Consider the following 250,358-nt stretch of genomic DNA (forward strand, 5'->3'; position numbering starts at 1 on the left):
TGGACCTTCTTTGCAGCATTTGTTGAGATTTGTCTTTTCTATAAATGAATGAAACAGACGAATTTTTATCACACTGTCTTTCCTGTGAGCTTCCTCTTATCTTAATAGTGAATTCCTAAGCTACCCTTTGTGTTCAGTTATCCACTGGCTAATTAATGATTTATTAATGATTAATCAGTGTTAGTATTTATTGAAATTGGTGAGGTCATTTAATACTTGCTCTATTAATACTGGGCTCAGCTACTTCTGGGAACTTTCTTAAAGACAGACCTACACATGATTTTATCTATGAATACCAAACAATTCAAGGATTTTATGTGTCAAGGTAATATAGAATTTTCAAAATGAGAAAAAGATAAAATTTTAGGGGCGGCTGGGTGGTTCAGTTGGTTAAGCATCCGGCTTCGGCCCAGGTCATGATTTGTTTGTGAGTTCAAGCCCCGCGTCGGACTCCATGCTGACAACTCAGAGCCTGGAGCCTGCTTCAGATTGTATGTCTCCCTCTCTGTGCTTCCCCTGTTCATTTTCTCTCTCTCTCTCTCTCTCTCTCTCCCTCTCTCCCTCTCTCCCTCCCTCCCTCCCTCCCCTCTCCCTCTCTCCCTCTCTCCCTCTCTCCCTCCCTCCCTCTCTCCCTCCCTCCCTCTCCCTCCTTCTCCCTCCCTCTCTATCCCTCTCTCTCTCAAATAGATAAAACATTAAAAAAAATTTTTAAGATATAAATTTTAGTTATATAAGAATACTGGGACTATGCAGATGATAATTTCATACCAATACCAAAGACTTGAAATTAAAGGCTTTTAAGATTAAAAATGTAATAACATTAATCATTTGCTGAAATTGAAACCAGAATAACCAGAAGCTCCATTTCCCATTTTCCTAACCCTTGTGCTTTCTTCTTCCTCTTGCAAATTCTATTTCCACCTCTCTTCTCGCTAAATAATCAGAAACAAAGCAACATTGGGCTAGAGATCTGACTTTTGTCTCCATACCTTAAGATTCCAGAAGAATCTTTTGGATGTAGAAATAAAGATCCCTCGTGATGTCTAGAGGTATTGGGGGTCCTTGTAACAGGTTCCAAAAGCCTATTATTAACTCCTATCTAGAAAGAACAAAAAATATTTAAAAACTAAGTTGTAAGCTCATCTAAATCTTCTTCAGTTAGTTTTGTTCTTTTTATGATAATGTTTATTTACAAAAGTAGTTGTCTTTTTGTATACTTCCTCTTTAAAAGCTTTCTGAATGCTTCTTGAGTGTGCAGGAAGGACAGTTGAAGAAAAACAAAATTGGTACAGTCTGTCTAGTATTCAAATCTTAATGGAAATTACCATTTTGATGTCATATACGTTGTTACAGTTCTTAATTCTCAGTATATCTTTTTCCTGTGATTGTGCACTTCACATAATATACTCTATACAAAGAGTTTTTTAAGTGATTGTTTCAGAAGAAATAATAGTGCACACTTATGTATGGTATCTTTTCTCATATGAATGCTATACTTTCTATATCCTTTCATCCTCTGCTAATGAGTTTAGATTTCTAAAACTATTACTAAAGTAAAGAAGGATAAGTTATTCACATTTTATAAAAACTTATTAGGAAGTATTAGCTGACTTCTATTAACAACTCAGTATCGTCATCTGGAGAAGTAAGGTTAATTTGGGTAATGTAATCTAAGAAGCTAAAGTACAACAACTAGCAAATTTAAATTAAAAATTATCTCAATGAAACTTAAAAAATAAATTTAAAATAGCAGTTGCTCCATATATATACATTCTTAAGTATTTACCAAACCGTCACTTTCCATCATAGTGTTAGCCTTATTTCATTTTACATTAATTTTTTTATAGAGTTCTTTTTAGAATCTCAAAATGAATGGGGGATTTAAAAAACAAAGATATAAAGTAAACAGTGCTTTATAAAAAAGCTATCTTGTAAAGAAATTGCTATAGAAATAATTTTTAAAGAAATGAAATAAAGATTTTTATAAAATCAACAATCTGGGTTTTACAAATTCAAAGGGATTTGTTATGTAAAACCTTTAGCCCCAATGTTATATAACCAGTGTGGATTTGACATTGAAAACAGAATCTAAGAAGTCAGCCAAGTGTGTTGCCAGCACTCCTCAGTGTCAATTATGGCCTGCAGTTGTTTTTCTCGTAATAGATCTCATGTTTTCACATTTTGCTTTGTGTGCTAGACACACGTACACACATACACACACAAACACACAGCCTTTGAATTTCAGAGAGATGAAAAAGTTGTCTCTAGCTAGATCAGTTTTCAACCTTGCATTCATGTTAAAATCACTTGGAGAGTTTATAAAAAATAATAGCATATCCAGTCTTCACCCCACACCAATTAAATTATGTGAGGATTGAACATCAATATTTTTTTGAAATTCTTCATGTGATTTTGATGTGCCTCCTTGGTTGAGAACTTCTGGGCTAGAAAAGGAGTTTTTTTCCTGGTGCTTTTATCCAAAAGGACTAATGTGTTGAGTTTCTACCATGTGCTGGAGACTGGTTGACATTTCTGTGTGTTTTTTCTCATAACTTTGCTCTCCCTAAGCCCTTTACACTTGAATAAATAGTCTTATGAAGGAATTTGCTCAAAATCATGCAGCTAAAAAATTAAAAATTGAGATTTTTAAACATCAGAATTGAGATATTAACTCAAGGCTTAAGGACTCCAAAGTCGGTATTCTAATGGAGAGATAGTAACAAGTGGGAGAAAAATGTGAGCAAAAGACTTATGCAAATTACATATTAATAAAGGCTTCCAATAAATTTTATGAAATAAAATTTCTGTTTCACTTCTTGTACCCTTCAAATATGATTCAAAAAAAAGGAAAAGTGAGATCTACTTTGTTAAAACGTACAGGTAATGATCTAAACAGTTGAGCAAACTCATTTCCTAAAGCAAAGGAAGTTAAATTCCACTTCCTTTACTAGCTTAATCTCTTCCATTTTTCCCTTTCTGTCCTCCCTCAATCCTATTGGATCTTGCATAGTTCTTATTCAAAATCATTACTTGCCATCTCTAGGCATTTGTATATGCAAATGTCAGTTAGCATACCATTCCCCTTGCTCTACTCTCCCCTCCCTGCTCTCTGTTGACTCATTGCTGCTCACCTTTCACTATGCTCAAGTCTTCTCATTCTGAGCTGCCAAACTGATTAGTCTCCCATTTTATCCTGGGTTGTGTCTTATGCTTCTGCTTGAAAAGACCATGGTTTAGTTGTGGAATGAAATTAGTCCTAGGGAAAAAGCTGATCATTTACATCCAACGAAGATTAAAAGTGGGACTTGAAAGGATCAAACTCATCTGTGAGTAATTTAATGGCAGCACAAATACTAACTCCAGCACTTTACAATAAACTTCGCATTTAAGAAAGATTCCAGGGGCACCTGGGTGGCTCAGTCAGTTGAGCCTCTGACTCTTGATTTCAGCTCAGGTCATGATCCCAGGGTAATGGGATGGAGCCCTGTATCATCAGCATGGAGCCTACTTAGGATTTCTCTCTCTCTCTCTCTCTCTCTCTCTCTCTCTGCCCCTTTCCCCTGCTTGAGCATGCTTTCTGTCTCTCTAAAACTAATTAAAAAAAAAAAAAAAAAAAAGTAAAATTCCAGCATCTGATAAAAAATTATCAAGAATTCAAAGGAGGAAAATATACCACCTAAGGGGGGAAAAAAAACAGTTTCAGAAATTATGAAAGAGAATTGACAAACTAGGAGCTTGAAAGAATGTAGGGGCACCTGGGTTAAATAATCAACTCTTGGTTTCAGCTCAGATCATGATCTTACAGTACGTGGGATTGAGCCCCACATCAGTCTCCATACTGATGCTCCATACACAATCTCTTTCTCTCTCTGTCTCTCTCTCTCTCTCTCTCTCTCAAAATAAGTAAATGAACTTAAAAAAAAAAAGAATGTAAAGAAAAACGTGAACAGAATGAAGAAAGTGGAAAATTCAAGAAGCTCAACCCTAGCAGAATAACATAAATCATACAATGACATCATAATCAAATTAGTTAAAAGCAATCATAAATTCTTAAAAGCAGCCAAAATAAAACCACATTACATATAAAACAGGTCAGCAAATTGTACACAACCCTCAAGCCAAATCTGTCATGCCTCGTTTTCTCATAAAGTTTTATTGGAACACTGCTACACCTACTTGTTTACCTGTTGTCTGTGGCTGTTTTCACACTAAAAAGGCAGAGTTGAGTAGTTTTGACAGAGACTATTATGGTCAGAATGCCAAAAATATTTACTAGAACATAATATTTTTAAAAAATAGTGACTCCTTACTTAAAAAAAAAGAGTCATAAGAAAATATGCAAGCTAGAAGGTAATGGAATGACTCAGATCTAAATAGTGCAGAAGAAAAAAAATTGTGAACCGGTAAATATTCACTGTATCAGAGAAAATGTCATTCAAAATGAAGGTGAAATAGATATTTGTAGACAACAGCAAGAATTTTTCCTTGAATATTTACACCCCATGATAATGTGAAAAAAAGAAAATCTTCAGGCTTAAGAATACCAGATGGAACCTTGGATCTACATAAATGAATGACGAGTACTGGGAATAGATTTGGCACCATTGACTCAATTTACAGACTATCGAGGAAAGGAGGAACAGCTTTGGAATAGCTCAAGGCTCACTCTGTGCCCATGAGCAGCAATTTGGATCTTCTGCTGCATCTACCATGCATCTAGCACACACCATAGAGACAAGAGACTCCCTGCCAGGAAAAGAAGTATAAACATGGACTAAAACAGAATTCAGCAAACTATACGCTGTGAGAGCCAGCCACTTATTTGAAAATCCAAAATAATGTAAGAATGTTACATATAGCTTACATAGAAACTTTTAGAATTAATAAGTTTAAGTTCCCTGAATATAAAGCCAATATATAAAATTCAAGTGTATATCTATACAACAGGAACAAGTATTAGAATGTACAATTTAACGATATTATATACAATAATATAAAAAAAATTTTTTTAAACCTAACAATACATGTATAAGACCTCCACACAAAATACTATAAAACATTTAGGAAATTAAAGTAGACCCAAATAAATTATGGCTTAGAAAGCTCAATATTATAAAAATCTAATTTTTCTCAAACTGATCTATAGAATCAATGCATTCCCAATCTTGGGATTCTTTTTTTTTTTTTTTTTTTTTTTCTTTTGTATTAATTGAGAAGCTGGTTCTAAAATAGAAATGGAAAATTTATAAAAATTAGCCAAGATTCTTGAAAATCAAGAACAAGTTAGGATTACCTTCTTTACAGGATAATAAGTCATTATAAAGCTAAAATAAAGACAAAGTGGGCTTATTATTCTGTTCAGGAGAAAGAATTGAGAAATAGACCTATGCTTACATACACATAAGATTTATAACAAAAGTAAGATGACATACATCCCGGTTTGCCTGAGACTGAGGCTGTCTCAGAGTTTCAGAGCTAAAATTAGGAAAATTTGGAATGAGTTGGTCACCCTAGACAACAGTAGTGCTTTAGAGTGGTAGGGAAAACTTTACAATAAATTATAGTGGGACTATTGGATAATCAGGTAAAATGAAAGAAATTTAGCCTTTACCTCATACTATATACAAAAATATACTTCAGGTGTATTGTAAATCTAGAAGGCAGAAAAGATAACACTTCTAAAAGATTACTTAGAATATCTTCAAAACCTAGGAATATAGAAAGATTTAAATAGGACCCAAAAAGTCTTTGTCATGAAGGAAAACAGTGATAAATGGATAACAAAATAAAAACTTATGTTCATCAAAGACACCATTAAGAATGAAAAAAAAATGAGCCTGGTTGGCTCAGTTAAGCATCCAACTCTTGATTTTGGCTCAAGTCATGATCTCACAGTTCATGAGATCGAGCCCTGAGTCAGGCTCTACCCTGACAGTGTGGAGCCTGCTTGGGATTCTCTCCCTCCCCCTGCTGGCGTGCATTCTCTCTCTCTCTCTCTCTCTCTCTCTCTCTCTCTCTCTCTCCCCCTCTCTCTCTCTCTCTCGCTTTCTCTCTCAAAATAAATAAACTTTAAAAAAAAATAGAAAAGAATGCCATGGAATGGAAGATATTTGCAACTCATAAGTGAATATATAAGTAACTCTGCAAATCAATTTAAAAAAACAGGCAATTAATAGAAAAATGAGAAAAAGACTTCAGCAGGCAGTTCAAAAGAACAAATTTCTAATACAAAAAGGTGCTGAACTTATTAATCATCAAGAAATGTAAATAAAAGCACAACAGTAATCCTTTAAATGTTCACAGAATAAACTTAAAAAGGTTGATAAATCCAGAATGGCTATAATTAACAACACAAGAATCAACTGGTGTTGGCAAAGATGCAGAGAAAGGAGAACCCTCTTGTGCTGTTGGTGGGAATGCAAACTGGTGCAGCCACTCTGGAAAACAGTATGGACGTTCCTCACGTAACAAAAGATGGAGCTACCCTACGATCTAGCAATTGTATTATTAGGTATTTAGTCAAAGGATACAAAAAAACAGGTTCAAAGGGATACATGCACCCAATTCTGCTTATAGCAGAATTAGCAGCAATAGCCAAACTATGGAGAGAGCCCAAATTTCTATCAACTGATGAATAGATGTGGTATATATGTGTACACACACACACACACACACACACACACACACAATGGAATATTAGCCAGCAAAAATAATGAAATCTTGCCATTTGCCATGACGTGGATGGAGCTAGAATATTTTATGCTAAGTGAAATAAATCATAAAAAAACAAATACCATATGATTTCACTATCATATGTGAAATTTAAGAAACAAAACAGATAACATATGGGAAGTGGGGGTGGTGGAGGAAGAGAAGAGAAGGAAACAAACCACAAGAGACTCTTAATGATAGAGAACAAACTATGGTATGGAGGGAGATGTGTGAGAGATGGTGATGGGTGCTAAGGAGGGCACTTGTTGTGATGAGCACTAGGTGTTACACATAAGTGATGAATCACTAAATTCTACTCCTGAAACCAATATTGCATTGCATATTAACTAAGTAAAATTTGAATTAAAAAATTAAATTAAAAAAATTTTTTAAACATGAAAAAAGCCCCACAAAAAAACTAATAAAAGGAAATTTGGGGGATATCATGTAAAAAAATAAAGATTGTCAAATCAGGGATGCCTCAGTATGTCAGTCAGTTAACCATCCGACTTCAGCTCAGGTCATGATCTCACTATTCATGGATTAGAGCCCTGTGCCAGGCTCTCTGCTGTTGGCACAGAGCCCGCTTCAGATCCTCTGTCCCCCTCTCTCTCTGCCCCTCCTCCGCTCTTGCTGTCTCAAAAATAATCATTGAAAAAAAAGATTGACAAATCAAACTGATGAGGATGTAGAACAGAAGCTCTCATATGCTATTTACAGGAATGTAAACTGATAAAAACTACTTTGTAAAACTGTTTGGCATTATCTTCCAAAACTGGGCATATGCATACTCTACTAGCCAGTAACTCACTTCTAGGAATAGATTGTACAGAAATGTGTGTACAAGGGGCGCCTGGGTGGCTAGTTGAGTGTCCAACTTCAGCTCAGGTCATGATCTCATGGGTCAACAGTTAGAGCCCTACATCGGGCTCTGTGCTGAGCTTGAAGTGTGGAGCCTACTTCAGATTGTGTCTTCCTCTCTCTCTCTGCCTGTCCCCTGCTCACGCTCTGTCTCTATCTGTCTCTCTCTCTCAAAAAATAAACACTAAATTTTTTTTAAATAGAAATGTCTGCACAAAACAAAATTTTAAATGTTCTAAGTAGTATTATTCATAATAGCCTAAAACTTGAAATATCCAAAGGCTGTATGAAGAGTAGAATAGGTAAATCATGGTATATTCATATGTTAAATTCCTGCACAGCAGTGAAAATGAATGAAGTCCAGAAATACATCATAATATGGATGAATTCCACAAGCATAATATTGAAGAAAATAAACCAGACATAATGGAATGCATAATCTTACAATTCCATTTATATAAAACAGGTCATTTGTGGGTGTGAGAAGTAAGGATATTACTTTTGGAGAAAAGGAAGAGGGAAGTGATCAAAAAGGATCATGGAAGGGAACTTCTGCAGTGTGATTTTATCTGGTTGTTCATTTACCAGTTGTGTTCATTTTATGATATAACATATCAAACTGTATACTTATAATTTTGTACTTTTCTGTATGCCTTTTATACCTCAAGAAAAGCTTGAAAATTTAATTATATTTGGAAGTTCTTTTGAGACTGGCCTAGCAGGGTAGAGTATAAGACCAGAGGCCAAGGGACCCTGGGTGGCTCAGTTGGTTAAATGCCGACTTTGGCTCAGGTCATGATCTCAGGTTCATGAGTTTGAGCCCCACATATGGGGCTCTCTGCTGTCAGCACAGAGCCCTCTTTGGATCCTCTGTCTTCCTCTTTCTCTGCCTCTCTCCCTGTCCCCCTCACTCTCATACACTCTCTCTCTCAAAAAAAACTAAACATTAAAAAAAAAAAAAAAAAAAAAAAAAAAAGACTAGAGGTCAGAAAGCAGTTAAGAAACTATTGCAAGAACCCCAATGGTGAATGATGGGTTCGAACTAAGAGGAGAGTTGCAGAAAATTGGAGAGGATGAAAATGAATTGTTTACACATATTTAAATTGAGTATTTTTAAATTTAAATTAAATTAAAATGTCAGTTTTTCAGGTTCATTAGCCATATTTTAAGTGATGGTGGCCCCATGTGGTCATGGCTACCATAATGGACATGACTTAATGGTGGTAAACTACAGTTTGTAATTTTATGCCTCATTCCCAACCTGAATACCCATTATCTGGGTACCCTTTTAAAAAATTAAATACATATCTATTCTCTAATTATGAAATAAATCAAAATACTTAAGAAAATAACTCTGGGTACCCATCTTCCTGGAAATTTCAGGCTCAATCCTACTTAGAGAATGGACCATATATGACTTCTAAAAGAGGAACTTATAACAATATTAATGACTTCCCCAGTATTAATGCTACAAAGCAATAGACTTATTATAGTGCTGCTTCTGTTGACCACTTATTAATCATTCTGCACATGGCTACAAGAAAGGAAATAGCTCATAATGCTTGCTTGCCCTATTAGAACATCTTGTCCTCTTTTTAAGTTTATTTTTATTTCTTTGGGTTTGGAGTTATACTCTCTCCTCCACTTGCTAGCGCTGATCCTAGTTTCTTTAAGCAGACAAAAACAGAAGTGAATATTTTTCAGGATGTCTGCTTTGTGATATCAAAATCACAGCATGACAGTAGAGAGCACTGCCACCATTCAATTTCTCTAGAATGGTCTATATAGATGACCAAGTCCAAAACACATGATTGATTATAAATACTACTCATGCTATATTTTGACAGCTTATATTTCCAGAGAACTTCATTTTCAGGTGTGAAAGACAGGCTTGACCTTCATTTGGTTCTGTCAGGAGCAGTTTGTTTTCAAACACTGTCCAGAGTTAATGAGGAAAATATTGAAATTGAGTTTCAAAACATGGAAAAGTAATTTACTATGGTAATTTTTGGTACACCTCTGTATGTCTCTGTTGAATTATTTCTTGCCTTGGATAATGTCCACTCTCTTGGTGTTCAGCAATAACAGAAGCAACAGCATAATCAAACTGGCCAGTGGCCAGAGGCAAGTTTATTATTTTCCTCACCCATAGCTAAAATGAGTACAAAACTAAAAGTGAAATAATAATAATGATAATAATACAAAACTTGCCTTTCAGTCACCACTGGCCTGCCCTAAATCCTGCCAAAATAGTAATAAAGAAAACATTCCTAGCTAAACTAAGAATCTTGCTTTGGGAAATGATTGCCATTTTGTCTATTTTGTCTTCAGCAAGGACACTGGCTACCAATATAAACAGGTCAGCAATTGTCTGAAACAGTTACAGAATAGTCACTATCCCTTGTTGGAACATCATGGTTAAACACTTGTAAGTATATAAAGTATGTATGGGCTAAGTTTGTATTAGATACTAGAGACAAAATAAGAGATTGGCTGCCATTTGGCAAATTATCTTCCCAGATCTATCACTGACTCAAGATAAGTGCCTTAAACAATCCGTATCTCCATTTTCTAGGCAACGCAGTGTCGATTAACAACACCTAGTATATTGGAGGCTTGGTTTTGAGAAAGAACAATGAAAGAGTTAACAGTGTTTTTTATAAAGAGGATCTCGATAAAAAGACACATGAGCACAATTGACAAGACTTCAGTGATAGTCCCAAAGGCTCACAGTCATTGGTGACTTTCCTGACTCTCTCCATAGGAATTGAACAGAGCTGCTAGCAAGGAGTTACATGACTAACCTAAATGCACTCGAGCTTTGCTCTAACCTTCATTTCCTGTCTCCTCCTAGCCATCTTAAAGAGAGATTTTAATTAAGAAATAAAGTATCCCAAAAATAGGCCACAGAAAAATGGAAAAATTAAGGGTCTGAATCATCTATAGATCCAATAATCAAGCACTTAGAAGAGTGAGTTGGTTTTCTTCATCACTAGGAAAATTTGTTAATAAATGAGGGTATTTTTATGGTTGTCAAATAACTTTAAACATCAATCATTAATGTATTGAGCTATTTGTAAACATTCTCTGGTACACCATTTTTAGGGGGGAATTTGTTTTTAATTTTCATATTTCAAGTAAATTGAGTAATGTGATTTTTTTTTGCCATTATAGGTTTTAAAAATATATATTTAACACCATCCCCATTAAGGTGTTGAGTACATGAAGACAGTCAGTCGTTAACTCTGTTTATTTGAAAACATGACTGAACTAGATTGAATTCCCTCTGAAGGAATGCCTTCTTCATCTTTGCATCCCAATGTCTGTGATTGTATCTGACATTTTGTGGGTTTTTCGAAACCAAAGAAAAATACAAATGTGAGGCAAACATTTTTTCAGAATTGTTTTTCTGAGCTGGCTATGCAAATGATAGTCCAGAAATAAAAAGAAGCCCTAAAAAATCACAGAGTGGGAAAAGTTAAAGACTATTCAATAATTATATTTAATTATCTACCATTTGTGATATGTAATTATATTTTCTGCAAATATATTTATATCTCAAGAAATAGACAATAGACTATTAGTATTTTTTATAAATATTCTTTTTTTAAATATTTATTTATTTATTTATTTATTTATTTATTTTGAGAGAGAGGGAGAGAGAGAGGATCTCAAGCAGGCTCCACACTGTCAGTGCAGAGCCCAACACACGGCTCAAACCCACAAACCATGAGATTATAATCTGAACTGAAATCAAGAGTAGGATTGGGGCGCCTGGGTGGCTCAGTCGGTTAAGCTGCCGACTTCGGCTCAGGTCATGATCTCGCAGTCCGTGAGTTCGAGCCCCGCGTCGGGCTCTGTGCTGACAGCTCAGAGCCTGGAGCCTGTTTCAGATTCTGTGTCTCCCTCTCTCTGACCCTCCCCTGTTCATGCTCTGTCTCTCTCTGTCTCAAAAATAAATAAACGTTAAAAATAAATAAATAAATAAATAAAAAGAGTAGGATGATTAACTACTCAGTAGGATGACTGAGCCACCCAGGCACCCTTAACTGTTAGTATCAATGCTTCCAGAGAGAGAACTGAGGGACTAGAGATAAAAGGGCTCAGGTCATGACCTCACGGTTTGTGAGTTTGAGCCCCGCATTGGACTTTGTGCTGACAGCTCAGAGCCTGGAGCCTGCTTCAGATTCTGTGTCTCCCTCTCTCTCTTCCCCTCCCCTGCTTGAACTCTCTCTCTCTCTCTCTCTCTCTCTCTCTCAAAAATAAGTAAACATTAAAAAAAATTTTTAATAAAAATAAAATAAAAATCATCATTTACCTAACTAGACAAAAAGCCTAAATAAATTCTGATCATTGGTGTAAATGTTTTTCATCAATAGTGCCTCTCCATTCTATGACTTTTTTGGTTAGACTTCTTTAAACATTTATATTTAGGGAGATCTTCTAAATCTGCTATAGAGATGATTCTCTTCTGTTAGCCTTATGCTGTAGGAAAAACTAATAAGGTAGTGACTATAATAGCCTAGGCATAATTGGCAAAGACAGAATTAGGCTGGTGGCAGAAGGGAAAAAAAAAAGATGAATGAAGGAAGCAAATGTGGAGGCCAGTTTTAAAATCAGCCCCAAGAACCTCTGAATACTGATCTCCTCAAAGCCTTCATCATTCTCTTGTGGTCTGAAAGAGTACATTATCTGGAGGGGTTTGAAATTCACAGAAGAGGACACAAATATCCAAATCTGGCTAACGACCTCAATTGTGTGAAGAAAACTTCACTCACAAAACTTGTAAATGTACCATTCAGGGAGAATTTTATGTCTCCTGCTGCCCTGTATACAACTTATTTTTTAGACTGGAAAATTTCAAAGACATAAAAAGTTGTATAAATGAGCCCCATATACTTATCACCACTTTCCCTCTCCTAGGATTATTTTGAAGCAATGCTAGGCATAATTTTGTCTTTAAATATTTCCATTTGTATCACTAAGGCCTAAGAACTCTTTTTAAAATAAAATTTAACCAATAAAATTTTCATATCTAAAAAATTAATAATTGCTTGTTAACATCATGAAATTTCCAGTCAGTATCATTTCCCCTAGTGTCTTAGAATGTTTTGTTTTATATATTACTTAGAAATGTTTTTTCTTAGAATGTTTGTTTTTGTTTGAATCAGAATCTAAATATAATCTATACATTGCAATGGACATAGATATGCCCTCTCAGACTTAAGTCTATGGGTTTCCCTCTCCATTCCTCTGCCTTTTAATTTCCTTGCAAATTTTTTGTTGTCATTGAATAAACTAGTTTCCCTGTTTTATAGTTTCTTATAGAGAGTATCCCTCTGGGATTACAATCAAATTACTATTACAAAAAGTCATTTAGAATAGTTATTTACTGTATGATTGTGCCTCTAACTTGATTCAGAGTTAGATTCATTTGTCTTTTTCTTAATTTCTATTTTTGTGAATTAAAAACATTTATTTTATTTTATACTTATGTAAAACATATACATGATTCCAAAAGCAAAAGTATAAAACAAGGTGTATTCGGAGAAGATCAACTTCTACCCTTTTCCCCATTCTAGGGTCTTCCCTAATAGTGACCCATATTGTTTCATTTTATAGTTTATCTTCCTGGTTTTTTAAAGCAATTACTATATTATTAAAGGTACATATATTAAAGTATTAATATATTAAAGATATAGGTATTATTATTCACATATTATTATATTAAAGATATATATATATATATTAAAGATAGGTACATAGATGATAGATGATTGACTGATGATAGATACTTAGATAAATAATAGCACACTATCCATGATTTTATCCACCATACTTTTTAAAAAAGCATATCCTAGAGATCACTCCACAATAGTACAGAGAGACAGTGTTCCCTCCCTTTTGGAGCCAGAATCATCCTATTGTGTGGATAGACAATGGTTCATTAGACTAGTCCTCATCGGTGAACATTGGGTTTTTTGCCTGTTACCCTCTTTTTGAAGTGTTAACTCCTTGTGTTGTACGGACGGACTGCAGAGGGTTCAGGGCCCTGTTGCCTTATCACGAAGACCAGCCTGCAGTTCCTTTGAGTTCTGTCATTCCTCCCTAGATGTCCTCCATTTCTGAGCTTTCTCCTTCCTCTGTTTTGGGGAGGTTTTCACTCCCTCTCTTTCCTCCTACCCTTTCCTATCCTCCTGCATCATGTTCACTCCACTTAATGGAGGGGGGTGGGCAACTGTACTCTGCAACATTCTCAAGGATTTCATGTTTTCTTCTCCTTTGTCTCTTGGTGGAAGGTTGAAGGAGGTCTTTATTTTCCTTCAGAAAACTTGTTATTTTGATAAAGTGGGCTGCAGGCAGCATCACCAGAAATAAAACCTCCTCAAAAATGAAATCCTCAAGTCCAGCACTTCCTGGTTTCTGAGAACATAAATTATTAAGTATCCTCGTGTCAAACATTTCTAGCCACAGCTGCCCAACACCATGTGCAGCGCAATCCTCGCTTGTGATGCTGGGCAGGGACAACGGGCCACAGCTCCCAATCAGCCGCGTGATCAAGGGAGTGAATAACCGATACATTCACAACCATTCTGCACGCATGCAGCCATTCTGCTTTTCACTCCAGCACAGATTCAGTAGGTTACATGAGATAGTCAACACTATTATAAAAATTGGCTGTGTGTTATAGGATTTTGCCCAACTGTAGGCTAATGTAAGTGTTCTGAGCACATTTAACATAGGCTAGGCTAGGCTATCATGTTTGGTAGGTTGGGTGTATTGAATGCATTTTCGACTTAATGATATTTTTAACTTATGATAGTTTTATCAAGACATAACCCCCATCTTAAGTCAGGGAAGATCTGTGTTGTTGGGAGTAGCCCACCTCAGTCTGTTCAAAGGGTCTGAGGGTCCTGCCTTAATTCTCACCCTTATTAGAATTTATTCAAATGCAAGAAAAGAAAGCAAGGCTGTTGAGAATCCAAAAAACAGGGCACGGTGGCTGAGATGTCACCTCATGCCCATGTCTTAGTGAACAAAATAAAGGTAAATCTACTGAAAGAGACTGAGGTGTGGCTTCTACATTAGAGGTGATGTGGGTTGGAGATAAATATTCAGGAGAATGACTTACAGTACTGAGCTGGCATTTGTTCCTCTCTTCTTTAGTCTTTCATCATCTCCTCCTCTCACCTGGCCCAGCCTAAATCCAGGGGGATTAAGACAGGGCAAAATAAGAACAAAAATCGGCCACAGTAAAGGTAAGACACACACCAAGCCCTCACTCACCTCTTACCTTTTATTGCTAGTCTTCCCAAGTTATTTTTATATTGTTATGAGTCACTCTTTATATATATATATATATAGTAGCTAAATATTTATGTATATATATATCTTTATGTGTATATATATATATCTTTATATATATATATATATATATATAAAGATATCAATTGCTTCTTTATATCTATATCTAGATAGATAGATGGAGAGAGAGTGAGAGAGAGAGAGAACAAAGGGGTATATAGTGAAAAGTAAACTTTTTCTCCTGCCCCCACCCCACACCCTACACATGTTCAACTCCCCAGAGACAACTGCTAAAGGAAAAACTCCCCATTCCTGATTTTTCCTTCTATGTGGGGATGTCAGTCCTGGCCTCTCTCCATTCCACCCTGGAATTTATTTTAAAATGGCTTAATCCGAGTGGTGAATTTGAGAAAGAGAAACTAGAGAGCAGAGCTTCAGGATGAAGGCATGCTCTGCTGCTGCCCAGTTGTGGGCTCTGCCCCAGTCCAGCCCTTTTATTACTGCATGGGTCAAGTTCCTGCTCCTGACATGCATTACACAAGCCTGTTAGTTCTCCCAGCCACCAGGTACTCCAGTTCAGCCTTTATGAATAATAAAGTAACCCTGGAATCTCCCATCAACCCTACTCCTTGCCTTATTCTGCAATTTGTTCAGAAACCGGATGAGAAAGAGGAGCTCCATTGATTAGTTCTCTTCAGAAACTCCAAAGCCACTTACTTATCATAATACTACTTGTAATATTTGTAATGTTAAAAAAAAAACACACCAGTATCTTCTATTTCTCAACCCACCTGCTTCAGATAGTATTTCTCAACTGCCCAATATATGAGGAATTAGTTCCCTACATTTTTGCTCCAACTCTCCTTCTACACTATCCTCCAGCTTATCAGCTCTATGTTTAATTTTATAGTATTGAAGTTTAGAGTATTTTTATTTTATATAGATTTACATACATGCCCATGTGTGCAATTATTATAATTCAGTGTTCTAAACTTTGTCTGAAAGCCAAATTATGAAAACTAAAAAACAACTGTAAATATTTAAAATGTGATTAAGGAAATGCTATTTTCAGCAGAACGAATGAAAAAGTGAAATGTAAGCTTATGTCAGTAAACCTGTGCTACATGAGGAAACCTCTATCAATGTCAAGATCAAACAAATTTTCTTTTCTTATATTCCATTAATCACTCACTATTATGCCACATTTTTTGTTTGCTTCATATTTAGACAATGAGTTTTATACAAATGATTGTTTTCTCCTATTGTATTAGTCAGCTCAGGCTCCCATAATAAAATACCAAAGACTGGGTGGCTTAAACAACAGATACATATTTTCTCACAGTTCTGCAGGTTGGAAGTCCAAGATTAAGGTGTTAACAGAGTTGGTTTCTGGTGAGATCTCTCTTCCTGGCTTGTAGATGGCCACTTTCGCACTGTATACTCACATGACCTTATCACTGGAGATCTTTCTCTTCTTATAAGGACACTAGCGCTATGGAATTAGAGCCCTACCCTTATGACTGCATTTAACCTTCATTACATGAAGATTACATCCCTAAAAGCCCCATTTCTAAACATGGTTACATTGAGCATTAGAGTTTCAATGTATGAATTTTGGAAGGATACAATCCAGTCCATAACCTCCATGTCTGTTCAAAATCTACATATTTTGTAAATACTAGAATAGGAATCCCCTATGTCCATAAATAAACTATCATTTACCAAATGTCTAGAAACTAACCTGAGGATGCCCTAAAACTAAATCATGGGCTTGTCTGCTCTGGAAAATATGTATAAAGTTGTATAATTCCCAGGCCAAATTACTCTTGTCCTCAGAGAAACCCAAATTCTTATCTAAATTCTAGAGCTCCCACTGAATGATCAAGGACCAGACACTGAGGACTATTCCCTCTGCCCCAACCTCCTTTCTCCATCTGTCCCACACCCTAATGAAGTTTAGTGATAGATACTATGACCTACATCCAGGAATGAAGTGGTGATGACCCCAGCAATCACTCTTTTCATAAAATCAGGAGTGAAAGGCATCTTAGATATCCACTTGTCCAAAGTCTCCATTTTATAATTGAGAAAACTGAAACCCAGAAATTTGGATGATGTTTTATGCCCAAATTACAGAGCAAGGTATATTAGAACCCAAGACCTCGACATTTTGTTCTGTTTCTTGTCCATGGAACCATTATGTTTTTCAATTCCTCTCAATGAGCAGAAGGACTCTGGAATTCAGGGAAGCTGCCCAATTGTTATGGATAAACATACATTTAGCCCAGAGTTAGAACTACAAATTGTGTCTCTGTTCTAAAGTTTGAGGTCTAATTACTGTCAAGAGCTAAACTGGAAAAAACTGAGCTGACAGATGCTGAAGTGGTCAACTAAGACAACAAGCCAAACCGAGAGTAACAATTAAGCCTGCATTTACTTGTTGCAATAGCATAACAAAGAGGCAAAATAATAAAAAGCACTGGCTCCCACAATGTTCTATTTTCCTTTCATAGGTCAGCTCCAGGTGAGGTTCAAATGTAACAGCACAGCTTAGGGGATTGTCTGACTGCTGGGGAAGCTCTGGATGGGAAGGAGGACAAAAGTGGAAAAGCACTAAACACTGAGTCAGGGTGTAGGAAAGCATCCTGAAGTCCCCTTGAGAAGGAGGCCTCTGAATAGAGGCCTTTGGACTAGGAATGTTGAAACATGTAACAGCGCGGCTGGCCTGTGGGGGCAGGTGCCAAGTGTCTGAAACTCCCTCCAGACTGTTATCAACTATGGCAAGGACAGCTTTCCCCCAAGGAGCCTACCAGATAAAACCTTTCTAATTGCCTATGATTGGGCTTGAAAGATCATACATAGAATTCTGGTCTGGAGCCAGACTCCTCAATTACATATGCTAACATCACCTTTTCATGTCCCTAGACATGTTTACAAATAGTCTCTCACTCCCTCAGCATGACTATTGCTTAATGTATATTTTGATTATCACAGTAACTATAGCCAAAATAAAACTAATTATCACCAAATTTGGGGGGTGAAGATACCAAAGGTAATATAATTGGACATTTTGTGCATTATTATGAGTGCTTTTCTGTGTTCAAATACAGAGTTGGGGAAATTGCAAAATCTCACTCCATAAATACATGCATATATTTCTTGTCTTGTTTTGGTTACTCTAAAGATCTAAATATAAGCAATAGTCCATTATATTTTCATTTCCTAAAGCAGAGGGCCATTAAATTTACTTTCTAATCTTATTATTCCATAAATTGTATATGGTTATAATTTTAATTCTCTCATATCTTTCTTAGTAGAAATAATCTTGGTAGAAATAAAGAAGATATTAAAGATATATTGATTGATATCTAAAAGATGCTGCCTGAGAAGATTTCATCATAAGAAAAGATACCCCAGATAGTATATAGGAACCTCCCTTTCCTAATCTTTTTTAAATTTTTTTAAACATTTATTTATTTTTGAAGGAGAGAGAGACAGAGCATGAGCAGGGGAGGGGCAGAGAGAGAGGGAGACACAGAATCTGAAGCAGGCTCCAGGCTCTGAGCAGTCAGCACAGAGCCAAACACATGGCTCGAACTCAGAAGCCTCAAGATCATGACCTGAACCAAAGTCGAAGCTCAACCAACTGAGCCACCCAAGTACCCCAGGAACCTCCCTTACCTAGTCTTGCCTCTAGATTCCACCTGCTTCCCTGCCTCAACACATTCCCTAAACTAGGACAGGAAATTTTGGAGAAAGAAGAGATGGGAAAGAGAAGAAATTCACATCCTGAAACAAGCCAAAGCATGTTTCCGCCCATTTTGTGGGACTTTTCAAAACTTGCTAAAGTAAACTTAGCTCTGTAAATGTTTATTTTTAAAGGTTGGATATTAAGTATGGAAGGGAAATTGAACTGCAGAGCAAGATGGAAGTGTTGTGTGAAATTTCAGTAATTGTTCCCATTAACTGAAAAAATATTTGCTTAGGATTTCTTTGCAGTACCGCCCTTTGGTTAGCCAAGGACACTGGAATGTGCCTGCCAGGAGAGATCTACTGCCATTTTACCTACCACATTTGCAAAGCTGGCACATCTCCACCTATGCCTTCCTATGTTTAGTGTATTTACATACCTTCCCCTATTTGAATAAATAACACACAGAATGTTAATAGATCGGATTAAAGTGGAAACACACTACAAAAGAGAGAGCAATCATTAAGCCTCATCTTTCTGCTTCTTCCAGCTCTGCCTCAGGCTTGGAACACTTCTTTCTCCTGAGTTTTAAAAAATTGTTGATTATGATTTTATTTATACGACACACAGTAAAATTAATTTCTCTTTTGGTATACCATCCTACAAAGTTTGTTTCAGGTTTCTTTTGTTGTTGTTGTTTTTATTTTAGTTGTTTTTTTTTTTTTTTTTTTTTTTGCTTGGCTTCTTTTATTGATTTAAGACCATTCATAGGCATTGATGAAAGTAGGCCTTTAGTATTTCCTTTCCTTGTATTTTTTTTTATAAATGATTTATAAGTCTTCCCAATACCTTGCTCTTTTTTTTTTTTCTCTGCCTACTCTCTTCTCAATTTTTTGATCTTTCTGCTATCTAGTTCAGTCAGTTTCTATATGCAGGCAGCATGATATGCACACTATAAAAGACAGTTGTCCTGACTTGCTGTTTTCTATCTTTATGTTTGGACACAGAATAAAATTTGGGAAGCATAGGTTTCCCACCTTCTGAAAAGCCATGCTGTACCAATTGGTTTAAATTTTTTAAATCCAACTTCAGTTGGCCTATGTTATGACTTTCACAGGTTGTTTTGAATAGAGCCAAATTCTAGCTGCCCAAATCAACCGTCTTTTAGGCTGGATCCATGCTATTGCCTGGATCCCCATGGCTCTTCTGGCTCAGATCCACAGATCATACCTTGACCACTCCCGGCCCTGCCCTTCTCAGCCCTCGTTAGAGGATCGCACCTTTGGTGCAAGGTAGGAACTAAAGACTCAATAAGGAAATAAAGGTAGAGACGTTATGTCAAGGACTCAGGACTCTTTAACATCCAGAAATGCTAACAGTCCCTGGTTTCCTTCTGGCCACCCTTTGAGACCACTGGGAGTATAATGACCATGTGAGCCTCCTTTATTCATGAAAAGAAGTAAAATTAACCTAAATGATATTTGGGTGAATTCTCTTCCTCATGTATTCAATTTACTAAGAAGGACAACACATATATACATGAAGCCAATACATTTCCATCATTTACCCACAATTAAATTACTTAATATTTCAGATGTATTAGGATTAACTATAATCCTTTCCAAAGAAAATCTACTGAAGATAGTCATAAGTAATGAGTCAGTCTCATCCAAGAAATCACTCAGAAGTGGCATACGAGCAAAGATAATGAGGACTTTTTCATGGAGACATGCCAAAAATAAGATATAGAATAAGAAACCACTCCAAACTATTTTATGTCTAAATATAAACAATAAGAGCAATATTATAAACCATAGACAAGTAAGAACTTGAGTGAGTGCTTCTGCATATTATCCATCTCAGGAGAACAACTTGCCAAGACTTGGGGAGAAACTATGCTTTACTCGCTACTAATAAAGAGGAAGAAGTTTGGATCTTCACACAGGAAAAAAATTTGTCTAGATATGCATGTGACATTGAGTAGCAAGGAAGACAGAAAGTGCCATCCCTTTATTAAGCATCCCAGGAAGATGAGTTTCACCAACAGGGCTTTGGACTCTATGCTTCTTAATATGGAGACTCTGTTTTCCATTTGGATCCACAATCAGGACTCTTGTTATCCCACCAAGAATAACTGCCTTAGTCACAATGAAGCACTTAACACAAAGAAGCAAAGGAAACAACATCCTATCTCAAGTTTCAAAACTCACATCAGAGCAGTGCATTGGATAGTTCAGGGATTTCTCCCTGTTTTGTTCCCTGATATGTTCCAAGTACTTATAACGATTCCTGACACCTAGCAGATGATCAATAAATATTTACTGAGTGAATGATATATGCAAAAAGTGAATAAGCAATGATTCAACATTATTTGCACTGATGGATAAACTATTCCTTGGTGTAACTATCAGATATATTTTGCAAAATGTTTTAGAAGTATAGTTGCCTCTTTCACTTGCTATTCAGCTACCAAATATTATATCTGAAATGAATTCAAAGCAAAAGCATAAGCATAGTTTATCTTTTTATTTCAACAAATAAGTCATTGTGGACCTACTATGTGCAGACCATCGTAATAAATAAAAGTAAGAGCTCTTATGTGAAAAGCAAATCACAATACAGGTATAAGACAAAACAGGAGTAGAACACACAAGAGAATGAGCACAGTGGATAGCATAAGAAAAAGAATGTATCTTGTTTTAATCATCTGAACCTTGATGAGTAGTAACTAAAATCGCATAACAAAAGTCTACCCTTTTACCCTTAATGTCTCTTCTGCTTGGTTATATAGATTGTACCAGTCAGAATTTGGTCAAGAAAACAGAAACCACTCTAGGTATTTCAAGCAGTAAGGTATTTAATACAGACAATCAGAGCTCTTACACAAAACCACTTTAAGGGTGAAGAGAATAAAGGTCAGGGAAGCTCCTCACAGCATTCAGAAAGTACAGGGATCAGAAGAAATCTCTGCCACTGATCTCAGCTTTCTGCAGCACCAAAGTGGGTGATTTCTAGAAGAATACTTAGAAACTTCTGGCAAAGCCTCATGTCTGCCCGTTACTAGAGCTCACATGCTTATCCACAGCAACTGAGTCAATGATGGCTTCTACTTCTCTTTTTTCCTTCTGTTGTGTTGTAAATCTCAAGGAGTGCCTTCTCATTTCTGGAACCTATACTGGAAGCCTGATGACAAAGCAGTTTTTAAAAAGTAGTTTCCAGGCTTCCAAATGTACAATGCAGGGAGGAATGGAGAGGAGTTGCAATGTTGCTTAGATCCCAACAGAAAATCCAACACAAAGATTTAAGTTAAGACTATAGCCAACAAACAAACAAACAAACAAAAAACAGAAAACAAAATAAAACAAAAACATAAACAAAACACCCAAAAGCAAAAAACCAAAACCAACCTCCCCAAAAAAAGAATATAGCTAAATATAAATTGTTTTCATTCATCATGTAGATTCAGTCATCTTCCTTTTGTAGTTCTGTTGTTTTTGTTGTCTTTCTAAAAATCTCATTTAAGAACCCCTCTAGGTACCATCACAGAAAGCAATTGGACTGGTGGGCCCAACTTGTTCCCACTTGTCCCAGAAGGGACAAAAACCTGTTAAGCAGCTTGCGTATAGGTTGCTCAGAGAATGCTCTTTCAATAAAGCTTTATTTCCACCAGGGTAAGTCACTGGGAGGTCATAACAAGATGGAAAGGAAATGCTCTCAGGGAAGGTTTTGCAGAGTAGCAGTCCTCTGAACAGACAAGAAAGCAGTGGATAGTGAAAGTAACAGAAACAGCGTGTGATAAGCCTGTCCTAGAATTTAACAGAAGGGGGAAAACATGTCTCCCCTGACCACCTTGCATGTTTTCTCATATCCGCTTAAGAAACCTACATTACAAACTTTAAGTTAGTGATATCTGTTGAGGGGAAAAAAAAAAAAGGCATACTCTAGAGGTAGGGCTGAAGAAAAGATAAAGAATGGAATAATACAATCATATTTCTCTCATTTAAAACAACACAGAAAAGAAATTATTTCCAGCAGCCCTCCCAACATAAGCTCCAAACAAAAGCCTCCTGGGCAGTGTAGGGAAGAATGAGCACAAACCACTCACCTACCCATTGCTCTGACCACTCCCTTACTCTCAGTTCATCTCTCCAGGAGGAACTTAAGGGCCACCCAGGCTGTGAGCAGTGTTCTGCTCTGGAGGGAATGCCTCTGGGAACTGGATTATGGCCTCCTAAGTGGAGAGAAACTCCTGGCCCTCCCTCTTCTGACCAGTTTCCTTGGGTTAGGGAGCCCCAAAAACAAAGCTCAAGTATCAGTTTCTTATTCTGATCTGTAAACTAAGAAAAACATTCTTTTATCTTTTTTCCCACCAGACCCTAGAGAGTTTTTCTCCTGTAAGTGCAGTGGAAGTTCAGGCTCCAAAAAGCCACCTAGGAAGATGACCCATGGCCAACTTAAGACCCACACCCCTCAAGACCCAGCAGTAATGTACCGGAAGACTTAGCCAAAAGCAACATGGCAGGAGCCGTGCCAGGAGAGGAGCAGAGGGGTGAGAAGGTGTGTTAAGATTTTAAAGTTATTTCTTCTTCACTGGGTTCCATTACTCAAGATGGATAAAAATGAAGCACTTGGAGAACAAAAACACATTGAGAAGTAGCCAAAGCACTAGAATCTTCTTCATAAAAGAAGGAGGAAAAAGGAAGGGAGGGAGGGAGAGAGAGTGATGAGTAAATGAAGGAGAGAGAGAAGATTTTAATTTTTCTTTAGGGGAAATTAAAGTCTCTTATATGAGGAAGCCTAGATTTAGGGTTGCAAACACTTTCAAATATATCAGTGGCATACAGAAAAGACTGAAAATAAGTTGATAATACATCGCTTTTCAATGTGTTTACTTGCTCTCAGCTCAGTGGGTGGTATGCTTCGATTTGTGCTTTTCCTCATTATATAGTATAAAATGCAATTAAGGAAGGGTCATCAGTAGACTAAACCTTCCCTTATAATAATCTTCTGTAATAATGAATAATCAGTCACAGGGAAAAGAAGATTAAAATAAAAGGCTTAGTCAAATCCTAAAACTACAGGTTGAGCACATAGCTTGCAGTTGTGTGATTGCCTGAATGCCTTTGCATGAAGCCAATAGATGAAGAATATGTGTTACAGAAACGTCCTTATGCTCAATCAGTTCATTAAGCAATAGTTTTTTTTCTTAACGTTTATTCATTTTTGAGAGACAGAGAATGAGCACTGGAGGGGCAGAGAGAGAGAGAGAGGGAGACACGGAATCCAAAGCAGGTCCAGGCTCTGAGCTGTCAGCACAGAGCCTGATGTGGGGCTTGAACCCACAAGCTGTGAGATCATGACCTGAGCCGAAGTTAGACGCTTAACTGACTGAGCCACCCAGGCGCCCCTATGTGACAGTTTTAGTTCAAAGTCTATCATGCTGCATGGCTAAACATATTAGTACAAACCCAACTTTCCCCAAATTGGAACAACGACAATGACAATCAATCAGTCATCAATCAATAAATATTAGGCCAATAGACTATTGGACTTTTTTAGGTATAATTAACATACAATATTATGCTAATTTCAGGTGTACAACGTAGTGATTAAACATTTGTACACATTAGGAAATGATCACCAAAATAAATTTAGCTTCCATCTGTTACCAAAGTTGTAACAATATTATTGACTATATTCCCTGTGTCATTACATCCCTATGACTGATTTATTCTATAACTTCAAGTTTGTACCTTTTAATTCTCTTCCCTTATTTCACCCATCCCAAGATGGCCCGCCCCTCCAGCAAACCAGATTGGTCTCTGTATCTATTAGTCTGTTTCTGTTTTGTGTTGTTTTGTCGGTTCATTTGTTTTGTCTTGTTTTTTTTACATTCCACATGTAAGTGAAATCATAGGATATTTGTCTTTCTCTGTCTGACTTATTTCACTTAGCATAATACCTTCTAGGTCCACCCATGTGACTACAAAGGGCAAGATTTTACTCCTTTTCATGGCTGTGTAATCTTCCATTGTATATATACCACATCTTTGTGCATTGGATATTCTTTATCTATTGGATTGTTTTGAGTAAGAATTAGGCTCAAAATGAAAAATGTAAATGAAAAGTATTCTTTATCTGTTTGATTGACATTCTCTGTATTCAAATTTGCCATCCCAGAAGTCTAGATAAAATTATAAAGCCCAGAAAAGTATAAAGGCTGATAAAAATTCCAGCTGGTATATTTTTGAAACCTGATTTTTTGTAAGCTTCTCTCTAAAATAAATTTCACAGTGTTACCACTTTCAGACTCTAACTGAAGAATTCCAAAGCAGCTGGTTTCTCCCTGGATGATGTTGCATAAGGGTATCTAATAAAGCCCTTCCTAATATACTAGGTACATTCCTGCACTGTGGAATCATTACCATCAAAACAAAACTTGATATTCAGAGAAGTGTGTTTTTCTTCTGTAGTCCCCCTCCTCCTTCCATTTTTGATGATAATTTCATGATCATTCCCAGCTTTGCTCTTCTAGCGTTTTCTTATAGGGTCATTACTGGAATTCTATGGGGGATGATTCCTCATTATTCAGGACAGTCTACGACACTATAGGACAACATTAGTATTCCCAGCCCTCACTCACTACATTGAGTAACACCTCCTAGTCATTCTGACATCACACATTCTCCCCCACATTTCCAAATGCCTACCAGGAGGTGGTACTCCTCTGGTTGAGAAGCACTAATGCCTCTAATACATGCTTCTGTACGGACAACTACTATCTCTCCCAATCCCAAAAGGCAATTTATACTTCTTGTGGCTGGGACACAAGATTTCTTCTCAGAATGTGGTGATTTCTCTCCATCGATGTATTCCTCTCTGCTGAAGACATGGTTCCTATAGAACGTGGGCCCATTTTGACCATTACACATGATCAGTGTTGTTTAGTGTTTTCCTATCTTATATAAAGACACAGGCCAATGTGGAAGTAGAAGTAAATGTATTTTCTTCACCTAGGAGTTCCCTCTCAAGTTCTCTCAGCGTAGCTCTGTACACATTCATCACTTTATACCACTTCCTCATCCGAAAGGACAAATGAAAGTGTTCCCTACGGGTGTCTGGGTGGCTCAGTCAGTTAAGTATCCGACTTCGGCTCAGGTCATGATCTCACACTCCGTGAGTTCAAGCCCCGTGTCTGGCTGTGTGCTGACAGCTCAGAGCCTGGAGCCTGCTTCAGATTCTGTGCCTCCCTCTCTCTGACCCTCCCCTGTTCACATTCTGTCTTTCTCTGTCTCAAAAATAAACATTAAGAAAGATTTTTTTTTTAAAAAAGAAAATGGTTCCCTAGATATTGCTGCTGCACCAATTACATTCTTTTCAAGAAAATGATTCTCAGTTCTAGTAAGAGGAACTACTTTTATTCACTGAGATCTTTTCCCAGCAGCATATTTGGTGCAACCTCAGCCACATGAAAGAATTTCAGCAGGTCTAGGAAAGGGCTTTTTAGGCTCAGGAACGTTCCTAAAGATAAGAGACAAACAGCTGCCTGGTAGAAAACAGGGAGAAGTTATGGATTAGGAAGAAAGTAGGCCACTCTGATACCACCTAGATACTCTCTCATCAATCATGCTAAGGCCTTGAAGAGCTTTGTGTTGAACATTTCTATCCCTTGTGATGGTGGTCTTATCAGTTCTCAGGTCTGTCCTCATCAAGAATTTTCCATTATTCAGATTATTCAGCATGAGAACATAGAAAAATCAAATCCTTAAGTCCACATGGTGTTTGGAGAGAGGTAAAACATTTATTTTGATGCATAGGTGGTGATCTTGGCATGACATAATGCTTGCCATGAACAGTAAAGCATTTTGGAATAAGACCAAACAAATGAAAGAGATCACCCTCAATTCCACCTCACTCCAAAAACTATTTTTTATTTTTTCCTGTATAGATCCTATCTATAACTGCAATCAGTTTACATGTCATTACTTATTGTGCTTTTAAAAAGTACATCACATTTTCTGTATTCTTACTTGCTTACATAACCATTACTATATTTAATGGTGGTACTAGAGTCCCTCTCATTTATAATCTGTAATTAGCTACATTCTTTTCTTATTGTTGAATATTTAATGTTTTTCTTTTTCTGTTTTTCTCTTACAGATAAAAACATCTGTCCTACATCTGTCAAAATATTTCCTTAGGAAAAATTCTCTAGCATAGGATTACTTGGTCAAATGAGATGAATGTCTTTGTAGGTTTTACTTAGGGTTACCTTATACCTTTTAAAAGGAGATATGTCCATTTGAAATGCTCATCGCTACATATTTATACCTCTACTTTACTTTCAACCCAGATGACATAAAATAATAACTCTCAATTGCATTTCTTTGGTTATTAGCAAGAGCACCTACCTTTGATTAAGCTATGCTCAAATTACCTCCCTACTCATTTGCAATTCTTTTGTTAAATGTTTTTATTATTTATTTTTGAGAGAGAGGGGGGCAGAGTGTGCAAAGGAAAGGGGTAGAGAGAGAAGGAGACACAGAATCTGAAGCAGGCTCCAGGCTCTGAGCTGTCAGCACAGAGCCCATGTGGGGCCACGAGATCATGACCTGAGCTGAAGTTGGAGGCTCAACCAACTGAGCCACCCAGGGGCCCCTCATTCGCGACTCTTACAGTGGAAAGTATAAGAGCAATAACAGTTTATGAGCTTATGTTGCTTTCATCCAAATTTAAATCAAATTGCAGAGGAAAACACTCAAAGGAGACAGAGGAAGTATCATTTATCCTTTGTGTTTTGATAAACCCTTTCCTGACTTTCTCCTGTGATGTAAAAAAACAAAAAACAAAAAACAAAAAACCCTCAAATATTTAGTGAAAAGCTTATATATGAGTTAATAAGCCTATATAATAAGTTAATGTTTCTTTGGCTGCACAAAATATAAATTTACATTAGTTACCCAAGTGAGAAAAAGAATTTGTAGGCAGTATACTAATGAATCTAATAAAATATAAGGAAGATTTTGGGCCATATGGTCTATCATTTAGGATATATTTTATTGCAAGTAACTGAAAATTTAAGAGTGGCTTTATAAATGAAGAGATTTAATTATCTAGCAAAATAATATTCTACATATTCCAGGGCTGGTTCTGCCACTTGACAATGTTATCAAGGAGCCAGACCCTTTCCATCCTTTTATTTCACCAGCCTCAGTATGCCAGCCATTTGGGGGCTTAGTTGTCTCATGGTCACAAGATGGTTTCCTTGACACCAGGTACTCCATTCAAAGACAGGAAGCAGTAGGTGAGGATGGTGGCTAGGGTAGAAAGGAACTTATTCTTTCTCTTTTTCTCAAGGAGTAATAAGCATTTCTCAGAAGACACTTGGCACATTTCCTATTGTGTCACAGTAGATAAAACTGAGTTTATGATTATTATTAGACTTATTAGACTGAACTTGGTTATGACCATCCCTAGCCTGGAAGTTAGGACCACTTTCTATGAGATCAAGGAATCTTCAGCTAACACTGGAGGGAAATTGTGGTGTTTGATAATGGATAAGAATAGAAGCTATGCCTCTAGGTAGACAACCAGATTGTGTGACACATATGGGAACCAGGGAGTTTGTGAACCTTCTTTTTTTCTATAAATGGGTTTTCATTGACAAGAAACTCAAATGTCTGTTTTTCTCCTTAGATCAAACTACAAATGTCTAAGAGTCTTATTGGTTCCATTTGCCTTTCAGAGAGCACCTCAGAGTGAAAGTATGGCTTCTGATGCCTCATCTGATGATTCACAGGTGGGAAAGGGGAGAGCATCAGCCTTAAAAAAAAAAAAAGGGAATCGTCTTAAACAGCAATAAGCACAATGTATATCCCTTTCATCTAAATTAAACAAAATACCATCAAAAGATATTTATTTATTCCCTAACTTGTAGAAGAAATTGTACCAGATCCTATGGGGATGCAATGTATATCCCCTTGTCCTTGTCCCTAAAGTGACTACAATCCATTTCAGGAGTATAGATAGCACTACAGGGAATAGATGAGAGCTAATTTTAAGATACAGACCATAAATGTTTTTTACCCTAACAACTTTGTTAAAAAGAATGGCACATAAACTATTTCAGGTGAAAGGAGAAAAGGACTGGAAATGTTTAATTCATTCAACAACCCTCATGTAGTCAGCTGTGCCACAGCTCTTTCTTGGTCACTGGTCACCCAGGGTCTCAGCCTCTTCTTATGTTATATAGCCCACCATTTTGATGGCATGGGCCAATGGTGTGGCCTTAGAGATTGCTTCAAGAAATCCTGCTTCTTTCAGGCAGCCTTCATCTTTTCCACCTCTTCTTGCCTTTTTCAGGACATTCATTTTAACTCCTTCCACCTCTCACTGTCATTTTCTGAGTGGTTAGTGAAAACTATATTATTAGGGACAAAATTTTTCTAATCTCTTTTATAGCCACTAAGCAAACACATAATATAGGACACAGTTAATGATTCTGCTTTTGGTTTTCTGTGTGATAAAGAGCAAGTCTCTTAAATTTTCTGTGCTGAAGAAATCATTTAAAGGAAAAAATAATATGATTTGTTTCTTTTTCACCTTTTCAACTGAGTTTCTGATGTAAATCAGGGAAATAGCCCACCAAAACTTGTAGTATTTTAGCAAAATATTTTATGAAAATGTGTAGTTCTTTTAAGAAAATACCAGAGTTCAAATGGATTTGTTGTATATTCTCTCTTTTTTGAGAGAGGTAATAGCTCTTCAGCTGGAAAACCCAATTACTAAAGTCTATATATTTTATCTTGGTCACCAGAGCATTCAAGAAACACTATGAATCCAGTTAAGAAAAATAAATGTTCACACCCTTGAATGAATGATAGTAAGGAGGACTAAAATACAATTAGAAATGCTATTATCTGAAACTATTTGTGAGTCAAAAACCAATTGCTTAAACTGAAGCAGAGAGACAGACACCCAAAGGCTCTGGAATAGCATTTGGGTTGAAAATTTGGTTAATATATTCCTTCCAGACTGAAGCACCCAGATCTGGATCCATTATTGTCACACAGAGGTTCTTGTTTTTTAAATCATTAACTGCTATTCAGGACTTTCCTCAGGAAGCAGACCCTTAGTAACAGGAAGACTTTCTAAAAATTTCTCCTTTCAGGAAAAAGACTGGAAGTCCGGAAAAGGGGAATTCACTATATATTAGACTACATTATTTGCAGATGCAACTGAAAACCACTCCTTTGTAAAACCTTTTTTGATCCCATAAATTAGCAATTAACTTCCCTGTGTTGGAGACTACCAGGGCTGATAATTTTAATCTCTTCCTAGCATTTATGTTATTAACTTACACTACTGTTAGTTATTTCCCCATCAATCTTCCTCACCAAAGTTACAAGTTCTTGGGAGGAAACAACCAGTTCTTTCACATTTTTGACTCCTTCTTGCCCCCACAGTGTCTGGAATAGTTAATAATAACTTGTACTATGCGTCAGGCATTGTGTAAGCTACCAGACAGAAAATGGACAACAAAATTAGTACAGTACTCTTTGCTTCCTGCTTAAAATCTAGAATGTATAAGAGATACGATTGAATAAGCAATAACAACAAAATGCCATGCATCCTGGGATAGGAGTTGAGGTGTTCAAGGAGGGCTCATTTCCGTGGCATGCTTGCATTATGAATACCTCATGGGTATGAATACCTGAAGTGTAGTTTGTTCAGTAGCATTCCATATGAGATTGAATATAAATTCATGGAAAGCTGGGTGAGTTCAGATATCAGTTCCTTGTCTTTGAGTCTGATACGAATCACGTGAGCCTCACACTCAGACTGTGTATGCACTAAAATGAAAAGGTCCCAACAGGCACCCTGAGGCTTTAGGATGGGGAGGAGGGAACTCTAACCCCCAATGCCCCAGCTTTGTTGATTGTTCCTTTTAATGAATGTCTTTCTACATATTTCTGAAGTCCAGTGTTTGCTTGTGCTAACACGTGTACGAGTTTCATCTTTCATGAGGAGTTCAATGAACTGCGCTGGTAGATATCCCTTGCACGAAGGAAAGTACAGGAAACTGTGGAAACACACAGAGCATATAACGTAGTTTCAACACACGTTCATTTGAACTATGAGTAAGTGATTATCAAAACTTGAGAAAAAAACAGCATTCAGATAACACTAAGAAAATTAAAATGGAAACAGAAATTATGAATTATTCATTCAACTAATAATTATTGATGACCTATTGCATGTATGTTATCTTACAACTATAAAATCTGTGATTACTTTAGAGTTTGGAGATTGTTCCTTCTCCTCCTCCTTCTTCTTTTTCTCCCTCTCCTTCTCCTCCTTCTTCTTTTTCTCCCTCTCCTTCTCCTTCCCCTTCTTTTTCTCCCATCAAAGAAGTGAAAAGACAACCTATAAGATGGGGAAAAAATATTTCCAAACCATATACCTGATGAGGGGTTTCTATCCAACATATATAAAGAATTTATACAACTCAATAGCAAAAATAAATAAATAACCCAATTTAAAAATGGGCAAAGGACCTGCGTAGACATTTCTCCAAAGATATATGAAAGGCCAACAGGTACATGAGAAGATGCTCGACATCACTAGTCCTCAGGGAAATGCAAATTAAAACATAATGATATATCACCTTATGCCTTTGAAACTGGCCATCATCATAAAGACAAGAGAAAACAAATGCTGGCATGGATATGGGGAAAAGGGATCCCTTGTGCACTGTTGGTGGGAATGTAAATAAGTATAACCACTATGGAAAACAGTATGGATGTTCCTCAAAAAAATTAAAAATAGAACTACCATATGATCCAGCAATTCCAATTCTGAGAATATATCCAACATAAACAAAAATATCAACTCAAAAAGATATCTGCACCCCATGTTCATAGCAGTATTATTTAAAATAGCCAAGATACAGGAACAATCTAAGTGTCTATCAGTGGACGAATGGATTAAAATATATATACAATGGAATATTATTCAGCCTTTAAAAAAAAGGGATAGGAAACTGTTCTGGATTGTGGACTAAAGAAGTGCAACAACTAAATGCAATGAGTTATTCTTTTTTAGATCCTGGATTAAAAAAGTAAAGCTATAGAGGATATCATTCAGATAATTACAGAAATTTGATAATGGGTCATATATAAGAGAATAGTTTCATACACAAGCTACTTGTACCTCCTAAGGGTTGGTGGATTATGATATTTTCAGATGGCTCAGAAAGAGAGAAATGGAGAAGCAAAGGATTAAAAATGAGCTAGCCTAGATAAATAGATAAATATATAGTTGCTCATTGCTCTCATCTTGCAAATGTTCTGGAGATTTGAAATCTCATCATCAACAATGAAAAGAAAACAATGCAAGTGCTCTGTCTCCAGAGGTGGAGATTTATTTTATTTATTTAATATTTATTCTCTAAGAGTAGAGAACAGCTTTCTCCATTCAGTCACTGTGCAGAACAGCATGGTAAAAGGCAGCATGGTGTGGTGTTAAAGAGGAAATTCCACCATTTGCAACAATATGGAGGGATTTTGAAGCATTATGCTAAGTGAAATAAGTCAGACAGAGAAAGACAAATATTGATCTTACTTATATGTGGAATCAAAAAAGAAGGAAAAAAACCAAACTCACACAAAAAGAGATCAGACTTGAAAGAGGAAGGTTCTCAAAAGGCATAAACTTCCAGTCATACAAAAAATGCATACTAGGGATGTAATGTACAACATGATGACATAACTAACACTGATGTATGATATGTAGGAAAGTTATTAAGAGAGGAAATCCTAAGAGTTCTCATCACAAAAATATTTTTTTTCTCTTTTCTTTTTTCTTTTTCTTTTTATTGTATCTATATGAGAGGGTGGATGCTAGCTGAACCTAATGTGGTAAAGGAATAGGCTCTGGAGCCAAACTTCCTGGGTTCCTATTGCAATTTTTTGCATAGTAACTCTGTGGCTTTGAACAAATCACTTAACTTCCTTGTTCCTTAGTTTCCTATAAAATGGGAATAAAACTAGCACCAACCACATAAAGTTTTTGTGAGGGTGAAAGTATATAAAGTGATGCTGGCAAATAAAGAAGTCAATAAACATAAGCTACTAGTATTTCACCCCAGTGGTCTCTTAAGGCAAGACTGAATGTCCTCAAAAGATGTCAGTGAGAGAATATATCCTTTAAAATGTAATAATTGTGGGTCTCACCAATAATAAAAATTATCATCTGGGAATATTTTTATTATTTCTTATTCCCTCTCTGGTATTCTCAGAACTTCAGTTTAGTGGCTTATGGGTTTTTTTTAATGAACAATTTTAATAATATCTTCCTGGTAGGGTTATTGTTATGATTAGAAGTCCAAGAATACTCACAACGATTATTCTGAGTAAGCAAAAAAAGTTAAATTATGCTTGATAATCTCTATTAAATATGACAGGGAAATATTTTAGAAATATTTTCACTTAGGGTGCCTGGGTGGCTCAGTCAGTTAAGTGTCTTGACTCTTGGTTTCGGCTTAGGTCATGATCTCAGGGTTTGTGAGTTTGAGCCCCACATCAGGCTCCATGCTGACAGTGCAGAGCTTGCTTGGGATTCTCTCCTTCTCTCTCTCTCTACCTCTCTCCTTCTCATGCTTACTCTCTCTCTCAAAATAAATAAATAAACTAAAATTTTAAATAATTACAAAAATTAAAATTAAAAAAGAAATATTTTCACTTAAAATAATTTTAATTTTAATTTTAATATTTAAATTCAATTATGCTTTCAAAACTACTTCCTTCAAGACTTTTCTTTCTGTTAAACCCACAATGGGGACTTGAAATAAAACCCAGGGACAAGCTAATGTATGAACCTAACAAAATATGTTCTTCCCCTTCCCCAACATGACTTTTTTCCTTTCATCACATTGACATTTTTTTTTTTTTTTTAGTCCAGGACAGACAGTTATTGTTGCAGATTGTCCCTCAGTTTAGATTCATTTTATTGCTTCCTCATGATTGGATGCAGGTAAAACATTTTGGAAAGGATAACATTTAGACAAAGTGGAGCCTTCTCAGTGAACCATATCATGGGCAAATAGGGTCAGTTTGTGTCGTTATTGGTAATGCTGAATTTGATCATTTGGCTAAGGTAGTTTCTGCCATATTTCTCTGTGGTAAAAGCAATGTTTCTCTTTCAAATTAATAACTAATATGTAGTGGGGGAGCACCTGGGTGGCTCGGCCAGCTGAACGTCTGACTTGATTTCAGGTCAGGTCAGGACCTTGGTCTGGGATGATGCTGGAGGAAAAGGTGAGAAACACTGCCTGCTTCCCTAAACCTTCTTTCATATGAAGCAAAAGCTCTATACCATTTGGATAGGGGAAGCAAACCGTCATGCTGAGACCTACTTCCTGAAGGGAGGGTAGAAATAAAAATCCTGCAGGGCACCTGGGTGGCTCATTTGGTTAAGCATCCCACTCTTGATTTTGGTTCCAGTCATGATCTCATGGTTCATGATTCGAGCCTTGCATTGGGCTCTGCTCTGATAATGAGGAACCTACTTGGGATTCTCTCTCTCCCTCTCTCTCTACCCCTCCCCTGCTCGTTCATTCTCTCTCCCTCTCCCCCCCCCCCCCCGCCTCAAAATAAATAAACTTAAAAAAAAGAAGAAGAAATAAAAGCCCTGCTCCTAGGGAAAAGACAGGAGTACCTCCTGGGCTCATATTCCTGTACTGGTATAAATTAAAGGTCTGCTGCCACTGGAGGGAGGGTAAGAATATATAAAAATGCTATTGAATTAATACATAAAGGAAAAAAAGATAAAATTTAGCAAAAGATATGTGCATATGTGTCATTAAAGAAGAAACTCAAATGACAAACATATTAAAAGTATTCAACTTTATGAATAATTAGATAAATGCAAATAAAAATCATAAAATATCATTACATATCCTTAAGGTTTGAATAATTTTAAAAATCTGGCACAACCAAATGCAAAGAAGTGAGTCAGTGGAGATTTTCATGCATTTTAGGGGGTAGAAATGGGGTATAACTGTTTTGAAAACCAATTTTTCATCACTAGTAAATGTAAATTTGTACATACACTGCAGTTTTGGTAATTTCACTCCAACATATGTACCCTAGATCATCGATTCATGCCCATGAGCACCTGGGGACAAGTGTAAGAATAATCAAAGCAGGATTGTTCACAATAGCTCCAAACTTAAAACAACACAAAGCCTATGACCAACATTTGGATAAATAAAATATAGATACTAACCAGCAATGAAAAGGAAGGGACTACATCTACACTGTTGAATATCACAAACATAATGTAGAATAAAATAAGCAAGTATAAAAGTATACATAAACTATGGTTGTATTTATAGAAAATACAAAGCAAGGCAAAACTAAAAAATATATTATTTAAACATGCAAACATTGGTGACAAAAATATAAAGAAATAAACTGAATTATAGACATAAAATTTTTACTCTCTCTCCATGCAAAGCGTGGAGCCTGCTTAGGATTCTCTCTCTCTCTCTCTCTCTCTCTCTCTGCTTTTCTTCCCACTCATGCATGCTCTCTCCCTCTCTCAAAGAAAAAAAGAAAAAAAAAAAAGAGAGATACCACCTCTCAAGCCTCATCTAGACCCGCTGAATCAGAAACTCTGAGGGTGGGGCCCAGTGACTCTCATTTTTACCAATTCTCCTGGGTGATTTGGATGTGTGCAGAGTTTGAAGACACATCTCTATACCGTCCTTGGATTTACCTCAGAAAGCCACTAGTTCTCATCTGAACAAGAAAGTCTTCCTCTCTTCTCTTCTGAGAACACATTCCCCACCCCCCTCTTTTTTTTGTCTTTTTCAGGCTCATCTCTAATGCTACTTAATGCAGGAAGCTTTCCAAGCCTGGAAGAACTAAATTTGGTTTCTCCCATCATCTGGAAAGAGTCACCTCTCTGACTCCCGCCCTGACCCAGCAGAGGATATTCACATTGTTTCTTTAAACAAAAATAAATAAATACAGAAAACCAGAATCAAAACTTCAAACCAACCACAGAAAGCATTTGGTGTGTGTTTAGATGATATGTGAGTAAACATGTGACATGTTTATTTTACTGCTTTAGAACTTAAACTTCTGGACTCAAGGAACAATAACATATATTTACTCTTGGGCAACAGAGGAGCCAAATACATTTTTAAACACTGTATAATTGTGAAAATACTCCCAAATCATGATTCTGCCCGATTATCTGCTGTAGAATCCCAGGGCTGGATTGAATCAGTGTTCATGTAATTGCTTGCATTTAAAATTGTTCCTCAGAGGTTATGTCCCCATGGTGCTCTCACTACTGCATGGAATATATGACAGCCTGGCCCCTGTTCCCATGGCCACTTCCCTGTGGCTTTCTGTGCTTCTGGCTGAGCTTTCCCTGGGAAGAAAAACTGGATGCTTTCTTGGTACTGAGCCATGCTCTCATCTGGGATAAATATTAAGAAAGAGGGAGGGAGCTTTTGTTCAGATTATAAATGCCAGATCCTGCCACATTAATTGTCCTGCACATCCCAATGGTGCTTACTTCAAACATTTGGTTTTCAAGCCCTCCTCTCTAAAGGATGTGCTGGGAACTGTCAGGAATCACAGAGGAGTGAGTCCTACACTACTTTCATGAACACTTACTCTAAGATTGCCACTGACAGAATAAAGGGAAATCCCTGGACCATATTGTGGTTTATCAGCTTTCATGTAGCACAATGTTTCCCAGATTGGAGACTTCCATACCCCCAGGGAATCATGAGAATTGTTAAAGAGGTCACCATTTTGGCTTCAAGCCAAAAGGACATAAACCACCACCAATGAAAGGCTTTTTAGCCTTAGAGTTCGTATTGACTTATAGGAAACCACTCAGTTACTATAAATGAAAGAGCTCTTTGACCGTTTTCCTTGCAAAATCTGAGGGAGAGTAAATAGGCCATGGCTGATGGGCAGAAAGTAGCAAAAAGAAATGTGAGTGAATGATAACAGAATAAAGAGGAAAGAAAAGAATAGTCAAAGAAGAGAATGTGGAAAGAAAGAGCAAGCAGTGAAGAGGGAAAAACAGTGCAACAAGACCAACTCAATTTCTAATCCTATGTTTTTAATCACGGTGATAACTTTAGACACAGCTTTCAAGGAAAAAAAAAAAAAGGGTTACAAAGGATCCTAAATAAGATTAGTAATACTGACTTTTCCTTGTGTCTTAAGTTCCAGTATGGGCTGGCAAGCACTATTACTGATCCTGCCTTTCTTTAATATTTTAAAATTCTGTTCATCCTGGATTCTTTTATTTTTTAAATATTATTTATCCTGATTACTGTGTTTTTTGGTGTCCCCTAAATTTTGCACCTTGAGGGGGTTGCCTCTCATGCCTCACCCTAGTCCTGGCCTCATAGACCAGGCTTTTGTTCAAAATTTGATTTGGTCTTGTCAGAAAATGAGATGGAGAAAAAATACTTCCTTCGAATGGAAAGTCTAATTAAGTGTCTCAGTTGAGCTGAACACAGATTTTGAGGACCGGAAGGTCTCTTGAGAAGCTATTTTCGCAGATTATAGGGTTAGAGAAACGCTTGTACCTGAAGAATCAGATGTGAAGACTTTGAGTAAAGTTTCCTCCAAGTGCTCATTGACGTCATCTAGCCAAAGCCAGGCAAGTAATTTTCTCCTGGTTCTCTCTTGCTCTGTCACAGATGTAAGGCCCAAATATGAAACCAAAGACTCTTGTCCTGCCAAATCTGATGAGAAGGGCAAACCAGAAACACAGCAACTCCCAGGTTTAAATTGCAATTTGAGGGGCGCCTGGGTGGCTCAGTCAGTTGCACATCCAACTCTTGATTTAGGCTCAGGTCATGATCTCAGGGTCGTGGGATCAAACCCCGGATTGGGCTCTGTGCTGAGTGTGGAGCTCGCTTAAGATTCTCTCTCCTGCTCTCTCCCCTGCTCTCTCACTCTCTTTAAAATAAAATTTAAAAAGTAATATAAAAAAATGCACTATGAACCTGACAAGCTTCTCCCTAGAGCAATGTCAGAAGGTTCAGGAAAAACATGTTTTGAATGTTGTGGGAAAGGATATGTCAACCAGGCTTCATACGTATTAAGTCTGAATCTGTAGACTCTAGCAGGAGACCACAGAAATGCATTTAGATGAAGAAAATCCTTGTGGAATCAAACTAAATTGACCGACCTCAAAAATCTGATCTTATGCTACCATTCAAAGAAATGTACAATGGTATGTTCCAACTACAAATATGGGTGAAAATTTGGTATGTGTAGCTAACGATAATAGTTTTATGAAATTGTTACCAATTGTTAAGGGAGAACAGAGTACTAAGCATTTTATTTGTGTTACTTTTATTAATCTTCATTTTAACCATGAATAGAAGATTTTACTATGAAGAAACTGAAGCTTAGAAAAATAATCTGTCCTCAGGCTAATGAAGCAGCTTTAGTCATGGGGCTGTATTTTTAACCTGAGTCTATCTTAGTCCCAAGTCACCGTTCTCTCTTCTAAACCAGGACTCTGCAGGCTACAGACCACACGCCAAGTTCACTGGGCCACCTCACAGTCTGCAGACTACTGGTTTTTACACCTTTAAATGGCTGAGAAAAATCCAAAGAAGAATACCATTTCGTGATGTGTGAAAATAATTATTTTGTGGCATGTGACATTCAAATTTCAATGTCCATAAACGAAGCTTTGTTGGAACACAGCCATGCCCATTCGTTTCCTTACCTATCTATGTGGCATGCCCACCACAGCGGCAGAGTCGAGCAGCCACTACAGAGACCTCACAGCCCACAGCCTAAAATATTTACTGTCGGACTCCTTATAATAACACTTGCTGACCCCTGCTCTATATCACTTTGCACCCTAATTTGGTAGTAGCAATTTCCTTAAAATTTCATTTTGAAAAATAATAATCCCAACATTGACAGGCCTTCTTTCCTCACTGTAGACATAACCAATATTCCTGATCCACATCTCTTTTTCTCAATTTCCCTGCTTGCAACCTCCAGCCTGCAAAAGAAATCTTATTCCTACTTAATGTTCTACCAATCAGATCAAGTCAAACTCTTGTCTAATTCAATTCTAGTCTATGTGGAAAAGAAAACCCTAAACAAGCACATAGACATGACTGCTAGTTTCTTGATAAAACACACATTTCTGCCAACACCATAACTGATTATAGGAATCCTACACCAAGCCAAGAGAAAGACCCCACTTAAGTAGCATCAAGAGAATATTTGTTTCAAGCTACATAATCCTATGAATAGAGAATAACAAAATGATGGCAAGGTAAACATCACCATGCCACAATGCAAACAAAACAAGCTATTGCAAAATTCTGTATAAATATCTAGTCTTTAACATCTTCTTCCAATAGATTTTTGCTGCCTGCATTTCCTCTGACACTTAATCTGCTGACCTGGCATCCCAGACATCATTGTGCAAATGTTCTGGGAATCCAAGAGTCAGTTCTCAGCACCCTTCTTCTAGCCCCCAAGCATTATTCATAATGCGAATGTCATCACCATGATCCAACTGCAGTCTCATAGTCTCCCTGAAACAGTGGAAGGAAGAAAATGAGAGAAATGTCTATCCCAGGGACTTAAAAGGTAAGACTGAGAGCAGTGCTGCCTTCACAACAACTAGGTAGCCTGTTTCTGCAGCCCTTGCTTCTCAGGTCTCAGAGCTGCCTCCCTGGACACGTCCCCAATGCTTTCCAGTGGTACCCTCCAGTTCATAATATTTATGGCTCTTGCTGTCCACTAAAGGAATTCATTGAACAGCAATGAACTATTATTAATGGGCTGGTAGGAAGCTCTTCCTTGGCTGATGAGATTGAAGTTTCTATGCCAAAAGAAATTTTGTTACGTAGAAATTCTACTTCTTTGCCTGGTCCTTAGTGGTTTAATTTTCCCCCCAATCTTCAGCCTTTAGTTATATCATCTTTTCATAGGGAAAAATATTCCCAGCAACCTAAGTATACAACCAACTTTCCATGAAAATAAACTCCATTTCTCCATTCCCCTGACCTCCCAGATTTCTGACACATTTGATATTTTCTAGAGTCTGCTAAAGTCAGAGGAGTTCCAAAAATACCTCGCACACCAATCTGTTTTTCAGACCTACTTGATATGATGCAGTTGAATTTTGACAGGCTAGCAGAAAGGAAGTGACTTAAATCAGAAGCAGGCTCGGTTTAAAATTGTCTTGTCTGTCTGATTGTTTTCTTTTTTCCTAGATGGTTCCAGAAAAAATAAATCCGATTCTTTGTGAGTGTCTACTTTGGAAATTTGGTTTTTTTCCCTTCTTTGTCATTCTCTGTGTGCATTCCAAGGGGCTGCTGAAGAAAATTTTCCGGGAGCAAAAGGAAGAGAAGAGTCAGTGAAAGACTCAGTTTGCTTTTACTAACGTAACTCTTTCTTACTTGTGGGTGAGTTATCAGTCAGCCAGCAATGGGATTATCGTTGAAAGCTCACCTAGTTCCTTGACCTCAGGAAAGTAAGTATCCGTTAGTTCTTAAATGAAGACCAGTTTGAAAAGTTCTTTTTAAGGATCCTGGTAACTATGCCAGAAATGACTTAGATAATTAGGTGGTTCGAGACCAAACTTTTAAAATATAAAGTACTTTGGAGAGAAAAACAAGATTTTTAAAAAAGTGACATTCCAAGGAGAACAAAGATAACCCTTTAAAATGTGGGAAGAGGCTGAGTCAGACCCTGTCAGCAAGCTTCACTGAGGCCTGGGGACTTGTAGCAACATGATTAAAAAAAGAAGAGAAGAAGAAAAAAGAAAAAAAATTACACAGCAACTTTTATTCAAGGATCTCAAAGTATTCTACAAAAGTAAAATCGTCTAACATTCCATGGTGGGGGTAGATTTAGGAAATTACCATGGTCCTTCTAAATCAGAGTTTCTCAACCTCAGCATTATTGACATTTGGAGCTTGATTAATTCTTTGTCGTGGGGGGGGGGAGGGGTGGGAGTGGGGGGGCGGGATCCCCTGCAGTGCAGCATCCTTGACCTCTACCCCCTAGATGCCACTAGCGCCACCTTCCCTTCCCTGGTCATGACTACCAAAAATGTCTTCAGACATTGCCATGTGTCCTTCGGAGGGCAAAAATCTTCCCCAGTTGAGAAACACTGTTCTAAATGAATAAACCAAGGCACAAAGCAGTCAATAAACTTGCACAACAGCACCAGCCAGAAAGCAGTGGCCAAACTGGAAGAAGAAAATGATGATTCTTGAGTCCCAAGCAGGTGACGCTTACCACCACTGCTGCCTACCTCCATGGAAAGTCGTACAGGTCCCTAAGTTATTCCCCTGAGTCCCTAATTTATTCCTCGGGTTGGTTAGTTCTGACAACTAACCACTAGGACTCAGTGGTCAATATAAATTTTCTCTCATGATGTACTGGATGCTTGGCTGTGTTCAGTATGTCCGATTGGTGTTATTTTCCTGGGACTCACTAAGGAACTTCTGAGACCAACTCTTCTCTCAAAGGGGGCACGTCCATGTAGTATGAAATGGATGAGCAGCATGCCTATAACTGTATGTGCAGAATCACTGATACTATAAAGTGTTTACTAAGAGCAAGGAGGCTTGTGGGCAGGTTGGGTGCAGGAGGAGTCCACAGGACGACTTAGCCAAGCAGATGGATGCTTTTTGATTTGGTTATCTGGTAAGTCCTTCCACTACATTAATTTTTTTTTCAGGGCATTGCTTAGAAATGATTGCAACATATACTTCTGTTAATTGATTTATTTAAAAGATGGTTTCATTTGCATACAACATTTTTGATATGTCAGTGCTTGTCTCTTGATAAATTAGAAAATGCCTGTTCCCTCCCTCTTCTTTATTCACATCGGTGTGCAAACTTGTTGATCTCTCCAAGTGAGTCAGGGAAATCAGGTACAGATTAATTCAAGCGATGAGCCACCTCCAGCATTTTGGAAATCGAGACAGGTGTAGAAAAGTATTTTTAAAACACGAGCTCTGAGGGGCACAAAAGAGGAGTGGGGTGGCATGCTGGTGTAACCATTTTGCAAAGCTGGATATAAACTTATACCACTCAGCTCTATATTTATTCAATGAACATATGTTGAGTACACGTTGGGCCCAAGGCCCTGTACTGGAGAATACAAAACTGCCCAGAATCAGCCTCTGCTTTGAGATATATATTTTTTGCATAGGCTACTTTACAAATGAGTAAGTAATCAGACTGTGAGGCCAAAGGTGATCGGGAACAGACAAAGTCTGTGTCTTTGGCATTCCGCAATTTTTGGTCCTATGATACCACAAAGAATTAAGTTTTCATCATGACAGCAGTGTAGAGTAAAAGACGCCGTGAATTTAGGGTGAAAAGTCTGGGCTGAATCCTGCTTCTTCCATTTCCTAGTTGCATACCTCTAAGCACATTATTTAACTTCGAGCCTCATTCTGTCATCTACAAAAAGAGAACAGTAGGGCCTCAAAGGGTAATTGTGAAGAGAACGTTAAATTTTCAGATAAGTGCTAAAATTTCTAGTGTTAGGAATCAGTCATAGCTATACTCTGTTTTTCTTACCTATGCAAAGTCCCTTAAGATACTGTCTTTAACTTATACAATAATTCTATGAAATAGGCATCATTATTTCCCTTTCATAGACAAGGAAATTGAAGGCCAGAGAGTTTAAGTGATTTCTCTGAAGTCCTACAGCTGCATTCAACAGACTCTACTGAATCTATTGAACTTCAGCCTATTGAACTTAAAAGCATGCATAATTCCCACAGCATCATGCTGCCATTTTGCTGTGTCTCCATTTTGCATTAGAGAACAAAATGTATTAATAAACAGGTTACTATGGCACTCATTAAAATATGGAGATTGATAAAACAACCATCAAGGAAAACATTGATTTACCATATTTCAAGGAAAAAAAAAAAGAACAAATCCAAGTTACTCTCAAGAGGAGTCTCAGAAAATGAGATGAAGTAACTTTGAACTTGAGACCAAAAAAAGCAGGTATGAGGATACTCACAGAGGTCCTTGTCCTAGTCTTTCTTTCTTCAAACACTGGAGCAGAAGGAGGCCCTGAGAACCTTGGGAGTTTTTGTGAGTTTGTGTTTGAACTCAGACCCCAACAGCACCTCTCTTACCTAGACCAGGCTAAAGCTGTATTCTGCAGTATGAAGAAATGAAAGAATTAGCTAGCTCTCCTCAAGAAATGAAGACGTTTTCTTTTTAGCCACAGTATGACATATCAGAGGGAAACAATGTATGTTTACGCTTCACAGATTAAAAATGTTGCTTTTCTGGGACAGAACAGGGAAACATAGAATCATGAAAACTACTCAAGGCCAACAAGGATTTAAAGAGACTCCTTTATAAAATAGTCTGTTATAAGCTGGCTGTATACAGCTATCTCATTCCATCCTTAGGACATTAATGTAAAGTACATGCTAGATCACTGTTTTGCAGATGAGAAAATTGAGGTTCAATGACCCTTGTATTTTCCCCAAGGTGTCTCTGGAGCAGTCATTTGTGTTGAGTGAGAACCTGTCCCCTCCAACATGAAAGGCTGTCCTCTCTCACCCACCAGGCCTGTCTTGTTCCCTGAGCACAGACTTACCTCCACTCACCTGCTCTGCCCCACTCTGCTCACCCTCCATCTGGCACCCAGACACACTAGCTGGCACCTAAATGAGCACTGAAGATGTTTCCAGTAGCCTGTGACCTTTGAACCCAACAATGTTTGACAGCCAACTCTCAGTTATCTGCAAAAGGCTTATGCATCTCCTTGGCAAACTCCTGCCACTTAGGTGTATTCCCACAATACAAGGGGATGAGTCCCTTGATGTAAGAGAATTTTCCTTTTGGCGTGAGCAAAGAATTAGGAATATAAATCTGTAGGCAAAAGGAAGCATATGATGCCTCCAAAGCGAAAGAGAAACTCATTCTCTTTAGATTATCTATTGCTCTCCTCCATTAAGGCAGATAATTGGGGTCACCTGGAATCTCTAACCTTACACCAGCACTGAACTAGGTATTAGTCTATTTTTATAGATGATGAAAATAAGTCTCAAAGGTTAAGCAACTTGCCCCAGGCCATACAGCTAGCAGTTGCCAGAAGTGAGGCTCTTGAACCACATTTACCTTTGGTAAGGCATTCCCTTCCCAATGAAACAAACATCAGAGTGGAATGAAGGGGAAACATTCCTTTTCTTTAAAAGCATGATTAAAAACAGTTAAAACTTTGGCTCAATTATCTGGCCTTACACCTTGTCAGCTACTTACAGTAAATGTTACATTTTATTCTGGCCTTTTCCTTATATCTAGTAAGCTTCAGGGCCCTGTCAATGTATGTGCTCATTGACAAGAATCATATTAATATTAGCCCCAAAACATAGCATTGCAAAAATAAAACCAAAATGGGAAAACAACATCAAGATATCTGATTCATTCCAAGTCAAACAGAAAAGACCCAACTTGAAAAAAGCTTGGATCTATCACTTTATTAATTCCAACAATAAAAGTTACCATTAAGTATGGATCATGTTAGCTCTATCTAGAAATTAGAAATTATTATTCCTATATCAAGTTGACAAAACTAAAACTAAGCAACTTGCTCAAGATCGCTGATCTAGTAGGTACTAGAACCTCAATTCAAACCTAGGTCTTTATATACTCACTTCCTTCCTACTGCACTAATATCTATGCCAAAGAGCTGTTTGTATTTACAACCCTTCATGTGATGACTTCTCAGCCTCTCAAAAATATTGGATGATGGAAAGTCACAAGACTAAGAAATCTGAATGGGTCCAGTGCCCAGAACCCTTCACCGCTGGGCTGACTTAGGGCTTGAAATTTTCACACTTTCAGTCATCTGACTAGAAGAACTAGTTGGTATCAGGAGCAAGCTGGGATAACTGGCATGATAGCAGATCAGCTTTGGGGGAAGAGTCCTGAGAGATACTCAGTCAAAAGAGGTCTCAGTATACAAGTGGTGACAGAAGGGCATTGGATGCCCGGGTGAAGTAGAAAACGTCCTCAGCTACAAGGTTCATCCCAACCGTTGGACCCAGGCTTGCTTTGGCTAGCAGCCCTCCCCTGTGACATGTGGAGAATGGCCTATATAAGATCTGTCAGCAAAGCAGTGGTTAAACCAGCAATGGGGCCCAGGATGCCCAGCTGCTAGTAGAGAAAATATACTTGGAAGACAGAGCTAGTATTTAAATTGCATCTTCAGGAAGCAAATTGAGTCAGGGGTGCCTGGGTGGCTCAGTCATTTAAGCATCTGACTTCAGCTCAGGTCATGATCTCACAGTTTGTGAGTTCCAGTCCCACATCAGGCTCTATGCTGATGGCTCAGAGCCTGGAGCCTGCTTTGGTTTCTGTGTCTCCCTCTCTCTCTGCCCCTCCTCGCTCATACTCTGTCTCTCTTTCCTTCAAAATTAAATAAACATTTTAAAAAGTTTTAAAAAATTGTAAAAAAGAAGCAAATTGAGTCAAAATCCAGATTCGTCCACCAGTTACTTACTGCAGGTTCCGTAAGGGTATCGACAGAGTCATCCCATGTCCAAGTACTTCATCACTCACTGAGGTTCTGACCCCAATCCCTCTTCCACTTTTGAGCTGGGTAAGTACAGCCCCTCTAACTTAATTAAAGCTTAGCCTAGAAGCAGGCTAAACTTTCCTAGGCTAGTGGTTCTCTAACTTTAACCTGCTTTAGCATCATCTTGTAGACTTGTTAAAACATAACTCACTGGGCTCCACCCAGTTTTTGATTCAGCAGATCTGGGGCCTGAGAATTTGCATTTTTACTGGTCCTTTGGTGATATTGATTGATGTAGCTGGTCTGGGGACCACATTTTGAGAATCAGTCTTGTAGACCTACACTCAGGCCTTGACTCCAGGGTCCTACATCTCCAGAAGCAGGAAGAGACAAGACAAATTCAAGGAAAGGGCACTTCCACACCAGGGCAAGAACAGCTGGTAAATACCTCCCTTTCTCAGAGCCCCATTCACTTCCCTCCAGGACTTCCAAAGGCCCAGGACTTCCCTGCCAATTGACAGGCTACCTCAGTTTACCTCTCTTTGAACCAGCCGCATGGAAAAAAAAAAAAAAAGAAATAGAAAAAATTGAAAGGACAATCTGAAGATCAAAGTAAGTCCTCCTCCCCTTCCAGAGAGTACTCCAAAGAGTAGGAAAAAATGGTTAACCTCCTTGCTTTTCCCCCAGGAACGCCACTTCTTATCACAACGACCTAATTATTGATCTTCCTTTCTCATGCGGGAACGGGGTTAAGCTTAGACGTGCCATTAACAAGGTTTACAGCCTCGGTCTGTGTCAGGTGAACTATGTTTTGCAGAGACATTTACCATAAAGTAAAGGAATTGGCACGTCTACCAAAAATATCTTTTCGGAAATTTTATCCGACCATTCCAAGAAACATGCACAAAAATGAATCTACACATCAACACATGGTAACTCTGTAATTATTTTTTCTCTTAGGCCTATGGTCTCTGCAAGTGCTTTTAATCATGCAAATTAGAGAGGCTCGAGTTAATTCTATAATGCATTAGATGGTTGCTGGGATGACTATTGATTTTTTTTCACCTCAAAAGACATTCAATTAAGGAACATGTACAAATAAATCATCACTGCTTCCAGTTTGAATGGTAATTTATAAAGTTTTAGGGGGTGCCTGGGTGGCTCAGTCGGTTAAGCGTCCGACATCAACTCAGGCCATGATCTCACAGTCCATGGGTTTGAGCAACCACGATGGGCTCTGTGCTGACAGCATCATGGAGCCTGCTTTGGATTCTGTGTCTTCCTCTCCTCTGCCCCTCCCCCCACCTCTCTCCCTCCCTCTCTCTCTCTCTCTCTCTCCCCCACGCATGCGTTCTGTCTCAAAAATGAATAAACATTAAAAAAAATTTTAAGTAAAAATACATAAAAATAAATCAATAAAGTTTTAGGGGTTAGAATATACAAAATAATTTTAGCTTGAAAGATGTCTTACAGGAATGTTTGTGGGAAATATCCTCTACATGATGAATTTCTGCTTCAAAATGCCTTGATTAATTAACATAAATAGCTCTGAAGAAAAAGGGAACAGTATCTCTGGCAGGACCCTGGCTGAGTTCTTTGGAAACTACAACACAAGCTAAACACAGTGAAGCCAGGACTCTTCCATTCATGGCTGGTCCAATTCCAGGGAAACGCCTTGGGCTTGGGACAGCTCTGGAAAAGGATCTGCTCCAGTTGGCGGTTAACCAAAGTCCATTTCTTCTTCTGCTCCCAGTTCCCCTGAGAGAATGAGTCAGCTTCAGGGCCCTAGAGGTGTGGGCTGCGGCTGAGGAGATCTGGAGGACCTATAAAGAATAACCCTAATGCCCTGCTCTTTTCACTGTGAGACTGTCCTTCCACAATTCCAAAATGAAATGAAGCATTATGGGAAAGAAGTGTAGTATTTACTCAAAGTATCCTGCTAAGCTTTTTTAACATACATTATTTTGTTCTAACATTAATGCTGCAAGTCAGGATTATTGCCTCTGCATTCAGAGAGGTTAAGTAATATGCCCAGCATCACACAGCACATTAATGACAGAACCAGGAAAAGGACCAGAGCCTGTTTCACTCAAAAGTAACCATCTTCTCCACCAGTTCCCTCTAATTAACTACAGGAAAGGGAACAATTCAAAACAGCTCTACAATTAAGCCACTCAGACATTGAGTGGGAAATAAGAAGTTTTCAGGTCTTTCCCAGCGTCAGGAATGATTCCCACCACCAGGTCCTTGAGCGACATTGTGAAGTAGGTGATGTTGGGTTTACAGACTTCCCATCTCCCAACCTCCCTTTCCTGCCACCCAGGGACTACATTGTCCCTTCTAGGAGAGTTCCCATCCAGCTCCTGGAATCTTCCAGAGCCCTGATGTGGTCTCATTCAATGTCATCAAGACCATGTAGTTACACTAGCATCCACTCCACTGTACAGGAAGAAACCCACCTACCAATTGTAGGGAGGCAAGTGCCCCTTGCTTAAAAATGAACCCTTCCCCTCCCACTACCAACCTTTTAGCAACCCTTCCAATGCTTCCACATTCCTTACCTCGGCTTGCGAAATGAGAGTAAACTGTGGCTGAGTAAAGTAGTTTGTGCTATCTGAATGACGAGCAGGTTCACCTCTTCAAAGAGATATATGTATTTTACAGCTTTTAATAAGTTGCTAATGCTGCGTGGGGAATTTTATGAGCTTGGGAGGGTTTTCAAAATGTATTTCTTCTTGTCTCTATCAATTTTCACTCTTCCCAGTCATGGGCAGTCCAAGACTTGGAGTCCCCTTGTGAAAGTTTCTTAAGGTCTTATCTAACATTACCAGGTTTTGACTGGGTGACCCTTTCTGCTGCTGTGATTTCTTCCAAATAAAGAGATTTTATCTTTCTATGAACAATCTTCTGCCTAGAAATGGAATATTGCCAAGAAAACCCTTTGGAGTCAAGGCAGTTGTAAGACTTCCCCAAGTTCCAGAACTAAATGGTATAGTTTCCCCCCCAAAATATTCCATTAAACAATATATGTCACAAAACTTTTTATGTAAACTACTCAAAATATTCTCCATTCAGACATACTACTTACTTAGGATTGTTGAATAGCCAGTATGTCTTGCTTAGCATCAGAGCACATACAACTGTAGTCAATGCAAGTTTAAGAAACTGAAACGTTAAACTTGATATTTACATTCAAAGCAGAAGTTACATAAAGTTGTCTTTTACTTACTATGAAAGAAAAGTTGCCTGTATGTTTAAAAATCCAATGGTATGTTTTCCAAAGCAGAATGGATGTGGAGTCCCTTACTGGTAGTAAAAGCTAAGCTTGCTTCCTACTACAGTTGGAAATAGAAGGAGGGGTAAATACAAATACCGGGGAGAGGAAAAGCAGGTGAGGTCACAGAAAACCCTACCACCTGTTTTCTGTCACTACTCTGTAATCCGCCCAATCACTGGCTCTTAAGGCACCTCCTATAAGGCAGGCTGTTAGTGACATCAGAAGAGTGGGCTACTGCAGATGATTGCCCTGGAGGCCCTCTTCTGTTCATAACGTGTATTTCAGTCCCACCAGCGTCCTAGCTATTTCTCTGGTGTACCTCAGGCCCATCTGTCCTTGGCCTACACTCAAGCCCTTTCCTCCTCCAGGCACACACTCAGCCCTCAATCTTCCTCTCACTCATTAAATATCAGTCATTTATCAAGGTCCATTCTTCAGAATGTCTTTCCTGGTCCTTCCCAACAGGAGCATATCTCTTCCTGTTGAGCTTCTCAAGCACTATCTTCATATTTATTGAACAGGACTCTGATATATCGTTCTTTTTGTTTCATATTGCCATATTCCCCCTACCAGAACTCCCACCAGAAGGGGAACCAAGTCTTGTCCATCCTTGTACTTTTATTTTATTTTTTTAAGTTTATTTATTTTTGGGAGAGAGAGAGAGTGGATGCATGTGCAGGTGAGGGAGGGGCAGAGAAAGAGAGGGGGAGAGAGAATCCCAGGCAGTCTGTCAGCACAGAGCCAGACACAGGGCTCGAACCCACGAACCCTGGGATCATGACCTGAGCCGAAAGCAAGAATCGGATGCTTAACTGACCGAGCCACCCAGGCACCCCACCCTTGTACCTTCATCAATGCTTGTCACATTGTCTTGAACACAAAAGATAGTCAATAAGTGTGTTTTTTAATGGAAGTGAGAAGAAAATAGTAGCAGGCTAAGGAAGAGAAATAATCCTAGAATATTCCCTTCTTTCTCCCTTGGAAAAGGGAAAGAAGGATGGTTTTTAAGCTGTTCCCATATTTCAGGGAAGTGAAAGGGCTAAAGTCCTGAATATGAAATTCAAGTTATTGTTTTTGTGCTTTCCCCTCAGTTAGTTGTGATGCTGCCCAGGGATGACAATACTCCTCCGGAGGGATAAGAGTGGGCACAGGCTAGCGTTCACCATGCAGAAAAAGAAGTAACAGGACACTAGAATTTAGATAACCAGGATTGTTTATTCATCTCCCACACTGACTTGCTTAGTGGTTTTGTAGGTTAATCCTACAAGGCTTTCTTTATATCTGGTCCAAAAAAATTATACTTGGTGACTTTCTCACCTCTGAGGACCTTCAACAGCAGAGTCTATCATCCCGTGCTTTAGTAATCCTTGCCAGGCAATAGTATAGACCAGCTTGATTTCTTTTAACCCCAATCAAAATGTCCGATTAAACGGCAATCAGGAAAGATTCTCCACGTGAAGTTTTTAAATTTTGCCCGATTACGCTTGAGGCATTTTAATTTTACTAAGTAATTTCCCGGTTCACCTTACAGCAAGAGTGGACTTCCCCACCAGCCAGCATCACCCAAGTCCTGCTGCAGAGGCTTTTCCTCCCACACCACCACTGCCCATCAGGGGTCTGAACCAGCCTTCTGTGCACAGGGTGCTAGCACTCCCAGATGGCCTCAACTGAAGGAGGAGAAGTCCATTTGTGGCAGTGTGCACAGTTTCCAGGAGACTTTGGCCCCTGGCCAAGGGTGATGTGAGGCTAAGGAGAGGCTTGCCCTTGGCTCTCATGCTTCTATCCCGGACATTGCCTCGCAGTATTTTCCAATGCAGCCTCCTTCCTCTTCCTTCCTCTCCGTCCTGCACACGCTGTCAACCTCGGCTTCAACCAGGTAACTGTCGTCTAGTCCCCCCTTGTTAAGGCATAAACTCCAGGATAATCTATTTCCATTATCTTAAGTCCAGTTTGGAAGTACAGAACTGAACAGTATCTGGTTATTCTTCAGCTTTCTCAGTAACTAGTCCAGATGTTGTTATTGCCCATGACCTCTTGGTTTTCCTCGGAAGCAGCCTAATCAGAGGCTCAGGGAACAGAGCTGGGAGATCCAGATGATATGGTTAGTGTTCTCAGACTAGAGAATGAATCTTTCTCCAATGGGATGTCCCCAGGGGCACTTCCTAGACAAGTCAGACCTGAGAAAAGAGAAATCAATTCATTTTAGCTAGCTTGCACGTGTGCCTCTCCTGCATACCCCGAATCCCCCGCCCCCTGCCCATAACACCCATATCAGGTTTTGAACTTCCCAGCCTCAGTCGTCTCCTCTGTCTCTCTTCCCACGTGGACCCCCTCCTTTGTTGCCTGGCAACGAAAGCCTGTATAGCAAACTGCTGTAGCTTTCCTATAGGTCAGTGAGAAAACACCCAAAGCCCCCACATCAGCACACTTTCCACCCGTGCAAAGAGTGGTGCTACCAAGTGATAGAAGGATGAGAGAGAAGCTGAGGGGGCCCAAGACAATGTCTGTCTGCTTTACAGTTTTTCCTGGGGCCACTCTTGAGAATCCTCAACCATTTCTCTTCAGCTCTCTCCAGCAGTACAAGCTGTTCACAAAGGTGCCATCCCATGCACATCACAGCACACTTTCAGTGGGGATGCTGGCTAGTGTGTATGGAAGTGTCAATTACCGGGGCGCCTGGGTGGCTCAGTCAGTTAAACGGCTGACTTCGGCTCAGGTCATGATCTCCTCGGTGAGTTCGAGCCCCGCCTCGGGCTATATGCTAACAGCTTGGAGCCTGGAGCCTGTTTCAGATTCTGTGTCTCCCTCTCTCTGACCCTCCCCTGTTCATGCTCTGTCTCTCCCTGTCTCAAAAATAAATAAAACGTTAAAAAATTTAAAAAAAAAAAGAAGCTCCTCAGACACACCTCCTGGGAACTTTTGCCTGGGATGGGAAGATGGATAATTGATCTCTTCCTTGCCTGTTTCTCTAATTTGACTTGCTTTGGCACATTTACAAGTGCAAAGGAGTGCGAAGTACAAAGCGTAGTAGTTAAGTGCAAGGGTCTTGCCATAAAAAAAAATCTGGGTTCAAGCTGTGAGTCCGCACTCATGAGCTTTATGGCTTTGAGCAGATTATTTTTGTTTTCTTGGCTTTTCTTTTTTCAAGTGAATAATGGAGGTAACATCTAACCTGCCAGGTGCTGTAAAGATAATACACATCTTTAGCACAGTAAGGATTCAGCAATGGTCGTCATTAACAGTACTGAGGACTCACGTCCACATGGTAACATGGGTGAGAGATGCTCCCTGGAATTGATCAGCGCCATGCCTGCGGGGAAATTTTATTCTGTAACTCTGGGGAGATGTAAGTAAAAGGGGAGACCTTTCAAAGTCCATGTGAAGCAGAAGTTGAATAGCTAGTGGGCAATTCTCAGCAGCAACAATAGCACTTTCATTTTTGCCTAAGTGTAAATTTGGTTCAGGGCAATTCTGGAGCTAGGGAGGAGGTAACCCCCTTTTACTAATTTTCCCATATCAGGGGAATATAATGATACCTTGTAGAACTCACTTAAAGGAAAAGCTTGCACATTTAATCAAATAAACACCTTGGACTTTTCAAAAGAGGACTGTAAAAATAGAACTTTATTTTACTATAAGTTCACGTCAGGAAACACTAAGATTTTTAAGATGTAATGGGGTATTAGGCAAGAACAGGAGGAATATTATGCAGATTAGACATAATTAGATACAATGATTAGACATAATTGTTGCCATCAAGGAGCTTCCAGTACAAAGAGCAGGGATTCTTAACCTGAGGGTTACGGATGAGCCTCAGAAGATCCATGAACCTTCTGAAATTGTATACACAATTGCATGTGTATTTGTGGGCAATTTTTGTCAGAAGGTCTAGGGCTTTCTTCATAGTCTCAACGAAATAAAAAAAAAGGTTAAGAACCACAGATCAGGACTAAAGAATCATTTAATTGTAGTAATTTTTCTATGGAATGCTATAAAAATAGACTATTTACAGTCATCTAATTCTGGGTTTCTCACACTGGTTTGGATAAAGGACCAGCTTAATTCTTGGCCTGCTCAATTTAAAGACAGTCTGAGTCTTTCATTCTTCTGTAAACATGTGATTTTTCAATACATTTGGATTTCTCAGAAATTATTCACAAAACCTGTGCCAAGATCTATGGCCCCCTCGGTATTACATTTGGGCTGCCTTAAGCCGCACAGTAATTTATGACCAGCCCGCTGTGTCGAGCCCTCCTCCCTGTATGACTAACAGGAAGACAAGTTTGGCAGCAACACAGTCTTAATGAATGAAAAATGCAAACCTTGCAAATCCCTCAGCATTTAAATCCCCCAGAGTCCTGATGCAGACGCATTTCCAAAAAGCCTGCATTTCCAAGATGCAATTTACTGCCCTGACAGATTTGTTGTAGGCCACCCAAAGTAGATAGGCCTTATTAAAACAGAAGTTTATCAGCCAAGCAGATATAGTGATTTTGATGATAAAATGGGAGAAATTTGTTGAAATGAGAAGCTCCAGTGAGAATGATAAGTCACATATTATCGTTGCATATTTCAGCTTGATTTGCAAACAACGTCAGGAGAAAGAATTGATCTCTGACTCCACATTGGTTTGCTGCATTCCACCACTGTACCTTGAGGAAGGAAGGAGACATCCAGCTAGTTATACCCTTATGTGGAATTTTCTACATAAAAGTAAATGTGTGCCAAGGGACAAGCTACCCCTGAATTCTCACGAGTAGTAGCCAGTAATTTCTTTTCATTTGTTGCTTTGAATTCAATGCAATGAAGACTCTGGGGAGATGCTGGTTACCAAAAGGCTGCTTCTTTGTTAGCATATGAAAAATAAGTTTTCCTGGAACGTGGGGGTACTATTCACCCTAGAAACGAGATTTTGTTACCCTATGCAGGATACAAATTATAGTACAGGTCCAGGATCCATGATTCAAAACCCTGAAGGCCAGATGTGTTTCAGAATTTGGAATCTTTCAGATTTTTAAAAGGTTAATATGGGGCATATACACTACTCTCCAGAGAGGATGGGGCAGCACCCCATAATCAAACAGACTCCATTTTTCCCCTTCTTTGAACATTAGAGTGTTGGTCATGTCTCCCCTCATGGTCCCATGATGGGTACAACAACTACAAGAATATTGTTCTCATACAATGATATTTAAGAGCAGGGAGAGAGGGACATGGGTTTCTCCTCATGTGTCTTTCTTATCATGGAGAAAAGTTCTTTCCTAGAAGCCCCAAGGAGAATTTCCTCAAATACCTTTGCACAAAACTGGGTCTGAGATATATTCAAATATGAATTCCAGACAACATATTCCTTATACTTGGGACGGATATATCCTTCCCGAGCATGCTGCTGCCATAGCTGAACAAAGGATCCTTATTCAAGCACTAAGGAAGGAATAGTGTTGGCTAAGGCAACTAATGGTGACAACCACCCAGATTATATCAGAAAGTCAAGGCAGGGTCCTGGTTCCCAGGGAAGGAACGGCAGAAATGGCCTAACTGGCACCTGATTAAAGCATTAACTGTCTGGGATCCTAATCTCTGTGCTTCCTCTAAGAAAGCCCCTATAGACACGTGTTACTCAGGTACACAGATTGGTATAACCAGTGGCAATTAATGCCCTATCTTGGATTTGATGCTAAGGAGTGGTGTTTGACTCTCAGCAATATAATAGGAGGGGATAACAATGGAGGAGATCAAAGTAAATGAGTAGAAAATGAAGCAATAAAGGCACAAGTTATAGACGAATCAGGGGGTCAGCGAACTATGGCTGCTGAGCCAAATCTAGCCTGTTACCTGTTTTATAAATAAAGATATATAGGTACACAATCATGCCCATTGGTTTACACATTGTCTATGGTTGACTGTATGCCACAACAGTTGAGTTGAATAATTGTAATAGAGATCATATGGCCTGCAAAGCCTAAACATTTGTAATGTAGTCTTTTACAGGAAAAGTTTGCTGATCCCTGAGTTAGACCAACTCGCCAAAGCAAGGAAATAAAAGAACAAGCATAAGATGACATTCTCCATTCTCAAGGAAGGGTCCCGGCGGAATTAACAGGGATTACAATAGATGGCCTGCGTGGCAACAGGGAATCTAGGTTAAATGTCCTAAAATCTGGGCACAAGGCCATAAGCATGTGGGAACTTGGAAGAAGGAATAGCTAGATCCCAGAGCTCATTGCAGGACTGGAGGATTAAACAGATGACTTGGGTGGGAATTTAAAATGAAAGCCAAAGTAGATGCATGGTTCTTCCAAATGGGCTTTTGCACCAGGGAGTGGGGAAGGGTGTGTGTGTGTGTGTGTGTGTGTGTGTGTGTGTGTGTAAATTCAAAAATTTGAAAACAACAACCCCATAATTAGGGTGAGAGTCCCACAGACGAGCAAGCTACAAATCAGGAAATTTGGTGGTTAGTAAAGATTTGCAGCATAGAGTCAGCACTTGGATATTATGTTTGGGATAAACCTGTAAGAGAACTAAAAAGTAATCCTTTACTGGTTTGAGGGGAACCTGAGGCCCTTGAAATAATTCCTGCCTCAAGCCAGAATTGTTCTGGGAACTGACCAGAACAGAGCCAGATGGCAAGACACCAGTAGCTCATCGGAGGGTCACTGGGGGCACTATAGACAGGGACACTGGGTGGCTGAATAAATCTAATTGTTTTCATTGGGAGTAATTACCTGAAATTGTTGATCTAGAATCACCACCCTCTGCCTTAGATAGCACTAAAGAAAAAACAATTATTTCCCAATTCTCTTTTTTCAAGATTCCCTTCAATTTAAGTACAACATCAGCTACATCCCACTTCCCCACTCTGTACTCTAATGATGTTGTTGTAATGTGTTGTTGCAAGATTATATTTTAGGTTAATGTTTCCTGGTGGCAGCTGGAAAGGCACCTTAATACCGATATTAAAAATACTTGGAAATGGCGTTGTAAGATGGGCTTCCTGTAGACAGTGAATCCACCCCACGGTGCAAGGATCATTACAGCTCCATCAAAGAGGGTGTTCCCTTCCGGGAGGCAGTGTCCTTGCCTCTTCCTGTTCTTCTGCAGCCCAGATCTCATAGGAAAGCCTCCATATCCCCTGGAGATTTAGGCAGACTTGGTTTGAACTCCCAGCTTGTGTGAATCCAGGGCCTCCTAATTTTTTCCCAAGAACTCCTGGCCTTTTAACCTCCTGGTTCCCTCTCTATCTTTGCTCCTACATCTGTTTGTATAATCTGGGTCTCATCTTGAATGAGTTGAATTACATCCCCCAAGAAAGATATGTCCCCCCAGAACCTCAGAATGTGACCTTATTTGGACATAGGGTCTTTGCGGACATAGTCAAGTTAAGATGAAGTCATAAAGGTGGGCTTTAATCCAATATGACTGATGTCTTTATAAAAAGGGAAAATTTGGACACAGGGATAGACTTGCAGGAAGGGATGATGAAGTCAAGAGACATAGGAGAAGAAAACCATCTATAAGATAAGAAATTCCTAAAAATACCAGAAACTAGGATGGATCCTTCCCTAGTGTCTTCAGAGGGAGAATAGCCCTGCTGACACCTGAGTTTTGGACTTCTGGGCTCCATAATGGTGGGACAATACATTTCTGTTGATCTAAGCCATTTACTTTGTGGTACATTGTTACAGCAGCCGTAGAAAACTAACACACATGCCCAACAGGCCTGGGCTCAAGGCTCTGCCCATAGCCCACAGAACACCAAATCTGCTCATGCCAGGCCTCTCCTGAGTTTGCCAGTTAGAGTTCCCCAGAGCAGTGACGTCCCATCCAATTACCCATAAGAGAAGCTGTCAGACACACCGTTCCCCGCCAAACTACCCTTCTCCCCACATTTTCTGGTCATCTCTACATCTTCACTTGCCTCCCCCCTAACTTAAGTCACTATTGACTTTCTGTAGCAGCCACCTAATGGGATTTACCTGTTTCCCAGTCTTGCCCCTCTAATCCATCCTGCAAACTGTAGCAAACTTAAAATACATAAGTCATCTCACTATGCAAACCCTCAAGACAGGGTCTGAAATCCCTAAGTTGATCCAATCCTTTCTCTGGCCTAAAACCCTTGATAATACTTCATTCACGTGGAAATTTCTTCAGTTCTTCACAAATTCTACCCCATCTTTCCTCCCCCAACTTTGCACGTACTGTTCTCCTTGCTTGGCACACTTCTACCTCCTCATCTAGTGAACTCCATCCAACTCATTCACCAAGTCCCAACTGTAAGTTCCCTTCTCTCGACCAGGGGATTCCCTGAACTGGAGACCAGGTTATGTTTCTGGCTCTACATTCCCTGCCCTACTCCTACCATAGCACTCGTCCCTGGAATGTCTTGTTCAATGTCCGCTTCCCTCACTAGAAGAGGAACTAACTCCCGCTCACTGCTGTAGTCATCACTTCCAATAAAAAGCCCAGCATATCCTAGGTACTTAAGAAATATTTGTAAGAATTAATGAATTATTTAAATGAATTTGACCATAGAAGTACTTATTTGTTTATTAATTTCATTAATTCTAGGAAATATTGTTCCACTTGTTTAAACTGACTTCCTGGGATTCAAGGCTCTTCAGAATCCTTCCACCTTCCTAATCAATGTTCTCTGTTCTTACCTTCCTGCATCTGGGTCCTAAGGATATTATTCTCTCTCCTGGAATGCAAGATTCTGGCCCCTTATCTGCTCAAAATATAACCACCCATCAAAGCCCAGCTCAGATTCAACCTCCTCCTTGGAGCCCGCTCTGCCTCTACAGCTAACTAACACTAATATCTCCCTTCTCTGAATACTTCTAAGAGCATGAAAAGTTTGCACTAGTAATTTTGCATTTTGTGTTCATGGTCTTCATGTTTTACCATATATTAACCATTTTTTCATATATTAACCATGATTTTCTCCCTGGATTTTCATATATTAACCATTATTTTCTCCCTGGATTTTCCCAATTCTTTCCTCTCCCACTCAAGCACATCATCAGACCTGAGCTCTGACCACAGAGAAGGATGCATCAGAAAATAAATCACTGGGTTTTGTTACCCATACAAGTAAATTTCCAGAATGTTTTAAAAATTAGGTCAAAGAGAAGAAGAGATGACCAAAAGATTCCCACAGACTAGATAGAGAGAAGAGTAAGGATGGAGAGGCCTTAAGCCAGGAGACCTCAGTGGATCCCCAAGAGGGAGGGTTTCTCCACCTGTTTCGGGGAAGAACAAGACCTCTGAGAGGTATGGGGACTGAAAGCAGCAGTCATCTGCAGGATGCTTACTGCACAGAGCTCCAGGGAGACAATAGGACTCCAGAAATCTGTCTGTAGATGTGCCTGAGCAAATAAGGACATGAACGTCGCAAATACACTTCATCTCAGTTTGGCAAGAAGGAAGCAGAATAATTCCTGGGTCTTCCAGGCATAGCATGGGAGTATCTGAGAGATTTGTAGGACCTAAAAACGCCATCCAGACCCTTTTGGAATGAGGGACATCTTACTGGCAATCTGTATGCAAAAACAACTAGAACCATGGATCCCTCAGGGACAAATGATTCAAGGACAGATGGATCCTTTCCCAATATCCTGGCACTATTTACACCATCTAAAAGTTAGACAAGCTGGAGATTAATCCTACTAGACTATAAGCTTCTTGATGGCAAAGATTTCATAACATTTCCTTTTAGTATCTCCTCACACTGGTGTCTTTTACCAGAAAGGTAAATGAATAACTGAACAAATCATACTCCCTGGAAGGATATGTCCAGTTGTCTAATTAGAGTCTCCAAGAGGAATATACTCCCCTAAGTCCCGAAGTCTAGGTAACTGCACATTGAATATGGGAACTCAGGAAAAAGACTACTTCATCCCAGAGTGGAATGAAAAAGATATGTGAGTCCTGAGAAGGCCCATTGGTTGCTCTGGAAAACAGGGACTGGTGAATGTGTATTTGGGGGCCATGTCTCACCTAATCCAGATTGTGCCTTCATTATGGACAGTAGGCCATGGAGAATTTTGTGATGATGGCCATTTCAAGTAGGCCTCAGAGCTCCTACTTTTCTCATAGATAACAGAGGAAGTGGACCAAGTGCCTTTACTGAATGTTCTCTTTCTATACTGTTGGCAATGTATGAGTTTCCATCAACTTACTAAAGATGTTTGTTTAGGTATCTAAGTGCAGAGATAAAAGAAAAGGGGGAAAGAGAAGGATTGTTGTTGGAATTCATTCGTGACTAAGTTTAAATAACCTGAGAAAAAATTTTAAAACTAAATCCTGAGAAAGTATGGACAGGTTGTAATGGTTTCATACTCTACTACAAGAGCATACATTTGTGTAGTGATTGCATGAAAAATCTTAAGGTATGAAAGAAGAGGATGATAAAAACTTGACTAGAAAGCAATGCCATTTTTGGAAATCACTGGTAGTGTACACATTTTAAGCATGTTAATTTCCTTTTTAGTGACCCCAAATAGCTCACAATTGTAATAAGATAATAACTATGGTTTTGTTTTACTCTTTGCTCATCGCCAGCTTCAACTTTTTGTTGTGCAACTAGCAATCTGAAAATCATTAATCACTTATGCAGGAATTTAAAGATGTAACTATTTCCAGATAAATACATTAGTGCTTTTCAATGAGGAAATCTCTGGACTTAACATTTCATGAAAAGATAGAAAAGGAAAGAGAATCCCACAGTGAAACATGTTTCTAAACCTTTCTAATTTGTGCAAGATAACTTTTACAATGAAAACAGTTAGATATTGGGTTCAGGAAAGCATACTTTTTAAACCACCGGGGAGGGAAGAGGGCTTAGAAGTCTGAGGAGGAAGAGCTGGCACCCACAAGCATCCCCAATGCAGCAAAACACTCTCAGGAGCTCCCATGGGTACTTTTCAGACCAGCACCTTGGATTCTCATTCCATTTGGATTCAGCATCTCCTTTTCTCTCATGCTTTCTGACCTCAACATTTTGTAGATTTATAGGCCTAGCAATATCCAGGTCTTTAGTGGCTTTGCTTGGATGTTTCCCTGATCTGTGTTTTTATCAAACAACTTGGAGGAAGGCTGAGGTGAGGGAGAGGGTTGTTCGTGGTGACCAGGTCAGTGAGGTCAATGAGGCAGAAAAGATCACGCATTCACATATATAAGAGCAGTTCTGGGCCGAGTCCTCTATCAGTATAACTGCTTTCCTCATCCTTCCCGTCTGGGTTACTAGAATTTATATCTGCAGTTCCCAATAGTGGTTATTCCATTTGGTTTGCAATTCAGCTTTGCTCCTGGCTGCAGACTTCTGACACCTCCTAAAACCCAGCTCAGTGCCTCTCATAAGAATACCTGTTGCCAGCTCAGCTGTCTAACCGCAGTCCAGCCTTCTAGATATTGGGCAACATCTGATACTCAATCAAGACTCCAGTTGCTGACTGAGTATGCCCCCAGACTGGATCAGACAAGCCTAATCATGCTGGGATGCAAAAAGCCAAGTTTTCAAATCTGTGGATGACACAAAGCTAGGAGAGATGGCTCATATGATGAAGATATTTGAAGCTCTTGAGAGGTTGGAAGGCTGTTTCAAAAGCAACAGAATGAGATTTCAAAATTTTGAGTTTGGGTTCCAAATACCATTTCATAAATACAGATGATGGAAAAAATGGTTTGACTATTTTATGTGAAAGGACTGGGGCTTTTTGTTGATCATAAGTTCAGTGTGATATGACTTAGCTGCTCTAAAAGCTAATCCTCTGTGGGCTGCATTAATAGGATTGTGTCCAAATCACGCAAGACAATAATCTCAGTAGATTCACCTTCAACTGGTCAGGCAACAGCTGACTACCCAGTTGTGACCTCCATTCTCTAAGAGTTGCTGTCAGCAACCACAGCCAACTCAGGGGAAGCAGACCAGGATGGAGAAGTATGAGCTCTCCACTGCGTAGGGAACAGTTGGGACAACTGCTTAGCCAGAGCAGGAGTTCTGTATCAATTAAAAGTCTTTTGCCACAGCAAAAACTCAGCTGGTTTAGGCAAAGAGGGGGTCATGAATCCTAACGATAGAGACAGGGCTGCCGTTCAGATGAGATACATAGGTATGGCTGAGCTAGTTGTTTATCTCTAGCATCTGCTCTGATTCATTGGTTCCCATAGAGTACCAGCTTTAAATATTTTGAATATCACCCCTAGAAACAGGAGTGCCTCATAGAATCCAAGGGTAGGAATATAGCTGAGCTTTAAGAAGGGCTAGAGCCAGGAAATGGAATGTCACTGGGAAGGCAGTATTGGCTGTCTCCTCCTCCCCTCTGCTTCATTATGCTTTGTCTCTGTGACACAGCTTTCTCCAGTTCCTAGTCTACTTGCCAAAAACTGGCTTTCTCTTTATCCTAGCTCCATGTTCCCAATAGAAGGGATTCTGTTTGATGTAGCAAGGGTCAAGTACCTACCCCTATCCTTATCAATGTGGCCAAGTGGATGGAGTCCATTAGACAAACATGGATGCTAGAAACCCACCACTATGAATTGAGATGGAGATGATTAATGAAGTATTCTGTGGCAGGCAAATACCCAAAATATTTTGTATCAGCTTCTTAACTTTCCTTGATGTCACATGCCTCTTTGAAAAGCTGAAGAAGCTTGTGTTTTCCTCTACATAAACACACACAATTTTCTTTACCTTTGCAAAAAGTTCCTAGAACCTTGGAATATTTCCAGGGATCCCCAAATAAGACACCCTGGCCAGAGAATATATCTAATATATTTATCTATATCTAATATGTATATCTAATATATCTAATATATTTCCAGGGATCCCCAAATAAGAAACCCTAGCCCAGATAATAAGGGGAGAAAATATGAATATCTGCCTTCAACAGCTGAAGAATTGTTGGGGGAGGGGGTTAAATATGTAAACGTATGCATAGTAAGAAGTTTAGAATTCTATATAAAAATGAAAATGTGGTTCTCTTTGGGGATAGTAATGGATATTTACTAATGGATAATGGATAACTATCCATTTTTGGTTTGTTCAATCCCAGACGCACAGAACAGTGCCCAGCTAATAGTAGACACTCAGTAGACATTTGTTAAAAGAAGGGAAGGAGGCAAGGAGGGAAGGAGGGGAAAGAAGACTTGAAGTGATCAAGCAAAGACAGCGGATCTCACAGAAAGAGTTCCTGAAATGGGAGGAAAGTGTGGCTTGGACCACTTGAAAGTTTCCTTACAAGTCTAAAATTCTACAGGATAGAGCTCTTCTCTTTTTGCACCACAACCCAGATTTTTACTTACTTAGATTTATTACTTGCCAAATTTCTCAGACAGGAGGCATTTGGTTACAAGGAAGAGAAACCTCCCAAGTTATATTAAATAAAAAGGGAAGTTTTAATTTCATGCATGGATTCTTATGGAGTCCACGAACAAGAACTCCAGGGTGGCCCCTTGAGAGGCTAAAACCAGGATTGTCTCTTTGTCTTTCTGGTTCTTCATGAGATTCATCTCTCTTTCCCTCAGGGGCATCTCCTTTCTCCTTACTGGAGAATTGCAAGACCTCTCAGCTCCCGGGCCCATCACTACGTATTACAGTCTCTGTCTCAAATCCAAATTCTTCAAGAGTGAATCTGATTGGCTTGGCACAGCTTATCAGTTGTTTTCCCATATGTCAAATGGTACCATCAGCTGTCACCAAAGACAACAGCATTAGAGGGCACAACTATGACCAAAGAAGCCACCCTGGTGGGCTTGGGAAGGGAGGCAGTTCTCAGAGAAGAAACACATGAGCTGAACAAGCAAACTGGCTAGCATGCCAAGGCACCACCCCACTGGAATCTAACTGCATTAACATTCTGAACAATCTAATTTCACTTCCCCAGCAATTTCCTGTCTGGAAGAGGTTGCTGATTTCTTTGAAGCTAAAATAGGCACATCCCTCACTTATAAAAATAATAAACAGCTTTCTGAGAAACTTCTGAGGAAATTTTTTTACCACCTGGAAAAGCACAATGAGAGGATTCTTCTTCCAGAATAATAGTGGCAAAGACTTTACCCTGAAACAGACCTGCAACCTGTCACAAAATTCTGTACCATGATCACACACACACACACACACACACACACACACAATTGTTTTTTATAATAAATAAGCTTTTTAAAATTGAAGTCTGACATAAATACAGAAGTGTGCACCAATGACGTTCAGCTTGTGTTTCCCAAAAGGAAACACTCATGTAACCAGCAACCACATCAAGAAATCAACATTACCACCCTCCTAGATGCAATTTCTCCCCTGTCCCAATACCTAGCAACGATAACCATTCTCCTGACTTCCATAGATTAGCTTTGCCTAAATTTAAGTGTTTGACCCTTTTTTCCTATTAAGTTGCCTATCTTGTTTTTGTTGTTGTTTTAGTTTTCAAAGCAGCTTTATGGAGGTATAACTGATATGCAGTAATTGCATGTATTTAAAGTGTACAAATTTTGGGGGGTGCCTGGGTGCTTTAGTCGTTTGAGCGTCTGACTTCAGCTCAGGTCATGATCTCATAATTCTTGAGTTTGAGCCCCGCATCAGGCTCTCTGCTATCAGCCTGTCAACACGGACCTGCTTCAGATCCTCTGTTCACCTCTCTCTGCCCCTCCTCCCACTTGTGCTCTCCCAAAAGTAAATAAATATTTTTAAAAAGTGCACAATTTGATAAATTTGTACACCACAATCAGGATAGTGAACATATCCATTCCTCCCAATCCCAGCTAATCACTGATTCACTATCTGTCATTATAGATTCATTTGTATTTTCTAGAATTTTTTTATAAATGGTATCATACAGTATATCCTTATTTTTGCCTGGATTCTTTCACTCAGCATAATTATTTTAAGATTGATCCACATCATTACATGGATCATTCCTAGTTCATTTCTTTTTATTTTTGGGTAATATCCCATTGTATGGATGTACCACACTTGGCTGATATAACCTGCTAATGGGCATTTGGGTTATTTTTAGTTTGGGGCTATTTAAAATAGAGCTAGTAAGAGCATTTGTGCACAAGTTATTGAATTAACATATGTTTTCATTTATCTTGGGTAGATGTGTAAGAGTGGAGTGTCTGGGTCCTATGTTATGTGTATGTTTAACATAAGAAATTACCAAAATGTCTTCCATTTTATACTCTCACAGGCAGTCCATGAGGGTTTCAGTGGCTCCGCCTCCCACTAACACTTGATATGATCAATCTTTTTAATATTAGACATTCTAATAGGTTTATAGTGCTATCTCATTGTGATTTTAATTTCCATTTCCTTAATGATTAATGATCTTGAGCACATCTTTTGATGTATTTATTTGTTATCCATATGCCTATTTTGGTGAAGTGTTGTACAAATATGCTCATGTTTTTATTAGGTTGTCTGTTCTCTTATTATTGAGTTCTGATAGTTATTTATATTATCTGGATACATGTTCTCTATCAAATATGTGATTTGCAAATAATTTCTCTTAGTTTGTGGCTTGTCTTTTCATTCTCTTAACAGTGCCCGATGAAGAGATTTTTTATTTTGATTAAGTTCAATTTAGTAATTTTTGTCTCTCTTGGTCATACTCTCAGTGTCATATCTCAGAAACCTTTCCCTAACACAAAGTCACACAGATTTTTTTCTATATTTTCTTTCAGAACTTTTACTGTTCAGAGGTTTTACATTTAGGTCTATAATCTATCGTGAGCATTTGAGCATGTTCTGCCAAAGTTGGGTTTTGTTTTTTGGGTTTTTTTTGGGGGGGGTGGTTGTTTTGCATTTTGATATCCAATTGCTTCAGTATCAATTACTGAAAAGACTATCCTTTCTTTTTTTGAATTGCCTGTGTACCTTTGTCAAAAATCAATTGACCAAATACGTATGTCTATTTCTGGACTGTATTCTGTTCCATTAATCTATCTGTTTATCTTGATGCCAATACTACACTGTCATTACTCTTTTTTAATGTTTATTTATTTTTGAGAGAGAGAGAGAGAGAGAAGGAGAGCACGTGTGTAGGCGCACAAGCGGGGAAGAGGTAGGGAGAGAGAGAGAGAGAGAGAGAGAGAGAGAAAATCTGAAGCAGGCTTCAGGCTCCAGGCTCAGTCTTAGCTGTCAGCACAGAGGCAATGCTGGGCTGAAACCCACGAACCATGAGATCATGACCTGAGCCGAACCAGGGTCAGACGCTTGACCTACTGAGCCACCCAGAGCCCCTACGCTGTCATTACTGATATGGCTTTATATAGATCTTGGGGTCAGGTATTATAAATTCTCTAACTTTGTTCTTTTTCAAAGTTGTTTTAGCTACTCTAGGTCCTTTGCATTTCAGAATTAGCTTATCAGTATTGCAAACAAACAAAAGCTTTGCTGAGGTATTGTGTTGAAGTTATAGATCAATCTGGAGAAAAGTTGATAATAATATCATCTTGTGATTCATGAACTCAGCATATCTTACTTAGGTCTTTAATTTCTCCCACCAATTTGCATCTTTAATCTATGGGTTTATAGTTGCAATAAATTTGGATATTTTTTGGCCATTATCTGTTCAGATATTTTTCTGTGCCTCACCCCTCCTTCGGAGACTCCAATTACATGTACATTAGGCCAGAAGTGGTCACATTTTTATTGATGTTCTGTTTATTTCAATATTTTTCTCTCTGTGTTTCATATTGCTATGTGTTCAAATTCACTACTCTTCTGTGATGTCTAATCTGCTGTTAATTTTATGCAGTATACTTTTCATGTCATTGCATTTTTCATCTCTAGAAGATTTATTTACATCTTTGTAATATCTTTTATGTCTCTACTTAAATGATGTCATCTCTCTATCTTCTTGAACATATAGGATATAGTTTTAATAACTTCTATTTTTATCAACTAATTTTATCATCTGCGTCATCTCTGGGTTGGCTTCAGTTGATTTGTCTCTTTATTTTGGGTGATATTTACCTGTTTCTTTGTAATTTCTGATTGGATGTCAAACACTGCAAATTATATCTTGTTGAGTATTGGATATTTTTGTTTACATATATTGAACTCTTATTTGGGACATAGTTAAGTTACTTATAAACAGTTTGATTCCATAGAGTCTTGCTATTAAATTTTCTTAGACAAGACCAGAGCAGCATTTGGTGTAGTCTAATTTTGCCCCACTATTGAGACAAAATCCTTCAGAGTACCCTATAGCCCTGTGAATTACGATGTTTTTCTCTCTGGATGAATAGGAACTCTTTCTACTGTATGTGACTCCCTGGTGATTTTTCCCTGTAATCTTTTCCAGTGGTTCTTTCCCTAGTGTCAGGTACTTTCTTCACCTGTACCTGCTGATCAGTGTGCAGCTGAAGACTTGACAGGACTACTTGAGTAGGGGATCTCCAGGGCTCTCTCTCCCTGTAGCTATCTCCTGTCTAGTGCTCTGTCCTGTAAGTTCTAACCATATTAGTCTCCTCAAATGCCTAGATCCATCTTCTCAACTCAGACAGAATGCAAGCTCCCAGTGCTGTGAACTAGAAAGTATCTGCAGACAGTAAGCCAGGGCCATTGTAATAATCACCTTGTTTGTTTCCTGCCTCCATGTATTACTGTCCTTCAATGTTCGAGGTCCAATGTCATGAAAATTGTTGTTTCATATATTTTGTTCTCTTGTTAAAAAGTTGTTTCAGTACGGTAGGTAAATCTAGTCTCCTTTATGCAATCTTGTTTAGAAGCTGGAGTTTTGAATTGCCTATCATCTTCTTACTGGTTCTGAGGGTGTTTCATATATTCTGAATACAGGCTCTATGGCAAATAGAAGCAATCAAATGTCTTCTTCCATCCTGTCACTTGTTTTTATATTCCCTTAAACAGGGTTTTGATGAAGAGATGTTCTCAGTTTTGATGTTGCCCAATATATAACTTTTTTAATTTTAGGATTAGTGTTTTCTGTTTCTGTTGACCTATTCCAAAATCAAAAAGATAGATTTTTGTTTTTGTTTTGAAACATTCTGGGTTTTTTTCACTTTAATTTTTAAACCCACAAATCATCTGGCATTGATTTGTGCATATGTTGTGAGATAGGGGTCAAGATTTTTTTTTTCCATATGAATGTCCAGCTGACCCAGGACCACTTATTGAAAAGCCTATCATTTCCCCACTGTACTGTACAATCAACTTTTGTCATCAATTTAATGACTATATGCATGGGTCTGTTTCTTGACTGTCTGTACACACAGTTTTTATCTCAGTCTGATAAGTAGCACTGTTATGAAGCAATCATTTGATAATTTTCAGTTTAAAAGAAAACTGAGTTGGGAGTGCCTAGCTGGCTCAGTCAGTAGGGCATGCTACTCTTGATCTCAGGGTTGTGAGTTTGAGCCCCATGTTGGGCATTGAGCTTAATTAAGATAATAATAATAATAATAATAATAATAATAATAATAATAATTTAAGAAAAGAAGAAAAATAAAAGAAAATTTAGTTTTCTTAAGTATATATAACTTTGACTTAGTAGAATATTGTTGCTCATCCAAAATACAATTTTAACTCAAGATGTGTGAAATATAATTATCATATTAAATTACTCTAGTACCATTATATGTAATGGTTTTTTATGTTACAATGACGTAAGTAATTTGGTTTACATTTTACAAAATAAATACTTTCTTTTATCCCAGTTAATAACTTACATTTTGAAGTATTAGGTTAGAGATAAAATTATATAATTCAGGCAGTTTTATCATAATCTGTTTATATTTTTCATGGCCCATAATAATTATAATTGAAATATTCTAAAAACAAACAATATTTTATTCCTTTGTCAAAAGACTGTTTTCTCATTATATCTGTGTAAATCTTATTCCAAGGATATTTTCATTCCAAGATTATTTAAATAGAACTTCCTTAGAAACGCTTAGGTGTATGAAACTTTCAACTTTTAAAGTTGAGGTTTAAGTGATCTGTTAATCAAAAAATATTACATGTCTTTTTTTTAAATTGAAAACTTCCAATTACAAATTTTTGTCATAGAGAAATCATCAAATATACATAAGATAAATGGAAGAATTTTAAAAGAAAAAAATCCACCTTTGGATAATGATACAAAGCATGGTTTGTCACTTTTTGGAGTCTGGTTATTCAGGAGACAACGTCTACCTGTCTTAGTCCATTTGCACTGCTATAACAAAAATACCTTAAAGTGGGTGGCTTATAAATAACAGAAATTTATTTCTCACAGTCCTGGAGGCTGGAGAGTCAAATATCTAGGCACCAGCTGATCTGGTATCTAGAAAGGGTCCTATTTCTGGATCATAGTTGACGCCTTCCTGCTGGGTCCTCCTATGGTAGAAGGTGGTAAGGGAGCTTTTACTGACTTTTTATTAAAGTCACTAATCCTATTCATTAGGGCTCTTCTCTTATGCCCTAAGTACTTTCCCAAAGCCCTACCTGCTGATATCATCACCTTGAGGACTAAGATTTTAACATGTGAACTTCGAGGGCACATAAACATTCAGACCATAGCACTGCACCTTGATGCCAGCACAATCTCTTGTTACCATGTCAGTAGTGAGCAAACTTCTGGTTCACTCAGCCACCTGATGAAAGCCCTTTACTTCATCTATTCAGTAACTCATTGGACAAGCATGTGTTTGGTGTCTATTATATGCCAGCATATAATATGTCTGTTGTATGCTATGTGATAGGGGTACAAAGAAACTGAATAAACAAAATAGACATGATCCTTTCCCTCTATAGAGTCCATTGTCTAGTGAGAAAGTAATTATCAATAAAATAACCTCAGAAACAGATGCAAAATGACAACTGCCATATTTATTCAGAAGGAGAAGACAATTAAAAGCGAGGTAAGAGGGTAGAATAGGGAATGTAACGGAACCAAGTTACCAGAAAAAGTTTCCCTGTGGGAGAAGTGGGTGACCTGAGATCTGAAGGGTGGGCAAGAATTAACCAGCCCCAATAAAACTAAATGAAAGTCACACAAGGGGGATGGTGGCATGCCAGGCATTGGAATAGCAAGAAAATAGGCCTTGTTGGAGGAAGGGAGAAGGGTGTATTTGTGGAACTGGAGGAAGGCTGAGTGATTTGGCACAGAAGGAGATAGGACAGTGGTACAAGATGAGGCTGGATACCTGTGGAGGGGAGAGGCCATACACATCTGTAGGCCATGTTAAAGAGTTTTGGTTTATCCTGTGATCAATGGGCTATCAATGAAGTGATTGTATTTGTGTTTTATAACAATTACTCTGGCTGAAAAGTGGAGAACCTACTGATCAGGGTAAATAAAATGTGGATACATTAAGAACATGACTAAAAGTCCAAGTGAGAGATGAAGTAGTTTTAAAAAGAGTGGTAATACAGAAATGGATGAAATGGGAAATTATTCCACAGGAAGCTCATCTACATTTGGTAGTGGGCTGGTGATGGAAGGTGAGAGATGTAAGGAATGACTCCAGGAGAAAAGGAAGGAATCAGAAAAGGACTAGATTTGGTGAGAGCTGGGAGCAGATCAGGATTTTTATTTTGTTGATTCTGTGGAGCCAAGTGGCATATAAAGATGGCAGTTAGATTCACAGAATGGTCTTTCAGAAGGGAAAATTCGGCTGGAATAGAAATTTGCGAAGTGTCTGTGTGGAGATAAAGACACAGAAACCACCACACAAGAGGAAGCATAGAATGAAAAGAGAGGTGAGCTGGACTTTAGAATGCCAAGAGGGAGTAGAAGAAGAGCGTGCAGAGAGATCTAAGATGCAGCAAGGAGACAGGAAGGTTCAAAGCTGCAGTGTCTCAGGGAACAGGGGTACTGAGAGTTTTAGGAAGGGGTGATCAAGAAATCTGAAGACTGAAAATTTGGTCTGAGTTAGTGATGTGGGGGGTCACTAGTGACGTTGGCAACTAAAAGAGAGAAATTGGGATGGTAGCCAGATTCAAGGAGGTTGAGGAATGATGAAAGATGAACTAGAGATAGAAACCATGGTAGCACTTAATAATAGTCTGGCTGTGAGAGAAGAGAGAAGAGCTGGTACCTGAAAAGAAACATAAAATGCAGAAGGTTTTTCACATCGTTTTCTTTTTAATATCTATCTATCTGTCTATCTATCTATCTATCTATCTATCATCTATCTTGAGAGAGAGATAGAGTGTGAGTGGGGAAGGGGCAAAGAGGGAAAGAGAGAATCCCAAGGAGGCTCTGTGCTGTAAGCTTACAGCACAGAGCCCAATGAGGGGCTCGAACCCACGAACCATGAGATCGTGACCTGAGCCGAAATCAAGAGTCGGAAGCTTAACTGACTGAGCCACCAAGGTGCCCCTCACCTTGTTTTGTTTTAACAGAAGAGATATAGGTTTAAAATGCAATGGATAATTTAACTTGGTGATCAATTAAAACTGAAGAGAACTGCAGTCTATTGCCTGTAATCCTTTTGTCACCTACAATGCAGCCAATTCTTATTTTAATTAGATGGTAGTTTATTCAGAAGAATAATGCTAACATTAGGGAAGAATTAAATAATCTGCAATTGCATGTTATCAGCAATTTCATATAAGATTCCCCTCACAATACCTATTTTAAAAGGCATTATAATAATGGTTCATTTCCATTTTAAAAACGGTAGTGCGTCTTAATGTACACCTGATCAGATCATGATCACATAAAGCAAACTTTGGCAAACTATGGCCCGTTTGCCAAATCCAGCTGACCACTTGCTTTTGTAAATCAAGTTTTATTGGAATACATACATACACAAAAGGTGATGGAAAGGACTGCATTGAGTGTATTTAGATAAAGAAAGAAGAGATCATTTATAGGGTGAGGTTCTTGAGAAGGTGCAGTGGGATGAAATCCAAAGCGTAAGTGGAGGGATTGGCCTCTCGTAGGAAGAAAGTGATGTTCTCTGTTTTCCATAGGAAGAAGGGAGAGTAGGAGGAGTGAAGATAGTATGCAGGTTTGCATATTTAATGGCTACAGGTTGAAGAAGTTTCCATCTAAGCACTCTGGCCTTCTGAGGATGCTGTAAGAAAGATCTTCTTCAGTTGATGGGGGAAGGTAGGGGGGGTTGGAAACTTGAGAAGTCTGAAGAAGGTTTAAGAGTTATTGCAAGCATTATTTATAATAGCCAAAGAGTAGAAACAATCCAAATGCCCATCAACTGATAAATGGATAAGCAAAATATGGTATATCTATACAATGGAATATTATTTGATAATAGAAAGGAATGAGGTACTGATATATGCTACAACATGGATAAACCTTGAACACATTATGCTAATTGAAAGAAACCAGTCACAAAAGGCCACTTATTGTATTAGTCCATTTATGTAAATGTCCAAAAGAAGCCAACAGAAAGATTAAGTGGTTGTCAGGGGCGGGGGCGGGGGGGGGGGGGGGGAGTAACTACTAGTGGGAATTTCTTTGCTAATGGGGTTTATTTTGGGGGCACTGAAATATTCTGAAATAAGTGATAAGGTTGAAGAGTTTTGTAAGTATATTAAAAATCACTGAATTGTGTACTTCAAAAATGTGAATTTTATGGTATGTGAATTATATCTGAATAAAGCTGTTTTTTTTTTTTAAGACAAGTTATTGCAGAGGGTAGGCTAGTGCACTATCCAGTTAAAGAAAGTAGGACTGCTAGGTAGCAGGGACATCCATAACACTAATGTAACTTCAGCACTGGGACACTCATTTTACAGGCTCCCGTGAGAGCAGGGAGCTGCTGGGAGAGGTGGAGTGTCCTAGTCAGGAGGCAAAGCCAGGATGCATTCAGGAATCAAATCTGTGTAAGGATTCTGGTAAATCATTACAGGGCTCTCAAAAGAAAGGCTTCTGTATCTCCATGGCTCCAGTAATATGTTTGAGATTTATTTTTTCATTCCAAATACATATTCATCCTAATTTTATATTTGTTATTGTATATTCTATTCCTTTAAAAGAACTCCCCAAACCATAAAAGCTACAGGGCCCAGAAAACTAAGATCTGCCCCTGCAGATAGTTGAGGATCTACTTGAGGTCTTTGGACATGAATTTATAGAGATGCCACTTATCCTGTTGGGTGATTCTCTCCAACAGCACTTGGTTGCTTGGGTGCAGAAGAAAGTAGAGTTGGGCTCATCCAGAGTTGGGTTTTGGGAGTTGGGACCATGTCATTAAAAATGTGCACCATGAAATTTAAATTGGGTAAGGGAGGAAAGTGGAGAAAGGAGAGGTCTGATGGATCGTAAGAAAGAAAAAAGTGTCAACAGGCTAGAAATAGACTAGAAAAGCTGTTAAGATTACATAGAAAGATCGTGAAAGGTCAAGTTGGAAGGTATGTGGTTAAAGTAGGATGCTGGAGGCGAATGACAAAGTCCATAGTGGCGATTGTTTGAGGTGATTTGAATCACAGGAAATTATATGATCATTTGCTCTAAGAAAAAGTTTAATCTGCAAGCATCTGGAACCTCACCCAGTCCAATGTCCCTCACACTTGCTTCACTGCTGCCTTCATTCAGGTCCTCAGGAGCTCCCTCTAGCCTGACGACTTGTGCACCTAGCAGTTTCTCTTTTGCGTGGAATACTCTGTTACTTTGCCAAGCTAACTTTACTCAACCTGAAGATTTCAGTTTAAAGTCGCTTCCTCAGGGAAGTCTATCCCTACCTAGCCATTCTCCTCCCTGGGGTAGATTCTCCTTTTATATGCCCAAATCAGTCTCTATTTTTCTTTTACCCCATTTCACACCACACATGACTGTATTGTAGAAGTTACGGGGTTTATTATCTGTAAAATGTTTTTTTCCAGGGTATTGAAGTGCAAGAGTAGGTCTGGCTTTCCTCCCTATTGTGTTCAGTCCTCAAGAACTTGTACATACTGGGATATACCATAAATATTTGTTGTATGAATGAAATTTAAGATACTTATGTATGATAATTTTTTCTAGCACACATTTTAATGTATAAAGATATAAAATGTGATTTAACAGATAATCTAAAAATGGCATACAATGTAAAAATAATGCAAATTTTCTTTCTAAAATACATGCATGAAGATGTATCTATATTCAACCTTTCCTCAACCCTTATTTGACCTCTAGAAATACAAATCTAAAACAACACCGTTGAACATAGAGAATATACTTAAAGATTTCTTCAAACATTCTTCTCTCATAGAAATGAGATCATTGAATCCCTTATTTGAAATAAAGAAAAGATTATTTGAATTTTGAAAAGCTAAATAGTACAAGATATACTACAATTTTCCATTTAAAGGACTTTGTAACAGGAACAGATAGTGACAAATTTTCTAAAGCCAACAATTAACTACAGAACAGTGAACTAATGCATGTTAATTATAAATACTCTTGACTCTGTGTACAGACACAGTTCCAATGGGAAAAGTGAAAAACCAATTCCATGATTTATTTTCCTTTGGACTTGTGACAAAATCTGTATTCACACACTTTAAAAGAATTGCTTTGGTTTATTAGCTGCTGTAAAAATTGTAATCACTGGTGTTCTAAAAAGCCCTACAATTTAAGAAAAGCAAGCCCCCTTGCTTGTTCTTTCCCTCTGCCCTCCTCATGGTTATCCCTTTTATTTTTTTCATAAAACAAGTCTGATTCTCCCCTCTTCACACTATTTTACAAATCTGTCTAAATGCCCCTTCAAGGAAGACTTCCCTCTCATCCCATCTGAGTCCACCCCAGTATTCTTTCACATTACTGATTTGTTTCACATTACTGATTTGTTTCCCTCAAGGCACAACATTTATCACCATCTGTATGCCGACCCTTTGTTTAGGATCCTATGCCACCACAGGAATGCCACTTCCCTGAATGCAGGAATCTTTATCACCACCACAGCACCTAATTCTCCACTGCAATTGTACATCTTCAAAAATAGAGGAACTCCAGACTATGAGTGTCATGTTAATAAACAAATCCCTGTGTTAACTTATCTCCTAGTATTTTTAGCGCTTTTTATTTGATTATTTATATTCTGAAATTTGTTTCATAAATAAACTGGAAAAGATATTTCTACTACAGGACAATGTTAAGCTCAGGACCAGGTGTCATAATTGTAAAACACACACAAGTAGGCAAATAGAAGTAGGACATCCAGTAAGTGTCCCCGTTCTAGTCCAACATTCCAAGAGTAGATTTTAAACAAAGTCAAGTGGAAGAAACTGGCAACAAACGGAGGGAATGTGAGACTTTAAAATGTCCCATAGACAGAATCAGTCAAATACTCTGGCCACACAAGGCACTCCCACCACTCTGGCAGGCCTGCTCCCGGGACCAGCCCACGCCAGCCCGGGTAGGTACCCCTTTGTCCACCCGGCCAGGCTAGTCGCCATGGAACGCTCCCCCTGGCCCTCTCCCTCCTGTTCTCGCCCTTAAGTCTCCCGGGCCGGGATCCGCCGGGTCGCGGTCTCCCTCCAGGCTGCTTTGATTTGCAGGCTGTCAAGTGGAGAAAACCCGCCCCCCCCCCCCCCCCCCAACTCCCGATCTTCTGTTCCGTACAAACTCTGAACTGACATTCGACAGAGCCAACATGGCAAACCACAAACTGACGCTCGAACGTTCCTCGCTCCTCCCAGGGCCCGAGCCCCGGCGGCGCCGGCCTCGCCAAGGCCTCGGCCGCCCTCCCAGACTAGGTGCCTGCTGGGGGCTCTGGCCGCTGCCGCAGCCGGGTGGCCGAGGACCCCGCTCCAGCTTCCTGAACTACAGATCCCAGGGTGCCTCTCGGACTCCCGCTCCCTCCCTCTCTCGCTCCCTCCCTCCCTCCGTCCGCTCCCTCCGCCCCCGGCCCTTGTTGTTTTGGCTGGAAGCGCTCCGCGGAGTTTCAGAGAAAGTCTGGGCTGTAACCGGAGCCGGCCCGAACGTGGGAAGGGGAGGAGGAAAGGAAGAGGGAACGGGGAGGCCGGGAGAGGGAGGGATCGGGACCGGGGGACGGGCCGTTCTGAACCTGCCGCGCGCCCCGCGGTGGGGGAGGCGGCGCGGGAGGAGCGTGAGGGGACGGGACAGTGGGGTCCGTCCCCGGAGCCGAGCAGCCGAGTACCTCGTTCCTCCGCCGCTCCCCGCCCTCTCCGGAGGTGGCGAGAACGGACCCACCCTCCGGCGGGACCTGCGCCCTGCCCTGCGCCCGCCGCCCAGCGACGCCCCGCGCTTCGCCGCCACCCGGGCGGCTCCTTGCGTGGCCCAGGACCTGCCCTGCGCCCGCACGAAACCCTCGCGGCTTCCCTGTTTTCCTCTGTGCGCCCCCCGCGCCGCGGGGAAGTGACCCACCCTCTCCAGAGGAGCGGGAAGGAGAGGATCTCGCCGGGCGCATCGAAGCCGAGAGGGGCGAGCCAGAGTGGGCGCCACGCGGGGGCATTGTGTGTGTGTGTGTGTGCGCGCGTGCAACGTAGTGTCTGTTTCGGAAAGAGCTCTGGGGAGGTCCTGTTCCTAGGGGGCGGAGCGCAGGGGACCGAGGCTCGGCTCTGTGTCGGGGCACAGTGCCGCTGAGCCTGAGCGCTGCTGAGGCGGCCGGCGGGACGGTGCGCGTGGCGGCTAGGCGGGCGCACTGAAAGGAGGCCGGGGCGCCCTCGGCTTGGCGGCGACCCCTGCCCGGAGGTGCCGGCCTTGGCGGTTCTACCCGCTTCTGTTCACATCTGCGGACCCGCGCGGGAGACACTCGGACACTCAGAGCCAGCGCGCGGCGGAGCGTCCCGTCTGCCCCGGCTGCGCCTCGGAAGAGCGAGGTCCTCGCCACCGCGTCGGCGGCAGGCGTCGGCTTTGTCGGGAGCGCGCCTGCCCGCCCCTCAGCTGCCCGGCCGGGAGCCGGAGAGGCGCGCACCATGAGCGGCGGCGAAGTGGTCTGCTCGGGATGGCTCCGCAAGTCCCCCCCGGAGAAGAAGTTGAAACGTTATGTAAGTAGAGCTTCGGCCGCCGCTCCGTGGGCCTCCGCGCCCGCACCCCTGTCCTGGTCGCGCGCGGGACTGGTTCTTCAGCTTAGTCCCCCATCTCTTTCCCCTCGGCCCCTTCCTCCGCAGGCTCGTGACCGAGGCTGTACACTCACGCCCTGGCTCCCTCCACTTTGCCGGCTAACTTTCTTCCTCCAGATTCCAGATGGCCTGCTTTGCGGGCCTCATCGGCCCGTGGGAGGCCCCGGGATTTCCACCTAATGCCTGCTGCGTGTTTTTATTATTCCTTGTAGCAGAGGTAAGGGGAAAAGCATTCTCCTTTCTTTATATCTGCATTTAATCACTATGGGGCTGCTGTATCCTGAATTTCCCGCAATCGGAAAACCGCTGAGGTTTTAGAGCTCAGCAGCCCTCTGGTGCGCTCTCTAGTCATACCCCTCGAGGTGCATTGCGTGCGGGAGGCTGTGGACCTGAAAAGTTGGTGTTAGAAACCAGCATCTCCGATCCGTGCCAAAGAGAAAGAAAAGTTACTACGCGCCCTGCCGTTTGCTTAGCAAGGGTTCGCATTTTCGCGGTTTTGAATCCTGGGGACCGTGGAGTTTGGCCGGAGAATCTTGGCAGTTTGCTGCGAGAGGAGGGCACTGGGGGGGAGCCTGGCGGCTGGTGTTTGGGCGCGTTGGACGCGCTGTCAAGCCTCGCAGGAGGGGGGACAGCTGCGGCCAGTAGGATTTCTGTGTGTTGCTGTCCTTTTCCAGGCCACCAGGGTTACATAAACGGCATTTGTGTAATTGATACAAGATACTGATTGTGTGTTAAGCTATTTTAGCTGTTAAAAATATTCCTTGAAAGAACCAACCTTACTTTGGTGGAAATCTGTGTCCTCTTCAGGGGTCTGGAATCTTATCCCCTTCTCACCCATTGGTTCTTTTGTTGCTGCCCTTTGCAAAGGAAAGAAATGACACGTTCGTCCTGGCGTATGGAGCCAATGTTTTTCTAGTACAGTGTGTTTTCAAAAGCAAAACTTATGCCCCCTTAAATATAAATTCATTGTCAGTGACCAGCACTTCGAATGGAACTTGAATCTCGTTGAAGGATTTTTACACCTGATATTAGAGCCCAAATTAATCCTATTAGTCACTGCTTGGATGGTGGAGTGAAGTGCAATAATTAACTTCAGGGACTCGCTGGAGTTTCTGGTTCACTTTCTGTCAGCCTTTGTTATAGACAAGTAATTCTCATTTAAGGACTTGATGCCACACATCCGGAGAAAGTTCTCCAGAAATCTTGAACCCTTCCAAATCTTGTCTCCTTGTACTTACCACAGTTTGCCTGAATATTCTGGTGAAGATGCTAACTGTATTGCAAAATTTGGGGGGGGGGGGGGGGATAAGTAGTTTTTTTCAGTTCGTGGTTCTAAAGAGAAGGTTGTGTATGTGAGAGAAGAGGGAGTAGGGAGAGAGGTGTATTTGAGAGGCATAGGTTAGGCAACATATAGACCTAAGTAGGTTCTAGGAGGAAGCTTAAGGATACTACCTTTGCCTAAAAAGTAGTGATTATAGAGACTTAAGGCATTCTTTCACACGGTTGGTTTATGGCTCTCTCAAAAGATGCCTAGCACTGGACTAGGCACCAAAAGGTTAGAAAATACAGTAGGGAAGAAGCCCTGTCTTTTGCCCTGCCTTTTGGGCTTGCAATTTAGTGTAAAATGACCTAGGATGAAAATCAGCCTAAAAGATTGTCTTAACAAGGACAAAGAAAATGAAAAGTCCAAATTTAAAAAATATATATTATTTTATTTGATCATTACACCGGTTTTATGAGGTAGGTGTTATCTCAGTTTTATAGATGAGAAAAGTTTCTGTTTCCAGAATATGCCATGGATAGGATTTGAACCCAGATCTGCCTGACTGGGCTATATAAAAGGTTAATGACTCATCTAGTTCATTTCAAGTGGAGTGCAGACTAAATCATCTCTAAAGCTCCTTTCTGATTATAGCTTTCTAGGAGTCTATGACTATTAGTTGAGAATGCAAGGAAGAGGCGAGCTGGGGATCAGATGTGCAATGCTAAAGAAACATAAGACCCTTCAGGCAGTTTTCTGAGTCTTCGGGAAATGAGACAAGAATATGTGAAAAAGTGAGCCCACAACATAAAGTGGTTTCATGTTGTGTGCCCAAGCTGATTGTTATTTATTTTTTTAAATAGATGTTTTGAGGAACAAGCTCAGTGTAGTCTGAAACCGTGGGAATACTTTAGAGACATAGCAGGATCCCTAAGTTGTGTTTTCAACAGGGGGGAAGAATATGCTTTACAGCTGGGGGGAGGTGGGGTTTTTCTTGCCTGGCTGAGCACTAGTGTTTTCTTTATACATGGCTATGGCCCAGGAAGATAGCGTGCAGGGTGCTACCAGAATTTAAGAGGTCCCTGAGGATGACCAGAATATTATAAGTTAAAGTGAGGTCGGTCTTAATATTTTAGCTGTCAGTTTGGTTGCCCAGAAGATTTTGACATTTCCAGATTTTTGATCTTTTGGCTTTGGTATTCAGTTCGGATTGTTTTTGCTAAACTAGCTTTGACCCTCAAAGACATTCATATATATATATATGCATTTCCTATGCTTGTTTTCTTTTCATGTAAAATCTTTATGAAAATAAAGGGTAAAAGGAAACATTGTTGACCATCCAGTATGCAAAATGTTGCTTGATAATGGTTTTTAATGAATGAATTTGCTGTGAAAAGATGTCTTGGATGAGTGGTACTGTAATTGTTAAACAAGACATCAGGGAGTTTGAGCATTGATTCTGTTGGGGAACTTTTGGCTCACGGAATTTTGACAGTTGTCTTGCTGTTTACAGTTTTTATAGGGTATTCAAACATTGATTAAGATGATCCTTAAGGGCTTTTATGTGGCAAAAATTGTTTTAGTTTTATCATTAAAGTCATCTCATGTTATGGCCCCGTTGCATTCCTTATACAACTCCATTTTATGTTTACTGTTTCATAGTCAACTACACAGCATTGTTGTCTTTGCACACTAGTGTGTTCATCTGATATGAAGGCTTTTCTTGAATTTCCTAAAGAGAGTAAAAGGGACATAAAAGAGGAATACTGGAGTAGTGAGTAGTTCCTCTAGCCTTTTCATCTCGTTTTACTTTTTTCTGTATTTATTTGCAAAAGAGCAAGAACCTTTGTATGTGTTTCAATTCATCCTCTGTGAATTTTTTGAAGTCTACTTAAAGTGGAGGTGAAAGTGTTCATGCTTTCTTGCAATTTTGCTACTGCCGTGTTTTGGTTTTTGTCCTGTGTTGTATATTAAACAGCTGCTTTTTTACTGTAAGGACCTGAATGGAATCATTTACAGATCACCGTTACCAGGGTTACAGAGAACAAGTAAACTCTTGGTAGTATGCACTAAACAGTGATGCTCAGATTTTTTAAAAGAGTTCTTTAAAGACAAATCGGATGGTTGAAATAATGGTAGGATTTTCATCAGGACTTGAAATTTCAGCTGAGAGAAAATGTAAGTCTGAAAACAAAGGATTGATTCAAGCCAGCTGGCTATCACCATATCTCTGTAGGGGGAGCTTCCCTATGGCCTGCCTCAAGTCTGGACACTGAGTTTGTACTCCTCCATGGCCCAGCTGTCAGCATTGGGCAGGTATGCAATCTCAGCAGGAGAACCTACTTCTGAGGCTAGACCAAGGTGGCCTATTAGCTGCCAGCCAGCCTGGGAGTAAGACCTTGGCCAGTTCTTGGGTGTGTAATCTGTACCCAGCTTGGGGTCCACTCTTCTACTGTCACTTAATAGGATGGTTCTTGTCTAGAACATGCCCCTGGTTTTGGAAATGGGCCTAGAAACAGAAATAGCCTTTTCCTCCGGGTGGGCATCTGACATGTTACATGGAGGAGAGGGGCACAGACAGGCAGGCTGTCCTATTTAAGGACAGCCCAGGATCTGTGCTAAGTAAGCATTGTCTCTGCTCAATATTGTTGCTACAGCAAATGGGACTGTGATGTCTGGAAGCTCTTCTTGCACTTTTTTTTTTTTTTTTTTTTTTTTTTTTGCAATTACCAGTAACAATCAGGGGATTCTGAAGCTTTTGCTTGTAGTGACTGAAGGAACATAATTATTCTGTTGAAGGAATTTTTTTTCTGGAAAACTTCACTTTAGTAAACATTACACTCAAATTCTTAATGTTTTCTTTTTACTTTTTCTAATGTGGCAGGAACACTGTTTCTATTAACAAAGATCATCAACTACCAATTACATTAAGCCTTTATGATAGGTAATAATAGTTCATTCTCTGATTGTGCCTGGACTTAATGATGAGTACAAAATTCTCCATGTAAAACTTGCTGGATTCCTAAGTCTGATTGTTGTCTTTTGGGATTCAAAATAACCATTAGGAAGTTCTATCAGTTTGGAGGGTGGTTTTAGAGTTCTTTGTTAAAAATTGGTTTTTAAATTTTTTAAAAAGATCATCTTTGGACAAAATAGTAATACGACAAGAGTTACACTTGGATAATCTGGTTGCCAGCTGACTTGGTTATTTCTGTGTGTTTTGTCATTGAGTCTGCTTTAAAAATAAGAAGATATAAAATGACAAAGCACTTTTTATGACTAAATAAAATTCCATATTTTGTAGTCAACATAAAAAATATGTAGATAGGTCTTGATAATTTGCAGATTGAGGAAGTTTAAGAGGTGATTGATTCAGAACAATAAGTGTCATTACTCCTAATTTTCTTACAGAAGCTAACACAGGAGAAGGGACAATACAGCAGGTGGACTACTGCTTTATTTTTTTATGAGTTTGGGGTAAATTGTGCTGCTGTGGAAGGAACTCTGGACTGAGTGTCAGGACCCAGGATTCGACTTGACTTTGCCATTATCCACCTGATACTTTGACCATTCTGACCCTCAGTTTCCTCATCTGTAAAATGGAGAAATGTTGTAAAAATCTAGATTCTAAACTCTTGTGGCTTAACATTCCTTAGATATTTGCTTGGAAATGAGAGGCAGAGTGGGGAGCTTCTCATTAGGCCTCTGTTTTTGGGAAATAAATTTTAATTTCTTGTTCATCTTAAATAGTTTAGTGGATATATTAGGAACTGCCTAAGCAGAGTTCTTTAGGGACCCTCCAGCATTTGCTTTAACAGAACACAGGCTTACTGAACACAGGCCTGCTGCATCCTGCTGTGGGTGCCTCAGTTGTGACCCTAGCACCCAGAGCAGTGCCTGGCTCAGAATAGAAGAGCAACAAGTACCTGTTGACTGAATAAACAGGTATTTCTGGAGCTTTTGTAATGTGTCTTGTGTGGAATACAATGGACGGAAAGGCCCACTCCCTGCCCTCGAGGAGTTTCTAATCTATTTGTGAAGACAAGCTGTAAATGCACCTACATTTAAATCATTTTCCAAGACATATGTTATAAGGCCATATATGATTACTTGCCAGATGAATGATTCAGATAATAATTGCTTAAGAGTTCAGACTGGGAGGGAATGGAAGGGGGCTGCCAGGGAAGATTTCACAGATGAATTTTTAGGCTCTGTTCTTGGAAGAACAGAGGTACTTACTGTTGGCAAAAATAGCAAATCCTAAGGGAAGCCTGGCTTTAAAGGAAGAACGAAGACTTTGTGTTGATTTTAGACCTCCTAGTTAAGGGACGGCTTTCCGAACACCTCAGTTTCAAGCATGGAGTTTGGATGTCAGCTGTAACATCTAGTTTGAGAAGTTTCTGTTTCTGCCATGACCTAATGCTTCTGATGGGATCCTGACCGCAAGTGAATTTTATGTGTCAGACTAGAAACAAACAAAACAACTCCTTTGGTCACCTGAGCTTATTCAAATTCAAGGGCTATGTGTTATTTAAGATTTCTTTATGTCTGTTTTGAGCTAAATAATTCATTCTGGCAAGCGTTTAGTTTACAACAGAGAGGGAGCATGTTCTGGTGGGAGGGAGAATAAAAGAGCCTTTGATTCGTTTGCTCCTGAGTTCCAGCAGGAGAGCCAGTGCTGCCTTGGGCTAGTGTCTTATTTTGGACTTTGGAAGCCATCTTAGCCCAGCTGTGTGAGTGCCAGCTAGTGTTGGAGGAAAGAGAAGAACGCCACTGGGTCTCATTAAACCCCCTCTGACTGTCGATGGAAGGGGTTCTCTCATTTCACATTCCTCAAATTAACATGGTGGCTAATTTCCACCAACTTAGAGCTTCATCAGAATTTGCCATTTGAACTTTGGCTTGAAAGTCACAACGTTTCTGTGTGACTCCTATTATCTCTGTGTGTGGATTTGAGTACAGGAAACTTATCAAGTCACAGGTCTTTTTTTTCCTCCCCTCTTTGGCTACAAGCACAAATGAAATTAGCATTCTTTTCTTCTTTAGATTACTCCTGGGGAAAAGTGGTTCTTTGTACCGTGGATTTCCACATCCATTAAATAAGTAGCGTCTTCAGTTGCCAACTAGATGGCTGGGGAGTCTTACTGAATAGTAGGTGGCAGTTCAGGCCTGTGGAATTACTGGGAAAAGTCACTTTAGGAACTGGGCGTTTTTGACCATTCCAGGCTTGTACGCGTGAGCACCTTAATACAAGAATAACTGGACTGGAAAAGAGAGTCTTTTATATTTTAAGCAGTTCTTTTATTCATATGCGCAAAATTCTCCTTAACTAAGGGAAGAATTCTCACTGTTAAATGCATATGAAGTAGAACCCAGCAGCTTTTGACTGTGTGATAGCCTGCTTTGTAAAAAATAGTTAACACGGTGCACCGAAATACATGTTTGGTTGTTATCTCTGTTACATTAGCTCTTGAAGCATTCTGATTACAACTTGTAGCTGCCAAGCCCTGTCCTGCAGTATTTATCTGGAACAAAAATTTTCCATGTGGTTGTTTTTAGCAGAGCTGCTATATGCAAACTGCACATGAAGATGTAAGTTGCAAAGAAATAGAGCTTCCAGAAGAGGAAATGTGAGTTATCTTAAATTTTTTCATTTAATATTCTTTCCTTTATGTGTATTTCAGAAATTTTTATTATCTTTCTAAACTGAGGGTTTTGGTTTTTTTTGTTTTTTTTTTTTTTTTTATTTTGGAAAGAATGCCAAGTTCACCACGAGTTTTTCTTATGGTGGTGTTTCTTTTTCTTTCTCAGCTTTTTACTTTGAATTCATACTTGGCCTAAAAAATTCCTGTGTATTCAAAAAGAAAAAAAAATATACTAAAAGGAAAAAAAACAAATGGGTACATTGTTCCATGAATTAAAAACAATATACAAGAGAGTCCAAACATGAGTCCAAACATTTCTTTTCAATGTAAAAATCTTAGGTCATTTTTTTTTTTTTAAAGGAAGAAAAACACTAAACTGTGCTTTAACTATCCTGTTCATTGTTTTTCTTTTCCCTTTTTAATTTTTCTTTGACTCATGTAGTTGAAATTTTTTTGAACATAGTTTTATATGTTCTTTAAGAATGGCACTCATGGAAAAAGAAAACATCAAAATTCCACTTTACGTTTCAAGAGAAAAGTGAGAGGAAGGCATCCATCCTGTGGTCTGAAGAGGGGAAAAATTGTCCTTTAGCGCCAAGGCTTTGTACATTACTTTCCTGTTGCTTGGTTGAGTTCAATATTTGTTGGTATTGTCCAGAGATATTTAGCTATTATACATGAAATAAGCAGGTAAATATAATATTGATCAAGAGGTTTGCTTTTGTGAAATGAAGACGTAGGACAGTAGCTATCAGGAGAAGGTTGAGAATTCTGTTGTTGTTTTTATTTTTGTTTTGTTTTTAGTTTATTTTTATTTATTTTTTTAGTAATCTCCAAACCCATTGTGAGGCTCAAACTCATAACCCCGAGATCGGGAGTCGCATGCTCCACCAACTGAGCCAGCTAGGCGTGCCCATTTATTTTTGTTTTTAATACATCAATTAGCCAGTTGCCGTAATATTTTATTTGCTAACTTTTTTTTAAGTGGGAGAAAGGTAAAGGCACTCTTTGTCCTGTGGTTCTCTATCTAACCTCTTGCTCTTTTCCTCTTTGTTTTCACTTCTTTCTCTCTAATATAAGCCCCGCCACCAGTATCAGAGAGTATTTGTGTTAGAATCTTTACACACACATTCTTTTATCTTTTCTCTAAAAGTGGGAAGTTATTTCTGTCCCTGTACCCTGGTAATCAAGACTGGGAATAATAATGTTCAACCCAGCACGCAGATTGTTTTTCTCTCCTGAAATGCAGTTTTTAGTTACTACTGTATTGGGAAATGTGGTCAGGCCACTTTCCGAGTAGCAGATCTCCTCCCTGAGATGACTACCTGATGAAAGAATTAAGTACCTGGTGTGCTTTCTCAACTCCAGTCCATCACACATTCCCTTTAGTGCCTTGGCCAGAGTCAGAGCAGCCAGGATGAAAGTGCTTCTGATGGAGGGATGACCATTTGATTAGCGGGAGAGGAGTTTTAATGTTGCACTCTTGAAAGAGAAACACGGTAAAATGCTCCCTCCAGTGTTTTGAATTCCAGTGGTGTTAGGTAGAACATGAAGAGGAACGATAACCTCATTCAGTTAAGGAGGTATTATTTGAACCCCCTTCCCTCTGGCAAAGTTATAATTGACCCTGAAGTTGTGTAGGAGTATTAAATTTTACAAGTTCTCCCTGACAGTTTCAGGTTTAAATATTTGAAGTGTTGAGAAAAGGTAAAAGGAAATACTGAACTGGTAAGAATGCAAACTATTTGGGAAGGTAATTTGATCCTAGTGATGCTGTTACATAAAACCAAAGCCTTCTGAGTAATCTTCATTTGGTATATAGGTCATTTATCTCCAAAAAACAGGCTGCAAAATTAAATTGGTGCTGTTGAACGGTATTCCTTTTTTTCTTTTTCTTCACTTAAGTAAATAGTCGAAACAGGAAAAGAAAGCCTAATATATTTAATATATTTTTTAGATGCTTTTCATAATGACCCACAGTATACACAGTCGAAGGTGTGTACACATGATCTGCTTACAAAGAAAATTATGCCTTCATTTATCATTTTTTAGTGTTTGTGATAGGATATTAATTTCAAGAGGACAAAGATGGCATTTGTTCTGTGTCTAAATGTACAATGTGATCCTTTGCATAATCTCTTGAGCAGCATGACCAAATAATTACAGAATTTTAAACCTAAATTTATAAATCATCTACTTGGTTGTTTCTCAACCTTTCTAACCCATTTCTCTTTCATGTATTGTTTGGATGTCCTTTGGCTTTTAATACAAAAGATTTGGATTTCTGTGATTACCAAAGCAATAGCTATATTTCATAAATCTCCTTCTTCCCTAGTCAAGAACCCAACCTCTTCATTTTACAGGGAGTGAAAAATTAGCCTTTGGGAGACTAATTGATTTGTCCCAGGTCATACATGTTTACCAACTGTTAAGGCAGAGCCAGATCTCTCACCTCTTGGGTCACATCCTTCAGTCACTGAGGGAATACCCACTATGAACAAGGTACTGTGAAGAATTCAGAGGTGGACCAAGAAGGCACTGTCTTCATTTTTTGGGAGTTTATATGCTACATAGGATGCACTCAGTATTGCTAATTATATTATGATCAGTGATGTTTGAGGCAAGACTCCAGAAGAATCTAGCAGAAGGAGGTAAACTCAGGGGCACTTGAAGGCTTAATGAAGGTGGTAAGAGATTTCTTACCACGACCTTAAATGGCGGATTCCATTTTCAAAGATGGAGCTGGAGTGAGACTCTTTTTATTGCTCCTTTTCTAGCCAGACTCTTGAGTAGGTTTTGTACGGTTGACTGCCCCTTCTTCCTCACCTGCCACTCATTTCGTAATGGAATAGAGCCTGGGTCCTTTTCCACTACTCTTACCTAAACAGTTCCCGCTGAGATCCCCAGTGACTCCTGGTTGCCAAATCTAGCAGAACTAGATTTGAACTTTTTAGCTCTTGCTTTTCATGGACCTTCTGACTACATTGTTGAAGAGATGACCAGTCCCTCTTTCAAAATCTGTTCTTTCCCATGCCATCCTGATACCAGGCTTGGGTTTCCTTATATGTGCGTGTTCTTCAGTAGGCTAGTGCTAGCCCTGGATGGCCCATTCTCCCCTCACATGCTGTTAGTGGTTTGTCATCCAATGTGTGTTTGTGAACCCCTATGAAAATTTGATAAAAGCTCTCAGCTCTCAGTTTCTGCAGAATTCTTACAAACTTACACACAAACATTATCATAGCCTTGAACATTTTCTAACCTTTAAAGCCCATCTCTGGATCTTAAATGGCCCTGAATTATACGTGTGGATGCTTTGTAGGCATTATCTCAATCCGTTTCTCACTCCGCATCTGTGGATCTAACTGCTTAGGTCGAGGACTGCTTAGATCTCCCACAGCAACTGAGACTCAGCATGTCCATGCCAGGTCTTATCATCCTGTCATTAAACCTAGTCCTCTTGTTCCTTCAGTCAGTCACTCCACCAACCCTTGTCTATTGGCTTAAGCCAGAGGTGTTCTGTGTTGTCCTTCCCTCATTTTCCACACCCAGTGACAAATCCTATCAGTTTTACCTCCCAGATCTCTCTTTTTTTAATGTTTGTTTATTTTGAGAGAGAGAGAGAGAGAGAGAGAGAGAGGTGTGTGAGTGGGGAAGGGGCAGAGAGGGAGGGAGAGAGAGAGAATGCCAAGCAGGTTCTGTGCTGTCAGCACAGAGACCAACATGGGACTCGATCCCACAATCCATAAGATCATGACCTGAGCCAAGATCAAGAGTTAGATGCCCAACCTACTGAGCCACTTAGGTGCCTCCACCTCTCAAATATCTCTTGAGTTAATTGACCTCTGCTACCTAAGGTGCCTTTTGCCTTCTCAATTGCTGCAGAAACCAGTGGCCTCTACCTTTCCATTCTTTCACTTCTCCTCCAAACTGGCTCCACTGAGGCAGCCAGAATGGCCTTCTGAAACACCAATCTGAGAATGCTATTCCCCAGTTTGAAGCTGCTCTGCTGTGTCCCTTTGCCCTTACAAGTGCCCAAACCTTTTCTCTCAGCTTGCAAGGCCCGTTGTGATGAGGGGCCTGCGTGTGCCCCCCCGTAGTATTTGTTGCTGCCTTCTCACTCTTGCCCTTTGCTTCAGCTGTACCGAACTTCCGCGTCCCAGGCCGTGGGACCTGTCTGTGTGGCCTTTGCTCATGCTCTTCTCCGGAAATTCTTGGTCCTCTACTGTCTGCTTTCACACCAGGCTAAGTTCTGCTTGTTCTCTTCCCCCGAAGCCTCCTCTGAACTTCCACCACCACCGTTCCTCTCACACATAGAGCTGGTGGGCTGTGAGTATCTGCTTTATCCTCCTTTAATGCTCTGCCGTTTCCATGGCATGGTGCTTGTCGCACCTGATCATACATGCTTGTTTTAATTGTTTACTGCCCTTCAGATGGTGGGACCATATGGTGACTTTTATGAACCCCAGGTAATTTTGCCTTCATGGGCCCCAGTTCCTCTACAAAAAAAAAAAAAAAAAAAGAATAAAAATTGTACTTTGTATCTGTGTCACTATAAAGATGGATATGTTCCAAGCTGGTATTGTTATTATATTCATTTTTTATTCTGATTTTAAAAGAAATTAATATAAAAACACTTTTTCTGGGCTTCTAAAAAGTTTCATGGGCCCTAGCTCTGTGCCTCCTGTGCCTGATGGGTATGTTGGCTCTGTTACATGGGCATAAATACCTTGGGCCTACTCAGTTATTTTATTGTGTGTCCCTTTTCATAATGGCTTGGATAGCTTATTAAAACAATATTAAGATTTTGTGTTTTAGCCCCTGGTAATAGAAAAATATATGGAAAAATTGGGTGATATACTCAAAAGGCATATATTTTATATTTATATTTAAAAGCAGAAATTGTAAGGTTTCTTATGTCAAAAATATGTTATATGAGCTATTTTACTAATATGAACTTTTCTTCATGCTGTTTCTGCATGGAACAGTGGTTTTTAGTGGGAGTGGGGAGGTGATTTTGCCTCAAGAGGGGACATTTGAGAATGTCTGGAGACATTTTTAGTTGTCACAACTGGGGGTACTACTGGCCACTAGTGAGTAGAGGCAGGGATGCTATTAAACATTTCTGCATTGCACAGGACAACCCCAATAATAAAGAATTATCTAGCCCAAAATATCAGTAGTGCTGAAGTTGAGAAACCCTATGTAGACGAATTCTTCATAAAACCTAGTTTCTACATGTGTTTTATTTAGTTTATTTTCCTATGTCCATTAAAAGCTATACAGTTGACCCCTGAACAGCATGCCTTTGAACCAAGTGGGCCCACTTAGACATGGAATTTTTTCAGTGACTGTATTGGAAGATTTTTGGAGATGTGCAACAATTTGAAAAACACACAAACCACGTGGCCTAGACTACCAAAAAAAAAGAAGAAGAAAAAGGTACTATTGTAAGGATGCAGTATTTAATACATATAACATACCAAGTATGTGTCAGTTGATGGTTTTATCGGTAAGGCTTTTGGTCAACAGGAGGCTCTCAGTAAAGTTTTGGAGGAGTCAGAAGTTATATGCAAGATTTTCACTAACAACCCCCGGGTTGTTCAAGAGTCAACTGTATTTTAGGTGTAGGATTATGTTGTAGCACTGGAGCCAAACTTTTTTTTTTTTTTTTTTTTTTACCTCAGTAAGGCTGAGGAGAACAGTCACTGAGATGGCTGAGCTTGTGAACACACCAGAAGCTGCTACCCAGTAACCTTTCACCAGGGTTTATTTGATAGAATTTCTGTCAAATGGTCTGTTGTCATTTAAATCATTACCCAAATACTCTTTTTTGTCCTTGCTAATCCTAGCCAGAATACAACCACTTGTTGTCTGGGTGGGGAGGGGGATGTTGAGTCATTTATTCATGATTTTTATTACCTCTTGGCTTGAATATCCTCATTCATTGTTCATAAGCCGCCCAGCTTGTTTACTTTTTATAAATTACATGTAATCAGTCCTCTTGCAGGTCTGGCTACTGTAATTGGCAGTAGCCACAGAGCTGGGCTGACGAGTCTGCATTTGTGCTGATGTCTCACATTCAGCTTATATTCTACTCACTGTGCTTTCTTGCCTCTTCCATCTGCTTTTTAAAAGGAAGGTGAAGGGAGAATTGCCACCATGCTCTCTCTTCTCAGATGCTCTGATGGTACTAGTTTATAGTTTAGTCGAGTCCCTGTGTCTTGGGAAGAATCAAGGGTTTGGGACCATGATCTTCAAACTTTTGTAGTGTGTTTAACAATCACCTGGCTAACTTTTAACATGAGGAATCTTGAGCCCTACCCACCTTCTGATATTTAGTAAATTTAGGTAGAAGTCCAGAACACTTTTTAACTCAAGGCCCTGCTGATTCTGATGGAGGTGGTCCCTTAAATTATCCTTCGAGAAATCCTGAGTTGGGCATTGAGGGAAAAAGGGAGAAGAAAGAAAATCCAATAGAAGTAAATACGTATAAAGAGTGGGATAGGAAGGCAAGAACCAAAACTCAGAAAGTAACTTTAGCCTCTCTACTGTAAGATAAAGGAAATATGCTGCGATTCTGTGTGCGTACTGTTTTCTAGCAGTGACTTAGATCAAACTGTCCCCTAAAGAGGACATATTTAGTGGAAGACAAAAGTGAAAGGGAAATTTTAAAAAGGTTAGCATGTGAGAAAGTACCTGAGACTCTCAAAAGACATTATTAAATCAAGGAAGGTATTATGTAACTATTGATTTAAAAAAGAATGTGCATTCCCGAATCAAGCGTTTATGAATGACTTGAAGACAAAGGAGGGAAGGTGAAGAAGGATTAGCTCTTCACCAGAAGTTCTGGTTATTCTGGTTTTTGGATCTGAAAGCATATTATTAAAGTATGGTCCAGATTTCCTAGAATAGTTCTAATTTCAAACACTCTTTCCCATTGTCTTTATTATTCATGTCTTGTTCACCCTAATTTTGGTTAGTTGAGATGTGGTCGATTTTAAAAGAGCACCAAAGCAGTTATACGTGACTAAAGAGGTTCTCTTGTTTTTCAGTGTGTGTGTGTGTCTCTGTGTGTGTATGAGTGTTTAATCTAGACATTCTAATCTAGCTCTTTAAATCTAAACTTTGATTTTAAAGTCCATTTTAGAGAAAGAGAAGACAAGACAAACAGACAAGACAGACTCTATTTAGAAAACTGGTCAAGAAGTGGACTAGGTAGGAGTGGTTATTTAATCTTAGAGGAATAAAGTAAAACCCTTACTTTATTTCCAGCTGCCTACTGAACTTAATCCATTTCGAGAAAGCTGTCTCTGTTTTTTTGGCATATGAGTTCCTTAGGGCAACTTTCTGATTCCATTCAGTTACCTTACAGAAAGCTTGTGACACCCGCCCTACCCCCCACCCACAGGAAAAGGATTTTGGAGAGTTACCTACAAAATGATGGCTCTCAGATTTTGTTATATCATTCTTTTTTTTTTTAATGTTTATTAATTTTTGACAGAGAGAGAGAGAGAGACAGAGACAGAGCATGAATGGGGGAGGGGCAGAGAGAGAGAGAGAGAGAGAGAGAGAGGGAGACACAGAATCTGAAACAGGCTCCAGGCTCTGCTCTGAGCTGTCAGCACAGAGCCCGACGTGGGGCTCGAACTCACGGACAGTGAGATCATGACCTGAGCCGAGGTTGGACACTCAACCGACTGAGCCACCCAGGTGCTCCTTTGTTAAGTTATTCTTTACCCTGCTCCAACCATCTCTGTGTCAGTATGCATTTTTCCATGCTAGGAACCCAGGCTGTTGTAAAGCTTTTCACCACTATGGTATCATATTGACTGGCTTGCTGATCTTTCCTCCCTCCCTTTTACCATCCTTCATGCTGTCTTCCTTCTCCACTTACTTGCTCAGGAATACTTCAGCCTCTTATGTACTCTGTGCATCTGCTTACAAGATCTGCTGGAATCTCCTCCACATCTGCTTTGTAAGTGTCGAGTATCATTACTGTTATTATATGAAGTGTCCACCACACCCTCTCGTTGCACTGTGAGTCCAAGTAAGTTTGGTTAGTAGATCACTTGGCTCCTGAAGTGTGAGTAGAAGGGCTGTTGCTGGATATGGTGGAGACCTAGAACCAGCTTCTGCCACTTACACCTGGCAACCAAGAAAGGCTAGACTCCTGGGACCTCTACTCTGTGCAAAGAATTGAAAGCAGGACTCACGACTTGCTCTCTTCATTCCAGGTGACCTTATTTCCTTGCTTTCTTGTACTTTTTAAGCCCTGTACTTGGTAACCCTCTTTTGTTATGAGTCTCTTAATATTTCTAGTTATTTTTTCAGATTTTTTTCTATAATTTATTCCAATCCATATGTTCTTTACCATAGTGATAGATGCTTCAGATTTTGTATTTGCTGAAAACAAGGATGAATGCTCTTAGGGAGAACTGTAACATTAAGTAGTCATACAAGTGCAGCATAAAAAAAATATATAGCTTATAAAGTTTCAGTGGGGTATTTTAAATTAAAATTTTCGGGTTTGGGTTTAACTTGGAAAATATATTAGAAAATCTTAGGTAAGCAGATTTGTTGCCCTTTGCATAAGTTACTAGAGGGAAGGGTTTCTTTAATAATTACATATGATTTATTATTAAAGAAAATTACATAGATGGACTTAAAATTTATAGTATATTGATACTTTGGTTATTTATGTTTTAAGGTATAGTTTTTAATGCTCACACATATTTAAATGTTTAATATCTCCCTACTAATTTCAGTGATTCTTAAGCAATTTATGATACTCTTTTATGGTAAGTTTCATACATACTAAATTTTTGAGGAAATTAGTTTTTATTCCTTAGAGAAATAGTACTTGTTGAGAAACCCATGTTTTTCCTAAGGTAAATTGGAGCATGAATATTGAAATATTTTTACTCTTTCAAATAAGTTTCTATTCATTCATGTATGTTTTCAAATAGAATCTGTTGTGTTTCTAAAGGATATATTTCCAAAGCAGAATACATTTTCATAGCTTTGAGATTTTTATTGAAAACCTTAGGGAGAAGAAAATGGCTCAAGAAAGATAATGGCCAGGTTTTCTTAATGTGATGAAAGGAAAAACACTTTTATTACTCTTCCTATTCCTAATGGGAAAAAATGAGGCCCTAGGCAGTTGAACCTAGGAAATACCCTGAGTCCAAGGCCAGCTGGTTTCCACAGACAGAGGCGTGAGCACAGGCTTCTGACCCGGTGCCATTCCCAGCCTGCCATATCCCCCTCTGTCTGTAGTAGGTTGGTGTAATTTCTCACATTCAAACACTTAGACATTGTGAGAGCATTTTAGTTGTCCCCGAGAGCAATGGCAATATGGTAAGTTCACCGCAATCTCTCTTTTTAATTTTTATTTTTAATTGTAAAAAATACATACCATAACAGGTACTGTCGTACCCATTTTTAAGTGCACAGTTCAGTAACAGTGAGTATATTCCCACTGTTGTGCCACCCCAGTGTCTCTTGCCTCTGTCTAATCTGTGTAGCATCAGAAACATCAGAAGGGGCTTCATACCAGCACCATCTGGGGAGGTTGTACACCTCACCTATGTTTACTCCTTCACTGTAGTAGGAAGTTAATTATGTGGGATTTGCTCACCTGAGCCACACCGAAGATCCTACTTGAGTGTACATTTGGAAATCCCATGCCCCTTTCTGCCCCTGAGGAAAAATTCTTTCCTGATCCAGAGTCAGTGTTGAATTTAATCCTGAGCGTATGAGAATGAGTCACCCTGGGGAAGTATGTAATCCCATTTATACCTTTCTTCCAACCTCCCTTTAATTTTTAAACTTAAGATATTAGATCCTGATTTCCTGCGTAAGGTCTGGTGACTGGAGGACTAATTAGGGACTGGGCAATGTTGAGATTGAGATTGTTTGTTTGGAACCAGCACTTTCTGTTCTACTGAAAATGAGTCTCTATGGCCTAAGTTTTAAAATTCAGAGTATGTGTGGAATGTCTGTGTGGATGAAGAAACAAGTTAAATGCTTTTTTGGGAGGCAGGAGGAAAGAAGAGTGAAAATTTTAAGGTAGTCAGATTTTGGGTGGGGGAGATTTGGGGATTTTTAGGATTTATACAAACCAAAGATGACTGACTAGTTGCTCTGTTATTTCTTTATGTACACAAAATAAATACTTGATTTTGGGCTAAAGGGATATTGTTGGATAGTTGTATTAACTGATAAAATAACTGAGTTCTGCTTTTCATTTCAGTTACTGTTATCCATACAATGTGTAACCACTACTTGCATTTCTTTATAGAATGAAAAATATTTCACTGGGAAATTATTTTAAAAGAATACTTGTGAAGTACTTTGTAATCTTCAAGGTACTTGGAATGTGGTACTTAAAGAATATAAATCGTTAACGTTTGTATTTTTATACCCACAGAGGTATATGGGAGTGGAAGTGACTTGAACCTCACGATATCCATTTTTAAAGACAGCATACATTTGAACAAGCCACTCTCCCTAAATGCTTATTTTAAATTGGCAGTGGGTTAGCCAGCAGTCAGTAATTTCACATAGCAAGTGTTTGGCACGCCTGTTTTAACCTGTACAGGTTCACTTCACACAAAGAAAAGAGAGGTGGGGTTACATGGTGGAAGCACCACGTTAGCCTCATTAACATATTCTGAATAACTGTATTTGAACATTTGCCAGCCAAGCTGGGCTATTTGGATGCCTGCCAAATGAGCAATGGGAATTTCTGAGAGGCCCATAGAGATATGAGCCTGTAAAATGTTTACTTTTTCTTCTTGGAAGGGAAACATTTTAGAAGAACAGCTCCCCCCACCCCCAAATGTTTGTTTATTTTTGATAGAGCGCTTGCATGGAGGAGGGGCAGAGGGAGGGAGACAGAGGATCTGAAGTAGGCTCTGTGCTGACAGCACAGAGCCTGATGCGGGACTCGAATTCACAAACTGAGAGATCATGACCTGAGCTGAAGTCAGACACTTAACCTACTGAACCACTCAGGTGCCCCCCCCCCCTTTTTTTTTTTTTAATACCGCAGAAATTTGAGATCTTCTCTTCCCACCACCTTTGTGTATTGTTTTTAGAATATGTACTTTAGGATTTGTCTCAGAAATACCTTTGGTAATCTCTCTTGGATTACATTGAGTTCCTACTCAGCCTGTTTTTGTTCTTTGCAAAATTAGTCCTAAAGCTCTTTCTGTGAGCTGAGCTGGAGAACCTCTTCTGCAGGCTTATCATGTGAACACAGATGGTTGGAACAGGACAGACAGGATAAGCTAGGGCACATGTAGAGTCAACTCCTACCCAGTGGATGCTTGGATGATTAAGATGCCAGCCTGGCTTGGCTCTATAGAGTACAGAAATGGTCTTTCCAAGGTTCTGGCTTTGTGGCCTGCAACTGTGTCCAGAAATATTTTTTTGGCTTTGTGTTGACACCTTCTGGCTGAAACCACAACTTGGGGCTCTAAAACTAGTTAAGGGAGTAGTCAGCTAAAACCAGGGGTTCTCAGATATTGTGATGTGGCAGATTATAAAGGTAAGAAAATGAGGCAGCACATATGCTTAGTTCTATAGTTCTTATTTTGGGGGCAGGTCAGGGGAGTATCAGAGTACCAGGGAGCTTTTTCAAAAACCATTCACCTTGATTGTTTGTTCCTGTTCACTTATTGCAGTAAAGGGTGGAATGACAACGTAATGAGGGGGCATTTGAATCTACAATCTGTTGAAACCATGGGTGCTTACCACTGTGTGGTAATTTCCATAGTTTAGGCCAGTTTGCAACCCTGTGTCTCTTATTCTTTTGAATGGAAAGGTGTAGCGTGGTAACACTAACTCTCACTGCTCCTATGAAAGATTTTAAAATAATATGTTAAATCTACCTTTAATAGGCTTGCCAAAAGAGGGTTTTTTTTCCTACTTGGAGCTTTCTTTTTTTTCTTTGTCTCGTCAAAGATGGTTCTTAAGACTGACTTTTTAAAATCACACAAATACAGTATATTGAAAACAGGAAAGAAAAATTTGATTATAGCTATTAAAAAAAACCAAACTTTAAAAAATGAGAACCTGGGGAAGAACTTTGGTTCTTCATTGTCAAGTCCTAAATTTTTAAGAAGTATTATAATGAGCATATGTATTTATATTTTATATGCCAATCATGTATGTGTATATAAATATATATACTTTTAAATTTCTAGGCTGAAGTTACCACATTTCAGCTAGTTTTTGTTGAACTTCATTGATTTACTTGTAATTTTTTGAATAGTGTGTGTGATTTATATTTTTACAAAATCACTATCTACTCTTAACCTAGTATATAAATGTAACTGAGTCTTCATAGTTTTGTTTTTTTTCTGGTTGATTCATAACAGCCCTTTTAAAAGAAAAAATTTATAGGTGAATGTAATCATGAAGCAATATGATATTAATGAGTGCCTTTGATCATCACTTCAGTATTTATCTTTTTTATCATAAAATGTTAAATATTGTGTTTGTGGAGTTTCTCTCTTATGTCAGTTTATTGTGTTATGGGAATAGTTATGGAATATTACCAGTTCCATGTTTTGTACATGTTTAACATCTCTGAGGGTGGTAGATATAAAATCTGTTTCTCAAACAAGTACATGCATGAAACAATTTATTCAAGTCCTGTAACAACGCTAGTGAAACTTGAGTTCTGGCACTAGGCCCACATTTAAGCTGATAGGGTGCGTGTGCTTGTGTGCGTGTGTGCGTGCGTGTGTGAAAAAGATACTAATCATTGATGGTTTCTTTAGAATGTGTTAAGATTTTTAGGTCCAAATATGAGTCATTCAGTAGGTATATAAGATTTTAAAAACTGAATGAAATGTAGATACTGACTTTTGTGTCCCTTTTAATTAATTTTAGTGACTCATTAGGTGGTATTTGTGGGGATACATATAATAATTTCTTCATTGGTTTTTGCATTCTCCACATTTTAGTAACAAAGTGCTGGGAATGAAATGTGAATGAAGAGGCTACCTTCAGGTATAGTGAGGTTTATTTAGCTCATTTAACCATTGCTCTGTCTTACCCTCCTGTTAGGTGCTCCCTAGCTCCCTGGCATATTTACATATTATATAATCCAGACTGGTTTGTCCTGTTTGGTAGGTTTGTTATAAACTGCAGGGCTAAGTAAATGGGTGATAACATTTTAAATGGCATTAGAAGTTAAACAGTACTTGAGGAGTGATGTAGCAGAGGGCCCCAGCTGTCAGGTGCTCTCGGGTCTGCCTTCTTTCAGGCCATTTCCGTTTTCTTGTGGGTAACAGTAAATAAACACGAAACTGTAGTAATGCCTGGCCAGAGGACCACTCCATTTTACAGATGACATCCCACATACATTTCTGATACTGAAAATGTCTGATTCTGAAAGTAGGTATTAACTGTGTCCATTAATTACTTGTATACATAGGCAGAAACCACCAAATCAAACTGGTAGAACCATTTTCATCTGGCTTTGCCCAGTATGAAAACAGTGAAGGAGGAAGGTAACTAGATGGGTTTTGTTCCCCTCCTCCCTCCGTGTATAATGAGAGAACATTTCCACATGCTTTGTGGTGAGCATTTCTTATGGCTGCACACTAGTGGGTTAAGCCAACATATGGAGCTTAACTTATCCCCAGTTTATGGGGCTATTGGTTTTTTTAAAGCATCCTCTGACCTTACTTGTTTAACTTTGTGAAAGGTATTCATCTCATGCGAGTGCTCTAAACCCTCTGTAGGGCTGTGTCCCCTTGAGCAACGAGTAAGTCCTTCTCACGTTCACTCATCAGGTCCCCAGCTGGAAACTGGGATCTCCTGGTGGGTGTGGAAGTCTTTCCTGGAATGCCCCTCCCCTCCATACAGGGCTGCTTTGAGGTTTGCACGGTACCTAGTGCCTCAGGGTGTTTGTTAAACTTACAGTGGGTGGTGGTGGTGACAACCTTGCCCTGCCATGCTGCACGCTCCAGTCCCTCTACTCTCTCACCTGTTTCAATCTCAGGGGTTCTCTTTGAGCCAAGAGACTGGGGACCCTAACATAGAAGATCCTCAGTTTAACAGCAGCCTGCTTTTTCCTTGTGAGTCCATGCTTAGTTTGAAGTATGCTAAAAGAGGTTCTCATTTCTGTAGGTCAGGCAGGTTGCAGCCTGCTTGAGTTTTTAGTATCTCTGGTTAATAATGTTTGAGCATAGAAGAGGAAATGGCTCTTTTATGAATGTTGCATAAAACTCTGTGGCCTTGTGCAAATGATCTAACTTCACGTGAATCCTGCCTTATAGACAGAATCTGCATTTGTGTGAGTCGATTCACCACCCTGTGTGCTAGTCTGAAATAATGAGTGTTGGAATCATCCCACATTTAGCACATACACTTATTTTATGTATTTATTTTTATTTTATTTTATTATTTATAAATTTAAATCCAAGTTGGTTAACATATAGTGTAATAATGGTTTCAGGAATAGAATTCAGTGATTCATCACTCACATATAACGCCCGGTGCTCATCCCAACAGGTGCCCTCCTTAGTGCCCACCACCCATTTAGCCCATCCCCTCCACCCAACATCCCTCCAGCAACCCTCAGTTTGTTCTCTGTATTTAAGAGTCTTTTATGGTTTGCGTCCCTCTGTTTTTATCTTATTTTTCCTTCCCTTCCCCTGTGTTCATCTGTTGTGTTTCTTGAATTCCACATATGAATGAAATCATACAATATTTGTCTTTCTCTGACTGACTTATTTCGCTTAGCGTAATACACTCTAGTTCCATCCATGTTGTTGCAAATAGCAAGATTTCATTCTTTTTGATCGCTGAGTAGTAGTCCATTGTGTGTGTGTGTGTGTGTGTGTGTGTGTGTGTGTGTGTACATACACCACATCTTCTTTATCTATTCAGCAGTCAGTGGACATTTGGGCTCTTTCCATAATTTGGCTAGCACATACATTTTCTTAAAAAAAAACAGAACTCAGAGCTGGGAAAATTTTCAAACAGTTCACATTCTTCTGATTCTGATTTTTTTAATGTTATTTTTGCTATTTTAAATTTGCTTTTATTGTTTGAAATCAGAAATACATTTTTTATTCTAACTTTTTATTTTGGAACTGAAGATTTAAAACTTATATCCGTGGAATTACCATTGTGTCAGTGGTTAATTATCGTAATTTATAATCACAAGATGGTGAGACCTTTGGAGGATAAAATGGAAAATAAAATTAGGTTCGGACAAGGAATTCTACTTGGATATTGCAAAAATCGGAAAAAAAAAGGGAATGAATAACTGGCAACATAAACCCGTTTTCCTGTAAGTTCCTTTTTCCCAATCCCTTGCCATCATGCTAAAAAAAGTTTTCTTGCAAGTTGATTTTTCTCAGAATCCTGCTGCTTACTGTTAGTAATATTTTTTTTCATGTGCCAGAGTTTTGTTTTTCATGTGATTTCTGCAGTGTGATTTCTTACTGAAAATATTTTTTTAAGTGCAGTGGCAAAAGTTCTTGATAATAAGCCAAAAGGAAAATTTAATACGGACTTCTGTACAGTTTAGTTATAGTGATTAGGGGGAATTAAATGTATTATCCAAGGTGAATGAAGTTAAATTATTATAGGAGAAATAATTCTAATTGAAGAAGAACTATGAGTGCTCATTTTCAGTTTCAGAAATTACATTTTTCAGTTTCTACCTGGTCTTTCCCTCCAAGGATGCATATTTTTAAGATTTTTCTATCAGGCTAACGCAGGGTGATGCCACTAACTGAACCAGCTTAATGGGATGACATCATGGTTTCCTTGGGAATAATTAAGCAGGGTAAAAATTCAAGTTTTTAAGAGGGCATGATTGGACTTCTTGAGCAGTATGATACTTTAAAATACTTCGAAGATACTCTAACTGAATGCTTTTAAGGGGATAGCTAGTGTTCTGCATCTCTCAGTCTGATAGGAAAAAAGAAATCATGTTTTAGATACTACTATTAAAACAGCATGTGATTTTTTTCCTCCTGTTATTCTTTTAAGAAATGATTTCAGAAATGGTCAAGAACATCTTGTTCAGCAGCTCACTCTGACTCCTTGACTTACTGGGAGGCTCTCACTACATTTGTTTACTTTATAAATCTTACAGTGGCCTTTGACCAAAAGTAATAAAATGTTACCTGACCTGTTCTATCAGTCAGGATTCTCAGTTGTAAGCAACAAAAACCCTGGCTAATTTCATGAGAAAAGGAGTTTATTAAAGACATTAAGTAGTGCACAGTGTCTCTGGAAAGCTGAGGACCTAGCTTAGAAGCACATCAGTCAGGAACTCCCTCCACTGGGGGAACACATCATCCCTGCCTCACAGGCCATGACCATAGGCCCCGCGTCTCCTACTACCACCACCGTTGACAACTAGATACTGAACACTGCCATTGCTACCTCTGCAAGCTGCATTTGCTGCCCCAACCACAGACCCAGATTTTGTGCAGTTCTTATTTCTTGAGATTTCTTGAGATTTAAAATCTGGAATGAATTTGGTAGAACCAGTGTACCTGATTGTGTACCTGCACTCTGTTGCATGGTAGCTAAGAAACCAATTATCTGGAATTTTCTGCCTTTGTAGTATTAGGGTTAATGATTTTCCGAAGATAGGGAGGGGAGTGCAGATGCTGGACATCCTAAAAGAATCCTATAAGCCTACAGTTCCAGGCATATTGGGGGTAGAGGTAGAAGGATTCAAAATAAGGACAACAGGGGCACCTGGGTGGCTCACTTAGTTAAGCATACAACTATTGATTTTGGCTCAGGTCATGATCTCAGGGTTTGTGAGTTGAGCCCCACATCTAGCTCTGTGCTGACAGTGTGGAGTCTGGAGTCTGCTTGGGATTTTCTCTCTCTCCCTCTCTTTGCCCCTTCCCCACTGTGCTTGTGCACGCACGCTGTCTCTCTCAGGGTGAATAAAATAAACTTAAAAAAAAAATAAGGACAACAACTACCCTCCTACAGAACTTACAATGTCTGCTAATAATAGGTATGAGGAAAAAATGTCATAACAAAACCCATAATTTCTCAGTATTCTCATCTCAGCAGCTTCCACAGACATAAAAGCAAGCACTCTGTTTATTAAACAGCTGTTGTGTGCTGAGTGGTGGTTTTTTTTTTTTTATTTTATCTCTAATCCATAAAACAACCTTGAAAAGTAGACATTATTGCCCTTATTTTTACAGGTAAATAAACTGGTGTTCCAAGGTAACTTCCCCAAATTACATAGCTGGTATATGTCAGTGCTGAAATTCAAACTCATTTGTGTCTGTTCCAGAACCCCTCTTCTTTCTACTGTTCCGGCTTTGTCCTCCCAGAAATTTTGTGAAAGAGCACATACAGCCTCCCTGATTTAAACCAGAAGTTTTTGTGGGTGCTTCTGCATTGTTTCCCTTAATCCAGTACTTACCATTTATCATGAATTGGGAGACCCTCCTCGGCTCAGGAGAGGGACTGGGGCTAGAGCTGCAGATTCAGGAATGATAAGAGCCTAAGTGTCCCTGGGTGCTTTGGACATCTATGCCATCTTCCTGGAAGAATCTGTTGAGTGAGAGGAGTTGGTGAGACCTTGCAGAACACTAGTTTGTCACGTGGATCAGGAGAGAGGAAGCAGCAAAAGACACAGTGACGGTCACTTGGTAGGAGGAGATCAGAGTAGGTACTCGTTAGAAGAGTTTATAAGAAGGAGGGTGTGGTTGAGATTCAGGTGCTTCAGGAATCGAAATAGAATGAGGTAGAAGATAGCCACTGAGGTGAACTGGCCAAGCAGGAAGGTATGGTGGCCTTTCATAATTTGGAATAATATTCTCCGAATCTTATCCTGCTCTGTTAACCTACCATAGTGCAGTGATGGAAACATCATCCTGTATTTTAGGTTCACATACTCCACGGACATGTACAATTTTGTGTTTAAATTTTTAATTCCTTTTTAAATAATGCTTTGGTAGTCGTTGGGGCCACACCCGTAGAGTGAACAGTCCAGGTGGACTAGAGTTTTCCCTATATCCCATTCCCTACATCACATTTATTTATTTAAAGACCATCGTGCCTCAGGAGTGACTTAGATTGACTCCCTGTCAGTCTTGTTATTTTACGTCTGCCCACATGGAAGCTAATCGTCCACTTTCCTTCCTACTCACGCGGACTTGTGAAATCTTCCAACCTCTTATGCTATTTGTTTGTCTTTTGCAAATCAGAGGAGCATCATGTCACCTTGAAACATCCTTCGAATTAAACTTCAGAAAGGATGAGTGATTAAAATTTAACTTTTTATAGTTTATTTAATTCTTCCCTCTCTAGAGAACCTCTTTAGAGTACACAGGCATAGGAAGAGTGAAAATAAAAGTATTCCTGAATGGGTTATAGAAAATTATGGGGAAAATTGGAGAGGTGTTGGAGTAGATTTTAAAAAACATTTTTTTTAATGTTTTATTTATTTTTGAGAGAGAGACAGAGTACGAGCGGGGGAAGGGCAGAGACACACACACACAGAATCTGAAGCAGGCTCCAGGCTCCAAGCTGACAGCACAGAGCCCGACGCGGGGCTCGAACTCACGAACCCGTGAGAACCCGTGAGATCATGACGCGAGCCGAAGTCGATGCTCAACCGACTGAGCCACCTAGGCGCCCCTGGAGTAGATTTTAATGTCTATAAGGTTATATGTCCGGAGCAGAGTCTGTTTTGGATGAGCCCTGAGCAGGATAGCTTTTTCCTGATTGAGGTACAGCTTATCTTGTCTGTTCCTGATCACAGCACAATTTCTCCTTTGTTTCAGAGTGATGGTATTTCCCTCCTCTCAGACCTTTTTGGTTACTATACAGCCCTAGTGTTTGCTAGTTCACTCCTTAGCCCTGGTCAATGCCAGTCATCTCTGCCCTACACTAGGAGGTATTGGGATTTGTTAAAAGGGAGTAGGGGAGATGAAAATAAAAGTTCTCCCTGCATCTCCTTTTTAGTTATTTCTGTCCCTCATCTCTTCTCACCTCAATGATGAAATGAATGTAGATAAAGGAAGAAAGAGAGGGAAATGATATCTAATACTTTAAAATTCTTTTCCTTTTCTGTTCATCACACCTTTCCCCTCTCCCCCTCATCCCTATTCTTATTTCTTACCCTCCAATATCTGTCTTCCCTGTTAGAATGTAAGCTCCCGAGGTAGAAAAAAAACCCATGTCACACCATGTCAGTTTTGGTCTCTGGTATGCCCCCCATTGCCTAGCATAGGGCCTGATGTATAGAAGGCACTGGGAATGTGCTTGCTTGGTCAACGAGTGAAGAAAGGAAGCCATGGGAGTAAACCATTATTTCTGTCAGTATCATTCTTGACAACTCTATCCTGGTCTGATTTCTTACTCTGCCCCCCCAAATCTCTAATCCTGAAGGAACCTGCCTCCTAGACAACATCAAGAGGATGGCTCTCACAGTATGGTGCTGGACACATTTTCCTATGGTGGATTTTTCTGCATAGTGATTAGTCTGTTGGAACTTTGTACTTAAGGAAGCTTTTGTGGGTTGGTCAGAGAAGTGAACCATTATGTTTACAACATTGTTTCAATGGGCAAATGCATTCTGAGTTCAAATGAATCTACTTATATACAGACTTTTGGATTACAACCTTTCCATTAGTTGGAGACTACCATTGCATGATCTCCCATTCAGGCTTTTATTCATTACTAATATGTAAATGAACAATAAGCCATTTCTTTGTAGAAGGACCAGAGCCAGAAGTCTTTCTTTCTGAGATTATAAACTATTACATTAAAATGAATTTCATTCATCCAACAAACATGGTAGTTTATTTCAAATGTATTTATAGAGTGCCTAGCACATACTGGGTTTTGTACAAAGGATTCACATGTGGATAAAATAGGGACTGTATCCTGGTAAGGTCACAGCCAGGTTTCCATTTAAATAGGAATTGGATTCATAGAGCCCACAAGGTCACTTCCAGCTCTGAAATTCAGTAATTCCCGAGTTTTGAATTGCTCTATTCATTGACCCATTTTCCTTGTCATATGGGGCTCTATTATAAAATGTATTTTTAGATAATACTAGAGAAAGCATTGGCATTCACGAGTAGCGATTAATGGCAGCAAACCCACCTTTACAGTTTTTAAGTAATTCTAAATCTGTTTTTATTATTAGCAATGAGAAATCTAGGGGAAAAAAACACTTATTTTCATTCTCGCTTCTTTCATAGAAAGAATGAAGCAAGATACATGATGAAATTGACGTAAAAATACACTGAATGACTGGGACTTTAGTTTGAAAGCGTGTATATTCCACAAGGGTAACATATATAAGTGTTGGGATTAACAAATATTTTTGTTTTTTCTGAATGCTCTTCTGCAGTTTTTGAACAGTTTATAGCAAGTATGCGTCACTTTCCCACCGCCATCGTTGAACATACTCACGTTCATGTGCATACAACGCAGTATTTCTTCAGATAAGTAAACATATTAGTGAGGTATGTGTCTTTCCTCAAATCATTTACCCATGTGTCTTAATAAATAACTTGATGAACAAAATCTAGTTTCTGGGAATTGGAATGTGGAAAATTTGGATATTTAGATAAAAAATTCTATAGATATTTATAAAATATACTAAGAACTCTGTGGAGCAAAAAATAAGACTTTCTTGAGCTTTCTGACTTGTGACTTGTATTCTGTCAAAACAGTCTTATTCTGCCCTGAAACTTAAAAAGTTACCTGGTAGTTAATTTCAAATATTGGAACCACAAACTTCCTTATTGATAGATCTCTGATTTTTATTGAAAGTTTGTAATTCAAGTAATATAACTTGTTTCTGGCAAGTGAGTTAATGACTGTTTCCTCCCAGCACCTGGAGAAAACAGGTACTATATCTAGCTTCTAGAATTCCGTGTTATGATCAGGGTTTTCCCTGAATTAGTATCTAGAGTTAAATTTGCAAATGAGTTTTAGAGTGTTATTTTTTTTCTCTACAATAACTACTAATAAACTACATGTTTTATTGCCTTATTGGTTTCCTATTCATCATTTTAGCAGTTTCTTTTAATGTAAAAATCAATCACTAGCTAGAATATGGTCCCCATAATTACAGGAGATTGAAAACCCACATTTGAGGAGTAATTCGGTTTTAGAGAAAGAACAATTTATAAATTATTCATTAGTTGGCTTCTGTGGTCCTTTATTCTTTGTTATTTCATTTAATGCAGAATGGTAACTCATACAGGTATATAACACAGTGCTTCTGTTGACAAAAAGAGATCATTATCTAGAGTTGGCAAGAATCTTGCATTACTAAAACAAACTGGGTGCATATTAACTTGGTTTAATCAGTACTTGTTAGTGTTTCACCATTATAGGAATTGAAAGTAGAGGCACTTCCACAAGTTTATTGGAAGATTGTTTTTAACTAAAGTTTCTGTTTTAGGAGAAAATCACATTGCAAAGTAATGATTCACATTTAAAATGAGAGGAATGCTTTTCTTGATGACTGGCAAGTACTAGGTACACAATAAGTAATAGTTTCATTTACGACAGAGAAGGTAAATATTCAGATTTAGAAGTTAAGGTCACCTCACAGGTCACAGATCTGCACATCATGAGGCATTTTCCTTCAATTTGTGTACACGGTGCAAAATTGGTAAGCTTTTAATCGTTTTACATGCACTCGTGTTTTTTTCTTTCATTTGCTTTTACTCTTTTTTTTTTAAATTTTGTTTTAATGTTTATTCATTTCTGAGAGAGAGAGAGAGAGAGAGAGGGAGAACACGAGTGGGGGAGGAGCAGAGACAGAGAGAGGGAGACACAGAATCTGAAGCAGGCTCCAGGCTCTGAGCAGTCAGCACAGAGCCCAACACAGGGTTCGAACTCAAGAACCATGAGATCATGACCTGAGCCAAAGTCGGAAGCTTAACCATGCCCCAATTTGCTTTTACTCTTAAAATGAACTTTTGCTTAAGCTAGGTTTTTGCTTGTGATGAGTCAAGCTTTGCTTATACTTAAGTTTTTCTAAGTTCACTGTGTATAGCAAAGCACACAATCAGAAATTTATGACAAATATGACCCTGAAGAGGAAATCTTGAGCTTTCTAAACTCGGAGTCTTTCTCAGGGAGACAGATTAAATTAAATACTAATATGAGGCCCACTTTGTGTAATTAAGAAAAAATAAATCAGCTACCAACACAAAACAAAAACCAGCATCTGAAAATATGTGATTTGTCTTTTTTTATGCAGTCTTAGAAAACAACACTCCCAGTATAGAATGGAATGGAATGCAGCATTCCCAGGTTTCAAAAAACAATGCCATTTGAAAATTACACCTGATGCCATGTAAAAGAAACTGATTCTTTATACTAATAATTTTACCTTATGTTCAAATACTGAGCTTCATATAACTTGTGTTTACCATTTATTTAATACCTGAAATGAATCTTGAGTTGGGGGATTAAGAAGATAAGCAGATGCATTTCTTCTAGGAATATTCTAGTGCACTGAATCTTAAACTTAAAAATGTCAACCTGCTATTATGTTCTATGCATATGTGATGTCCTCTATATGTAGTTAATACATATATCTGGTGAAAAATCTGTTAGGGCATTAACTAGGTATCAATTCTATATAAACATAAATATTCAAATGGATTAATTTTATTTTTTGTAACAGCTTTATTGAGATATAAATCATGTACTGTAAAGTGTACATGTACCCTTACGTAGTGTACAATTAAGTGGGTTTTAGTATATTCACAGGGTTATGTATCTATCACCACTAATTCCAGAACATTTTTATCACCTCAGAAAAGAAACCCCATACGCGTTAGCAGTCATTCTCCATATCGCACCCCCAGCTAACCCCCCACCAGCCTTAGGCAGTCACTAATCCATCCATGTGGATTTGCCTATTCTACATATTTCATATGATGGAATTATATAATATGTGGTCTTTTGTGTCTGGCTTCTTTCGCTTGGCATAACGTTTTTAAAGTTACACGTTGTGGCATATTTTAGAACCTCATTCCTTGCTATTGCATGGATATATCACAGTTTGTTTCTCCAAAGTAGATTAAATTATTTTTGAATTGAAAATTTGGCAATCCTCAAAGCCCTCTGTAACTTTCCCAGGCTTCTTTCTCTTTCTTCTCTCTCTCCACATCCCGCACCTTTCATGGCTGGGTTTTCACTGTACTATTTCCTTGTTTGAGGAATATCTCAAATGCTACTTTCTGAAATTTTTTTCCTCAATTGCTTGAGTAATAAGTAATCTCTTTCCTTCAAATTCTCACGGCTCTTCGTCTTTGCCATAGTTTCAACTTGTGTTTTGGTTATTTATATACGTGTCTCTCATTTCATATCTTAATGCATCAGACCAGGGACATTTCTGTTGCCATCAGAAATAACCCTGCAAATAGCCAAAAATCAATACATAGTTTTTAACGTAATGAATGAGATCATTGAAGATCACTTGGGTGTCATAAACCAAGGCTGTCATTCATAGTTATTATTTCTAGTTGGGATGCCAAAAACTGTCTTAGGAATTAAAGAAGATAACTATGTTTTTGGAAAAACCTATCTTCTCATTATTAATGCAGTGACTTAGTGTCTGGTACATAATTGGAACTCAGTAAATGTTTCTTGAGTTGGACCTGGTATCCGGTAGCAGGACTGGGTAAATTTTCAATGTCTCTAGAAAGGAAATTCTATATTTGTTTATAAAGACATTTAGAAACCCCAAGTTTAAAAGAGAGAGAGTGTGGAGCACCTGGGTGGCTCTGTCGGTTAAGCGTCAGACTCTTGATTTCGGCTCAGGTCGTGATCTCAACAGTTCATGAGATCAAATCCTACGTCGGGCTCTGTGCTGACAGTGAGGAGCCTGCTTGGGATTCTGTCTCCCCCTGTCTCTCTATGCTCCTCCCCTGCTCGTGCTGTCTCTCTCTCTCTCTCTCTCTCTGAAAATAAATAAAATTAAAAATAAATAAAAGAGAAAGAGTGATAAAGTGAGAGCATATGTTGGTCAAATGAGGAAAAGGCAGGAGTGCCACGGAGGAGTTGCTTTTCACTGTCCTATTTACATATGTCAGTAATTATTTGCTTTTTTCTTTTTTCTTCCAGAGAAGTAAGTTCTAGTTACTACATAAGACTTAATAAAACAGATTGCAATAAGTTGTCCTGTAAGTGCAAGGTCTGAAGGTACATCTTCCATCTTTTTTGAAGCCCTATTTGGACCAGCCTTACGTCAGGAGTACAGTTGTAAATTTGGATGAAGGTCTTTACGTTCCGACAAGGGGGCCGTCCACAAAATGCTCTTCTAGGGTGCCACGGGGATCTTGATTCTGAACTAGTACTTTCAGCCACATCCATAGGGCTTTAAAGGAAGGAAGATGTTATTGGTGGGTCTAGATTTTGAAGAAAAAGAGTAAACAGGGGTTCCTGTCAGCATGGCAAACAATTTCTTACTTTCTAGTGTTTATTACTTTATGTGGTCAAAGATCAGAGAAAGGGAAGAAGTAAGCACCAGACTCTTGAGGTTCGCTTAGTTTCTTTTTTCCCCATGACAGTTGTCCCCAGAATAGGACTGTGCTGTTTTTGGAGTAGGTGATGGTACTCCATCATTTTGTGATTATATTTAAAACTTAGATTATTTAAACGATTTGAAAACTCCTTATTGTAGGAATTGTAATATAAAAGTTTCATTTTTATCTTCTCTATTCCCACCCCTCTAAGTTACTATAGATATGCCAAATTTCTATAACTATATACAATCAAAATATTTTCATTATGAAACATATAAGCAGTTGTTCTTGGGAGTAGATTTCCTTTAGTGGTTTTTTGGTTATATTTTGTGCAGCTCTCAAAACTTTGTTCCTCTTTATTTATTTATAATGTTTATTTATTTATTTTGAGAGAGAGAGAGAGGGAGAGGGAGAATCCCAGGCAGGCTCCATGCTGTCAGGACAGAGCCCGATGTGGGGCTTGATCTCACAAACTGTGAGATCATGACCTGAGCCAAAATTAAGAGTCGGATGCTTAACCAACTGAGCCACCAGGTGCCCTTGTTCCTCTTCATTTAATAATAACTTACAAAGTTATCTTTATTTTCCTTTGTCTAAATTCATCTGTTTTTATGTGTAATTTTCCCACGTGATCTTTTATTTACTTAATTATTTGCTGTGACTCGAGGACATATAAAGAAACACCGACCCTTCCTAACATTTTCTTGCATTTTAAACCACTCTGTTGGCACTGAGAAAAGGCAGTTTTTTTCCCAGTTGGTACATTCTTTACAAGGTAAGAATCAGGGCAAGGAGAAAATATCCTATTGCTCTAGTAATTCCTGCAAAAGGTCAGCCTCAATAATGAAAGATGAAAAAGAAGTTTTGTAGTGTTTGTTCTTTTACAAATTCCTATCTGGAGAAAACATAATATATACATGATTTCCTGATAACTGCCTTTGGTGTCCAAAATTTGATATTGTTGCATGATAATCTGACATTGCTTCCTGTTTCTGAAGGAATGATTGGATGTGAAGCCAAACTGCTTGCTAAACCAGGAAACTGCTACTTCAAAATGCACAGGAAATCAGACTGCTTGAGCAGTTGTGCTGAGGCACAAGGCTAACTGTAAACTGTATAGGCTGCATGTCTTCCCACTGTTGTGGCTGTTTTTAAAAACCAGCTTAAGGGGCGCCTGGGTGGCCCATGATCTCATGGTTTGTGAGTTTGAGCCCTGCATTGGGGTCTGTGCTGACAGCTCAGAGCCTGGAGCCTGCTTCAGATTCTGTGTCTCCCTCTCTCTTTGCCCCTCCCCCGCTCATGATCTGTCTCTCTCTCTCTCTCATAAATATTGAAAAATAAAAAATTAAAAAAAAAAACAGCTTCAAATAAGTGAAAGGCCTGGTGTTAGTATAATACCACTAAAACTAATGAATAAGAATTACAGAGTTGACTGAATATAAAGGAGACATCTGTAACAATGAGAGCTGAGCAACAGAGCTCTCCAAAATCTAGCGTGCTCCCTGTCCATTCCTGTAAGCATTCATACAGGTCCTGGATGAGGACCTGCTTAGGTAGTGATTGGTTAGGGGCCTGGTGAGATGAGAAGCAGGTGGCAACATCCATAATTTGAAGAACATTCAATAAAAAGACTACTTCCTAAAATACTGAGTATAGTGAGAATATAAGGGCACATAAATGGGGTGGGCAAGGGCTAGTACCTATTCCTGAAGAGGACAGACGAGGGAATGTTACCAAACCCCCAGAAAGATGGCGATGTAGAAATAGCTGCCTTGTAGGAGTTGAGATCTCCAGTCAAGGGACATGTCCATCCATTGAAAACAGGGATGCAAGCCAGTGAGTCCCCTGCCCTCAGGCTCCTCTCTCTATTATCCACATTGGCCAAAGCTGACTGAAAGCCAGAGAACAAGGGTTGAAGCAGTCGTTCATAGTTCAGCCCTCCAGGTTCAGAGCATGATGGAACATGATGGAGGGTGGATCTGGAGCGGTAGATGGCAACTACTGCAGATGCCATAAAAGATTTCTGTATTGATTGGGGTATCCCTCTCATCCCTATTGATACAATGGAACTCATTTCTATGAAAAATCCTTGAATCTCAAAAATACTTAAGGTTGCCTCGTTAGTTCAAGCATGCAGAAAATGTACACTTCCTATTCATCCAACGTCTAGCTTAATGTTTTCAGTTATGGAGAACAAAATCTTCAAGAAGCAGCTTGTTCTGTTGTTAAACAGCTGTAATTATTAGGAAGGTTTTTCTTGCATTGAAACCTACCTTTCTGTAACTTGTAGCAGTTGCCAGTTCTCTCTTTTGGAGCCATGCAGGAAAAGGCTACCCTCTTCCCATTTCTCTTTTATCCCCATTTAACTTTGTTGTTTAACAGTCATTTATTTATCAATCTTGTATTTATTGTCTGCTCTGGGCCAAGACTTGTAGGTGCTGGATATTCAGTGGTGAACAAGACAAAAAACTCCTGCATTCATGAAGCTTCTATTCTGGTGGGTAGAGACAGACATTGAGCAAATATATAATGTGATGTCCAGCGGTGAAAAGTGCTGGAACTGTCAGCTGTTAGCCATCTTTCACAAGAGAAAACTCTGGTTGAGTTGGGGTCTAAATTATTATGAGTCCGTTCTGTAATGCAGTTGCCAAAAAGCCTAATTCCATTTTAGGCTATGTACATAGAATGTCCAGCATTGGAGAAGTAGTGTTTCCTCCACTTTCTTCTTCTTCTTTTTTTTCTTAAAGTTAATTTATTTTTTTGAGAGAGAGAAAGGGAGAGAGTACATGCATGTGCAAGTGGGGGAGGGGCAGAGAGCGAGGGAGAGAGTGAATCCCAACCAGGCTCTGTGCTGTCAGCACAGAGCCTGACTCAGGGTTCTGTCCCAGGAACTGTGAGATCATGACCTAAGCCAAAATCTAGAGTCAGATGTTTAACCTACTGAGCTACCCAGGTGCCCTTCCTCTGCTTTCTTATTGTCCACCTGGACTTGGAGTATTGCATTTACATTCTAGAGGGACATTGACAGACTGGGACTTGTTCAGATGTCCTCATTATAGCCTTTTAAATAGTTGAGGAAGGCCACAGAGTATTCTTTAGGCCAGACTTTCCCAGTTTTGTTAATGTGATATCATCTGTCTCTCATGTGATATCATCTGTCTACTTTTGGCCTTCCTAATCTTTCTCAGATAATTAATTTACCCTTAAAATTCTGCTTCTAGAATTTAACTCCGTTCTCTATATGTGGTTTTAACTTAGGTAATGCCTAATAAACTGTTTCTTCCCTTGATCTAGTTATTTAATTTTAGTAATGCAGCTGAGGATTGAATTTCCTGTTGTTGTTTTTTTAAACAGCTGTGTTACTTCTGACTCCCAACATTAAAGTACTGTTAAGCCAGGTTTCCAGCATTTCTGTTTGTACAATTTATGTTTATACTCAAATATAAGACGTAATATCTATCTTTATTAAAATATCATCTCATCCCTGTCCATACAGTATTCTACATGGAGATTCTTTTGAATATTGTCTTTTTTTTTAATGTTTATTTATTATCGAGAGATAGAGACAGAGTATGAGCATGGGAGGGGGAGAGAGGGGGAGACGCAGAATCTGAAGCAGGCTCCAGGCTCCGAGCTGTCAGCACAGAGCCTGACACGGGCTCGAACTCACAGGCCACGAGATCATGACCTGAGCTGAAGTCGGACGCTCAACCAACTGAACCACCCAGGTGCCCCTGAATATTGTCTTTAATCGAACTTTTGGTCCTCTGCAAAAGTATTAAGCATATTTCTCACACTTCATCTATGTGATTAATATAACTGTTTAATTAAAGAAAAACAGTGACACCAGATCATTCCTTCAGATTATAGCAGCTCAGTAATTAATATTCTCTTAGGATGGTGTTTCAGAGAACTGTGAACACCCTTAATTATGTCATCCATGTCATATTTCTCTCTTTTATCCAGACATTTTCAAGAAATGAAGATATATTCTGTTTACAGTATTTCTCTCTAATACCAGGCTTATCCAAAAGCATATTAAGATAATTGGACATGACATTGGAAATACAATGGGCTGTCGCTGCCCTGCCCATACCCAAGTCTTTATAATCTGTCTACTCGAAAACCCAAGGTAGAGTTTTGTTCGAGTTGATACCAAGCATCCATGTCTGTAATTTCCCCTTTTTGTATGTACCCTTTTCTTCTTTTCTGGAACTCTAGGGAACTTGCCAGTGCTGATTGTTTGGTTCCTGAAGATGAGATGAGGCTAAACTTTAGAAGTGGCCTTTGTTCCCTTTTTTAGGGAGGGCTACCATTTCCAGTTTTAAGTCTCTTCCTTGATCAAATCTATAACATGGAGGCAATACAGCAGCTAGATGATTCTACCCTCTCACTTTTCTGAGGGTTGTGTCATTTTCCCCAGGATTTTAAAAGAAAGTGGGAAGGAGAATGGATGTGTTGCTGTGGTTGCTGCTGCTGGCCATACCTGAGGTCCTTCTGGGCCCTCTCTAGCCTCCCTGAAGCGCTTGCAGGGAGTACACTCTTACATTCAGCCCTAGGTATGTGTCTAGAGCATTAAGACATGTTTTTGGTTTGGTTTTTAATTTGTGAGCTCCTGTAAGACTACGGTATTTTTTTTAGAGGCTTCCTTATTTATGGGTTGGAAAAAAGACAGTATTGGCCATATTCTTCATGCTAGTGTTTTTGTTTTCCAAAGAGTTTGGTGTCCTGTTTTCTAGGATTTTCTAGATTTTAAATATAAAATGTTGACTCTACTCCATTGCCTAAGAACACATACACCTTGCTGGCAGTGTGACTTTATAGGAAAGAGTTCCTGAATGAAGCTGTGTCTTGCCTTGCACACAAGTGGCCGTGGACCTTGTAATTAAACATGCCAGACCTGTAAAGTCAAGTGACTTTTAACTCCCGGTGTGCATTGACTGCAAGTACTAGAGATGTCTGTGCCTCTGCTGATTGGAAGATCATGTATTAGCTAAGTTTCAAGACCAGGAGCTGTTTAACAATTTTTCTTGCTTTTCACATACTGCAGAGAAAAGGCTAACTCCATCTGGTGCATGCTATTGTGGGAACTTTATACATTAGATTCGTAAACAGCATGTTCAGGTTTTCTAGATTTGGCACTTCCCTGAGTGTGTTCTGTGTCAGTTTTATATAAGCATCAAATTTCTTTCCTTTTGACCATCACTGAATTTTAGTTGACTGAAAAGAGCAGAAGTTGTACTTCTGTTTAGTACCTGCAGCTGTAACCAGGCTTGCGTGGCATTGTTGTCCCCTTGGGGTTGCTTCACAAGTGCTGCCGTGGCTGTCACACTTTAGTGAACGCTTAACCCTGTTTTACACCATTATTCTGGCATAACTCCTTCTCCAAAGTGTCTTGGTTTGGAAGAAAAACTATATGGTTCCTTTGGATACATCCCAGAATATCCTAGAAAGCACATGCTTCTCACCATGTCATCATTGCCCTGACCTCTGGCCCTTTCTTACTCACCTTTCCTTACAACAAGAGCCCAGAATGACTTGTAGGACCAGAAAACCCAAAGATCGATGGAATACTGTTTGTCTTCTTGAAGGGGCATTTGATTCCATACTTCCTTAGAAGGATAGAGATGATATTCATGGCAGAGGAGCAACTTGCATCGTTTGGGAGATTGCAAACACATTTTCTTAATGTAACCAAACTTTTTTTGCTGAATGGATCTATTTGAGAACTTGCCAATGATGCCTCCTTGGTAATGTCTGCTGTTTAAATGGAGGATCTTTTAAAGAACCATGAACTTTTGCAGGTCGCATTGCACCTTGCTCTGTCCAAATACTGACCACCCTTTTCATTTATCTGTCCCCTTCTCTGGATGATAGCACCTGGAAGGCAGGGACCATACCTTATTCCTCTTGCCTCCAAGCACTGAGCATTCAGTAGATACGGCTGAGAGAAAGGGGAAGAAAGGGGCTGTGAATAAGCCCTATTGCTTTCTCCTTCCCTTTTAGAATTGAAGCACCTGAGCTGCCTGTCTAGGAATATGAAAGGTAGTAAATATTTTAGGAAACGGCCTCTTCAATTTTCTAGATAGGGCACAGCACTTAGTTTCCCAGGGTTGTTACTCTGCCCCAGAGCTTCTCAACCTCTGCACTATTGACAGTGCTGGCCTGGATGCTTCTGTTGTAGGGCTGGCTGCCTGTGCATGGTAGGATGTCGAGTTAGCAGCACCCTTGCTCTCTACCCACTAGATGCCAGTAGCACATCCCACCCCCAGCTGACGACCAAAAATGTCTCTAAACATTGCCAAGTGACTAGGGGGCAAAATAGAGACCCACCCCACCCTTTTGAGAACTGCTGCTGTACCGGAGCTCCTGGCTGAGATAAATGCTGAGACAAAGAAACTAGCAAATAATGGAAGTTTGGAGTTGGAAGGGAACTTAGAAATCATGTCACATATTCCTCTGGTTCTCCTCATCCCCACCCCCATTCCAACACATACCACTGTTTTTTTACCTGAACAAACTATGACCCAGGGGAATTAGTGAATATAAGAAAGAAAAAATAGAAGTATTTGAAGTAATACTGAAATTGGACTGTAGGCTTTAGTTTGTTCACAGACCCTTGGAAAAAGAAGTGTCTCCTTGTAGGCAATTCAAAATAAGAAAACATAAGCTTATGATTCATATCACAGAAAAACCAAAGATTAGCACCACTAAAAAAGAATTAAAGATATACATTGAATGCTTCTCAGATTAAAAAGAATAGAGCAACTCACTAGGATATGGCTAGATTTCTGGCACAGGCTTGTGAAGCTGTATGGGCTTCATATTAGACTATTTTAAGTGCACATATCTAAAAATAAACAGTGAAGAATATTTAAAGTAATAATAATTTGGCTTTTTCAAAATGACTTGCTTTTTACATCTAGATAATCATGATAATGGCCTACCTGATGAGATATTTCTACTGTAGGTTCTGTTTTATAAGGGTATTTTGTATCTTACTAAGAATTCTCACATAAAGGTAAGAACTCCAAATTAAATATTAGCCGCTTGTGGTTATTTTAAGACTCCTCTCAATAACCAAGAGAATTTGGTTCTCACACTTTGTACCTTTTGATTACAAACAGCTTTAAACAGGTTTATGTTGTACTTCATCAAAGATTATAGAGGATCGGCAGACTGAGACGCTTTGGGACTGAAATTGGGCAATTCAGAGTTTCTCATGCATGTAAGCCGCCTTTTGTTTTGATCCCTATCATTCTGAGTCTGTATTTCTTAAGATTCTGCTGGAAGGACTGTCCTGAGTGAGGACACCAGAGAAAATAGCAGGGTACTGAGCCACTGGGGCCACACGATACCTGCTGTTTGAGGTAGGGTAAAATCCAGCTGGCAGACTTTTGTCAGAACTTTTCTGCTGAGAGTGTCCTATTTAGATTCAGATGGTTCTTTCTTGTTTTTGGTTGGGTTTAAGCACAATACAGTCATGAACTTATACACAGTTAATGTTTCTGAAAAATTGTAGGTAAGTCCATTTTTAATAAACTGGTTGAACTTGCCAATTTATCCTAATGTTCTTGTCCCCTGTTTCCATTAAAAGAACAGTGATTATAACCATGCTCTGATTTATTTCTTTATATAAGCTGGGGGTTTTTTTTTGTTGTTTTTAATATTCTTAAACTGGGCACCTTGATTCTCAGTGAAAACACTTTGAATCATGCATGTTGGTGATTTCTTAAAAATTCATAACCAAAACCTACCATTCTGCTTTAGTACTTGAAATCCCTTGGCAGGGAGACATTTTTCTCAAAACACATCTTTTGAAGGACCTCACAAAGTTCATTATTTTGGCAAGAAGTCCTTTCTGAACTTTGAATCATTGTAATAGTATGCTATTTATGTAAAGAGTGGATTCCGACTTGAATAACTGTAGAGTCCTGGCAGACGTGAACATGTCAGATGTCTTGGCACAGTTTGGGGCAGAAGGGGACTTTCCCATTTCTTTATGTAATCCACAATCATAATATGTGGGAGTTTTATGAAATTTCTTCCGTTATACTGAAATGCTTAGCTTTTCATACCATACATGCTGCTCAGTGAGAAAAGGCTCTGTGTATGTATGCATATATTTAAATGAAATGAAAAAGAAAAATGAAATCCAAGAAATTCCTTAAGTTTGCAGTGGTGATTATTTTTAGACTATGTTCATGTGTTAAAAGATCTCTTTTAAATCAGTTGATTGGAACTTGGAACAGAACTTCCCATAGAAACAATAGTATAGTATGTGTGCTGGTAAATTTTCCAGATGAGGCCTCACAGCTTATTTAACCCATCATATGCTAACATGCTTTGCACTACAAGGGACAGTGATATATAGCTTATCAAAACACTGTTGAATGGTATTCAAACTGCAACCTATTTCAGTGCTAGAAATTAAAATTGAAAATTTTTTAAATAAATAATAAATGTTATTTCTATGAAAAGATGGGTCTGCCAGAAAGTAACTTAAAGAGACTTGGTGATGTGGTAGATGAGCCCCAGACCAACCTAAAGATATAACATTTGCTAGTTTGGGCATCTTGGACAAGTAAATGAACCTCTCGAACCTCAGTTTCTTCAAATGTTGTCATTGTGAGGGTCGGAGCAAAAAGTGCACACGATGGCGATCTGTAATCTGTACAGCTCTTTACAAATATACAGTGTAAGTTCTGGTTCTTTCCTTGAAAGAAAATGAAAATGCTATGACCTGATCTTCCTTTTCCTTGGCATAGGTGTAGTGGTAGAACTCTTTATGCCTAACAATAATTAGTAAGGTCCCATTTAGCTCACAGACAAAATAAATACATACTATTTTGGCCCACTTGGAAAACAGTAACATTTGCTTTTTTGAGACTAATGAACTCCCACCATAACCTCTCTCTCTCTCTCTCTCCCTCCCTCCCCCTTTCCCTCCCCCCCCCCCCCCCCCAAAGGTAAATCTCTCCTGTTCTTTTCTTGTCAGAGTATCCCATTCTTTATCGCCTTCTCAAGTTTCACACCAGGGCATTCCAGGCTGGCCCTTCCAGTGGCCTGGCCTCTCTCTGACCTGTACCTCTGGCCTCAAACCAGCACCGCACTGCCCGAAGACCCTGTAGTTGGCCAGCTCTGACTGGGGCCCTCTTCTGCTTAGGGTCTCACTGGGTACCAACCAGAGGCCTTGCTGGGGGACCGTGGCCTTGCTATAGTACTGCTGGTGTGACAGGTCCAGTCTTGAACCCTGATGCCAGGAATAAGGCTAGAAGTGCTTGGGCCTAATCTCCCAGACCTAGGAGATTTTCTGGTAGAAGTGGTACCAGGAAAGGAAATGGGGACTCTGGCCATCACACAGCAAAGCTTTCCCATTCCCTGCCTGAGGAAGGATGGGCATGGGGATTACTTGCGTACTTGTAAGAGTCACATTAACACACCAGACAAAGAGGCAAATTGAAAGGGGGGCTGATTAAAGTATTATTTTGGGGGTCAAAGTTATAAATTTAAGATGCAACAAAATAATATTTAATACTAGAAGAAGTATTAGAGATCAGGAAATGCAACGAATTCATTTTAGAGTAGAGGAATCTTAAGCTGGACAGGTTAACTGATTTCCAGGTCTGTCGTGCCTTCCAATCTTAAAGGCTTTCATGGGACATTTTTAAGACACTGACATCTGGTCCCCACTACGCCTCTGTTCTCTGTATGAGGTTGGCACTGATTTTGTACAGCTGTGTACTGGGACCGTAGGATTTGCCTAACAGTTTACAAAGATCAGAAGGGAACCAGAAATGGTATATCAGGCTACCCACCTCCTTCCCTTCCCCCACCACAGTGAGAATTAGTAATATTTATTAAGCAAGGCATTTTGTAGAGGTTGGAGAAACCAGAATCTTACCAGAAATCAGAACTTACAATACCGTATTATCTTACATCATTAGAGGGAGCGAATTCTGGACCATGTGGCACTCACTGAATTAGATATTAGCGCTCTGGGTTCTAGTTTTATTTCTTCCATTGCTTCTCATTAAGACTTAGAAATGGTTTCATTCTTGGACCATAAAATGAGATTCAGTTCTGAAGTTCTTGTATCTCATACCTTTTGTGAGTCACAGTCTCATGATACTTTCTTATTTTAGTCATCAGTCTCTTGAACCCTATTATTTGTTTCAAGAAATTTTTAGCCAGGATGTAGACACTAATTAAATTATATGCTGATGTGATAGGCAGCTTAACAATTTATTGAACCACAGGCTGGAAAAAGTCTGGGAATGTATAATGGTCCATAGCTTCAATTTTAAGGCAGAACTAGATCCCAAACCTATGCAAAATAATTTGGGTTGTTATATATACCTCATTAGCTTTATAAAATAGAATATACCTGCTTTTGAGTATTCACAGACTTAGAAAGTAAACTAGAGAATAATTATTATAAAATAATATTTTATAATATTATTTTACAAAGGGATTTGACCACAGAATTCTTTTCAGTAGTGAGTCCTTGTGCATGTAAAATATAACATGATTTGCAGAAGCTTAGTTTATGTGCATCAGAAATACATGGTTGTTGGGGCGCCTGGGTGGCGCAGTCGGTTAAGGGTCTGACTTCAGCCAGGTCACGATCTCACGGTCCGTGAGTTCGAGCCCCGCGTCAGGCTCTGGGCTGATGGCTCGGAGCCTATTTCCGATTCTGTGTCTCCCTCTCTCTCTGCCCCTCCCCCGTTCATGCTCTGTCTCTCTCTGTCCCAAAAATAAATAAAAAAAAACGTTGAAAAAAAAAATTAAAAAAAAAAAAAGAAATACATGGTTGTTTATATTTACGATGCATAGTTGTCTGCATAGTGCTGAGCATGTGCATGCCAAATGTGCTTTCTGGGAATTTTCTATGGTTTGAGAGGCTTTTTTGCTGTTACGTTGGAACTTTACACACCTTTCTTCCCTCACTCTTCGTGTTCCTCCCAGTCATTCAGGCAGCGTTTGTTTGTGAAGCAATTAGCTCAATATGGACAGCATCTCTGGTTGTCGGATGAATTGCCCAGTTAGGAGATGAACTTCTGCCTGGGGAGGTTGGATGCTTTCTGTAATGGCAGGAGCACGGACCGTGTACAAACAGGTTTAGGGTCACTAGCATTAAGCAAGATACTTAACCCTCAGAATCTCAGTTTTTCATTGGTAAAATGGGAATAATAATTATAGTAATAATAGTAATAATAATGTTGATACGACATCATAGATGAGAATGTTTATCTTTTCCGAAGGAGACACTCTGCCTTTCCCCTCCAATCCAGGGAGCAGCCGGAAAGCAGGAACAAAATAGTAGCCCTGGGAGTAATAGCTTCTAAGGCCAGCCTCAGGTTTAGGCAAGCAGGGCTGCTGGTACTAGCAGGATTCAGTGTGAAATCGATAGCCTAGTGTGTTGGTTAAACCCTTGGCCTTCAGAGCAGAGCCTGGGTTCTACTGGACTAGCTCTGTGATCTTGGAAAAGTCACTTATCTGTCACTTAAACTAAAGTGACTAAAAGTCACTTAACTGTCAAGATCAGTTTCTTGATCTGTAAACTGAGGATAATAACACCTGTTTCATCATGTTGGGAGATCACGAGTGTTAATCTGTGTACAAGGCTCAGAACAGTTCCTGGCATATGATAAGTCTTTGTGTTTGCTTCAGTCTGTTGCAGTGAAAATCTTTTTTTGTTAGAGTTTAATGCAAACTTTAAAAACATTGCGTGGAATGACTACATGCTTTATAAAGATAACCGATATTTTCTATTGAGGAAGCTGTTCTTTCCGAACAGTGCTGGGCCAGGAGATACATTTGCTCTTAGAAGTCTGCATCAGCCTTTCATCTCTTCCTCTCTCCCTGCATGTCCACTCTGTACAGCTTTTGTTATTAATGTGGAGCAGTTGAAGTCACTGACTTGGGTGCAGGCCAGACCAGTGTTTCTGTGGGCATATATTACTTTCCTAGACTCTGGCAGGAGCAGGATGATGGAAGTCAGAGGTATGGGGAAGCTGTCGTTTTAGGCAGCCCACATAAAAGGTGTGTTTGCTGTCTTCGTCACATTGATGCTGATAGATCAGAATCTTATTTAGTGTATGTAATTTTTTTTTTTTTGTCTTACCCTACAGTCTATCTCTTTGAGCTGTCATTTTGCTTGTTCTCTGCCTGGACAGACTAATGCTGTTTTGTTATGCGTCTCTCTCCATTGTTGTTTCATTGTTGAAAATCTTCTCTTCAGTTAACTAAATATTTATTTAAGACAGGTAAAATTTCTCCATAAAGCTGTGTATTTGTATTTGTGTAGGATTTTATATATCCTATATAGGATATATATGACATTTGGGAATTATACAGTCTATATTGTCTTCTTTTTTTTCCTCTGTAAATAAAATAATCCTGTGGGGAAATATTTATCGAAATAGCAAGTGAAAGTGTGTTTCCCTCAGGAATAATGTAATTTGAGAACACATTTTTATTTTCAGCTCTGCTTTTGTGTTTGAGGCTGGGGAGACTTATGTTTTTGTTTTAGAAACGTGATGGAATTTTATCAGACATTTTCCTGAAACTCCCTCCCTTCACCTTTTCCTGAAATATTTCTTTCAAAGTCCTGGTTTCCTTTGTTCCGAGCCTCCATCGTTTAAAAAGTAAAGGAGTTTGGTTAGTTTAGGCCTTTTTGGTGATACCCTTGGCTTTACAAAAGAAGAGACTTTCTGAGAACAGCACTTGGAGGATCATATGACCATTAGAGTGAAACTTGGGGCAGTGATTTGTTAGCTTGAGCCGTTAAGATTTTTTTTTTTCATTATCTACAAACAGATAGGTTGCCCCAGATCCTGTTGTGCCTTGTGACTTGGGGTAGGAGATCCCTTCTCCAATCTTAGACTTTATTCTAACTTCTGTTTCCAACTTGTGGGGATTTTCTATGGTTTTAGTAACTCCCATTATGAAATAGAAACTGATTTCTAGTTGATTTTAGCTACCGCTGCATTGTGACGTGTGTATTTCTTTTTAATTTGACAGTTGTTTTCTCAATTTGAAAACAGTAATTGTGAATTAGAATTCCTGGAAATATTATTCTTCCATAATGACATGTCACAGATGTTTCAGTGCTACACACACTCCTCACACCATTTTTAATGTCGATTTAGTGGAGCTGAAGTGTGGAGAATAGCTGTGTGTTGTAATGAGTCTGGACCCTCTCCCCAGTGGCTCTTTCTCCGTATGTTATGGTTCTTCCTGAAATGTCCACTGTTGGAACATTGAGATTTGGTGTGTTTAGTATGAGTTTCCGAGATGTTTATATAGAGAGATTTGGACATAAAATAACTTGCACTATTCCCCAGACCACATTCTATATCCACTTACAGAACACAATGAAAGGAGAAGCCTGTGCCTTTAGTGTTGTGATATTCTTTATATAGTCCAGCTCTTTTAAAAATGTGTACTTTTATGTTACATTCTAGAAGATATTGAAAATGCTGAGAAGAAAATAAAAACCACTTGTAATTTTACCACTCAGAGAAAAACTGCTATTAAAATGTAGAGGTATTTACTTCCAGACTAATTTTCTATGTATATTTATATAGATCCATAGTCATTCTTCTATAAGAATGTCTACATACGTTTTTGAAAACTGCTTTTTTTTTTTTTTTTTTTGGCATAGCAGTATATGTGAGAACATTTTCCAATCCCAAAATATTCTTTTAAAATAAGATTTTATTTTTTTATCTTTTAAAAATTAAAAAAAATATATTGATTGATTTGAGAGAGAGAGAGAGAGAGAGAGAGAGAGAGAGAGAGAACAAGCGGGGGAGGGGCAGACAGGCAGAGACAGAATCCCAAGCAGGTTCTGCACCATGCACAGAGTCTGATGCAGGGCTCAAACTCATGAACCTTGAGATCATGACCTGAGCCAATATTAAGAGTCGGATGCTTAATCGACTGCACCACCCAGGTGCCCCTGAAAATATGATTTTAAATGGCTGTATAATTTCGCATCCATTTGGCTCTGGAAATACTTAAAAATGTGCCAAATTAAAAAGTCTGTTTTGAGGGTAAGGTTCTTCCTATTTTTAAATAATTGGTTTAAAAAGTAACTGAGAACATGTTAATTTTTTTGCCTTTACTCAAGATAGACTTATTTATTCTTCACTGCATTTCTGTAACAAAACATTTTCTTTTAACTACATAATCCTTAGTACGGTAACAATTAATTGTAATAATTAATTTTTAATTAGCCTTTTATAGCTGATTAAACATGTGAGGTTTTCAAAACTTATCCTATTAAAAATCACACTGTTTTGAAATAGCTCTTGCCTTCAAATTTGAAATAAGGTTAACATTTCTTGGAACTGAATTTTGGTTTCATCTACCATGAACAGTTGGTGCCATTGGCTATGCTTTAATTTTAGGGTGGATTTGACTTTCCTTGAGCCTCTAGGCTGTACAGAACAGGAAAGGCCATGTGGTCGGGGAAATGGAGCCAGATGGTCCCCAAATGAGTGCCAGGCCCCCAGCAGAGACGGATGCTACACCTGGCAGAGTAGGGTCAACGGCACATGTCGGTGGCATTTCTCACCCTTTCCTGGAGAGAAGAAAATCTTCCCCTCTGCTGGTATACTTTGAAACCACTATGCAGGCTCCGTTCAGCCTGGTATAGCAGGTGTCCAGGCAGTTAACTTCTAATGGGCAGTGGAGGAGGAGGTGGTGGCCTTAGCCGGGACCAAGTTGGCAGCCCCCATGGCCGTCTCATCAAATCTGCACTCTGGCATTCTCAGAGTCTTTCAAAAGAATCTGGGTACGTTATTAAACTTGTGTCATTTTGGTTTACTTGGCTCTTTAAGGGGAATAGTAACTAAACCAAATGGAGCTGTCAGCGGATCTTAGTGGTGCTTTTCGGTTTGGAAACTGAAACTTGCAGTCACAGAGCCATCTCTAAATATCACCCTAGAATTGACTACCGTGGCTTGTCCTTGACACAAGGGAGCTGATTTGTGGAAAAGTGTATGTTTGAGAGTCACGTCCCCAAGTTTGTATATCTGGGCAGCTACTTATGACTTTGGGTGTATTTCTTAATGCTGTCTGAACTTTGTCTATAAACATGATCATCATAATAATTGCTTTCAGGATAAATGAGAGCTTATGTTAGTGCATGCCACAGAATAAGCTTTCACTTGGTATTAGTTCCTGTGATGGTGGCAAATTCGTGCAGTCATCTGACCAGTGTGTGGGTTTGTGATTGATCATTCCATAGCCGTGCAACAAAGGCATTTCCCCTTCAGAATACGATCTCATATGCTGAGCTAAACCTGAAAATGCAAAGCTTTATAAAAAGATGAGCCAGAATATGGTGGCTTAATAGGCTAAGAGGTTTGGGGGGCTTTTTCCTTCTTATTCTGTCTTAGAATAGTCCAGATGGTCCGTACTGCTCCAGGACTAGTTAACGGTTCTTCACTAGATAGATTTCTGCCATCTTGTTTCTCTGCCATCCCAAGGATATTGCCCCATCTTCACAGTCAAAGATGACTCACCATGATCTCCTTTCAGCCCCAGAGAAGGGGGCTGATCTAGAAGTTGTACAGATCATTTTCACTTATATCCTGTTAGCCAGAACAGAGTCACATGACCACAGCTAGCTGTAAAGGAGGCTGGAAAACATCATCTTTAGCAAGTCAGCCTCCCCGTGAAAGCTTCTGTTATTGTAGAACAGGGGTCAGCAAACAATGACCTGAGTGTCAGATCAGCCAGCTACCTGTCATTGTAAATAAAATTGTGTTGGAACACAGCCACTCCCATCTGTTCATGAATTGTCTATTGCTGCTTTCACACTACAATGAAAGAGTTGAATAGTTGTGCCAGAGACCATATTGCCTGCACAGCCTAAGGAAGTTATTATCTAGCCCTTTATAGAAGAAGTTTGCTGGCTTACTATCGAAAAACAGTGTTACTGAATGATCTATCTCAGTTGCTAACTCAGAAAACAGGTAAGCCCTGGCACACTGCCCCAGCCAACTGCTCATTCTCTGGGGAATCCCGAAGGGGGTTGGGCAAATAGAAAGCATAGAATCTGGCTGGGCTTGTCAACACTGGCGAAGAAAATCGGATAAACGTTGCAAGAGAAGCCAATAACTCATGAGTTGAGGGTTTGGAAAAGCAAAAAGAGAAATTTATTTTGGTTGCCGGCAGATTCAGTCCTTAACAGTCAACCTCTCTGCCCATAAGATAGATACCTAGAGGTTTGTAGGGAAAGGTTCAGGGGGTATGTGTGAGAGAGCAGGCAGGGAGCACTGTGATCATGGGTGGGGGTCAGTATGTGTTCAGCTCATGATCATGGACAGAAAGGGATGTGTGGGTTGTTGTCTTCTAGGCATTACGTTGCTATCAGGGCTTTTCTGGACTGGTGGTTGAAATCTTCCACCAATTGTCAATGCCTCAGGAAAGTGTCATAAGAAATAGTTGGTGTCTATAGTTGAACAAGAGGGCTCTCTGACAAGAGAAATGAACATAAGAGGAGCAACTGGTAGTCTCTACCCACAGGAAGAGGCCTGGTAAGCAGGATGAGTCACTGCCTTAGAAATTCAGAGTCAGGACTTTCTGCTTACGAAGTCTAGTGACCCATAGAGCAGAGAGTTGGTATGCAACTGACTGTTGAAGAAGCACTATTTAAGGAAAGATTTCAGGAGCTAAGCATAAAGTGATCTGGTAGAAGTAGACGAGGAGGGTACAGAAGTGAACTTCCATCTTTAAAGTAGAGCATGATAGCCCTTTCCCCCACGCTTCCTGCAGACCACTTCTCCATCTTGCATGTGGCTTTGCTGTATTTCCACGGCCAGGGCTGTAGGTCCAGTGTTCTTTCCCCACTGTCTTGTCACTGGTCTCCCGGCGCCTCAGCCTCTTCTATATCCTGCAAGGTAACCTTGTAAGTGTGGCTCTTAGGCTGCTCCCCTTTAAAGGATTTCCAGTAGATCCCATGACCTACTCAATAAAGGCCCAGTCCCTTGGGTTGTCTCTCCAGGTCTTCCCATACTTTGGCCCTAATCTTAATTTCCTGTCCTGCTTTTCTTCACAGCTTTCCACTACGGGCTATAGCCTCAGAGAAACACCTCACACCCACTCTGCACTTTGCTGTCTCTGCTGTCTTTGTGTACTTCCTCTGGTTGTCTCCTTAGCTTCACTCCATTGAAAGACTTTGGAGACCTAGAGACTGTGGCTCACACCCAGTAGGCACATTTACAGCTGAAGCAGATGAGGGCACTGACTTCTGTTACCTCCCACGTTTCTATTTCCCTTTCTAGCTGGGCCCCCTTCTCCCAACCTTGGTTCCTCCTTGAATGCCTTGTTTCTATCTCTTGTGGTGCTCACTGCTTTTCTGTGTGGTGTTAAGAGTTACTCTGTGTGTATTTCTAGTTTTGCAGAGCCTGCAACATCTCTGTGGCCAGGTTCAGAACTCACTGCGCTGTGCAGTCTTCGCTTTCATCCGGGACAGGTTGGTCAGTGTCACGGTGATGCTGTTTATAGACAGTGCCGTCTGCAAATTTAGGTGCAAATGAAAACAGAGCTCTGACAATTGTGTTCAAAATGAGTGCCACTTAAGATCTTAAAAACCCAAAGCCATTTTTAACTAGTTTTTGGTGAAAGAACGCAGTATTTTTGAAGTGTTTTCTTAAGACCTGAAGGGGTATTTGAATGCAGTCATATTTGGAAGTTTTAAACAGTTCCTTGGAAAGCCAAGGCTTAGCCAAAATGAGACCGTGCTTTTGTGAGGCATAAGGGAGGAGCATGTGGGCGGAATCCCTGAGTGCAGATGGGCCACCTGCAGCAAAGCCAAGTAGGCCACTCCTGGTGCAGGATTGGGGCATTTTTTCAGCTGCGCTGCCAGGGACATACCTTACCACAGAGAAGACCCCTCTAAAATCACGCCTGTAATACTCACAGAAAGTAGTATTTTCACAACTTCGTCTTTCCACAGTGGGTAATCAAAAGAGCTTTTATTTTTATAGGAATGATTGGCACTATGGAGTGCCAACTCTCTTTTCTTCCTCGGTCTTTTTCACCCAGCCTAGAATGAGGAGGCCCATCTAAATCACGAAACACTTGCTTATGCCGGCCAAGAACTCATACTGTTCGCTCATCTCCTGTTAATTAAAACCTAGTGAGGCTGGCGCCAGGGTTGGGAAGCAGATGGATAAGGATGAATTTTCAGTGTGTATTCGGACCTTGTGAAGGATTGGAAGGAAGGATACGACCTAGACAAAGTGGCAGGGCTTCCCCTGTAAGCCCAGGAGCTGATCCTGGAGGCATAAATACACAGTGCTCACAGCCCCTCTGACAGAGGCAGGAAGAGGCGCAAAGAAGGGTTTTCTTTTCTTAGAGTCTCTGCATTTTGCAATTATTAGAATGTAAGGCAATTTATTCTGGAATTTTCACACAAGCTTGAGTTAGGGTAAAAAATCATTACCATTACAAGAAAGTCACGGCTTTACCTCTGTCTCGTAGCACTCTGCTTTTACTTACTGTTCTGTGTCCGTGTCTGATACAGACTCAACAAACAGTGTTCAGTACATATTTATTGAATGAATAAATAAATGGACTCTGGCACTTAATTGTAAGAGCTTTCTGGAAGATTAAATGGATTGTTAAAAAAAAAATGGTTTTTTTAAGGCGTGAAATATAAAGACAAAGTCCCCCTTGTCCCTTCACCCTGTCAGACCTCTCTAATACATAGATTTCTGGCAAATCTTCTGGTTTGAGTTCAAAAAGTTTGGAAGAAGTGAAGGTTGAAGGTGTGTGGCCTCATATTACTGAAAGGAAACCCCAGTGTTGTATAAGTGTTTCATGGGCCCTTTCATAACAAACACAATATTAAACACAGCCAAAAAAAGTTTGTTTTGAATTAATCCTGTGTCTTAACAGCATTGAACTGAGGTGTACAGACTTAGGCTTTGCGTGTAACATGATAGAGTTTTGGAAATGGAGTAAAAAGTTTCAACCAGAAGTTTCAACTTGGCCTGCTGTCTGATTCCTTTGAAGTTTCGGGGTTTTATACAAATTTAGATCTTTAGCATAGTAAATTAAAGGCATTTATGAACAAGCCAAAAATAATTTTTATTCCTCCTTTTTGAGCTCATAATGTTTCTGCTCTAGGTATATGAGAGATAACACGGAAGAAAAATCTCAGAGTGAGATACTTGCACAGTGATCATTAGTAGTTTCCTTTTAAGGAACACTGTAGTGTGGTTGGGCATCTGAACTTTGCATCATACAGATCTGCAGTTGACCACTGTACCATCCTTCCTATTCTTTTCCCTTGGAAAAGCACTCACCCCTCAAGTCTGTTTCTTCAGCTGGGAAATGGGAATAATAACAGTACTTTCCTCAGAGGCGTGTTAATGAGATAATTCACGTAAAGCACTTAGAACAGAGCTACATACAGTGTTTGCATCAATTATGAGAAAGCCTGTGCTGCTGGAACAAAGAGCCCCAAACTATAATGAATTAAAGGAGATAGGACTTTATTTATTGCTCACGTAACAAAGTAAGCCTTCCAGGCTTTGCGAAACAGTCATGCCCCTTGTGGAAGTTCAGGGAGCCAGGTTCCTTCTGCCTTGTTACTCCCCCCTCAACATTGCAGAATCCATCTATGTGGTTAAGGCAAGGTCATGGGCATGTCTGTGTCCTAGATTGAGGTTGGGGTGGGGGGAGATTGTGAAGACATCGTGTTCAGTGCCCTTAGACCCACACCCTGAACTGGTACACATCCCTGCCAGTCACTCCACTGGGGAGAATTATGTCACCTGGCCACATGTGGCTACTAGGGAGCCTAAGTGTCACTACTAGCTGGGACAGCCCTGTACCCAGTTACAGCTCATTCACTGTGAAAGGATAGAAGAGCAGATTTGGGTGAGCAGCTCGGGGTTTGCTAACATTGTTTATTTAGTAAAAAAGAACATTTTAAGTAAGCGTTTAAATATCCTTGTTCTAGGGGAATCAAAGACCTGCTGCAGCTGAATTTTTTGCCCCGTAAGATGCTAGTTTTTTGGGGGGAAGGGGTCTTTCAAGTATTGAACCTCGAATTCAGGTAAGCCTAGGGGTAGAAAGGGTGGATACTGAGCCTGAGGGGTGGGATTGTGGTAAAGAGGAGTGAATGCTGATTTAACTGTGCTCCTCCTTCCTCCAGCCAGCCACTACTGGAAAGGCCTGATCTGTAAATTCAACTTAAGCCTTTATCCGACCTGGCAAGGACAAAGTACACCAGCTTCTAAAGAAACTTTTTATAGGAGCAAGGTGATTATTTCAAAGCAGACAAAAGAAGGCAGGTTCATAGGGAGAACCTCCATCTTTGATTTTTCTCTTTAAAAGTTCTCCTTTGTAGTGTGTTAAGAAACAATTACATAAATAATTCATTGAAATTATCTCTCAGTTGTCACAGTTGTCAAAGAAAAAGCAAAGGTGAAAGGCACAAGTTTTTTGCATTTAGAAGAAAATGCTTCGGGTAAAAATTAACTATAAAGTAAGCAACTTTTCTCAGCAGAAGAAATGTACAGACTTTAAAAATTTTTTTTTTAATGTTTATTTTTTGAGAGAGCATGAGGGAGGGGCAGAGAAAGAGGGAGACACAGAATCCAAAGCAGGCTCCAGGCTCTGAGCTGTCAGCACAGAGCCCGATGTGGGGTTCGAACCCATGAACCGTGAGATCATGACCTGAGCCAAAGTCAGACACTCAACTGACTGAGGCACCCAGGCACCCCAGAAATGTACAGATTTTTAAGGACAGCCGAATTGGGAGTAAAGATGTAGTGTTACAGCAAATATTTTTAAATTCTTATAAAAATGACTTCTCCAGTCATTTTATTTGTGTGTGTTTAGCAATTGCTAAGAAACGATTAGAAGGAATGAAATCATGTCCTGAGTTGCTCTATAGTATATATATATTTTTTTATCTGCATTTTTAGGCTTGGCAGGTAACTTGCACTGGACTCTTGTGTACAAGTAATGCTCATATGTTTGATAACCCGTCATCTTAAAGAGCAGGCATCTGTTTTTGTTTTTGTAAGTAACCCATTGCCTAATTGCTAAAAATAGTTGCAGTCATTTTAAACAGATGGTCCCAAGCTGATAGGAAAGACAGAAGTGAATCTGTTTTTCAGTTTTTATTTTCCCTCCACCAAAATGGCAAAAATAATTAACAGTAGTCCCTGAACCAAGGTTTATCTAGATGTTTACCTCTAAGGAGTTAGGTTTCCTAAGAGGTGGGATTTGTAGATTTATCTGGTTTGGTAGAGTCAAAAGCCAAAATAAAGTGCATAAGTTCCTACTTTCTGATTGCATTTATCAAAATGAACACTGCATTGTTGAAATAGAGCTTTTGCTTTTTAAAAGAAAATTAAGCTGTGGTAAAATATATGGAGGCTAAAAATTTTTAGAAAATTTTGAAATCATAAGACAGTGCTAAGTGGTGATAACATGTTAATGTGAGTAGAGGCTCCTGGTTGGCTCAGTCAGTTAAGAGAGTCCGACTTCAGCTCGGGTCACCGTTTCACAGTTCATGGATTCGAACCCCACATTGGGTTCTGTGCTGTCAGTGCAGAATCCACTTCAGATCCTCTCTTTCTCTCTCTCTCTCTCTCTCTCTCTCTCTCTCCCTCTCTCCCCCTCTCTCTCTCCCTCTCTCCCCCTCCCTTCCTCTCTCCCTCTCTCTCCCCCTGCCCCCCTCATGTGCGCGCACGCACGTGCTCTCTTTCAAAAACAAACATTAAAAAAAATATATGTGAGTAGGACCTTGCCAGAGGACCTGAAGGAATACCAACTGAAGAAATTCATATTCTTACGGATTTCCAAATTCTTCAGGGGTTTTGAGCTAATAGCCAATTAGCTACTCTTCTTTAGTTTCTGACATGGAAGATCGTGAATATTTTGATAATGCAACGATGAATTAGTATTTAGGAGGGACTTTGAAAAAGACATTTCTTTCATACGCAGATGTTGTTCTTAGACATCAATGAGGAGATTACAATAGTAGTTCTGCCCAACAGATGAAGTAAGGAAGAGGCATATCCAGAGTTTTCTACTTATGAAATATTAGGTTGTTGAAACTCGCTTAGATTTTTGTTTTTTATTAATTCCCACTTGTAATAATCATATCTGGCTCATGTCTGTAAGCTATATGCTGTTGTGTGTGTCCACAAACTACCTACAATGCTTTGAATTTGATGTTTGTATTTTCTTTACTGTTTCACTGGCACCCCACAATTGATAGCTCTTGGGCGTTCATGGTCTATGGATTGTAGACTACCTGTCTGGAATCTTTTACCGTTGCTTCTGTCTGAATTTGTCTAAATAAAAAGTAGTAGACTGGCTCGCAGGAAATAATAAAATCATAGCCCAGGAGTCAGCAAACTACAGTCTATAACCCTGATTATGTCTAAGAAGGTTTTTTACATTTTTTAAAAAATTGCTTAAAGAGACAAAGAAGAAAAAGACAATGAGATTAAGACCATGTGTAGCCTGCAAGGTCTGAAGTATTTACTGTCTGGCCCTTTACAAAAATGTTTGCCGCCCCCTGTCATAGATAGACAGTGTAACAGTGGTTAAGGGCACGGGCTCTGGAGCCAGGCTGCACTGGTTCAAATCCTGACTTTACTACATCTGGTATGACCTGGGGCAAGTTGCTTAATCTCTCTGTGACTTGTTTTCTCATCTGTAAACCGGGAGTAATTACAGTGCTGACTTCATAGAATTGTGGTGAGGACTATGTTAATGTGTAAAGTTCTTCAGACAATGCCTGGTATTTAGTATTCAATAAATGTTAACGATTATTTTATTGTAGTGGTGGTGGAAAGTCTTTAGAGAATCAAAACTAGTGCTTGCTTTTGACTGATGAATGTCCATAATATCAAAGATCATTTTCTATTTTCTGCATCAAGAATGAAGGGCCAGGGTTCCTGGGTGGCTCAGTTGGTTGAGCATCTGACTCTTGATTTTGGCTCCGGTCATGATCCCAGGGTCCTCAGATCGAGCCCCATGTTGGACTCTGTGTTGAGCATAGAATCTGCTTGGGATTCTGTCTCTCTCTTTCTCTGTCTCTCTCCTCTCCCCCTTCCCCACCCCTGTCCCTCTCCACAACTCCTGCTCTCAATCTCTCTCCCTGTCTCTTCCTGCCCCTACCCCGACCTTGTCCCCAGCTCATGCTCTCTAGTTCTGTCTCTAAAACAAACAAACAAACAAAAAGAATGCAGGGCTATTTTATTTTTAACAGTGCCTGCTGTACTGAAAAAAGATGTCAAGATGACCCATACTCAAATGTAAAAAAATGCTTGAAAGCATGAAAAGAAATAATAAAGATACCTGTTTTTAAGTTAAGAAAAAGACATTAAATGTGACAGACACTTAACAAAAGCAAATTCTTTGATGTATATATGAAAAGTGTAAGAGGAAATGAACTGGATGAGAGACATGGTTAAAAAGAGAAAGAAAAAAAAGAAACAAGAATAGGAAAAGTAGTCAGTAGAAGAGGAGAAAAATTTAGATGAAAAGGAAGGCTGGGGGGTGTCTCCAGCGTGTCCAGTGCTAACATTTCTACTTCCCTATGGAGCCCTCCTCAGTTATTCTCTCTGCCCAATTTAATTACTCCCATTTGAAGGAGAGTGTATTTCTTTCCGATTATTTTTCCTTGGCAGAAGTGAATTTTCAGCATCAAGTAATGTTTATTGAACACATGTGTGCAAGGTGTGTTCCCTCAGGAAACCTGTCATATATACAAAACTATAATACTTTATTTATTTTTGAGGCCAAGTAATGTTATTATCTTTAGCCACTTGCCTTATTATCATACAACATTTGTTTTTTTAATAACTTTCTTCATTGTCTCTAATACCTCTTTTTTTAAAAAAAATTTTAGTGTTTTTATTTATTTTTAGAGAGAGAGCATGAGCAGGGAAGGGGCAGAGAGAGAGGGAGAGAATCCCAAGCAAGCACTGCGCATTAGTGCAGAGCCTGACCGACACGGGGCTTGAACTCACAAACTGTGAGATCATGAGCCGAGTCGAAACCAACAGTTGGACACTTACCCACATGAGCCACCCAGGCGCCCCTCTAATACGTCTTCATTTGCTCCCTTGCTCTCTCTCCGGTAGGGAAAGAGCAAACTTCGTTGGTTACAAGATGTAGAAAATGTTAAAAGAAACAAAAAAATGTAATGAAGGTTATTTCACGTTTTCTTTTTCCTTCTTTTTCACTTGAATTGTTTACTGTGTTTATGGATATCGGACCAGAGCAATGAGTGTTCCAGGATTGGTATTCGATGATGTCAAGGGACTGAAGTAATGGCCTCGTGTGGAGATTACAGGGTGAAGCCGCGCATTGATTACTTCATCTCATTAGCTGATGGAAACCTTTGAGAAGACAAGATTGCAGACCTTTCAAGCCTGTCCTCACTCCCAGGATCTGATCCTAAGAGCTTGATAATTGTCACTGCCCGGTGGGACTGTGTTAAGAGTAGTGGTGGCTTAGAGTACTAAAATACTTTCCACGAGAGTACTATAAAGTTCCATACACCCTTTGGATTATTTAAATAAAGTTAGGTATTTCAGATCAACTTTAGTTTTCCTTTATAACAATTGTAGAACTCTAAAATCAGCCATGTTTGCTTGTTTTTGTCTTCCTCCACTAGGAAGTTTGCTGAGGTAGGTGAATTTTTGTTTCTTGAATTACTACTATTCCTCCAGTAGCCAGAGCAGGTAGTCAGTAAATATTTTTGGAGGAGTGAGTGAATGAGTAAATTAAATACAGTTACTCATTTGCCACTGAAACACCCTCTTCACACTCCTATAGATCACCAGTTGATATCATTTTAGATGTTTTTGTGCTAAGAAGAGTATTTTTGATTTTGAATGAATTCTGTTTAACAAGTATACAGTTGTATATAAAAGGGAAATTGAACATGAAGTCCGTGTTTTCATGGGTTAATATTATTATAACTTAAATGGTAAATAATAAGATTATCAGATACACATGAGTTAGGCCTGTAGTTGCAACTCAACCCCCAAAAAATGTTTGAAAGAACTTTTATAAATAGTTGTTTCCTTTATTCTAATAGAGTAGCATAACACTCATTTTTTTAAAATGTTGTTTATTTTTTAGAGAGAGTGAGCATGAACTTGGGAGGGGCAGAGAGAGAGGGGGGCACAGAGGATCCGAAGTGGGCTCTGTGCTAACAGCAGAGAACCCAATTCAGGACTCGAACTCATGAACTATTAGATCATGACCGAGCTGAAGTTGGATGCTTAACCAACTGAGCCACCCAGCCGCCCCTCCCAACAAATACTAATTTTTAAAACTGTTGTTTCAAACAGAAGTGAATTATGAACATTAGTAACCACTGTCCTGTGCTGTCTCCTTTAAGAATGCCTTCCATGTGCCCTTTGTCAGGATTTCAGTGTAACAAAATGAGGACTAAATCAAGAAGACATGGCGTGCAGGGGTTGGTGGACTCACCCTGGGGAAGCAATGTAGGAAATCCGCAGGTGAAAGCCACAACCAGGCCTCTTAGCACCCAGTCCTGGTGAAGGAGAAGGGTGAGGAGGGGGGAGAGTGGACCTACGAAAGGAAGGAAATTGATAAGAAGTGGAAGTTGAGAAAGACAGTTGGTGAGGTAAAAAACAGAATCTTTCAGACTTTGGCCATAGGAGCGTTCTCTGTTGTGGAACATGGGGTAGTGACACTGACACTGGACAAGTATAGAGGCAAATGCAGTCCTAGCCCCAACTTGAGACTGTAGGGGAACAACACACCTGTCATCATGATAGTGTAAGTACCCTTTGCTGATTTTAAACTCTTGGACTCAACCTATAGAGTGAAAAAACAGAGAAGTGAGGTGGTTATACAACAGCATGTAAATATTATCAGCCTTGACAGTGCAAAAGTATATGTATAGCAGGTGATAACTAGGCAATGGAGGGGGCAGAGGGAAGATGAAAGGAGGGGATGAAAACTGATGGGTCCAAGAAAGTTACACTCTAGGACTGATAACTAAAACCTGCTAAAGTATGTGGCTTGAAATCCCCTCTGTGAGAGACTGAACTGGTGGTATCTCTATGTTGGGAGGAAGAAGGAAAGAAGCAGTAGGGGGAAAGTGAGCTGATCGGCAGGGCTGGGTAGATAATGTTGAAAAGTAATAAGTTATATATAAGCATGGTGTTTGGAAATATGAGGTATCTTTTAGTGTCTTGGTAAGAGTCTGAATTCAGCTCAGAAGATTCAAATGCAGACTTTAATAAAGGCCTACTTACAGTGCTGTGGGCTGGGTTTAGATGAGGTTTCTTACACCCTTAGGGCTGGAGGGACAAGGGAAGACATAATAAAAGCTAAGTTAAAAAACGTACATAAGACCTGCGAGCTCTGCAACAGTGGAGGAGCCACCGCCCAGGGTTACTGTGCTTAGGAATTAGGCAGCCACCACTGGAAACTAGGAGCTAAAGCCAGGGGAAAAGAGAGTAAATACATTCACCTCTTCCCCAAACACAGAGAAGGGCAGAGAATGGTTAGGGATAGAGCAAAGCGGGGTGGGGGTGGGTGGATTAAAACAAGAATAACCAGCTGGAGAAATTACCAAGAGAAGCCAAAATGAAGACATGTTTGTCTTTAGAACAGAACCGGGGATGTGGATGACACAAGTGGGGATTACTGTGTTAACTGATAGTGTAGAATTTGATGTTTACCCTCCTGTAGGTATGAATTTTATAGGCTATTTTCATGTAAATACTCTTATTTATATTATTACTGTTTCATCTGTTGTGCTGTGAGCTTGGTAGCAGGAGTGTACTCAATCTCTGCTCTTAAGTTGCTTGTATGTAGTCTACTTGGAGAAAGAAAATGCTAAACAAACCAGCAGAAAAGATAATAAATATGATTACAAATTGGATGAATGCTGAAGTTTAATTTTGTAGCACACAAAAAAGTTAGTGTTGCTTGTATAAACTTAAGTCTACTAACGATACTGCACAGATTTTAAAAATACAATTATTTGAGAGTGGGAACAATTCTGTCTTGAGTAGCTTATTTTGCTCTTTTTAACTATAAATACACAACATACTGCAAATGAGATACACAAATTGAACAGCTGCCTCTTCATTGTTTTGTTCCTTTGTTGTTCATTTTAATGAATAATTTGAGCAGACTCCAAAACATTAAATTAGATGTATAAGCATGCTTTAAGGGTTGTATCATAATGTTAGTGTATTTAAAACTTAGGAGTGATATCATTGCCTAAATATAGTAAATTTTTAAAGTCAATTATTTTAGCTGCTTTACCGTCTATAAATAATCTGGTAGTAAAACAGAAAAGAGATAAACATTAACCCGTGGATCCATATCCAAGTACAGAGACTAGGGAAATTCCCCCCCACCTCCTTTTTCCTGACATATGAACCTTGATGATTTGAATAAGTCTTTTGGGGGTCCCTGGTTGGGATTTGCCTTTTCCTGCTTTTCTAGTAGAGATCTGAGCAACAACAGAGAAATTGGGGAAAGCATTAAAAGCATAAGAGTTGTATCCTGTCTTCTTTGATACTTCCTGTCGCTGAGGGTGTTGTCCAGAGGGGAAAGATAAGCGAATGAGGAAGATGGATGTCAGCTGCCTCCTCCTTCCTCGCGCCTTTCATAGCCTTCACAGCAGTCTGAGAACAGAAAAAACAATGTTAAGTCCTGTACTCCTGTATCTTGAGCATTTGCTTATTAAAATAAACCTTTGAACATTTTCTCTCTCCTGATTTAGGCTACTCTGTTTCCTCCATGAAAGAGCTGGTGAGGGTGTTTTAAGCTGATACGGCATACATGTAAAACGTCATAAATCACTGGAAGCTCACTGCTTTTAGAACCTGCCAGAATTAACGTACTAATGCACTTCTTCAAAGGTTGTTAAAAATGGTCATTAAGTTAACTGTTTTCGTGCCTTTCTTCATCTCAATGTTTTTCAATGGATCCTCTCATTTGATTTTGATATAGTTCTGGGAAACAGAATTCCTACTAATGCGGGAGGAGTCTTACATGTTCAAGTACTTAAATATGGGAGAAAATCTAGAATTGCTTCTCTAGAATTCATTTTGTTTATAATTATCATGAATTATGCATTCTTATTGCTCTAGAAGTTAAGAAATGGAACCACGAGATCACTGTAGCCCAGAAGCTGTGTCTAATGCTTGCATCTCCCCTTCAGAGATCATTTTCTGATGTTTTCTTCAGTGAGTGTGATTTGTATATGCTGGCTGGTTGTCTTGCAAATGTGTATCACCAGTCACGGGGGGATGGAGGGTGCCACATGATTGGTTATTTACATCTGTCATCTTCATATATAAAGAGTGTGCATGTTAGTGCGAAACTCTAGTATAAAACGGGCAGACAGTTTAGAGGAGAGTCGGTTGTTGCTGATGATGAGATCATAACCAAAACCCACACTCCTCTCTAGACAGACAGATCCCATGGAGATAAGCATGCTTTTTGAGAGGAGTCACTCAATCACGCCACCACTGAACCCTGGTGTCTGTTTCACTTTACCTGTTCCTTGACTTGAAGTACGTTGGAAATCTATAGTTTTCCAGAATCTTTGTTATGGAAATGACTTTTTTTTAGCTATTCATGTCTGAGATATCTGAAAACCAAAAATAGCGGCCAGATCATGTCAACTTAGAAACTAGCAGTAAGTTGTTTGGTCTTCTTAAACATTGAGAAAACCATGTACTACCTAGATTCAATTTAGAGATGCCAACTCTTCCTTAAAAGGCAATGATCAGAAGTCCAAAGGTACTCAAGGAAATAGTGAACCTGCCTAGGTTGATACAAGAGTCTTGTCTTTGGATCATGGTGTTTAGTAGGAATTCATAAATTAACTTTGTGTTCTTGAGTGACTGATTTGTAGGAGTCCAAAGTAAGTGCATCTTGCTTTGTTTTGTTCTGTTCTGTTGTTTTTGTTTGGTTTTCATTTTTGTGCTGCTTTTTGGTTGTTGTTTTCTCTGCTCATAAGGACTCCACTAGGGGGCAGACAGAAGAATGGAGAAGAAACCCATACCGGTGTATGCATTGACTGTAACCTTAAGCCCCATGTTTGCTGCTCCGGGATAGCTTGGGGGAGAGTTTTTCTATTTAGCTGTATTTCATATAGTAGTACATATTTAAAGTGATTCTTTTTTTTTTTTTTTTAATATTTTATTTATTTTTTGAAGGAGAGAGAGAGAGAGAGACAGAGCATGCGTGGGGGAGGAGCAGAGAGAGAGGGAGACACAGAATTCGAAGCAGGCTCCAGGCTCTATGCTGTCAGCACAGAGCCCGATGTGGGGCTCAAACCCACGAACCATGAGATCATGACCTGAGCCGAAGTTGGACGCTCAACGGACTGAGCTACCCAGGCGCCCCTAAAGTGATTCTTAATATGCTTGTTTCTACATTTAAAATGTAAACATTTTTATACAAGTTTAATGATAATTTTTTAATTAGTCGTCATCATGTTTGTTTTGCTTTCATAGCATGTTTCCACCATCAAATCACTTAATAATTATTTATGGATGACCATAATGATGATCCCTATAAGGTCCACCTTACACATGAAGACTCTCATTCATTTGTTCACCTAACTTTAAGTCCCTCCTTTTTGTCAGGCACTGTGTGTGTCAGGTTTTGAGAATAGAGCAGTGAAGAAAAGAGGTAGAGCCTGGGAGACTGGGCATAAACAAATGGTAAGTTTCGTTTGCCCTCTGAACCATTTGATGAAAGAACTAGGATGAGAAGAACCAGAAGAAATTCTTAATGGCTACAGTGCTGGACACTTTTTATTAATGACTTAATTTTTTTTAACTGCTCATAAATATTAGAATGCCATGTGGGATTGGAGTGGGGACTTCAGTTGTTACGTGAGACAACAAGCCCCTCCTCTTAATCTGTGTCTAAGAGGACAGCCAGAGATGTTGTGTTTTGTTCTTCTTAACCATTGTCTTTGCTCCACCAAGAATTGCATTTTAGTTACCAAAAAGTTGTTTACTTCAGCCAACCGTGGGTTACTTAATCTGTAAGTGAAAATCTCATTGCTTTGCCTTTTCTTGGCCAATCATTCAACAAAATAAAGAGCCGTGCTTTTGTTTATTTCATTTTTTAAAGTCAGTCAAATTTTCACTAGAGATACTTTGTTTCTCCCCAACTTTCCTTCGTTTTTTGGAACAAACTATCCTTTGTTCATTATAGATAATCTTATAAATCTTTTAGTTTTTAAGGTATAAACATGTAAGTGTTCAAGAGGGAGAGGTATGTATTCCAGGAATGTCTTTAGGTTACAATGCCTAACATAAGTGAAATATCAAAAGATCTTTTTGGTGGCATAAATTCTTCATCTATTAGATTTAACAAATCGTTCTGTACAGTATGAGAAAGTAATTATTGGTAAAGCAAGTGATAGCCTTTCTGTCAAGGATTATACACATTTGTTCTGGTTATTATTTGTGTGTAGCATAAACTGCATGCTGTCGTAAATTGGACAGGACTTAACAGGACATTCTTTGAGTTTATAATTAAATATCTTGGGGCACCTTGGTGGCTCAGTCAGTTAAGCGTCCGACTTGAGCTTCAGGTCATGATGTCACAGTTGGTGGGTTCGAGCCCCGCGTGAGGCTCTGTGCTGACAACTTAGGGCCTGGAGCCTGTCTCATTCTGTGTCTCTCTCTCTCTCTGCTCCTCTCCTGCTCATGCTGTCTGTCTCTCTCAAAAATAAATAAACATTAAAAAAAATTTTTTTTTTAAATCTTAATTACTAACATGTATCTAGGATGCTGTGCTAAGAAAGTCCACGGTAAATTAGTATCTTGTGTTTGTACAGTCATTAAATATATTTTCTTTATTGGGTTTCAGAAAACATTTTAGCCAGGGCTTCACCTTCAATTTCCATAATTCTAGCATGATAAGACAGACCTGGGAAAAGTCACAATAAGTGAAATATTAATGGATTAAAATTTTAAACTTGAGAATTTTCAACCTCTGAAAGTTAAGAATGAAGCTCGTGAAACCAGAGATACATTCGGGGTGCCTGGGTGGCTCATTCGGTTGAGCATCTGACTTTGGCTCAGGTCATGATCTTACAGTTGGTAGGTTCAAGCCCCATGTCAGGGTCTGTGCTGACAGTGTGGAGCCCGCTTCAGGTCCTCCGTCCCCCTCTCCCTGCCCTCACCTACTGCACTCTGTCAAAAAAAAACCAAACAAAAACAAAATAAACAAAATAAAAAACACAAAAATACATTCATCTTATTTAAAAAAGCTAGCTACCTAAAAAGTATATATGTACATGAATAAGAATTAGATGAATATATGGAAACAAATGTTTTTTTGATATTGGTAGGATTATATAGAATTTCTCCCTAATTTTTCAGTTGAATTCATTGTTCCTTGTAGTTTAGTAATAATAAATTTAAGAAAATGCCTATATGACTTACACCATTTTATTCTAGAGAACACTTCACTTGGAAATTGGATAACCTCCAGAAATAAAGATCCCACCACAGTACTTTAAATTTTTTTTAATGTTTATTTATTTTTGAGAGAGAGAAAGAGATCAAGCATGAGCAGGGGAGGAGCAGAGAGGGAAGAGACACAGAATCTGAAGCAGGCTTCAGGCTTGGAGCTGTCAGCACAGAGCCCGATGTGGAGCTTGAACTCACAGACCGTGAGATCATGACCTTAGCCAAAGTCGGACACCTAACCGACTGAGCCACCCAGGCGATCCCCACCACAGTACTTTAAAGTAAGAGGTGCAGGGGCGCCTGGGTGGCTCGGTCAGTTAAGCGTCCGACTTCGGCTCAGGTCATGATCTCACGGTCCGTGAGTTCGAGCCCGGAGTCGGGCTCTGTGCTGACCGCTCAGAGCCTGGACCCTGTTTCGGATTCTGTGTCTCTCCCTTTCTCTCTGCCCCTCCCCTGTTCATGCTCTGTCTCTCTCTGTCTCAAAAATAAATAAATGTTTAAAAAAAATAAAATAGAGGTGCAGACACTTGAAGTTTCTGACATGAAAGTATAGGGTGAAGTCTGTTGCAGGTTTTTCTTTCTCTTTATTTTTTAAATAGCTGCTACATTTTCAAGATGTCTAAGAATTAAAGGCGAGGATAAAATTTAAACAAATCCTATCCAAAAATTAATATCAAAAATAATTTCACAGGGGTGCCTGGGTGGCTCAGTCAGTTAAGCATCCAACTTTTGGTTTTGGCTCAGGTCATGATCTCATAGTTTGTGAGTTCGAGCCCGACACCAGGCTCCGTGCTGACAGTGCAGAGCCTGCTTGGGATTTTCTCTTTCCCTCTCTTTCTGCCCCTCCCCCGCTCTCTCTCTCTTTCTCTCAAAAATAAATAAACTTGAATAACTTTACATAACTCACAGAGAACAAATGGACTTTTTTTCTGCACCAATAAAATGCTTCTTTGAATGTTCAAAAGTCTTAGTATAACCCACCCCACCCCCACCAATCCCAGTTGGTTTTTAGTTGGAAAATTTTCCATGTGTTTGGCTTATTTTTTTTTTAATTTTTAAGTTTTTAATTGAAGTATAATTTACCTATAATATTAAATTAGTTTCAGATGGGCAACATAGTGATTCAAGAATTACATACATTGCAAAATGCTCAGTGCAATATATTACAATATTATTGATTGTATTCCCTATGCTGTACTTTTTATCCCCATGACTTATTTATTTTTAACTAGAAGTTTGTGCCTCTTAATCCCCCTTCACCCGTTTTGCCTGTCTGCCTGCTCCCCTCCACTTTGGCAACCACCAGCTTGTTCTCTGTATTTATGAGTCTCTCTCTTTCTTCGTTGTTGCTGCTGTTGTTGTTTGTTTTGTTTTCAGATTTCACATTTAAGTGAAATCATAAATGGTGTTTGTCTTTCTCTGTCTGGATTGTATCACTTAGCATAATACCTCTATGTCCATCCGTTCATTCACAAATGGCAAGATTTCATTCTTTTTTATAGCTGAGAAATATTCCACTGTATGTACGTATGCCACATCTTCTTTATCCACTCATCTGTCCATGGACAGTTAGGTTGCTTCCATATTTTGACTATTGTAAATAATGCTACGATAAACATAGAAGTACATATATCTTTCCAAATTAGTGTTTTCATTTACTTCAGGTAAATACCCAGGATTAGAATTACTGTTGATGGGATCCTATGGTACTTCTGTTTTTAGTTTTTTTTGAGGAACCTCCATACTGTTTTCCCATATTGATGCAGTGGCTGCATCAATTTGCATTCCCACCAGTGGTGCACAAGGGTTCCATTTTTCTCCACATCCTTGCCAACACTTGTTACTTCTTGTCTTTTTTGACAGTAGCCATTCTGATTGGTGTGAGGTGATATCTTATTGTGGCTTTGATTTGTATGTCCCTAATGATTAGTGATTTAGAATTATCTCACTTTTTAGGAATAGAATAAAAATTAAACATGCCTATGCTCAACATGCCTTCAACATGCCTACTTTCATGTAGCAGCTGGGATGTGGGGACTTTTTCATATATGTATATGTTCCACTTGACTTCCTGTCTACATTTATGTGTTGCAGCAGCATCTAAAGTCACAGGAATGTGGAAGGGGTAAGAGATTGGATCGGAGAATGAATAGGTTGAATGGAAAAATACAGACAGGATATCCTTTTTCAGAAGGTCATGTCCCACCATAAAGAGTTGGGGGTTTGTGGTATTCTGGAGCCCTCTAATTAACTGGGGGGAAGAGGTACCATCTTTTCCTTTTCTGCTCATCTTCCCCATTCCAAATCTGCCCCTCCTTCACTCTAGTTAAATACCACCAATTGCATATTGAAAATAAAATACTGAAATGTGAGTTTCTGTGGTGAAGTGTGGGATGTCTTGATGACGTCCCTGAAAACCCAAAGCCAATCCTTGTCCTCCAAACTCAAGGTTTATATTTGGAAGACACTGCGGATCCTGTAGTTTCAAAATGCTGTAAACATGTTTGTGTGGTTATTTTTAGCTCTTACAGACTTTACTGAACTTTCAAGTTGGCAAGTCAGACACAGTCAGTTGTCGTCTGTTACCTCAGATGGCAGCACTTTGTGAATGACTCTGATTGTCTCATAGGGTTTCTAACATATTTAAAGCAGATAAGTTATCTTGTGTTGACTGTGTGTGGTGTATCTATATATGTATGATTCTGCATACTCTACATAATTTTTAAGCTTTTATGAACTGCGTAACTTGGGTAACAGTTTTGCTTGGAGTTCAAAGATGACTTGGGGGCTGCCAAATGGCAGTGTTACTCCTCTGGCACAAATAGGTGGTCATTTTCTCCTTCCCCCAGCCCTTTTCTCCTAGTCCTCAAGCATTAAATCCTCATACAGAAGTCCTTACGGTCACTGTTATTTTCAACCCATTGTATCTATTTCCTGTGGGTCAAAGGTTATAAGGCTTGAGTGGTATAGAGGGGGAGATAGAAAGTTGATGGAAAAAAAGAAAGCTAGGCTCATTTTAGGGCTGACACATCACGAAATAGGTAAGATGGCATTGAATTGTTGAAAACAAAAAGAAGTCAATGATCAATAGCTTTTCTTGTATGAGGAGATCATTGTCTGCATGTTACATGGATGAAAAAGTGATTTTACGCAAAGAATCATGTTTTGTGAAACGGTGACCCCCACCCCCAGTGCCATGGAGGGGAATGCGAAGTCACCAGCAGCAGCAGCAGCAGGAGTGCTTAGGCCGAGTCTCCCACATTTGCATCAAAGATCTTCTTGATGTCATTTATCTGTGGCCTAACTTCTGTATCATGTTCAACTTTGTAGTCAGTTCCCTTCTTTGCATGAGGTTATTCTTCCTTGCATTTTGAACTTGATATGTTTTATAGTCAGTGACTTCAGAATGCATAACTTACCTATTTGGAAGTGTCTTTCTAAGGGAAATTCTCATTGCCACATTTCTTCGGTTCTGGAAGCTTTGGTGTATGAGTTTTATGTTTAGCAGAGAATTGTACTAAGCATTACTTTGGTTTATTATGTATAAATGTAATTATGGAAATTTGAAATTTGTTTCTGTAACACTTCAATGCTTTTCCTCTAGTTCTTAATATGAAAGTGTTGTTTTTGAGCTGTGATCCAAGTCTCAACGTATCTGTGTTTTGCTTTATTGTGAATTGTGAATGTTCAGTAAGAAACATAAAACAGAAAATGAGAACATTTTTTGTATGTTTTGCTGGGAACTCAAAATACAAGCCCTATTCCAGCATTAATTATTTTGGATTGGATAGCTGAACAAGAAATAGAGTTTAGAAATGTGTCGGTTTTATGGAAGATAAATTTCTTAAATTCTAGATTGTTATTGGTATTCACTTTTTAAAAAAATCTCTCTTGCAGCAAGCATGTTCTTTTCCAAGAAATAATAACAACATAGATTACATGTATTTGTGGGGCATAGTAAGCTTGTGGAACACAGTAAAATGAGGAAATAAGTTCACATAATTGTTCCCATCTCCGGCACAATAACTTACAGTTGCGCTACACGGTTTAAACATTGGTTGTGGGTCTTATTATTTAGAGCTACAGCCTCTACAGCATTTGGTATTGCCTCTCAAGTCAAAGAATGGACCTTAAAACTGCACTGTCCATATAATAGTTACTAGCCCCATGTGACTAAATTAAATAAATTAGAAAATCAAGGGCACCTGGGTAGCTCAGTCAGTTAAGCGTCTGACTTTGGCTCAGGTCATGATCTCGTAGTTCATGAGTTTGAGCCCTGTGTCAGGCTCTGTGCTGACAGCTTGGAACCTGGAGCCTGCTTCAGATTCTGTGTCTCCCTCTCTCTGCCCCTGCCCGCTCACACTCTTTCTCTCTCTCTCAAAATAAACAGTAAAAAAAAATAATAAAAAAAAAGAAAAGAAAAGAAAATCAGTTGCACCAGCCACTTTTCAAGTCTCCTATGGTGACATGTGGCTAGTAGCTGCTGGGATGGTCCGCACAGTCATTTCCCAAGTTGCAGAAAGTTCTGTTGGACAGCACTGCTCGAAACTGCAATTTGAATTTGTATCTTTGCTGGAAATTTTTGTGACTTTAAGATGTGATATCAACTTCCTACCACTTAATAATGTTTGGCTAAAATTCTCACATCTTGTTCATCAGTTAAACATGTACATTGACATTACTTCGTAGCCCATGGCATTTTGCCCATATTCTCTCTGATGACATTACATTCTACCCTCAGGCACTGGAATATCATTTTACACACGTATATGCATATGCGACAGTTCTGAATATATATCGGTATGTGTAGGAAGAAAGAGAATATAACTACATACAGTTAAATCTACTTCCGCAAAGTAGATGTTCTCCTAATACTGTAGGCACTGTCTGAAGTGGTAGTTTCCTAAGTACATTGGCATGGTTTCATATTGAGTTATTTCTTGATTAAGCTAGTTTCACTTTTTGGTGACTGAACCTTGTGGAGGAGATTTGATAGGATTTATGGCTGTACTCTTACAGAATAAGAAGGCCCCCTATTGCCTTTGGTGTATCATGCATTTATGTGGAGACTAAGTTAGTGAACAACAGAGACAGCATCCTCAGGGTCACCAGGAGACATTAGTCCATTTGTTCAGGTAACAGTTGTCATATGTACCTTTTAAGCCTCCGAGTCCTGGCATGTTGTACCCTGTGCTAAGCACTTCGATTAAAGGGGAATAAGACAGGGTCTTGGGGAGGAAAGCAGCTAGAGAAAGGCCTGACATGCAAGGTGAGAATGCTCTGATAGAAGTTTGCACAAGGTGCTGGGGACACCCTGGAACAGTCAGCTCTGCCTAGCACAGGTGACAGGTAGAACGATACAAAGGAAAGTTGCCAGTATTTCTTCACACCAGTTTCCAGTTACTCCAAAGGAAAAGATTAGTTCCTTGCCAAGATCTCTCAGTGTTTTGGAAACTTTATAAACCATGAGGGGAAAGTCTTAAAAATGCCTTTCAAAAGCATCATTTTAATGACTGTGTAAGACTGCTTTGTGGAGATGTATCCTAACTTATTTACTCGGTTCCTTTCGGTGACCTACCTTACTGGTCTGCTCAGGACTGAGGGGTTTCCGAACTTGTGGAACTTTCAATGTTCTAAAACAGGGATGGTCATGGGAAAACTGGGATGGTTGGTCACCCTACCTATGGTTGAATATTTAAATTGTTTCAGTTATATACTCACATTAACAACACTGTGTTGAATATTTCAGTGCCCACGTATTTAGCTGCATTTTGCATTATTTCCTTAGATGAGATTCCTAGAAAGGAATTAATGGCTCAGTGACCCTGGATGTGTTTGGAGCTCATGATAATGCTCACAGCCCTTTATTGTATTTACTTTTTCTATTTTCAGCTAGGTTGATAAGAGTCTGCCTGGACATTTTGTACTACCTCTGTGTCCACAGATTCTTAGGGAGATACGCAGAAGACAGATATGTATATACTTGCTATATCACTAGCTGTGGCTCCCTTTCTAAATCGCTAACTGGCCAGACTACATATGACATTCCAACGACCTTTTCCTTTTTTTTTTTTTTTTTTTAATCATTTAACACTCTCATTTTATTTCACATAAATATTTCTCTCTTTTTTTAATTTTTTTAATGTTTATTTGTGAGAGAGAGAGAGACAGTGTGAGTGGGGGAGGGGCAGAGAGAGAGGGAGACACAATCCGAAGCAGGCTCCAGGCTCTGAGCTGTTAGCACAGAGCCCAACACAGGGCTCGAACTCACGAACCATGAGATCATGACCTGAGCAGATGCTGACCGACTGATCCACCCAGGCGCCCCTCACATAAATATTTCTTGAAGTCTAGTTACATTTAACAAGTATTTATTACCTACTCTGTGTTTAGTTTCATGCTGAACAAAGTGTGGCAAAATATCAAATAAATATAAAATACTGTCCCAAATCACTGTTAGAGCACAAGACTAATAATTGCCGTAAGGCAGTCTACTTTTTGTCTAGGCCAGAGGCAAGGCTGAAGTCTGATTCCCAAAAGATAGAGTGGACTTCCTGACTCCATTCTCCTATGACCCTTGCTCCTTCTCAGGGCACATCATAGTAAGAAAAGGATGAGATCACATGAAACCCAAAGCTGGCGATCTTTCTTCCCAGTACAGGTTCAGCTATACGTCACCCAGGCCTCTACCCCTAGTCACTCAGGATGTTGCAAACTTATCTCGGACCCACTGCCAGCCAGGATCCTGCCTCTCTTCAGCCTGCTCGTGGTCAGGGTAAAGAAGCCATGAAAACCCCCAGACTTAGAGTGTGTCCCCTCAACCCTGACAGTTGGGAATATGATGAGATACTTGAACTAGCATTCACAAGTAAAAATATATTTGACTTGCCCCACCATGCTGTATTGAGAGTTAATGCTATGAGGTGACCTACTTTCCTGTGGAACTTCAGTAACTACATTTCCCTGGTTGGGGTCCAAGGTCTCATACCAAACTGTTCTTTGTAGTAAGAAATATTAAAGTGTTGTTCTATTTCAGACATTCTTAACATGTGCCTCAGAGGTCCTGTGAACCCCTAAAACTGTGTACAATGTTATTTATATGCCTTTTTCTAAGAAACGTTTCCATTGCTTTTATCAGATTCTCAAAGCGATCTATGACCCAGAAAAGGTGTAAAAACTGCCTTGTATACACTGAACACTCAGCAGCTTCTGCTGTTGCTTCTTTCGTTTGTTTGTTTTCTGTAGGACTTAGGCCAGGGCTTTGAGGTGGGCATCAGTTTAGCAATGATTTCAACAAGTAAATTATATGTACTTTTATTTAATTGCAAATTCCCTGAGTTTCCTCCAGGTACTATAATATTTTTTTCTGAATTGAATTTGATTTTTTTTATTGTTGTTGTTGTTAGTTTTGCTATTATGAAGTTGTTTCAGGTCCAGCAGTTTGTTTTTGTCCAGGCAATGTATGTAAACTATTTGAAAGGTTTGTGGAACAGTTGTTAGCCTACATCTAGGTATTGTTCTGCATTATTTTTGGTGTATTCTTTTGTTTATATTACTAAGCTAAAGTTAGCACAGATAGCACCAGGCTAGAAAATGGTGACAATAGTTTGAAAACAGGAAATTTTAGGCTTGTGTGTGTTTGGAACAGATGATCATAATGATAGAGCCAGTGGAGTGGAAACTTCCACCGAGCCTGTTTTTTCCTTATTTTGCTCTATGAGAAAAGATGGTGTTTCCTGGAAAACAACTCAAGTCTTTTAAAGCAAATGGTTTTCTTTTGTCCTTGTTTCATGGCTAATTTGTTTTTCTTTATTTTATTTACCTTAGTTGTATTATTATGGAAATTTAATATTTTTAATAGGTAAAGTAATTCCTAAAGTGCTTATTTTTAGATATTTAAATATCTAAGTATGTTACCATTTACTGACATGGTTTTTAAAGAAAATTAAAATATTAAGAATATTATAACTATCAAAACTTTATGGGAAATCTTTTAAGTGCTCCCAACTTGCCTTTTTTAACCCCCTAAATTCCAGTCATTGAAACAAAGTAGTTATACTTTGTCTAAGCTATTTCCTGACTAAGAGCCCTTCCAGATGTATCCTGGAATTCTATATTTAAAAGAAAGGCTAAATTCATTCACTAATTTCAGAGTAAGAAGAAGAGTATACATTTCCATACATATGCAAACCCTTTTTGTTTTGTGTACATCGTTCCTAAATTTTTAAATATTAATAGACTTTATTTTTAGGCATTTTTAGTCATAAGCTTTTTAAATATGTAACTTTTTTACATTATAAGTAATAAATGGGAACTCCTTGAAAAAATCAGACTATACAAAAGTATATAAAATGAAAATATGAAACTTGGGTGACCTTCCAATCCCTATTCCTGGAATTAACCACAGTTAACACTGTCAATGTGTCTCCTTCCAGTCTTGTTATCTAAACATAGTTTGTGTGTATAAGCACACAATCATTTCAGACAAATGCAAGTCATACCATATGTGTAATTCAGAAAGTTGCTTTTTTTTTTATTTGACAGTTATCTTGTGGTCGTTTATCATATATATAAATCTATCTCACATTTTAAGTGTTTTGCATCTATTTATTACCGTATAGCAGTCTCGTCATTTAATTTAACCATTAACCTTATGAAGAAGTTTAGATTAAAACCTGTCTTATTAAAAACAGCATTTTCATCTTATGAAACACATGTCTTCAACTCTAAAATTTTACACATTTCTATGATTATACATAAATTTTGAATTATAGCAAAGAATTCATGGTAATGATTTTCTTTCCTTATCAGTTGTGAAATAAATATCTTTTAAGAGATTGCAAATAAGAACGTTCCACTGTCCTTGCTTTCCCAGTTTCCTAGGATGATGTAGGGTTAATAAAAGTACAGTGATGTCTCTTAGGTAGTTGGCTAAACAATGTAGAAACTGCTGTTCTTCAGCTTATTGGGTCCAGGCAAACTTTGGCAATGATGAGAGACCTAAATGCAGGCATCAGAGTTCTTTCTGAAGGGAATGGGCTTGCTAATGGGCTGCTTGGGACCTGTATGCTGAGAGCTCAGAAGAGTGTAGCAGGTAGATGCCTTAATGAGGGGGAAGCTGAGGAAAGCTTCAAAGAATAGGTCTTGAGCTTGGTCTTGAAGAATGAGTGTGGGAACTCATTGCGTGAGAGAGGGTGTGATAGACTCCAGACAACATAACATGGGTGTTTGGTGCAAGTTGTCTGTGAAGGTGAGAGATTGGAGAGGTGAGGCGGCAGGTAAGTGTGACTTTAAAGAACCTTGTATGCTGTTGTATGAAAGGAGTTTGGAGTTTCCCCTAATAACAACTTTAGACTTTTTTTCTTTCCCTGAGATCTTTTCATTTAAGTTTGCTGACTCTGCAATCATTCTGATGAACAGAAAACTTTAAAAACATCCCATCAAGGCTCTGAGGACTTCACAAGTTGTAAAGTGCTATTGCTGATACAGAATAATTTAAGGAATGGTCTTGGCTTGCCTTTTTTTTTTTTTTTTTAATGTTTTAAATTTTTATTTTTGAGAGAGAGAGCGCAAGTGGGGAGGAATAGAGAGAGAGACACACACACACACACACACACACACACACACACAGAATCCGAAGCAGGCTCCAGGCTTCAAGCCATTAGCACTGAGCCCGACTCGGGGCTCGAACCCACAAACTGCGAGATCATGACCTGAGCCGAAGTTGGACGCCCAACCTACTGAGCCACCCATGCGCCCCTTGGAATGGTCTTGACTTTCAAGGAACTTGATGTCTAGTTGGGAAAATAATTCATAAACATTTGGAACATTTGGAAATGTATGTAGTAAAATAACAGATGGTTCCAAACTGAACTGTAGCAAGAGACATTTCAGAGCAGTAACTGATGAGTTGCCAAGAGTCCAGAGGGAAGTTGTGGAGAGGAAAGGGGAAGGTTAGGATAGAATCTTAAGGAATGGATTAGTTTTCCAACAACAGAAAGGAGTTCAGACGTTCACCAGTGGGATAAATACTCAACAAAAACAAGGAGGGAAGTATATTTAACCTCACTGGCAAGAGTAGAAGGCATGAGGAATTAGATAGACATAAGCTTGAAAGGATCTCTGATTGTTTTTGAAATTCCATTTCGTTGAGCAACCTAATTCTGTCTATTGATTGGACCAGTGGTTCTCAGTCTGGGTGGTACATTAGAATCATCTCTTTAACATTTAAAACTATGTGCCAGGGCTAATGTCCCAGACCTACTATCTATCTGAGATGAGGCCCCAGGCATCGTTTTTTTTTTAAAGTAAAATTCTCTAGATATTTCTATTATTTATTTATTTATTTTTCATGTTTATTTATTTTTGAGAGAGAGAGAGAGAGTGGGGGACGGAAGAGGGAGAGGGCGATACAGAATCCAAAGTAGGCTCCAGGCTCTGAGGTGTCCACACAGAGCCCAATGCAGGGCTTAAACTCACGAATCCTGACATCTTGACCTGAGCCAAAGTTGGATGCTTCACTAACTGAGCCGCCTAGGTGCCCCTCTCCAGATATTTCTTATAAGCAGTTAGAGTTGAGAAACACTGGACCACCCTGACCTCTTCTTTTTTGCCCACCCATATACTTATTTCTTTAATAATTAGTTCTTCCTGTAAAGGAAGGCACTAGGCAGTCTTGGCAAGGGTTACACCAGGCATGTTCTCTGTCACTTATGCCACAGAGAAGTCAGAAAACATCAGTGCAGTAGTTACAGTGTATTTCTTTAAAACTGAGCCCACTTGCCGTATTAGACAAATTAGGCATATTTTGTGAATTTGTTAATATTATTGCAGGTGATGGTTTGAGGCTAATCTAGATTGAAATTTTTTTTTCTTCTTCCCACTAGATAATGGGACTCCATCTGTACTTTCTAGCCAATGTATGCACACCGATACTCGGCAGGGTATATGATAAACCTATTTTAAGACCTTGTTTCAATGTGACAAGCTTATCTTCAATTTACGTAATTTGCTTAAATGCAGAAATTTGCTTAAATTTAAAAGAACAACTCCTTTAAAATGAAGTTTAAAAATAACTATTATCTGTAGAGTTTTTAACACAAGTTAATTTATAGCTTATATACCTCTACCTTGCCCGACAGTTCTCCATTTACAAGTGGTTGGGCAGAGTATAGTTATATCATTATCCCCATGACACATAGGTAATGTGAGAAATTCTGTATTTTTATCCTTGCCTCCTGTGATTGGCATATTCAGCAGATGTAGACTGAGTACTTCCTTGGGGTTGGGCAATGGAAAACAAAGATGAAAGGTGAAAAAATACAGCTTCAGCCCGCAGGAAACTCACTTTTGGGAATGTCAAACATCATAATTAGGATCAAGGTGGAAATGGAGAGCTTAGAGGGGTCCACTCAGGGATGGTGCCCTGAAGGGGTCTGAGTTGAGTCTAGAAGTAGATTATGTGCCACAGGGCAGCATGTATCAGGGCCAGAGGCAGGACAGAAGCAGAGCATTAGAGGAACTGCAATAATTTCCAATGTGGTTGGAAGGCAGAGAGGCAAGAAGTAAGGTTGGGGAGACAGAGAGAGGCGTGGAGGGCCCCATGTGCCCTGCCTACCAGAGAGTTTGGGCTTTATCCTGTAGGCAGTCACTGAATGTTGGGAATGGGTAAATGGCAATGCATTATGGACATTTAGTTTGTCATCTCATCTAAATAGATTTCCATTGGCATCCATGGACTGTACAGGCTCTTCTCTTTTGATGTTAATGTAGTAGCCAAAGTTATTCTTAAAACCCTGAGACAAGACCCGGGGACCAGAGTAGGGTGCTTTTAAGCTACTTTAAAACACAGACCTGCTGATGAAGTCTTATTACTGCGTCATTTATTCAACTTGAAATGATTACTGCAACGTAAGGAAAGACAACAAAGTAGATTTTTGCATAGTTCCTCTTAAGCAGACCTGCTTGTAATGGCATGCCAGTAGTGAAAATGATTTTCCACATGAGTTTTGTTGAAAATTGCTTTGAGTATTTTTTTTTTTTTGAAGGTTTCTAGAAAACTTGTCCTCTTTTGTCTGCTACTGCTGCAGGATTGGTGAGGCAATGTACAGCTTTCTCTGGGGCTACCAAGGCAGCGAGGATAAAAATAGGGCAAACTTTAAGAATCCCAGATATTTTCAGATAACAAAGACTGATTTATGTGGGCCCATTTTGTGCTCTGACAAAACATAGAGAAGCTTTTGTGCTGTGATTAGCAAGGGCGCTGATGTCAGTTCTCTTGTCGAGCATCAAGCTTTATTCTGTGGCTAAATTGTGCTTTGTACCATAATCCAGAGAACCTTTGTATCTGCCTTATTAAAGTGTGTAGTTTATGTAATTGCTTTTGTTTTCCAGTTTAATCTGTGCCAGATTCAATAAGAGTGACTCATTTTGTGACTGAGACAAACATTCACATTTGGACCATGTTAAAAATAAATAAATAAGTGGCAGGTGCTGTTGGCTAAATTCTGTGTTTTAATGCTGTAATTTCCTGCTGTAAGGGTTCATCTCTTATCCTCTGTAATCGCCAGTATAGCCTAGCTCGTACTCCCTGATTCTACTCCTGTTCCCCAGTGCTACTCATGTCTTGGCTATTTATTTTAGTTTCCAAGGGCCTTTTACATTTTAACAATATCATTTCAACAGAGAAGCAAAGAAATGGCTGGGGAGCCACAGTTAACCAGAAGACAAAGAGTGACCCATAAGCTGTAGCAGAAGGACACATTCTTTTCCTTTCTTTTTGTCATTTTTTCCAAGGTGTTTTGTGCATGTGTTTTGGTAAAGCTCTCTTAGTTATGTTTATGTTATTATGTGTATATTCAGTATCCAGGTCTTTTTCTCAAGTGGAAGAGTTTTTGAAAGCACGCCTTCTGTTCAACGTGGCCCTTATATCTAATCTAATATTCGCAAAATTTTACAACTTCAGAGTCTTAGGGGAGATTCTCCTTATCGTACAAGTATTTCTAGGTACCAGGTGCTGTGTTATGCATGGAATATGTAATGACAAGTCACTATCTTTGTGGATTTTACGGTCTGCCTAGGGAGTTAGATACTAAATAAATAAATAACAAAGAAAATTTAAATTGCAAAATGATAATAATCCTTTAGGTAGTAAGGTACCTTATTACATGGGTAATAAGGTCCCTAAAACTGTGCTCTACTTAAATTGGGGGTCGCTGGGAAGGGAAGGCCCAAAGGTCGGAGTCCGCCTGGCAAGAGAACATACTAGACTCAGGAAATGGCATGCGCAAAGTCTCTTGAGGCAGGAAGCAGTTTGGCATCCTATTAACTGTATTATTAGAAGAGAGAAGTGACAACTGACAAGGCTAACTGTATTAAAAAGATTATAGATCAACTACACAGGCACAGCAGTAGGGCACTATTTAGTATAGCGGCAAATAGTTGAGCAGCCTCTCAGAGCTTCCCTGAAAGTGCAGTATAGAGATTGATGCCTATAATACTTCGTCTGAGTCATTGGGGAATGGGTGGATTGTGTTCAATGAATTATGTAGTGAGGCATTGTAGAAAGATTTCGACAAGAGACATTAAAGTTTTAAAAAGTCATTTCTGCATTTAAAGACAGAATCTTTACTATCTGGAGAAATCACTTACTAAAAGATATGATTCCTTGATGGCCCTAAAGAAGTGACATAATACTACATTTCGTCTCTCTTCTCTATTACTTTTTCAGGCTTACCGCTTGATAGAGAGGTATCACATAACTTTACTAAGAGATGATATTTATTTATTTTGAAGTAAATAAATGTCTTACTTACTAACTAAATGGATTTTTGTAATCCAGAAACCAGTGCTAAAGTCATGTGAATTTAACATGTTAGGATTTTTCAGTGTTCTCTGAAGCATCTAGAAGAACTTCCCACTGCCGTCTCTTTCTGGACATGACTAGTTCCTCTTTGCTTGGAGTTATAGTTGGACTGAGAAGTTAATTTAAAACCTTGTTGACACTAAAGAACTACGTAATATTTTTAGGCCTTTGTGATATTTCTACTAAATCTTATTGAAGGATTGCATCCAGTTTTTCCATGAAGGAATGCCTCTCCGTTTAGCAATAGTTCTGCAGGTACGTTGACAGGTTTGCTGTATTATCAAATATTTTCATGTATTGTAAATATTTGCTTCATGATTAGTCAACTCCTTAAGAGTAGCGATCATGAATTACCTACTTGTAGTTCTCCCCACAGGTATTTACAATAGAATAGATAACTTATTGACTGGTTAGCTCACTGATTTACCTTTTAATGTAGCTACATTTCCTTGAATGGATACAGTTTAGAGTCTATTAAAATGTTAAACCTAAAGTTATCGCCCAAGCTAATTCAGTTATAAGTATAGTTGTCCAGGTTTTAAGAAGGCGTTGGGGGGTCTGGGCGGCTCAGTCGGTTAAGTGGCTGACTTTGGCTCAGGTCATGACTTCACAGTTCATGGGTTCGAGCCCCACTTCGGGCTCTGTGTTGACAGCTTAGAGCCTGGAGCCTGCTTCAGATTCTGCGTGTCTCTCTCTCTCTGCCCCTCCCTTGCTCATGCTCTGTCTCTCAAAAATAAATAAACATTAAAAAAATCTTTTTAAGAGAAAAAAAACATTCAAGGAGGATTAAGACTTAATATTGTTTCTGGGCAGAGTTGTTGGATTTAAAGACTGCTGAAGCACTGTTTCAGTCATTCAGTTCTGTTTTTATTATTTAATCAACGAGATTTTAGAGAGTAATAGTAAAAGAATTTTAGGCCTGTTGAGGCATAGTATGAAACCCGTAATTGACCAAAATTTGTGGAGGAAGTACATGGTGAGTGTAGATCTAGATTGCTAGTATATGTTTGTTGGGAAGAAAAGGGAAAAGAGAGAGAGAAAGGAGGAGGAAAATTGCAACCCATAAGAATACAGATCTTATCCATGTGGTCTTTGAAAATAGACTCACCGGAAGAAAGACACAGCCCATTTCTTTGCTTGCTTTTCAGGTGAGAAACGAGGAAAGCTTTTAAACTCTTTTTTCTCCATTACCCTCACACAGGAGTGAGAAGAGATCTATAGCTTAAAATACAAAGGAGTCTTTTGAAGAAGTACCTTTATGTATTCTTTTTTTTTTTTAACATTTATTTATTTTTGAGAGATAGAGCATGAGTGGGGGAGGGGCAGAGGGAGAGAGAAAGAGGGCTGTCAGCCCAGAGCTGGACGCAAGGCTCGAACCCACGAACTGTGAGATTATGACCTAAGCTGAAGTCAGACACTTAACCGACTGAGCCACCCAGGTGCCCCCCCGCCCTTTACGTACTGATGGCTTGATAGTAAGGCATGAAAAACCTTGCCTTTTTTTTAATGTGGTAAGCTGTACCTAACATAAAGTTTACCATTTTAACCATTTTTAAGTGTACGGCTTCAGTGGCATGAAGTACATTCACTTTGTTGTGCAACCGTAACCACTATCTATCTCCAGAATTTCTTTATTATCCCATACTGAAACACTGCCCACTAAACACTATTATCCCCATCTTCCAACTACTGGCAACCACCATTCTGCATTTGGTCTCTAGATTTTGATTACTGTAAGTTCTCGTATAAGTGGAGTCATATACTTTATCCTTTTGTGACTGGCTTTTTTCACTTAGCATAACATCTCAAGATTCATCCATGTTATAGCATGTGTCAGATTTTTCTTCCCTTTTAAGACTGAACAGTGTTCTATGTATATTCCACATTTTGTTCATTTCTTCATTCATCAATGGACACTTGGATTGCGCCTATCTTTTGACTGTTGTGAGTAATGCTACTATAAACATGGGGTGCAAATACCTGTTTGAGACCTTGTTTTCAATTCTTTTGGATATTTACAACTGGAATCTTTTGTGGAACTGCCATACCGTTTTCCATACTGGTTCTAATTTCTGCCATCCTGACCAGCACTTGTTATTTTCTGTGGTTTTTTGTTTTTTATAAAAGACATTTTAATGTGTATGAAATTGTATCACATTGTGGTTTTGATTTGCATTTCTCTGATGATAGGCTGTTGAGCATTTTTTCATGTGCTTATTGGCCATTTGTATATCTTCTTTGGAGACTCTGTTTAAGTCCTTTGCCCATTTTTAAACTAGTTTATTTTGTTGTTACTGAGTTGTAGGAATTCTTTATATATTCTAGACGTTAATCTTTTATGAGACAAATTATTTGCAGATACTTTCTCTCATTCTGTGAGCTGACTTTTCACTCTATTGATTGAGTCCTTCAATGTGTACATTTTAAATTTTGATGTAATCCAGTTTACCTATTTTTTTTTCTTTTGTGTTTCTTCTGCATTCTTAATGTCCTGTCAGTTGCCTAATCTAATGTTATGAAGCTTTCCCCTGTGTTTTCTTCTAAGAGTTTTCTAATTTTAGCTCCTATGTGTAGGTCTTTGATGATCCATTTTGAGTTAATTTTTGTATGATGTAGAGTCCAACTTCTTTTGCATGTGGATATCCAGTTTTCCCAGCACCATTTGTTGAAACCACTGCTTTTTTGTATTTAGTAAAAACTCCGTCTTCCTTAGTTTATTGACCTGATGTTACATTATGTAATACCATCTAATATACATCAATATCTTCTAATATTCTATTAGATTTAATAGAAAATAATAAATATGTATATATAGACACATTTTTAAGTTGAGGCATCAGTAAAGAGTGGTAGATTATTCCCTGGAAACAAAGAAAACATGTATGTGACTTTCAACAGTTCATTTGTGAAATGTGCATTGATAAATGTGCATCTTCTTGAAAAATCTCTCTCAAATTAATACTAGATGGATATTTTTGTTTCATCCCTAGGCATGGAAGAGGAGATGGTTTGTGTTACGCAGTGGTCGCTTAACTGGAGATCCAGATGTCTTGGAATATTACAAAAATGATCATGCCAAGAAGCCTATCCGTATTATTGATTTAAATTTATGTCAGCAAGTTGATGCTGGATTGACATTTAACAAAAAAGAGTTTGAAAACAGCTACATTTTTGATATCAACACCATTGACCGAATTTTCTACTTGGTAGCAGACAGTGAGGAAGAGATGAATAAGTGGGTTCGTTGCATTTGTGACATCTGTGGGTTTAATCCTACGGAGGAAGGTAAGCTCAAGATTTTATTATTCAACCTGAGTTCTCCTTTATTGCTGCATTTTTAGAACTATTATAAAATTCTTTGTTATTTCAGTTACACAGTATAATATTTTCTTTTTTATAATAGCTAACACCATTTGGAAAAAGCACTAATAACCCTCTAATCATTTTGGGGAGAAGCTTTTCATAGGTTTAGAAAGAGAGACTTAACCATGTGGGGCAGTATCTAAATAAATGTCTTGAAGAAGAAGGTGACAAGAAGACATACTTATTTGAGAGCATTTCCTGAGTTTCTATATAAATATTAAGTTGAACTTTATAGCACTGCTGATACTTGACTATTTTTCACCTATTTTAAAAACAGCATTTTTATGTGACTCAATTATTTTGATGTTATTTTAAAAACTATATTGGATTATGGGGCACTTGGGTGGCTCAGTCAGTTAAACATCCGACTTCAGCACAGATCATGATCTCACTGTTCATTCTTTCAAGCCTCACGTTGGACTCTGTGCTGGCAGCTTAGAGTCTGGAGCCTTCTTCAGATTCTGTGTCTCCCTCTTTCTGTGCCCTCACCCCCCGCTTTTCCTCTGTCTCTCTCTCTCTCTGTCTCTCAAAAAATAAATATTAAAAAAAATTTAGAAGACCATATTGGATTATGAAGTTATGAAATAGTCAAGAGGATTATCAATACCTATGAAAAGCAAGTGACAGTCACAAAACATGATAAAAAAAAGTAACAAATGAGATTATTTAACACAAAGATCCTAAAAACAGCATGGAGGAAGAAGAGGCTCAAGGTTTGGATAACAGGTAGTGAAGAAAAGCTTCTTAGGTAAATTGTAGGTTTTTGAAGGAAGTAGTACTTCTTTTTTTTTTTTTTTTAACATTTATTTATTTTTGAGACAGAGAGAGACAGAGCATGAACGGGGGAGGGTCAGAGAGAGTGGGAGACACAGAATCTGAAACAGGCACCAGGCTCTCTGAGCTGTCAGCACAGAGCCCGACGTGGGGCTCAAACTCATAGACCGTGAGATCATGACCTGAGCCGAAGTCAGACACTTAACTGACTGAGCCACCCAGGCGCCCCAGGAAGTAGTATTTCTACATAAATGAAAAAAGGGATGTAGAACCCTCTAGGCTTAGGGGCAAGGAAGAGCAAGGACCCTGAGGTGGAACAGAATCATATGTGACTAGAGCAGGGGGCTGTGAATGATAAAAGTGGGGGTGGGAGGAGAGGAAAGAGAGTTGGTTGAGGCACTGAGTTCTGGAGTATCTGTCCTGGGAAGAACTGAATGATTGAGTAAAGATCTCATAAAGAATTTTACACGTGGGGGCACCAGGGTGGCTCAGTCAGTTAAGCATCAAACTTTGGCTCAGGTCATGATCTCACGGTTTGTGAGTTTGAGCCCTGCTAGGGCTCTGTGCTGATAGCTCACAGCCTGGAGCCTGCTTAAGATTCTCTGTCTCCCTCTCTCTCTGCCCTTCCCCTGCTCACGCTGTTCCCCTCTCCCTCTCAAAAATAAATAAACATTAATAAAAAAATTTTTTTTAAAGATTTTTACAAGCAGAATTCCTCTTCAGGTGCTTATATAGCTGTCTTGACCACTTATTCCCCGTCCACTTCTCTACTTCTCTTACTTTGACAACAAACACATATCTAGGGGACCCCAACACAAATTTAGGTCTGTAAACCCAAAAATCAGAAAGAAAGGCGCCCTCAGGTCTTTGAACTTAGCATCTTCATGGTTATACTGCCATTTACAGTGTGCATTTCCAAATATCTATATTTAGGAGTGTTGGAGTTTCAGTGAGGGCTGGAAAAATTGCATCAACAATCAACATCAAGTTTTGAATTGAAGTGAAACAGCAGTCATCTCTAATTAGCTCAGGTCAGCATGCTGCTTCCTCTCTGGCCAGTCAGCAGCCCACAAGGAGGAGCCTTCCAGGGCTGGGATTGGCCCAGTGGGGTGGGGAAACCCCTTGGTGAGAGAATCCAGAATCCTGAGAGGGAGCAGCACTGTAACAGGCAAGGAGGCATCCAGTTTAGACAGGAGGTGGCTGATGAACTAGAGCTTTTCAGCGGAGTTCTAGTGATTAAAAGCCTCAAGAAATTGTTTCACCTGTGGAATTAAGCTTTAGTGGTTTTTGTGAAATTACTAATAAGTATGTTCACATTTAAGTGCGTGTGGAGGTATGACTCCTAACTCCAGTTAAACTCCTTTCCATTCTTGCATATAAGGTCTATATTTGAGTGCAGTAGAGGATTTTAAAGTTAAAGTCACAAATAAGATAGCTCTCTAATGGCTGTTTAATGACCATGCAGTAATGATAATTTTTCGATTAAGATACCACATTAATTTCATTATATGATGGATTTTCAGTTAAAATAATTTAAGTCCTTGTATACGCTTTTTGGTGATGGCTTTCTTTTCAATTTAGATTTTGTTTTTAGGGACATAAAAGTAGACTTCTGTCTTCATCAGTTGCCTGTATAGATTTAGTTGATCTGAAAGACTAAGTAGTAGGGATTCTTCCGTCTCTTTTTGTTTTCTGTATAATTCTCCTAAATATATTGCCAAAGGAAATGAGATACCCTCCAAGAGGAGATACATTCTTCAGTCAAGGAATATGTCTAATTTTTGGAAGCCCTTTCAGGGGTGGGTAGACTTGAGAACCCCCAAAATAAGAATTTCAAATGCACAAGTATCTGAGATTAACTTTGTGAGTTTCAAGGCATGGAGTCTGGTCCATTTGTCCACCTTAGCATGACTCTCATCTCATCATCTGGAAGTTTGATGAACACCCAGTCATCTCTGGGAAGAAGGAAGGTTTTATCTGTTTTGGAAATTGATTCATTAATTTACCAAATTACTGAATTTGCCAGCACTCTACTAGGCTTTGGATATTCCTGCAACCTATATATTATTAGGTGACTAGTTAGGGAGACAAATGGCAAACATTACAGATGTGGAACTGAGCGTCTAGTGGGGAAGGATTCATACTCAGAATAATAATTCATTACAGTTGATGAGTGCAAGATACATAATGTGTGTGGAAAAAATATATATATAATATATATAATTTAATATATTTAATAATTATATATTATATATAATTTAGTATGATTATTAAAGTATGATTATATACATATATCAAAGTATGAAACTATGGGACTGTGTTAATACAGCTCTTGCCCTCATAGAGCTTATAGTCCGTCTAACAGAGACAGGAAAATAATCTAGGAATTATAATATTGTTAGATAAGTGTCCAGTTAAAGAAAAAATAAATAAGCATCGATAGCAGTTAATTTAGTTTTAAGAGGGTCAGGAAAAGCATAGGTAGTTTTAAATGGCTCTGTAATAGCTGATAATGTACCGAGAACTTTATTTTATACTTAGTGAAACATTTTCGATGTATTTGTAGTCATAATCAGTCACAATGTCTGTTTTTTGCTTCATGAACTTACCAATATAGGGAGGGGCGCAAACTCCCAAATCCTTTTAAAATAGATTAGAATGCATTTGTCTAGGGGCGCCTGGGTGGCTCAGTCGGTTAAGCGTCCAACTTTGGCTCAGGTCATGATCTTGTGGTTTGTGAGTTCGAGTCCCATGTCGGGCTGTGTGCTGACAGCTCAGAGCCTGGACTGTGCTTCGGATTCTGTGTCTCCCTCTGTCTCTGACCCATCCCCTGCTCATGCTCTGTCTCTCTCTGTCTGTCTCTCTCTCAAAAATAAATAAACATTAAAAAAAATTTTTTTTAAATACATTTGTCTTGAATGAAACTCTTAATTTGTGAATGTTTTATCTTCACAATATCAATAAAAGGGGAGGTTGTGAGAAAATTTCCAGTATTGTTAATCAAATTTGATGTATATAATGAGTTGGTTACCACAAACAGCTGTACTAATCATAACTCACTTTTATTTGTTCACATAACAGGCCGCCAAGGAGTTCAATTTGCCAGTGCTAAGTGTAGTTCATGAGCTATATCTAAATGCAACTACATTTGTTTTTGTAAGTTCTACAGTATAGAATTTTTTGCAAGTTCATCCTGGCTTTCTCCCAAATAGCCACAATTAGAAATGTCTGACTATGATGTTGAAGACTTGAGTGTCTCATAAATTATGAACTTGTAAATAAATTAGTAGGTCATATATCAGTGAAAGATGAATAGTCCTTCATTGCGTAGTATCTAGGAGCCACAAAAAATTTTTTTTCTATAATTTTGATTTTTCATGCATGGTAGCAAAACTGCAAAAACGCTTCAAAGTTAACCACTGCATTTTATTCATTGGTAGTAGCTGACTTTGCTAGATGCCTTAACAAAAATCCACACATTTAAAGATTCAAACAGCAGAGAACTGCTATTATCCTTTGTGATCACATTCATACAATTTATTTATTTATTTATTTATTTATTTATTTATTTATTTATTTATTTTTTGGCATATTCATACAATTTAATATGACAAAGTAAACATCAGAATGTCTTTGTTCTTCCATTTGCTTTACCACCTGCTTTATATTCTCTTGCTTCTAAATAGATCTCCCCACCAATCACTAAATAATAGGTGTTTTTGTTTTTACCTAGAATCTGTCCCCTGAGCCCTGTGCTCTTCCCATTTCAAAGTTGAGTATGCTCTTACTCTTGGCTTAAAACTAATGACACGAAATCATTTTTCCCTATGCTTGTGTCAGGCAAGATGTGGGAAGAAATATCCTATGCTTGGGTATTACAGTCTGAGAAAATAACTATCCCCAGTCCCTATGAGAATAACTACTTTTTGCTGAAAACAAAAGGAAAGGGGAAAAATCTGACCTGTGTTTTGATTCCAGGAACCTCTCAAAATATCGTTACCATGTTATTTCCGCTGCCCCAGGTGACCACTGCTATTATTGAATACTCAGAATGCTGGCAAGCTGAATCTGTTTTTAAATTGTAGTTCATTGAACTGTGTGCGGTTCCTATGAATGCTTTTATTTAGCAGATTTGAGGGTAGAGACTAATTTCTTTTGTTTTTCTTGGAAATGTGCAGATTTATTTTTGTTTCTACACCAAGGTGGAAGCTGTTAAATCTGCTTAACAAGTGCCAGGAAACACAGCCTAAGGGCTCTAAACAGCTTACTAACTTGGCGCAATGGCTCCTGGTCTAATTTCAGGGTGCAAGATTAGAAAGTTGCCTCTTATCAATCAGTTGAGTTGCTTTCCTTAAAGTGCCCAGATAATAGTGGCTTAAAAATAGTCACTGTTTGATATTCTTCCCTTTAGAAAAGTAGGTAAACTAATGTAAGAATATACATATGCTCCCTTTTCCTGTAAAAGCAGTTCTTCTTAATTAGAGAACTGCTAGATTTATTTTTATTTACTTTTTATTCAGGTATGACGCATTACTGTCGAAGGTACAGATCTTAAGTATACAGTACAATATAGTTGTATACATCCATCTATATCTATAGATAGAAACATAAATCTGTGTAACTGCCACTCAGAGTTAAAAAAAGAGAATATGTCCAGCCCCCAGAAGGTTTTTTTCATCCTTCTTTCCAGTACAAACCCAGAAAAAATTTTTTTGATTTTGATTCTATAACCATAGATTAGTATTGCCTGTATCTGAACTTTATATGAGCAAAACCATTGAATCTGGCTTCTTTTTTCCAATAGAAGTCTGTGAGATCCATCCATGTAGCATGTAGTGGGAGTTCTTCATCTTGTGTAGCATTCCATTTCATGAGTATATCACAAATTATGGATGTGTTTGTTGATAGACATTTGGGTTATTTCTATTTTGATACAAATAAAACTGTTGTGAGCGCTGTTATATATATCTTTTGATGGACATAAACCCTTAGTTCTTATGGGTAAATAGCGATGGATGGAATTGCTACATCATAGGATATGTACTGGTTGCTTTCCTACCAGCAGTGTAGGAGACTTCCAGTTACCTACATTCTCATCAACATTTGGTCTTGTCAGTCATTAATTTTAGCCATCCTCATGAATGTGTACTGGTGTCTCATTGTAGTTTTATTATTTATTTTTATTTTTGAGAGAGAGAGGGAGAGAGACAGAATCTTAAGTGGGCTCCACGCTGTGCACAGAGCCGAACAGGGGACTGGATCTCACGACCCTGAGATCATGACCTGAGTGGAAATCAAGAGGTGGCTGCTTAACCCACCAAGCCACTCAGGTGCCCCTCATTGTGGTTTTAATTTGCATTTCCCTGAGGACCAGTTTAACTAGAGTTTATTCTGTTTTTGTTTTGTTTTCTTACACATTTTCAAGTTGCTGCTCTTGAGATCTTGATTCATTGAGTCTCCTGGGATGGGGCTCCAGCACCTAGGTCTTTAAAATCCCCGCAGTGATTCTGATGACAGGATGGATGCCTCTGGATTAAGAATTAAGACATTTTCAGCACTTCCTAGGGGTTTATTTAAAAAGTTTCCAAGAATGTTTGCACAACCTATTAAGGAGATCATCAAAATAAAAAAAATTTCTATTTGAAACACATTAAATAGGTTGGGCTATGATTAAAGGTCTTCAATTTTTGAAATTGCAGGTTGCTTCACTAAAAATTGCAACTATTGATGTTTCTCGTTTGTATACATTTGCTAGATTTACCTTTACAGAATGTTCTTCTATAAAAAATGATGTGTTCTGAAATGAGAAAACAGTTACTTTAGGATTGATGTTAATTGATGCATAATCTTTGTCGATAGACTCTTAATTTGTTAAGTTAATTAGGCATAGATCCAATCAAAATGCATCTCTTGACAAAAAAAAAAAAAATTCTACAACAGACCAGGTAAATTAGTAATTAATAGAAACAGAGTAACCTTCACCTATTTGCCTGTTGACCTGTTTGTGAACATAAAGGTAAAATTTTTGCTGTAGAAACCAGAAAGTATCCTATCAGCAAATGTAGCCCAGCTTGAGAGAAAAGGATCTCATCTAGTCTCCTGACAAGGACATGAGCAACACTGCAGTTTTATTACCACATGCTAAATACAGTATGGCAGTAGTTACAAAATCAGAGGACCTGGTCATATTAACTTTGAAATATTCTCCTTATCAATGAGAAAGAGTAGAATTGCTTCCCTGGGCTTGAGCTCTTGTGCCTTTATATATATATGTATGTATGTACGCACGCATGTATATATGGGGTACCTGGGTGGCTCAGTTGGTTCAGCATCTGACTCTTGATTTTATCTCAGGTCATGATCCCAGGGTCATGGGATCCAGCCCCATATTGGGCTCCTTGCTGAGTGTGGAGCCTGCTTAAGATTGTCCCTCTCCTTCTGCCCCTCTCCCCGACTCACACGCTCTCTCTCTCTCCCAAATTAAAAAAAAAATTAATTTAAAAGAAAAAATATTATCTGTATATATTATTTTGACTGTTTAGAGGCATTACGTAGGCACCCGACTTCTATGAGGGACAGTAACACCAGGGCATTATGGTTTCAACCAGGATAAAACTGTGCATTAAGCCAGGGTCATGTGGACCAATTTATTATTTGTAGTTCTCTTCACATAATAATATACTTCTCTTCACCAAAAGCTGGTTGAAGCTTACCTTACCAGTACTTTTGTTACCTTTCTAAGTAAAATTTAGTTAAGAATTTGCTCCAGCAGCTTATTAGGCCTTTAACGAATGCTAATTATACTCTTTATGTTTTTTGAATTAAGACACAGGAAATGATTTTACACACATAAGCAAACCCTGAGCTGATATTTGGTTCTCAGAAACTTGATACCTGCATTACTTAGAAAGAGCAGTAAGTTAGAGACCCAGGTGAGGCAGAAAACAACAAACGGGATCTGCTCAACTACTTGTCTGGCAGAATGAGGTAAATCATGTGTCTTTATAAAGTGGAACAGAAGTTTTTCAGACCAATTGGTTAACTTTGACCAGAAATGAGAGTACTTAGACACACTGCAATGCTTGCATTAAAATATGCAGAGCTGAGTATATAATCAAATTAACATGAGTAAAACAGCCCCAAAGACTAAAACTTTGAAGATAGTGCATTATCTGAGCCAAAGTGGCAGAGCAGTGTTCCCTCTCCTTTTTAAAAAATTTTTTTTAATGTTTTATTTAATTTTTTTGAGAGACAGAGCATGAGCAGGGGAGGGGCAGAGAGAGAGGGAGACACAGAATCCGAAGCAGGCTCCAGGCTCTGAGCCGTCAGCACAGAGCCTGCCCCAGGGCTCAAACCCACAAACGCAAGATCATGACCTGAGCCGAAGTCAGACTCTTAACCGACTGAACCACCCAGGTGCCCCGGTTCCCTTTCCTTTTTAAGGCCTTCATATGCCATCTTGTTTGGAATGGTTGGGCTTGCTTTTCATGGCTGTTTAAAGGTCTTTTCTTTCATGAGCTTGCTAGTGAACATAGTGGAAGTTCTCTCCAGTTCTTGCCTCTTAGAAGTAGATGCAAGCTTTCCCATATTGTGAACAAGATACTATATATTTTTTAAAAAGGAACCTTTGAATCCCAGTCTTTTTTTTTTTTTTTTCCAGAAATTGAGAGGATCTTGCATCTCTAAAGAGGATAAAAAACTTTAGTCATTCACAGGTAGAAGAAATGGAAGGTTAAAAAATAGATGGTCCCATTGTGTTAATAACACAAGGTCAGACAAAAGGATTGCCTGGCTGGGTGATTCTTTTCCCACACTGAAGATGAATCACTGTGTTCATTTAGTGTGTAGCTATCAAGTTTAGAAAAAATATTACAGGAAAAGTGTATCTCTAAAAACATCCACCTGAGAAGCTTACTTTAGGAGTTACAGTGGAAAATTAGGATTCAGACTGTTTTATCTAGTGATGTGTTTCCAGTGTTGAGTTTCATTTTGTTTTGGTCAGAACTAAAAATTGAATGGGATCATACGATTTTACCACACATCTATGGCACAAAAAGAAGTATGTAAAATGTATTTGTGAATACAGCCTATAGGATATGGTAACTGCTTTCTGACCTCTCCCTCCCCCTTTTCTTCCTTGAAGTTGTATAGGTTTTTCTGAAAGCTCTTCAGAAAATATTTTTTCTGAAAATTTTTATATTTCAGGTAAATATTTTTCATAATTCTCTTAAGTTTAACAATGCACAAGGATTTACTGAGTCACTGATGTAAAATCCTCTTAACTAAATCTTTATATATTTGCAACTGAGTCAAAACAGTAAAACATTTCACAGAGTACATTATGTGCACTATTGGCAATCAACATCTGTTAGACGTAATGAGGTATTTATGAGTTCCCACTGAAATTATGGCATTATGTTGTATAAATGTCCAAAAGAATATTTTTCTGTTCTCACCATTTTGTTTTCTCACCTTTCATAAATAAGAAGGAATTAACTCCTGGCATAAAGTATTAGATTTTATTAGATGAGCTTGTATGAAGACTTGACATTGCATGCAGCATAACAAAGAGAAAATATTAGAAATTAGCTCAACTTCTATGTACTCAGGCCAAACTCTCCAAGTGAAAGAAGTCTTCATACTTAAATTAGCACCTAGTAGGGCTGACATAATGCTTGAGCAAATTCCAAACTGCACTTGCAGTTGAATGGATCTTGAAGATTTGGGAGTGCCCCTTGCCTTAATCTCTTCCAGCATGACATAGAGAAAGTGCCTAGTGGGGCACCTGGGTGGCTCAGTTGGTTAAGCTGAGTCCAACTTTGGCTCTGGTCATGATCTCACAGCTCATGAGTTCGAGCCCCACATCAGGCTCTGTCCTGACAGCTCAGAGCCTGGAGCCTGCTTCAGATTCTGTATCTCCCTCTCTCTCTGCCCCTCCCCTGCTCACGCTATGTCTCTCTCTCCTTCAAAAATAAACATTTATTTATTTATTTATTTTAAATAAACATTTAAAAAAAGAGAGAAAGAAAGAAAGTGCTTAGTGAGTTTCTGCTGGGTGAATGAAACAGTTTAAGCATCTACCACCTGTGGGGCACACTGATGCATAGGAGTTCTGATCCTTTGTGTTTGTTTTGGGGACCCATAAATAAAGGTAAGCTTATATTTAGCCATACTAATGTGTTTATTCAAGCTTTATAATTATGAGCTTTTTTAAAAAGTTTATTAATTTTGAGAAAGAGCATGCATGAGGGGGAGAGAGAGAGAGAGAGAAGGAGAATTCCAAGCAGGTTCCACACTGTCAGCACAGAGTCCAGTTCAGGGCTCGATCCCACGAAGCCATGAGATCATGACCTGAGCTGAAACCAAGAGTTGGATGCTTAACCGACTGAGCCACCCAGGCGCCCCATGATATGAGCTTCTGTGCTTAGGAAGAACAGTTATAAAATATAAACTACATAAATTTTGCTGTGGTGCATATACAGATACTAAAGTTGAATACATAAAGACATTATCAAAACCATGTGGACTTATCCTGTAGTGTCTAGGGAAGCTAGAGCTGACATGTAGCTCCTTCCTGGTGAATTGACAGGTCATATGACCTCCCATTTGATTTTATTTGGTTGAACATATTAAATCCTTTACCACTTTTTAGTGTCTTTTAGATAATGTTTTGTTATTAAAAAAAAAAATCTCAGTTTGAAGCCAGCCTTTTCTGTTCTAACATAGACAGTAAATAAATTTGTTTATTCATATATGAGTATTTACCTTTTTCTGGATTTATAGTCTTATATTCCTAACCACACTAACAGAATTTTTCTTCTGGGTTCTTGAAAATTTACTTGGTTGTGTCAGTGATTAACGTGGGATTTTATCTCTAGGTTTTCAGTTTGTTTTCAGATTACTTAACTGTAACCAATTTAGCTAGTTTCGTATATCTTCTCAGAACATTGTTGAGTGCTTAATAAATTACTCCCTCACTTGCTGACCCCTTTTGCCTGAAAATATTACAGAAACCCAATAAATGGTAAATGAGGCTATGAGCTGAGGGGAGAGGAGAAGCATTAAAGAAAATCTCTTTCCCTGAACATGAATCCCAGAATTAGAACTATTTCTCCTTAGTCTGCTGAGGAGTAGAAGGAAAAGAATGAACAGCAAAATAAAGATGGGGCGAAGAGATGATCCTTGTGCCTGTAAATGCCACATAATAAAATGGGCCTCCTTGGAAAGTTGGCTTGGCATGGGAAACACTTTGTTTTTTTATTATGGAAAAAATCTACCTCTGGTGCAAGATTATATAACATCTTCATTGCCAGTAGCCTCAAAACTAAAGATTGTTCAAGGCAAAGGGAACATGGCTTTATTATAGCCTCTGGAAGAAAGAGCCTTACTCTTCATATCTCTTTGACAAGAGCCAATAATTTCTTGTACAAATGTTGCTGTATAGGTAGAATTTGTTTTAACTGACATTGTCATGGTTTATCACGCTCCTGTGTGTTTAAACAGTTTGTCTTCAAACTTTCAAGGAGCTTTATTTAAGAAACAGCCCTTAAAATGGGATAGACGATGACAGTTCTACTTTGGTGTTGCAGATCTTGTGAAGCCCCCTGGCAACTCTGCCCAGGCGCCAGCCGATTTACCTTTGGCGGTCAACACAGCACCGCCGTCCACCCAGGTAGATTCATCCTCCACTGCTCCACCTCCTCCCTATCAGCTAATTAACCTTCCACCACACCTGGAAACTGTTGGCATCCAGGAGGATCCTCAAGACTACCTCTTGCTAATCAACTGTCAAAGCAAGAAGCCTGAACCCACCAGGTAAATACCTGTGAGTGTGTGTGTGCGTGCGTGCGTGCGTGCATGCGCACTTAGAATCTTGAAACTTTTAAAATTCTGATTTGAAGGCTTAAGAGAAACCCAACTATCTAGGGTTATAGTTTAGGCTTACTATATTTCAGGTTATATTCTCCTAATGGTTTCTGATATTCAGGAGTTTTATGGAAGAAACGCATTCTCTACTATCTTTGGCAAAGAACACTTGTACCTACAAGGCTCTTTTAGAAATCTGTCTCCTGTTTCATAGTCTTTGTTACAGACTCACAGTATTACTTGCTTAACAGATTTCACTGATTTATAAATGGTGATCTTGCTCCATTTCTTATGTGATTGTAAACCAGCCAAGGGTCATCTTTTGTTTCTGAAGAAGGAGAGGAATACCTACTACTAGAAGATTTTGAAAGCAAAACGATTCCATTGCAGTGAGTGTGTTGTGGTTGCTTTGGATCTGTGTGAGAAATTAATTATACAGGTAAAATCCCAATATAGCAAATTCTATGGGAATATATAAATTGGGTTTTAGTGAAATTTGATGAAATCTAATCAATCAAGTATATTGCTAAAAACCGTAAAACTTTCCAGTCATCGTACCTAGCCGTGAAGCAGAGCTTTACCTCAAGCTCTGAGTTTATACATTTTTAAGTAGAAACAAATCTATGGACTTCAGTGCTTGCCCAAAGGTATCATAAAGCCTTCCCCAAATCCTTGGTTTCCCCATCATCTCCCTTCCTGCTTCTTTCTTTTCTTCTAAGCTGTGCAGTGGTTTCATTTGATCACTCTTGTCATTTTCTGTTAATTGGAAGGCCAGAGGTAACAGAATTGGAGCCAGAAAATGAAGACCAGGGAACCCGTGTCTGCCATCAGCAGTGTGGTGGCAACTAGTGATGTTGGGGATATTTATGTCCTCACTTGAGGTATATAAAAGTGGGAATTACATAGTAGATGTGAAAGATGCTTTTTAAATGGAGTGATTGGATATTAAGCATTATTTTATAACAAAAAAATGTTGTGATTGTTTTCATGGAGAAAGTGACTGTTACCGGACTAAGATGGTACAAAGTGCTTGTTCAACAATTTTTATATGGAATTTGTCAAGAACTACAGATTAGGTTGTTGTGAATGATTCCCCGAGATAATGGAATACAGACATTCCAAAGATGGGTTTCTAGATATTTGTTGTAATGGGATTTTACCTGTAAGAGCAAAAAAACAAAAACAAAAACAAACAAACAAAAATCTTTTTATAAATCAATACTAGTTAATAATATCAAATTCTAACTTGATTTTGCTTGTTTGCTGTGAATATTTAAAATTATACATTCGCAACTTTGTTACCTCTGCTACTAACTAAGATTTTATTTTATAGAGATTCACAATTATTTTTCAGTATCAACTTTTTAAAAGCCAATAGTTAAGTCACCGTTTTCAGTGCATTTTCTTGTTGTATGGTACCTTTCATTGATCTCATTGGTGTTACAGCTTTCCTGTTATAGTAGAAATTATGCTGAGAATCCCTGCTCAGATAGATTTTGTATCTATGTATTTCACAGAAGTGACAGTTAATTGACAGATATTTATGAAGTATCCACTATGTGCCCACTGTCTTGGTAGGTGCTGTGAAGGAACAGACTAACTACATAAGCCGCCTCAGATACAGTCACCCTCAGAGTTTACAAGCAAAGCTTATGAAGAAGTCAAATGTTAAGTGTCTGCAGGTGAAGACAGGAGAATTGCTTTGCAAACTCTTGTTCATCTGGCAGGACTCAAGATTCAGCTCAGACATCTACTCCTCTAGGAAACATTCCTCCAAACTCCCAGCCTGAACTAAATGCCTCTGTGGGTTTTCATAGCATCCTGGTCATGCCTCCCTTTTATCACAGAATTGGAAATAGTTTGATGTATATAGTTTATTGTTCGCTAAACCATAAGCTAGTCAAGAGCAGGGAACTTATTACTTGTGCTTCTAACTTCTCTTAACCCACATGTTTGAATTAAATGAAGTGCAAATTTAGAATATGTGTAGATGCATTAGAAATTCCTAGAAGGGACAGTGCAAGTGTTCTTAAAATGGAAGGTGAAACGTTTCCAAGGAGGTGTAGGATTTGAACTATACTTGTTGGTGAGAGAAAAGGACCCTGTCATTAGCAATCTGCATAAAAAGCATTTGAGAGAAAGGCGAGGTGAGAGTGAGGGGCCAGAGGAAGCAAATGAGAGGAAAGCCTGCCCAGAGTAGAGGGTTCCACTGGGGGAGAGTAGGGCATAAGATAGGGCATGTCAGGTGGAGCCAGGGATGGTATAGCCTCAGCCAGGGATGGTAAGTGGAGTTGCTTGTGGGCTTTTTTTGTAGTTCCCACAGCCTGCTGGGACCTTTAACAGTATTTTCTCCAAATAGATGAGTGATATGAAAGCCATGTTCTGAAAATACTGACCTTATAGCAGCCTCGCAGTATGGTCCCTTGAGTTCACTGGAAGAGGGAGAAACTGGAGGAAGGAGGTCCACTGAGACTTCTTAGGAGGGTTCGGTGGTGTGGATCTTAGCAGACACCCAGACCTGAACTTGGGGTGGGAACAGTGGGAACAGAGCAGGGAATAGTTACTTGGTTAGGAAGAAGGAGTCAGTGCCTGAAGGGGGATGGTGGAGATCAAAGAGAGTGAGTCAACGCTGATTGCCTTTTGAGCCTAGAGAATCTGGATAAAGACATTTCTTTTCATGGCAAGTCAGAAAGGACAATCAGTTTGAGAAGTAAGTTGAATTTGGCTTGGTATGCATAAGCAGGGTTAACACTGGGGTAACCATATAGAAATATATTTGAACAGTTTGAAAATATGGGACTCAAGAGTTTGGTGAGATGATGGGAGTCATCAGCATTCAGTGGAATGTGAAGTCATGAGAAAGGAGGGTTTTTAAATGGTGTGTGTGGTCAAGAATCAGAATCCAGAAGACTGGATTCTGTTGGCTGTAGCCAGTCAGTGAAACAAGGGAGTAATCAGCGAGGGAGAATGGAAGTGAGGATGTTACAGTATGGGTTCCATGACACCAGCGGTGGAGAGTTTGAATAAATACGTGTGATACATAGTGCTAGGTGTTACTAAAAGATCAGGGAAGATCAGACCTTAAAGAACTCTCACAAGTTACATTTTAAAAGATTAAATTCAAGTTCCTACCAGACTTTAGACATCACTCACAAGAGGTTAAGTATCTAGTTAACCGTTAAGGAAGTGCAATGTGCTGGTATCATTAGCTTCATTTTGGCTTTTACCCAAATTTTGTGATACCACAGAAAGCAAAGCCTGGAAATGTACCCAAAACATTAAATATACTCTAATGAGATTTCTCAAGGTTAATTATTTTTTGGAGTTGGCGAACTCTGGGCGTTATATTTTGTTCGTCTTTATAGTATTGGCTGAGTGTTCGTTAAAGAAAATTAGTGGAAAGGAAGATATACAAACCTTTCAAGTTGCCACCTCCTTGTAGGTCACATTGAATTTATTCAATACCAGGAAATCATTAGACTTATAGTCTTGCAGAACAACAAATTTGCCACAGGTGGGCTAAAGAGCAATGGACCAGCTTGATAAACTGCATTGGCACGAGGTTTCTGCATGCTCTTCAGGGGAAATGATTTTCCTTGTGTCTATGTCTTAATCATTTACCTTTCTCAGAGTTTTGTACCTTTCTAATTCCAGTGCTTCAGGGATCATGGATTTAATAGGTGGATTTGGGGGTGTGGGCACGTACAGGGCAGGAATTAGGGAGAATGCTTTTGGTGGTTTTGTGGTGGTGGTTTTATTGTCTGGTGTATAATCATAAAAACTAAGGAACATTCATGCTTTAAATCTTATGGATCACAAAAAAATCTAATGAAAAAAGCCATGTAGTTTGATTGCTAAACTATAAATATATTTATTAAAATGTAGTCTTATGTCTTCACTGTGTTTTATTTTCTGTCATTAACAATTTTTATTTAGAACACATGCTGATTCTGCAAAATCCACCTCTTCTGAAACAGACTGCAATGATAACGTCCCTTCTCATAAAAATCCTGCTTCCTCCCAGAGCAAACATGGAGTGAATGGCTTTTTTCAGCAGCAAATGATGTATGACTCTCCACCGTCTCGTGCTGCATCTGTTTCTGTAGACTCCAGCCTTTATAACCTGCCCAGAAGTTACTCCCACGATGTTTTACCAAAGGTGTCTCCATCAAGTACCGAGGCAGATGGAGAACTCTATGTTTTTAATACCCCATCTGGGACATCAAGTGTAGAGACTCAAATGAGGCATGTATCTATTAGTTATGACATTCCTCCAACACCTGGTAATACTTATCAGATTCCACGAACATTTCCAGAAGGAACTTTGGGACAGACGTCAAAGCTAGACACTATTCCAGATATTCCTCCACCTCGGCCACCGAAACCACATCCGGCTCATGACCGATCGCCTGTGGAAACGTGTAGTATCACACGCACGGCCTCAGATACTGACAGTAGTTACTGTATCCCTACAGCAGGGATGCCACCATCACGTAGTAATACCATTTCCACTGTGGATTTGAACAAATTGCGAAAAGGTCAGCTCTAACTGGCTTCTACTGTGTTAGAAGTTAACGATAGAAAATCTGTTTATCTGAATATTTGTTCTTTTCAGCATAGAATGATGGTAAATGATAGTCCTTTTTTTCCTCAGCTCTGCAGTCACCCACTCATGTAGGAAGATGGCAGAGTCTCAGTAGATCCTTTGAAGGGTGTTTGTGCATGCAGCAAGTGCCTGTGTGCATGCTCTGCTGGAAGGGAGAAAGAGGTGGAGTTTTCCATCCCTGAAGAAGTATGGCCTTAGTAATACCTTCCTGCCTCAGGAAGTGTGCACCCCTCTTTCCTGCTTTCCCTGTATCCTGGGTGTGTAGACTCTAATGGGACAGAGGAGCAGGAAAAGGACCAGCCACAAAGCCTCTCCGAGTCATCCCTTTCCTGTATTTGTGTGCCATCATAGCTGCTTCCGTGTCACATCTGTTGGGCTCCGTTTCCTTCCTTCCTCGATAAGCAATTTATACGTTGTACCCAACGAGTATACTCAGTCCTAATCAGTTGTTTGTTTGGTTTTATTTATTTTTAAAGCTCTGAATCTTCTCTCCCCTTTCCCTAGCCACTTCACTGAGTCCTATACCATCTCCTAGAGCCTGCCAAAAATTACAGACCTTGAGAGGGGAAAAATTCAGTCGGGGTTCCAATCTGAGGTTCTTAAAGTCCTAAAAAATAGAAGGCCAGAGTTTAAGAGGCACATACCCTATAAACTATGTGCTAACGTTTCTGTGTTTTGTGGTAGTTATCCACCTGTCCTAAAGAAAATGAAGATTTAATGCATCGTGAATAGTACTAATATGGATACTTTATTTGGCCATTCAATACCAATTTTTAATTCCCTACTTGAAGTAGCTCTGTAATCTAATTATAGGTTACTGAGATACAAGTTAGGCCCAAGGTGGTGCAAAAGATGGGAAAATAGAAGTATTTCGTTTCTCCGTCATTAAATACCCATCTCATCCCAGGCTTAGACAATCATTCATTGCCATAATCAAATGCTGGTACTGGTTAGCATATCAGTGTCTGTTTTCTGGTGGTTTAATGTGTCCATTCAAGATACTGTTCTGTGAGCATCTTTTTAAAAATCTGCGCATGTGCATGCTTACCTGCATGCATGTGTGTAAAGAAAGAGAACAGATCATTCTGAGAATCCTAAGAGATGGCAAAGATGGGAAGAAATGCTTATAGTTTGTTTTCTATTTTAGATGCTAGTTCTCAAGACTGCTATGATATTCCACGAACATTTCCAAGTGACAGATCTAGTTCACTTGAAGGCTTCCATAACCACTTTGTAAGTATAACTGACCTTGGTATCAAGTGTGTTTCATTGTCAGGATCTTCACACTTAGTGCCCTGAAACTAAATGAGATCATGAAATAAAAGTCCTTTCAGATCCATATGAATAGGTGTGACTTACAACTGTGTTTTCCTGTTTGATAATAGTTTTTGTTTAATGTATGTGTGTTTTAGAAAATCAAAAATATATTGACAGTGGGAAGTGTATCAAGTGAAGAACTGGATGAAAATTATGTCCCAATGAATCCCAATTCTCCTCCACGACAACATTCCAGCAGTTTTACGGAACCAATTCAGGAAGCAAATTATGTGCCAATGACTCCGGGAACATTTGATTTCTCTTCGTTTGGAATGCAAGTTCCTCCTCCAGCTCATATGGGCTTCCGGTCCAGCCCAAAGACCCCTCCCCGAAGGCCAGTTCCTGTTGCAGACTGTGAACCACCCCCCGTGGATAGGAACCTCAAGCCCGACAGAAAAGGTAAGAAGGGCCTTGGCATAGTGAAAGGGCCAGGGACTGCCAGCTTAGATCTGCACTTAACTGTCGTTAAATCCAAAATGGAATTGGGACTAGAAATTCTGAAGTATTTCATAGTACCTTAGTTATCAATCTGTTCATGTGCGGTGTTGCTATTTGTAGATTAATAATTGTTGTATGTTGATGGCCCAGGTGAGATTTCTGCCTCCTGTCTCTAGAGCAGAGGTTACAAACTGAAATACTCACAAGGTTTGGCAAGCAACAGGAGAAAATTAGCAGAAACTGGAATGCACTTGTCCATTCTAAATGGAATAACTAACTCCTTGGCTATAATCCTTTGTTGACTTGTGAAAATAATACAGGCCCATATGGGCAAATCATCTGATGTATCAAAAGAAGCCAAAAATTTTAGCACTTACATATAAGTATTATCTTTTGATTTTGGAGTTCGATCAGCTAGTTTAATTTAAAAACAACCAAATAAAAACATTGCAGACCAAACCAAACACTTCTATAGGCTAGATTGGTCTTTGACTGCTGTTTTGTAACCTCTTCTCCGGAATATAGGATATCAAATCAGATTTGAGATTATTAGTGCATTTGCTAAAATTCTTTAAGAATAGTGAGGTTGCTTGCACAATTTTTTCCAGTCTGTCCATATGACAACTTCCTAAAAATTATTCTGCCTTTGCTGGGTTATTATAAATGCTTCTAGTCTGTTCTCTCACACTGGCCCTCCTAAGTAACATAAAATTCTAAGGTAGCATGGTTTGCTAAGAACTCAGTATAAAAGAAAATTCTCAAACTGGTAATACATACCCAGGTTTTGGGTTTGAGTGGTTAAAACCCAGACAACCAGCAGTGCTGCAGCATGCTGTTAGTGTGATTTAATCTTGACAACCAAGTAAGTTAGTATATTGGCTCTGTGATAAGTTGGCACCATTTCTGGGGAATTCAGCACATTTGAAAAGTCTCATGTGCTGTATATAGCTTTTTAAGAGCATGTAATATTTGTGTAAATTTCTCATTAACCTGGGTTTAGATCATTAATAATAATTCTAATTAAGTTCCAATTGTAGGGAACAGAGTGTGAGACTCACTCAGGGTATACGAAGAAAATGAGTTTTGTTTTATTTTGCCTTTAAGTAAATAAGGATGGTCCTGTGCTGAAATGAGAAAGTTACTGGAAACAGAGGCACTCCCAGGGGACTGTCCCTTTGTCCTGCTGTCTGCATTTCTGTCCTCTGGGAAGTCTTTGCATCTGCTTTGCTCTATCTCACATTATTTCCTTCTTTTCTGTTTCCTGTTCTATATCCTCTGCACAATTTTTTGCTTTCCTAGAGCTTTGGCCTACAGTGCCCCTCTGTGGCCTTGGTTCTGCCTCAGGGCCCCTTTTTAGTGCCCTTGCAGCTTCCACATCTGCTGCTAATTGCCTTGATCATTATTCACTCACTTTAGAGTGCTCATGGATAATCCGATTGCTGTTATTTGTCTTTTCACACCAGGCCATGTGATTAATTGCAGGCCAGCCCATACACTGGCTGCCACTGGTCAGCTGCCCACCTTTGGTCTCACAGCTGGAAAGATAACCATGCACAACACCCACAGCCACCCAGACAGCCCCAGCAGCAGGGCCATAGTTATCCTAGAAAGGGTGTGAGCATCACAGGCTTTTTATTTGACAACTTTTCCTTTTGCTTCTCTTTGTCCTCATTTGTCTTTAAATCTATTTAGACATTTTTAGTCATTTTCTTCTTTGCATACAATATGCAAAAGATCCCCTTATTTATATGTTAGAAAAGTTTTAAGATCTTTTAGTATTCTCTAGGTCTGACAGCTCGTGTACCCCATTTTATAATATGTATTATCCTATGTATATATCATGATAATATGGCATGTATGCTATGTATCATTTATATTACATATATGTATAATTATACCTCCCTATTTATATGGTGAAAGTACAGTATATTCTAAGTACATTAGAGATTAATTGCCCCAGTACTCTAAACCAACCTGAAGTGACTTTATAGTAGAACAGAACAAAGTAGGTTCTTAGTTACTTCTGGAGGTTGTGTTCAGTCTTAAAAGTTAAGTGAACTATTGAGAGACAATCCTGAGTTCATTGGCCAGTTGCTTATTTGGTATCTATGCTTAGATACAAAATGAACTGAGAAAGCACCCAAAATAAAATACATAGTTTGGGCAAAATCAAGAAGAATTGGTTTAGCAAAACAGTAAAGAGATTACTAAAATCATAGTAATTTAAAAAAAAATAAGGTTTTGCTTTTCGTTAGTACTATTCTACTTTTTAAATAAATATACAAGAAAGGAAGCATGAGAGACTATTTAACTTGGCAGTTTGTCAACTCACTTTAGAAAGTTAAAGCGATTCAAGAAAAATATATTTTAAAACCCAAGTAAAGATCTTGGAGCAGTTTGTCTTTAAAAACTTAAGCTGTAAAACAAATGTCTTTTTTGTTCTTCTCATGAAATTCTTCTCATGCATAGCAGCAGATGAGTCTGTTTTACTTTCACATTTTGTGACATCAGATGCATGTCTCAATCTATTGTTCTAGTATCTCTTATTAACTAAACTTCATAATTAGCAAACTGAATTCTATCAAATATGGCTTGATTCGTTTCAAAGCCCAATATAACTGGTTCAACACCCAATATAACCAATTTCTGTGATTGTCTTCTTTGGAAGAGTCTGCAACAAATGAGTGACATTCTGGCCTTGTTTATAACCCCAAATATAGATGTCAGCTGCTGTAGTTAGCAGTTCAGATACGTTTTTCAAATACTTCTGAGTAACTGAAGCTTCAGAAATACATAGATGTTCTTAACATTTATGTTTAATGTATTTTCATGGACCCTTTGCCCGTCACCCAACTTGTGGTAGCTATATTTTCAGCCATACTATTTCTGTCATGATAGTATTTGTTTTGAACCAAGTTTTGGGTATATTAATAGAGGAGAAAAAGCATAATTTATATAGATTGTATTAAATATAGAAGATCATATGAGTCATTGTAAATGCAGAGCAAATTGTTTTGATTGCTTCAACTAAAATTTATATTTTACTTGAAAATCAAGTTTATAAAGTTTTAGAAATTTCTGTATTTATTGTGGCTTCTCTTAAAGTAAATCATTACATGAACCTACCATATTTAATCACTGTACTGACCGAGGTCCCCCCTACTTCCATCCAGTCTCCTTCTAACATGACGTGGCAGCCATTTGAGCCTCAGATGCTATCTTTATAGTTTGTTTTCTTCAGCTTTGTCCATCCATGGCTTTCTGCAGTAGTTCTGACCATTAGTTATTGTATTGATTTTGATTTATTTCTGGTATTTTTGTACATTAGTCTGATTAGAGTATCTTCAGGTCTTCACCTCAGTATAGGTGAAGACTAGTCCAGATCCAGAAGACGAGTCCCAAGGATCTTCCCTTGATGGGTCTTTTTGGCACAGTTGACATATGGGCTCTAAATGTTTTTTCAAGAGATCTTTTAAAGTTTTTGACTGTGATTAAAAATTAACATACTTTTTATTTTTATTTTTTTAATGTTTGTTTATTTATTTATTTATTTATTTATTCACTCTGTTTAGAGACAGAGTGAGCATGAGCATGAGCCGAGGGAGGGGCAGAGAGAGGAAGAGAGAGGATCCCAAGCAGGCTTCATGCTGAACATGGAGCCTGACTCGGGGCTCGATCTCATGACCTGAGCTGAAATCAAGAGTTGGATGCTTAACTGACTGAGCCACCCAGGTGCCCCAACATGCTCTTTAAAAACTACTTTTATACTATAATAAATGTTTGGGAGTTGGATGAATGATACTAGTAAATAAAACTAGATTTTTAATAAACAAGTATTAAGTTTGAATCTCAAGTCAGATTTTTGGTTTAGAGTTAGAATTTAAAAGAAATGAGAATGGAGTACATTTTTGGAGAGCCTTGCTGGCTCAGTCAGAAGAGCATGAGAGCCTTGATTTTGGGGTCATGAATTTGAGTCCCACATTAGGTATAGAGATGACTTAAATAAATACACACTTTTTAGAACAATGGAGTGCATTTTTATAGCATAACTTTTACATGCAGGTTTTTTTTTTCCTGAAAATTCTTTACCTTCCAATATATAAGTATCATTATTATATTCCTCTTCATACAATGAGACTATTAAAACAGGTGTAAAAGTTTTTCACGATACTACCTGGATTACTTTTTGGAATTTAGCAGAGGATAATAATGTTGTGAATTATCTTTCTAGCTTTCTTAATTTTCGAGATGCCTAATGGAAACAAAATGATCTGTAAAACTGCAGAAGAGTAAATATTTTAGGCTAAGATAAACCTGTAATTATACACAAAATAAATGTTCTACTTTGTGCTGAATTTATGTAAGCAGTACCTATTACAATAATACTTGATAGTGTATGGACTTTCCAAAAAAGATTGCATCTGCTTATTTGAAACGTGACCTCGTGTGACTTCCTTGACCACATTTGGGGTGACCAACTTTTGAAACAACATTCAGTTGCTCTTAGTTTCCATTTAAAGGACAACAAAAAATTATGGTGTTGATCAGATTAAACACCACCAGCTGTAAGAGAACTGCAGTTCATCCACATAGATTTACGTGCCTGCCATTATAGGATATAGTCTTTGCTGGGTCTTGGGTCTTCGAATACAAGGAAGGTATAAATGGCTTCCCTGAAGAAGCTCACTGTCTAGTGGAGGAGGTTGAAAAGTAAACACATTATCATAATTAGGGTGGAAAGGACTGTGGTTGAGGTAAGCTTTTGGCACTGTTATCTAAGCTCCCCTGAGGAAAGTCTGAGGGGGTGAATGGCAATTAAACGATGGTAGAGGAGGGGAGGATGGCAGAGATTGTTTTAGTCCGAATAAATAGCATACCCAGATCCTTTAAAAGAGGACAGATGGGACTGGCTGAGTCGCGAGTGGGAGGGAGGAAATCAGATGGGAAGGGAGGACGGGAGTAAAGTATGAATGGAGGAGGGAATGCCAAATGCCTTGCAGGTGCCTGATCCTGAGGGTGTTATAATCCATGCTAATGAGTCTGGGCTTTATTCTGGGTACACCATTAAAGGGTTTTATGCAGGCAAGTAACATAATCAGGTTAGCCCCTAGAAAGCTCAGTTTAAGATTTAAGGATATGATAGAAAAAAAGAAAAAAACCTGTATTCTCTAAAATGTTATAAAAATCACATTTTTTCAGCGTCTTCCTCAGAGAGTGCTTCGCTCAGTTTTCCAAACCCAAGGTTCTTAAAGCCTTGGTTTAGAAGTGATTAGATGGGTAAAGGCATAACAAAATCCCTTTCCTGGCTCTCATGGTCCCTTAACTTGGGGACTTAAGTGATTTTTACAAGTTTTAAGGGCATTTAGAATATAGATGGAAGTCATTTAGCCATACAGTGTGAGCTCATCACTTTCAGGGAAACAAACCAGGTAAGTGAAGTGCACTTTAAAAACAGGGAGGTTTAAAGAATGGACTTCAGACTTGCAGATTTTTTTATTTTCTTAGGTAAATGAAAACAGACTATTGTCATTATAAATACAGAATAAAGATTAGAGAGAAAGTAGAAGCTAGAATGACTCCTAAGAGATCTGCCATGGCAGCTGCTAATAGAGGAAACAAAGCAGGTTTGTGGTGCTGAGTCAAAGGATAAATTCCGTTTTGAACATGTAGTGTGAACGCTGGCGGAATATCCATATGGGGTAGTTGTGCAGAGGTGTAGGTTAGGATCTCCAGGGAAAGATCTAAACCAGAGATGAAGATTCATTAATTTGTACTCCAAATGAGGGAATAAGTCACATGATCCAGAGATTGACCCCCCTCAAGGGTTAAAGTCCAATAGGAATTTCGCCAGTAGTGAACGGCTGTCTGCAAAAGAAATAATGTTGCTTTATCTGTTCAAATTTAGTGTAGCTAAAATCAGGTTGCAAACTGCCTTGGATTTAAAAGTTAACGCTCAAATGAGTTCCTCTGCTTACTCTCAGCATTTGAGAATCAATGTATCTCCAAAGTTGGTTTATTTTTGCCTTTACTTTATTATTCTTATTTCTTCTTATTTCACACTTTTCTCCAACAATCAGGGAAACATTCAAATATTTGCCAGTAGACAGTAGAGAAGATAGGGCCATGACAGGCATACCAACACCTTGGATCCGTTTTCACCTTTCTCTCCTCATAAGCAATAACTGGGCTCTCATTTGGGTATGACGTTCATTTCTTTCTGGAACATGAATGTCAAATTGAGTTTGGAGGGATGTAAAGAAATAAAGCTAACAAAATGACTAAGTGACTCACTACAATTCACTGCCACATTTCCACATTGCGACTTGAGCCCCAAAATCAAATCCTCAAGCTTTGCATGAAGTGGAAAATACAGGTAAATTTTATAACTACACTTTTAAAACCGCACTTGATACAATGTTTTCTTTTTATTTTTTAACACTTATTTATTGCTGAGAGACAGAGAGAGACAGATCACGAGCAGGGGAGGGGCAGAGAAGGAGGGAGACACAGAATCTGAAGCAGGCTCCAGGCTCTCAGCTGTCAGCACAGAGCCCAATAAAGAGCTCGAACCCACGAACTGTGAGATCATAACCTGAGCTGAAGTCGGATGCTTAATCAACTGAGCCACCCAGACTCTCCAATACAGTATTTTTTATTAAGAAAACCAAGGAGTACCCTTGAGATACTTTAAAAAAAAAAAAGTAGAATTGGTTTGGAGAAGAGATGATCATTTCAGGGTCAGGTATTAGAAAGATCACTATGGGGACTTGTCAGACAATGGAAGAATGGATAGTTCACAAGCAGGTGGATTTAGCAGTCACATGACCTCAAGTATGTAACTGTAAACATAGATGAACATAACTGAGGGTGCAAAGTTGAGAGATGCTGAGGATGACCACTGGGAGATAACCACACTGAAAACTCAGAAGGAGGCTGAGAGCTAATGAAAGTGGGTCTTACTGAAAAGGAGCAGGGCAAAAGACACTGAGTGAACACCACCAAACCAAAAGTTGCTCTGAAAAGCAATTTGTAATTATTAAATGTCACATTACTCACTAATCAGTTATCTGTGGCTTTAAGTAGATGTAAGATCTCAAACTGAACTTAGCAGTTCAAAACTGACCTCTAAACACTGGTTTCTTCGGATTTTCTATTCCCAAAGGGATAGACAATGTGGACAGCACAGGAGCATACACCAGCAGTGGGAGGTTAGGGGAAGCCTTCATTTGGCCTCCAGTTAATGTTGTGACCCAAGCAAGTCACTTAACCTCTTTCGTCCTTTAAGGGTATCTCATCCATAAAATGAAGAAGCTGGATTGATCTGTAAAAGCCTTTCGGCTGTAAAATAAGTGTATTTTTCTGTAGTAAACCTTACCCTCTGCCTCTTACTTTTTTTTTTTTTTTTTGAAGGCAAGTACATTATTTTGGGGAGTTTATAAAAAGCTGACATCCTCCATTGTTTTAGGAAAGTGCCCTGCCATTGGGGGCCCTGGATAGGTCAACATTAGGGATAGGATCATGACCTCAAATTTTATCACTCACATTTTAAACTAAGCCTGCCCCCTTTCTGAATAAACTCAAGGTATTAATTACCTAACTCAGAAAATTGGTTCATTAGAGAACTCTTCCTATTTTATAACCTAGAGACTCATATTTTCAGAAACTTTTAGCCTTTGGTAGATCAGGTACTAGATATTGTCATTTAATCGGCAAATTCTGATTTTGCCATCTATTAGATGTCGACTAAATTTTGTAATTGCCAAAAAAGAAGTAAATTTGGTGCCACTGAGAAGAGAGCAAATAACTGATTTAATAATCAAATAACTGATTTAAACGATGTTGCTGCTCTAGCGTCCAAGCTTCCTGTAGGAATAAGTGAGGCCACTGCTGGGTATTAACTCTGTACTTTTCATAAGGCTTTTCAGCAGTACTTACATGTGGCAGAGAGTAAATGAAAAGAAAATAATGGCAACTGAATTTATGCTTTCAAATACTTAAATCAAAGCTAGACAGTCAGCAGTTCCAGAACCTAGCTTCTGATCCTTGCAAAATTATGTCACCAGGCAGCTACCAGTATATCCAGGGGAGACAAATGTCGGTCTTGGTTTTAATATTGGATTAGCAAACACCATGGCATCAACCTGCTTTTCTCAAAGGGCTTTGGTCAAGAGGTAAAGGAATAGTCAGATTAAGGTTATTTAAACACCTGAATAAAATTAAGAAAATAATACTATTGGGAAGTACGCCCCGGTACTTACATATCAGACATCAGACTTCAAAGAAAAGATGTACTTGAGGTCTGATGAAGGTATTTTATAATTTTTTATTTAGTCCGGTTTTCTAAGGCATGTTAGAAGAGTAACACGGCACGTGGCTTTCCTCGCTTCCCCCAAGTAAAGATAACCACTATCCAGGCTGGTTACCCCACGAACACCCTGCCATCTTTTATAACACTTTGCTTGTTACCCTGTTGCATGCAGCTTCATCCTTTCCCTTGGACTGAGCATGAGTGATGTGTGGCAAGGTTAAAATATTCTCCCCAATCAAACTTATGTTTATGCTTTTGAGGTGTGACATTTCTGCTCAGGGCTCTGTGGCTTTTTTACAGAATCCATTTTTCCAATTAAAAAATAACATTATATTAAGAGCATCTTCTTTTTACCAATTAGGTCAAAGTCCTAAAATTTTAAGACCCAAACCCCCTGGTTTAGAGCGAACTGATTCACAAACCATAGGTGACTTTGCTACAAGAAGAAAGGGTATGTACTTTAGCACCGCATGCTGGATGGGGCATTGGGAATTTCTTTATTTTGTGATGTTTTTTCTTAAAAAGTAAAGGAGAAGAGACTTAAATACTACCGCTGTTGTAAATAAAGTTTCCTAGCACGTTATTTCTAAAGTGAATGCTTCGCATAATGTGTGTCTTCCCATTGTCTTTCCATAGACATAGTAAGTCTACTTGTTATGCCATTAACAGCAGCATGTTAAGTTTGATAATACATGGTATTCAGTCTTGTTCTTTTACATTATTCTCTTAACCTTTTAGACATCAGTGCATTGTTTTCTTTAAGCTTGTTAGCTACTTGTGAGTTCCAAATGTGTCCTTTATTTATATATAATGTATGTATTCTATTCTAAGACAAAATACAGAATCACTTCCATAGATTCATTATTTTATGGCATTATTTAGAATTTGACTGCTAAACTGCCATTAGCCTTTGGGTTTCAAAAAAGTGAAACATAAGGAGTTAAAGAAATACGTTGACTTAGCACAGTATTCTGTGCTGGTCCATTTTAAGGGTATAGATGAGCAAGATTTAAATTTAATCTAGTCTTTAGAAAACCGCACTGAGTTTTTCGTATTGAACAGACAAAAATACTTATAAGCCCCAGTGAATCGACATTGCCCTTTAAAATGACCACCTATTTTATAGTTTGATTGTAATTATAACATAGTTGATTAAAAATACGAGTTGAGTAAAAGTATGTCCATGTATGGACAAAGACTAGAAAAAGGAAACCTAGAAAAATGAAAACTTTTCTTTGGAGTGGCAGAATGAAATGTAATTGGAATATTTACCTAATATGTTTAAATAATCTCCTAAAATATAATTAGCATTAACACATAATATTGTTTTAGTTCTTCTGAAAAATGTTTCACTCTCATGAAAAAAATGAGAGCTCTGTGGTATGCACTAGCGTGGTAATTGCCTATTGTGATAATGAGGTAAATAAACAAAGACTACTTATAAATCAGGCTAATAAGAATATTATTAGTGTGTTTATTATTTAATTTGATATAAAGGATATTGTTGGTTAAATTAAGCTGAAAATTCAAAGTAATTGTTTAATTAGGCCTTCTCTCAGCTGAGTGTGAGTCTTAAAATATTATTGCTTTTATTTGTTTTCAGACTGGGCTTGAATTAATTTAAAAGATTTAGTGAATTCTGTTTTCAGTTTTTGATTTTATCAGAGTTTTGTATTTAATACTTTTTTGTACGTCATATGTATAGCTGTATAACTGATGCTTCAATATTGAATAGAAATGTTTTTACATAGATTAAATCTCCATACTTGAGAATAAAATTATTTAAAAAAAAAAGAAATAAGGAAGTAATGAAAACTGTACATCAAGTAACTGTTAAGGAATTGGGTCACGTTACCCTTTCTTTAGTTTATATTCATAAAATATTAAATTAAGGAGCAACATGATGTAATAGAGCTTTAGACTTTGAATCAACAGTCATGAAACATTATCTGATTTAGCTTTTGTCACTAATTATTTAGCTCGGTAACCTTGGGCAAATCACTTTACACCCATGAACTTCGTTTCATGTATGAAACCATTGGTCTTAGGTGTGTTTGGCTATAACACATAAGTAGAGACATAGAGGATCTTGTTTTGTTTTTCAAATATCTGTATACTGAAGCCTCTTTTTCTCTCTTTCATTTCAGCCAAGCCAGCACCTTTAGAAATAAAACCTTTGCCAGAATGGGAAGAACTGCAAGCCCCAGTTAGATCTCCCATCACTAGGAGTTTTGCTCGAGAGTAAGTCTTTGTTTGAAATGTGTACCTTAATTGTTCACTATGATGGAAAATACCTGAAACAGTGGTTCCCAAAGTATAGTCTGGGGACCCCCCCCCTTTTTTGGGGTTCTGTGAGGTGAAAACTATTTTCATTAAGATTCTAAGATGGCATTTGCCTTTCTACTCCTGCTTCTCTCATGAGTGCACACTGGAGTTTTCTAGGGACTGCGTAATGTATGATCACATCCCGGAGACAGCTAATAAATAGAATGTGTATTTGTGTACTCTGGGTTTTAAAAAAAATGTTCTATTATTTGTAATACAGTAAATAGATACAACCTATATAAACAAAAAGTTCCTCAGGGTTCCTGGTAATGTTCAAGGGTATAAAGCATTCATGAGGCTAGAAATTTCTCAGAACTTCTGATCTGGCAAATACGGTAGTTTCTTGGCAGAGGTTATTTAATGAAAATTTGCTAAAATGTACATAGAAGAGGCGCCTGTCTGGCTCAGTCAGAAGAGTATGCAATTCTTAATCTCTGGGTCGTGAGTTCAAGCCCAACATTGGGTGCAGAGATTATAAATATAAATTTATATATTTAAATTATGTATTTATACAGAGATATAAACAAACAAATATATATATATAGGGTAATTAAAGGATATGTGAAGTTATAAACTTGCATTAAATATGTGTTCATGTTTTATGTTTACATATAGGTAGCTGTATTTAATAGAAACTTAAACCTTCCTTTTCATGTCTGTGACTTTCTACTTGTCCCCCAAATCATTAGCAATACTTCTTTTGTTTTACACAGGAATTTGATGCCCAAAGGTCTACTTTTTACAATATAGCTATAAATATTAGGTGTGCATTTGAGGGTTTGCAGTAAGTTGTAATGAATAAATGTGTACAATAAATGATTGTAAACTTTAGTGACTCTTGGTGAAAGAATGTAAACGATCACTCATTTTTATCTTGGAAGTGATTTTAGAAATTGTTGTCAAGGTTTAGGTTTGTAACGGTAATCTCTTTAATTAGCTCCTCTAGATTTCCCTTGTCTCCCCGACCGGATTCAGTGCATAGCACAACTTCAAGCAGTGACTCACACGACAGTGAAGAGAATTATGTTCCTATGAACCCAAACCTATCCAGCGAAGACTCAGTATGTAAAATTTGCACCTTAACTTCTGTCTTCCTGAGCAGCCCTTCCAAGTCGTGCACCTTTCTTCCAATCTCTAAATCTGGCCCTTACATCCTTCTTTATATACTTAAGGAAAAAGGATAGAAGACAACTTTTTAAAATGCTTCTTAAAAATAGCATTGTAAAATTTGAAGCCGATAATGGGTCAAAGTGTAATGCCAGTATTTACAAAGTAGATTAAAAATGAGTTAAAAATCATAAAATCTTTCTAGTTATATTTATTTTTGAGAAATAATTGATTTTTGAAACTGTTCAAGCAAATATACTAGAAGCATTTCATAATGCAGTCCTCCAGAACCTCTTCATGGCACTCTTATAGTGAAGTGCTCTTCTATAGGAGGTCTTTTGATAATCTTTCAATAATACACTCTTAGATAAGGCTTAAAGATTAAAGACCTGTTACAAACCTAACTTGTTTCATATTGGCTGTATTACCACAAAGCACAAGAATTTAATAATCATAGCAAGCCTGCGTTCCCCAGAAATTAGATAGTTGCCAGAAAATACTTCAGATACTTAAGAATACAAACCCGTTTTAATTTTTAAAAATACTTTGCTTATGTTTTCCCTCTAATCAAATTCAGTTCTTGCTCTGCTATTTGTATTTTAGTAGATGCATGTATTGGTTATGATTAGGTTCACCTCTGAGTAACAGACATTTATCTCTTTCTCATGTAAATAAGTCCAGAGAGAGTCTAGCCAGGGTTGTGTGGCAGCCCTGTCCTAGGAAGCCCTTAGGGATGCCTGCCCCTTCCAGCTCTCCAGTCCACCATCTTCTGGGTGTGTCTCACATGCTCCTAGAACAAGATGCTGCTGCACCAACACTTCACATCCCAAGCTACAAAACAGAGGAAGGGAAGAAGGAGCAAGGGTACAGCCTAACTGCCTTATAAAGAAGGTTCCCAGAAACTGCCATACACACAGAGACACAAAGGGGCTGGGAACCATAGCTTTTCTTCTGAGGGACAGCGGGCCTGACTAAAAATCCCATTCATGTGAGAGAGGGGAGGGCAGATATTATCAGGGCACAACCAGGTCGTATCTGCCAGGAGAAGCAGAAATCTGATGTCAAAATTTGGAAGGATTAACATTTTAGTGGCTTTATTTTCTTTAATTTTTTTTTAACGTTTATTTATTATTGAGAGACAGAGAGACACAGAGCATGAAGAGGGGAGGGGCAGAGAGAGGGGGACACACAGAATCTGAAGCAGGCTCCAGGCTCTGAGCTGTCAGCACAGAGCCCGACGCGGGGCTCGAACTCACAAACTGCGAGATCATGACCTGAGCCGAAGTTGGTCCCCTAACCAACTGAGCCACCCAGGCGCCCCAGCTTCATTTTCTTTAAAACAATACTCTTTAGGGATTCAAAATACAAAGTCCAGTTCTCTCGACATGTTTTACGTCTTTAACGTACTTTAAGCAAAAACGGATTCCTCACAACCCTATGTTGTCAGGAAACAAAATTAAGTGATTTGAAAAGCTTGATTTGGTGCTTAAACTCACTTTAAAATATCAAATTTCGGCAGTGCTCAGAATGAATAAGATGATTTAAAATATTTACATCAGCCTGGATTAGAATACAAACCAGCTATATCAATAACACTTTCCCTAATTTGAAGGCAGAGCAATTTTTATTAATTGGCTTCTGCTTTGGGATTCACTGTTTTTCAACTTGATAAGTGGTGTTTTATTATTTTTATTACCTTATTTTTTTTTCCTCATTATAGCAAATAGACTGGGAAAAGTCTACATAAATCCTCAGTGCTACATCAGAGTACATATTATCATCAATTTTAATCTTTAGGTGGCTGAATGGACTTTTTATTACAAAAGTAACTTTTTTCTGAGATACTAAAGCGTGTCCTTTTGCCTGAAATAGTAAATTACCATAAAAATTTTGCAAAAGGCATGTAATAGGAAAGTTTGGAAGTGTGATTTATCATGAAGGGAAAAGACTAGAGAGAAAAATATTACAATCAAAAAGTCAAAGGAAATAAAAATATGAAATTGTTTGTTCTTTTATACCTCGTAAGGTATAAAACATTAAGCCAGAAAGGTATTTTTGCCTGCCAGCTGGTGAATTTCTGAAATACTTAGGTCCTAAGTGTTAGAAAAAGCAAAAATGTTCGGGTGAAAATATCTGCCCACCATTCACAATAGAAAAACCAGCCACCATTGCCATCTCTTCACACTGCCAGCTGCAAGGGTTGATCATAATCCGGACAACTCTTCCTTAGAAAAGAATGTGATAGTTACAGCAATATTTTCCACACCTCTTTGCAGTTAGTGCATTAAAGGTATACCATAGAAATTCACAAGATGTCATTGTGCCTGGACTGATCAGTAAAAAAAATTTGTCTTGGAGAAGTTGAGACAGGATCAGATCAAACCTGGCTTATACCTACAATGAAGATTAAATGCTATACATTGACGTTTTGAAGCATGACTTATTTCTCATACTAGTGATCATGGAGCAGGCGGTGTTTAATGAAACAGTGAATTGGTGGTGCTGCCTGTTAATTTATAAAAAGATCCAAAGTCAGGCATTCGTGAGGTGAACCCTTAATGTGACACCTAAAATGTGAGTGACCACACGTCACTATTAAAGACATGAATATTGTTATACAACAGTAACAACAAAAATACCTTCAGTAACTTTTCACATTTTAAAAAGAATTTTAGAAAAACAAAGCACTACTGTTATCTTTTTTTCTCAATTCACAGAACATTTATGATAACTCCTAGAATCTTAGGGTTTTTCTAAACTGTTTTGGGAAAATACTGGGTTAAAGGCTAGAACGCAGAGACAGGCTGTTCGTAGTTGAAATTCGATCTAGAGCAAATGGACTGCCTTGCAGAGACACAAATTTTAACAGTATTTAAAGATGAAAAATTTCCAATTCTAATAAAAACTAGACAGAAAACAGTTTAACCAGCAATTCTGAGACATTCTCTGTAGAAACAACTTACTGAGATTAAATGTGTACATCATATGAGCTCGTGTGTTCCTTTCATGAGCCTTGCAATAGTATGAACAACCGTAGGCATTTCCAATTAGGGGTATTCCAGGCAGGGGTTCTTTCACAAGTCACATTTGAATACAAAATTGCACACACACACCATACCCCTGCTTGATATTTTTATATGAGAATGAAATGTAGAGTCATTCAGAAAAAAACCCAAAAAACTAGTTTCTTTATAAATTAAAAAAAAAGGGGGGGGGGAGAGGGGAATGGCTATTTGTACATTACCTTTTTTGTGCCTTACATGTTATTGTTAAAATTTTTTTTTAATGTTTTATCACCAGTAGTTGGTAAATTCAGTTTAAAACTCTGTTCCCACAGGGGTGCCTGGGTGGCTCAGTCGGTTAAGCGTCCGACTTCAGCTCAGGTCATGATCTCATAGTTCGTGAGTTCGAACCCCATGTGGAACTCTGTGCTGACAGCTTAGAGCTCGGAGCCTGGAGCCTGCTTCAGATTCTGTATCTCCCTCTCTGTCTGCCCCTCCCCTGCTCACGCTCTGTCTCTCTCTGTCTCTCAAAAATAAAACTGCGTTCCCACAAATAGAGCCCTCACATTCCAGCATGCAGGTTGCTTGCTCACATTACACACAGTATGTAGTGTGTCGAGTAGACTGCATAGTACTGCATTCATGGGTACATGCAGTTCAGACCATGTCCTGCTCACTAAGCTGTGGGCCCTGGCACAGAGCTGGGTAGCCCCACAGGAAGGAGCACCATTTTCTAATTCACAAAAATGTTTCACGCGGACTGTCAGCAGCCCTGCTTCAAATGAGGGAATAGAGTCAATATTGCAAATTCTAGCAATTGTCTTTTGCCTAAATCACAGCTTACTCTGTGTGACTTGAGCAAAGACAAAAGGAGTAGTGATATATAAAAGGATTAGCAGATTCAGGTTTATGCAGTTTCCAAATTGTTTTGTTCATCATAACAAGTATAATTTTAAGTATATCACATCGTTAAGGTTTTCTTCAAAAGTATGTGAGTATTCCTATCTCTGTGATAGAAGACAAAAGAATGCTAGCTGCTAGTAAATATATAGTCTCGCCTATGAGAGGTCCAGAACATTTCTGGGTGAGGTTCAAAGCAGCAAGGCAGAGAAACAAGGCATTTGTTGGCACACCTTGGGAAGGACTGTCGTAATTCACATAGAGGGCATATGTCGGGGCATCAGTTCGTGTCATGCTTTCCTTCTTATGAGCATTGATCTTGAAGTTCCTAACATCCTGTTGATTTTGCATTTTTCTGCCTTAGGCTTTTTTGTTTTTGTCATGTATTGCTGTCCTCTATCTGTCCTTTATCTGTTTATGGAGAGTAACCCTTGTATTGTACAATTCCTAGTAGAACAGAAGGGATAAGGCTAAAGAGAAGACAGAAGAAATTAAGAGCTAAAAATTACAGGTTGAAACAAAGCAGACTTTGCCGGTGCAGTCATTGTTTGTAGGCTTTAGTTAACATACATATTCTAAGCTAAATTTTAGCGTGAAAGTCTTAAAATACAGAACTTTTTAAAAATTTTAATTAGAAAGCAAGGAGTGAAAGGATCCAGTAGTTTAAAAATATAATCGAGTAAAGATATCATTTAAATAATGTTCAGTTGGAGCTATTGGCAGCCAACTCTAGCTTGATGTTTTGGTCTTAGTTTGAACCCAGTTTGACTCTTGAAACCATGTTTAGCTTACTCTAAAGCCTAGTTGTAATCAGTTCTGTTATATCACATATGTTCCTCCAATCCTAAAAGCAGATTTAATTTTCTCAGAAGACATTTTTTTTTTTATTAAACCATAGCCTCTTAAAATAAATATTTTGGCTTTGGTAGATGGCAGACAAAATAAGCAACAGGTCTCGTGGATGTTCAATAGTAGATTTCATTGTATCACCATTTTCAGAATCTTTTTGGCAGTAACAGCCTTGATGGGAGAAGCAGTCCTATGGTCAAGCCCAAAGGAGACAAACAAGTAGAATACCTAGATCTGGATTTAGATTCTGGGAAATCCACACCACCACGTAAGGTAAGTGAAATCTCATTCTATAGACACAATTAGCTCACCTTTTAAAGCCAAAGAATCATGTTTCCTTTGGGGAAATTTTATTAGTATGTTTAATTTAAATTTAGTAAAGTCTATTACTTAATATTGTTTCATAAGTCACAATTAACAAAGTCATGGAGAGTAATCCCTAATGGTATATAATAGAAATTATACACGTTCTCCTCTTTTAGTGGTTACTGTTGAAATGCCTACTTAACAAAATCTTGTCTTCATTCTCTTTCCAGTGTTAGCTCACATTATTCGCCTTTTGATTTACATGCTATTTTTGTCCAAAGTTTTGGTTTTTTACTTTTGTTAAACCACAAATTACACATTAGTAGCATTCTGGGTTTTTTTTTTTTTTTTTAATGTTTATTTATTTTTGAGACAAAGAGAGACAGAGTGTGAGCAGGGAAGGGCAGAGAGAGAGGGAGACACAGAATCTGAAGTAGGCTCCAGGCTTCGAGCTGTCAGCACAGAGTGCGACAAGAGGTTCAAACTCACTGACCGCGAGATCATGACCTGAGTCACAGGACGCTTAACCAACTGAGCCACCTGGGCGCCCCAGTAGTATTCTTATTATATAGGTAGTGCTTACTTAACATTGTCCTACATATTTACCACCTTCCCTTTCTTATCATTCCATCTTGTTCCTCAGTCTTTCCTGTCATAATCATTTTTTCTTCTACCTGAAATACATTCTTTAGAAGTTCCTCTTGTGGAGGTCTGTTAGTAGTAAATTCTTGCAATTTTTGTTTGAGGGAAATGTCTATATTGTGCCCTCATTTTTGAAAAAGAGTTTTTTTGCGTTCACAGTTCTTGATTGGCAATATACTTCTTTCAACACATGGAAGATACTATTCACTATCATCTGGCTTCCATTGTTCCTACTGAAAAGTATGTTGTCAATCTAGTTACAGTTACTCTATAGATAATTTGTCTTTTCTGTCTGGCTGATGTTAACATCTTTTCTGTATCTTTGGTATTCTGCAGGTTTACTACAGTGTGTCTAGACATCTAGACGTAGATTTCTTTTTATTTATCATGCTTGATGGAAGTTGTGCTGTTCTTATTTCTGGATTTGTATTTTTTATCAGTTCTGGCAAAGTCCCAATCATCTCTTTAAATATATAGCTTTTCCACTCTTCCTTTTATCCTCTCATTTGAGGTTTCTTATTAAAGATTAGTCAGAACATATTCTATTTTCTGTGCCTCTTTTCACTTTTTCATATTTTCTCTTTATTCATCTCTTTGTTCTTACTTGGATTATTTCTTTAGTTCTATCACCAGGTACACTAATTCTCAATTATTCTGTTTAACCCATTGTTTAATTTTTTTTTTTTTTTTTAATTTTTTTTTTTTTAACGTTTATTTATTTTTGAGACAGAGAGAGACAGAGCATGAATGGGGGAGGGTCAGAGAGAGGGAGACACAGAATCTGAAACAGGCTCCGGGCTCTGAGCTGTCAGCACAGGGGCCCGATGCGGGGCTCGAACTCACGGACCGCGAGATCGTGACCTCAGCCGAAGTCGGCGCTCAACCGACTGAGCCACCCAGGCGCCCCACCCATTGTTTAATTTTTAATTTCAATTATTTTTAGTTCTAACATGGAATTTTGCTCTTTTGTTTCAAATATGCATAGCTGTTTTGAATAGCTTATTTCTTTCATGATATTTTATTCCTTTTATTTAGTTTTATTTTTTAATTCCTTTGAAGATTTTATACACACATAATTTATTCTGTTTATGCAATCATTTCAATATCTGAAGTCCTTGGAGGTCTGAATCTGTTTATTGTTTCTGCTCACATTCTTGATGGCTTGTTTCCTTCCATGTTTTATACATTTTTTTGCAAATTCATTTTGCTGAGTCTATCTGAAAATCCTGCAGACTTCAGTTTCCTTCAGACTAGATTTGCATTTTCTTCTGCTGGGAAGCAATGTGCTACAACTATAGGACCACCTCAGTTTGTTTCATTGGTCCCTAGCTTAACAGGATAGCCTCAGATTCGACACACCCTCCCACTGCGGGCCTCCTGATTGCATTGCTGAGATTGACATTCATCTGAAGACAACAGTTCCTGTAAAATTTACATTGAACAGCTCTTCATGCCCTGTTTCCCTCACACATTGGGTATTTCTCTTACTTTCTAGAGAGCCCAGCAACGCATTAATAATTCTGTTTGGGGACACCTGGGTGGCTCAGTCAGTTAAGCGTCTGACTTTGGCTCTGGGCAAGATCTCACCGTCTGTGGGTTCGAACCCCGCGTCGGGATCTGTGCTGACAGCTCAGAGCCTGGAGCCTGCTTCAGATTCCTTGTCTCTGTCTCTCTGCCCCTCCCCCGCTCACGCTCTGTCTCTCAAAAATAAATAAATGTTCAAAAAAAATTTTTTTTAATGTTTGTTTATTTTTTGAATGAGAGAGAGAGAGAGAGAGAGAGAGAGAGAGACAAGAGCACAAGCAGGGGAGGGGCAGAGAGAGAGGGAGACACAGAATCCAAAGCAGGCTCCAGGCTCTGAGCTGTCAGCACAGAGCCTGACATGGGACTCGAACCCACAAACCGTGAGATCATGACCTGAGCTGAAGTCTGGTGCTTTAAGCAACTGAGCCAACCAGGTGCCCCAATAATTATATTTGTTTTAAGTTAGTTAGTATCTACTTGTATTTTAGAATAAGAGGTCGTGTCATCCTATGTAGTTTGCCATTCTTGAAATACTGTTTTTCAAAAAACATTTCTCGGCTCTGCAAGTCAACACTGGTACATGTTCTGAGGATTTGAAAAGGTCAAGGTTAAGCTAAAGGGAGAAGCAAGCTGTATATCTTAAGATGAACCAAGTGTCTGTGATCCTTACTTTATAAGAATTTCATCTGTGTTGGGAGCATTCATCTAAATACTTACATACAGTGATTTTAAATTTAAGGGAAAAACAGTGTACAGTGAGGAGAAAAACAACATTGTTAAATTGAAGTAATGTTATTTTTGTATGTATGTGACCCAGTAGAACTTCACGAGTTATTCACAGTGCATGAGTGTCTATGTTTTAAGGCTAAATTTCACCAAGAAGAACTCTCTTATACGTGGGGTTTTATGGTTTTCTTTCTTTGCTTTTTAGCAAAAGAGCAGTGGCTCAGGCAGCAGTGTAGCTGATGAGAGAGTAGATTATGTTGTGGTTGACCAACAGAAGACTCTGGCTCTAAAGAGCACTCGGGAAGCCTGGACAGATGGGAGACAGTCCACAGAATCTGAAACACCAGCCAAGAATGTGAAATGAAAATATTGCTTCGCTGTTTCTGAATAACGAGAACTGAATTGTAAACATAAATCCTGTTTGAGATGACCTGACACTTCTATTCTAGGTAGATCCTCAACTGAGTAGAATTGAAGTCAGAGGACTTTTCACACATAATCAAGCAATTTAGACTGTAAATGGTGCTTTGTGGTATCTCAACAATCCATAACATGTAAATAATGTGGGAAAATACTATTGTTTAGCTCCCAGAGAAACATTTGTTCCATAGTTAACACACTTGTAGTATTACTGTATTTATGCACTTTTTCATTTAAAACGTTGGTTTGGGTATTCCCAAATGTTCCTTAACATAATTCCTTTGGGAGTTCTTGTTTTTCCTCACACTACTCTATATAACAATACTAAGTTAACTAAGCTACTTTTAGATTTGGAAATTGCTCTTTAAACTGCACTCTAACAACATTAAAATGAGAAGTAGATTTACAATTTACCTGTCTACCTGAAACATCAGGTGGTAGCCATTAGCCTAAACTACACAGTATAGACGGGCTCGTCATTCACTGCGTTCCAAAGTGCTGAGGATAATATATGTACTGGTGTCAGGAACTAATTCTCTGGTTCATGTACATTTAGTTTTCAATGGTGGAACTTTATTATATTTTGTTAATTACAGTGTTTTTGGTTCATTGAGTGAAGATTCTGCCAGGTGGGATCTTGCACCTTGGGAAGACTGAATAATTACACTATCAAGTAAGCCTACAGATCACTTACCGGCATGCAGTGATGATGTGCTCTCACACTTGTTAACATGTATTAAACTTTACATTATTTGCAAAGATAGATTATATAACCAGGTACGTACCAGGCACTGATGTGCTAATACACTGATCAGGTTTAGACAATGAGCTTTAGTTGTGTTCTTGTTAGTCCTAATATTGGTTTCCAATTTGGACTTAAGGAAACATTCACTGTTAGTTATAGCAACATACTGTGATTTTTTTTTAATTAGACAGTAATTCAGATTTATTACTCTAAGAATGAAATTCTATCTTTTGACACCATAGTGCCCTTTCTATGATTTTTTTAACTTTACTTAATATTCTTCTTGGCCTTATATTTAAATCCCTATGCAATTAATATTTTATATCTACATTTTTTTAAAAAAATAGATGTTCTATAAGTGATTCTTGTATGTAGCACCAGTTGCTTTTCCAGTAAAAGAATTAAGGATTTTGTACTGTGATTTATATTCACTGCCCTAATTTGAGAAATTTTGGAGTATTGTTATAATGTGAAATCTTAGAGTCATGAACCTCTTCCAACCAGATGTCTGAAATCACCAGAGGAATTATATAATTCTGTCTCACCTGTAATACGGTCCTGTGATACGGATATCAAAACCACAAATTATATATAGTCAGACTACAGTTGTATTTATCTGTTTTGGCTTTGCAGTGTAATTTAGAAAGCAGGTATAATTTGTTTGTTTGCTTGTTTTTTTTAACTAAGTTACAAACAATCTCTTATGTATTGATTTGGGACTTACTAACAGTTTTTGGAGGAGGCAGAGATAAGAGTACCCACAGCTGAGGCATGACTCCCTCCATTCAGACCTCTAACTGTTGCCTGAACACACAGATGTGCCCTGATTTCTGGTCTTTTGGCCATAGTACTGTGCCTAATCAATGTAATGGGTTTATTTCCCCAATCCACGAACTAAAATTGTTCATAACAAGATGAATTGTAGACTAGTAACATTTGATGCTTTTAAATGTTTGCTTCTTTTTAAACAAAAACTAAAACTCAGAAGTGAATTTTCAGATGGATTTTTAAATAAAAAAAGATTGTTTGAATTTGGTGTGCACAAGCTGTTTTGTAGTGAAACCACAAAATAAAATCCAAAGTTACTGAAATGTGCCTAAACCATTAAAACACACAACACAGTTGATGTGTGAAGATGCTAAATTGTGTTATGTGGAAGTTGAATGTATTTTCAGAATTATAACACAATAAGCATATTGTTAATTCAAAAATGGAATCTTATCAGAAGAGTTCTAAGGCAAATAGACTTTTAGTGCAGTTTTTCAATTTTTTACAAGTTATCCTTTTTGAAGACCTGCAGCATTCTAATTGGTCGAAGTTTTTCCCATTGTGCAGAGTAATCTAATAACTGAAATGTGTTAGACAGTTTTAGCAAATGAAATCACATTATACATCGTATTAACAGATTAAAAGATAGTTTCTTACGGAGCATTATTTTCCAAACATTTGTTGAATAACATTTTGTCTAACCCCAACACATAAAGCCTGAAAGGTTCGTTTTGTCAGTATAAATATTTTGGGTTCACATTTAAGTTTGTTTTAGTCCATTACTAGGAATAGAATTTGTGAATAACACAAATGTGTAATTGGCATTATAGAGTTGGTAGAAAACCTCAGCAGCCCATTTATTTTTATATCTTATTTTATTTGCATACTATCAAGAAAATTTGGGTTCACACAAACATAAGTAAGTGTAAATAATAGCAGGTTTTAAACACACATCTCAGGAGGTTCTTTAATTATAGATAGCTGAAGTTATATTCCAAGGTTTAAAAAAAATAAATTATTCTGGTCGTAGAAGTTAATACATAGGCATTCTCCAGTATGGTTTAAAAAAAAAGGTGGGGGAGGATATTTAACACATTAGAATGTGCATTTTTATTAAGTTTTCAAAACTTAATTTGATTCAAACCTTTTGAAAACCCTAATCACCTCCAAGAAGCTGAGTGTTGGCCCAGTGAGAGTTGAAAGCCACTGGTTAATCATGTGACAAAAGTCAGAAGTCTCTTTCTCCCACATGTTTGATGTTCTTACTCTCTATTCCTTATTTTGAAAAACTGTAAAATCTTATGAAGGTTTGAATACCAAAGCACAGTTCTGCTTTCAAGAATTGAAATTTAAACTTGAATAATTTAAGCTACTTAAGCCACAAAAGGTATCACTTAGTAAGCTATAAAAGATGATTTTTATCTACACTCTAGTTTATACAGTTTCATCTTTATTTTCATCAATACCATATAAGCTACTGTGAGCATTTTAGAGAATTCCATAAAGGTACTATGAATGTGTGTGTGTGTGTGTGTGTGTGTGTGTGTGTGTGTAGCATTGTATTTAATCCTAGACTAAATTTGATACAGAAATACTGCTATACTTGCATCTTAAGGTCATGCATCAATTTCTTCTGGACTCTTTGTATTTAATTAATGGGGGTCACAATCTTCGTATTCATAAATGCATTTAAACTGGAAATTGAACACCAGTGTTTGTCTTTCTTTTTCTACTAGTAGGAAGTTGTCTGCTTACCCCCTTTAGTGAAAACGGTATTTTTGATGTTTTTTAAAATGTTAGCTACTTTATGCCTGTACTATAGACACCGATCATAATTCTTGGATGCTTTCAAGCACTCTTAGTGCCTCTTTCTTTGGCCCATTGAAAGTACTGGTTAGTAGTATTTTGAATGAATACAAAGCCAGTAAAGTTATAGAGACAACGAGGTGAGCCTGTCCCTCCTAATCCTGTCCTGGGTCATTCCCGTAGGTCTTGTCCTTTATTGTCAGATAAGCAATCAGCTCCATAGCAGGGATTGTACATATGACCAAATCAAGTGATTACAGGGAGAGAGACTTCTATCCTAGGGTAAGACTTATTGTCAGTAACATCTGATACGTTATATGTAAATCTGTATGTAATTTAAAATACAGCTCTTAGATGAAAAGCCATGGTGTATATAAATAATGTAGACATTATGGACTTGATAAGATGAAAAGTTGATTGTTGGGTTGCGGAGATAATTGGTTTTTACTCTGACTAAATATGTTTATTACTACAACTTGAAATAATTTAGTTTGTCTTCTCTTCCATAGACGTAACTTTCTTTCGGTTCATTATAATGTCTGTTATGAGTCTCAACAAACTGTTTAGTCAACGGATTAACGTAGCTTCTACTTTCTTAACATAGAAAGACATGGACTTGTGTGAGTTGTTGTAATCTGAATCAATTGTTGATAATCATCCCAAATTTCAACAGCAAAATCTTATGTATAAGTTTATTTTTCCCTCTTGCACAACTTCTTTTGTAAAGATCCAATTGTAGATATTTTCTGCTACCAAATAAAACTTTTCAAACAGTTTGGTTTCAAGACTTTAGTCAGTTTGGATACTGAGATTGTAAACCAAAGACATATAAATTTATATTTCTAACCCTTCCTCAGAGTCTTTAAATCAAAAACCCAACTCTGCCATTAACTATATGTTGTCCCTTGAACAACATGGGTTTGAACTGTGTGAGTCCACTTATTTACAGATTTTTTTCAGCAAATACAGAGCAGTATTCTAAATGTAATTTCCTTATGATTTTCCTAATAGCGTTTTTCTAGCTTATTTATTGTAAGAATACGGTATCTAATACATGTAACACAAAATAGGAGTTAATTGTTTATATTATCAGTAAGACATTCGGTCAACGGTGGGTTATTAGTAGTTAAGTTTTAGAGGAATCAAAAGTTATATGCATATTTTTGATTGTGCAAGGGGTCTGTGCCCCTGAGTCTTGTTCAAGGGTCAGCTGCACTTCCCAGCCCTACGTCTATAGGGGTCACTCATTTTCTGCAACAAAGATTGCACTAGATCATGCTAAAGTACAATAAACACACCCTAAATAGGAAAAGCTTCTGAGACGGTTGCCACATGCATATGCTCTTGTTATTCCCTCATCTAACCAGTACAACCAGCCTTTCGTTGAAGAGAAGGCCGATAAGTAAGGGTCTGCATGCAACCTTCTCCTTCAGAAAATACTTTTTATGTATAAAACACGACTTGGGAAATGATAACTGGCTGGGCTTTTTCATTTCTATGAGAGTTTCCAAACACCTCTACTACCTCATAAAACCCCAAGAAGGACCATGTGAGTCCTTTGGCCACTCATTCCAGCATTTTGCAACTTTGACTCATTAAATCGTATTTGGGAAGTTCTGGGAGGGTGAGGTTATCTTCTCTGAGATCATTCTCTCCTCATCTGTGTTTCTAGCACCTTGTAAATGATGAAATTTCTGACTATTTGCATATTATTTCTTTGGGAAAAAAGCTGCTTTGTCTGATAAACACTTTCTGAGTTACAGTTTTATTAGGAGAGTTTTATGGAGAATAACTTGGCAATTCTGTGAATGTGTGTTATTGCATATTTAAAAACGGAGTCAATGATAGGAGGCATTTTATTAACTGTCGTGATGGGTAACATTCCTCCCTGCAGTTCCCTGTTTTATTATAAAAAGTGTTTTTGTAATAAAATAACTTGAACATATATAGAAAACTAAGTTTCTAAGATGTGTTTCTATACTTCATTAGACAGAATTTTATTACTATTGCAGTGGTTATCTTGGTGATTAACTCTTAGCATAATGTAGCTCTGATTTTGTGTTCTGTGTAATGCCCAGAACATTTATAACACGCAGCGTGAGGGATGTAGAGTGTACAGAAAAGAAAAAAAAATGCCCCCAAAAGCCCACTTTCTCAAGTACCAGTATTGTGATGGTTGTGCCATCGTGGCTAGGCTGTGGTGCCCATGTGTTTGTTCAAACACTAGTCTAGATGTTGCTGTGAAGGTATTTTGTAGATGTGGTTAAAGCAGATCACCATCCATAATGTGGATAGGCCTCATCCAATCAGTTGAAGGTTTTAAGAGCAAAAACTGAGGTTTCCCACAGAAGAAGGATTTCTGCCTCAAGACTGTAGCGTAGAAATCCTGCCTGGACTTCCACCCTGTCAGCCTGCCCTACAGATTTCAAACTTGCTGGCACACAGTTGTGTGAACCAATTCCTTAAAATAAATCTCTCCGATGGATGGATGGATAGATGAGTTGATTGATTCTCTTGGCTCCTTCCTCTTAGAGTAACAAAATTGGTAACCCCACCTATTTTTCTTATTTGGTTTTTATGATGGTGTATTAGTTTGCTAGGGCTGCCATGACAAAGTATCATCAACCGGGTGGGTTAAAAACAGAAACTTAATTTCTCACAGGTCTGGAGGCTGGAAGTCCAGTTATCAAGGTGTTGACAGGTTTGGTTTCTTCTGTCTTCTCTCTATGACTATTCATCTCTTCATGCACGTCCTGGTGTCTTTCTTATAAGGACACTAGCAGCATTAGATTAGCACTTATGCTTATTAGAGCATAGGATCACCCTTATGACTTCATTCAACCTTAATTACCTCTTTAAAGACCCTATCTCTAAAAGCAGTTACTTTCTGAGGTACTTGGGATTAGGATTTCAACATTAGTTTGTGGGAGGGGGAGAGGTGTGGACAGAATTCGTTCCATAATAGATGGCTATAATATTCTCATCTACCTGACCCGAATGCACCTTGGATTAAAAATTATGTCTTATCCATCATTATTTCAGTGACATTCCTGGCAGAAAAAAGATGGAACACTCAAAGAAGTAATTGAAGAGAGTCAAATGAAGGAATTACTGCATATCTGGATCCGGTTAAGGGAACAAACAAGGAGTGGTTAAAAACCACTTAGCAGCAGTCAGAAGGCATTAATATTTCTAGAAGTAAGAAAGCAAGTGGAGGGCACTGTAATTGATCTCTAGTTAGCAAGATAGCAAGAACTATCCACCAGCAGGTGCCTTACTCTTAGGTAGAAGGACACAGCCGCTACCAAAGTCAGACCAGAAGGGAGGAAGTCCGATTACATCTTCCATGATCTGCCATTGGCTAAAGTTGGCTAGCAGCCAGAAATAACCCAGGAAATGAAATATAGGGGTCAGCCTCCCATGGCCATGTCAAGGCAGAGAAAGGTAGAGGGCATCATCAGATCAGGTGGGTCAAACAAAATCTTTAACAATATTTATAATTATCGTGTCAAACCATCAAGGAAATAAAGGGCCTGTGAAAGATTGGATTGCTAAACAGTTGATCCAAGCTCTTTTTGGAGTGCCATCCTGTACTACAGGAGCTGTAAGTATAAAAACTACATTTCCCAGACTTCCTTGCAGCTTGACTTTTGCCTATATTTGACCTCTAGGCTAGTCGCATTCACTCAAACTCAGAAATCGACTCAGTGAAGAGGGAGGCAGAACTTTGTAGGGGCATCAATCTTGTTAAATCTAGCAGTTTACATTTAGTAAATAAAGCAATGAGTTCCTGATATTTGGTTCATAGCTAAGGTAAGGTATTCACCTTCATGACACAATGGGCACGTGATCCTGGATTCAACCATTGGTACAGTGGTTTCCTAAACCCAGACTCCTGATTGTTCCCATGTCTGGTGGTTCTATGACATTGTTCTGAGAGTCATCCCTAAAGACCCTTCACACCTGTCAGCGATTGTAAACTCTTAATTCTCTAGCTTAAATTCCGTTTTGTTTAAAATTAGTTGGAGTGACTTAAGTCTGGTGAAAGTGATGCAGGGGCCAACCTTCTTGCATTCTGGATTTTTTTTCTTACCCACATATTGTAAAACTGTGATGAAAGAAAATTTGGGGGGAGAAACAGGAAAATTCCTCACAAACTGTGTTACTTCACTATCTTTTCCTGAAAGTGCAGTTGGATTCTGGGTTTCTTTGCATTGACTGCTGTCAAATATTCCCTCAGGTGTGAAGGATCTGAATCGTCATCTTTAAAGACTGAATAATACTCCTTCCGGTATTTTCAAATACTCAATGATAATATCCAATGTTGATTCAGGGTGGGTACACTGGGATCATAAATTGGTACAACTTTTTAAACCAGCACTTTATCAATACAATCTTAAAGTCTTAAAACTGTACATAACCTTTTACCCAGCAATTGCGTTTCCAGGAATTAACTCTAAAGCATTAATTCAAGAGGTGCACAGGGCATGTGGGGAGCACACTGGCAGGGGACAGAGCGCAGGACAGAGCATGGCGAGGACAGTGTGGTCGCTCCCCGCAGGCTCTCCAGTTGCCCGCAGTCCCCAGGGCTGGAGCCTACCCCCACCTCCCACTCTCTCTCCACCACCACTGGGGAGACTGGCTGCTGCAGTGAGGCTGTCATGCTCTTGTGACCCGAGAGCCCCGCCTGCCAGGGATAGACATGGAGCCATGAGCCTCCTGCCTGGGAAGGTGGTGGTGCTATTTATTATTATTTTTTTTAACATTATAAAAATCATTTTAATAGAAAAAGTACTTACGATAGACATTAAAATGATAGTGGTGATCAACTGAGTTCTAAAGCCTGAACCATTTTTATTTTTTTCCTTACACATGACAACAATTTTTTTTTCCAATATATGAAATTTATTGTCAAATTGGTTTCCATACAACACCCAGTGCTCATCCCAAAAGGTGCCCTACTCAATACCCATTCCCCACCCTCCCTTCCCTCCCACCCCCCATCAACCCTCAGTTTGTTCTCAGTTTTTAACAGTCTCTTATGCTTTGGCTCTCTCCCACTCTAACCTCTTTTTTTTTTTTTCCTTCCCCTCCCCCATGGGTTTCTGTTAAGTTTCTCAGGATCCCTATAAGAGTGAAAACATATGGTATCTTTCTCTGTATGACTTATTTCACTTACCATCACACTCTCCAATTCCATCCACGTTGCTACAAAGGGCCATATTTCATTCTTTCTCATTGCCATGTAGTACTCCATTGTGTATATAAACCACAATTTCTTTATCCATTCATCAGTTGATGGACAGTTAGGCTCTTTCCACGATTTGGCTATTGTTGAGAGTGCTGCTATAAACATTGGGGTACAAGTGCCCCTATGCATCAGTACTCCTGTATCCCTTGGGTAAATTCCTAGCAGTGCTATTGCTGGGTCATAGGGTAAGTCTATTTTTAATTTTCTGAGGAACCTCCACACTGCTTTCCAGAGTGGCTGCACCAGTTTGCATTCGGTGGCGCTATTTAAAAAACAAAACAAAAAGTGTGCGCAAAAGTTTAAGGAGTTAGAAGCATCCAACAATGGAAGTTTGGTTAAATTGCACATACATACATATGTATATGCATATGTATAATATAGAATATAATTCTCAGCGTGTTCTTCCAACAGGAGAGACCTCCAACGAAAGGGAGCCCAAGTATTGGAGAGATCCAAACACCCCTTCACTTTGCTTTAATCAGGCTACCTCCACTTTTTCTGTTTCTACATTGAAAGATAATAATACTTTATTTGAAAAATAGGTTCCACAGCATGAAAAAGTTCAAGGTGGTGCAATAAAACAATATTTGATGTCATTAATGGTTTTTCAAGATACACTGCTGTGTAAAACTTAAGGCTATGTAACTAAATATAGTAAATCCTATGTTTACCTGTAACAACAGGATATCACCACAGATATCACAGACATTTAAAAGGTAAAAAAAGATGGACGACCTTAGGCCAATATTCTGGAAATTATATAAAATCAACAGATTGCTAGAAAAAAAACAAGCTGCCAAAACTGAAAAAAAAAAGAAAGAAAATTTGAATAGTTCTGTATCAACTCAAATGAATTTGTTATTAAACACTTTTACAGGGGCACCTGGGTGGCTGAGTCGGTTGAGCGTTGGACTTCTGCTCAGATTATGATCTCTCAATTCACACTGGGCTTGCTGCTGTCAACACAGAGCCTGCTGTGGATCCTCTTTCCCCTCTCTCTCTGCCCCACCCATGCTTATTCTCTCTCTGTCTCTCTCTCTCAAAAATAAATAAAACATTAAAAAGGTGGGGGGGGGGGGGGGGGAGACTCTAGGCTCAGATAAATGGATTTTACCAAACAGTTAAGAAATAAATAATGCCAATTTTATGCAAGTTCAAGAATGAAAGGTAAGACACCAAATCAATAAAATAAAAGGGACAAATTATACAATCATCTCAATTGGTGCAGAAAGATGGTGATAAATTTGAACATCTATGCACGATTTTAAAAACAAAATTCTTAGCAACATGAAGTAAAAGGGAAATTTATTACAAAGAAATAAATTGTGGTGGCTCAGTTGGTTAAGGACATCGGCTCAAGTCATGATCTCGCAGTTTGTGAGTTCAAGCCCCACCTCAGGCTCTGTGCTGACAGTTCAGTGCCTAGAGCCTACTTCAGATCCTATGTCTCCCTCTGTCTCTGCCCCTTCCCTTCTTACATTCTCTCTCAAAAATAAAATAAACATCAAAGAAAATAGTATCTATTTTTAAAAATCCATCAGCAAGCCTCACACTTAACTGGTGAAATATTTACAACTTTCCCTTTGAGACCTAAACAAGACTAGTATATTCACTGTTACCATTTCTGTTCATTATTGTACTGAGGGACCCAGCCAGTGAAAAGTATAATATTTGGACATAATAAATAGAACTGCCCTTGTTCACAGATGATATGATTGCATGTAGAAAATCCAAAAGAAATCTACAGATTAAAGATTGCTGCACACAAGGTCTATATGTAAAAATTAATTTTTTATGTGCCTACAACAAAAAATTCAAATATGAAACTTTTGTAAAAGTTGGAGATTACAATAGCATAAAACATCAAATACTTAGGAATACACTTAAAATAGGATGTTAAAAATGTCTAATGTAAAACACTGTTAAGAATAAATAAAACCAGAATGAAGGAGGATGCAACATGCATGGATTGGGAAATTGAGTAGTCAGTACTGTAAGGATGTCAGTCTTCCCCCAAATTTAACCCTTAAATTCAGTGCAATCTCATTCAAAATCCCAGGAGGATTTTTATTTGTTTCCTTATTTTTTAATGAACCTGAGAAACTGATTTCTTCAATATTTATAGAAGTGCAAAAGACTAAGCATAGCCAAACACTCTTGAAAAAAACAATGTGAGATACACTACACAAAATTTATGAGTTACTATAAAGAGACAGCAATTAATGCAGTGTAATATTGGTACAAGGAAAGAAAAATATACTAATGAAACTCAAGACAACACAAAAACAGAAGGCCACAAAAATGGATACTTGATTTATGACAAGGCAGTCTGCAGAGCAGTGGGCAAATAATGTCATTTTCAACAAATTGTGGTGGAAAACCCAGATATCCATGTAATTAAAGATCATTGACTTTATTCTTTATTTATATTTGACAAATATCAGTTCCCAGTAAATCATAGACATTGTGGGAGGCAAAACAATAATAAAGCTAATCCAGGATTATTTTATCATGATTTGAAGAGAAGATTTCTTAAAGAAGACAAGGAAGAATTAACCAAAAAAGAAAAGATTGATAGGTTGGATTACATCAAAATTAAGAACATCTGTTCATCAATAGGCACCATGAAGAGAATCAAAAGCAAAACACACTGTGGATTATGTTTGCAACTCATGTAATTAACAAAGGACTCATACCCCAAAAATATTTAGGTTAAGGATCAACAAGAAATACGGTAATCCAAAGAAGGGAGGAAGAAGATAAGAGAAATAAACAATTTTCACAAAAACATACAAAAAGGCTGAAACATGAATGGTTCAACCTTTCTAAAAAGAGGAAATGCAGTTAAAACCACAATGTCATATTACTGTACCTCCACCAGAATGATTAAAATTAAAACTGCCAGTACCAAGTGCTGACAAGGATATACAGCAACAGTAGTTATTCTCATACAATGTTGATGGGAGTTCAAACTGGTACAGTTACTTTGAAGACTATCATCTTTTATGAAAGTTGGACATATGCATACCCCGTGGGCCAATAGTGGTATTCCTGAATATAAGCCCAACTGAAATGCATGCACATGTGTACCAAGAGAAAGACACAAGAACATTCATAGTAGCATTATTTATAAAAACCAAGTATGTGAAATAAGCCAAGTGTCCATGAACACTGGAAAAAACATGAATTATATATTCTTACAACGAAGCTATGTAAATGAATGAACTACAACTATTCACACACACACAGACGATCTCACAAAGACAACGTTCACTAAAAGAAGCCAGACATGAAAGAACACTTAATCTATGGTTTTAATCATAAAGTTCAAAAACCGGGAAAACGAAATCATGGCATTTCATGCGTGTTTGGATGGTAAAATTACAAAGAAAGTAAGGAATCAATTTCCATAAAAAGAATAGTGATCATGTTGGATGGGGAGAGAGGATTAAAGAGTTATGAAGGGGTCCATGGAGGGTTTCTGGGGTGCTGACAGTGTTCTATGTTTTGATTAGGACAGCAGCTATAAAAGTGTGTTTATCTTGTAATAATTCATTATACTGCTTTTTTGTTTTTGTTTTATGTATTTTGTTTTATAATACAAATGTTAAAAACTGTCAAAAAATTTTAACCTGAATCTAATTTCCAGAGAGCAGAGGAACAATTCAAATGATACCACTAGGAAATGATCAAATGTTCCATATAATACAACTTGCCTGGTCTCTACAAAAAATTAGTCATTAAAGCAATGAGGGAATGCTCTAAAACAAAAGAGACTGAAGAGACATAACAACCACAGTACTTTGTCTAAACCTTGATGCTGGGTGGCAGACTTTTAGGCACAAGTACAAAATTTTAAATGGACTGGATAATAAACTATATTAAAAACTACCCTTGGGGCACCTGGGTGGCTAAGTCGGTTGAGCGTCCAACTCGTGCTTTTAGGTCAAAATCTCACGGTTTCATGAGCTTGAGCCCTCTGTGCTAGCAGTGAGGAGTCAGCTTGGGATTCTTTCTTTCTCTCTCTCTGCCCCTCACCCACTCATGCCTTTCTCTGTCTCTCTCAAAATAAATAAACAGGGGCGCCTGGGTGGCTCAGTCAGTTAAGCATCCGACTTTGGCTGAGGTCATGATCTTGAAGTTTGTGAGTTTAAGCCCCACGTAGGGCTCTGTGCTGACAGCTCAGAGCCTGGAGCCCGCTTCAGATTCTGTGTCTCCCTCTCTCTCTCTCTGCTCTTCCCCCACTCACACTCTGTCTCTCAGAAAATGAATAAACATAAAAAAATAATAAATAAATAAATAAATATACTTTAAATAATAAACTTAAAAAAACTACCCTTAATTTTCTCAGGTGTGGTAATAGCATTATGGCAGTGTAATTGAATATCTTTCATCAAATAGCTGCATACTGAAATATTTAAGGTTAGAGTATCTGAAAAAAAAAAAAACTTGAAAAAATACTCACCTTACAAGTATATGTAGAGAAACAGTTTTAAACAAAACAAAAAATTATTATTGTCAAAATGGTGAGTACTTACTGTAAACTTTTTTCAAACTTTCCTTTGAAGAGTTTGGTAGTAGAAAATTGAAAAATAATTAAAAATTAAATAATCTTTCCTATACCTGGAAGGAAAGAAAGAGGAAAAAAGGAAGGAGGAAGGGAAAGAAAGAAGGGGAAAGAGAAAGAAAACAGAATGGCAATAATAAATAACACATGGGAAGATTCTTGAGTTCATTAGAAGAATGTTTTTAAAAAAGCTATTAGTATAAATTGGCAATCATTTATTAAAATATTTTAAAATCATCTGTCTAAATTTTGTACATATTCTCCACATCCTTTTTTATCAAATTTGTATATTAATCTAAATAGGCACAAAATAATTTTCCTAGTAAGGTAACATTTCACACAAACAATACAACCACATAGTTTAGAACATAAAAAGCATAAAATATTCAACAAAAAGTATCCCTCTCAAGAGAAGAAAAGGAAACCCATGTGCAGTGTAGGTGGGAATGCAAGCTGGTACAACCACTGTGGAAAACAGTATGAAGGTTCCTCAAAAAATTAAAAATAGAAATACCATACGATCCAATAATTCCACTACCAGATATTTATCCAAAGAAGATGAAAACACTAAGTTGAAAAGATACATGCACCACTATGTTCATTGCAGCATTATTTACAGTAGCGAGGATGTGGAAACAGCCTAAATGTCCATCAGTAGATGATGAATGGATAAAAAAGATGTGTATATATACACAATGGACTTTTACTTGGCCATTTAAAAGAGTGAAATCTTGCCATTCGTGACAACCTGGGTGGACCGAGAGGGTATTATGAAATAAGTGAAATAAGTCAGAGAAAGACAGATACCATATGATTTCACTTTTGTATGAGGAACCTGAAAAAATGAACAAGCAACAATAAAACAACAAAACAGACCGATAGATACAGAGAACAAATTGAGAGGAGACTGGAGGTGGTGGAGAGTGAGTGAAATAGGTGAAAGGGATTAAGGTACAAACTTACAGTTGTAAAATAAATGTCAGGAGATGAAAAGTACAGCATAAGGATAAACGTTAAGAAAAATTTTTAAAAAGGCGGGGGGTGGGGGGCAGGGGGCGCCTCGGTGACTCAGTCGGTTAAGCGTCAGACTTTGGCTCAGGTCTGATCTCATCATTGGTGAGTTTGAGCCCCACATCAGGCCCTGTGCTGACAGCTCAGAGCCTGCAGCCTGCTTCAGATTCTGTGTCTCCCTCTCTCTCTGACCCTCTCCTGCTCACGCTCTGTGCCTTTCTCTCTCAAAAATAAATAAACATTAAAAAAAATTTTTTTAAGTAAAAAAAAAAAAAAAAAGAAAAGTACAGCATAGGGATATAGTCACTAATATTGTAGTAACATTTATGGTGACAGATGGTAACTACACTTATTGTGGTGAGTTGCATAAAATTGTCAAATCAGTATGTTGTGTACCTGAAACTAATATAGCATCTTATGTCAACTATACTTAAATAATAAAAATTAAAACAAACCCCCCAATGTATCCCTCTCATCCATGTCCATGTTATTTGCCCTTCTAGATATTGTGCACTCATAAGCAAATTCATATATATATATATATATATGAATATATACATATTTTTATATATATGGTACTTATAAATATTAGTTGTTTTTTTTTCTATGACACTTTGGTTTTTTCTGAGATTTTGTTTACTTTCCTGCAGGTTTGAACAAGTTTGTCATTTGGTGGACAGTGCCCTCTTGTGTATAAAACTGAATCTGCATGTCAAGTTCGGACAAAAAGTGGAATAAACTCGAAATTCTTTTACAGTTGTAAAAGTTCCTTGAGGTCATATGGTGTGTCTTCACATCAATTATTTAGTTAAGGCCAGCTCCAAAATATTAGACCTTTTTTTTTAAGCCCTTAAAAAAGGTGTCCGCATGCTTCCCTTAGTGATTTCATATGTATTTGGTACTTTTTGGTCTCCCAAGTATTGTCGCATCCATATTTTGTTTGATTAGAACAGGAGTTACTGTCCTTTTCTACTGAGGTATAATTCACATACCATACAATTCACCCAATTAAAAAAATTTTTTTTTGTTTTATTTATTTATTTTGAGAGAGAAGGACCGCGTGTGCGTGAGAGTGCATGCATATGAGTGGGGAAGGGTCAGAGAGAAGGAGAGACAGAGTCCCAAGCAGGGTCCGTAACATCACCAAGTTGATTTATTACATACTTCTCAATAATAATAATTACAAATGAGTCATACATAAAGTCAACACAAAACCTTCTAAATAAATTTATACATCAAATTTTAACATGAAGTTAAAAGATGTTTAAAACTGTAATTAAAATAATTGGGAACTCATTCATCATGAAATTATCAGTATTTTTAAAATTAATCATAACAATCAAGAATTTGAAATAACTATGAAGTAATAATCAATTTTAAAAATAGTAATCTAGGGGTGCCTGGGTGGCTCTGTGGGTTCAGTGTCTGACTCTTGATTTCGGCTCAGGTCATGATCTCAGGGTGGTGAGATCAAGCCCTGCATCAAGCTCCATGGAGCTTGTTTGGGATTCTCTCTTCCTCTCTCTGCCCCTCCCCCGTTCACATACATGTGCTCTCTCTCAAAATAAACTTAAAAAATAATCTATTAAAATCATAGAGGGGCGCCTGGGTGGCGCAGTCGGTTAAGCGTCCGACTTCAGCCAGGTCACGATCTCGCGGTCAGTGAGTTCGAGCCCCGCGTCAGGCTCTGGGCTGATGGCTCGGAGCCTGGAGCCTGTTTCCGATTCTGTGTCTCCCTCTCTCTCTCTCTGCCCCTCCCCCGTTCATGCTCTGTCTCTTTCTGTCTCAAAAATAAATAAAAAACGTTGAAAAAAAATTAAAAAAAAAATAAAATCATAGAAATAAAATTCTTTTTTAAAATAAAAAAAATTAATGTTTATTTATTTTATGAGACAGAGAATGAGGGAGAGAAAGAGAGAGAGAACAAGCAGGGGAAAGGTAGAGAGAGGGAGAGAAAATCCCAACTAGCTTCCACACTGTCAGTGCAGAGCCAATTCGGTGCTCAACCTCACAAACCATGAGCTGAAATCAAGAGTCAGAGGCTTAACTGAGTCACCCAGGTGCCCTGAAATAAAACTCTTTAGAACTATTTCAGTGCTTACTTACTCTCACATCTCATTTTCCACAATAGTTACCAGATTCATGGTCTTTCTTGCCACATTATAGGCTTAAGTAGTTTGCAAAAATCTTTAATTTTGCAAAATTAGCCAGTCTCACTGACTAATAATACTGGAAAAGAAAAATATCTCTGAGAGCTCCAACAGTATTTGGAAATGTGTTCAGTAAAGTCTTGCTTTATTGTAATAATTAAACAGATTTCATAGTAGATTTTAGAAAATAACAAGGTTTTCAGGTATGCATCAATGAACTATTGCTATTACATTTAGGGCATCAGAATCTGCTTTTTTTGTTTTTATCTGTTTTATGAATGAATACTTAAGCTTCAGCATTGTGTGTGTGTGCAATGCATGTAAGATTATTACCTAGTTGAAAACATTGTTGTAAACATTAGGAAATAATCAAGTAAAGTTCATTGCATGGTGCCTAGTATATACAAGAATCTCAGCAAACTTTAGCCATTATTATTATCACTGTTATTTTCTGATGTTTTAGATACATTGTCAAAACTTAACTTTTTATCAGCAGTTCTTTTACCCCAAAGGTCTTTTTTTTTAATTCAAATATAATTAACATACAGTGTTATATTCATTTCAGGTGTATAATATTCAATAATTCTATATATTACTCAGTGCTGTTCACGGTAAGTGCACTCTTAGTCCCCTTCGCCTATTTCACCCACCCCCCACCTACCTCCCCTCTGGTAACTATCAGTTTGTTCTCTATAGTTAAGGATTTGGAGGTTTTTTGTTTTCTTTTTTCATTTGTTTCTTAAATTCCACTTATGAGAGAAGCCATATGGTATTTGCCTTTCTCTGATTGACTTATTTCACTTAGAAATATTCACCTCAACATCCATCCATATTATTGCAAATGGCAAGATTTCATCTTTTTAATGACTCATATTTCACTGTGTGTGTGTGTGTGTGTGTGTGTGTGTGTGTGTGTGTGTTTATCCATTCATCTATGAATGGACACCCAGGTTGTTTCCATATCTTGCCTATTGTAAATAATGTTTCAATAAGCATAGGGGTGCATATATCTTTTCAAATTAGTGTTTTCATTCTGTTGTGAAACACTGGGTCATAGAGTAATTCTATGAATTTGTTTTTTAATGTGATCCAGTAGTGATTCACATGTACACTAAAGTTTGAGAAGCACTGAACTAGAAAAGCCATGATATTTCAGTATCGTAAGCTAATCTTTTTATGTAAAGATAGGAGAGCTTTAGTGAGGTATAATTGATGTATATGAAGCTGTACATATTTAAAGTTTATAAATGATGAGCTTTGATGTATGTATACATCCAGGAAATCACCATCACAATCTTTCTTTTGAAGGTATTATTGTTGTGGGGTGCCTGGGTGGCTCAGTAAGTTGAATGTCTGACTCTTGATTTTGGCTCAGGCCATGATCTTACGTTTTGTGGGATCAAGCCCTACATGGGGCTCTGCACCAATAGTCCAGAGCCTGCTTGGGATTCTCTCTCTCTCTCTCTCTGTGTCTCTCTCTCTCTCTCTCCCTCCCTCTTCCCTCCCCTGCTCATGCAGTCTCTCTCTCAAAATAAATAAATAAATAAATAAATAAATAAATAAATAAACTTAAAAAAAAATATTATTGCTGTATCTAATGTACAAACAAACCAAATAAATGTGTAAACAGTTTGATGTTGGATCAAAGACAGCTTGATTGTGACATTTGCTATCAAAACGATTTCTCACCCTTCTAGATCTTCTTTTTTTTTTTTTATGTTTTTATTTATTCTTGAGAGAGAGATAGAGACAGAGCACAAGCAGGGGAGAGGCAGAGAGAAAGGGAGACACAGAACCCGAAGCAGGCTCCAGGCTCTGAGCTGTCAGCACAGAGCCTGATGTGGGGCTTGAACTCACAAACCATGAGATCATGATCTGAGCCAAAGTCAGATGTTTAACTGACTGAGCCACCCAGGCACCCCAGTAACATTTTTTATTGTGGTAAGAAAACACATAGGGGTGCCTGGGTGGCTCAGTCAGTTGGTCATCTGACTTTGGCTCAGGTCATGATCTCACGGTTTGGTTCATGAGTTCAAGTACGACATCTGGCTTGCTGCTGTCAAGACACAGCCCACATAGGATCCTCTGTTCCCCGCCCCTGCCCTGTCCCTCCCTCGCTCACACTCTCTCTCTCAAAAATAAATTTAAAAAATTTACAAAAAGAAAAAAACCCCACATAATATAAAATTTACCATCTTAATCATTTTTAAAGTGCATAGTTCAGTCGTATTAAGTACATGCACATTATTGTGAAACAAATCTCCAGAACCTTTTCATCTGCAAATCTGAACATCTATACCAATTAACAACATCCGTATCATTCCAATTTTTATATATGTGATGTTAAAGCAAGCCCAATAACATATGCCTTTGTAAATTTCATCACTGTGTTTATCTTTGTGGGTAAAGGGCATTATTTACAAAGTCTTGTATCATTTTGGCTATACCATACTTTTTACTTAAAATAGTCAAGTTTATCCTGAGAAAACAAATTTAAAGGGGATATTTTCAATTTATGCCTATAGCTTGAGTTTTAAAATCTCCATCTTTATTCATGACATCAATAATGTCTACAAAAGGATTGCATATCAGCTATAATTGAGTTTTTAATGGCCTGGTGGTATCATCTCAATTTTCCCATGATGTATTGGCAGTAGTTTCAATTTCTGTTTAGCAAATGTGTTTTTGATACATTTCAATGTGTTATGGAAACCAAAAAGTAGTTGTACAATTAGTGTGTAAAATTCAGGGTATAAAAGACATTCTTCTGTTGCTTCGTTTATTACCAAGTTTAAAGAATAAATAGAACAAGGACCTGAATCCCTAGAATGTTTTTGAGTGTCTGTTTTTGCATCAGATGCATGGCCTTGTCATATCCCTGAACTCCCAATTTTTTTTTAATGTTTATTCGTTTACTTTGAGAGAGAAAGAGTGAGCAGGGGAGGGGCAGAGAGAGGGAGAGAGAGAATCCCAAGCAGGCTCCACACCGTCAGTGCAGAGCCCAATGCGGGGTTTGAACCCACTAACTGTGACATCATCACCTGAGCCAAAATCAAGAGTCATACACTTAACCAGCTGAGCCACCCAGGAGCTTCCCAATTTATTTTTAACAAGATTGAAATTTAAGCAGTGTACTAAAAACTGTTCAAGGTAGAAATAATGGCACTTTTAAATCCATGAATCTAACGATAATTTTAAACTATTTCACATGATTTACATCTACTACTTCAACTGAAAAATAATCAGGTAATAGCACATCTTACTTCATTGAAAATGATTTTGTGAATCACAGTTGCTATTATTTACGTTGTTTTTGTATTTCACTCTCTCTGTATTATGTCGTATTACCTCATGTCAGTGTTTGTATTTTGCATAAATATACACCATAATGTTATGAATTTTTGCTGTGGTTTGTGTGATATGAAAAAACATTCTCAGTATCTCACGCTAACATTTATTGGACAATTCTCTGACGGTTAAACATGGCCTTGCCAAAAACCGCATCATCTATGTCATAGACTGGACACTGTCTTACCAGTACAACCTGTTTTGCTGCAAAGTTAGATTCCTATCAACTTTGAACACTTTACAATGTTCATTTCACTTCATGTTTACTAAGAATATAATACAAAATCTAACAGTCTTTATGTCTGTTCTCATTCTTCAGTTGCTTTTCCCCTCATTCCCAAAGAGTTTGCAAAACAGACAAAATACACAATCTTCTAAGCTAATGTAATAAAGACCAATTTTTCCCCTGCTTGGTTCCCTTCCCCTGCCCCCGCCACCACCATTAGGAAAAATATATCTATAATAAATTTCTGAAAAATCTCAGTCTGAACTATCCTTTGGAAAGTTAAAACTTATCACTTGAGGTGTATTATTTTCAACAAGAGTGCACCATTGTTTAACATTCAAATTACTTGACTATTACCTAGAAAGATTTAATAGTCTCTGTGAATAACGAGAAATACGAATTTGGTCTCTGCCCAGGTTCCTGACACAGAGCTCCTTTTAAAAGACTCGTGGGGTGCTTGGTGGCTCAGTCGGTTAACCATCTGACTTTGGCTCAGGTCATGATCTCACATCTTGTGGGTTTGAGCCCCACATTCGGCTCTGTGCTGACAGCTCAGAGCCTAGAGCCTGCTTCAGATTCTATGTCTCTCTCTCTCTCTCTCTCTCTCCTTCTTTCTTTTTTCCCCTCCTCTGCTAGCACTCTGTCTCTCTCTCTCTCTCAAAAATAAATAAACTTAAATTTTTTTGTTTTTAAATACGCTTGTAATTTCTGGGGTGGTAAGAGCTCTAGAAGCATCTTTTGGTCTAATATTTGGTGTTTGACCCCAGTTCCTGACACAGAGCTCCTAAGTCCCTCACAATTTCCTGGATGATAGGGGCATCTTTTGTTCTGATGAGACAATTCTTGATGGGCTCCTGGAGAGCTTGGGGGTGGGGTGGGGTGGGGGCTGGGTCTCGTCAGGAGAAACACCAAGCCCTGATTAGAAGTTTGGATCTTTCAGCCCCACCCTCAGCCTCCCAGGAGACAGAGTTAATCATTGAAAACACCATAAAATTCCCTAAATTGTAGGGTTTGGAGAGCTTCCGGGTTGGTGAATACATACGCATGCCAGGAGGGTGTTGCACCCCAACTCCATGGGGACAAAGGCACCTGTGGGGGAGACCTTTCCAGACCTCACCCTACATAGACCTTCATCTGGCTGTTCATCTGTATCCTTTGCTATATCACTTATAATAAGCCAGTAAATGTGTTTCCCTGGGTTCTGTGAGCCATTATAGCAAATTATCGACCCTGAGGAGAAGGTTGTGGGAATCCCCAACTTATAGATCTATGTAGCCAGTTGGTCACAAGTACGAGTGACAACCTGGGACTTTCAACTGGCATCTGAAGTGGGGGCAGTCTTGTGGGACTGAGCCCATGAATAACGAACACAGGAATAAATATGTCTTAGAATTAATGAAATGTAGTAATTTTCTTTCATGTCTTTTCTGATAGCTTTATATTTTTCCTTTTCTGATATGTATATATATTTTTAAAAATTCTTTCTGACATTACGGAAATGTAACATATAGCTTAATATTTTAACTTAGCATTTGTAGCATTTTGATATAGTATGCAAACAATATACCAGTGAAATTTTAATACCAATTAATTTTTGTATTGAAGAAAAGTTCATAAAAAAAACAATTTTTACAATTACTTACCAACATTTCCTTTATATCTTTATAGTTTATTATAGTAATATATCTGTATAACACATTTACTTATAATAATATGTTATCATTATAAGTATATTATAAATATATAATACAAATATGTATTTATGCTATATATTTATAAATATAAATATTTATTATGTATCTATGTTGTATGTTATATTTTTCAAAATATATATTACTTATGTGATGTTTATTTATACATAAAAACATTATACATGTATACGATATATAATACTTTCACGTAATATATTATCTCCATTAGGATAATATACACACTACCTATAGCATGTAGTAATATATTTTATAATATAATTTTATATTTATATATGTCTACATTTATAAAGAATTACACTGTATCCATACATATTTATATAAATATATTATTTACATATGTATAACATAATACATATTATTAACATATTTATATTATGAATACATAATTTTTATTATAGTTACTTTTTTATTCATTAAAGATGATTTGTCATATAGTGAAAATTTTTGTTGATTTAAACTGGGACTCACCAATAGCATTTGGTACAGCAAACATAGAGGAATATCTGAACCACTACATGAGTTGTTAAATTTAACCAGTGCAACCAGTACCAAGAAGAGATTTCTCTCTCTCTCTCTCTTAAAAATTTTCATTATCTTTGATAATCATTCTATCAGCCAGAAAAACAGTTTTTTATGATAAGCACATATTATTTTAGATAATAAATCAGTGAGATTTTTCAGTTATCAAATTCTTGCCTCTTTCATAAAATGGAATACAAAATATCAATCAGGTTAGAAAATGACCCTTAACCTTCATCTGTTGGATGACTATAATATAGTGATTTTGTTAGCATAAGACACATCAGGGCTGTCTGTTGGAAAATTATCACTATAATTTTGCAACTCATCCAAAGCAATAAAGATATCTGTATTAGTTATTTATTGCTGCCTAACAAATTACCTGGAAACTTAGTGGCCTTGGACAACAATGTACATTTATCATCTCACACAGTTTCTGTGGACCAGAAACTTGGAAGCAGCTTGGGTGGTTAATTCTGGCTGGAGGTCTCTCCTAGGATTGCAGTCAAGATGTCAGCCAAGGCTACAGGGACCTGAAGGCCTCACTGAAGCTGGAAAATCTGCTTCCAACGTGACTCTCTCATGTGTATTGGCCAGAGGCTGATAGTTCCTCACTCTGAGGCCCTCTCCTTAGGTCTATGTGAGTATCCTAAAATCCTGACATCTAGCTTCTTCCAAAGCAAGTGATTTGAGGAAGAACATGGATGCCTCAATATGTTGTAAGACTCATCCTCTGAAGTCATACACTATCATTTTTACAATATCCTATCGGTTGGTTATTCCCACTAAGCATGGAGGAAACTATACATGGACATGGTACCAGGAAGCTAGGATTATTGGAAGCCATCTTAGAGGCTGGTTACCACAATATCTATGATGTAAATGTAGCGCTCTTGTATACTGCACAACTTGAACAACCATGCATGGCAGCCTTGAGCAGTTACATTGAACAATATACAGTGTTTTTAGAGAAGATGTTTTCTGTCTCTCTGAGCAATAAACTAGTTTGATAGGTAAGATTTCTTCCTAACTTCTGTGGTTTTTAAATTTAATTTGTATATTTTCCCCCATATTATCCTATCCTAATGTGTTCTTTTCCTGATACTGTATCTTATAATATGGTAGATGGTCTTCATAAATACTTATTTCTCTTTCCTCTTGGTTCTAATATATCTTGTTTCTTCTTTACTCTTTTCTTTTTCTCTTTTAGTCCTACTCCATTTTCCCTTTTTGACTGTCTACTTCATTCAAACAAATAGTGAATAATTTTAAAGCTACCCTTAAATAAGTGTTCTAAAACCATCAGTTCTATACAAACTGCTTCTCTGATTAGGATGACATACAGACCACATCCCACCATAGGATGAGTCTACCTTCTGCTTTATACCTGTTGAGCTGGTGTAATTTTTTTTAATATGAAATTTATTGTCAAATAGATTTCCATACAACACCCAGTGCTCATCTCAACAGGTGCCCTCCTCAATGCCCATCACCCACTTTCCCCTCCCTCCCACCTCCCATCAACCCTCAGTTTATTCTCAGTATTTAAGAGTCTCTTATGGTTTGCCTCCCTCCCTCTCTAACTTTTTTTTTCCTTCCCCTCCCCCCAAGGTCTTCTGTTGAGTTTCTCAGGATCCACATAGGAGTGAAAACTATGGTATCTGTTGTTCTCTGTATGACTTATTTCACTTAGCATAACACTCTCCAGTTCCATTCATGTTGCTACAAAAGGCCATATTTCATTCGTTCTCATTGCCACGTAGTATTCCATTGTGTATATAAACCACAATTTTTTTATCCATTCATCAGTTGATGGACATTTAGGCTCTTTCCATAGTTTGGCTATTGTTGAAAGTGCTACTATAAACATTGGGGTACAAGTGCCCCTATGCATCAGCACTCCTGTATCCCTTGGATAAATTCCTGCAGTCCTATTGTTGGGTCATAAGGTAGATCTATTTTTAATTTTTTGAGGAACCTCCACACTGTTTTCCAGAGCGGCTGCACCAGTTTGCATTCCCACCAACAGTTTAAGAGGGTTCCCGTTTCTCCACATCCTCTCCAGCATCTATAGTCTCCTGATTGGTTCATTTTAGCTACTCTGACCGGCATGAGGTGATATCTCAGTGTGGTTTTGATTTGTATTTCCCTGATGAGAGTGACGTTGAGCATCTTTTCATGTGCCTGTTGGCCATCTAGATGTCTTCTTTAGAAAAGTGTCTATTCATGTCTTCTGCCCATTTCTTACTGGATTATTTGTTTTTTCGGGTGTGGAGTTTGGTGAGTTCTTTATAGATTTTGGATACTAGCCCTTTGTTTGATATGTCATTTGTGAATATCTTTTCCCATTCCCTCGGTTGCCTTTTAGTTTTGTTGATTGTTTCCTTTGCAGTGCAGAAGCTTTTTATCTTGATGAGGTTCCAATAGTTCATTTTTGCTTTTAATTCCCTTGCCTTTGGAAATGTGTCAAGTAAGAAATTTCTGCGGCTGAGGTCAGAGAGGTTTTTTCCTGCTTTCTCCTCTAGGGTTTTGATGGTTTCCTGTCTCACATTCAGATCCTTCATCCATTTTGAGTTAAGAAAGTGGTCTAGTTTCATTCTTCTGCATGTTGCTGTCCATGAACTGGTGCAATTTTAAAAAGCTTTCTGTGTCTCATAAGCATCCTGAAGTAGACGATAAATTGTATGGTATAAAACTGACAGGGAATACTAATAGGGAATTTATGTCTATTTTAGGCAATTTTATACAAGTATTATTCTTAAACAAGTCAGTTGGTTTTATGAATATTAAAAATAACTGATAATTTTCCTAGAAGATGGCTGCATTTGGGTGAAGTGTGAAAACCAAGGTGGCCTGTCTGTTAATGCATCATGAAAGATTGGGTGCTCTTTGTGGTTGCACTTAGTCTTATTTAAAAGTGCTCTTTAGGGGTGCCTGGGTGGCGCAGTCGGTTAAGCGTCCGACTTCAGCCAGGTCACGATCTTGCGGTCCGTGAGTTCGAGCCCCGCGTCAGGCTCTGGGCTGATGGCTCGGAGCCTGGAGCCTGTTTCCGATTCTGTGTCTCCCTCTCTCTCTGCCCTTCCCCCGTTCATGCTCTGTCTCTCTCTGTCCCAAAAATAAATAAAAAACGTTGAAAAAAAATAAAAAAATAAAAGTGCTCTTTAAATATTATTGAAGCCATGCATATTTAGCAGTAGGAGGTGGGTCTATTCTATTGATGGAGGAACAACAGTTTAAAACAAGTCAAAAACATTCTGCTAACTGTGGCTTGCATGATTTTAAAATGTATAACCTGCTTAATGACGTTTTAGTCATCAGTGTGGTTGGTTTATAACTTTGATTTGGATAAAAGACTCAGAGTCTTTAATGAGTCTAGTGGTGCTAATTCAGAGAGACTGTCAGGTGGAGAAAGGGGAAGAAAGACCTGGTTGGAAGAGTGTCCAGAGAATTAAGAGAAAACTAAAGAATTCCCTGTGGTAAGGCACCCAATAAAAGCCAGCTGCTGGTGGGCGTCCTAACCTCCTTCCCTCTCTCCTTTCTCCCTCCCTTCCTCCTTTCCACCCTTCTTCTTTCCTCTTTCTTTCTCCTCATCTTCCTCTTTCTCTCCCTCCCTAACCCTCTGTTTCTGTCTCTTTTCTTTCTCCCTCCCCCACTTCCCATTTCTTGCTTGCCTGCCTTCTTACCATAACTTAATGGAATTAAGAGTGATTTTTATCTCAGATTTGAACATGCTCAGAAATGTTTCTCACAATTAGTTTTCGTGTGATTTAATTATGAACCATCAGATTCTACTTTTTTTTTTTAAGTTTATTTATTTATTTTGAGGGAGAGAGAAAGCAAGGGAGGGAAAGTTTGTTTATTAAGCTTATTTATTTATTTAGAGAGAGAAAGAGAATCCCAATTCCAAGCAGGCTCCACACTGTCAGTGCAGAGCCTGAGGCGGGGCTTGAACCCATGAACTGTGAGATCATGACCTTGAGCCAAAACTAAGAGTCGGACGCTTAACCAACTGACCCACTCAGGCACCCCCACCCTTTATTTACTTATTTTTCCTTTTGACACTGGCTGAAAGACAGTTTTTGTTACTTTTATGTACCAAAAACCCAACAGTGTACCCTTAGCCCAGTTTGGTGGACAGTTCTTTGCCTTTTCCATCTTGGCAGTGACCACCTACTCTGAACTTGGGTGTTGCCTCCCCAGTGACGGTGGATCTCAACGTACCTATTGTCATCATTGGTCCTGCTAGCTTCCACCTGCTTAGCCAGTGCTCTCCTGGCTTCCAAGTTTACCTGGGTGAGGGTGACAGTGGTGCAGGTCTTCCTGTGGACCAGACGTCCCCACCTGGCCTTCCCCTTGATGATGCAGTAGGGAGCCCCCATCTTACCACACAAGGCAGACAGGAAGACAACCAGCTCAATGGGATCCTGTGCAATCACTACCGGCTGAGGCTTCTTGTTTTCCACTACGGTGGTGACACTATTAACCCTTGCTTGAAGGATAGGTGGCATCTTTGTGGGGACATCCCCTTAAACAGCAGCTTTCTTCTCTGTCTGGATCAACAATCTCTGCTCTTCTCTTGCTTTGTCTCTGGTCTGTATTTGTGGGTCAGTTTCAGCTGTTGAATAGCTGCTTGGTGGCCCAAGGCCTGAGTGAACTGAATGGCCGCAGGCACTTTCAGAAGCTTACAGAGAAGAGCCATCTGTTAAGGCAGCCGGATGTAGTAGGGCCATTTGACAAAGCAGCACATGAGGTCCCTTTGGGGCTGGATGTACTGTCCAATGTCAAAATTCTTGGGCCTTTTCTGTCAGGGGATGGAATACCTTCTTGGCCTCCTGTGTCTTCCTCCCATCAGCCCTCTTTCCTTTTGCATCTTGGGCAGCGGGAGGAGAGCTGATTCTACTTCTTTTTAAAAAAAACATTGGTGATAGGTTGACAGTCATCAAAATGCTGTTCCTTGACCTCTGAACTTTGGGTTGTGACCTCTGAACTTCAGGTTCTCTGTAAGCACATTTCAAAACACCCCAAAGTACTTACTTACCTTTTTCCCTCCACCCCTTTATTTTTAGTACCACTTCCATGATTTTCTCCATCTTCAATGCTTCTGTAACCTTAAAATACGATTCCTGTTCTTGTACTTCCTATTTTCTGCTTTTTGGCCATAAATTCTGTTCCTAGTCATGGATACAATATATTCTTGTGTTCCATTTGATGTGTTTTTATGTGTTCTCACATGTTAAGAATTGAAATTACTAACTTTATAAATCCTAACTTATTTACTTCTTAGTTTTCCACTGTAGTTGGGCAAGATTAAAAATTAGAGCACTCTCTTCTTTGTGAAAATTCTGTATCCTGGGTATCTGTCCTAACCTGGGCTCGTATAAAACTCACTTTGCATCGACACTTCTTGGCATACTCTGCAGGATATAGAACAACTCTCCTGAGATCACTGGGGTTCTCTGGAACTTGGTGCTTGGTACCAGCAAAGGCCCTTTGTGCCCCTTCGACATCTCAGTACCTCACAGGTATATGAGGTGAGTTCTCCTGCTATCTGGACCTCCTCAATTTGAGTTGATGGTCCTGACTTTTATTCATACTCTTAAGGGTTACCAGGAATGTTCTGTAGGTGGAAATAGCTTGGAGGGGTTGGAGTTGGTGTGTTGGTTGTTTCAATGTGGCATTATACTGATGTTGTTAATGTAAGGTTTGAGTAAATTTACTGTCTAGAAATATGACAGACTGAATCACTGAGCTCCAAAGAGCAAGGACACTTGCTCCTTCCTGCCACATGGTGCTTTCAGGTGACTGAAAGCCTAGTGGAAGTGTCTGAGGATATTCCTGGAGATGTGGTCCCACAGGAATTTCCCATCTCATAAGATACTTAATGATTGGCTAGTTCAGGGATGCGTCCATAAGGATTGATCTGTCAGTGCTCTGAGCCCCCTTGATGGTCTTAGACCTCACTGAGAGAAACCGAGACAAATAAGAAAGTCTATAACAACCATTTGGAAGTGATTGTCATAAGTAGCACCCTCTTGACTCACCACACTTGATATCCTTGGATCTTATTCAAGCCTTATTCTAAAAGCTGAGACTGAAAGAAATGGGGAACCGTGCTTCCAAGGTTGGAACAGCTCCCAGAAAACCAGCATCCACCCATGGAAAACTGCAGCAGGCTATATGTACAATGCATATGGAACCTATACTTGAAGTGGTTACTTCGATGGGAAAATTTAAGGATAACCTGGGTCTCAGCTGACCCAAATAATGTTCTTTCGACATGTCTGAATTAGTTTTCTTGCATGCGCAGAGAAACCCGGCTATAAGACCAAGTACCCAGAAACTAGGGAGTTACTTGGTCGAGTCAGTGAAGCCCCCAGCTTATGGGGAGGAGTCTCCAGTTATAGAGATTCTCGGGGCTTGTTTGTTTGTGTTTGTTCCTACGGCTTTTGGTATCTTTGCACAAAAATGGCCGTGTTCTAACTAGAAATGAAAAATAATTAAGGGCTCCATAAATTATGATGCTGTCTCATTATTAGTTTTGTTTTAATAAAAGGGGGCTATTTGGCAATTGGGTCTTTAATGTCCTCTACACAAATATTAGTGAAACAAAGGCTAAATTTTGTCTGCATCTTGTTTGTGCCCATGTGTGTTATAAATGTGAGATATTTTCTTTACCTCCGGGTAGTATGTAGCTAAAATGAACTTGTAACGGAGCTCTATTTAATTGATTTAAAGGCGAGCGCATGTGAAAAGTGGGCATTCTAAAACTCAAAAAGATAAAAACTAACCCAAATATTTTTCAATGATGTTTTCACACGATCTGGGATAAAACTCCCTACATTTAGACTTTTATGTGACTCCATAATAAAGATGCATCACAGGAAGGGACCTAACTGGTGGTCCAAGGAGATAAAGATGAACAAAAATTTTAGACACCTCAATACTGTCCCTTCCGAATAGTCAGGATAATGAGGAAGAGGAGGAGGAAGACAGGCAGACACTAGAAATCCTAAATCCAGCCCCGCCTCCAGGCACAAGCCCCAGAACCAATGCCCAGCCCACTGCCTGCTCCTCTTGGCTCTTCCAGAAGGCTGAAAGTCAACCAGAGAAAAAGCCTGTTCTCTAGGAGGAAAAGACAGGAGATGGAAATTATTTTCTTTTAATGTTTTTATTTATTTTTGAGAGAGAGACAGAGCACGAGTGGGGGAGGGGCGGGGAGAGGGAGAGAGAGAGGGAGACACAGAATCCGAGGCAGGCTCCAGGCTCTGAGCGTCAGCACGGAGCCGGACGCTGGGCTGGAACTCCTGAACCACGAGATCATGACCTGAGCTGAAATTAGAAGCTTAACCGACTGAGCAACCCAGGCGCCCCTATTTCTTTTTTTAATTTTTTTTAAGTTTATTCATTCTTGAGAGACAGAGACAGGGGCGCAAGCGGGGGAGGGGCAGAGAGAGAGGGAGACACAGAATCTGAAGCAGCCTCCAGGCTCCGAGCTGTCAGCACAGAGCCTGGGGCAGGGCTCAAACCACGAACTGTGAGATCATGACCTAAGCCACCCAGGCGCCCCAGGAGATGGAAATTATTAAAGAAAAAAAAAAAAAAAGATGTCGTTAGTCCCAAAGTTTCAATCTGCCTCCGGCCTTGCCAGCAGCACACCTGATGCTTCCTCCTCCCCCTCCTCCTACACCGGCACCTGGGTGCTCACACAGCCCCGCCCCATTCCATCATCAGTGTCTCCACGTCACAAGCTCCCGCTCCTCCCACCCTCACCATCAAGGAGCAAAAAGCACCCCAAGCCGCTGGGCCACCTCCCTATGAGGTTCAAACTGGAGGACCTCCTCCATCAGCATGAAGAGGCCCACGTGCTCCCCTGGACCAAAGCGCCCCGCGGAAGCCCCAGGTAACACTGACTGTGGGGAACCAGTGGATTGACTTGTGAGCGGACACAGGTGCAACATATTTGGTATTAAAGCTGCTTCAAGGTTGTTGGCTTAATGAAAATAAACGTGTCTTTTGAGTTATCCTCATGAATGTAAAACCTTTATTCTACCAAGGTTTACTCAAGTCAAATAAGCTTGTGTTATCTCAGTTGCAATTTGCCAACAAAAAGTGACTGAAAATGATGGTTGATTTTTGTCTGTCTCATAAAGTTTTCATGGGTAATTGTTAAGAGCCAGTAGGTTAGGTAAAAAAGTTTATGGACACTTTTAAATAACTTCCAAAATCTTTGGTAACCCAAAACTTTGGGGGTTTTGCTACATTAAATGATAAATTGGGTTGAATTCATTGGATTTCTAAGTCTCTTGTAAATAAGATAAAATACTGAAACATTAATGACTAAACCACAAGGTTTGTCTGTGTTGTCTCATTACAGAAAAGCTAAAGATATTTGGGTCTGTTAGGAAACGTATGAAAACATTGCTGAAAACAATGTATATTGTATGAAAACAACAAACATTGCTGGTTCTCTACTGTTTGCGTTTCCAGATTCAGGGAAACTTTTTCTCTTAAGACATCTATGACTTACAAAATTTGATAAAATATTCCTTTATGAAAAAAATATAAGCATTTACCTTTTCTCCATCACTGAACCCTCCAGAATTAAAAAACTCTCAATGAATATTCTTCTTTCTCTTATGGAATTATAATTATTTGGATTAGTTCAATAAAAATATGTTCTTATAACACGACATCATTGGAAACATTGGCTATATTACTAAGGCTTTGACTGAAATGTCATATTTGAGAGATGCATGCATAGACTCAGATATGACCATATGACTTTAAGGAGCTCAGGTCGATTTTAAGGAACCAATAGAGCTCTTGGAAATGTTGGCCTGATACCTTGCTTACAGAGTTCCCAGCAGACTTACCAGGTGAGTAGAAGATGTCACTTCCTGGCAGGTGCAGGAACCTCAGGATATTTTGGGGACCTTGAGAAGAGAGGAATTCACCCAATCTACAGATATTGCAGATGAATCTAATGGCGAGTTATTTGGCTTGGTGTCTGGCCTTAAAAAGCTGTTAGAGTCTCCATTTGAAATTCTTTATAAAAAGGTCTAGCAAAGCAAATGAAAAAAAAAAAAACCTATATGGTCAATCACTATTCTTACTGTGCATATGCAAATAATTTGGCCAAGTTTGTAAAAACTAGACTTATTTCACAAACAAATTAGTCTTTAAAAATTTTTTTGAAAACGTTTATTTATTTTTGAGTGAGACAGAGTGTGAGTGGGGGAGGGGCATTGAGAAGGAGACACAAAATCCAAAGCAGGCTCCAGGCTGTCAGTGCAGAACCAGAGGTGGGGCTTGAACCCACAAACCATGAGATCATGACCTGAGCTGAAGTCAGATGCTTCGCCCCTTATGAGCAAATTACCCTTAATTTGGCTATCTTTGACAGGAAAGAAAATGAGTTTAAAGAGAAAGGTTGTATTTCAATAACACATTTTTGTGCATGTTAGGTTCTACGTCTGGTTAATTATCTTTGAATGTTTGTTGTTTGCCTATAAAACTGGACTGACACTGAATTCTTCTCGTTTCCTCAAATATCTGACCATGACTTTCCAAACTAAAGATTACAATCTTCTCCTGTTCTCTTATCTTAAAATCATTAAGAACTAAAACTTTCCTTTTCCTGAAGTCCTGCAAACTGAAGTTGGACAACTTGAGATAAACTTCAGAAAAATTGCCACAATAGCTCATGTATAGACAATGTTCATGCCTGTTCTCTATGAGCCACTCAAAAGGAGCACCAGAGACATTTGAACTACAAAACAGAAAAACCCATCAGATTGCTGCTGTGTGCTCCCACTCTTTCTGAGGATGCTTCAAGCCTGACACCTAAAAATCTTCTCTCTAGCACTTGGACTCAGACACTGGGCCTATAGTTTGCTCCAACAGTTAACCTGTGTTTCTTTTATTTCCATTGAAATGCCTCTTGTTAATTACTGATTGCTTGCTGAAAAAGGCAGAATCTATACGATGGCTAATACCACTTGCCTTCACCCATATTAACTCCTCCTGGGAAATAAGAATCCATATAAAATCAAGCAGGAAGCCACTTGGCTACAAGAAACCATTGACCACCATACCCCCCCCCCCCCTTTTCCAAGGTGGCTGGGACTGGTTTACTGATCTATTGGATACCCATCAATATCAGATCAGTTTTAGAGGGAATGAAAAACTGGATTTGACTCTACTGTTAATATTTCTGGGAGTATACTTGGGGATAAAACTAATAATGTCATATAGTGCCAAACTATGCAGAAAAATATCCAAGTTCTCAGATAAAGAAAGATCTGTGATACCCCATCCCTTAGAATAAGGGAGTTACAACCTGTACCATGTTAAATCTTTCCATTCCAAAGCCCTTCTGTGCCCTATTTTGGCTTGAAGCAGTTACAGAAGACCACCTCTGCCCCTGTTCCATAGAAATGGAATAAAGATTGACAATGGAAAATTATAACAGGAGAAAATTTAGCATGTCTGACTCTTTGTTGCTTCTATTTCCCTTGCTGCTAAGACCTATAGATTAAAAACTTCGGCTTAGTCCTGCATATAGGCATGTTACAGCTCAGATTTACAAATAAAAAATGTGTGCTTGCTTTGGCAGCACATATACTAAAATTGGAATGATACAGAGAAGATTAGTATGGCCTCTGCAGAAGGATGACATGAAAATTCATGAAGTTTTTCATATGTTTACCATGAAGGTAGACTTAGGGAACTTAGCGACTTACTAAAACATAATAACATAGGAGTCCCAGAAGATGAAGAGAGGAAAAAGGGGGCAGAAGATTTGTTTGAGCAAATAACAGCTGAAAACTTCCCTAATCTGGGGAAGGACACAGACATCGAAATCCAAGAAGCACAGAGAACTCCCATTAAATTCAACAAAAGCCAGCCATCACCAGGCATATCATAGTCAAATTCACAAAATACACAAATAAAGAAAGAATCCTGAAAGCAGCAAGGGAAAAAAAGTTCTTTAACCTACAGGGGAAGACAGATCATGTTTGCAGATCTGTCCACAAAAACTTGTCAGGCCAGGAGGGAATGGCAGGAAACACTCGATGTGCCAAATGGGAAAAATATGCAGTCAAGAATACTTTATCTGGCAAGGCTGTCATTCAGAATAGAAGGAGAGATAGAGTTTCCCAGACAAACCAAAAACTTGAGATTGTGACCACTAAACCAGACCTGAAGGAAATATTAAGGGATACTCTTTGAGTGAGGTGGGGGGAGACCAAAAGCAACAAAGACTAGAAAGGAACATAGAACATCACCAAAACACCAGCTCTACAGGTAACACAATGGCATTAAATTTGTACCTTTTAATAATCACTCTAAATGTAAATGGACTAAATGCTCCAACCAAAAGACATAGGGTGTCAGGGGTGCGTGGGTGGCTTAGTTGCTTAATCTACTAATTCTTGACAGCTCAGGTCATGAGCTCATGGTTCATGAGATCAAGCTCCACATCGGACTCTGCAGTGACAATGTGGAGTCTGCTTGGGATTCTCTCTCTCCCTCTCCCTCTGCCCCTCTCCAGCTCACACACTCTCTCTGTCTCAAAATAAATAAATAAACATTAAAAAAAGACACACGTTATCAGAATGGATTAAAAAAAACAAGATAAATCTATATGCTGCCTACAAGAGACTCATTTTAGATCTAAAGACACCTGCAGATGGAAGGTGGGGGGATGGAGAACCATCTATCATGCTAATGGACATCAAAGAAAGCTGAAGTAGCCATACTTATATCAGGCAAACTAGATTTTAAAATAAGGACTGTAACAAGAGATGAAGAAGGGTATTATACCATAATCAAGGGGTCTATCCATCAAGAAGATCTAACAATTGTAAATATTTATGCCCCCAACTTGTAAATACCCAATATATAAATCAATTAATAACAAACATAAAGAAACTCATTGATAATAATACAATAATAGTAGGGGACTTTAACACCCCACGTACAACAATGGACGGCAGATTATTTAAGCAGAAAATCAACAAGGAAACAATGGTTTTGAAAATTAAAAATAGAACTACCCTACAACCCAGCAATTGCACTACTAGGTATCTATCCAAGGGATACAGGTGTGCTGTTTCAAAGGGTCACATGCACCCCAGTGTTTATAGCAGCGCTATCAACAATAGCCAAAGCATGAAAAGAACTCAAATGTCCATCGACGGATGAGTGGATAAAGAAGATGTGGTATATATACAAAGTGGAGTATTACTTGGCAATCAAAAAGAATGAAATCTTGCCATTTGCAACTACATGGATGGAACTGGAGTGTATTATGCTAAGCAAAAGTAGTCAGAGAAAGACAAATATCATATGACTTCACTCGTATGAGGACTTTAAGATAGAAAACAGACGAACGTAAGGGAAGGGAAACAAAAATAATATAAAACCAGGGAGGAGAACAAAGCATAAAAGACTGAAATATAGAGAACAAACAGAGGGTTGCTAAAGTGGTTATCAGAGGGGGGGTGGTCTAAATGGGTAAGGAGCATTAAGGAATCTACTCCTGAAATCATTGTTGCACCATATGCTCTTTGGATGTAAATCAAACAATAAATAAATTTTTTAAAAAAAGGAAACAATAGTTTTGAATGACACACTTCACTGGATGGACTTAACAGACATTTTCAGGAGATTTCATCCTAAAGCAGCAGAGTACACATTCTTTTCAAGTGCACGTGAAACATTTTCCAGAATAGAACACATACTTGGTCACAAATCAGTCCTCAACAAATACAAAAAGACTGAAATCATACCATGCATATTTTCAGACCACAATGCTATGAAACATGAAGGCAACCACAAGAAAAATTTTAGAAAGACCACAAATACATGGAGGTTAAAGAATATTCTACTTGGGGCGTCTGGGTGGCTCAGTTGGTTAAGCATCTGACTTAGGCTCAGGTCATGATCTTGCAGTCCATGAGCTTGAGTCCCACATCAGGCTCTGTGCTGACAGCTCAGAGCCTGAGGCCTGCTTTAGATTCTGTGTCTCCCTCTCTCTTGCCCCTCCCCTGCTCATGCTTTATCTCAAAAATAAATATTTAAAAAATTTAAAAAAAAGAATATCCTACTAAAGAATGAATGGGTTAACCAGGAATTAAAGACAAATAAAAAAAGTACATAGAAGCAAATGAAAATGAAAACACAGTAGTCCAAAACCTTTGAGATGCAGCAAAGGCAGTCCTAAGAGAGAAGTATTTTGCAATACAGGCCTACATCAAGAAGCAACAAAAGTCTCAAGTATACAACCTAACTCTATGCCTAAAGGAACTAGAAAAGGAATAGCAAATTAAGCCTAAAGCAAACAGAAGAAGGGAAATAATAAAGATTAGAGCAGAAATAACTGGTACAGAAACAACAACAAAAAGAGCAACAACAAAACAGTGGAAGATGATCCTGGCAATAGATGCAGAAAAAGCATTTGACAAAGTACAGCATCTATTCTTGATAAAAACCTTCAAAAAAGTAATGATAGATGCACCACACCTCACTGTCATAAAGTCCATATATGAAAGACTCACAGCTAATATCATCCTCAATGGGGAAAAATTGAGAGCCTTTCCCCTTTGGCCAGGAACAAGACAAGGATGTCCACTCTCACCATTACTATTTAACATAGTACTGGAAGTCTTAGCCTCAGCAACAAGACAGCAAAAAGAAATAAAAGGCATCCAGATCAGCAAGGAAGACATCAAACTTTCACTATTTGCAGATGACATGATACTTTATGTGGAAAACCCAAAAGACTTCACCAAAAAATTGCTAGCACTAATACATGAATTTAGCAGTCAAAGGGTGTAAAATCAACATGCAGAAATCTGTTGCATTTTATACACCAAAAATGAAGCATCAGAGAAAGAAATCAAGGAATCAATCCCATTTGCAATTGCACCAAAAACAGATACCTAGGAATAAACCTCCCCAAAGAGATAAAAGATCTGTACTCTGAAAATTGTAGAACACTTATGAAAGAAATTGAAGAGAACACAAAGAAATGGAAAAGCATTCCATGCTCATGGATTAGAAGAGCCAAATATTGTTAAAATGTCTATACTACCCAAAGCAATCTACACATTTAATGCAATCCCTATCAAAATACCACCAGCATTTTTCACGGAGCTAGAACAAACAATCCTAAAATTTGTAATGAACCACAAAAGACCCCAAATAAGCAAAGCAATCCTGAAAAAGAAAAATAAAATGGAGGCATCACAATTCTGGATTTCAAGCTATATCACAAAGCTGTAGTCATCAAGATAGTATGGTACTGGTACAGAAACAAATACATAGATGGATACAGATACATAGTGGAACAGAATAGAAAACCCAGAAATGGACCCACAATTCTTTGGTCAGCTAATCTTTGACAAAGCAGAAAAAAATTGCCAATGGAAAAAAGACAGTGTCTTTAAAAAGTGGTGTTGGGAAAACTGGACAGCAACATGCAGAAGAATGAAACTGGACTTTCTTACACTATACATAAAAATAAGTCAAAATGGATTAAAGACCTAAATGTGAGACAAGAAACCATCAAAACCCTAGAGGAGAACACAGGAGCAACCTCTTTGATCTTGACCATAGCAACTTCTTACTAGACATGTCTCTGGAGGCAAGGGAAACAAACAAAACAAACAAACAAACAAACAAACAAGAACTATTGGGACTTCACAGGATAAAAAACTTCTACATAGTGAAGGAAACAATCAACAAAACTAAAAGGCAGCCTAATAGGAGAAGATATATGCAAATGACATATCTGATAAAGGGTTGGTATCCAAAGTCTACAAAAAACTTATCAAACTCAGCACCCAAAAAACAAACAATCCAGTGAAGAAATGAGCAGAAGACATGAATCGACACTTTTCCAAAGAAAACATCCAGATGGCTAACAGACACATGAAAAAATGTTCAACATCACTCATCATCAGGGAAACACAAATCAAAAGCAAAATGAGATACCACTCAACACATGTCAGAATGGCTAAAATTAACAACACAAGAAACAATAGGTGTTGGTGAGGATGTGGAGAAAGGGGAACCCTCTTGAATTGTTGGTGGAAATGCAAACTGGTACAACAACTCTGGAAAACAGTATGAAGTTTCCTCACAAAATTAAAAATAGAACTACCTCACAACCTAGGAATTGCACTAATAGGTATGTACTCGAAGGATACAACAATACAGATTTGAAGGGGTACATGTACCCCAATGTTTATAGCAGCATTATCAACAATAGCCAAACTATGGCAAAAACCCAAATGTCCATTGACTGATGAATGAATAAAGAAGATGTGACATATATATATATATACTATATATATATATATACTATATATAGTAATATTTCACTGTGTGTATATGTATATACGTATATACATATACACACAGTGAAATATTACTAAGCCATCAAAAAGAATGAAATCTTGCTGTTTGCAATGACATGGTGGAGCTAGAGTGTGTTGTGCTAAGCAAAATACGCCAGTCAGAGAAAGACAAATATATGATTTCACTCATCTATGTGGAATTTATGAAGCAAAATAGATAAACATATGGGAAAGATGAAAAAGAGAACAAACTGAGGGTTGGTGGAGGGATGTGGGTGGGGGATGAACTAGATGGGTGATGGGTATTAAGAAGGGTGCTTGTGATGAGCACTGGGTGTTGTATATAAGTGATGAATTACTGAATTCTGCTCCTGAAACCAATATTGCACTGTATGTTAACTAAGTAGAAGTCAACTAAAAATTAAAAAAAAAAAAAAAAAAGACTTACAAAAAATGCTCTTTACCCAAAACTTACCTTATCTGAGGCAATGAGGAAGTAGCCAGAGAGGTCATCATCCCAATTCTTCAAGATTGAAAAGTGATCAAAACTCAGGGGGAAACTGAAACTGTGCCCCATAGAGTTAATGAGATTAAACTACCAGAAAGTTTAAAGTTTGTTTTTCAGGTAACTGTTTCCCCCTGATCAGCTAGTGTGTCTTTTCAGACCCCACCCACAAACTCATTAGCTGTCTCTGCAAGGGCCTGGACTCGAGGTCCACTGATACGGTTCCAGCCTAGGAACAAGCAAGGCCCTGCATGCCTTAACCTAGACCACAAGCCTAAGACCCATCCAGGTTATACCAGCTCTTGGAGCAAGTCCATAGCCCCTTCTCCGTTCTAAAGTAATCTCCTGATGTCAGGAACTGAACTTTGCCTTGTTCTGATGTCAAGTCTCCACCCCAAAGTGAACATGGGAATATACATTACATACATGTTTGTTCAATCCACATACTCCATCTTTCCTCATAAATAATCATAAATTTCCTTACCCTTTATCAAGATGTATGTAAAGGATTCTTTGGATTTTTTTCTCCTGTCTGTTCAAGTCTATTCCAATGTTGCATTGTTCCTTCACATTGTACTTACTGGAATTCTTTTGTTATCCGTGCACTCTGTTAAAAATGCTTTACCAAATGCAAAAACAGATGATCTAAGACAAACACAAACAAGTTTTTTTTTGTCAATGGGACTTAACAGAGAATATATATCACTTTTAAGCTTTCCATCATTTGTGTTACACTAAGTTGCCCCCAATGAGCAATACTAGGTTAAAAAATATATGTATTCATATCTAGCAATGAGGGGCTCGATGGACTCGGGGAAGATCAGTCACCCTGTCACCAAGGGACATAAAAACATAAGGTTGATCATCAATGCTTTCTGAGGAAAGATTACTGGTCAACAAGGGGAAATGATAAAGGACATTTTCAACTTTTAATGTGTGTGGGACCTGTTCCTGGGCTCTTAGAGAAGCTACACTTTAATGTTTATCAAGGACAAAATGACTCAGCAAAACCTCAAAGTGTGGGCTCCATTTCTGCCCCAAGCACACATTGTTCATCTGCTTCGTTAAAAAAAGAAAATAACCAAAAAGGGGCTTTCTGAACATAAAGATGATAAAAACGAAGAAAACTCTCTTGTTCCCATCAGATTAAAGTCATACAGCCTTGCATATACTAAACACGTAGGATAAAGTCTGTAACTTTCTAGAATGTCCTTCATCATGATAATTTGTAACTCTTTATGTAAAAAATATATATAACCCTGCATCAAATGTCCCTTTCCTGGAGCACTCTCTTCTTTGTGAAGATTGTGTATCCCTGGCAGCTGTCCTAATGTGGGCTGGAATAAAACTCTTTTCCTTTCTCGTTAAAATTTTTAAAAAGTTTGTTCATTTTGTGTCAACAATCCTAGCCCATGGAAATTGTGAGACAATAAATATATGTTGTTGTAAGGCTACAAATTTGTGTGTGTGTGTGTGTGTGTGTGTGTTTTAATGTCGTAATAGAATACAAATATGTTTCCTCTCTGGCCTCATTTTCTTTTATGTCTCCAAATGCTCTTGCCCTTCTCTCTTTCTCTACTTTAATACAGCCCCAGGTGTCCCTGGTTTTCCTGGGGCTCTAGGGTTATTCAGCCCTTCCTGGGATGAACTGCAGGCTGTGGGTGTCCTAGGAAGGCTGTCCCATCCAAACCTGACCCAGAAGCTGGGATTTAGATGGCACGGAGGGAGAGAGGAAATGCACTCAAATATGCATCTGAGGTGGTCAGAGAATCCTAGGATACGATTCTCATTCAAAAAAGAACAAAGCAATTCCAAGGAACTAGAGCGCACAGCATTTAGGATATCTCTTCAGTATAGCACTTCACATCATCATGGCTCCTGCAAGTGCTCAGACTTTCAGGGGAGCCTGTGTGTTTGGTAATTATTATATATATGAGGGCTTTTAAATGATGAGACAATTATGTCAAATAAAAGCTATATTTTCTAAAATTTACAGTTCTGTAAGTATACATGGAAAGTTGTAAACTGTTACCAAGGGGATTTGATTGTTGTCATACACCTCCTCTACTAAAGTGATCTCAGTTTAATCTAAATGACTTTTCAACACTGGTTTCCAGACATACATGAAACAGAAGTTACAACTGTTATCATTAAACCACTGTTGCGTGATTCCTTAAAGTATGACACCTATTGATTACTGTCATTGTTCCTTTCGTGTCAAAAATAATTAGGAGAGTTTGTAACAATAAAAAGCAAATTACTACAAAGCTGTACTCAAAACATTATGGTACTGGCACAAAGATAGACACATAGATTAATAGAACAGAAAGGGAGCCCAGAAATAAACCTACACTTATATGATCAATTAATCTATGACAAAGGAGGCAAGAATATGCGATGGGGAAAAGACAGTGTCTTCAATAAATGGTGTTAGGAAAACGACCACTTTCTTCCACCATACCCAAAAATAAACTCAAAATGGATTAAGGATCTAAATGCAAGACCTGAAACCATAAAAATCCTAGAAGAGAACATAGGGTCAGTAATTTCTTTGATATCAGCTGTAGAAACATTGTTCTAGATATATTTCTTCAGACAAAGGAAACAAAAGCAAAATTGAACTGCTGGGATTATAGCAAAATAAAAAGCTCTTGCACAACAAAGGAAACCATCAATAAAACAAAAAGTCAACCTACTGAATGAGAGTACATTTGCAAATGACATATCTGATAAGGGGTTAATACCCAAAATATATAGAGAACTTCTACAACTCGACATCAAAAAAACTTAACAATCTGATTAAAAATGGGTGTAGGACCTGAACAGACATTTTTCCATACAGATAGCCAATGGACCAATGAAAAAATGCTCAACCTAATTAATTAGCAGGGAAATGCAAATTAAAGCCACAATGAGATATTACCTCACTCCTGTAAGAATAGCTAAGATCAAAAACACAAGAAATAACAAGTGTTGGCCAGGATGCAGAGGAAAAAGAACCCTCATGCACTGTTGGTAGGAATGCAAATTGGTGCAGCCACTGTGGAAAAAAGTACGGATGTCCCTTAAAAACTTAAAAATAGAACTACCGTTCCATTACTGGATATTTACCCAAAGAAAACAAACAAAAAACACATTATTGGTACATATAACAACCTGGATGAATCTTCGGAGAATTATGCTGAGTGAAATAAACCAATCCCAAAAGGTTACTTACTGTATGATTCCATTTACACAACCTTCTTAAAATAGCAATGTATAGAAATGGAGAAGAGACTCATGGTTGCCAGGACATCAGTAAGGGTTGGGGGTAGGACAGAGTGGGTGTGGATATGAAAAGACACAAGATGATTCTGTGGTGATGCAAATCTTCTATATCTTGCCTATATCAATGTCAAGATCCTGGTTGTGACATTGTACTATAGTTGCCCAATGAGATTTTTGTTGTGATCCCCAAACCCCATAAAGTCTTACATAATACTTAGTATAACGTGAATCACTTAGACTATACTAAATAATATTAAAAAAAAATAAACACAACTCGTAGTGGTAACAGTAAAGGACAGTTTTAGTGATTTACCAATAAAGTTTAGGATTTAAAAATCTATATTACTAAATTTGAAGAGAGAAATAATAACTTAAAAATTGAGAAGAGCACTAGACTTGGAGTCCAAAAGGTTGAAGGGTTGAGAGGATCACTAACTGCCCATAGAACTTTGGACAATTAATCTTAATTTGCTCAGATGAAAAATGATTGTGCCAGATCACAGAGCTTTTATAATTTAAATAGAACTCAAAAAGTGCTAGCTGTAAAACAAAAGACTGAAAGATAAAATTGTTAACTTGCAATACATTAAAATTAGGAACTCTTGTTTATTAAAACATACTATTACAGAATGAAAAGCCAAGCCACTAGAGGGAAAAGAAATATATGTAAATGATAAGGACTCACATCTAAACTATATAATAAACTCCTACAAATCAATTAGAAAAGGCAAACAGCTCCATAGAAAAGTAGACAAAAGACTTGAATTGGCACTTAAGAGATATGGCAACACATTCTACTTTTCCCTATTTTATTATTTTCAAGTAAAACAAATTAAAATCACATTATGATTTACTATACACCTATAAGAATGATTAAAATTAGAAAGACTGACAATATCAAGTATTGGCAAGGAGTAGAGTTACTGGAATTGTCACATAATGAATGCTCTTACAAATTGGCCCAGCCACTTTGGAAAACTATCTGATAGTATTTGCTAATGCTCAGCAATGCATTCCTTGAAGCCCGGCAATTCTACTCCTTAGATACTTACAGAATAGAAATGCATATGTGTATTGCTCAAAACACATGGATAAAATATTCACAGCAGCATTATTCACGATAGCCAAAAAACTGGGTATACCCAAATGTTCATAAACAGTAGAATGGTTTAAGAAAACAGTGGTATATTAATCCAATGGAATACTACACAGAAACAAAAATGAATGAACTGCTTCTCCATGCACTGGGATGTAGGAATCTCTTAAGCGATATTTTTTCAAGCTTTATTGAATTATAATTGACATATGGCATTGTGTAAGTTTAAGCTGTACAATATGATGATTTGATATAGGTATATATTGTGAAATGATTACTGCATCAAGGTTAGTTAAAACTTTTATCACCTCACATGGCTACCGTGTGTGTGTGTGTGTATGTGTGTGTGTCTTGAGAACTTTTAAGATCTACTCTCTTAGCAACTTGCAAGTATAGAATGCAGTATTGTTAACTGTAGTCACCATGCTATACATTACATACCCAGAACTTATTCATCTTATAACCAGAAGTTTGTTTCCTTGGACCACTTTCACACGTTTCTGTACCCCCCCCCCTACTCTAACTACCCCCCATTCCCACTGGCAATCAAATAAATGAGATTGACCCATGGGAACTGTGGGATAATAAATGTGACAGCTACTGATCTTGTGGTAATTTGTTAAGCAGAAATAGATAATTGATGCAATCAATTTGAGATTTGTAGTGAAGTGTAGTGAATAAGCTAGAGAGTGGCATACGAGGATGTTCAAAAGTAGGCAGGAAGAACTATATCGTACAGGATGTCATTCTAAATTTAAAGAAGTCATTGGATGGGGTTTAAGTATGTAAATGACATGATCTAAGTTTTAAAATGATTGCTCTGGGTACTATGTGGGGAATAGTTTTACAGGGCAAGAGCCAAAGTAAAAAGGCTAGTTAGGAGTTTCAGTAATCTAGGCAAGAGATGATGTTGCCTTGGACTAGTACATGGAAAGAAGTGAATGGATTCAGGATATATTTAGGATATATTCAACAGGAGGTCCTGAGAGATTAGAAGTCAGGTGTGATTAACTGGCTAGATTGTGCGCCCATTTATGGGACGGGATAGACTTGAGGTTTGAGGACAAAGTTCTGTTTTGCCATTTTAAGTTTGAGATATGTTCTAAATATTCTTATAGAAAAGATAAATAGGCTGTTGAATGTGATAGAGTTTCAGGGGGAAAGCAAGGATCAAGATAGAGATTTGGGAGTTCTCAAAATATAGATATATAAATCTAAAAAATGGATGAGGGTGCCTAAGGAGAATGCATAGTTAGAAAAGAGAATTCATCACAGAACTAAATTCAACATGTAGAAATCAAGCAGAGGACAAGTAATCAGTAAAGGAGACTGAGAAAGAACAGGTAGTAAAGTAGAAAGGAAACCGGGACTGTGTGGTCTCATGGAAGAGTATTTCAGGAAAAAGGGAGTGGTTGAAAGTGTGAAATCCTACAGAGAGTTTAAAGTAAGATAAGAACATAGAAGCATCCAGATGATTTGGCTCCATGAAAATGGTTGGTTGTCAAGAGCACTTTTAGTATAGCGGTGAAGACAACAGCATGGTTATGGCGGTCCAGATGGGGCCAAAGTAGAGACATCAGTATCATGGCTCCTTTCAAGGAGTTTTTTTATGAAAAGACTCAGAAATATTGAGGAGTGGGAGTGTATGATATCAAATATGTGGGGTTTTCCTTTTTTAAGAGTATTAGACATGGAGCGCCTGGGTGGCTCAGTTGGTTAAGCATCTGACTTTGACTCAGGTCATGCCCCTGCCTTGGGCTCTGTGCTGACCAGCTCAGAGCCTGGAGCCTGCTTCAGAGTCTGTGTCCCCCTCTTTCTCTGCCCCTTCCCTGCTAGCACCCTGTCTCTCTCTCTCTCAAAAATAAACACTAAAAAAACTTTTAAAAAAAGTAAAAAAAAGAAAAGAAAGAGTATTAGACATGAGCCCATGTTTACATGCTGATAGCAAGGATCCAGGAAAAATAGCTATGATATTGGGAAAAGAAAGAATAACTTTAGGAGCAAACTCTTTGAAACGGCTACAGCTGGAATTCAGAGCCCAAGTAGACCTTGATAGGAGCAGAGATACCTCATGTAGACTTAAAATTATTCAACATTCCTATTTCTATTTCTCCTTTTGTTGGTTTTAGATTTCATGTTTTTCTAGGATTTTGTACATTTCAAATAAAATTTTCAAATTTACTGACAAAATGTTCATAATAAGCTTTAATCATTTCAATGCCAAGTGGCTTTGTAGTGATATTCTTTTTTCATTCCTGGTATCTTATTTGTCCTTTTTCTTTTCTTTTCTTGAAGTTTATCATGAAACTTATAATTATTAATGTATTTTAACCAAACATTTACCTTTTTTCTGGATAGGTGACACATACACATTTATATAGAAATTTTAAAAAGAAATTAATTTTCAGACACTTGAAAAGTATCTTTTGTTTTCTACTAAAGGGTACCTGCTCCATGTAAAAAAACACTTTTGAGTATTTATCTGTAAATAACTTTATTTCCCTTGATTTCAATTAGTTACAAAAAATCACAGTATCAAGGCCAGAACCATGCACAAAAGAAAAATTAAACTTTGTATTATTGAGTGTAGATTCGTGGAGTGTAACAAGGGCTCAACATAACAGTGGCTTACAGAAGATAGAAGTTTATTTCTCTCTCAGCTAAGTGGAACATGAGAAACTGTGCTCATCCTTCACTTACATGGCCACCTGGCTGCATAGGAGGATGGGAAATGCTGTCTTCACTCAGCATGACCACATGCCTAACTAAAATGAGAGTACTGGAGAATGGTTTTTGGAGAAGAACTCTAAGTCCATCATAATTACACATTTTAAAATGAACCTTCTCAGGTAAAAAATTATATAGGAACTAGTAGAGGTACCAACCTTTTCATTTTTCTTAGAATTAGCCTTTCCCCACAATTATATATACACACATACACACACACACACACACATACTTGTAATATTATACATGTATAATATATACATGTATGTGTGTGTGTGTGTGTGTGTGTATGCATATACTTTGTAGTATTTATTTAACTTTTTATTGTAGGAAACCTCACAGCATGCATATATAGCATGATAATGTAAATAGCATTTTATCAGCATTACCATTAAACAGAACTAGACTATTATTAGCGGAATAACACAAATTGGGTGACTTCCTGAGAGACTGAATATATGAACTGATCAAATATGACAATGTAACTCTGACCCACAAGTCTGTAGCAACCAGTCTGAGAAGCTAAACCACAACTTCTACAGTAATCTGCCCAGAATGATCAGGACTTGGTCAATGACTGTCAGCTTCCCTATTTTTTTTTTTTTAATTTTTTTCCTCAAACTCAGGACCAACCAGAGAAAGGCAAACATTCTCCCCAAACCAATCATATAAGATGCCCTGCTTCTAGTTAGTTCTCCTCTAGCTTTTCCCTGCCGACAGTCTCTAATCAGAGCTTATCACCGTGAAGTTTTCCACTCCCCACTCTGCCACTTTCCCACCATGCCAAGTGCAAGTGATGGTACCTAACTCCCTAACTCTCCCTTGGTAGAGAGTAGGCTCTGAATAAATAGCCTCTGGGTGTTCTCATCTGGGTGGCCTTCATTTACTTCACTCAAAATAAGCTACCAGCCCTGAGCTAGAGGTTTCGTCTTTACTCTTATGCAATTTGGTCTAATTAATTGGCAATATCACACACTGGTGGTACAATGCTCTGCAAGCCACTCTACCTTCTGTGTCTGTTTCTCCTTCTGCAAAATGGGGACAAATATTACCCACTTCACAAGGGCTAACATGAGGGCCAAATAAGTCAGTACATGCAAAACTCCCAGACCACTACATGGCACAATACATGTGATAACAAATAAATGTTAATTGTCGTCATCATGATCATCATCAAAGTCCAAGTCTTCTTTCATCTAAATTTTTTCTAACTCTGAGTACCTTAGGGATCTTTGTGAGTACAAATAAGGGTTCAATGATAAGTTTATGTTTTATTTTTCCATCCTGAAGATTGTGTAGTGTGTGGGTACATATACATGTGTGTACAAAATCAGTTGAAATTTGGGGCGCCTGGGTGGCTCAGTCGGTTAAGCATCTGACTTTGGCTCAGGTCACGATCTCGCGGTCCATGAGTTCGAGCCCCGCATTGGGCTCTGTGCTGACAGCTCAGAGCCTGGAGCCTGTTTCAGATTCTGTTTCTCCCTCTCTCTCTGGCCCTCCCCCGTTCATGTTCTGTCTCTCTCTGTCTCAAAAATAAATTTAAAAAAGTTAAAAAAATTAAAAAAAAAAAACAAAATCAGTTGAAATTAGTCAATTAAAATTAGAAGACAAATTTATTAAAAGTACATATTCTCTTTCCAAAATATGTCATATATATTTGTGGTGACTGTAGGGAGAAAAAAGTTCTTTTTCCTTCTACCTCTCAGGTTCTCTGGCTGGACACTTGTAAAGTTAGATTGGCAAACGATAGATTAACAAGAAAAAAAACAAACAATTTATCAACATGCACAGGGCACATGATGCAGGAGAAACCCTAATGATGAGTAACTCAAAGGGGTGGTTAGAACTTGGGCTTATATAGCATCTTAACCAAAGAACAATACATTTGTAGAGAAGTGACAAGACAAAGAAAAAGTGTTTTAGGCTTTCAAGTGTGGCAAACTGTGAGAAGGTAATATATAGGGGAAACTAACGGAGTAGGATATTTTTTGTGTAGATCCATCTGGGTGCTGACCTTTAGTCTTTTTCATAGCCATAAGACTTCCCTGGAGAGAGGGGATTTGCAGCACTCCTCATTTTTCAGATGTTTCTGCTTTTAGTCAGAGAAGAGAAGCCCTGGGATGGCTTTTTTGTGCATCTCTTGATTCACATTTACCTTTAGCTCAAAATAATCCTCAGGCTGAAGTGGTGTATTTTAAAGTGTCATGTTCTGGCCTCCTACATCACCGTGACACCTTGACCTCAGCTCTACTGTGGTAGGCCCAACCTCTGTTCTTCTGGATCAAACTTCATAACCCATCCATCTTCTCCTCACTACAACCCCCATAAAAAACCTCACCCCTGTGTTCTGCTTAAAGCACACTTTTTCCAGGGGGTTCCAGCAGGCAGTGGTGCTATAACAGGAGCATTACCATGGAACATGGGACTTATCTAACAGGAGACTATGGCTTGAGGACTCCACAACGGTGTAGTCAAAACTCTCTTAGAGATCTGCTATAAACGGAATTCCTCCTTCCCAGCCCTCCATTTTACTTTCTTCTGCACAAGTATTAGCTCTGCATCTTCTCCTGAAGTTGCTCCCCGCCTGCTCCTACTTCCCCCCTTAGCAGGTATTTCCTACCCAATAAATCTTTTGCATGTTCAATCCTATCCTAGTGTCTGCTTCTGTGAGGACATGGACACAATATGTAAATAAAATGCCAACCAGCTGGAAGATACCATTCCTAACACAATTTCCACCTTAAGGTTCTGATTTGGAATCAAAGTACTTAAGATTTACTAGTTTAGTAAGGGAAATTACAGCATCATAAATAACTACTTCCTTGTGAGCTTAACTAAAATCCGGAATTAAAATTCAGTCTATTTCCAAATATAATGGTTCATCAATTCAGAGTACTGAAAGAATGTAAAACAAGAAAATTCAATGGTAAAAGAACTTGGATTTTAATGGCCATGAAAAGGAGTGACCAAAGTATCAAGCAGGAGCAGCCTGCAAAGTTCTTATTGTCAAGGTCCTTGTGCGGTAATTCCTGACTCTCTTGCAAAAGAGTAAGTGGAAGCCTCCTTTGACATCCCCTCCTTCTCTTTTATTTCTGAATGTGAGACTTACAAAATCTCCACTTCCTTCCACTAGGTAGGATCTGAAGTGGCCCATCTTCCTAGGGCAGAACCAAAAGTTGTGCCATTTTCTTAAGAATGCAACTCAGTGGGGCGCCTGGGTGGCGCAGTCGGTTAAGCGTCCGACTTCAGCCAGGTCACGATCTCGCGGTCTGTGAGTTCGAGCCCCGCGTCAGGCTCTGGGCTGATGGCTCGGAGCCTGGAGCCTGTTTCCGATTCTGTGTCTCCCTCTCTCTCTGCCCCTCCCCTGTTCATGCTCTGTCTCTCTCTGTCCCAAAAATAAATAAAAAACGTTGAAAAAAAAAAATTAAAAAAAAAAAAAAAAAAAAAAAAAAAGAATGCAACTCAGTGGGTCTTCTGACTGGTAACAGAGACTTAACAGAATTTTTCCCCTTACATGCACCCTGGGACATCTACTATAGACAGAAGATAAAGTTCAACACTATAAAGAGCGTCTATTTTGAGATACATCAAAAACTGAAAAGAATTTTTTAGAATTTACAAGATACTAAGTTCTTATTGTCTTTCATGATGAGTTATTATAGAATAATAACTTCATACCTAAAAAGTTAAGAATCAAATTTCAAATGGGTGAAATTAATCTCTAGCTCTCACAAAAACATACTTCTTTTTTTTATTTTATTTAAAAAAAAAATTTTTTTTTAACGTTTATTTATTTTTGAGACAGAGAGAGACAGAGCATGAACGGGGGAGGGTCAGAGAGAGGGAGACACAGAATCTGAAACAGGCTCCAGGCTCTGAGCTGTCAGCACAGAGCCCGACGCGGGGCTCGAACTCACAGAGCGCGAGATCATGACCTGAGCCGAAGTCGGTCGTTCAACCGACTGAGCCACCCAGGCGCCCCACAAAAACATATTTCAAATACAATTTGGCTGAATGTCTTTCAAGTACCAATGAGCTTAGAATTGACACCTTTAATGAAATTTAAACTGTATTATAAAAATTAAAAAGATCATAGTGCTATGTAATGTGTATACACACACACACTGAAATATTACTCAGCCATAAAAAAAAGAATGAAATCTTGACATTTACAATAACATGGATGGAGCTAGATAATATGCTAAGTGAAAGTAAGAAAAAGACAGGCACCACATGATTTCACTCAAATGTGGAATTTAAGAAACAAAATGAATGAACAAACAAAGAAAAAGACGGACAAACAGACTTAAATACAGAGAGCAAACTGGTGGTTGTCAGGGGGAAGTGGGTGAGGGGATGGGTGAAAGAGGGGCTGGGGATTAAGAGTACACTTATCATGATAAGCACTGAGTAAGGTATACAATTGTTGAATCACTATATTGTACACCTGAGACTGATTTAACACTGTGTGTTAATTATACTTCAATTAAAAAAAGAAAAATAGGTGACTTAGTTGGTTGAGCTTCCAACTGTTGATTTTGTTTCAGGTCATGATCCAATGGTCATGGGATTGAGCCCCACATCGAGCTCTGCACTAAGCATAGAGTCTGCTTAGGTTTCTCTCTCTCTCCCTCTGCCCCTCCCCACTTGTGCTTTCTCTCTCTAAAAATCAAAAATAAAGGGACGCCTGGGTGGCTCAATCGGTTGAGTGTCCGACTTCGGCTCAGGTCATGATCTCACAGCTCGTGGGTTTGAGCCCCGTGTCGGGCTCTGTGCTGATGGCTCAGAGCCTGGAGCCTGCTTCGGATTCTGTGTCTCCCTCTCTCTCTGCCCCTAACCCACTCACATTCTGTCTCTGTCTCTTTCAAAAAATAAATAAACATTAAAAAAAATTTTTTTAAATAAATAAAATAAAATCAAAAATAAAAAAATAAAAATAAATAAAAGTTTATTTAAAAAAAAAGACCACAGGAGCGCCTGGGTGGCTTGGTCGGTTAAGTGTCTGACTTCGGCTCAGGTCATGATCTCACAGTCTGTGAGTTCGAGCCCCACGTCGGGCTCTGTGCTGACAGCTCAGAGCCTGGAGCCTATTTAAGATTCTGTGTCTCCCTCTCTCTCTGCTCCTCCCCTGTTCATGCTCTGTCTCTCTCTGTCTCAAAAGTAAATAAACGTTAAAAAAAAATTAAAAAAAAAAAAAAGACCACAGTGCTGAAATGGGAACATTAGTAGGTTTTTCTATAAAAAATAATTTACTTTCTGTGGCATAGACTATAGACATATGTTGGAGATGCCAGACTTTGTGTTGACCAGTCTCTTTTTAAAGAAAACCTGCCTCCTGAGGCACCTGGGTGGCTCAGTCGGTTAAGCTTCCGACTGCGGCTCAGATCATGATCTCACGTGGGTTCGATCCCTGCATCAGGCTCTGTGCTGACAGCTCAGAACTTGGAGCCTGCTTCAGATTCTGTGTCTCCCTCTCTCTCTGCCCCTCCCCAGCTCACACTCCCTGCCCCCCACCCCGCCCCCCGTCTCAAAAATAAATAAACATTTGAAATTGGAATACAGATAGTAATCTATGAGGTACTACAATGCATAGCCCATTGGAATGCACTTAACTGGGGGCAGGGAAACAAAAAGAAAGTAGAGAAAGCTATCCTAGAGAGATGAAGGAGAATGGCAAAAATAGTGGTTACCAGCATGGACTTGAGTTGAATTTCAGTTCTTACACTTAATGCAAAATGAAGAAGAATTAACCAGTTAGGAGGCTACTTAACAGTCCAAATGAAAATATTTATAATAATCTAAGGCAGTGGTATATAGGGAAAAATGTGCTTCAGTGACAATTATGAATTATCTAGGGTGTAGAGGACAACACTCTAGGTATTCTGATTCTATGGGACTATTTTAGAATTCTAAATTGCAAATAACTGATACAAATGCAAAATAATTCTTATCCAGAGCAATGCAAATCCTGTCCTATTCAGTAAAGAGTAAACTGACATTCCACCCCCACTGTGAAAGAAACTAGTTTTACCTCCATTTGTATGTTCCTGTCATCATTCCTTTACTCCATAGAAATTTGTGCTGTTTTGACTTCCTTAAACTGGTTCTAACACCTCATTAATTGCTTCACTGTTAAGTTAAATAAAGCACACATCTAACATGCATTCTTTTTCAGATCTATATGAGAGTCATGATTTTACTTTTAAAAAGTTTTTTCTTTAATCAGTTTCAAAAGTCTTCCACCATGATGTCCGATGAATTCCCTAATAGAACCAGGTAACTTGGTTCCTGGAGAAGTGCACCTCATGGGTGGGTTAAGCACATGTATGTCTTTTCTTGGTTCTTAGAAGTGGATCCCAAACAATAAATTTGTGGTGCTGTTTTTTCTATTTAAAATTTACCTCTCCACTAATTTTGTGCTTTGTTTTGGTTCGTTTGCATCTGAGAAACTTCTTTCTATTGGTGGCAGCAATGATTGCTGATTTGGTTTTATGGTCTGATCGTTTGATGATTTCTCTAAAAGAATTAGGGTTTTGTAGAGACCTATTCTCTGCTGGGTGAGAGACAACAGAGTATTAGGTTTGGTAGTGTTTTGTATATTTATCTATTGTGAGCTCAAATCAATTAAGAATTTCCTGGGGCACCTGGGTGGCTCAGTGGGTTAAGCGTCGACTTTGGCTCAGGTCATGATCTCATGGTTTGAGAGTTTGAGCCCTGCATCGGGTTCTGTGCTGACAGTGCAGAGACCTAGAGCCTGATTCAGATTCTGTTTCTCCCTCTCTCTCTGTCCCTGCCTTGCTCATGCTTTTTCTCTCTCAAGAATGAATAAACATTTTTAAAATTTTAAATAATAAAAAAAAGAATTTCCTGCCCAACACTAGGAAAAATACCTCTTTGATATCTGGACCAGACATTTACTGTGATGTTGTGTTTATTCTTGCTTGCCTTGAGGCCAAAATTCTAGAATTGAAACTTTAAGCGCTATTTGTCTATAATTCAGAAAGATCTTTACTTTTCATCATGTGAGTATGCAATCTTTTCCATCTCAGGATGCTATTGACAGATGAGATCATAAACTCTGAAACAGTCCTGTTCTGATTGGTGGATAGAGGTAAAGAAGCACTTACATGGATTGAATATTCCTAAAATTCCTAGAAAACAATGAAATTCTAATACTTTAAATGTGTTAGAATCTTAAAGGAAAGAAAAAGTATTCTTAGCAAAACTAACAGATCACTTTTGAAGAAGGCAAGTTCACAAGATTTAAGAGAATCTCAAGCAAACAAAAGTAGTTCAATATTTTGGGTTTAATAAGTTTAGCTATGTCTTCTCTGGTTTATCACTGTTAAGTATAGTACAAGTCTGTATCTTATTCTGGTTGGGAATGTTCTTTCTAAATTTACACTGGTTTATTGATCAAATAAGCTAGCATTACTTCCACTTAATTTTTAAGATTATAAAAAAATACAAATTTGTGTTTAGCCAAATTGAATCATTAGTCTCATTTTCAATAGTAGTTACATTGTATAGTATGTTTAGCTTGGTGGTAATTTCTTTAGGTGACTTAAAACCTCAGACTTAGGTGTACCTGAGTGGTTTAGTTGGTTAAGCATCTGACTTCGGCTCAGGTCATGATCTTGTGGTTTGTGGGTTCGAGCCCCGGGTTGGGCTCTGTGCTGACAGCTCATAACCTGGAGCCTGCTTTGGATTTTGTGTCTCCTTCTTGCTCTGTCCCTACCCTGCTAGTACTCTGTCTCTCTCTCAAAAATAAATAAAAACATTAACAACTTAAAAAAAAAAAAACCTTGGACTTATATTAAATTACTTTTCATTGGATGTTGAAATAATTTCTAAGATACAACACTAAAACATTGATTACTAAGCATAGTTTTTAGTTTATATGCTTCTATTTGTATTTTAAGTGCTATAAAGAGGTTATCACTGAGGGCTTGTTAATAAATGTACTTATTTTTGCCACTTAGAGAAGCCTTATAAAGGATGTATATGGCTGTAAAATATCATGTTATGTGTATTCATGAGTTTTGTCGGTCTGCTAAAACGTCAGTGTATGACATACAGTTTATAATTACTTACTTCTAGTTTTGAGTGAAATAAAAGTTACTTTGGTTAAAATAATAAAATTATACAAGTTACAATTAATATAAATGATTGAAACTATACCTAGGAGCAATAGTTTCAGAGACATAAAATTGTGCACATGCTTTTGTTTTTCAAGGAAAAGTTTTTTCCAAAAGCAGCCACTCTCAGAGTTTTTTGGTCTATAAACTCTACACTACATTTCCACCAGCAATGTATGAGTGATTCAGTTTCTCTCTATCCTCACCAGCATTTGGTGTTATCATTTTTTATCTTAGTCATTCTGTTAGGTGTGAAGTGATATCTCATTTGGTTTTAATTTGCATTTTTCAAATGGCTAATGATGTTGAACATCTTTTCATGTGCTGATTTGCTATGTGTATATCTTCTTCGGTGAATTGTCTCTTCATTTCTTTTCCTTGTGTTCTAAATAAACTCTTTGCTTTTCTATTTGTTGAGTTTTCAGAGTTCTTTGTATATTGTAAATACTCATCCTTTGCCTGATATGTATTTTGCGAATATGTTCTCCTACTCTGTAGCTTGTCTTCTCATCTTCTTAACAGTCTTTCACAAGAGCAAATCTTTTTAATTTTGTGATTTGGTTTATCAGTTTTTCCTTTCATTGATCATACTTTTGGTTTCAGTTTAGGAACTCTATGCTTAGCCTTAGGTCCTTAGTATTTTCTTTTTTCTTTTTCTAAAAGTTTCTTACAGTTTTCTGTTTTACATTAAATGTATCATCCATTTTCAGCTAATTTTGGTACAAACTGTGAAACCTAGGTCAAGGTGTTGTCTTTGTTTGTTTGTTTTTATTTATCGATGTTTCTCCAGGACCATTTGTTGAAAAGCCTATTTGCACTGAGTCCACATGTTCATTGGTAATTTATAGAAATACAGTTGAGTTTTGAATGTTTATCTTGTATCCTGAACGTTGCGTAATTCACTTACCAGGCATTAAGATGTTCTATGTAGATTTCTTGGGATTTTTCTATGTCAATAATCATGTCATTTGCAAATAAGGACAGTTTTATTTTTCCTTTCCAGTTCTGTATTGAATATTAGTGGTGTGAGCAGAATTCTTGCCAATTTCTGATCTTAGGGGGAAAGCATTCAGTCTCATCAAGCATAATGTTTGCTGTAGGTATTGTGAATGTCCTTTGTCAAGTAAGCGGAGGAAGTTTCCCTCTATTTTTTTCCTGAGAGTTTTTATCATGAATGGGTGTTGAGATTTTGTTAAATGCCTTTTCTGCATTGGTTGATATGATCATTTGAGTTTTATAGGCAAATAACATTAGTTGACTTTCAAATATCAAACCAGTCTTGCATCTCTGGAATACATTCTACTTGGTCAGGGTGCACAATTTTTTATATATATTGCATAACTGTATTTGCTGATATTTGGTAAGCATTTTTGTGTCTATATGCATCAGTGATATTTCTTTTCTTTTTAATAGTGTCTTTGTTTGATTTGGTATCAGGGTTATAGTAGTGTCATAAAATGAATTGGCTAGTGTACCCTCTTCTATTTTCTGAAGGAGATTGTGTAGAATTGGTATAAAATTGTGCAAAAATATTTGGTGGAATTCTCCAGGATACTATCTGGGTCTGGAGATTTCTTTTGGGAAATTATTAAGTTATAAATTTTATTTCCTAAATATTTATGGTGCTATTCAAATTGCCAATTTCATATTGTCTGAATCATGGTAGCTTGAATTTTTCAAGAAAATGGTTTATTTAAGTTGTCAAATTTATGTTTGTGGTAGTCCCTTGTTATCCTTTTGATGTCTTCAGAATCTGTAGCAATAAGTAAGTTCTGTTTCATTCTTAACATTGGTGATTTGTGTACTTTGTCAGTTTTCCTAGAAACTGTCATTTTTTTCTGTTCAAAGAACCCGTTCTTTGTTTCATTTTATTTTATTTAAGTTTTTATGATTTTAATTTCATCAATGTCTGCTTCTGCCTTTCTTACTTCCTTCCTTTTGCTTACTTTGGATTTACTTTGCTCCTGTTTTTCTAGGTTTTTGAGATGGAAGCTTAAACATTTTTTTTAATGTTATTTTTGAGAGAGAGACAGAGACAGAGACAGGGAATGAACAGGGAAGGGGCAGAGAGAGAGACACAGAATCTGAAGTGGGCTCCAGGCTCTGAGCTGACAGCACAGAGCCTGACGTGACACTCGAACTCACAAACCCCGAGATCGTGACCTGAGCTGAAGCTGGACACTTAACTGACTGAACCACCCAGGTGCCCCAAGAGAGCGAAGCTTAGATTTGAGACTATTCCCTTTTCTTGAATATAAGTATTTAGTACTATAATTTCCCTCTCAGCACTTCATCTGTGTTCCACAAACTTTGATATATTTTCATTCATATCAATTTACTTTTTCTCTTAAGCCCTCCTCTGAGACCCATGGATTACTTAGAAGTGTGTTGTTTAGTTGGAGATATTTCTTGTAACTTTCAGTTATTGGTTTCTAGCTCAATTCTGGGGGTGAAGAACACACACTTCTGTATGATTTCAATTTTTAAAATTTGTTGAGGTTTGTTTCATGGCCTATCTTGTTATATTTTCTGTGGGTTCTTGAAAAAAATGTGTATTTTTCTATTGTTGTGTGGAATGTCCTATAAATGTCAGGTAGATTCTGCTGGTTGGCAGTGTTGCTGAGCTCTTCTATATCCTTGCTGGTTTGCTGCCTGGTTGTTCTTTTTTTTTTTTTTTTTTAAACACTTTTTAAAAGTTTATTTATTTTAAAAGAGAGAGAGAGAGAGAGAGAGAGAGAATGTGCGCATGAGTGGGGGAGGGGCAGAAAGAGAGGGAGAAGGACAATCCCAAGCAGGCTCTGGGCTGTCAGTAGGAGGCCCTACAAAGGGCTTGGGTCCACAAACCAACTGTGAGATCATGACCTGAGCGGAAATCAAGAGTTGGATGCTTAACCAACTGAGCCACCCAGGTGCCCCACTGCCTAATTTTTCTACCAGTTATTGAGAGATGCTGTAGTCTTCACTTATAATTGTGGATTTGTTATTTTTTATTTCAGTTCTGTCAGTTTTTGCTTTCCATATTTTGCTGTGTCGTTTCATGCATACATATTTACAATTGTTGTATTTTCTTGGTAGATTGACACTTCTTGGTAGATTGACACTCTCTGTAATTTTCTTTGCTCTGAAGTCTACTTTACCTGATAATGATGTAGCCACTCCTGCTTTCTTTTGAATAATGTTGGAAGCATATCTTTTTCCATTACTTTCAATATTTTGAGCAAAGGTATCCGAAATTTCTTAACCATAGTTTTGGCCATAGTTAATTCTTTTGAAAATATTTCAGGAGTGGTAGTAGTTAAAATTTAACTTTGGATTATACTTAGCTTCCTAGGAGTATTTTACCTAGAGCAAATTCAATAAAGAAGAAAATATTTTTCACAAGTAGGAAAATATGTGCAGGGAACTTGAATTTTTAACTTGTATACAGTAAGGAAAAGGTAACTTTAAATGATCACATAAGTATATGTATAAACACCTAATGGATACAAAGTCACC

At 38.5% G+C, this 250,358-nt stretch overlaps 1 protein-coding gene and 1 non-coding gene across 10 annotated transcripts; both read left to right on the forward strand.

The window, feature by feature from the left end:
- The first annotated feature begins 75,220 nt into the window (after positions 1–75,220).
- Positions 75,221–197,754, forward strand: GAB1 (GRB2 associated binding protein 1). 9 transcript variants are annotated; one of them, XM_060654084.3, is made up of 14 exons: positions 102,686–102,800; positions 110,796–110,961; positions 113,957–114,057; positions 155,180–155,474; positions 166,916–167,141; positions 167,501–167,581; positions 171,129–171,730; positions 172,946–173,031; positions 173,211–173,514; positions 182,223–182,312; positions 184,009–184,102; positions 185,124–185,247; positions 190,195–190,317; positions 193,448–197,754. In XM_060654084.3, the coding sequence occupies exons 3-14, from the start codon at positions 114,052–114,054 to the stop codon at positions 193,604–193,606; spliced, it is 2,190 nt and encodes a 729-aa protein (XP_060510067.1). In that variant the 5' UTR covers positions 102,686–102,800; positions 110,796–110,961; positions 113,957–114,051; the 3' UTR covers positions 193,607–197,754. The 9 variants fall into 9 exon arrangements, 8 of the variants coding, with proteins under 8 accessions (XP_060510064.1, XP_078301847.1, XP_060510070.1 ...); XR_009616148.3 differs by lacking the exons at positions 102,686–102,800; positions 110,796–110,961; positions 113,957–114,057 and adding an exon at positions 75,221–75,330 and having other exon boundaries at positions 193,448–193,691; positions 194,259–197,754; XM_060654083.3 differs by lacking the exon at positions 110,796–110,961.
- Positions 197,755–226,364: 28,610 nt separating this feature from the next.
- Positions 226,365–226,471, forward strand: LOC132693393 (U6 spliceosomal RNA). Its single transcript, XR_009616779.1, has one exon. It is a non-coding gene; the product is annotated as a U6 spliceosomal RNA (small nuclear RNA).
- The last annotated feature ends 23,887 nt before the right edge of the window (positions 226,472–250,358 follow it).

This window comes from Panthera onca, chromosome B1 (genome assembly GCF_046562875.1).
Source record: "Panthera onca isolate mPanOnc1 chromosome B1, mPanOnc1 haplotype 2, whole genome shotgun sequence".
Classification (NCBI taxonomy): domain Eukaryota; kingdom Metazoa; phylum Chordata; class Mammalia; order Carnivora; family Felidae; genus Panthera; species Panthera onca.

Coding starts and splice junctions, on each gene's coding strand:
- GAB1 (XM_060654081.3), top strand. CDS start 75,259: ATGAGCGGCGGCGAAGTGGTCTGCTCGGGATGGCTCCGCAAGTCCCCC. Junction 167,142..167,500: donor AAGAAGCCTGAACCCACCAG/GTAAATACCTGT, acceptor ATTGTAAACCAG/CCAAGGGTCATCTTTTGTTT. Junction 173,032..173,210: donor AAGGCTTCCATAACCACTTT/GTAAGTATAACT, acceptor TGTGTGTTTTAG/AAAATCAAAAATATATTGAC.